Genomic DNA, 283777 nt, shown 5'->3' with positions numbered 1-283777 from the left:
GTTGAAGCATCTGAACACTGAGGATCAGGGAAAACGGCTAACTGAAGGAAATGCTGGTTCTTCTTCTTTTTTCTTTCTCAGATAGCATACAAAAGTGGGCCACTTGAAGCAAAGATGCGGCACTGCTGGCCTTCTTCTGGCCCAGACAAAATGGATGTGAGCCCGAAACGGCCCACATGTGAAATAGCAAATATGGCCCAAATATCCCAAATCAAATGTGGGCCTTTTTTGGTAAAGATACAGTGTTCTCAGGTATGTGTATTCTGGATGTGGACCAGTTCTGGTTTATCTGGTTTGTTCTTGGTTGATATACGGCTTGCTTGTGGCCCAGATCTGGGAAACAAGAGTGGACCGCCCAAGTGCCATCATTCAACACGCTATGTGGGCCGACGAAAGTGCTGCAAGTGTCGGGTGTGGCTCGGATCTGGCCTGCAGCAATTTTGCTATCTGGGTTATGTCTAAACACATTTCACTCCTACAGCTGATAGAGACTTGAAACTGAAACTACAGATAAAACTGGAATGAACCACACAGAGGGCATCCTCACCAAAACAACATCTTAATTCAGGGAACATGTGCTTTTTGTCCAGAACATCTCACTTCTCAGGTAAAGGATATTTTCCACTATCATTTTTCCACTGAAGCTGCTCCTCAGTGGTAAAAATCTACACTTTATTATAAGAAATATCAGTTATATTGTAGAACAGGTGAAGCAGCTGAGATGTCTAAGAATTCTGTCCAACAAGTCCTCATGACAAAACAGTTCATTTATCATTGTACTAAATGTTATTGCTCTACTGTGTCAGGTTGAGCAAGACTGCAGGCAAACTTGAGTGCACAGATCAGGAATGTTGAGAAAAGACAAATGAGAAAATCTGAGTTTAGAGGTTATTATTGTGCCCTTATGTGGATAATGTCAAACACACAATAGAGTTTTGTTTGCTCAAATTCAATTATTCTTTGGGTAATCAAAATAAATTATGTGCTTGCAAAAAAGAAAATTTTTCTGTGCTCAAAATGTCCCATTTGACCCACCGCCCATTTTGCCCTCAAAAATGAGACACACATATAATACCATTAATTTCATGGCAGTAGGTATTTTCCGCAGCAGATATTTAGGTATGTCTGGCAAAGGTGTAACTAATCACATTATTATCAATTGCTGGACTTGAGTTTGCTGCAGTATGTCAGTTCCAGAGCCCTGGTTATGGTATGCCGGTTCACTGGGATGGCTTACTGAGACATTTAAGTGAAACAGAGCTATCATTGATGTTGTAAGTTGCACCTGTGCTTTTCTGATAAATGTTATGCTTCATAAAGACACTTTATACATTCAATCAGCCGCTGACTGATTGACTGCCAACAGGCTTTGATGGAAAGGTATAAAAATAAAATTGGGTCATATAGTGTGTTGCCTCCAGTAAGAATTCATACTTGCACATTTTGTGTAAATTGGAGATGAGAGGACTTTTGACTGATGCCCAAGTACACATAGTTCCAAGAGAAGAGATGAAAGCATGGGTGACTAAGTCAAATTCACCAAGGGAATAACAAAAATGTATTTTTAGAAATGGTCCTCCACTGAAAGAAGTGAGGTTGAATAACGTTTTTTTTACTCTTCAAAGCATAAATCAACATAAAATATTACGATTCTGAGCTACTGCTTTACATATGAGCCACTTCACTGGAGTGAGGTGGGATAACATGAACTATTTGGATTTATTCAGTTATAGAGATTACACTATTGGGTATAATGTTTGGGTCTATGGATCATTGGCAATAGATAACAGGTATGTTTGATTAATAATCTGTCAAGTGACTGTGGTTTTTCAAGGTAATATGATGTTTGCTTCTAAGGAGAAATTATTATGTTGATATTAAATTAATTGTAATATTGAAATTAAATATTATATAATTCTGTATAACACTCAGCTTTTAAAGAATAATTTGGTGTTTATTTTTCTTATTGTAAACAAATCCAATGAAAAGACCAAAACCAACAATGTTTTGGGCTGTCTCTGAATACTCTCTGACTTCCCTGTCCTGTTTGTTGCTGTTCTGCCAACATCAGCTGGTTTCAACTGAACATTATGTTGCCAGTAGAAAACCCTGCTGTCACAGTTCTGTAGCAGTTTAACTTGACATTGTTACATCCACTGTTTTGTCAGATCTGTGACAAAAAAATATTCTCTAAATGTCCTTATTGGACCATTATCTCTACATGCTCCATTTGTTATTTTGTGACTGTAAATGTGTTATCTATGTTATTTCTAACCAATATAGTTGTTGTGAGGCTATTTGTTTTGAGTACAATGGTTGGGGTGTCTGTTTAACATGTTTGTTTTTTTTAATGTATTGGTAAAAATTAGTTATTAAAATAAAGGTCTTTCGAAAAATATCAGAAATATCAGGCTCAGTGTGACCTATGATAGAAAGTCACATTATTGCTTTATGAAAGATTGGATTTGCTGTATCAAAATAAGGACTGCAGGCACCAAGTGCATGGCAGAGTGGTATATAATCAAAATAATTTAACACTAGGGGGCACAATCATGAAATCAAAGAATTTAAAATATAAATTTCTCCCTTTTGGTTTCAGATTTTTTCTCGGGGAACGCATGACAATTTATTTACAGAGCAGATTTGTAGCAGACAAGAAAAAGGCAATTTAATTTCAATTGGACTTTAAATGACTGTTGCGCTAACTGTTATGTATCTCACTTTTTTACTTTTATTCTATGTATATCTTTACTTTAAGTGCTGTCTTGCACTTCCATGGAAGTAGCTGTTACTCCCTAATTCTTTCACTTGTGATGTTCCTGATATTAAGGAACAATAAAACTAATTTGACAGTGAGGCTTATGAATCCAGTTTTCTTGTTACTACATGTATTAAATATTTTGCGTGTAAATAAAATTAATATTTGTGTGTAAATGTATTTTACAATACATCTGTTTTATTTTTTGTTTATTGGAGTCAGTTCTGTTTATTTTGACTTCATTTTCTTCAGTTTTATTTTTTTAAATGTGACATTATAACATCTTCTAGCGACATCTACTGACTTTACAATGAAAATAGTTGCCAACACTGGTTGGAGGGTATATGCCAAAGAGTAGAGGAAAAAGAGGGGAGAGTGGCTTGCTGCTGATAGTGAAGAACTTGTTGAGACTGTGATGGACAATGAATGATAACTCATCCCTGAAGCACTTTGGTTTAGTTTCTGTCATAGCCTTTAGCCATAAGGGTTAGTGGTGATTAATTCCCCTATGGGCCTGACAACAACAGTAGTATGTGCCATGACAGTTGACAATAAGAACTAGAAATACCACTTCGTGGTTGTATGCCTCCACCAACCAGTCAAGTTGCAGTTTGCGTCCATGTCTGTCCAGACTCATATAGTATTTGTAGTGAAAACTTTGGTGGAATTTAATAAAAATCACCACAGTTTCAAGGTGGACACCCAAGATTAGTGTCAGCAATTCAGTATCCGACCAAATGATAAATGGTCACAATCTCCCCCTCTGTTCCTGTATGGTGTTGAATAATGGCCAGAAAAGTGTTTTTGTAGAACATTATGATGTCACAGTGAAGTTGACCTTTGACCTTTTGGATAAAAAATGTCATCACTTCATCATTTTATCCTATTGTGTTAAACTTTGTCACAATTAGCATATGAATTCTTGAGTTATGGCCAAAAACGTGTTTTGTGAGGTCACAGTGTCCTTGATCTTTGACCTTTGACCACCAAATTCTAATCAGTTCATCCTTGAGTCTGAGTGTCAGATGTAATGAAATTCCCTACAGACCTTCCTGAGATATCCTGTTCATGAGAATGGGACCGACGTGAGGTCACAGTAACCTTTGACCTTTGACCACCAAAATCCAATCAATTCATCCTTGAGCCCAAGTGGACATTTGTGCCAAATTTGAAGAAAATTCTTCCTGAGATATCACATTCACAAGAATGGGATGGAGGGATGGACAACCCGAAAACATAATGCCTCCGGCCACAGATATCGCTGGTGCAGAGGCATAAAAATACAGAATATCTCCACCTTTTCATCAGCCACTTATAAAAGTGAAGCTGTGTTCTTACTTTACCACTTAATATGCCTCCAGTTCCCTCTGTCAGCTGCTTTCTTCACTCCTGGACTACATGGAAGACAGCCCATGGCATACTCACAGGCTGCACATATTTAGTAATGTTACTAACACAGGGAAAGGAACAAAGGGAATATCTATATGTATTTACTGTGAGAGCGTGACAGAGAAACAGAGAGAGAAGCACGTGCCAATCAAGCGTACGGGGCCTCCCCTCTGTGCAGAGAGGGATTCTGTTTTGCTCACAAGGTTGCCCGGCAACTATGACGTCACTGCAGTGCACACAAAGAGAGGCACCATGACAGAGATAGACAGGGGGAGATACAGGAAGAGAGAGATCACCACAGCTACTATGGATAGATGTAACTACGTGATAAGCATACATTGTGTGCATATTTCCTCACTACGTGTTTGTCTTGAAGATGCTTTTAACACAAACCACATACACTTAGGACTGTATTTTATTGACTGTGCTCCTGATAAACCTTTGCCTGTTAAACCACAGAAAAACAGTTCCATTTCTTAAAGCAATAGTTTAATAATATATTTAATAGACTTATTCGCTCTCTGGTGGAGAGTTAAATAAGAAGATTGTAGCTGGTTAGCTTATCTTCGCATAAAGACTGGAAACAGGGGGAAACATCTAGCTTGGCTCTGTCTGAAAATAAAATCTGTAACCATAATCTCTAAACACATTACATCTTGTATGTTTAAACTGGACAATATAACTAAGTATGTAAGAACAACAGTTCACTAGTATGGGGAGGAGGGGGTTGCAACGAATGAAGTCTCCAGTTAAGTTACCACCCTCGGCCAAGGAATCGAGACTTCTTCGAATCTGCTGCTTGAGTGCTGTGGTTTTAACAAGCGTCACTGACACACAGAGCCTCTCTGTGTTACGAAAAGAAAAGAGACAGAGGAATAGAAAAGGGTTATTTACACCTCCAAAGCACATTACGTTCATTACAGCACGCATTCATTCTGTGTGCCTGAAAAAGCAGTGGCTAATTAGTGAATTGGGTGTAGGAAGACATTGTTCCAAAGAAAGGGAGTCAGGTATTGGCACAACACCGAAATAATGAACAAGGTCACCTTTGAATGTATATACGCATATGTGTGTTAGTGCATATTGGCATATGTGACTGGTGTCACACTTTTATGATCATTATAACTATCATCATTATACTAATGATAACATCTGTTGGGGACTTGACAAAGATCCTACTTGGATCGAAACGTTGTCTGTTTGATTACATTTTGGAGGAGGATGAGGAGGAAAGCACAGTGAAGGATCTGTCAGCTACTCCTACAGTACAAATATGTGATTTAAATGGTTTACAGGTTGTTATGTGATTTATAGTGCTAAAAGATTTTTCTACCAAAATATTAGAGCTGTCCAATGCAACCCAATGATGTTTTTTTTAATCTTTCCAACTGTGTTTAATTTATCATTGGGTGAATTATGCTGTGACAGTTCCATAAAACAAGTATGTAATTGTCACATACCTGTATGATATATTTTCTACTGTAATTGGACCTACCCAACAGGAATAAAACAAACGAGTCCTCCTAACTAAAGGACAAAATATTTTGCATGTTGCCACTGTCCCAAATGACCTTTCAATCAATGCTGAGCCATGTGTGAGCCCTTTGAGCATGAACTAACATTGAAATACTTAGAGTCTGGACTATATATTAGTAATTAATATTAGTTAGTATATATTTTAATTTTTTGGTATTTTTGATATCACCAGGACACTATCATGTGTGAGTAGCTTCCAAGTGCACTTGACCCTTTTTTATAAATAATTAACATGACCATTTTCTGATGAGCACCTCTATGATTAAGATTTGGTTATGTTTAGGCCCAAAAAGCTTTGGGAAACACTGGGTTCAAATGAAATGGACTGAATATTTACTAGAAACAACTTAGTTATCCAAACTATCTACATACCAACCTTCTCCCCAAGAGGTTTTGTAGCGGTGAACCCACTTCTGCCTTTGCTGCTAACACAAATAAATTTCAAAATCCTTGTCAGGCCAATGTAAACATAGCTTGTTCTCAGTAAAAAAAAAAAAAAGAAAAAAATGCAGATGAGAAATATGTAAGCATCACTCAATCCCTATCATTTAACCTAAGGTAGAAGGAAGCTGAAGATTTTCACTACAGTTTATTGTCATTACTATTCCATCCAATCCAACACACAGCTCCAGTCTGCTGCTGTTGCGTCTGCACATCCACCACCAAGATTTATTCCAAGGCACAAAGCACGTGGAGAGCGCAGCACTGCCAAATTAGGATACTGATAATGATACACTTATATAGATAAACAGAAACAGGAGCCTGGCATAATTATGTTCACAGAGGAAGAGTTGGAGAGGAGTCTGACGGAGGAAAAAAAGCAGAGGGCTGATGGAGAGTCAGTCCAGTCATCAGAATTGCAAGAGTCTACCTTAAAGTTGGCAGTGCACTTTTGCTGAAGGAAAAATGCCATACAGGATGCTTCTAACTGACATTCCCCCATCAAGTGTTAAGCAGGATGCTGTGGGCTAGGCAGGCCTTCTCTACAGGAAGAGTGTGCAGAAGCTCTGATAGTAGCAGCGAAGCTCTCAACACACTTGTTCACCAGCAAAGCGCTTTTACTGTCAGTGCATACGTGCCTGCTGCAGGAAACCATAGGACTGTGTGACCATATGATTAAATGGATTCTGACAGAAGCTTTTCTGTGTCAAACAGTCATTTACAGCACAGAGATAATCTTCATGATGCAAGCACTTGCTATATATAGATACCCCGCTATAACTGGGTCCGTAGCTTACACAGCAACTCCAGAAACCTTAAATTCAAGCCCCAATTCACACCTGTGTTGAGTGGTAAAACTGTATTGACACCATTTTGATTGTGTGTTTATTTCAAACATGTAACAAATAAAAAAATATAAAAACAAAACAAGAATAAGGAATAAATTGAACAGTAAACGTACAGCAAACTCTCATTAAACAAAGTCTCATAAACATAAACAAACAAGATAAATAAATATTCTATGTCCAAAAAGGAGTAGGAAGAAGTATACACCTATATGACCTCCATAACTCAAACAATTAACTCCATATTGATCATATATACAACTCACAAACAACTACCCCAATGATGTCATATGCAACACAAATATCCACCCAGTGTCAATCAGATATAACTTAGAAAATGACCTCAATGTTCATCCTACCAACCCTTCCTCATCACTACACCTCTTAAAAATTATTTTTTTGTACATCTTCTTGAATTGATCTATTTTTGGACTTTGTTTAAATTTACCCCGCAAATTGACATACACATCCTCTTCAGAGTGGAATGAACACAATGTTTTTTTAAGTTAAACTTTCCTCTTAAGTTATAACCCCCCTCTATGTCTAAGAACATTTTTTGCATGTTACCTGGAAGTAAATTGTTTCTTGCTTTATACATTAATTGTACAGTCTTAAATTCTATCAGTCCATGAATTTCAAAGCATGTGAAAAACAGCATGTTGGTATGTTCAAGATGTTCTACATTGTTAACTATCCTTGTGGCTCTTTTTTGTCAGTTGTGTAGAGTGTAAGTTGTTTTTGTACGTGTTAGTCCACACCTCTACACAGTAATTCAGACACAGTAAAACAAGTGAACAACACAGAGTGTACAATGCTTTATGATCCAGAATGTGTCTTGTTTCTTCCAGAACTGCAACACTCCTTGCCAGCTTTGCTCGCACATATTTTATATGAGGTTTCCAGCAGATTTTGTGGTCTAATATCACACACAGAAATTTATTTCATATACTCTTTCTATGTTAACATTGTCTATCATCACTTGTACGTGAGTGTTTGTTTTACAATTTCCAAACAGCATAATCTTTGCTTTGTTCAAATTTAATGATATTTTGTTATGTCAAACCACATTAAATATTAGTGTCATCTGCAAATAAAACAATAACAGTATTTTTGATACATGCATATATCATTTATGTACAAAATGAACAATTGCGGGTCTAATATTGACCCCTGAAGGACTCCGCAAGTAATAGCCATGCATGTTGATTTATGCTCACCTATCTTTAAAAATGTTGACTGTTTCTTAAAAAGCTTCTCAACCATTTCAGCACAAGCCCTCTGATACCATACCTTTACAACTTGTCAAGTAATATATCATGATCAAAAAGTTTTTTTTAGATCTATAAATTCTCCATACTTTTTTTATCTATACAATAAGTAATTTCTTCTATTAATTCAATTAGCGCCAAAGATGTTGATCTGTTTGTTTTGAGTCCACATTGACTGTCAGTCAGGAAATTGTGCCTCTCCATGAAATTTTCTAACCTTTCAATAAAGAGTTTTTCAAGTATCTTTGGGAATTGTGAAAGTAAAGACCTGTAATTTGACCAGCCTGTAATTTGTAAAGTGTTGTCTATCTCCAGCTTTATATAATGGGATAACTTTTGAAATTTTCATTTTGCTTGGAAATTTACCAGTTTTGAAGGACAAGTTACAAATGTGAGTTCATGGTTTTGCAGTACCATCAATGATGTTCTTGACTATTGTCATATCAGTTTCAGTAGTTATTCAGTCCGTAAGTCAGTAGAACTTTTATTCTTACACTTGCTAACAGTATCAATGATTTCCTTTTCTTCTACAGCTCTCAGAAACATTGAAGGTGGATTTCTCTCCCCATAATCATTAACAGCCCTCTTTCTGTTGTTTCTGGGTCATTGATTTCTTCTGCTAATTTTGGTCCAACACTTATTGACACCACAAAATTTATTGACACTATCAACCATATAATCCATATTATTTATGGTCTTAACAAGTTGAAGGTTGAGTAAACTCAAATCCAGTGAAGTCAGAATATTAACTCCCACATACACTAATTGTCTCATGGGTATTAACAGGTTGAGTGTATATATCAATACACTCTCCAAGCACTCAACAGCTTCAAATGCTGCTCCCTGAATACTACACAAATACCTGCACACAGTGACAGGAAAGCATTACGTGCTCTGCATTTTCTCTATTTTATTGTCATCTGGACTTTCCCTGTTTAACACATAGTTTAACACAACAGTGTAATTAACATGCAGTGTAATCACACATGCAGAAACTTTTTGACAGCAGCGTCATGCCTGACTATAAAAGCTTTGCACACCTGCAGGAGCTTGTTGGCGCTTCAGGCTGGATTTGCATTTTCCTGTGACCTGTGTGTGTGTGTGTGTGTGTGTGTGTGTGTGTGTGTGTGTGTGTGTGTGTGTGTGATTGCGTGTGTCTGAAATCCACACTTTTGCCATCATAATCGCTCTCTGCTCATTCAGAGCTTTCCACAAAACAAGGAATTCAAACAGCTCAAGTGTGTGTGGGCTGAGGTTTTAATTATTTACCCTTGAGACCAAAAGAGGGCCAGTTATTTAGTATTAGTCACTGAAGCGCTTAAATCACCTGAATCCTAGGTTTCCTCTGCTTAGAACAATTAGCGCCAGTGATGGTTCTTTGTAATGGTCCAGGATGCTTAAGAAAATGCTCACAATGCTTGAGCAATAAAGCAAGGCTATTAAGACACTGATATGACTGACAAAATGCCATTACAACATTAAACCAATTACAATAGACTGTCAATCAGCCAAGCAAATGTTAAGAAAAATCCTATACACCGAACCCTCACACACCTAAAGTTACCTCACAGCACTTTTTCAACATCATATTACATGGACAGAGGCATTAATGTGGACAGTTAAATTTGAGGCTGATATTTCAAATTGTATAATTTTACATTTAATGAACTGGACTGCTTGTTGTTCACTCCCTGTTTATGAGCAAAACCACACAGTTACACATACTACACTACACATACTACATGACATTTCTAACTGAGTTGACTGTCTGAAATGTGTTTATAATTGAAAAGAAAATGTCATCTTGGCAACTCCCATCATTAATGTTTTTACATGTTTCTTCTATAGCAATTCATTATATTTTATAAGCGGATCATACTGTATCTTTTGTATGTAAGTAGTAACTATAGATGTCAAATAAATTTAAGCACATCATTTCCTTCTGAAATGAAGTGAATTAAAGTGTAAAACTTAATAAAATAAAATACATCCAATTTGTACTTAATTACAGTATTTGTGCCCAAGACTTAGCTTATCAGTACTCTTATTTGCTGCAGTGTATTTTGTAGTTTGTGTGTATTGTATTCACATCATTAATGTATGATTGTTTTTTAAGCTGCTTTGCTGCGAAAAAAAATAATAATTTCCTTCTGTGGGACAATAAAGACATGAGATGAACTGGTGAAGCTCCTCAATGGCAAAGAAGCAACTGGTGACGAACAGTAATGTGTATTGCTGGAGGCACATGTCTACACCTTCCTCTAGCTGAACAGGGGAAATTAGGAGAAGTAAGGACCACAATACAGAAGAACTGGAAATTCCAATTTATAGAAAAAAATATTATATTGAAATAGTTTTCATTCAGGGATAATAATAATTACAGAGTCCTGCCAATGGTTTCACACTATTCCAGTGAACTAAAGGTGGCTGTAATGTGCAAAGAAACACAGCAGTGCTCCAGCAAAGGCAGTGAAGAAGAAGAATGCAAGCTCATAAACATGAATATAAGCAATTCAGGAATTTAAAGTACATTTTAAAGATCAGCTTTGCAAATGTTTTATGAGAAAGGAAATATATTTTACACACTTTTGTTAGATCTCAAGGATACACACAATATGTTTTGGTGGGTAAAACACAATGTACTAACTCCACAGGGCCCCTTTAACCACTAAGTTTTGCTTAGTATAGTTTTCCTCTGTCTGAAGGCATCAGAGGGAAGGGGCAAAGGTCAACAGGCCAAAGACATAGTTCAAGAAAGTTGCCAGTATTGTTTTAGAGAACAAACTGCATGGGGCATAGTCGTCCCAAGGGGTTGTTGACTGAGCTTCATCTTTATCCATAAAAGGACTGCTGCTGATCCCTTGTCAAGACTTGACAACACACACACATACTTAAAACGCACACACACATGCTATTCCTGCCTCTTGTCCCAAACTATCATCATCTCTTGCCCCCGTTATCACAACTCAATGTTTCCACTTAGTCCTTTTTTAAAATTTGATCTCTTCTGTGATAGTTTTTTCCATCTCAAGAGAATGAATCACCTCGGTTCTCGCCTCTGTTTTCACAGCTTGCCAGGCCAGCAAACCTTGATCGCTGTCAGATCTTCCTCAGCATCGTTAGTCATACTGAAGTTTTATCATGCGTATTTGCCTTCAGCAGGTGTACATTGTCGAGGTTACAGGAATAAGAAATACAAACGAAATGTGTGCGCTGTGTTGTGAACCACTGTGGCTGACACCTGCAGCACAGTGAGCAGATCCTATGCTAGGAAATGCACCGTAGCTGACACCCAAACTATCTGAGAACATTGTGGATTGATCTGTGATTAGCCCTGCTGCAGGCTAGGCTCACATAGGGCCCTGGCTTTCTGTTCTCTAACCTACTGGGGATGTAGCCTCACAAATACCAGGAGTATTTATGGAAGGCCTGGGTGTCATGGCAACTGGGGGATTGTGTGTAAAACGTAGAGGGGAATGGAAAGGCCAAGCTATACACAACAAGCGATTGCACTGTATTTAAAGGGGATTGCCAACCATTTGAAAAGAATAGTTGTACATTCTCTTTCTCTGGCCTGTGATGGGCCAGTGTTGTGAATATAAAATGTCAATATGTGTCAACAACATGAAAAGGTTAACAGAGCCTGAAATCACAGATCCTCTGCAACAGCACACATTAAAGACTAAAGAAAGTCAGCTGGTGATAAGATACTGACAATGTGATATACTCCACTGTTACATTGAATGACATATTAGCATTAAGGTTCTTTATCTTTGGCAAAAAAAACTTATTCCACACTGTATGACTATCACATGTATCTGTATGTGAGGGAAACTTTTGAATTCTATTAAATCATAAATAAATGATGAAATATGTTGAAAGCAACAACCGCCTTTATTTTTAGCAAATCTAGGCTGCCATAAACAGTTTATCATTCAGTCATAAATTATGAGATATTTTGTTTCCACTCAGTTTTTCCACGACCATATGTCATCTACCACCAATCAGGCAAAATGACATGATGTGAGAAGCAAACTCTTAGTAGCAGGCTTTTCCTGTTCTCTTCAGAGCTGTAAGGAAGTTTCTGTTAATACAAACACTTTAGGTTGCTGCTTCACCCATGAGAGTGAATACCAACACCTTGGTGCATAAAAGAGGCTCTACTTAATGATATAGAAGATTTTCTACACTTTCAGCAAATCTGTTGTAAATATGGGCACCTCTTTAAAACTATTACACTCTGAACTAGTAAAAAGTCAAACCAATAAATCCAGCACAAATATTCCGACCCAGACAGGCATATCAGTACTGCAGGCCTGGTGTTTACATTATGTTCAATTAGGGAGTGTAAGCCTGTCCACAGTCTACTGAATGTCCTTTAGTCACATTTCCTATTGGCCTGTTAAGCCCAAAAACAAAACAAAGCAAAAACAGGCGAGTGTGTAAGCATGTGATGCATGTGAAAAACAGAGTGAAGGAATGCCTGTGAGCAGAGCTGCTACTGAGCTGAAAGCTTTAAAAAATCATCAAACAGCCGAATCCAGTAACATATAATACTAATTCTACTTAACATAGTAACATGGAATTACAAGCAAGCAGCAGTTTGTCATGTTACTGGTTAATAACTTCAAACAGGATTACTTTTGTTACTTACTTTTTTTGTTTATTTAGCAGAAGTGGATATTATGAATTACTTCACTGATTCATATCATTTTGTTCAGGTGTTCAAAAATTATAATCATTTTGTTGATCTTTCATCATGTTTAGACTAAGTAGTCGCATCACTATCCAAGTGAAAAATATGGTATTAAAGCATAATCTGTAAGATTTTCATGAAATCAAACATTGTTTTTGATACTATTTATACTACTTTCTGCAACAGTCATTCAATAGATTTGGATTCAGTAATTACCTCTCTGTGTAATTGTTTTTATTATTAGTGGCAGAGTCCATCATTCCCCAGCTGGGTTCAGATTGCCTACCTAAGCACGATGTATGCATAACGGCCTCTGTTTAGTGTTCACTCTCTTTACAGTGAATCAGAGCTATATTTTATTACTGCTAATGCAAACTGAACATTTCCTTCAGACTGCTGCTTCACATTAAGTGCATTCAACTGATGAAGCAAGGGGTGGCTTTTTTTGTGAAGCAGCAACAGGAAAGCAATGTATTTGTTACCATAGTTAGCACTGATCACGAACATTCATAAAAAATGTGTCTTCAAAACAAGACTAGCATTCTATTTTCTGCATTTTTCAGAAGCGGCTCAAAAAAAAGAAACAGCCACCACAAGCTGTTACATGAAGAGGTGACAGGCACCTCTAACTCTTCAGCAAGGTCACCAACTTTACTGTGCCCTCCTATTATGCATAAAAGTACTTGCACTTTGCACAGCATGAAATCAGATTGTCAATCAGACTTCTTTATTAAAAACAAGGTCAGTTTATTTGGCTGCACTGTAAACAGATTGTACAACAGTTGCTTGTCTGTTGTATTTCTGACAAAGTAGCTGATCCAGGAGTCCTTGTTGTAGTATCAAACACATCAGGTCAAATTATCTATGTGACTCAAAATCAGAAAACAGAATCACAAATTTGCCACAAAGGGCTTTGTAATCTGTACGGCACACAATATCCTCGATCCTTAGGGGCCGTTTTTTGCGTCTTTCATTATTTTCAATGGAGATGCATGACAAGCACACTCAAAACAAAAAGTGGAACCATTGCAAGACACATTCGTTGCACTTGTTTTTTCAGGCACACCCACAGTGCACTTACATGGAAAAATCTCAACTTTTTTGAATGCAGCAAGCGCACCACAGGTGATGTGACAAGAATGAACCAATCAGCTCCACAGGACTTAATTCACCCTTTCCATCCAAGGACGTCAAAACATCCGGTTGAAAGCTCAGCCAACGCTGGTTGCCAACCACCATTCAAAACCAAAAAGTTAAAACCGGTTTTGGTTGCTTAGTAACAGCAGACGCAACAGTAGCGCAACCTCCCAAGCACCTTGGATAAAAGGATGAAAGCAGGACGGCTGGCGTTTTCTATGCGCTTTTGGACGCAATATCTGAACAGCCCCTTAGGGCCTCATTACGTCAAGGATTTTAAGCTCAGTGTGTCTCTCGGTCGAACCGTACAAATCTAGGCCTATAAAGTTACTTTTAAAAGATCATTTTAACTGCAATCACGTGTAACAACACAGCTATTGTATTATAATTGTCTGTGGGTTTTGCAGTATTTTAGCAAAGTAAGAAAAATACTGTATATCACGGGTGAACAACATCAGTGCTTTCCGTCACCCGTGAGGGGAGCTGTGATGCTAAAAGCTCAGTAACAATAATGACTCAGAACACTCACTTCAGCTTGAGGATTTGACGTAAAAGATTCCTGTAGTCAATCTAGTTTTCAGTGATTTATAGTGTTTTTTTTAGCTTTGGCCTCCGTGTAAACGAGGCAATAAGTTTAAAACGTATTAAATGTGTCATATACATCTAGCTTGTTCTGTTTTTTCAGGTCAGTGCGGAAATGAATGGAATCACTTTGAGTGGGTCTGTACATGCTCTCGTCCTAATCACACAGATCCATGTTCAGACAGGCGATTGTTCACCTCCTAATCCATATGATGAATTACTGTCTGAGGGCAACATCATCAGGAGGCTTTCACCACCGTCCTCACAGACCTCCACTGACCCAGCAGCTGGCCTCTCACAGAGACTGTTAACACGATTTCAACATGACTAACATAGCATACATACACATGAAACTGTCACACGCACACACGTATATTGTAAACACAGGCGCTTATATGCTGTCTTGGGGCTCAGAACGTGAGCAGCATAACAGAGCTGCGAAATGATCCTCTTCCCCTCAACCTCTTTCCATCCTCTATCCTTACACTCTCTCTTCCTCCTCCCTATTCAGATTCTCCCTCTTCTCGAGTGTTTCTGCCTCTGCTGAATATCTTCTCCTCATTCTGTCAGCGCTGCCCTCTCTGCTCGTTCTCACAGATGACGCTCGGGCAGAGAATCCCTAATGTTTATCACCGATCAAGTGGATACTGTCAAGGAATGAATAACCATCGCATTTGGTGATTGCTTGATGAGATGTAATTAGGCGTGCCGACTGGAGATTAATCACGGGAAGTCAGCCGTCTCATGCTAAAGCATCGCTCTCAAGGAGTCAGCCTAGGAATAAAAGGGAGTGACATTAAGACGTGCAACATATACTCAAAAACCAATACCGTTTAATTAGAGGCCTTTTATATAAACTGATAGCACTGAATTATAGTTTATAATTTAAATTAAATATGTCAGCCTCTTTGTATACTTCCTCTCCCTCTCAGCACTGAGGACAGCACAGTATGAAAACAATATTCTGAAGCACACACTACATCTTTAGTTAATTTAAGATACATCCTGGGTGAATATGAGTAAATATACAAGGGATGAATGTGTAAAATACTAAAACATCTTTTGGCATAAAGAGTTAATCATCATGCCCTTGACTTGCTACTGCCTGACCCATGTTACCCTACTGGTGAAATATGTTTTCAGGTCATATGTTTTGTTGAAGTGTGTTGTCTGCAGCTGCTTCCTGAAATAAAATGAGTCTGAGGCGTTTTGTTTTTAATCATCTCCACCCAAACAGTCATCACGTCCCCTGTCATTCACTCTGTTGTTCTAATGTCCTCAACTACAAGAGAAGTTGTGATGCCATTTATCACAAAACCTTACCAGAAAGCCTCATCAGCATCACAGGTTCAGATACAGTTCATTTAAGAAAAAAAAAAAAAAAGTTGGGAATCAGTAAAGATTATGTCACATTTGGGCACAAAAGCTGTAATCGGCATACAATGGAAACAAAATTGGGCTCGGTGGCAATGGTCCAGAAAAGAAAAGGGAATTCTGCATGAAACAGGAACGGAAATATGGTGAAACAAAAACATTTCAGTGCTGAGAATGTGCTAAAAATAGAGAGAAAGATGAAACAACAAAGACAGATCAGAGGACACTGATAAAAAAAAGAAAAACTGCATGATCATCGACATGGAAGGAAAAGAAGGAGACAGGAATGGGAGAAGGGGACAGCAGGAATAATCACAGAGAAAATCTTTCCTACCTCTGACCATCGCTACTCCCACTATAGTCCATGTAACATCCCTGTTTAGTTCTTCAGTGAAGACCCAACCAGTCTGCCGGTCAGTCAGCCAGTGGGCTCCCGGACGTGGATTTGTGGCTGAGCTGGACTGGTGTCTGGTTTTCTAGCGTCTGCTTCCCAGTAAGCAGGCAGCAGGCAGCAGCCGAGTCCTCCTCTCTGTTCACACAAACACTCGGTTACATGCAGCACGACAGCAGAGGCACAGGAGCCTCGGCAGGGACAGCAGCAACATCCCTCCCATCCACCCTGAATTAATTAAGCCTTTTTTCTCCCTCTGCTGCCCTCCCTCTCTCTCTGTCTCTCTTCTCTCTCTCACTCAGTCTCTGTGATTCCCATGTGCGCATGGTTAATGCTCTCTCTTTCTCTCTCTCTCTTTCTCTCTCTCTCTCCCTCTCTCTCTCTCTCTCTCTCTCTCTGTGTGTGTGTGTGTGTGTGTTTCTGCTTCCCCCTGTGTTCAGTTTCCTCTCTCTCTCTCTCTCTGCTTTCTGTTTCGCTAATCAACAGCTGTAAATAGGTCTTCTTTTCCTCCCCCAGTCCAACTTCTGTAGGGTTAAATCTGCCTTTCCTCTCTTTTATTTTCTTCTGCAGTGAAAAACAAGTCAGTGAACAGGGAAAAAAAGTAAGTATTATAAATTATACAAAAGTATTATACATTTTTATTTTTGCCTTGTAGGTTTTAAGTGTATTGCAGAGAAAAATATCCGGGAGACACCTCAACACTCGTGAATCGAGATGCAATGATTTATTGAGAATTGTTTTTTTCTTTTGTCTTTTTACAAAAGAAGACAAGACATTAAAGCACAACGGGTGCAGTACAATTTAAATACGCAAAGAACTAACAAAAATAAATTAGAAAAAGAAATGTCGTTTTTTTAAAGAATTTAAAAGAGTTCAACATAGTCAATAAAAATGCCTTTCTCTACAGGCACACCTGTCAAATATTATTATACCTCATTTTGAGACTCAGTTATAGTTGGGCCTTAGCATCCCATGCAAACTTCACACAAAAGGCTGAGTTAAAATGGCTCATACACATTCACAGTAACATATTCAATGAAGGGTCTCCACATTTTGTTAAAGGTATTTTTGTTGGAATGCATCGGACAAGTCAGGAAGTCCAGTGGAATATGTGCCATTATTATCATCCCAACCAGAGATTGTGGGAGCCTTTAAAGTAATGTATTTTTGCTTGCACAGAATGTCAAGACATTAAACAACTGTCTATAATGAACATTATTGATGTGCATGCAAGGAACACAATGGACCAAATTCAAGCTTGGTTACCAACATGTTCTGGATTTCACACAGGAGGTTTTCCCAGTATTTTTGTGGCTTGGGACAGGACAACTGAGAAAAGGTTTTGCACAAATCCACACTCCACAGCCCTTATGGTCCAAAGCTGAAGCATTTCTTGGCTCATCCTCAACACATCCTCATAAAAAAAACGACAGTATAGGTCTAAAATTCAGGCTGTAGTAATGCACTCCAACTTTCCAAAATCGTTACAAAACATTGTTAAGAAATAATTATGTTTTATGGTGTGACAACGGTCTGGTTAGGTTTAGGCACAAAACCCACTTGGTTAGGATTAGGGTTAAAAAGATCACTTGAAATTATGGTTTTTAAAGAAATATCCTGACGCGTTTGGAAACATGACACTCGCGATTGGAAACGGGAAGTGAACAGTGGTCTCCTATCTATCTATCTATCCATCCACCCAACCCACCTCCTCATAACAAGGCAAAATCATCTTACCAAGTCACCTTATACCGACGTCATCAGAACAGCGTCACTTTCCCGGGTCATAATTACTATGGCCACTAGATGGCGCAAACGTAAATATAGGTCGTTTTAGCCTGCCCGAATTTTAGACCTATACTGTTGTTTTTTTTGGGAGGACGAGCTGCTCATCGTCCTGGTTGCCTTGAGTCAGTGCAGCTCGGGTGCCTGGACACCTGTATACCTGCTCGCAGGCCTAGGTTTTATTCTAATTTGCTTTATTGACATGACCTTAATTAAGTAAATTATTTCCAAAGCATTTCGCTCAAGTTTTACAATGTATAATCATTCAGAATGTAAAAGGAGACAAAGACAGGAAATGGTTGCAAGGAAATAATAGAAAACAGCAAGTTGTATAGACATAACAACCAAGTTCTTTACCAAAACAAAGCTCAAATACAAAGAATTTAATACACTCTCAAATCAAGGTAAAATTTGCTTTGGGGAAAAACTGACATCGCCATGGAAGCAAATATAAATATATGTCAAAGCCCAATAGAAGACCAAAACAACAGCACAAGAGCACATGAAACTGTTCTGAGCTCCCTCAAATTCTGCCTTCTCTTTTTGATTTTTATATTTCATCTCTTCATCTATTGTTCCCACCATTACACCCTCTGTCTGTCTCTCTTGCTCTCCCCTCACAACCCTACACACACGCAGTATGTCAACCAACTCTAAAGGTGTCACTGCAATGTGTCAGCCTGTTGTTGTGCAGCTGGCTATTTCTGTGGTGAAGTCATTGATGAATAAAGCCAGTAGCGTTGAACTATCCGCCCTGCATTTCTCACAGCTCATCTAAGAGCGTTAACACATACACACACACACACACACACACACATACTAGTTTTCTTTTTTCTTTCTTTTTCACACACATGTGGTGTGTTGCCTCATTTCACAGAATGCTGCATCGTTTCCTGCTGCTGTACATGTGAGCTAAAAGAGGCAGATCCCCAGAGAAACAAGAGGAGCGTGTATTATTACTTTCTCTCCTCTCTCTCCCCCTCGCCTCGTTCTCATATTTCCATCTTCCTGTCGTCTGGAAGTTACACCGAGCTTCTGTCAATTTCAGCAAATGAAATTTCAATGTTGCTCCTCATTCATTTGTAACTCTGACAGAACAGCAGTCAAACAAAGCAGCAGAAAGGCAAGAGAAGCAATGAAGAGAGGTTCTGCAGTAACGCCACAGTCCAGATGGGAACAATCATAACGATGGGAACTCTTTGGTAGGACAAGAGAAAAAATAAAAACCTACAGGGCACAAACTAATCTTAAAAGGGATATTGGCTCTCCTGCTGCCTTGGTTCTCCTAAGTAGCCCAGAGGAATGTGATTGTGTTGGAGGAGGAAAATACAATTCACTCCAAGTTTCTACCACTTCCCAGAGAATGTCTGACATTCACTGATAACTTTCAAGCACTGGTCGGTGGGCTTTTGAGGCGGACGGGGGAAGAAAAGGGGGCCTGTTTAATGTCAACGATGATGATGTAATTGTAAAGGCAAAGGTCACGTGGCGGGGATAAAGTCACATTCCGCTAATTCAAACTCAAATATCAGCCGCCAGCAATTCTAGAAAGAAGGGGCGCAAACTGCAGCAGGGAAAACAAACAGCCAGCAGCTTAATTTGAAAAGCAGACAAATAGGATAAAAATAGCAGGTTGTTGTACTTTGCCTCTTTTGTGATCAAAAGCAGATTGTTAATGTCTGGCTTACGTTTCACTGACATTCCCATTGCATAAGATATATTGGCTCGGAATAACTTAAATTCAAGTCTCTGTGAAGAAATCTTGTGAAGGATTTTATGTTTCACGCCAAACTCATTTACTACTAATTTGTTTTGCCAATTACAGTTTGATGGGAGATGAAATTGCTGCCTGGATTATGTTCAGTGACATTTTCTCCAGTGTAAGAAGTGCTGCGTCTTTGTACTGCATGCATGTTGTAGGGAGGAGGGTGGGATGGATGGTGGGTAGTCAAATCGTGGACTTTGTAACTGAGTTCCGCTTGTGGTTTGGTTTACAGCCAATAAAAGCACTTTAGTTGAGGTTGGAGAAAGATTATAAATATTTTAATAAAGTAAACTCGTCCTGTCTGGTGGAGAATGTCTGTGAGGCACTTTTTCAATACTCAAAGGAATAGATTGACTGTTTGGGAAATACGTGTATTTCCTTTCTTGCAGAGAGGTAGATGAAAAGATTGATACCACTCTCATGTCTTGACACAGGAGGAAACAGCTAACTTGGCTCTGTGTAAAGGCAACAGACCTGCCAAGCTGCTCACTAACTAAAAGATACATCTAGTTTGTTTGATACAAACAAAAATCAAAGTGTAAAAGTCCCAATTTATGGTTTAATGAGCAGATTTTGTTAAACAGAGCCAGGCTAGTTGTTTCCACCTTTCCAGTCTTTCCAATCTTGTCATCTAACTCTTAGAAAGCAAAAAGTCAGACTATTCCTTTAACCTAGATTATAATCTCTCTCTAACCTTAACCTTAAAGTGGTGTCAGTGTCTAAACATGAGCATAAAAAATGTTCATCATGGTTTACTTGTTGTGAGTGGATATTGTACAAAAACAGAAAATGTTGACTTTTTGCATTCAGTATCAACAGTTTTGTGTCTTGGCAGACACCTTTATTAAAAATGTTCCCCCATCATGCTGATAAAAAACCAAAAACATCTGAAAACATATTTGCTGTTGGAAATGACTAGCATTTAAATGTTATTTATAGGAGACCAAGTTGTTTATGCAGTAATATCGTCATTATCAGAGTATCATTCTGTTTAACTCATGCAGTCATTCCTCTGTACACACTGGTCATTTATTGAGAAAAATCTTCTCTGGAAACAACATCTTGTTGTGAAATGAAAAAAATGAAAGCAAATCAGAACAAGAAACCTCGTCTACAGTCTCCCTGATTGACTGTTTGTTTTTGTTATTTTCCATTTATCGAGCTTGAAGTGTGTGGGTGCATCATGTGGGCTTGGACACAGGTGGCTTTTAACCGTCTAAGTGATGAGATAAGAGGTCGGTCAGGTTGGTTTCATCACAGGGAGAAACAGCAGTTGCAACATCAAACACGTCACAGAAGACGCACACGGTGAGATTTCAAGGGTGGTTTGTGAGTAGATTTAAAGTTGTGATGCTCAGATTGAGGGTTTGAAGGTCACATGTCAATCAGTTTGATGTGACACCTGCTACAAGAGAAAAAAAAACGGTAGAGTTTGCATCTGCTACAAACTCTGGTGTAACTTGTCTTTGTTTCACCTCTGGAGATCCTCTCTAACTGTAGTGGTTGAGTTAGTAAAGGCTACACATGGGTCTGCACCACAGCCTGTTGTTTCACTTCCTCGAAACTTTTCTTCGCTATCACAGAACAGCGATGTTGATCCATCACAACCGACAACAGACCAGTTTCATCATTAGTATTTTTACCATTTTGTTGTCATGGACAATAGAATTTGTGCAAACAGTCTACATACTGTATACCTCACCACCATGTATACACTACACACCACCCACACAGACTGTGTCTTACGCACATGCGCACAATAAAAATCAATATAACAACTTCAAAACAGGAAGTGGGCAGTAATAAATGGACTGAAGACAGATGCAGTGGCTCGGCAGTTGCTCGAGCAATGAAGAGGGACAATTACACAACAACATCACTTAAAAGCTTTTTCCATTCCAGTGGTTCGCCTCTGGAGCAGCTGTTCTACACCCGGTATCATGACTGATATGTTCATACTTAGTCGCACTTGGAAAAGTTATAGCAGCAGTAGTCATTCACTTCCAAATCTGTCCAGCCTACTCAACTGAGCTCCACTCATATGCATTCACAAGTCCCCCACAATGTATGAATGAAAGAGTTTGCAAAAAAAAAAAAAAAAACAGCCAGGGACACTCTCCAGAGCCTTTAGTAACATTTGTTCACATTTCATAATGGATCTCACTCACGGCTGATAGTGGCTGATGACTCAATAACTGAAAAGAGTGGGTTGTTTTTTTGCACAGTGGCGTTGACATCAACATTCATTCCTCCATCAGCAGGCAGCTCCATCATTTCTGAAAACCCATACTCAGTATTTTCATTATTCAATAGTCCTCAGACAAGGTTCATCTAAAAGCATCCAGCTTTTAGTATTTTTGCAGAATAGTTACAGAAGAGGCAACCTTTGAGAATAGAGATGAAGTAACCAACTACAAATAAGACAATGCGTGTGTTGTGTGTGTGTGTGTGGGGGGGGGGGGGGGTTGCAGCAAAAAAAGGACAAAAACAGGATCAAAACTGCACATTTAAGGTCTTCGTGGAGAAGAAACTAAGAATGACATTCATGAGTTGTTGTCAGTTTCTCTGCTCTGCCTTTTTACTCACTGGTGGCTGGATCGTTCTAATGTATGCAGCCAAACCAGATACATCACAGCCAGCCAATAAAGGGATTCATATTTGGAATATTGAGCAGCCTGGACTTCCTCTGGGGAGAAGAAGCATCAGGTTGAGTTAAGGCTGAGCCATCACTCTGAGCCCCCACTGAGTCTATAGTACAATATGTGGTTTTTGATACACAAAGAAATCCATTGGATTGATGAAAAGCTAGTGTGATAATTATTTTATATTTTTAACTGAAAAAGCTTGCCAATATCACAGAGAAACACAACACAGCCTCTCAGACATCATGAAATGAAGTCAACATTAGCAGAAATTCCCATTTAAAATGCACTCTGGGGCACAGTTTTTTTATTTGTTAATGAAGTAACAGGCTCTGTCACTGCTGCATAACTGCTGCTCTAGGAACAAATTTTCCTCAGCTGTTAATCCCATGCAGGGGCTTGACACTTATGGCCAAAAGTGGGGAGAGCGAATCACACAGAATCAATTTATTGATTGACTTCACCTTATGTAGGACGTGACATTTGCTAGGCCAATTATATCAAGACGTATGACTTTCTGTCATCACGGTGTTAATGCAGCAACTCACCAGCTTCTCCAAATAGCAATAAAATGTAAAGTAACTGTTGATGAACAGTTCAGCTGACAGATATGTTGCCTGTAGGTCAGTATGCAGAATGGCAGCTTGTATATGTCTTACCGTACTGGAAGTCTTCTTAGCGATCTTGCTGTGTTCAGAGATCTCAACCATGAACGTAGTGAGTATAATGTAAAAGTTTATAGAAACGATGGCCGAAACTACAAAAATAAACCAAAAAAATGATCCTTTAAAGCAACCTTAAAAGTTGAACAAGAATTTGACTTCTCCTCACTTCTTTCAAAAGAAGATAACAGTTTTGTGGCACTTTTGTGGAAATAACCTTCAAGCCTCTGAGGAACCTATTTACAGCTTCCTCCAGCCCAAAGGCCTCCACACCTCTGACTCCTTCCTTTGAGGGGAAGATAGTGAAGCCTCTGGGTGGGCGTTTCCCATGGCAATGGCTGACAGACGACTAAAAACCAACCAGCGTTGCTAGGAGACGAACTTCCGTGGTCCCCTTCCTTTTTCAACAAGACCACACAGTGTTGGTTATCAACACTGTTGTGCTGTGTTGGCCACACTTCATAGGAGGGGTCTAGCTAGTCTCTTTTTCATGAGTCCAGTTGTGGAGGCCTGTCAAAACTCACACAGTAACATAGCGAGTTCTCAAATCACAAATAGGACTAAAAAATGTCTAAAAATGTTGGTCTCCATGAGGTTAACTGCCTGTGTCCCTTGGAATTGAAGTGATATAACAAACTATTTTTAGTGCCTGTCTAAACAGCTAGTAGCAATCAGTCTAAAACCAAAAATTCATATTCCCTGGAGAACACTAATGTAGTGGAAGCTGGGTTTTTTGTTTGTTTGTTTGTTTGTTTGTTTGTTTTGAGAGAGAGAGTCTGTGATTTATTTCTTAGCAAAAATTAATTTTAAATTCAGTGTGACTAATAATCCCGAATAAAGCATCCTTCAAATTAATCGGGAGCAAACCTGCTGTATTGCTGCATAGTTAACAAATCAATGGAGAAAGACAACAGAGCTTGTTACTGATCTTTAAATGTCACCTTTTAAACAGGTAGGATCAATAACTATAGCAGTGAAATGATAAACGTACATAATTATCCATCAACCTATTTGCAGCTTCCTCCAGCCCAAAGGCCTCCACACCTCCGACTCCTTCCTTTGAGGGGAAGATAGTGCCATACATAGACTCTAAAACAGAGACGAAAAAAGTCTAACACAAAGGTCAGCCTGTGAGCTGCTCTCTACCGCAGACTATTGATGGATCAGCTAGCAAAAGCATTCGACATACAAATATCAGGAATTCAAAATCCATATTGTCACATTGTTCTCTGTCCATATTCACCGTCTCTTTTTAATGTAACTTGATAATAAAAAAGAATGCACACCTTTCAAAAAGAGGCAGTTTTCTTGTTAGCTTCTCGTTCATATTGATCATTTAGTGTGAAGGGAAATTGGACACTTTGAAGTATCTAGTGTACAAAAATCCCACCCAAGCAGTGTTTTATTTAAAGATACTTTTAACTTACATTTTCCACATTTTGACAAAAATGTTAATGATATAATAATTCAAAGTTTAAGCTGTGCTCTGTCAGTGGGAGCTACTGACAACCTTTGCCCCAAAGAAATCCATGTGAAATTGCATGAAGCAGCTGGACAAGATATCTGAAAACTGTTGTTAGCTTAACATGCACACATGGGTTATATTATATTTATATGTAATTTTGTTGACAATATGAGAAGAGTCTAAGAACTTCATGAGGGGGGATGAAAACATTGATGTGTATTATTTTCTGCACTGCTGACCAACATAAAAGTCTTGAAGGTTCAATATGTTGAAACATGTGACCCAGAACTGTATAGCCTGCATACAGAGGAAAACCACTGACTGTACTGTATATAGAAAATATGGTATAGACCAGTGGTTCCTATAGCAGAGACAAACATGCAGAGGAACAAAGAATAAATTTGATTGATGGCACTGGTCAGACATTAATATCATTGCAGTGACACATAATAAAATGAACCATAATTTGTCTAAAACTTGTTTTGAATGTAAGACTAAAGATGGGGTATTTTTGGATTTGCAAGTATTTGGATATAATTTTATAGCACCATTTGTGGACTGACATGCTTTATGAAATATTAATAAGATATTTGGAACAGCACTCAGATGTTTCATGCAATTACATTCTCTAGACTTTACTTTTGCAATGGAAAAAAAAAAAACATGACCTAAGTTTTTGCACTCCAGAGAGAACAAACAAACAGCTGTGCTGGATCATAAACAGTGTTTGTTTTTACTTCTTTTTCTAAAAATCTTTATCTTTCACTACTCGGGAGCAGGGCCATAGATGAAATTTGAAATGAGAAATGTTTGACCAAGCCACAAAAAACAGCAATTTTATTTTTTTCCATTTTTACATTTATTTATTCATTCTACTGATTATACTGTTATATTATCTGTATATTGTATCAACCAACATGATGGTTTAAATGCTCTACCAAAGCCTTCACTACTCTGCCAGGAATACAATTCTGGTGGGACAATATAAAAATCCATTTATTTATTTATTGCCTAAAACTGATCATATACAAAGATATTTAGTCTAAAGAAAATGTGTGAATCGGCCTTCGACTTCCAGACACAACATCAAGATCGTTGTCATAAATGGCAGATACAGGCCTGCTTGGGAGACACTAAAAAAGGACTTGATGGATTTAGATGGGATAGACTGGGATTTGGTTGGCACTGAATGCTGTGTACTGTTATTACTGTGTTATTCCAATTACTGATGCCCTTGAAATAAAAAACATGTTTTCTATATCACCCTGTCTGTTAACTATTTAATACAAAAATATGAAAAATAAAATAGAGAATCAAACATAAATTTGGACACTATTAAAATGTTTACGTGTGAAACCGCATAATGATTAATTTCCTTTCACAGTAGATACAGATCAGTATTATACAGACTACATAATGAAAAAGACGTGACCAAATAAAAGAGTAGGTGAATGTGTTTTATATGCATGTGCAGGTTCAACAATGCAGAGATTTCACATGCTCATTATGTCTTCATCTGAAGCGTACCGTCTCTTGAAATCATCCCAGATGGGCGACTCGTGTGGGTGGATGCAGGAAAACAGAGCAGGCAGTGAGGGACACTAATATCAAGGATCACTTTGATCTTACGAGTTGAATCCCTCTCTGATGTCACTGAGCCACTCCACTTTTCACATGCTGACTGTTAATGAGAAAACACAAGCAGTGATCCTCAAACACATACTGAAGATAGGAATTTAGCGGCATATTCAAATTAAGAAATCACACCTATTAAGTACAATAATGAAATGTGCAATATGCAATATAAATTAAACAGAATTATTATTAATGTAATCTCTGTCTTCTCTACAACCCCATAACAACAGGTCAAGGTTGTTCTCTGTCCTCATCCAGAATGAGGCAGGCTGCAAAAACAGCCTTTAATATTTAACTGTAAAATGATTAAAACAGCATGAATAGTGATAAAAAGAATGAAAAAATGAACCCAAACACAAGGGAATTATAAAATAGGTGTACAGTAAATAAAAATAGGAGCAAAATCATTGTGCAACAGTGCATGAAGTGAAGATGTTTTTTACAGCTCAAGTTATCAACATTGATGAACAAGAGCATAAGAACACATTTTTACACCACACATTTCACCAGGTACAGGGCAGCGAATCACAACAAATCCATAATAAATGTAAACACAGTATCTTTTTATTTGAGAAAAGACAAGACAAGACATGAAAACATTAAAGAATGTGTATATGTTTTTTTTTTCTTCCGGATCATCATCTGAGGTGACGTCAGTTTCTGATGATAAGGGCACAGCTGGATCAGCCATCAGTCTGCACGTGTTAACAGCTCTGTAGCAATTGTTAATGGTTTGGAGTTTGTATTTGCCCATAACTGTGCCGTCCACATAATAATATAGGTGCACAGTTACCACCACCAATGCAGCTGTGTGTGTGTGTGTATGTGTGTGTGTTTTTAAGTCTCTCTGCATGTTTCCCTTACAGTTCGACAAACATCTGTACATTAATAAAAACCTGCATTCTGTATTTTATACTATGAACGGATCAGTCAAACCACAGATGCACATTAGCTATTTCTATTGGCATCAAAGCATTAAAAAATGTATTATTTGTATCTGCATTACTGACTTTTGTCTTTTAACAACTATGGTGATCATTTAATTTGATCAGCTTTTCAGCTTTGTCCATGACTTGGGTTTATGACTAAATACTGCAAAACTAATGACATTCCCATCAACCTCAGCTGTACTTTGCGTTTACTGTAATTAATCTTAACATGCTAAACTAAGATGGTCAACATTGTGCCTAAGATGTGGAAATAACAAATCTCTTTGCCGATTCAATCATTTTGTTCAGTTCAGATCAAGAATTCATAGGCACTGACTGTGCTGTTCACTTTATTCTAAAGTAATGTAATCACATCACCGTTCACACTTCAATATATGAACACATCATACTGCTGCAACGTTCAGCACTGATTCTGTCTTCAGTTCAGTAGTATGTTCAGTCAGTTGCTGTTTCAAGCTGTCAATGTCCAGTGCAGGACTAAACTAGGATGATACTGTACAAGCACCAATTACAAGGATAACAGCTCAGCAGACAACTATTTGTGACAGTCATCACATTATGATTATTTCTGTGGGTTTTGTGGCTTTTAATAAGCTTTTAACAAGGATGTAGCGTACCATGAATCACACTGAACTGACAACAGTGCTCTCAGTCACCAGTGAGCAGCTCTACTGCTAAAAGCTATTGATTTGGTCAGTGACAGTAGTGATTTGATGTTATTCATTCATACATGTACTGAACACCTGTACAAGTCTTGTTGCAGTGGAGGACAGGATCTTAACCTCTGAACCACCTGTGTGCATATTCTTTTTCTCTCCTCATATTATTCTTTTTTTTGTCACAAAAAGATACCTAATCAGTGTCCTGTGTGGGATAGTCTCCACTGTGTTTGTACAAGATGGTCTGTATGATGGTCGCACTACAACTGTTCTTATTACAGATCTGTCGCCATATCTTGCTGACCTCAGCTCCCAAAGCAGTCTCTGAATTATTCAAAGGTTCACTTCAATTATTTAATCTTTAATTCAAAAGAAAATGCATAAATTGGATTTAAAATATTCAAATGCATTAGACCACCAGAGAAGCTGCTGCATGTGAAATACATACAGGGGCCTAGAATCAGCTAAAAGAGGGTAAAGCTGAAGTCTTATCTACACTGAATTAATCTGGCTTTATGCACTTTATTCATTAATTTGCTTCCTGAAAATGAAAAATATTACAAAGACACTAAAGTTGTTTTGGAGAGACTTTTTTTGACTGTCTACGTTTTTGTCAACAGTGTTCAGTGAACCACATGTTCCATGTCATATAATACTACACTGAAAGTGAAACTCATTCACTTTATGGTACATTTTGACAGTATTGTATTTTGTGTATTTTGAATTATTGCACCATTATTGGCTTTTTTTTTTTTACTTATTTGTAACTCTTGCCTTTATTATCTTGTGTGCACTGTGCATGCATGCAAAAGAGACTGAACAAAGACTGAACTTATACTGAAGGGCGTTTCTGCTATTTTGTCTTCCTAATTTACATATATAGAGGCACTCCCACAATAATTGGTCAGTTTAACATTCAGTCTTTTCTGGCCCTGATGACTGTTTTCAATTATTTCAATTTTTTTTTGTTTTGCTCCTTCTCCATATTCATTGGTCACCTCATTGGTCACCTTTACTCTGTCACAGTTTATGTACAATATAAATTGACTGTCAGTTGCCAGCTCAGTTTATGAGGTATAATGGAGGCTGATGGAGAGACAAAGATGGGCTCATGAGATGTGATCCAGTGCAGTTTTCACACATGGGACATTTTATCTTTTTTTTTTTTTACTACCGCCGCCTCGTCAGGTTTAACACGGGAAAACTTCTGATGAACTTCCATGATGCTCAGATGACCAGTTTGAGCCTCCAGGCTCCATTGACTTAATAACAGCATACATGTTGTGTAGATACTAGTTTTGTATTTTTCCTTCCTTCCAAGTTATGCATTTTTTATTAAGCTTTGTTGCATTTAAAAAAACATTTCTTACACCCCCCTGAAACACTGTTTTGAGGCCTTTCATAAGACATATGATAAATTATTGAGTTGAGCCTGAACCTGGCAATTCAGAAAAAAATTGCTCACTCCTGAGACGGGCAGTATAGGATAGAGGTGGGAGTGTTTTTCCTCGGTTTCTCACCTATAAAACTTGCCTTTCTTCCTCTCACCCTCTCAGAAAGTGTGACGACAGGAGCTGCAGGCTTTCTTTAATGTGAAAATGAAGTGAGATGAGCAGATGCAAGCAGTCAGCTGCAGAGGTTTGCGCTTCATCTGTGACATTAGCAGACAGTGGGCAGCTGGGCAGACTGTAACAAAGACAGCAGACGGCAGAGTGGCAGAGAGGCCCTTGCTCCAAAATAGAAATGTCACAAAGACCTTTGTGCTCACAACAATTTGACATTCAAATCAGTCATTTGCAATTTTTCCAAACAATGATCCCCAGCGTAATGTACAGAAGCCCACATTCACGCAAGGACACACATCATTATACCAGACAGACAGACACACACACACACACACACACTAACCGAGGCAAAAATATTCATCACAGTACATGTAATACATCATAATTTACCTTCCTCTGGACCTGCGCTCACTTTTAAGCTATGCTAGCAGACTGGCTCTAGCGAAGTTAATGTCAGTCAGTCCATCGGTCTCTCAGTCCATCGGCCCACCGTTTTGGTCCAGACCTAAATATCTCCCTGCATCTAACTATAGGATGGACTGCCATGAAACTTTCATAGAATGAGTCCTGATTTTGATCCCCTGACTTTTCATGTGGCAACACTAAGGTTGACATTTTTTTTGTGAAATGTTTTGTCAGCTATTGGATGGACTGCAAATAAATTTGGTACAGACATTCATATCCCCTCAGGATGCAAAATTAATGACATTCCCATTCCCATCAACCTCAGCTGTATTTTGTGTTCACTGCTAAACTAAAGTGTACACTGCACTTGCTAAACATCAGCATACACTGCATTCATACGCATGCATACATTCACACTGCCATTATGACCTTGTTAGCATGCTGATGTTAGCATTTAACTCAAAGTACAGCTCTGTCTCCGAGAAATTACATTAATATACTATTAATCTGCAACAACAAATATATTTTAAAGAAAACATAATGCCACCCAGATCACGTTTTTATGAACATAATTAGGAAAAGGTTTTAATGAACATTTCTGGCAAAAGTCACCAAATGCTGACTGAATGTATCTGTAAAATACATACTGTACAGTATTTCTTTTGTTTTCCAACATCAATATTTACCCTTGTAATACAATTTCTGCTCCTAACAACTGAAGCTTCAATAAACTTTTTATATTTGTGTTTTAGGCAACTCACAGCACTTCTGCAGTGAATTAATACATAAAGCATGACATGTTTACTTAATTAACATTTAACCCAAACTTACGCTTTATTGTACATTTACAGTGGGTTAACATATATCTTTTTTATTATTTTTTACATTTTCAGATTTCAATGAAGAACTGGTATAGGTTACTTTTTGGAAGAATTCAAATTAATCCAATGGATTTTGAAGATGCATTGAATCAGTTGATTTTTATATACATTATTAATGTTCTCTGTACTAATAAATGTTTCTCTAGAGATACACCCAATATTATTTATGAATTGGTAAATTTAAATAATTTTTTACATTATATTTTAATCAAGCAACATATCTAAAATGACTTATTAAATTATATATTTCTACAATTGAACTGAAATTTAGGAGATTATTACATATTATCAACACTGTCTTCTCAGAATCAAGAAGAGAGAATTGCATGTTGTACCATATCCAAGTGATGAAAAGTCCATGACCTTCCAATGCCCTCTCTCTTGCAGACATATTTTGGTAATCAAGATGAATCACTTATTCCAACACATCAGTAAAAAGAAATAATGAGACTGACACAGACCCAAACATCAGTGATTAACCCTGTTTCTGATATCAGAAATGCACATGCTTGTGACAGGAAAAAAGAGAGGGCTGAATGGGCAATTAGCGAATTAGTGATTCCCCAGCTGAATGGTCATCTGATTAGTATGGCCCTTAAGCTTTATGTGATCATCCTGGATCATTTTCTTTCATTTCCGCTGCTGGTTGTGGATCTATTCCAGCTGCTGGGAGTAAACACACTGATGTACTGTTTGACTCCATTGCCCAAAAGCTGTACTCCTAATGTGATTAGCATGCTTTAGTGTACAAGCCCTCTGTGGAAGTCTAGATAACCAATTACAGAACGGAAGGCAAGCCTTCGGAAATATTCCCAAAAGCTGAAGTGTTGAAAAAAGAAATAAACAGAGGGAGAGAGGCTGATTTACAGTATTGCTCAGAAGTGTTAAGAGAGGACAAACAATGCTAAATCCACTGTTTATTTTACTCTGATAATGACACAAGCAATGGTTCCTCTCCTCTCCTGAATGGAGGCACTGTTCACTTTCTATAAAATGCCACTCTCCAGTGTTAATAATAATAATAATAATAATAATAATAATAATAATAATAATAATAATAATAATAATAATAATAATAATAATAATAATACATTTATTTGTACAGCACCTTTCATACAAAAAAATGCAGCTCAAAGTTCTTAACAACAAAAGAAATTACTTGCACCAAGTGCTTCACATCAAAAAAGACATAAAATGAACATAAAAACATTTAAATGTACATAAGATACAAAATAAAACCCATTTGATAATTTTAATAAACATAAGATAAAATAAAGTGAAAATACGACACATGGAGTACATACTTTAGTGGTGGTAATTTGAGACTTAAGTGAAAACTCAAAGTATTGTACAGCCATGTGTACACAATCTATAAATCGGTGCCTAGGTCTCTGAAGACATAAGCATACCAGAAACTCCCTTTTCCCAATGGACACAGACTCACCAGTCTTGATTAACCGAAATAAGCCTCTTTCAGCTAAATAACCATATGTGATGACGCACATATGTTTTAATCAGAAAGAGTTCGAGTGATTTCCTGGGGAAATAAAAATGCAAGTAATGAAAATGCTCCATTCAAATATTCTGCTTCAAAGCTTCATTTAATCATGGAGCTATTTTAAGATGAGAGCATGGACAGTAATCACAGTCGCAGGGTTAATGGTGGCCCCCGTAAGCCCAGTGTCAAAGCCAGGATTTTAGAAATACTGAGATCATGTCTCCCCTCAATGTAATCCCATCACCCTCAGCAACTTTGACCTGAAACCAAAATGAAGACAACATGAAGGTCTACATGATGTTTCAAAGCCTTCTCCACCCTGCCAGGAATTAAATGCTGCAGAGAAATGCTCTGAAACGCTTTTAATTATGTATTATTTTGTATGTATTTTGTTTGTAGTACTTATCTATTATTTTGTGTATATGTATATGTAAGTGTAGAGTGAGATAAGTGTAAAGGTATATGATCACATTCATTCTCTGTTCAATGAAACTTGCCTGCACTTAGCTCCCAAAATGAAGTGATGTCACGGTTTCAGTGAGGGTAATAAATTAATTTTGAGCAGAACGATCACAAGCTGTAAAAAGCTGCATGAGAGCAGTGCTGCAGTTTGTGGTCTGGTAGTGTAATATTATACAAGGAGATGACGTATTACTGTAGAAATGACTCCTTCTCCATTTCTAAACATAGTACATCAATGTCTCAACTTGTCTGCGTTATGAATTTGCAGGGCAAAGCTGTACAAAGGTTGAACTCTGACTCACAAGAGAAAGCACCAAAACAGGAAATGTTCACTTCAATTCATCAGTCATAAAGGCTTCAATTGAAGTGAATGGGAGACACAGGAAATCTCTGCAGGACAGAAGTGTAATGTGAGCATACCGTTAGTGGCTCAGTGCAAGAGGCTGCAAATGCTGTTTGAGGAATGAGGCAGCACTTTGTTAAATCAAGTTACCCTGACAAAGGCATTTCTATGGCCAGTAAAGTGCAACGCTTACATGCAATGGTCACACTAATCCTCTATATTACTAGTAACGTTTGATCAAGATAGACGAGAGAAAAGAAGTCAAACATTTTTTCTTGCCAACACGTTCAGTGATTGTTGTTGGATGTTTGTTTTTTGATGATTTTATCACCCTAATTTAAAAGTTAGACCACCATAAACAAAATGGTGCAAAACAAGGTAAGCAGTGCTTTTGAGGAAATATGCGACATCTTTTCTTAAAGCAACAGTATCAAATAGTTATTTCCAAAAAATGAGCATGAAACTTAAACCCATAAAATAAAATGTCAACTATGAGGCAGTCTGACTTTTACAACAAGCAAAAAGATCAGCATAGAATTCAACACTCAGTAAGGTAATCGATGATTTTGGAGGTCTCATCTATGATGGATTGCATATTGGCCATTATATAAAATTGTTGTTGTCCTGCCCATTACACCTGCTGGAGAATATTTTTGTCAATGCTATAACGACTCGAAAAAAGGTACTGAAATAGACTAACAAGAACAGCAGACAACAGGAGCTCAGAGAATTTTGGCTCCCTGTAAAGGTAAAAATTAGGTTCCTGTTATTGGTTTTCCTCAACCGACACCATAGGAATGGGAAGACTTGTCACCGGCTGCCAAGTCTTCTTCCAGGATCGCTGTGTCTCAGCAGTTTTTAATTAAAATGCTCCATTTGTGCCACCTATCCCAGCTGCCTGGGAGAGAAAATACAAGAGAATAAATTACTGTATCCATCCCTGCTGGCTAAGCTCTACAGTTTCACAGCATTTCATTAGGACTCATATGCCATTTTCAAAATAACATCTGGGGTCTTGTTAACTGCTCTTCCTAAAAACTAAAAATCTTGATGCCAATTTAAAGAAAAGATGAAAGAAGCAAAGAGTTCAAAATATGGCTGAGATATTGTTCAAATGGTTGGAGGTTGGATAAAAAAAACAGACTGTTAAACTGTTGGACTGATTTTAATTTATTTTATGTATTTAGGATCCCCATAAGTTATTACTGCAGTAACAACGATTCTTCCTGGGGTCCACACAAAAGACAATAAGTTCAAACATCACATTATGGACAATCCACAATATCAATAAACAAAATGAAATAAAAATTAGAGAAAATAAATAGTTCTCACACTCATAATGTCACCTTAACAGTAAATTGTTAAAGCAAATAATAGAGTTAGTAAGCTAGGTATATATAAGTATATATAACTGCCCAATACTACTAGTGCACAGTGACGCATTACCTAAGTTAACACCACAAATATAATCAACCTTCACATAGAGAATATCATATGTAGCCTACACTGATTTCCCTCTGAATAAGTGCTGTTCTTAATTTTTTTTTAAAACAGATCTTACTGGTAAAGTGGGTTAAATGTATTGTTGGTTTGTTCCAGTTTGTCATAGCCCTATACATTACAGTTTTCTTTAAAGCATTGGTTTTACGTAAAGGTAATGTGAAGCATCCCATGAAAGCATGTCTGGTGCCATTATCATTGGTGTGCTAGCTGTGAATATAAGTATGTAGGTTTACTTAAGGCACATATGTTTCTTATATACCGGACCAGGCTGCATGTCAGTCTCTCTTCCAACCTCATCCATGACAGCCTGGCATGCATCCGTTCCACACTGTCCCTCACTAAGCAGTGGAAAGCAAGGCGGGCAGCCCTGTTTTGAGTGAGCTGGATCTTATTAATTTCTTGTTTTGAAGCACTAGACCAGATTGCTGTACAGTAATCAGGTGGGATACTAAAGATTGCATTACTTGTTTAATTGTTGTCTCTGTTAAAAAGTAAGTGCACCTTCTGATGATGGAAATGCCTGTAGTCATTTTGGCAACCATATTATTCATGTGAGTTGACCATGAAAGTGTTCCCTCAAGTTTGACACCAAACAATTCGGCCTCTTTAACCTGCTCAATAGCTACCCCTTACAAAGAGCTGCACAGCTCCTGATCTGTCCTTAGAGCATGCCTGGAGCCGAATATCAGAGTCTTGGTTTTTTGAGATGTTCAACTTTAGCCTGTTTTCAGAAACCCATTCAGAAACCAGCATAAACTCTTCTTGAAGCATTTTTAAGCTCCTTGATATTTTCTGCAGATATATAAATTGTAGTATCATCAGCATACATAGCCATGCATTCATTTTTAATACACATGGCAGATCATTTGTAAATATGGAATATAGAAGAGGTCCTAAACAGCTGCCCTGGAGAATTCTGCATGGCAGTGATTTAATATTTGACAGGGTACCTTTAAACAAAACACACTGTTGTCTGTTGGATAAATATTTTTTCATCCAATTGATAGCTGAGGTTTTGAATCCATATGCAGATAGTTTGACAAGTAGTGGCTCATGGTCTATAAGCTGCACTGCGGTCCAGGGGTACAGTACCCACCATTAACTTTCTGTTAATTTGTTTTAACCAGTCATCTGTTAATTGAGTTAAAGCTGTACATTTTGAGTAACCCACCTTATATGCATGTTGAAATTCAGAGTTGATACTGTTTTCCCAGAAGTAATGCTGAATTTGTTTAAATACAGTACCCTCCATAAGTTTGCTCAAAAGAGGCAGAATATGGCATAGTAGCTTTGCCACAATCCTTGTTGACAGTTATAGTAATTTACCATCCAGATTATTATAGCCAAAAGGTTTATCACACTTCAATGACATGCAAAGCTTTTCCATTTCTTCTATATTTATATTAATAAAGTCAAATTTGCACTTTTTGTCATACATAATATGTTGTTTAATTAGTAACTCCGACAGCTTATCATTGATTGGCAACATTTGATTTCTTGTATCCACTTTACCTATTAAATAATTATTAAAATAATTAGCTATATCTTGAGGTTTGGTAATAAATCCACCACCAGATTCAATAAATGAGTTTTATTCACTTTATTTTACCCATTACTTCATTAAGGGTTCTCCATAACTCACCCTTTATTTCCTCAATCTTGGATTGATAATATTGCTTTTTTTAAATATATATTCATTTTTGTGACTCCATTTCTCAGTGAACAGTAAGCCTGCCAATCAGCTTAGCAACCAGATGTAATAGCTGCTTTTTTCAGTTTGTCCCTCTCTGTCTTACAGCTTCTCAACTCCAAATCAAACCAAGGGGCTTTAGTGGTTTTGACATTTAAGTTTTCTGATAGGAGCATGTTTGTCACAAGCAGATAAAAACAGTTGCATAAATTGTAAGGCAGCTTCTGTATGAGTTAATTTAACCACATTATCTCACATTATCCTGTTATCTTAATGTGTCTCAGAAATGGCCGTAATATGTAAAGCATTTTCGAACAGCACAGAAGTCAGTTCTTGCACCTTATTTTTAAGGCTACATATATCCAGATGGGCAATTCTTAGTCCTTTCTTTGGTAGTTTAATAGCCATTTAGTGACATATGGCACAATCTCAAAGACAACCTAATGATACACAGTCATTTGATGTCCATTAAAACTAGGATCTCTTCTTTCTTTCTCTTTGGTCTCACAATGTCATAGGGTCATAGCTGATTATGGCATAATTACCCTTTGCTCTGGCTGCTCTCATCACAGGCAGAAATTCAGCCCTCCTCTTCCTCAGCCACTCGGCAAAGTCCTCATTTCTGTACACCAAGGTGTTTTTTAGGTTTGCTCTTGCCTTTTCCATAATGAGTTCCTTATCCTTAAAATGCAGGAGCTTCACTACGATGCCTCGGGGTATATCAGCCTCTCGTCTGAATTTTCTCCTTCTATGGGCTTGTTCGATTTGAATTGAGTTGGCCTCCATTTTCAGCTTGGTGGTTAACAGTTCACGCACCTTGTTCTCAGTCTCAGCCCATGATTCCTCTTCATGATCCGAAGTTATTCCATCATTTATAATAATGTTCCTTTGGCTTTGGTTCTCCAAATAGTCAAGACGCTCAAGGAGGATATTAGACTGAACTGGAGTGGAGTGAAGTTGTTTTACCAGTTTGTCTAAGTCCTTAAAAGCATCTTTATCCACAGACTGTGTTGCTTTTATTTCATAAATGTCCTTCTGAGAATATTTTAGACTGTTACTAAAGTCCTGGAACTGGACTGGAAAGAGGTCTATGAGAAAATGATCCTACTTCTTACTTGATTTAATGAGTTTATGGTCTCGATCTCTAGCAGGATATGCTTTAGGTTGTGGCTACCATGTGACTGTCAAGTTACTACCACGGCAGAGCATGAGGTGCTGTAGTTGGACCCTGGGGAGCTCCTCCACAGCTCCATGCTTTTATCCAAATATGGTCACTTCTGGCTCCAAAAAACCAAGATGGCAACAGTCACAATGCCAAACTCGAGGCTTAAAAACAGGAGTCAACAAACCAATGGGTAAGGTCATGGTGGCTATGTCCATTATTTTTATACAGTCTATGGTAGCAACTATTACACCTGGTAGGCCGCAGCAGCGAGCTCCATCACAGTAGCGAATAGCATCCGCACACCGCAGCTCCAAGTAAACACATTGATCATTTCAGTCTGATGAAAATGTATATTTCTTCAAACCAATTGGTTCATGTTGAATTCATATACATATACATCAGTCTGTGTTCATACACAGACTGATAGGAAATGCTGTCATTTTCTCAAGTTTGTATTGTATGTCATGTTTATCTGCCTCAATACAAAGTGAGAAACCGACAACAGCTCTAGGCTTAACTGCACTGTTATTTTATAGGCATTTTATAGGCACACTGCCAAACACTATGTTTTCTGATGCAGTTACAGGTTTGTTTAGCGTAGTGATGTTTGTGACCACAGGAGTTTCATAATTTTAATTAAGATTTTTTAAGAAATACACAAAAAAGTCATCACCAATGTTAGTAGTATTCATGAACATCTACCAAATGTTATGGCAACCAATCCAATAGTTGTAGAGATATCCCAGTCTGGACCAAGGTGATGGCTCAACCGACCAACATTACCATTCCTAATTGCTAGCGTGGCTAAAAAAAATGGTAGTGAGGTTTTAATTAAGTTGAAAAAAAAGGAAAACTAAATCACTTGATAGGAAATTCCTTGTTTATGGGTGTACAAGTGTCTGTACAAATGACTGCCACATTAAATATTACATGTTTAATGTAATATTTAGATTTCTGTATTAGGAGAAGGTATATTTTAAAGAAAAGCAGCATGTCAGTTTTTCCAAGCAGCAGTTGAAACCTGTTAGAGTTCAAAGTGTTAACATATGTAATTTAATTGTCCATTCTAAAACAAACAAAATGTAAGACTGTCCTTTGCATGGTGTAATTGATAAGAATTACTTGATATTGTGATCCATTTTTTTTGCTCCAAGATTTATACTGTCACATTTTTGTATTTCAAAATATTTTGCCACAATTGACAGGCCTATGAGAAATATAAGTGACTTGTCTCTGACTTGTCTGCCCATTCCTCCCTCCAGGAGAAAGCCAGTCTGTCGTTTACCTCTTGTCACACTGACCACCATCACTTCATTGCATGGCCTTTTTATTTTCCCTGCAGGCAAACAGTTCGTTCTTCAGATCATTCTCAGGCTCCTCAGCTTCTCAGTCATGTTGGAGTTATTGCACTGACTGAGTGGCTAACCCCCATCTCCTCAGGAAGCTGACATTAATCTGAGAGAGACAGAGCACTATTGTCTTGTTAGGTTGTTGTTTAAGACCACTTGCTCTATGTCCATTGTTCAGAAGGGATTTTAAATGACCCTCTCGGAAGTGCTGCACATCTGTGTTTCACTTGATCCTTCATTAACATTTTGTTGACAGGATCCAAAGAGTTCAGTGTATGAAGGCGTCTGAGCAGCTGAACACTGTAAAGCACCCCTCATTTATCTTCCTGTAGACGTTGTGTAAACATACCGGGCTTCTCTTTGGTTCATCTGAGTCATCTGCCCTGACCGAGCACATCATTACACCCAGTTAATCAATTTCTCATACATTCAAACAAAAAGAGTGCACCAGATACGTTTCAGAGACATAACAATAGAAAGTAGAACCTGTCTGCTTTAACTTCCTATCAGCTCAGTCGTAATGAGACCATGATCATAATGAAGGACACTTGTCTTAAAATATTGATATTTGAGTAATAGAAAAGAGAGAATAATAATGTTGAGATGAAGAAATAATGTCAAAAGAAACAGCCATAACTTATTTACCTCTTATACTTTTACTTTGCATTTGTCTTTCTTATGTAGCTAATGCTCTCACCCAATGCCCCCATGACCAATGTTGCCAGATTGGGTGGTATTCCACCCATTTAGGCCACTTTTTATTTAATCTGGCAGGTAAAATTTGTTTTGATTTCTACCATATATTTTTCATTATTGTAACTGTGGTGTTGAGTTTGCCTAATCATGCCCGATAAAAATAGAAGACCAGATTTATATATGAAAAAATTGGGCTAATTTTATGATGATGGACCCTTTTCACGGCAGACATTTTGGCATGTCAAAGCAAGAAAAGCACCAATGTAAATAATAACATTTACGATGGCTCCATTCCATGAAGTGTCCCAGTAAGCCATGTCAGTGAGTGAGCATGCATAATACCAGAGAAATGGAACTGGTTCATCTGAATGCAATGCAGCCATCATTAATGTTATTAATTCCACCCGTGCTTTTCCTGCTTTGATAAGTCAAAATGTCTGCCATGAAAAGGATCTATTGGGCAGGTTCTAGGCTTTGATTGGGCTACTTTTTGTCAGTCCTATCTGGCAACACTGCCCATGACCCTGAAAAAGATAAGTAGATGTATTGATGGATGAATGGATGTGATTTTCCAATGCATACTCTTTCTATTTAAATTCTTAAACATTTATTCATTTTGCCATTATTCTTGTTGTTCTCATTTTTTACTCTGTAAAACATTTCCTTAGAAAGACAACAAAAAGGATAGAAAGCATGGAAATGACAATAAAGTAACATTCTTTTGAGAGTTTATTTCCTGGCACATGGGCTATTTTCAAGTGGAAATTGTTCATCATGCAGTATTTAAATGAATAGTAGCACAATGCAGTCCCTCCAGGAAATTGCAAATTTGCATTTTATAGCGATTTTGATCACAATAATTAATCTAAATTCAAGAAATCTCTGCAATATTTATGAGAGCTTGCAATTTTGTTAAATTACCGCAACTTTTCCGCATGAAATGAACAAATCAACAGGCAGAAATTACTGCCATAGACTATGCAAAACAAATCCCAAATGTTCCCAAATGAAGTTTGCATTTAGTCAAAGACTACAAGTTGATGCATTGTTCAGACAGCAAAGATGGACATAATATACCTCAAACATAAAAATGGGCACTTTGGAAATGAAACTATATTTTTACGTTAATGGATTTATTTTATCGGCGTAATTGACAGATTTTATTTGTTGCTAATGTTGAGGTGAAAGGTGAGGTTTAATAAAAGCTTAGATGTGGAACTCAACTACAGTATTTTCTTTTTTATATAACTTTACCTTTTTTAACTTTGAGCCCATGGTTCTCATTGTCAGAAAATAAATAAGAAATTAGCACTGAAATAAAGTTGCTTCTGTGATATTCAGTATGCTTTTTATCGAAGGAAGTGATTACATGTGACTCTTTATTGGTGGTAGTTTTTTAAAAATCGCATTATTTTCCTTTGCTTGCTATTTCTCCCAGTTCCTCAGCACAAAAACATCATAATTTTTGAGAAAAGCCACTGCAAAACCAAGCATTTTTGGCCACAATAATCACACACAAAAAATAACTCTGGCTGGGTGTAATGAAATAAATATTTAAAAAGAGAGGGATGACCTGAATAGCTGGAACAAAACTATAAATACACTATTATCCCGTAGTACAAGAGATACATCCACTGAACCCACAAGGCATTAGTCAAGAGGGGTCCCAGCATAAAAAACCTTGACCTTCTCTCACAAGATGGAAAATCTCCGGCACATTTCAAAGACACACTGGTTCTTTTCAGGTTTGACTGCAGGCCCAGGGTCTGCCAGTTCTTTGCCTCCTCTAGTGCTTCCTCAGCTCAAAACACAGCACGCTTTCACTGGAACCTCAATTGCTGTGACGTAACCAGGCTCTCAGTGTGCTGCTATGGAGCAAAATTCAGTTTATATTTCCAAGAATAGATGCGGTAGCTACCATGTAATACAAATCTGGTGACGTTTAAGAGGAGTGCGGATGCCTGCAGTTATGTGAAACCACAAGGGAACCAGGGGGCCCCGAAATGAAAGGTTGAAGAAAGGAAAACACACTAGTTCATCCCAGATATGTCAGTCTTCTATCAATAGACCTCACTTTGGGAACCTCTGATTCCATTATGAGTTTGTTGTGCTGTTTTGTCTCCATGACATTTTCCCCTCAAGCAAGCTAATTTCCAAAAATATACACACAGCACCGGAAGAATGGACAGGACAGCTAAGGTCTTTTGATTCAAACTTAATTTCCTGAGGATTGTCCCTCATCTCTGTCCCAGGGTCTCCCATGTGAACAGGGCTGCAGCAAGGATTTTAGAAATCCAAATGCCCCCAGTGCCACCCACCCCTTGAGCTATTTAGCTACCTTATTTCTTACATTTACAATTAATTTATATCAATTATACAATATATTCAGTATTTTTCTTCCTACAGAATTATCTAAATTCTGTTTCAAAGACTGCAGCACTGCAAAAAGAAAGTCCAATTTAAAGCTGCATTAATTGATTGTTTGGCCACCTGGGGGCAGCACAACAGGCTGTAGACACAACACATACATATAATCACCTTATAAAGTTGTTATGGCAAACATGTTATCAAGCAGTTGCTTATTTACACATCCAGTATACACTGACCAACATTTGCATTCATTTTGAGTTGTGTTTCGTCCACCTGAAGTCCAAAATTTACTCTACTTTTTTAGTTATGTTTTGGTCTACACAAACTCCTGAGGAAAATACCTGTCTCTTTAGCTGCTTCATGCTCCACTACAGCATGCTCAAATAAAAAATATAGAAAAAAATATTGGTTAGTACAGCTTTAAAGATATCAAGTCTAAGTGTAAAAAATAAAATAAAACAACAACATAACCTTTCACCCCTCAGTTTATATCCAATCAAGTGGCAACCTCTGGGGCTAAAAAATGAAGCCAACGCAGAAGTGCCACAAACTGCAGTTCCTCAAATGGCCACTTGAGGTTGGCTCCAAAAGTGAATCAATACTCATAGACCCCCATGGTAAAATGCCCAACTTTACAGCAGAAATAAACATGTTTACAGCCTGGTACAAAAAACAGTTTTGGTCTCTATAGCTAGTTTCCCCTTTCATAGCCGCTAGGTGGCATGTTTCAGCAATTAGGCTTCATTTGCCCATTTTGGATTAGCCAGAAGTTAGGTGGAGTCAGGTACTGCCAAGATGGCCATGGCTGGAGCCGCCCACTTTGAGCTTCAAAACCACTCTTCAGAAACCAGTGGGTGATGTGACACTGGCTACATCCACATTTTTTACAGTCTATGCATCCAACGTGCTGAAACAGCGATGTAGGTTAGCTTTTGATAGCCACAAACTAGGCATATTGTTGCTAAGAAAACACATGGACAGCTGCAGGAGCACAGGAGCTACATCAATTCACAGACACTTTTTCAAGAACACAACTCGTAAGCTGCCAAAATGGCAGGACAAAGAGGCCCTAACCCAGTTAGTGGGGAAATTGGTCCAAATGGTCTAGATTTGATTTAGAGATAATTGCATGTAACAGGTCGGTTCCAGTACAGAGCTTTACGGGCTTGGAAAATTGGACCCATGCAAGACTCTGGACGCATTAAGAGAAACGTCCTCTACTGCTTTATCACACACCAAATCTGAACAAGATTTTGTTCACATCGTGATGGTGATGTTATCATCCTGTCACAATGGCATATTCATATATTTGTGCCATTAGTACTAAGCGTTGCAGGTGGGTTGACTATGCGAAGAATGATGTGGTGAGGTGATAAGTCTGTCAGCGAGGGAGGAGGAAACAGTATTAGGCTTCATCAATACTTCTGCAGCATACAACTGACTGTTAACATTCCCAACCACCATTACTACACTGCGGGCTGAAACTTGAGTTCACTGCCTGGTCAGGTCCGAAACGTGTGATACAGCTTGCATCTCATGTAAATTTAACATTTACTCGACACAGCAGTTCTCAGTTCATTTGGTGTGAATGTGATGCTGAGTAACATCCTGCATACAAATCATGCCGGATAAATGTAAGAGATTGTGAAAGCAAACACTATTATGCCTGAGCTATTTGTCTGAATTTAAACCTGTGTCGGGTTTTCGACAGAGCTGTAGGAGCCTTCTCTCTGCATGTGTGTAGCAAACAGAAGGTGTTTTACTGCCATCCACTCGTCTCTTCATTAGAATGCAGCACCAGCCTGCAGCTGCACGCAGCGCGGAGAGAGAGGAATGATGAAACCAGAGCTAAAAATAGCTGCCTCCCAGGATCCCCCCTCATACGGCACTGTAAACACTCAGAGAGACAGCGACAGGCAGCGCCAGCCTAGGCCTCTGTGTGTGTGTGTGTGTGTGTGTGTGTGTGTGTGTGTGTGTGTGTGTGTGTGTGTGTGTGTGTGCATACATGGCTTAGGAGTTAGTGTATTGGATATAGTGCAGTCCTGCTCACCCTCCCCTCCTCAGTCATAAACCAGTGTTTGGTTTGGCAAGCATGTGTCATTGGGCTGCTGTACAATTAAAGCCATCTGTGGGGTTTTTACTTGAACAAGTCTTGGGAACATTACCGCCTCACAGCTTTGCTGCAAACACAAAGCAATCACCTTGATAAATCAAAGCTGAGCCCACATTCACATTACCAAAGTAAAAGCTGCCATCAGGTAAAAAATCTGCATTATGCAAGCATGACAACAGGCAGAATGTAATCCTGATTTAAGGAGACAGTCACCTTTATCACAGGGTTTGTTATTACACTACACAGTGTCCAGTTTTTACACAGTATAAGCAAACAGTGTCAAAGCCTGTACACATACAGCCTGTACAAGGTTATCTCCTGCTAATCTCAGAGTAAATTATGCAGTATCATAAAAAATATACTGTATCATGCAATCTCTGTCGAAAGGATGATTTGATCTCACACATAAACACCAGCAAAAAGAATCATGACATCCAATTTACAAACTGGCATTAAACATGCAACAAAGCTATAAATAGGTATACATGTCACCTAGTTTATTCTGACTTTTCTCACACAAGTCCAGACACCATAATGGGAGGGGCATTTCTGTTAGATGCAAATGAAATAAGGAAGGCAACGTCATTGATGTGAATAACCTTGAAGCCCCACAAATCAACAAATCCATGTGACTGAGGATGGCAACACGTGCACCACAGCCTGGAGAGGACGACAGAGGAACCCCTAGGAGATATAAACTGTATGTTTGAGCCAGATGAGCTTTTAACAACCTGAACCAAAAATGATACAGAGCAGCTTCAACACATTCAACCCCAACAACTGAATGAATGGAAAGTTTGTTTGTGCCGAATGCTGATTAGCATACACCTCATCAATGAGACCAATATACCTGAAGGACTTTATGCATTGCATGCACCAAATCAATTTGACACGATAACTCAATTTGTCAGCCTAAACAAGTGTCGCTAAGCCCCACCCCCTGTCTGTCAAGCTTTCCATATTTGCAAGGCAAAAATACAGCTTTTAGTGACAACAGTGCCACACAAAATTCTTAGTAAGTTTTGAAACAATGGGTCCCTGATTTTAGACAAATGTAGACAAAGCTGGCTCTTCATTTCTAGCTGGTAACCATCAATTTGGCTGGCTGAAATGACAGGTGTCTTTGTCAGACTTATCTTGCTTATCTAGCTTGCTAATTAAGCTAACGTTAGCTTAATAATTTCGTTGAAAACACCTTAGCTTACATACTTGTTCATATTTTCAAACTGAATATTTTCACTTTTAATGGTACAAGACAAAAGGCTTTCACGATTAGGACTGTCCAGGAAATACTATCGACTACTACTAATACTATCTAGTTGCTTTTTGTGATTTTCTGTTATTTTTATATCATTTTAAACATGGTCAAAGGACCAAAACTTGGGGTGAACATATGTTAAATGGTCCCTGTAAGTCAGAAGCCAGGGCTTAAGCCTACTCTGAACACTTTGTTTGCAATTTTAACTCTACTTCGTCCTCAAACTGACATCAGATTGTTTGCGCATGTCCACAAATGGCCGTCTGCTCCATAGTCTGGATCAGATTTGGGCTAGAAGATGTACGGATGTATTTGATTACTGTCCATGTTGGTTAAGAACAAGAAAAAGAAGTGAAATCCTACTACTACTGTTTGATTATGAGCCTCCAGAGCTGCCAGAAGTCAGCCATGATGCAGCTTCCAGAAGCTAACCAATCAAGACAGAGTGCATGGGCTCATCAGGAGGGGGGCCTTAAAGTTTTGGCTTCTAATCCACACACCAATGGCATTTTAGGTCTAAAACTGAAATTTTTTAAAAATGCCTTCTAAAAGTGCAGATTTTTAAAAGCTCCATTTTCTGTGTATGCATGTGGACATGTAAAACAGAGCGTTTGGGAAACAATGACGTCACACCTCAATTCATGCATACCCATTGTTGCTCTGTGTAATGAGCATGCGCCTGAAACAACAACAACTGCCAAAGGAAAAAAAGGCTGTATTCAGAACCGCCTAATAGATACTACCAACAAATGCAGTAAACATACTGCATACTACAAACATACATACAATTTAATTCTCAGTATACTAGGCAAGGCTTAGCCGGTTTCTAGGTTTGGAAAGCAGAAGTAAACAATAGCAATGATTACAAGTTATAAATGTGGGTTTTCATAATTTACAAATGTTAGAAATCAATTTTCTAAATGTTAGTTTATAACATGATGTTGACGGAATGAAAAAGATGGAACTCAACTGCGAGGGCAGTGCAGCACCCAGACAGTCTACAGCACACACAAGCTAGAGTTGTGACCATTTCAGCGCTTGCATTGTGGGACACAGTAGGAGAGGTAGACTGGTCAGATGCATACTGGAGATTTTTTCCAAATCAGTATAACATCTGGGTAGTTTGGGCATACTGCAAAATTTGCTTTTGTTTGCATACTGCATACTACATGCTACATTTTGGCCAAATCAGTACATAGTGCTAGTATAGTAGGTTGTTTCAAATGCAGCCCAAGCTTACTATGCATGCTCAGAATGTTCTTCTCTGGTATTTGACATGTCGTTGATGTAGACTTTATCACTGCCACCTACTGACCCGGCATGCTTGTTTGAGCACTTGTAGTTGCTTTTGCGTTCTTGTGTGTACAGAGATATTCTGTAAAATGAGGGTTGTGTGGACAGAATTATTTTTTTAAATGGAGGGGGAAAATATCTGTTTAGAAAAATATCCATGTATGTGTGGTAAAGGCCAAAGGGACAGGAGCTAAAATGGCCTGTTTCAGACAGAAGCTTAATTGAGGGGCTGCAATGTAAGATAAATAAGGAGTTTTTTAAAATGTCAAGATAGTCCAGTAGAGCCCCAGAATATGAATATGGACCTGGAAATGTGCAAAATGTGCATGCACCTTCCCTTTCACAGGGCTTTTTTTACAACTAGTGTTGACCCCACAAAATAACATAGTTAGTTAATGACTTAGCTAACTCCTGGCCTTGGAGGAAATGCTTGGTTACTATTGTAGGTAGTAAGCTAATGATTGCAGCTCACATTACAACAGACAAAGGCTAAAAAAAGACACTTGACAGACCTGCTTTACTAGTTATGGTTGCTAAGCTGTGACAATCGCATTTCAAGTGAGGGGTTTATAGACCCCTATATCCCCCTAGCAATTGCAGTAATTGCAGTTGGTTGTTTTCACAACTATAACTAGCGAATGAGACTAATGACCTGTCAATCACACATCCGATGTTTGAGTGGTGTTCCATAAATGGACATTTTCTTTCTGTGATCAAACAATTCAAACCAGCAGAGAAGACATTAGCAGCCGTTCTCTTACTTTACTGATAAGATTTCTTATCAGGACTGTGTGGATTTATACAGACTGTTTCACTGACATCTCTTAAATTAGCAAGAAATCACCAAAACAAGATTTGGTGATGTTTTGGTGAACGTAGAGTAGGAATGACACTTCAACATATAGTACCACCAAATGGTCACATTATGTGTAAGAACCAAATCAACTCTTAAAAATGTTGGTGATACCTTGAAATTTATGTAATGCGTCTATAAATGGGACTCATCCACAGTCTTTAAACAAGGAGTAAAAGCTATTTATGTAGCAGTTCTTAAAGATAAACACAAAGCTGCTGTCCAAAAATGTTTAACATCCATCCAGTTTGTCTTTTCTACGTCCATGCAGTAAAGTAGAGGGATTGTCTCGCATTACACAGTCTTCATGTTCTCAGATCCAGGATGGATCAGAGATCATAGAAAAACAGAGGGAGATATGTTTCCATGGCAATACTGTTTCTTTTTCCTTCTCCCCAGCTTGACGTCACATCTGGCTCCCCAGTAAACCTTTAGCACAAAGGTGTGTATGCACAGATGAGAGGAGAAGAGGGAATGAATACAAAAATGGGTGACAGACGGCAAAGATCCATATTCACTGTGTGGTGAAGGTGGTGTGAATCATCTATTGACTGGTGAGGCAGTGCCTCTTGTTTCTGTATATCAGTCCTGTGTCTCCTATATTTATCTCATCTCCCATGTGTTTTATATACTGCTACAGCAAAATAATTACCTTAATCTCTCTTATCTTCTGTCGAATCCATTTTAATTCACACAGAACAGCAAAATCCAATCCTTTAGTCTCTTCTACTGTTTAACAAAAGTATCTGGTTGAATATTAGACCAGGCAGGAAAAATACTGACAGCTGCTTTAAACTGATGCTGTCCCTGTAGTGATGCACTTCAATCAGTTTGTAGAGGTTATTTGGTTTGTATACTAAGCTTTATCCTGGTGCAGTAGCTACTCTGTGTACAATTCTGCCATCTAGTGGTTTCCAGTGACACCTTTACACATGGATTGGTTGTGAATCTGATATTTAGTCAGTGAATGCCTGTAGAAAGATAAAAAATACATCACTCTACTAATATTAATAATTGAGAAAAAGAATGAGAAATTATTAATAAGCAGGAAACATCCATAAAATGTAAAATCAGATAAGCTACAAGCAAATAAGGTATTTTTAGATACAGTGTGATGGGGACCCTTCCTGCATAGAACGCAGGTCCAAATTAAGGTCTCAGCATGTCCGTATGTGCGCCAGATGCACGCTGGAAAAGTGTGAACAAAGGTGCATGTGTTTGTTTGAGTGGCAGGTGTGTGAAGGAGACTGTGAGAATACTGGCTGACTGAGGGTGCCACGGGCAGGAAGCCACATCACAGGGACACAACCTCTCTGCAGTGGGTCTCCTCAGAGGACAAGAGGGTGACAAGAGACCGAAAGCAAATTTATCTTGTCCGGCTACAGCACTGCCTTGCTCAGAATGAGGACAGACACAGGCTTTTAACTCTGAGTCATACTGTATTTCCTGGATTTAATGGTGCTGCCTCTGACCCCAAGTCTCAGTGTGATTTTGCTTGTGCTGCTTCTCTGGTTTTAATTTCTAACAGACCTTTTTCCACAGAAGACACTTTAACATGTCACGGTAATAAAAGCACAGGTGTAATTAATAAAATTAATGATCGCTGAATTATTTTTAGCTGCTTTATGTGGGGTCATGGCTTACTGGGACACTTAAATAGCAAGGAGCCATTGGCTACGTTTACATGTGCACAGTAGTGCAATTATGGCCAATACTACGACTAAGATATTAGTGTGATTATGCCGTTTACATGATTGTGAAGGTGACAACTCCCTTTAATTATCCTGTTTGCATGTGTCATATAGTTAGTTTGATTATCTAGAGAGAGTTGTGACATTGAGGAGCTTTGTTTACTTCCTGTTGTTATGTTCTATTACTTTTAAGTAAATAATGAACACAATAGAGCTCTAGTTGACCCAAGTGACTTGTTTATTCTTCCATGCATGTCATACATGTCATTATGTATAACTATGAATACATCACACTTGTTCCACCACAATATCATTTGACCAAAAGAATTATGCCATACTATCAGATAATGACATTTGTCGCTGCCATGGCCTAACCCTACTGCAATTACAACTACTTCAGGTGCTACTTTTTGATTTCATCCTCGCCACTCCATATGTAGGTAGGCCTTACCGATTCTAACAGCCCCTGCTACTTGGCATTTTTGGATGAGGATTGGCAGCAAGGAGTGGTGGGAACGGGTGGTCCTGAAGGAGTTCAGTAATCTAGAGTAGAGAAAACTTCACAATGTCCGTAAGATCATTCATGTAGCTATGTGAACTGATGTGTGAAATGCGTCACCAGCACGTCACCGTTCACGCTCCTGTGCCCTGAATACAAGAGTGGCAGTGGCACTATACATACCTGGAAGCCGTGCGGAGTACCGGGTGATTGCCAACCAGTTTGGAGTGCACAAAAGTACCCTGAAGAAGTTTGTGTATCTGTTCTGCAAGAAAATGGCACTTGTAGCACATGATTTAATACAGGTACCCGCAGTGGATAAGGCACGAGCCATTGCACAGCGATTTGAAAATGCACGAATCATAGGCTGTATTGACGGAACACACATCCCTGTACTGCCGCTGTTGGACAGCTATAGGGATTTTGTTGATAGAGAGGGGTGGCCTTCCTACATCCTACACTCTTAGGAAAAAAGGTGCTGACTAGAACCATATAGGGTTCTTCGGCTTGTCCCCATAGGAGAACCCTCTTTGTTCCTGGTGGAACCTTTTATAAAGGTTCCACCTGGAACCCTTTCAGAGGGTTCTACCTAGAACCCAATAGGTTATACCTCGAACCATCTGTGAAAGGTTCCACCCAGAACCCCCTGTGTTCCACAGAGAACCCTTCTATGGTGTAATGGTTTCACCCCAAACTCTCACTGGGGGTTCTATCCAGAACCTTTTCACCTTCTAAGGGTTTCATCTAGAACCGACCCAGGGGGTTCCACCAACAACCCTTTCATATTTTAAGGGTTTCACCTAGAACCCTCAGGTCTTCTTAGGGTTCTACGAAGAACCCTCAGATTGTATATCGTGGTCATCCATCATTTAAGCAATATTACTCGAGAGGGTGTGCTTTACCGCCGTTGTTGGCAACAATAAAGGTAAAGCACTCCCTCAAGTGTAATATTACAATTATACAACATTAAAAGATAAACACAATGTATTCATATTGTGAGGCAGTTCACTCTAAAAAAAAAAAAAAAAAAACTTGCTTGTGTTATCGCTGTTTCTATTGAAATACATGGGGTATGACTAATACCTGGAAAACAATCACTCACGTCAGTAGACTCCTATGTAATGAAACCTAGTTTACTACTCCAGCAAGTAGGCCAACCCATAGTAACGACCTAGCAGAAGAGGCTATTTCTAGTCCCTGTTGAGTCAGCCAACCAACTTGAGCTAATGCTTTTTAGAGATTGTGAGATTTCCCAGTCTGAATAAATACCTCACATATAAACACAAAAATACTTTGCTAGCTCAATCTTGTTGTAACTAAGATATCCATCATATTTTCCATGGACAGATTTAGCTACCACGTCCACAAACTTCACAGACATTTTTAAGCTAGTTCCACCATGTCAATGACACACCAGCACAGCTGATGGAGGATGCCGTAGGGGGAGCTGAGCTATACTCTCAACTGAAGGGAAAACGGCTAAGTTTTGTTGTGTATGGGGGTGCTGGGTAACGATAAAGAGTGGAAAAGGGTTCAGGTTTTTTCAGTGTGTGCAACTGTGTGAGTGTAATCGTCCCACAGTCCTGGGTTGAATCCACTCAGTAAAGGGTCTGCTTTGTTTTCCCCACAACCCCTAATCAGTTCAGTTCAATCCAATTTTCACTGTAAATCCCCCCAAAACAAAACAAAACAAAGACACTAGCAAAGCAACACAGTACATAAAATAAACCCAGCAGAAACATCAGATAGGTCGGACCACCGTGTTTAATTATCTATCTTCAAACGTTACAGTTATGGCTGAAAATGACAACAGAAAAAAACAAGTTTCACATATCTCCGCAATTCAAATCACGTCAAGTCACCACCAATCACCACCAGTCTTCTACCCAGAAATGACTGTTGTTGTTAGGGCAACGTCACGGTCTGTAATTCTCATGAATGGCGAAGTAATATTTTTAGTGATGAGGCTTTTTTCATTTGAGCCATGCTGATTTGAGCACGTTCTAAATGTCTAGTTGACCCAATCAGATTGCTTGCCACGTGTTGTATAATTTAACAATCTATGTTACTATTACCAGTGTTTACGATGTTGACATTGTGAAAACGTTCAAATAATTTTTAATGAGAAAAAAATACTTAAAATAAGGAGTGGAGATTCTCTGAGGATAAGCCAACAGGATTGGAGAGGCTGTGCGGGTCCTGGGGGTAACAGGTCAAAAGTGAGCATATGACTCACAGTGGAATCAGCAACATGACAGATAGGACACAAGCCAGCCTCATCAGGCTGTCCTAAGCAAGTGAATTCATGTAATCTCCAGCAATAGTGACATAGCAGAGAGGGAAGAGAAAAATGACAGTTTGTAGCATCAATCCAAGGTACCCTTACTACACAAGATGAAGCAGTAAGCTATCTACACACAACAAAGTAATGCATGGTCCAATGAGAGCAATCGGAGTATGGGCACGTAATAATGGTGACAGTGGAACAGATTGAATAAGCCTGTCCTCCATCTCAAGGCATTTGAGTTATCACCCAAACCCTCTGGTTCAAGCCTTTGGCATACATATTTTTTTGTCCAGGCTGTATAACTCATTTCTACAAAAAAAAAAAAACAAGATAGAAATGCCAGCATTAAAATAGTCGACCTTTCACTATAAAAGTCCTTGGTTAGAGTCAAGCTTGCTGAAATAAGATATTAGATTTAGCTTACCTTGATTCTCTGAAGTCTCTGATTTTCTGTCACCTCACAGTCCAGCTTCTAGTATCAATTCATACACAGGTGATCACACAATGTGTGAACAGTAATCACTATTGATATGTCACACCTGTTTTGTAGACACACATGTGATGCAATCTGTAGGGAAACCAGCTCTCACCTCCCACATAGTAACCCCAGCAGGGCAGCCAGCTCCCAGGCCCCACACACCAAATCCTAGCTTTTCCCCTGGGAGATCGGGGTTCAATTCTCGGCTCCAACACCCCTCCACGCTGTAGCCCTCCACCCCCTAAGCCCTCCCACCATCCAAAATAAAGGAAAAATAGATAAGGAGGGTCAACTGCCGACTCTCCAAAAAGAAGATAAATTTAGGGTAACTCTTTTGGCTCATGAACTCCTCCCTCCAGAGGTTGTAGGTACAATGGTCACAACAAAACTAACATGGTGGCTCAGTAGGTAAGAGCACAGTGTTTTGAAGATTGAGGGTTCAAGACATGATCTTCCCACCAGAGACCACATCATGTAGCTACATTATATACCGTATATGCACTGTATTTTTAGCCACTCTTTATAAAAACTCTCGTTAAGTGTTGTACATCATGAATTAGAAATTATCAAAAAAAAAAAACAATATTAAAAAAGATCTTCAGCAGACAAATGCCCCTCAACTCAACCCTTGTCTCAATGCTCTCTCCACAGTCTATACACCTATACACAGCATATCTCACATTAGAGGGACTAACCAACATAGTATCTGTTCAATACAGGTACACAATTAACTATTGTATGGCATGAAATGATGGTAAAGAAAGACTATGGCAGAACAAAAGTAAAATGAATTGATTAAGGGGATTCCAGATACATCTACATTTAAAAATATTATTTGAAACATAGGTAAACATTTGAATATTTGAGGGTGAGGATCTTCTAACACCCATGCTTTCAACAATCCTTGAAGAGCTCTTTCTTCCAAAAAGGGTTCTTTGGATTGAAAGGGTTCTTATTGGAACCCTTAGTCTTACAAAGAACACCCCAAGAACCCTTTCTTCAAAGAAAGGGTTTTCAGAAGTAAATAGTTCTGGGTAGAACCTCAGCCCTTCAAGAAGAACCCTTTTGGAACACTTACCTCTAAGAGTGAATATTGGACCTGTTTTTCGGACATAGATTAAGCCTAGAACTAAGACTAAGACCTTTTTTTTTCAATTGAGAACTCCCTTGGGGATAAACTTAAAAACAAATGGCTAGGACTAGGCTTAATCTATATCCAAGCAAGAGGCCCAGCCTATTGTAACCTTCTGAGGGGGCACTTGGAAGACCTGTGGGAGCTGTATAAGCCATCCAAGCATGCTCTGAGCTCAGTTGGTGCCACTGTTCCCATTATTTATTGTATTTGTAAACTGATTGTTATTCAATATTTAGAGTGTGAAGATTATTCAGGGGAACCAGTTGACTTCCTCCTGCTTGGAGACCCTGCATATCCCCTTCTTGAATGGCTAATAAAGGGCTACATGCAGTCCCCAGCATTAACCCCAGAACAAGAGTCCTTTAATATCTACTTAAGTGCAGCGCAGACAGCGGTGGAAATGGCATTTGGAAGGTTGAAATCAAGGTGGGGGGTCCTCTTGAAGAGGAGTAACTTCCACTTCACTTTCATGCCCTTGATGGTGGTTGCATGTTGTGCACTACATAACTGTTGTGAGCAAAAGAGGGAGAAGCTCAATCCAGTGTGGAATGGAGAAATGATTGGCCTTGAGAGAGCTCTGCCTCAGCCAATTGCCAACACATTGCTGGCCAAGAAGCAAGTGCTGTTCGATGAGCACTGACTGAATACATGGCTGAAAATTTCCTGCTGCTTCAACGTGTGTAAACCATAAACATCTGTAAAATCTATTTCATTTCAAAAAGTAAGAATGTTTGATTGAGGTAATCTTGTTTTATTTTCCCTAAAATATGTGAACATGCTTTAAAAAAAAAAAACTAACACTTTTTGAAAAAAATGAAAAGCAGTTTACTTTGCTAAATGCACAAACCATTTAGTGCACATTTTGAAGTATTTCAAGCGTATCTGTTTGTAGACCAGTTTCAAGTAAAAAAAAGACATTTTCTTTGCAATAATGTGTAATAACAGTGTCTACACTTTTTCTTTTCATTAGTCAAAACGTGTTCAGTAAACATGACCACAGTTTGGTAAAGTACAACTTCAATCTGAAATTTTACTTCAAATAAACTTAACATAGAACTTTTTGCATTGAAGTGTGCTTCATTGAACTAATTCAATTAGCTGTGCATAAATAATCTGCACTACAGTTGTTGCTATCTGTATTCCTCCTCAGGTGCAGGATGGTTCCTCCCAGTGGGGTAGTTGGGGTGGGATTGTATGGGGTAGCAGGGTGCAGAGTAGGGATGAGGATAAGGTTGAGGATGTGGAGGAAACTGGGCTGAAGAGTCCTTCCAGCAGAACCGACACCACATGCTCAGTAGTACAACCATGATTTTCCAAGATGCCATTCATCATCCTTTGCTTTCTGTCATGACTCTGAGCCAGCTGGGCCTCCATCCATTGGTTTTGGTTCTGTTGCATCCTCTCCAGGTGTCATGCCCTCTACTTCTGCCTAGCTGGCAGCCTCTCTCCTCCTCCCTTTCCCTCTCTCTCTGGGTGCTTTTCATTATGCTAACCTGTCTCCTCGTTTCCCTCACTCACGTCTCTTCCTCGTGCCTGAGCTCCTCCCAGCGATGATGAGAGAGATGTGAGGAAGAGACACGAGGACAGAGGAATTTAATTTATCAAATGGTCCTCACTCACTCCAGCGTCATTTTGAAGAGACGACAAGTTGTCATGATGCACTTCACCCTAAATGTCAAATATGAATAAGTCAGCAATAGAAATTACTAAGTAAAAGTTTAAACTCTAAAGTTTGCATTTAAAATTCATGTACAATTAATGAACACTTTACATTCAGTAATCTTTATTTTGTGAATAAATAGGCTATGAGAAGCTGCTGTTGTGCTTTCATTCCTTCTCCACAGGTAGTTTTCCTGATCTGCTGTATTACAATAACAGCATCACTGTTTACTCTCCCATCAGATTAGCTGACCAATCAATATACACTTTGGATCAAAGGGGTGTTGCCGTCCGTTAAAACACTTCCGCATAGAATACACCTGTGTTTCCTCGCTCTAAGCTCTTCCAGGAGCCTCCTCTCTCCTCGCTCTTCCTCTCTTCCAGGTGCATTTCAGGGATTGGAAGATCCTCCTTGATGGCGGACGGAGATCAATTTCTGGGTCACGGAGTAGAGAGGACGCGAGGAAGCATAGAATTAGCGTATTGAAAAGCACCCTGTGTGTGTGTGTTTGATTGCAGGAGTGGAGTCAGGTGTGCGAAGTCAGGTCACCAGCTGCCAGCCGTCATCATCATCCTGCTCTGCTTCAAATACCTGGTTCCAGCTGCCACACTCCGCCAGATTGTAGACTTGGTTACCCTCATTCCTGGCTTGACTCCTGTCTGTCTCCCTCCTGTTCTGTCCAGAACCTGCTCAGGATCATCTCTGTTCCCCCAAGCCCTACGGACTCACCCTGCCCTGCTTCGCTCTGCCAATTCCCCTGCTCTGCCCTGCTCAGCTCCCTGCTCCTGTCTCGGCCTCAGATTCCGGCTGCCAGCCCCACCCTTCCCCCCCTGTTCCTCCTCACCCAGCATCTGCCTCCCCCTGGCCTCAAAGACTCCTTTCTTTACCTCAACATCAGGTTGTTAATAAAATCTTCCTGATTCCAATTCCTCGCTTCTGCCTCTGTGTTCTGCACCTTGGGTTCTCTGTACTAGCCCATAACACTAGGAGTGCTTGATGCTTAGAAGACCAGGTAGCCATGGCTGAGGTCAGCTGTCTCCTCCTTTTGTTCTGTAATGCCCCTGTATGAGATCATACAAGTATTTAAATACAAGATCCAAATACATAGCTCTGCATGGAACATACATTTTTTCTTTTATATTTCAACTAGAAAAGGTGATCAAACTTGGATGAGCAGGAGAATGGAAACAGAAAGTGGTCAAATTGCTCTTATAAAATTGTAAATGATTGCTAATGCACTCGTGATATAACCATGAAGATTTCTTCTTCAGTATTTTTCAATCAACACCTATTAAGTAGGAGCTTGAGCAGCTGAATTGGTAAAGTAAACAATATAAAAATAGAGACTCATAACCTTTATAATTAATTTATACTACAGTATGTACTGTTGATTTGCAATCTGAGAATATAATACAAGTAGTCAATACCCGACAGCATGTGTTATATGGTCCCCAATGACCAAGGCAAAGCACCTACTAGTAATATTACAGATCTTTTGACCTACAGTACCAGATTCTGCTGATTCTGGCTGTGTGGATCCTGTAGCAGGGTGTAATTCTGCTTTTTGAGTACTTGTGCCAGGTTCCTCAGCCAGTTGATTGGATGCTATCCCTGGTGGTTCCCCGGAGTCCGCATTCTCCTCGATAGCTCTCTCTGTTAAAACATAAAGCAGTTGCCTCTTACAGATAACCTAACACAATTTCTCAAAAGTGTGTGTAAAAAAAAAAAGTGTGTATGAGTGTTCTTTGCTGGCCATAGGTATCAAATGTTTGAATGAAATGAAAGCCAATAAACCAATTAACTGGTCAGCTGTGTAAGGAAGGTAGGGAATAACAAACATTAGATATAACTTAGTTTACCTTGATCATCATCAGCATCACCGTCACCATCGGGTCTTTGATGCACCCGTGCAAACCCAATGTCCAGTCCACCTTCATTGGCAGTGGCCAGGGGTCTTTGACCTAAAATATCATTAAAGAGGTTGAAGTGTGTAAATGTGGACAGGTAGGAGCCAGTCATTAAGTTCTGTTTTTTGGCTTTACAATATGCAGCCTTTCCTGCTTTCCAGCGGACGCATACTTTCTTGGGTGTTCTGGCAAATCCTCCCTCATTCAGTTTGTCCGATACTAGTATCGTCATTATGGTGCTTTTGCCCATCTAAAAAATGCATCATGTCCATGCTACGCAAGACACGCAACATGAACTCTGTCTCCTCAAACTTCCAGAAATATTGTTTCTTCCCTGTTTTGCTTTCAATTATCACATTTGTCAACAATACACCACATGGTCATGGTGACATACATCATCAGTTGCACATGCGTACCTTTCTCAGTTTCAGTAATGCCACTCAGGTGTATACGTGTTCTGACTAGCCCCAAATAATGCAAGTAAGATTGGAGTAATCCACATATCTTATTGCGATTATGCTTACTTCGACTAATCGCATTAGCATAGTTGGAGTATAGTGTTTACACAGGCTCTGCCTTACTTGTATTATTGCCTTAATCGCGTTATAATCGAATTATAAGTGTGCATGTAAACATAGCCAATGTTAATGTGATTAGTAACACCTGTGCTTTCTCTGCTATGAGACAAATGTCTAAATGTCTGTCTAAATGTCTGCTGGGAAAAAGGCCTATTCTGTTATATATATGTGATATGCAAAGTTTAGTACAATAATATGTTGAAGGAGAGGATTTTCATAGATTATATTTCATAGATGATATGTTCTTCATGTCTGTCCATATAGAATCATGTCAAGGTCATGTGGAATGACAGAATTGTCACAAACCATTAAGACAAAAGGCCATAAATGCCTGTGCTTCTGTTTGAAAAATCATTTACATCCAAAGCGTCATAAACTAAGAAACAGTCTAATTTTAAGCTTTGTGACAATGTAGCTTTGAGATCATTGATAATACAGTAAATAATTACTTACAAAAGCATCATAATGTCGCAATCCCAGCCTATCCCTTTTGTCTTCCTAGTGTTTTGCCTCTGCCTCCCAGTCTGTGTGAGTATATGTGTGTGTTCGTGTTCCTGCCGCTTACCTGGATCCTACACACCTGCCTGAAATCAGCACATCAACTCCTCAGCCAACGTACATGTCATGCATCAGTTCAATACCTTTACAGAACATGTACCCTGGCATTTCTCCCACTCATCGCGAGATTGTTCTGTCGGGTTTAGTTCTTTAGTGGACCCAAGCGCAGAACACGGACTCAGAAGCAGATGATGTTTAACAGATTTATCAGATTGTTGCAGCACAGGTATAGGAGGCCGGGTCTGCTACAGCACAGGCTCTGGAGACTGGGACTGCTGCGGCATGGGCTCTGGAGGCTGGGGCGGCTGCTGGGGCTGGTAGCTAGGCTGCTGGGGCTAGAAGGTCTTGTAGCTAAGCTGCAATGCAGGAGCAGGGAACTGGTGAGTCGCTAACCAAGCGTGAGCTGCAGGCTGACGCGGGCTGGTGTGGTGCCCACCAGGCTGGAGCAGCAGTCCAGGTTGACACCAGTACAATGAGGACCAGAGCTTGGGCAGGCCTGGGTGGAGCCGGCAGGGGCCCATGGGCAGAGACTGGAGACCGATGGGAGCCAGCTGAACATGCTCTGGATCTGGCGGGCACAGTGGCAACATAGCCCAGGGGGATGCAGGGCTGTTGCCAACAGGTTTGAAGGCTTGGCTGGCAAATCGAGGTCCCCCCAGTGCCAAACAGGTTCCCAGGAAAAGGTCTGTCTCCACTGGGTCCATGACTGGCCAGATTGTTCTGTCAAGTTTAGTTCTCTAGTGGATCCAAGCACAGAACACAGACTCAGAGGCAGATGACATTTAACAGATTTATTGTAATGCACTTCAAAAGGGGATGAGATGGCTGCAGACAGCAGGAGGTATGGAGGTGGCATGGTTGACGGAGGTTGTGAGGGAGAATGAAAAATCAGGCATCCTGAAGCACAGGAGACAAATAGGTGTTAATCAGTTGTAAACATGAGGAAACTAACTTGAAGAAAATCAAAAAATAGTGAGCCAAAGTGAGCCAGAGTATAGCTACCACACGAGCAGATAGAACAATTTGGCAATGAGTGGGAGAAACACCGGGGTACATTTCCTGGAGAGGTGATGAGCTGATGCATGACAGGTATGTTGGCTGAGGAGGTGATGCACTGATTGCAGGCAGGTGTGTAGGAATCAGGTAAGCGGCAGGGACACACACACAGACTGGGAGAGAAAACACCAGGAAGAACTAGGGCTAGGCTAGGATTGTGACACATAACCAATATATGATATATCTATAGTGAGCCACATTTACAGCCTCTACCCCAACTGTAGGAGAGTGAAACTTGATGTGCACATGTTGCTTGGATGGGTCACAGCTAAGCATGATAGCTCATTTTTCTCACAAAGAAACTCAAGATACATCAATCAGGTTAAACAGTGCTCCACTGTCCCTGCAGAATGCCACCGTGGGGACTAATAGGGATAGCAATAGCAACTGTTAACAATGCTTTTTGCAATTGTTGAAAAGCATGAAGCAAGTTTGAACTGCTGATGTTTTGGGTTTTTTTTCTTGAGAAATGTCTCCCTATTGCTGCACCTATCTCTCTGTCATACACATACTGAGACTTCAACCTTATATGCAAACCCTAATCTAGCCAGAAGTGTTTTTCTCCTCAAGTAAATAATGGAGGATGTTAAAGTATCATTTGTCCAAACTCAGTAGATAAAGAAAGAGTGTTCTTGCTCAGCTTCAGTGGATTTCACCTACAGCCTCGATTTAGTTTCTTTGACCACATGCTGCAACACTGGTGATAGCATGTCATTTTAGTGCAGATCAAAGACCTTTTACATGAAGCTGTGGTACTCATGACTGCTCACATCGTAAATCAGCTTCAGGTAATACTGCGTGCTTGAAACTAGTCAGGGAGTCACATCGCAGCCTTTCATCAGCTGCCGGTGGTGCATCAGCAATCATCACTTATTGAACAATCCATAAGGAGTATTGCTGGGAGAAATATTCAGAATAACCGCTTACATCATGTTGGTTATTGCTCCCATGAAAACTGCTCCAGCACTGCAGGACATGCACGTTAAAGTGTCTCAGCAATTTTAGCTTTATCATGTGTGTAACAGTGTTTTTCAAATATGCTTTCTCTCTGCTATTTTTAACCCTGTAGAACATTTTGTTTAATGTATTTAACTTTGTTTCTGCATATCCGTCTTGTCTGTATGACTCCCTCTCATCCTCTCTCACTACATTAAGTCTACCATCTCTCTTCTCCGATCTGTCCATTGTTGCCATACAAGGTAAAACTTGCAGCCAGAAACCACATTCTTTCCACAGGATTAACATAGTTTCTCTCAGCTGCAGAGAGAAATCATAGCCACAAAAGCTATAAATAACTGAGCCTGAGGAAATGTGGGGGAAGACGTAAAAGTTTTAGGACTGAACCTCTGCAAACATTAAAGGAGATTTTTGTTCATGCAAATTACAAAACATCATAAAAAATGTACATGATACAGATGACACTACAGATTGGAAGTCTATACATACAGGGATGAATCTATACATCTGGTTTTGGATTGTAAAAATGGTTTCAGGGCCCAAACAAGACTAGAGGAGATCTGATCTCAGTGCTAAACTCAAGTCATGACCTGAACAAAACTGAACAAGGGCTGTAACTACAGGAAATCTTGCCAAATCATATACATTGGGTCAGAATTGCTGATATCTATATTTTTTAACATAATTTTAATTGAAAAACAATATATGTATTCAACATATCCATATTCCGATATGTTTATCTTCACATCTGTGTTGTTATAGCAACGCAGCATCAGTCTCAGTGACTGAATTACTTATGGATTACACAACGTTATCGATTTTGACTTTTTCCTCCTCATTAAGACTATTGCTGCTCATCCTTTAATCATCTTAAGACTGAATCTGAAGCCTTAGTCAATTAGCTGCTTCAAGAGAAGAGGCCTCCAGATGACTGTTCCGCACCTCTGGATCATTTTTATCATCTTTCACATATCTTTTCTCATCATTCTTGAATTCCCTTATCATTTCTTCATACTTGGTAATAACTTAAAAAAAAGAATATAGTTGTAATACATTTTTTCATAGATACTTAGTTTTCTGTGATGTTGCTGTAATTTCTCCCAGATATGAGTAGTCCCATTTCTGTTTTGCATGGCATTGTAGGACAACAGTGTCAAATCAAGCTAATTTAGCATGCATACCCTTTTGACACATTTTTAGGCAGACTCAGTTTTGTCGCTTTTCCAACACACCACACTTTACATGGCCAAAAGTAAGTGACCACATATGAACATTATAACCATATGTCATTGTTGAACAATCATAGGCATTAATATGCAGCCACTGAATAACAGTTTCCACTCTTCTCAAAAGGCTTTCCATAAGATTTTGGAACGTGGCTGCAGGCATCCAGAGATCAACCACTGATTCTGGAGTTAAGGTCTGGCAGGCTGGTCAGGTTCCTCTACAGCATACCTGGCTTTGTGCACGGAGGCATTGTCACATGGACACAGGAGAGGGTCTTCAATAAACTGATTTAGCAATAAGATTTTCCTTAAATGGAAGTAAGGGGCCTGGCTAAACAATGAAAAACTGCTCCAGACCAAAAGCAAACACACAAAAGTATGTGGACTGCAGCTCTAAACATCCTCCACAAGAGGGTGCACACCGGCTCAATGTGATATGTAACTCCCTGTGAAACCATATTTGCTCGCTCTCTCCTATTACCCATTAAAAGCATCAGGGGTTGCAGTAAACAAAGAGGCTTTAGAGGTGAATAACCCCAGCTGGGAGAACATGCTGGTTGGACTCCCTTTGTGTTTTTGGGGTCACAGTGTTGTTCCAGTGAGCTGAGCGTCAGCACTAACAGCAGCTGGCATGCTCCAGGCTCTTACTGGCAAATCCCACTGAGTCATCAGCAAGCTGCACCTCTTTGTCCCCAGGTTTAGCTGAGCTCTGTGACCTCCTCCTGTACTCCTGTCATCTCTGTGTCATAGGATTGTGTGCATTGACGTTCAGGCATCACAGAGTGGGATACATACTGCAGCACAGAGACCAAGCAGTGACCTGCACACGCTCGAGTGCACACATATCAAGTTTGTCCATGCATCGTCCAAGATCAAATACATCTGTAATCAATATTCAGATGCAACTCATGCATTAGAACAACAAACAATTGTTTTTATTTTTTAAATGGTTGCTTAGATGTTTTTGCAGACATAAAAAGGACTTCTGCTATTTTTGAGCTTCAGTAATGAGGGTGAATAGAATAGATTGTGATCATGCAAGAATCCCAGAAGCCCACAACACAGGCTCCCTTTCACAGTCTATTTGTAAGGGGTAGTTAGACAGAAATGATGAATGATGAAAAATTTAATACATTAAGTAGATTAAGAAATCTTTGTCAAAGTGTAAAAGTACATATTAGTTTGTGTAGTAGTTTTGGTATCTCATTGTGTGTCATGGAATTTTGCTACTCTTTGTTTATATACAGTATATCAAATAAATATTCCATAAATGTGTCACACATATCAAAAACCCTGGCCATTGTGTCATGATTTTTGTTCTTGAACAAAATGAATGACCAGTACCAATTAATAGTTATCTCAAATTGATTACTATGACTTCTTATTATTATGATCTTACAAAAAAATAAATCTTATTCTCATAAGCGATATTCTGTATCCATATCTGTATCAGTAACATTATTCAAATTTTTGTAGTTGTATCAGATTTCTAGCAGGTTAGAGAAAAAAGACGTCTCAACTTTGTCTCATGCATTCAAGACAAATATGGAATCAGTACATCAAACTAAACATAGCACAAAAAGTAAGGAAATTTTTGTTTGGTAGATTATTTCTTTGTTGTAACAATGCTTCTTGGCAATAAATCTTATACCGTATATCTTATACCAGCATTTGTCGCAAGTCAGCCAACGTGGTTGTGTTGGCCACTCGGGCACGAACAGCATGCCCAAGCTGATCCCACAAGTGTTCAATGGGGTTGAGGTCAGGACTGCTGGCAGGCCATTCCATCCTCTCCACTCCCAAATTCTGGAGGTAATCTCTGATAAACCCCACAAACCGACAAATGCTGGTTGAAGAATGGGATGCCATCCCACAGCAGTGTGTGACCAGGCTGGTGACCAGCATGAGGAGGAGGTGCCAGGCTGTTGTGGCTGTGTATGGTTCTTCCACACGCTACTGAGGCTCCTGTTTGTTAAATGAATAAATTGTTAAATTGCCGATATGTCTTGTTTCTTCAAACTTCAATCATCCAATCCACCAAACACCAAACAAGAGTCAATGGCAGAATAAGCTGTTTGGCATTGGCAGAGAAGATTTGGCATATTTTTCATGGCTGCAACCCACATACTCAACTCTGCTGCTCATCCCACAAACACATGTTCTTTACAAATGTGGCACCATTTAAAAGGGAAATAAACAGGCTTTCCAACGGTATAAGATTTAATGCCAAGAAGCATTGTTACAACAAAGAAATAATCTACCAAACACAAATTTCCTTACTTTTTGTGCTATGTTTATAACTGAGGAAGATCTGCAGGCACTGAAATGTTAGTTTGACGAAATAATTCAATAAATGTCTTGAGTGCAAGAGAAATGTGTAGGAATCTCCCTTTTTTACAAGCTGTATCATATTGATAATTGTTACTAGCATCCATTCTTATGAACTCCAGAGGCCTGTACTACAAAGCAGGATTAGGAATTGGCAAGGTAACTTCAGGTTTAACTCTGGGTTTTCAGTCCTATGATGGTGGTTCACTTCTTACCAGGGTACATCACCATGGTAACTTATGCTGAATAGCTAAACTGCTCAGATCAGAACCTGTCAACACCCTGACCACTGGCCAATCAGATCATTGGAAAAAAAAGAGCCATCATTCCTACAAGATGCCGACATGGACAAAAGTCCTGAGTTTACAATAAAGTGACAAGTAAAAAAGAGCGATATATATTTTTATAGGTCAGTGGAAACATTTTATTGTTCCAGGCTTTCTATTTCCACTCTGGTTTTAAAACAGACCTTCTAACAAACAGAGAGATCATTTACAAGACTAAACACATTATGATGATTTTAGCTGCATTTTAATTGTGCAAAGTTGATTTTATCCCCAGAGTGACAGCTGACAATGTGGATGATTTTACACTCTGATTCGATCACTGCAGCTCAGAATAACACAAGACAACTGTGTGATGATAACTGGAAATAAAACCAAAGCTTGTCTTTTATTAGAAAAATAATCCACACACTGTTAATTGGCTCCCATGATTAAATGCAACATTTGGGTAAGACAGACCTCATCAGTCATTAACTACTTTCTCACTCTTTGCTTCAACAGCAGAAACAGTATGGTGTTACTTTTAAGTTGTTTAATGTGGTATATTCAAAATGGTTTCTTCACCATCCAACTAAATAGCAAAAAATACTCACTCTATACCTAAGTCATATATAATAATTCTTACATGTATTTTAAGCCTTAGCCTACTTTTAATATTCAGTTGTATGATTACAGGCTGTCATTTACATTTCACTTCTTGAATATGACATTTTTCTGTCCCTAAAACAGAAATTTAACACAGGTACTTGATACCACTGTTTAATCTCATATCATATTAAGTACTTCATTCATGGTTCTGATGATGTCACTTGTAATTAACAACCCTGCCTCTTTCACATGAACGCACTTGTATCTGGATAAGAAAACCCCAGGTTGACTGAGCTAGTTTTTAACCAGCTTCGTAGCACTGGTTATCTGGACAGCCAATGTTGGGCTCAGTGAAGCCAGATAACGAAAAAATATCTTGGATATGGCTTCGTAGTACAGACCCCAGATGTTATTGTCATGGACTCATGTTTTGGACGTTCTTGGTTAGCTTATGGTATTTTGTACTTGGTTTTGTGTTCATGTGTATTCTTAAACAGTTTAATGTATGCTGGGATGTATTTTGAGTATTGTGTTTTGGTTTTCTGTTTGCTCTGTTTCCCTCCTGTGTTCCTGCACTCCTCCCCAGACCGTTTTTCCCTCCACACCTGCCCTGCATCATGTTCGTTAGCCCTGCCCTGCTCTCAGTGTTCTTCCCCAGTCTGCTGTTACCTTCACACCTGCCCTGTATCAGTCTTGTCAGCCCAGCCCTGCTCCCAGTGTCTTCCCAGCCTATCAGCTCCCAGCCTGCCCTTGTGTCTTGCCACCTGTTCCTTGTTGTCTGATTAGTTTAGTTTGTATTTAAGTCCTGGTTTTCAGTTCAGTCTTTGCACAGTTTGCACAGTTTAGTTGCTGCCTGCATTTGTGTCCTGTTCCTGTGTTGGTTGATAAATATATTCAGTTCCTTGTGCCTGCTGAGTATCTGCATTTGGGTCCTCCTGCTTTGCATTTGACAGTTCTCATGTAAGGAAAGCCATAATGATTGTACCAAAGATCTGTGTCTATGCATGGACAAACAGTGCTTAGCTTTACATCTGTAGTTTATCAGTGAGGTAGCTGATTCTAGGAAACTCAAAGTACAACATGCTCAGAAACTTCCTTAAAGGAATTCTTTACTGCTTTTATTGTGGATGTTGGAGCACTAATGATTTTTGCATTATGTATAGACTCCTCAAACATTCAAATACACTAAATGCTGTCCAAGGAAAAGCCATTCTTCTCTCAGTAAAAGTCTCTGTAAACATCTTGTGAACACAGCATTCAAAGATGCCACTTGCTCCCACCCTGGCTAGGTCTGCTATACTCGTATTTTAGCATGCTAATGTTTCTTTCATGTCTATTGTGATGCTGAATATACAATTACAATGTACACATTATAAATTAGCTGTTGATAGCTATATTTTCCACGTTTACAAACAAAGCAAGCAAGTATACATTGACCAGATGTCTCAGATTGTGCTGGTTTCAAGCTGGGTGTCCCAACAAATGTGTTTTTAACATTCACTACCAAACTTTCCCAGTTTTCACCACAATTAAAATATACTTGTCTTTAGTGCTTACATAGACATTTATCATGCTCTGTCCCACTCATTATTACCTAAGCCAATATAAAAACAATGCACCATGCGTCTGAATTCAACACTGATTTGTCTGTATGTGTGCAAATCAATGTGTCATTGTCAAGGCTTTTGCTAAACTATGGCACTTGAGGCTCTTACTGACAGAACCTCTGACAGTATGCTAATGCCTAGCTATCATGCTGAACAGAGTCAGCCTTTTCTAAAGAGCTCCAGGAGGCTTACTCCTTCCTTTGCAAAGTACCTAGCAATGAAAATGCTGTTTTCTGCTCATACTGCAAGAGTACATTTTTGGTCCTGCATGCTGGAAATGTTGATATAAAAGATCATATTAATACAGCCAAACATAAGCGGTGATTTCCCTGAGAGTTCCAGAAAAGAAACTCTGCAAAGCAAAAAGTAACCAGAAATCCTCTTTAAGGTAACTTTCTTTAAAGGCTCTTTTTCTTGGTTTTTGTTATTAATGAGATGCAATGGTGATTTAATTTTTTGATGTTTTAATCTTTGTAAACTCGTGACCAGCTCGTGGCGTAGCATTGTGAAGATGTAAATTAAAGTTATTTTTATGTTATAGTCTATAAAGTTATTTATTGGCCACAAAGAGATTTGTACTTTGTTCTGTTTTAAAAAAAAAAAATAAAGCTGGCAGAGAATGTGTCACAGTCGGCCATTTAGCCGGCAGCCTGCACTTATGCACACTGACAAATACCGTGGTGGATTATGAGAGACCAAACATAGTTTTCGGTCTGCTAAGGCGCTGTCCATGGTATTGAAAGGCGCACTTGGTAGGTGTGCTAAGGGCTGATATAATTGTCCCCCATCCTGATGAAAACAGCTATGGTGTGTGCATAAGCGCATACATGTGCATGTGCATGAATGTGTGGTACATTTAAGGGTCCCAGTTTGGGGATTTGAAAATATGGTCACTTTAAGCAAGTAGCAATACACTACTGGTCTTATGTTACATGCATGTAATGTCATGCATGTAATAGTCAACTGCTCTCTTGATCCTGTTGACATTAATCATGTTTTACATTTTGCCTTTGAGGAATCATTCAAAATGTTGTGCCACACACAATGATCATCAGAAACAGCCAAAGAGTTTATCTTTATGACTTTTAAATGTGTAGTTTGACAAATAATGAAAAAGGGCACTTTTAAGAAACATATGGTGCTGACCTCTCTCTTAAAAGTAGAAAGACTGTGATCATGAGAAGCCTAAACTTTTACAGCATTTTAAATCCTCAATTCCACTGTGGCTTTTAAAAGCAAAGAAAGGTCCAGTGTTGCATAAGTGGCTGTGCAGTGATTGAATTATGAATTATAGCATTGTACTAGGATACAATTAGATTTTGTTTACTGTTTATTCTCACTGAATGAAAGTTTTTCTCAATAATAATACAAATATATGTTCTCAGTGTAATTTATACTACCAACTGCTTGTAAATATGGGAAATAAGAAAATGGAGGACAGAGGGATAAATATACTCAGCACAATATATTTTTTATTAAATGTGCAAAGAACGGTAATGTGAAACACAAATCAAGAGAGAGACAGTCTAAAAGTCATGGACGCGGCGGATGGACCCCACGGTGGGGTTCATGGCTGCCCACTCAATAAAGCGGCGGTACTCTCCCTTCTCCAGCAGGTACTGGCGTCCACGGTAGTTGGGGAGCTCGTAGAAGACCCAGGCACCGTCCTGCACATGGGCAGAGTGGACCTCTTGGAATTGCCAGTGTTCGAGCAGGGTGCTCACATCTTCACTGAACTCCATCATCTTACCGGTGAAGTGAAGACACTCGTAGATACGAATCCTGAACAAACCAGAGGTCTGCAAAACAACCATAATTACAAACATTTTAGAAAATATACTGATGGTATATAGTTGGTTTGAGTATTTGTTGCACATTGCAACTGAAGACAAGCTTAAAAGACAAGGTTAAAATTTTCTCCTTTTTTCACATTTTCTAATATACAATATCAAATATCCAATCTTGTCTCCTATAAATTACATTTACTTATTTGTATTCCCAAGTACACTTTGAAAGGAAATGTAATTGCTTTCTGAAAATGTTTATTCAAATGTAGGAAGAGCTACATTTATGTACCATACACAGCTCTTAAGGAGGTGGTCAGGGTAGACGGTGAGTGCAGGACTAATGCAACAAGTACCTAATTTAAGGAGAGATTATGATCATGGTTAAATATTAAACTAAACATGTCATGTTTAATATAACCATGAAGTTTAATAATGTGATAGTTGATAAGACTGGATATTGTTTTGCAAGCGCTAATATTGTTCATCTGATACATTGGTACATATGATGCATTCAGCATCAACATATTGCAACTTTCTAAATACGTTCATTAACAACATTTCTTTGTTATACAGTATCAATAAACACTTAATCTGGGCACCATAACAGTTCCTACAAAATGCATTCTATGTTGCAAATTAGCTGTATAAGGTTGTGTGTGTAATGAATTTGTCAGGTGTATGTGAATAAATAGAATAATGTTCATCATATTATAATAATCAGTACATCATACTCACATTTCGTACAATCCGGCAAGACCTTATGCTGTCATTGTAGCCCATCCATTGCTGGTAATCAGGGTACTCTCCTCTGGTCAGGATGTACTGGTAGCCCAGGTAGTTGGGCCTCTCATACAGAACCCAGGCTCCACTCTCCACCCGAACTGAGTTGCAGCGGCTAAAATGGATGTTAAGCTCAGGACAGTCACTGTTGCACTCATAATATCGACCTTGGAAGTTCTTGTCTTCGTAAAAGATGATCTGTGAATAAAAATACAAAGTGATGGAGGACCTTGCATGTTCAGTAGGTTGTCTGAGCTAAACCTGTCAATGTAGTAACTCTAAAGACATTTCTCATTGTCCAACAGTACCAGTCAAAAGTTTGGACACACCTTCCCAATTCCCTTGAATCAGAAAGTGTGTCCAAACTTTTGACTGGGACTGTATATCCAAAATGACCGTAAACAAGCAAACAGCGCAAACAAACAAACAGGATGACCGTTGATGATTGTATAATCTGTGTAATAAATCAAATAATACAGACAATGGCTCACAGGCATAATCTGCTTGCCTGTCTGCTTACCTTTCCTACACGGTCCATGTTTGGGCCTCACACCAACTATTGGTAACAGTTTGTTTATCCCACTTTTCACATACACAATATTGCCTACAGGACTGGTCCAGATTTATATATACAGTGTATGTGGGCACACTGAAATGCACTCCCAGGGGCAGCATTGTTTTTGTAATTGCCTCAGCATTTACTGTATATCTGCACAATGGCTGATGCTGCAATTGTTTTAAAAATGCTCGGCTTTATAGTGTTTACTCACTATTGCGATGGCTGACCTTTTGATCCGTCAATGCGTGATTCTAGAAACGATTTATTGATCAAATTAAATTGTCTTCTGCGGACTGGTACTGAGGCTGATACTGTGATCCTGGCTTGTGGCCACACAGCAGCGTGGTATGAGCTTAACGTCTGTTTTGGAGGGGACGGCTGATTACAGACTGTAATGCTCCATCCTCTTGTCTCCCTGCACATCCACACCTCAGTGCACAGTCAGCTGACCACTCTCAGACAAGCTCTGAAAGACATGGTGAATGGGAGGCTCATTATTCTTTGTTTATATCAGCAGCTGAATGTGTTTACAGCCAAAGAAGAGCGCGGCTCATTACTCAAAGTACATTATATGATTTGAGACTCAAAGCAGCATTTAGAGTTTTAGTGTTTTCCAAGTTGTCAACAATGTGTATAGACATTTTTCTCGTTTTTTAGAATGGGAGTCGGGGTCATTCGTAGCACTGTGACCAAACAATGGTATAAACAGCCTCTGGCTGTTACTGTATTCAAATCTGTGACCATACAAGAACCTCTAATGCCAATGCAACTGTGCTGCCCTATTAATATCTACAAAATTGACACAATACCATCCAACAGCATCAGAAACTACAGCCTCCAAAATAACCATTAAGTTCAATTAACACTTAACAGTATCAACAAAAATTGATTATAACCTTCATGAAAGTGGCCTGTTGTATTTGACTGCATTAGTTTTAGCTAGGTGTACCTAATAAATAGTCAACTGAGTGTTTATTTTATGTGTTTTATGAGTGTTATGAACAGTTTTGAAATTTTGGTTGAGGTGATATGTTCAGCTAACTAATATGAGTATAATATTTATATAATATTAATAATATAATAAAGTTTATTGTACAGTAAGTATGACTGATATACTTTACAATACAGGTAAAATATGTTATTTGTTGTACTGTTTTATTATTATCATATTTATCTCTCTTTATATTATATTTCATGATACGTGGAAATTTGAATTCAACTTTACAGGGGCACAAACAAAGATTTGCATTAAAGCCATTTATTGGAATGCATTTCATTTCAGGAAACTGATTGAAGAACTACAACTCCATGATTCTTCTGATGGAGCCCACGGTTGCTTTCAGAGCTCCCCACACTGAGTGGTGTCGGTACTCCCCTTTCTCCAGCAGGTACTGGCGACCACAGAAGTTGGGATGTTCAAAGAACACCCAGGACCCCTCTAGGACCTTGCAGGACTGGACTTCACGTGTGGGCCACTTCTCCTGGAAAGACTTCATGTTTTCTGTCAACTCCAGAGATTGGCCGTCAAAGTTTGGCCGGTCGAACAGCTTCAGCTTGCATGGCCCTTTGGCCTGAAACCAAATCAATCGTTATAATGTGTGAAATTACATGTGTGACAAAGAAAATGTGCTCTTTTTTCATATTACTTTTTATTATGGCACCTGGTGACTTACGTTTTTGATGATCCTGCAGGATCTGACACAGTCATTGAAGCCCATCCAGTGGTGGTAGTCATTGTATTCCCCTGGACCGATAACGTACTGGTAGCCTGTGAAGTTGTTGCGCTCAAATAGCACCCACCAGCCTCCCTCTACCTTGACTGAGTTACATCGGCGGATGTAGCCATGCAGGTCAGCTGAGTCCCCTTTGCAGTCATAGGACTTTCCCTGGAAGTCCCTATCCTCGTAAAACACAATCTAGAAAGAAGAGAAACAGACCAGATGATTCACTTTTAAATAAATCATCTGTATTTGCACTTTTTTAAATTCCCACTTACAATACATCTGATTTCAGTGTTTAGTACAAAATTTGTCCCTGCAAGTAGATGTACATGTTACATGTGTTACATGTATACTGTAAATTTTCTAACCTTCTCCATCTGTGAAGCTTCAAATACTGGGCATAGTAACCAACGCAGTACTCTTTATACACAGCAGAGACAATACTACCAAATGCATGGTTAGCAGTGCATGTAGCAGTTATTACAATTCAAATATTCATCTAGATTCTGCCCTTTGTTCTTACTCACTGAATTGCCTCTCCACACACAATAGATGTTTAGCAGTGCCAAGTATCTAAACCTCAGTCACTGCTCAATCCAATCTGATCTGAACCAGTGCCATAAATGTTTCGTTTATGTTTTAACAGTGTAGTGTATGTGGCCCACAGATTACTTCTACATTAATTAACTATGCACTTACAAAATATGTAATTACTTACAAAGCATAAATTATGACAACAATCATGGCAAATATATGACACTGGTAACATAAATTTAGACGCAAATAGTGGTCCACTAATTATATTCAGTTTTGTCATTCAAAACTTGTGAAAAATATTTGTCATAACTTTGAAAACTCAACTGCTTTCTAGAACAAAAGTGAAGGACAAAAATAACACCAAAACAACTTTGTAGATGTCTTTTTAGCCACAGTAGCAGCATAGCTCTAGGGATGGCAATGTAGGTCTGTTGGTCTGTACACCACATTGGTCCAGACTGAAAAAAAAACTGAAATCCAGTGGATGGATGGAAATTTTGTACAGAGATCTATGATTTCCAGATAATGAATCATAATGACCTTGGTGATCCCTGACCCTGACTTTCCCTCTAGTGCCACCATGAGGTTGATATTTGTGGTTTTGAAATATCTCGACAATGATTGGATGGATTGCAATGAAATCTGACAATCATGTTCAGGATGAATTATAATAACTTTGGTGACCCCCTTACTTTTCAGCCAGCACCATCATCAGGTCCAAATTAAAACGGTTTTAATACTTTCATTGATATAGTTTAGGAGTGGTATTGTTTGTTACTTCTCCACCTGGTCAGGTTGTCATTTTTTTATTATTTTTGTGATATCTTTTGCATTACCATTAAATTTGGTAGCTTGCTTAGAATAAATTTGGGTTTAGGTGGGCTCTATAGACAGTTTAGGTTGTATATGATAGTTCTGTGTTGACAGGATGATTGCTTAGACCCTGTCTTACATATTTTAATTAAATTTTCAATTCAGTGAAGTTAGAAGAGTTATAGAGCTAGAGTGAGAAATCTGACCCTTAAAACTGACTACTGCTGCTATCCAAATTATCTACATTGCAGGATTAATATACAGTAGGTCCTCTTGTGGTTTAATTAAACTTCATTAAACTTACATCAGCACAATTGCGAAGGCAATTTTAGAAAGAGATTAACCACAAAAAATAATGTGTACTGAAATAAACAAATCTATAGTGTAAATTGTACAAATGTTGCTGATACTGTTGTGGTTTTGAACATTTACTTACTAAAGAACTCACAGTTTAAAAGACTTTCATTTTATAGTGATTGCATAGTGGTGCACCACACTGTGCACACCACTATTTATCACTATAAAATCAAGGGGCCCTCCACTAAAGGTTATTTTATTATTCATTTACAATTAAATTTAACAAATAAAGATAATGTTATCACAAACATATAGTATCAGCATCAAATATACTTAAAGGTTGTGATAATACCATATCAAATCAATAAGCAAATAAACAATATGTGTAAGTGATGTATCTAACTTTACATATATCTGCTGAGCCACTATTTTCATATAAAGTTACAAAGAGTATATATCTTACCTCATTTTCATTTCCTTCTTTGTTTAATTTACAATAAGGTATTTTAACTGGTAGAAGACATACAGTACTCAGAGTTTCAACATAAAACATAAACATGTCTACAGTATTGGCCTGAAATTATGACACGGTGAAGTCCACATAAATGCTGAAAAAAGCATCTGTGCAGACAGATACAGTATGTTGGTGTTCAAATGTTTTTTACCAATAATGTCTAATGTTAACATTTTGTAAATGAGTGAATGAGTGATCTTACACTTGTCAACATTCTTTTTCTTATTATATAAAACCCATCCTTTTTTGTTTGTTTCATTTTGTTTTGTTTCTGTCCTGTGCTGAACACTTATTTGTGTACACTAGATGACAAGACTAGAAGATGTCAGATAACAAAAAATGAAAGAATATAGACAGCATTGTAATGGGTAGGTAATATATTTTTATTCATTTGAGTGCAATAATCTGGGGAGAAGGACAGGTGTCCTGATGGAAAAAGGAGTTTGGAAGCTGAAGGGTCTCAAATTCTGGAACTCTCAACCACCTGAAGGGTTCTAGAACTCTGGAGGCCTCAAGGTTGTGAAATGATTCCAGAACTTTAGTGGCACCATTACTCTGGAACTCAAAACTTTTCAAATATTTTTTAACTTTGGTTGTATTGGGGCTTTTGAACCTCGTAGGGGTTCTAGAATTCTGGAGGCCTCAAGGTTATGAAACCATGAACTTGCTCAAGATTTCAGAACTTCAGTGGCATCAGAACTCTGGAACTCAGAATATTTCAAATAATTTGTAACTTTGGTTGTATTGGGGCTTTGGAACCTTTTAGGGGTTCTAGAAATCATGTGACCTCAAAGTTCTGGAGCTGGATCATCTTCAACTTTTGTGGCCTCTGGAACTCTACAAACCTGGTCGTTGCTGTTCTAAAAATCTGTGATCATGCGGAAGGAGCCCACAGCAGGGGAGGTGGCACCCCAATCTGTATAGTTGTGGTACTCGCCACGTTCCAGGAAGTACTGCTGTCCATGATAGTCGGGCAGTTCGTAGAGGACCCAAGCACCATCCATCACCACACAGGAGTGGAACTCCCGAAACTTGAAGGCCTCGTAAACCGATGGGCAATCGTCAACACACTCTACCGCTTGACCTGCAAAGTCCTGCTTTTCGTAGAATCTGATCTTCCAGGACTTTCCATATACCTTGAAAGAGTCATACACATTAGAGCCAAATAATTAGAGAGTGATATAATATTATACTAGTATTTAAAATGTGAATCTGTTAACTTGTTGGTGTTTCCTCAGTTACTTTGAGGGCACATCTACAAATGGATTTCTTGGCTGTTTTCCTAGATTCCTTCAATAAATGATGGGCATGGGCATGGACATAAAGCACACTGCTGCCAAATCATGAGCCTTTTATCTCTCCGTTTTGTCTGTTGGCCTTTGACTGATTACTGCTTGGTTGGTGCACTCTGTGGTATTTCACTGGAGTTGGAAATACTCCTGCACCAAATTAACCCACAAATGTCAAAAAATAAATAAATTACTACCCAATTTGACTTTGTTATTATGTTTTATCAAATCTATAACGTGGTGTGGTAAGCCTACCCACATCTCAATGAAATTGATACATTAACAATATAATTTACAATTATACAAAGAAGACAATCAATACTAGATGATGAATTTGAAAGCTTTGTTACCTGATGATTATGTATTAAAAAGCATGTAGTGTTTAGTGAGCTTACATTCTTGACAGAGCGACATGACTTGATGCTGTCATTGAATCCCATCCACTGCTGGTAATCAGGGTATTCCCCGGGGCTCAGGATGTACTGGTAACCAGTGTAGTTAGGGCGCTCGTACAGCACCCAGCAGCCACTCTCCACTTTGATGGAGTTGCAGTGGCTGAAGTAAGAGCGCAGGTCTGGGCAGTCAATGCTGCACTCATGGCATCGGCCTTGGAAATTCTTATCCTCAAAGAACACAATCTGGATGGAAGAAAGCAGAGGCAAATCCTGGTAAACTAGCAGCCCAACATTGTAATAAATACAACAATAACACATTGTTGTGCCAGGCTACAATAAAAATGACAAAATGATTAGACAAAAGACAGTTTGAACACATTCTCATTTTGCCTGTAAGATCTTCGAAAGCTTTTTAAGATAGCATTTGCTCCTTACCTTCCCCATTTTTACTGATGTTGCTTGCCTCCCACCCAGCTGCAGCTGTGTTGTGGTTTATATCGAAATGCAGAATGTGCAGACGAGGGAAAGCTATTGTTATCTAAATTAGCTGATTTGCATATCAGCAAAATGGTCAAGTTTGATTTCCCTTTGTCCACATGTGATGGCCTCATATCAAAGAATTGCCAGAACTGAGATGGGAAACTTATTCTATTTAATAATAACTGTGTGGTTGTTGAGTTCTGTCCTATCAAATGGTTATTACTTGTCTTTAATGCCCATATACTTAAGCATCTTGTTCCTGCTAGAAATGCACCAACATATTTTATCCAGTTTGTTGTTGGTTACAGATTACAGATACACACAAAATACAATGTAAAAAAAAACCTAAGAGATGACAGAACTCCAACAAGCAAATGTGTTGAATGTTACTGTACTTTGTTTTGGGCTCTTTCATTTCTGTTTGGAACTGTTCCAGCAGGTAGAACAGCTTGTCTGTCCACTAATCTAAAGGTTGGCAGTTCAATCCCCGGCTCCTCCGCTACATGTGTTGGGGTGTCCTTGAGCATTTGTTCCAGATGCATGGCTCGCTAAGTGAATGTGTGTACGTGAGACGGGGAATGAGAAGCAAATTGTAAAGCACTTCAGATAAAAGTGCTGTATAAATGCATTCCATTGACCAATTTTAATACCATGACATATTGTGGCGGATTCTTCTTGAATTATGAAAACAAACTTTGCTAGTTTAAATTCACAAAACTTGGTTTCATTAAACTGAACATCCTTTTCAAAGCTAATAGTGCTTTTTCTCAGCCAAAAAACACAGCTTTCAATCCCAGGTGGAGCTGCAGTGCCACCTCCTCAAAGATTAGCTCCCAGCAGACATTCACAGATGTCATAGGGAAAGCACAGGTGCAAATAATATTAATGATGGCCCCTGTTCCATAGGTAGAATACAGTCACAATGTTACTTAATGCATTGAGAAAGGTTTATTTGACATGAGAGTCACTAATGAAATGAATGTCAGTGAGTCAGTTGCTTTATGGTGATTACTAAAGTATATATATATATGTATATATATATATATATATATATATATATATATGTAATATAAACTGGATCTTGCATTATGACATAATCTTGTGGCCCTGTCCTGCATACTGTATTAAAATCATATTTTAACATCTTTATTGTTTTATTTTCTGTTCTGCTCACATGGTATCTTTTCTTAAATAAAGTTGTGTTTTATCAAATTATCACAAACTAACTGACCCACAGAAAGCTATGTGGTATTCCAGTTTAGGAATGCTTATTGCAAATAAATAAAAGTACAATAAAAGAGTCATCATAGTGTGTTGTGTGCACTGCACTTGATGGGAACTTGGAGGCAACAGGGGCCTAATAGCAAATGTTTGCCCCTTGGCCCCTAAACAGGTTAATCCAGCCGTGCCATCAGTAATTCATTTCCACACACATCATCACTGAGACTGACACCAACCCTACCTCAATTTCCTTCAGGTTGGGCTTTTAAACTTATTTTATTGGTAAAGCCGATTCACCCCGAATATACCCTAATGTCATGAAATTGTGGAGTAAATCTTATTAAATACACCTGTAGATATTTGAAATGCGTTGTCCCAATTCTTAAGGCATCACACACACTCACTAAATGTGATCTAACTCAGATTTTCCTTGTCACTCTACTCCAGTCTGAGAAATATGAAAACTGTAGCTCAGTTTTTCTCCCTCCTCTCCTGCCTTGTGTCTTCCATCCATTTCCCCTCCCTTTGTTCTGGATCATGATGGCACAAATGAAATTAACAGCGATCGCAGAGCTGCTTATTCATCAGCTTCCAGATAATTTGAATAACAAAACCCTGTTACAGCGTGTATAAAGTATAAAAGCCGCCTGGCAGCCACAGGTTGTTGGACAGATTCCCACAAACACAGATCATCAAACATGGGCAAGGTATGTAGAGACCAGAAAACACTTTTCAGTTTAGGAATGAACCCAACTGACACACAATGTAAACAAACGACTGGTGAAAAGTAAAAGAGAGGGACATGAAACAATCTGAGTTCACAAAAATTAATTTTATAAAAGGACAACTTAAAGCCATTTCCAAATCAGTTCATACAGTTTTTTGTTTTTTTCTTCTACAGATCATCTTCTACGAGGACAGGAACTTCCAGGGTCGCTCCTATGAGTGCATGAGCGACTGCTCTGATATGTCCACCTACCTGAGCAGGTGTACTTCCTGCAGGGTGGAGAGTGGCTGCTTCATGGTATACGACCGCCCCAACTACATGGGAAACCAGTATTTCCTGAGGAGGGGAGAGTACTCTGACTACAATTCTTTTGGCATGAGTGACTCTATCCGATCCTGCCGTTTAATTCCTCAGGTATGAGGGTTATAAAAAGATGCACAATATTATAATTGAGAACCCTAGTTGAGAATATGTGTAATCTTTAAGTAGTTGAATCAATTACTAATTCTGGTTTGAAAGTAAATTTCTGCAACTGATGTTGGGTTTTTTGCTCTTTGGAGGATAAACCCATTTTACAAAGTTAACAGCAGCACAATTGTAATTTAAAAACTGCAGTCCATTCTAAGCTGTCTTCTTCTGCGTATTCATCAACAGCACAGAGGAACCTACAGGATGAGGATCTATGAGAGGGAGAACTTCCAAGGCCAGAGTCACGAGCTGATGGAGGACTGTGACAACATCCAGGACCGCTACCGCATGTCTGACTGCCAGTCCTGCAACGTGATGGATGGCCACTGGCTGATGTACGAGCAGCCCCACTTCAGAGGCAGGATGATGTACATGAGGCCTGGAGAGTACAGGAGCATGAGAGATATGGGATACAGCGGCATGAGGCTCTGCTCCGCCAGGCGTATTATGGATTCCTGCTGAAGCAGAGTGAAATAATTTGTCATCAAATAAAATGAAAGAGAAATCAAATGCCACCCCTGTCATCTTGTCATTTTATCAAATAGAGGAAGTGCTTTTCTCAGGGCTAAATCTACATTACAAGTCCTGTGCAAACACAACAGTGCATCACTTTCTTCCATCTTCGTCACACATTGTATGACAGTATTTTTTTTTTTTGAACAAAGAGTTTATTTGTAATTCTGCACATTTGCATAGTTCACAGCTGCCTTATCAGAAAATTAAAACCAAAACCAACAAGAAATACACAAAACAATTTTTTTTAAAAGGGAACTATTCACAGTTCAGCAAACATACATAAAAATTATAAGTCATGGTATCCTGTACATCCACATAGAGGAGTCACCCAATAAAGATAAAATAAATAAATGAAAGAAAAGTACTCTACAAGAAACAAATGTTAATCTTAGCCAATTTCATATTTACGTCAGTAAAGCTTCTTATCACATTGATAATCTATAATAAGCAATTACTGGAGCCCATCGGTTTAAAAACATGTCAGTCTTTACTAGGAGTTTTCCTGTTATTTTGTCCATTGAGTAAACGATCATTAACCTGTCTTTCCATTGATGTAAGGTTGGTGGCAGTGTTTTGAGCCAAGATAACGTAATCATTTTTTTTTTGCCACCAATAGAGGGATATTCAACAAGTATGTGTATGACAGTATAAAATTTAAATGCATCAAGTCCAAATTACACTTTATCTTCAGCAAGCCAGTGAGGTATAGATATAAATACCGAAATAAATACTGTAGTATGATGTATACAAAATTTTAATGCACACTATAAAGGTAACAGATGCCCTTTGACTTCACAGTAGCAGGTGTTAGCCACAATAAATCACATCCTGCAGTAATGCTATTATATCCTCTTTAAAACATCACATTGTAATCAGTTTTGTGCCATGCAGTTAGGTGGACCTGTAGTTATAAGTACACATGTATGAAACTTTGAGAGATGATTTTTTAATTTTTTAAGATCATCTGATTACATTCTCTACTGTACCAAACTGCTCAGTCTGATGCAAAGATGCTTCTAGATGAGAAAAACTGTGTAACTCTTGAAAGGGAACTCCACTGCTTTAACGGCATAAAGGTCAGTTTACTTGCTATGGGGAGGTATGACTCGGCCTGTGAAAACAATCATATAATGTCTTCTGTAGCTCTGGAGAAGGAAGGCTGGGGGTCAGGAAATGCCAGAAAATCATTGTGTGTTTTTTGAGCTTGTCCTACAGTACTGTGCAAAAGTTTTAGGCACTAAAAGTAAAGTGAGGATGCTTTCAAAAATAATGCCATGAATAGTTGTTATTTATCAATTAATGTCTTACAAAGCTCAATAAACAGAGGACACCCAAAATCAAATCAATATTTGCTGTGAGCAGCTTTGCTTTTAAAACAGCAGCAGTTCTCCTCGGTACACCTGCACACAGTTTTTCAAGGTACTTGACAAGTAGGTTGTTTCAAGTATCTTGGAGAAGTTGCCACAGGTCTTCTGTGGATTTCAGCATCTCAGTTGTTTCTGTCTCTTCATGTAATCCCAGACAGACTGTTGCAGGACTCCTTGTTCTTCTTGTTGGTGTAGATAGTTCTCTGTGACTCTGGCTGTATGTTTGGGGTCGTAAACATGCTACAGAAGACATTTTGGGACCAATCAGACGCCTCCCTGATAGCATAATGGATAAGTAGACATTTAAAGTGCCTAAAACTTTTGCACAGTACTGTACATAAGAGACTAAAATTTCCCATTTTAAGAGGGGGTGCAACAATTTCATTATCTGTGAAAGTACACTTTGTAGTTACTATTCGTGTTTGGTGTATGTAGCATTTAGTACAATTTATTTGTGTTTTTGCATGCTTCATTTTATGTGTAGTAGATGTTCATAATGTATACAGTATTCTGACTTTTAGTTACTTGAGTTTAGTTACTTATCTGTTCTTGTGCCTATTCTGAGGTCAATAAAGTGTTTCTTTTCATTTCTTTTTGCCTTTCTGGTGATTTTCATAATTTTTCAGAGAAGGATTCTCAAGACAAACTGGCTCAGTGTCAATCAGTGTCTGGACTATAAATTACCACCACACCATTCAGACTGCATCACATTTATGTCCACTACTTACAAGAAAGATCTCACAAATGTAATAGGAATATACAGTATATAATACATGCTAATCCCTTCATAATAATAATAATCATCATCATCATCATCATCATCACCACCATCATCATCATCATCATAATCATAATGATAACAATAATAACAACAACAACAATAATAATAATAATATCATAACATGTTAATGTCATCAGGTAAAATATATTCTGTACTTTCAAATATTTAAGAAAAATGGGAAATAGATTTTGGCAGGGTTTTTGCATTATCCAAAAGTTTTAAAGGCAGTTTTATGATCCTAGGAAGATGTCTCATGGAGTATGTAGTCCTTATACTCATTTACAAACACAAAAATGAAAATTACATTGTTTTCATCTGACAGAGACTACATGTAGTAAAGTGTATAAGGCCTGATTTTATATGTGTATTATTTGACATTAAAGTCACAATAGACACCAACAATAGATTAATTGTCAAACCTGAGTTTCTCACCCAGCCATTTATTTTATATTAAATAGTATCATAGAGTTAAAGGTTAGCCTTTCATCATTGCTGTCAGGGAAGTGTTACAATCTCTTCTGTGACATGAAGTTGGTCACAAGACAAAGATATAACTTTATGTATCAAGGTGATGGACTGATGAGTAATATGTGAGTACAACAAAGTGCTTGTCACCATAGACCAAACACTAACAGTACAAAGGGTTCCAGCTGATACATTTGTTACTGTGACCCACCTGTACCCCATAGGAGAGCCGCTGGAGTTGGCACTGCACCAGATGCATACAGTCTGGAATAATAACCATTTACAGACCGATTTAACAAACATTATAGCCCTGTATGCTATGCTGCTGAGTAAGATATTCAAAACAATGACACCATAGGTCATTTAGCTATCATGATGAGTATAAAAGTGACACACAGTTCGTCTGGGCAAAGTACCAGCACAATCAGAGATAGAATTGAACACCAAAATGGGCAGAGTAAGAGACCGTTTTAATGTTTTACTATAATTCAGGTTGACAAATATAACATTTCATCATGTGCTATTTGTTAACATAAAGAAATGCTTTAAAAAATGTACTGTTTCATTTTCAGATCATCTTCTACGAGGACAGGAACTTCCAGGGTCGTTCCTATGAGACCAGCAATGACTGTGCTGAGCTGACCTCCTACCTGAGCCGCTGCAACTCCTGCAGGGTGGAGAGCGGCTGCTTCATGGTCTATGAACGTCCAAACTACATGGGCCACCAGATGCTGGTGAGGAGGGGAGAGTACCCCGACAACCAGCGTCTGATGGGAATGAGCATGAGCGACTGCATCCGTTCCTGCCGTATGATCCCCATGGTATGAAGATTTGCTAGGATTCATTAGCTCCTAAGTGTGAACATACTAACTGAAACCTCAATCAAATCTCTCCAACACACCATAGAGACAGTTTTTGATAACAAAAGTAATCTTCTTTCTCTTCACGTGTCATTTTACAGCACAGAGGTCCATTCAGGATGAGGATCTACGAGAGGGAGAACTTCGGAGGTCAGATGAATGAGCTGATGGAAGACTGCGACTCCATCCAGGATCGTTACCGCATGCCCGACTGCCAGTCTGTTCACGTGATGGACGGCCACTGGCTGATCTACGAGCAGCCCCACTACAGAGGCAGGATGCTCTACCTGAGGCCCGGAGAGTACAGGAGCATGAGAGACATGGGAACAGGCCCCATGGATATGAGGATCGGATCCATCAAACGCATCATGGAATCCTGTTAGATAGAAAAGACTTGTAATCATGTAATCAATAAATATGAATAAATGGTTAATATCTACAGAGAATTTTTCAATGCATAATTCACATTGAGTTTCTAAACTTAAAGCTATTACAAAATGAAAGGAGAAAATTGCATGAATTATCAGCATCTAACTGCTCCCATATGTTTAAGGACCGTTTGGTCCATGGTGAATGCTGCCATTTTAATAACCGTATCCCATAGCAAGGTCAAAAATTTTGTTCTGCCTATGAAATGTGTTATGTCAGAGGATGCATGTGACATTAAAAAATGAATCTGAAAGGATGGAAATGGTAGCTGTGAGAATGTGCGTGATTCTCCAAAAGTTAATTACTCCGATATAATAAAACATAGCTTATTTGAGTGTTGAAATATGGCTTGAGGAAGACATGCCAGTGAACTACTACTTACAAGATGCAAAAGGGTCAATGCTCCAGCAACACATGTATAAAGAACAACTTTATAGACCCTTTTCATAGCAAACATTTTGTTGTTTTAGCTGGAAAACTGCAGGTGGAACCCCTAACATTAATAACGCAACCTAACAGAACAGAGTGACCATTACTAATTAGTTAGTTTTTCCTGTTATGACCAGTCAGCACTTTGGAAAAGGCCTGTTGTCAGACGATTTCTGCTCATTTGGGTCATCATATCAAACAAAGAAAACATCTTCAGCCAAAAATACTGACTTTTCTCATTAAATTCAACTAAGAGGGAGGCATAGTTTGTTTCCTGTTTCTTGTCCCATATGATCTGCTCCTCTGCCCTCCTGCTAGAATTTGTGTCTTTCCATCACCCCTCAGTACAATTTAGAGAGCTTTCATATGTCTACATTCAAAACGATTTTTATAAAAATTAAAATAAATTGTAATTTTAATCTAAAATGTTTATTTACAGTCAATAAAGAGTGCATTCAAAGAATTTTTATAATAAAGATTGATCATATTTTTTTCTCAGTCCATTAAGGCTCCACTGAAAGATTAAAAAGATAAAGACTTTCATAATGAGAATGCCAATAACGGGTCACTTTTACACATTTTCTGAATGAACAAAACCTTGAAAAGACTGCTAAAACAGCACTGAGTGTTTGTAATTAAAGTCAATTTCAGACAAAAAAAAAAAAAACTAACCTTTCAGGCACAGCAATGAATTGTTGTTTTTGTTTGTAGTTATTTATGTGGATCCAATTAAAGGAGAAAATATAACAATGATGTTGTTGAAGTTTCCATAAAGGCAAATTACCTCTATTAATACTCCACTGCAAGTGATAGCTGCTTGTAAGATATGTGGTTAAGAAACAGTAACAATAACTACTCATTTTACTTTTATTGGTGGCATGGATGGGCATTGCCTTTAAAAAAAGACATCCAAAAAAAGGGCAGAGGTCCAATCAGATGACATGTTCATTTGTTTAAATACCACTGTACACATATAGACTTATGGAATTTATCTAAAAATACACTGTAAATATTTTATTTCCATCACTGTTCCACAATAAATCAAAGCCTGCTGCATGAGTGACCTACATCTCTCAATAAGCCTCACCTCACCAGCATTTGTGATCACAGCTACTGTACTATACCATGAAGGACACAGACACCAAACATATTACATACTAAAAGTGTATTTGAACTCTGCAACATTTAAATCTTTAGTTCGGTACATTTGGGCTGGTGAGAGAATTGCCAGGAGTAACAATGCCATCATGGTGCGCAATAAATGACCACAATAATATTGGCTGATAATGTAGGCTTAGCAGCTGGATATTTTTATGCAATCAAAAACTCAGAAACACAAAGTTCTACAGATGAAAGCAAATGGATGTTATGTTACATCTGATAGCTAACAGCTCTTCATGCTTAGAAAGCTAAAGAGAACAAAATAAATAAAGGGCAAGTTTGATTCAATTCGAACCAACGTGAACCCTTCAGAACAAATAAACAAAAATAATAATAATACAGTATAATTACTTACATATAATTACATAAACTACATGTTTTAAGTTTATAAAATATGTGGCTGTTTGGACTTATAACCAAAAAGCACCTAGCTCATGATCATACTGTAATAAGTCCTATAAGTCTCTATAAATTACAACCTTAATGGTTTGTTTATTAAACATGAAGCATGGATGTGGAGATGGGAAGTGCTTATTACTGTTAACATTTTACAACAAATAAGGTTCAACAGCAAAATATATTAGACTTCATAAAAATCCATTTTCATTCAAGCCTTCTTGGATTCTATCCATCTGTACAGTATGTACATGTATCAACAGAGATATTTTAATCCCTATCAGCCAGGTAATTATGCAATTGTGCTTTTCTTATATATCTATATCGATAGATACCTATATATTTCTTACCTGATATGTTTATATAAATTGGTATTGAATCATATTTCTAAGAAAATATGTTTCATCGTTTACAGTAGTGAGTGAATCATCCCATACACTGTGGAAGATAGAGATGGCTGTTTATCCATTACAGTTAGAAGCTTCTCTTTATTTTCTTTATGTCAGACAACAATACTGCATGTATACAGTACATGCATTTCAACCAGAGTGTATAGCGCTAAATAATAACCCTTTAATGCCCTGACTGCTCAGTAGGCTTCTATGGCATGTTGTTGCTGGGTCAGGGTTTTGCACAATAGAAGCCCTACATACTTTTTTCACATTGAGCAAGTATAAAAACGGTTACCACCATCAGGAGTACACAGCAGTCACAACTCAGTCCTGAGAAGCAATCAAAAGATCATGACCATGGGCAGGGTGGGTAATAAATATAACAAAACATTTATTTAATATCAATGTCCCAATTATAGTCATTAATAAACTCTGAAAATTGTCCTGATGAAGCATCTTTGTCCTTTCAGATCATCTTCTACGAGGACAGGAACTTCCAGGGTCGCCACTATGAGACCAGCAGTGACTGCCCTGAGCTGACCTCCTACCTGAGCAGGTGCCACTCTTGCAGGGTGGAGAGTGGCTGCTTCATGGTCTACGACCGCCCCAACTACATGGGAAACCAGTATTTCATGAGGAGGGGCGAGTATGCTGACTACATGAGCATGATGGGAATGAGAGACTGCATCAGGTCTTGCCGTATGATCCCTATGGTAGGACGTTCATTCTTTAGAAATCATTTTGTCATCTTTGAATGGTTGTCTGGACTTCTGCCAATTGATTTTTCTGATGTTTCAATTTACAGCACAGAGGAACCTACAGGATGAGGATCTATGAGAGAGAGAACTTCGGTGGTCAGATGCATGAGCTGATGGAGGACTGCGACAACATCCAGGACCGCTACCGCATGACTGACTGCCTGTCCTGCCATGTGATGGACGGCCACTGGCTGATGTACGAGCAGCCCCACTACAGAGGCAAGATGATGTACATGAGGCCTGGAGAGTACAGGAGCTTCAGGGAGCTGGGCATGAGTGGCATGAGGTTCATGAGCATGAGGCGCATCATGGACTCTTGCAACTGAATGTTCACTAAATACCACTACTGAATAAAGTACCCCACACTCTTATCCTGACTTTTTGCTTAATTGGTTGTTTTTGAGGCCTTAACAGTACAAGAAGAGCTGGGGATTAGAATGGCATCAGTGGGTGTAAATGAGCATGAGGCATATCCCTATATGTGGTAGTTAGAGAACTGCAGAATATTCAATAAAAATTATAACTTCTCAGACATACAAGAGTGTTGTTTTTGATAACACACCCTTGCCTTTGTAATGTGATGGTATATCATTCACATGTATTTCTTCTTGGTTTTACAACAGAATTCAAAAATCCCCAACATATAAATTGTTTATGCTGCTCACAATTTACCTTCTTGTGCTCACACAGTATATGTGGGCAAGTGCTTAGTGACTCCTTCAAATTATTGAATTAAACTATAAAATATCTCTGTTAAAGAAAGTTTTGCTACTGTTGCAAGTGGTTTGAATTCATTAAGTGCATTGATCAAGTTATTAGGATCACATCAGTGTATGATTTTGTAGAAATCACGTAAAGTACGTACTAGGGGTGTGCCGAAAAACAAATACGTTATTCGGCAAAGCACAAATAGTGGGTTTTTTCTTAATATTTGTTTCATACAAATATTTTAAAGATGATTTGTTTTCAGGAAGAAAAAAAAACATGTCAAATACCAGCACGTAGGTTGGTTACATCGCATACATATCTCTCTCTCCTCTGCTCTGCTATTACATCTATCAGCAGGTCTCAACAAGGGGAGTCACATTCACCTGCTACATGACACACATTTCCTAATTTGTACATCATTTCCTTATTTGGGGGTGTTCCCCAGAGATAAAGCTGAGCTACTGACAGGCATGAAGTGCTCTCATGGGACTCTCCATAACCTGTTGTTCCCCTTCTCCTTTCCACAAAGTTAGGTTGTAAAAAAAGAGAATACATGAAAAGTGCAAAGCAATAATCACCTTTGAAGTTCTTCCCTACACATTACACGGTGTGCTGTCTCTGTGTTATGGGTGTACAAATAGGCAGAGGTCTGTCTGCAATGAGGTGATGAGTAAAATTTTAGCTCAGTAGTTGAATTAGTTTTATCAAGTCTGATAAAAAAAAAAAGAGTATCCAGGGTGATGTCATCGGAGGTTATCTCATTTTGGGCTTGGAGACAACATATTAAGGGAAAGCCTGTGTTGAGGGCACAGAGTTTGAAAGATGCAGACATTAACAAGACAAGAAGCGTCTCATGAAAAAGATGCTAAAAGAAAAAATGTCTTTCTCTCCAGCTACAAGCAGCAATGCAAGTGAAAGTGGTTGAGTTTTGCAACACAAAGCTGTCACCTAAGTGTGTATTCTGTGTTGTAAGAGTCAGTGACAGTGCTTTGTGGGGCATTTCAGCTGCAAATGTGTGCATAGAGAAAGACTGAGTGACAATAAATTTCTAATCCTTGAGGGGAAACAAATGAAAGTCAACAGGTGAATGCTGGAGTGGAGGTATGGCAATCAAATTCCTTTTTTGTTCTTTTAAAAAAAATAGTTTAAGTTTTTACATCTTCACTAGATTAGACAGCCGATAGCAGAGAGATGACAAAAAAAAGGGGAGATGGGGATAACATGCAACACAGTCCTCTAACAGACACAAAGCAGGAGTGTTGCGACTCGTTGTCTGCACCCTAACCCTGACCTCCAGGGTGCCAGGGGTCAATAAACAGGATACTGTGTGTACTCTTTTGTGGCATGTGATTGTTGTCATCTGTTCATATTGTTTGTTGTTATTGTATTTATTATTGTAACAATGTTTTTATGCTGTCCTCTTTGATAGGTCTCCCTTGAAAAACAGATTTTAATCACAACTAGATTTTTACCTCTTTAAAGGAAAATGAAAAACAACTGATTAAATTCTGTATGACAGCAGCAGCAGTGATGATGAAGGAATACTGTCATTGTCATGAATAAGTCATTTTAAGTGTTACTCTGAATTTTTGTTTAAGTTCAAAAATCATATCACTGACCTGTCACCTTGACCTGATCACATTCTTCATATGTATGTATGTATATATATGTATATATATGTGTGTGTGTGTGTGTGTGTGTGTATATATATATATATAAAATCTGCTTCTATTCAATCTATGCACTCTATGCATCACCTCGGTGCACCGCCTGTTGGCATCTACATCCTATCGGACTCAAACTTAAGCTTTATGGCACTTACTTGTGTTGTTCTCTCATGACTAGATCCCTGCTTGTGTTGTATCAGCATCTGTTAAATGAAATTGTAAATTCATATATATTATAAATCCATTATAATTTTGTCATCTTGTTTTTCATGCTGTATTTCTGTAATTTGTCTCTCTTGTTCTATTCTCTACACACATCTATTGCATGACTTGCTGTCCTGAGAAAGGATCCTTCCTCTGTTGTACTTCCTGAGGTCTCTTCTGCCCCCCATCCTAACCCCCTTATTTGTGAGTTTTTCCCTCATTCAAATCGAGGGTCTAAGGTCAGGGGATGTTGTATTGCTTGTATTGCTGTACAGATTGTAAAGCCCCCTGATGCAAATTTGTGATTTCTGATATTGGGCTATACAAATAAAAATTGACTTGACTTGACTCACTGACCTGAGTGTGATGTATGGAAACTAAACATTTCAGCTTTAAATTCACCACCTTATTGCAAAGGGTGTGTTGGGTATGCATGCAGAGAGCAGAGTATGTAATGTGTCTGTAGCAGAACATCTTTTGTTGTCTGGCTGAAATGATTTGAAGGTTCACTCTAATAGCTTTAAAAACTTCCTTCAGAAACATAAATTTGACTTTATTATAGCACCTCAATATTTTTAAACCAAGACCAATACTAATGTTTTAAATTCTGGGAAATCAAGTTAACAAATAAGGTATTGTTGATTTGAAATACAAAATATTCTAAATAATTTGTGTCAAGCATCCAACATCATCTAGGATAAATTATATTAGGATTGTGAAGTACCTGATCTATCCTGCAAATCACTTTGTTACACTGTTTTATATAGATGTAAATCCTAGAGTGATAGTAATCCCAACCCATAATCATAACCAGGACTCCCATCTGAAAAAATCTACCAACTTCCCGCACTGAAACTAAGTCTACAAGGGCAATGTGGTAATGTCAACTACTAGTACAGCATTTAACATTTGATACTACCAGCCTTTGTTCCAAAATCAAAGGTGTTAATACATCTATTGGAGAAGGGATACAATGTATGTGCATAATCACAAATGACTACAAATGGCTATTGTTTGTTTGAGAACCCTATTGTCCACTGAATATTTTGCTTTGATAAAATATTAGCTCCTTGGCTCCTAGTGTTTCAATTCAATCGAGTCAATGATTTATATACTGTAATATAATACTCATATATAATCAATTACATCCCTAAACCATTTTTTGAAAAAGCTGTCAAAGGAAAATTCTGTTTGGAGGTTGTGACCCTGTTGGTATATGGGTAAGCAACTCAAAAACTCTATAGGCTTCTATAGTAGGTTGCTGGGTCAGGACTTTCAACAATAGAGGGGCCAACAGTCTTTGTCTCTGGCCAGGTATAAATGTGACATGTTCACACAGGCAGGGCATCAGTTCAAAAACAGTTCTCTGAGAGACCTGGGAAACCACCGCAATCAACATGGGCAAGGTAGGTCTAAATTATTAAATCAGCATTCATTTGCCTACAAATATGTAATAGGACTGTGTAAATATGAATTTGGTATCTAAAACCCTTCAATATTTTTTCAGATCATCTTCTACGAGGAGAGGAACTTCCAGGGCCGCTCCTATGAGTGCATGAGCGACTGTGCTGAGCTGACCTCCTACCTGAGCAGGTGCCAGTCCTGCAGGGTGGAGAGTGGCTGCTTCATGGTCTACGACCGCCCCAACTTCATGGGAAACCAGTTTTTCATGAGGAGGGGCGAGTACGCTGACTACATGAGCATGATGGGAATGAGCGGTGGTATCAGGTCTTGCCGTATGATCCCCATGGTAAGTATAAAACACAGCAACAGTACGACTCTGGAAAGAAGCTTAACGTTTTTATCAAATCAATTATTTTTTGGTCTTGTTTTTTAAAAACAGCACAGAGGCCAGTTCAGGATGAGGATCTACGAGAGGGAGAACTTCAGTGGTCAGATGCATGAGCTGGTGGATGACTGTGACTCCATCCAGGACCGCTTCCGCATGAATGACTGCCAGTCCTGCCATGTGATGGAGGGCCACTGGCTGATGTACGAGCAGCCCCACTACAGAGGCAAGATGATGTACGTGAAGCCCGGCGAGTACAGGAGCTTCAGGGACATGGGCATGAGTGGCACCAAGTTCATGAGCATGAGGCGTATCATGGATATGTGCTAATTGTACATTTTGACTCAAATAAATGATCTAACTTTCTAAATTCTGGTGTCATGGTAATTAATTTTATCAATTTATTAGGGTCGACACATTAAAACAGGTCAACTCCCCCTCATCATGTACTAGCTGAGAACCCATTCAATTTAAGGTTTTACATAGAATTCTTTTTAGTAAATCCAGGCTAGCTGAGATTTCCCAGGCTCAGATCCACGGTGTGACCATTGCTTTCACTCACTGACTGATATGTTTTGGTCATGCTCTGCACTTCAAAATTATTGGTCTTTGGTTTTCAACACCCTTCAGATGTCTTAGGGGTCCCTGTTAACCAAGTCCACAAATTGCCATCTTTGGAGTACCAAATAATTTGCTCTTATCTTTCTTTCTTATCTTTGAATACTAAACAAAGGGATGTTATTGCATTCAGAACTCTTTTGGCCCAACAAAGGAATTCTTTTAGCCTGGAAATCTCCCTCATCACCTTCACATTCTGGGTGGTTAAAAGTTATAATGTCATATTTAACCTTAGAAAATATTTAATATACTTTGAGAGTATATTTTTACTTTTCTTTCCCATTTTGCAAACCTGTCTGTATTACCTTCGAAGTAGAGACCAGATGGTGATGAGAAATTTGTCCTAATTTTACCCAAATTATGCTGAATTTGTCATTACTCAGCTATCTGCTATCTAGAAAAGCAGATTTCAACTAATTAATATTTCAGCATTTGGTTAGAGATGAGTGTTAAATTGCACAACCCAGTATCATGGCAGTTCATGAAATCTTATTTAATCTATAGATTCGTGTTCGTGGACACAAATTTTCCATTTTTTTCATGACACTCAGCACAACTTTCAAACTAATGTATTTCAATTGGAAGTATCTTTCATGCCTGCCTGACTCAGAGCAGTATAAAGCTGTGCTTATTTATTTCCTCTGGTGGGCGGACCAGAGGATCTGCTGCTGGGAAGTATTTTCTTCACTGTCAGTTCCCTTATTAAGGTTTTATTTTAATGATATCCTCAACATTTCTCAACACAAAAACACTAACGTGTCCTTGATAACTCTACAATATGATAGGTTAATGTTATGGCCATCCATTTTAATTATTTCTCCAAAATCAAGTGTTTTTGTCAGTTTTGGATAGCAGAAGGCTACATTACCCATGATCCTCAGCCACCATTGCCATGGAGACAAAGACAGTCCACTTTGTTACCTGTTACAAAACTTTTATTTACTGTTATATCTACAATTTATTTTTAATTACTGAATTTATTCCAAACTTATTAAGATTTCGTGTGTGTTTATGGAGTCCCCCCCATGGAATGCCCCTCTCCCCCTTATCACAGAGACAGTGGCGTTTGGATTCAGATAGTCGTGATTGCGGCCAACCGGTAGCAATTTGAAATGGAATGACGCCCAGCCATGGCAGACAATCCAAAACAGTAGATGAACACGCCAAGTCCACTTGCAACACAATGCCCTTCCCTAACCCTAACCTGCCTTTGCACTAAATTGCATCAAATCTTGTACCATGGCCATATAAACGGGATGAAAACAGGGTTACACAGCTGCTTAGAGGAAGCCATGCTTGCTGAGTGTTTGCACAATGTTTGAAGAGTCAGAGTATTTGCAAAGCTTTAAAACTTGGCACCAGCTGACATTCCGTAATGACAATTGTTGACATGCCTCAGGCCTAACGAGCTGATTAAGGTCTGAGACCTTGTAAAAAGAATCTGAGACTTCAGAACTCTTATGGTTTTTTAATTTTTGTTTATTTATGACATAAAAGGTAACTATGCATTAATATTTGCTGAAAATGTTGGGGTTTTTTGGACCCATTAGCTTCATGTCGAAGCTAAGAGCTAAGCATGGTAACTGCATAATGTTGTAACCATCAAAGGTAGACTTACCACGAGCTATGACATTGTGAAACAATGGTATATGCTCCTGTCGAAGCCACAACTCCGTATGATATCAACTGTGTTTTAAGAAAAACGTTTTATTTGTTTTATTTGTGAAAACTGCAAACATCATGTCGGCTAGTGAGTACTGCTAGCACTGAACTGTACGATTATTTATGTTACATTTACCACCATGATTTCCCTGTGACATGCTGCCTTTTTTTTTAGAGATGAGAACAAGAATGTCCAAAGAGGTGAAAATCACTTCAAGTCAGGCCATGTACTGGAGTGTAGTGTTTCTGAGGGCCAGCTTGTGGGTTCTGTCAGGGCCAGTATGAAAGACAAGTCATACAGGGTTGTGGTGAGTTTTGCAGACTGACTAGTTTGGTAGCTAACTTTAGCTAACATTACTCTACATGAAACTACATGTTGGACCAATCATGTTGTTATCATGTCAAAGTGAATATAAAAAATACAGTTAAAATTTAATCAATTAATTTAATTAATTAAAAAATAGAGCACTATAACTAAATTTAGTGAGCATTAGATTAAATGAGCTGAAAAAGATGAAATGGTGTAAGAGCAGATAGCTAACGTTAAGCTAGCTAATTTAGGTGTTTAAAAAAGTGAGTTAAAAAATAAGAATAGTATAAATAATAAGTATAAATAGTATGAAAACTATTATAGTATACTATTATAATGGTATAATATAAACAATAAGAGAAGTAATTAGGAAGAACAGTATGTCCCTTCCCAATATTCATGTTCACACTACATACATAAATAAGATCACTTTGGATATATTGTCCTTTCAATCAGGAGGCAACTCGAGGTATGTAAAATTTATTGATTATGTAATGATTATTGTATTCTTTTGTAAGTCCAATCACATCGAATGCTATTCATTGTGTTAAATAGGCTGTGAGTGGGATTTTTTTAAAATCTATATATATGAGTATTTCTTTTCCTCTTTACAGGTTTACACTGGTGACTCTGGAGTCATCAACTCTACCTCCTGTGAGTGTCCCCATGGGGAGTACAAGTGCAGCCTACCTGCTGCTTTGATGATCTGGGCCATCCACAACCTCAGCTCCACAGATGTTGAGTGCCAGTGGAAAAAGCCCAAGGTGCCATCAGACAAGGTTAAGGCAGTGGAGGAGTGTGGGAGTACAAGCCTCTGACCCGTGCACCAACCCCAGTGGCTGCTCAGTCAATTCCGGTTTACTGGGATTTCCTGACTCACTCCCGAGCCTAAAACCCAGCAGGGACCTCTGCTTCAACTCACCACTGACTGTATCATTGCCCCCCACAAACACCTGGGCAGTCATGGCATCCTTGCAGCTATGAGGATGTCAGTGAGGCAGATAATGGCCATCCAGACATTGACAGTGGGGCAGAAGGACAATCATCTCTGGCATGTTCTGAGGAAAGGTCGGCCGACGGCAAGCCACTTTGGAAGTGTGCTGATGGTGAAGCGCCCCCTCATTTCCAAGCTCTGTGGGAATCAGGACCTGCAAGGAGTACTGGCTCTACAGTGGGATATAGCTAACGAGCAGGAATGGATCAATGCATTTGAAGATGCCACCGGCATGAAGGTCAGAGGGTCTGGTTTGTGGCTGGCTGACTCTTGGGTCCTGGGTGCCTCCCCAGATGGTCTGGCTGGAGAGACAGACATCATTGAGGTGAAGTACCCATTCCAGTGGGGGGACCATACTATTGAGGAAGCAGTGCAGGATAAGTCCTTGTACCTTCATCAGAAGGAAGGTGGCGCCTTCCACCAGAAGGAGGATCACCACTACTGGCACCAAGAACAGGGGCAGCTTCACATGTCTGGGAAGACCACCTACTGTTTCACCATCTGGACACCCAAGCAGTGTGTGATCATACCCATCTCCCGTGATGACTTCTGGCAGCCTAATGTGGGGATCTTGGAGTCCTTCTACAAGGATCACATGCCTCCACAGCTTGTGTAGAACTGTCAATGGACTAAAACATTGCTTGTAAATCGTTAATAATAGTTAATCATTTCTGAGATCAGTTCACCTTTTTACATCCTTGAGGATAACTACATTGTTCAATTTATTTGTTCTACAGCTGTTCTAATGGTTATATTTGTTACTTTATTTAATTTTTTTATTTATTTTTTGGGAGGCAATCGATCAGAGTTCTCGCCATGCCACCTGTCAGTGCCTGCTAACAGGGAAGCCAATGATCCAAAACATTAAAGGAAATCAAAACAATGGTGATCATTTCATTAAGGTATAAAAAGGAATGCAATTTTTTACTGTGTAACTCTTTATTTTACAGTCTGCTGAAAGCCAATCACATAACACCACACCCTCACACGTGCGTTATTTGAAATGTAATGCAATCTGAAAACAATGAAAAGAACTCCTGCACAATGTCTCGCTTACTGCTGAAATTTATTACAGGTATATGGGCAGCATCACAACACTTACATATATATAAACATTAGAGCTACCTCAATCATTCAATCAGAGGACCACAAAGACTGGTCTGGCTGATGAGCACCTTGAATTAACACAAAGCATATGTGTCACCTGCCAGAAAATAGCATTAAATACAAAATGGACACAAAAGCTTTAACAATGCCAATAAATCTAAAGCAACATCCATATAGCCTCAAAACTCTCCAAAGGTCAAAAGACAGAAAAGAACAAGTAAATTAAGAACAAACATATTGATATATCATGAATCTTACACTGTTATCAAAAACTGTCTGTGCAACATCTTTAGTATGTTTAATCTCACTCTTTGTGAACGTGCCATGATGCAAAAACAGTGGGATGTTCACACTGACTCCTTCTGGCATAATGTCTTGGATTAGAAATCCTTCATCAGCAAGTATAAGATCACCTGACTTGAAGACCTCCAGGATTCCACTCTTAGCCACGATGTCCTTGTCAGAGACTGATCCAGTTTGCTGCAGTATGTTATCACAGCGTTTGTCACCACACCTTGCAAGATTTTAAATGAATGCATGCCTCTGTATGACGAGTAGGTGTGCTTCTGAAGGTCCATGGAGGCTGAAGTAGCAATTTTAACTGCTGTGCAATGTATGACCATCCTGCAGTTGCAATACATCTGGAATGAAGACTGTAAGCTTGACAGATTTTTCTCCCAACTTGGCACAGTGGTCATGATGTCCTTGAACCATAACTCATGGAGAACATGGATGAATGTAAGTACTAAATTTGTCACACAAGTGGAGCTACACTGGAAGAGCTGAGCAAGATGCAAGTTGGTGTAGTTATGAAAGAGCTTCATGAGAGTCATGAAGATCTAGTCATCAAGTGACAGAGATTATACCTTCCAGTCAGCATAATAAACGATGGACTCTTTAAATCGTTTCATATAGCCAAAGAAGATGTTGAAGATGCTTCTGTCTGGGAGGTCAGTTTCCATCCTAAGTACCTTTTCATTGAGGGTTGAACCTCGAGTACCTGAAACCTAGACATTTGGGGGTCAGCACACTGTCAACAGGCCCACTCTCCTCCATGGGCAGACTCCCTTCCACAGGCAGATTGCCCCCTACAGCCAGGCTCTTCTCCACGGGCAGATTGCTCTGCACAGGTGGACTCTTCCCACACAGGAAACCTTATTGGACCCCTCTCAAGTCCCTCTGTAAAATGGCAGCTGCACTCTCTAGAACTGTCACTGGGCCTCCTGTCTGCATGTCTGAAAGAAGAAAATAATACTTATTCATACTGTGTTATATACACGGAGTAGGCATGATAAAGTAGATATATATTAAAAAAAATACAATTATATAGTATAGTAAATTACATGTCTAGCTACCAAGTTAATGCTGACAACAAAGACTTGCAGAAAGTTAAGAGAGTTGTTGTTAGTGCTGTAGATGAAATAAGCTGTATATGTTGAAAAATATGACTAGCAGTGCTACTAATGCTATAGTAATTTAGGTAGTTTTGAAAATGGACGTATGGTTTTTTTAATTGATTTAAAAATGTGCAGGGACGAAATCATGATCTTGCAGGTGTCCCTTGCTGATACACTGAGTATTGATCGATGTGAATCGAATCTGAGAATCTGAGAAGTGATTTTTGCGAGCGGCCAGTGGCTACTTTTACAGATTTAGCATACAGACAACCAACAGCTGGGCTAGCCACAAACACTTAGACATTAGTCATTAGATCTCTAGTCAGGTGTTTCTATGGTAACAGGGTAGATAGTCCTGCCCCAACATACAAAATATGTGATCATTTTATCAATTTATGATGCAATATTAAATATTAAATTACCAACAGTATAATAAGTAGTTAGAATTAACTCAAACTCGACCAGCTACATTAAAATTGCTCCACCAACTTCTCAAACATGTCACAGACAGAGTTCCATCATGTCTTCGTGGACTGGATAAGGGTGTGCTGTGGCAGCTGCATCTGTACCTGCTTCACTTTCAGTGCCAGGGTGGTTGGATGGCTGTGGCTTAAGTGCTTCACCAGCCTCCCAGCAGCAACCAATCACACGACACACGTAAACATTGAAACTGTTGTTGTTGGCGAGTTGGAGTGTGTGCACATAACATGGCACAGAGTCCCAGAGGATGCGCATAGGGGAATTAGCTGCCACAATGTTTTTGGTGTTATCTTGGACACATGCCAACACACAGCTGTTGAGGCCCCATGTCTCCACCGCACTAGTCAGCTTCTCTGCGAGGTTGTCTGACGTGTGATGGACAGAGAGGCTTTGAGTGAGGAGCACACTGGACTGTATCTCCCAGTCAGCATTAATAAAGTGACAAGTAGTTGTGATGTAGCTTTCATTTGTGAGAGCTGTCCAGCAGTCAGTGGTTAGCTTGTCTGCTCTGGCCAACTTGATTTTAAGCTCATCCTTCTTCTCCTCAAAGTGTTTATCAATGCGTTTAGTCACAGTAGCTCTCGATGGCATAACATACTTGGGCTTGAGGTACCGAACAAGTCTGACTTATTAGAAGTCAGCTGAACTGGGCATTGACAATGGGCAATGGTGCTTGTGGATGTATGGCAAGACAAGATCTGGCCCCATGTCTTCCTCTCCGATATGGATGGGACCCAGTGTGATTCAATCTGGTCTCACATCGGTGGCCTGTTACCGACATAATCTGGCGACTTTCCAGGCATCCGAGAGCCAACCCATAGTAGTGCTCTGTGGGCTGTGGTTTGTGTAGATCCAGGAGAGAGGTACGAAGAGACTCACCTGAGAGGCATAAATAATTTAGGGAAGTGGGAGGATGGATGATTAAAGTATATAAAATTCATATAGTTTATGTTTTTATCAGCTTTTGTGTAGGGCTAAATATCTCACTTCTTCACAGATCATTTTCAGCATGTTCCCAAGGTAATTCATGCAGCAGAACAAAAGATGACTTAATCAGCTCTCGGTTTCCCTCTCTGCCCCTCCATGCAAAGCAAAGCTGGATGTTGAACCATGCCTTTCTCAACAGGCCCACAGGTGTATCTGGGGACAGTATAGCTGAATTTCTAATAATTTCCAGGTCAGACTCGGTAATATGAGGATGATGGACACTGGTGTCTTTGCTGCTTTTCCTGTAGTGTTTCAACTTGGCTTTAAAGACAGCAATGCTTGACTTGAACTTTGTATCACTTATCTCTCTATATAAAGCAAGGAATCTCTGTCTGTCTGTATGTATGTATGTTTTTCCTTCGCATATCTCAAGAACCATTCATCCAATGTACTTCATACCTGGCAGGTAGATTGCTGGGGAATCAAGGAAGTGCAATGTCAATGTGTGAAGTTGTTTGGATGAGCAGTTCTCGAGAAATATAAAAAAAAAGTACCTCATAAACAACATTGATTTGCTTCTTTTTCTGCCAATGAGCAGAAATACGGACAGCACCACTCTGCCATTGCAACCCACATTGTAGTCAGAGATGGAATTATGTCTGTAGTGATAAGAACTAACATAGAGAATGAATTGAAAAAGTTTAGAGAGTTAAGCCCTATTCCCATTCCTTATGCGCGGGAATTTGTGCAGCATGTCTCAGGCACATTTTGAACGGGCTCTACAGTTCATCCGATCAACTTCAGCTCAACTCAAAATTGTAGTCTCCAGATATTCTGCATGTGAGGCATTTAGGGAGCATCAGTAAATTGTAGCATCTACTGATAGCCTGCATTTGAGGTGTTTCGGGAACATGGGTAAATTATAGCATCTACTGATAGCTTGAGTGTGAGACATTTAGGGAACATCGGTATATTGTAGTGTCTACCAATAGCCTGCATTTAAGGCGTTTAGGGAGCTTCGGTAAATTGTAGCATCTACTGATAGTCTGCATGTGAGACGTTTAGGGGTCGGGCACTGTTCTCATAGGTATTGAGAAATCAGCCCATTCCGAACCGGCACTTTTTGAACAGGTACTGCATTAGTTATATTAAAATGTGATATATGGCAGTTAATACCAGCTCTAATGCCACACTGTACTCACCTCCAGCCTTAGTGGACTAAATCATGGCATAAATTCAAGTAAGGTGTCATTAAGCATAACCACAGAGTATGTCTCCAAATCAGTGTTCTTTTGTTTTTGGTAGAGAAAGTCTCTCAGTATATTAACTGCCCATGTTGTTCCCTTTTTAGTATTAATCTCATCCTTCTCTTCCTCAATCATTTTAAGCTCTTCAGGTGTCAGTTCCTTCTGCTGTTTTTCGCTTGGTTTCTTTGTTTTCTTCTCCATTTCTTTTTCCTCTGCTGTGTCCCATTCTTCAAAACTGCTGTAGATTGCAAATAGGTTGAAAGAAATGTTAAAATCAAGCATTGTTGTGTTTTTCTTCTCGATCATTAGTTTATCAAGTTGATAACTCAGCTGTGCTTGCTGCAGTTGATAACGAATAAGCTTTGACAGCTGTGCTCTGTAATGTTACTATGGTTACAGGTTGGGTAGTGGATGAACTTTGAACAGTGATTAGACTTGAGCCGAACTATGTATGCAATATATGGTTTTAACGCACACCTGCCGGCCAATCAGAAAAGAGTACTCACCCAGACCATGCTCTAAATTTGCATATTCATAGATACTGGAATTTTTAATGAGGGAGAAGAAGTAAATGTAATTTTAAGAATTTTAACGAGATAATTGAACTTCTTTTGTTGAAAAATGTCAGACACAAATTATTATTCAAAGTAGAGTATTTTAGATACATCTTAAAACATGTCTGGAGGGGATCTTTAAGCCTCTCTTTCCTCTTGTAACAGTAAAATATTTTGTTTTAAAATACTTACAACAAAGCTAAAATCTCATCTTTATGTGGCTTCTCCTAATCTGCTATAGTTAGCATATAAACAAGGATATGTTGGACAGAACAAACATTCTGATCTTACACACATTTTTTTAAACATCCATCCAGTACAACAACAATACCTAGTGACATGTTGCTGCCCATACTGAGTTAGCATGATATAAATGCAGTTTTTCTGGAGTCTTTCTGGCTCCCATAGTCCTAAATCACTTATTTGCTTCATCTTTTTGTAAAGCAGTGTCACAGATGTGGCACAGAAAAAGTATACAGGCTACTTCAAATACCAATTGATGGCCTTTTTCAATGATTATGCAGTTACACACTAAATTTGATGCACATAAAATTTTAATCTACTGTACCTCATGTACAATACTTGTACAATACAGATGCAGAATGCAGTTTTCTTAAACAATTTTTACCCAACATAATTTTTTCATCATTTTCGGTAACTTTGAAAACTTTGGAATCTCCACTAAAATAAAAATAAAAATAAATTTGGTATTGAAAAATGCGTGGCTACATAGCATGAATTTTAATTTATGCGATTAACTTGATTTTGACCCAAGAACAATAAAAGACACAAACATTTAATTTTAGTGAGGTGCATCAAGTGTTACAATAACTTCACTGCTGGTTGTACATTGGATTAATGCTTGTCAGTTATTTTTTTATCATATATCTATACATACAAATCCATACAAACAGCTGGATAAACAAGTTTTGTTTGTACAGATGTGCATTATATATAGGCATGTCAGACTATTGTGGTCTCACAGAAGAAAACTCATGTCTATAAACTGTCCACTTACCAATCATACAGTGTGCCATACAGTGTGTTTTGTAATGTATGAAAGAGACTATTGTTTGTTACTCTGTATTGTAACTTCGAAAAAATGCTCATTGTATTGACTTCCCTATGGAAAAATCCATTCTAAAGTCTTCTAGGGGATCCAGTCACATGGAAATGTGACAAATGCCCCTGAGCAGTCTATAGGCCTCTATACCATGTTGCTGGGTCAGGGGTTTACACAATGGGAGCAACAGATTCTTTGGGTTTGGTTAGGTATAAAAGTAACAGTTAAAACAGGACCATCATCAGTGTAGCAGCAACGTAGTTCTCTGAGGAACAGCAACACAGCAACTATGACCATGGGCAAGGTAAGCATACTCACCTCACCGACCATTTTCGATAAGCAATTTGAACACATATTGATGGATATTATTTTTGGGCTTAATCCCCCTTTGTGACTCCTTTTTTCAGATCATCTTCTACGAGGAGAGGAACTTCCAGGGCCGCTCCTATGAGTGCATGAGCGACTGCTCTGATATGTCCTCCTACCTGAGCAGGTGCCACTCCTGCAGGGTGGAGAGCGGCTGCTTCATGGTCTACGACCGCCCCAACTACATGGGAAACCAGTATTTCATGAGGAGGGGCGAGTATGCTGACTACATGAGCATGATGGGAATGAGGGACTGCATCAGGTCTTGCCGTATGATCCCCATGGTAGGATACATTTCTAAGATTCTTTCTTGCATTCTTTAAATAGATTTGAATGGTAATTAGTTTAAAAACAACCTTCACATTTAATGCATCCAGTGTTTTCATTACAGCACAGAGGAACCTACAGGATGAGGATCTACGAGAGGGAGAACTTTGCTGGTCAGATGCAGGAGCTGATGGAGGACTGTGACAACATCCAGGAGCGTTTCCGCATGAATGAATGCCTGTCCTGCCATGTGATGGAAGGTCACTGGCTGATGTACGAGCAGCCCCACTACAGAGGCAAGATGATGTACGTGAAGCCCGGCGAGTACAGGAACTTCAGGGACATGGGCATGAGTGGCACTAAGTTCATGAGCATGAAGCGTATCATGGACATGTAAAAATAGTTGTGTAGAATATGTCTTCATAAGCCAAAAATAAATGAAACTTTTTTGAAAAAATCTCTTGTCTACGTGTGGAGTAATTTCATATAAACTTAGTAGATGCCAGGGCAACCATTCCTGTAACATGGAACTTCAGGCATCCAGTGATTTTTAGCACACACTATCTACATGATTGACATCTTTTCCATATCAGGAAAGATTATTAAAGGAATTCCTTTAAATATGTGAAATATTAATATAATATAAATAATATACAGCAAACATTATTTGTGATATACAATACTTTTTAACTACAATACCTATGAATGACACAGAGGTTGCACATTCGCTGGTTAGTAAATCTCTGCAAACTATAAATATAATCTGAGTAAAAGGTGAACAAGTGGCACTTGTTGGTACAGTTTGTGGTATTAAGCCATTCCTTCTGTTTATTTTGTCAGTATTTTTAGTCGTGAAGTGCTTCACAGCAAACATTTTTATTTAGAAAGTAAGCAAGAAAGTAGTCCTCTAGACTTAAAGACATTTTGTCATTTGGCTTTTAACCTAAATCAGATTAAGGTCATTAATATAAAACCGGGTATATATCATCATAGAAGACACAGAATAATGCTTTTAAGGCATTACAGCAAGAACCTGGACAACTACTGGACAAATTGCCATGAGATCTGAAAGGCACATATTCTAGTGCCATCATCAGTTCAAAATTGCATCTCACAAACATGTAACATTATTTATGTCAGTCAAAGGATGAATCTGAATGCTTCCTATCCTTTTCTCCAGCACAGCTATCAGGCCAAATAAATTTACTGAGTTTATTGATGCAACCCCAGAGGACAACACTTTTCTAAATTTGAATTAAAGTTCTAATAATTAATAGGCCTATGAAATTTGGTGTGCACATTTATGAGCCGCCCTCAGAAAAATCTTTATGCAATTACATTCCAATTTTTGTTAGAAACATTGCCCCAATTTTGAGCACTACCTTTAATAGGTATTGGTTGGTTTTGGACAAGGTGACTAATATATATATTATTTCATCCACATTAAAATCAGTGTGTGCAGTATTTTTTATGTATTTGTGTGTCTTGTAGCATTTTGTGTTGGGAATGCATTTCTAGATTCCATGGCCAGCATGCATTGTCAAATTGCTTATAATAAATTTGCTTTTGTTGTTTCAATTTGCTTGTGTTTTCTTAAGGTGGACTGTGTTGGGCTTTTGGGGTCATTTCACCATTGTCAAGTCAAGTAAATTTCATTTATATAGCCCACAAAAAGGACTTCACAGTCTGGACAGTGAACAACACCCTGTCCTCACACCCTGGATTCCAATGAGGAATATCTCTCCAAAAAAGAAAAAAGAAAAAAAACACTGAGAGGGGACAAAAAGGAAGAAACCTCATGATGAGCAACAGAGGAGGAATCGCTTTTCCTGGATGCAGATATCCAATAGATGCCATATGTACAGAACAAACAGAAATAATAATTACAGTATGGAGAAGTGGAATTAAAATATTAGGTTAATAAAGTGCATCATGTATAAAAAATAGCCTGGTGTTTGTCTTCCTCACGCACTGTGGCTATAGCTGACTGCTCTCTGGCTTGTATAGTTTTATCCAAATGACTTGACAAAACAGAATGAAATATAACAACAAAACAAATCAAAACAATAAATTGCTTATTTATGTGTATTTTAAACAATATGCACAATAATGTATGTATGTCTTTTGCATGGGCAGTTTTACATCTGTAATGGCATCAAGTCAAATAAAATGTGTAACTTTGTACTTGGTGCATCTCTGTTGTATTATTATCAGCATTCATCAACCTGGTAATACACAATCAGAGAACTTCTCTATAAGCTTGTTTCTTCTCCGAGACACTGACACACATTGCTGAAATATTTTTTTCTGCCTCTGAATTAACAAACAAGAATATATTTTATGTGGGGAACCTAAATCCCTTTTCACCTCAACCTTTTATGGATAACATTTCACTTTTAAGCCCCTATGTAGCATTTATAAGTAGTACATAAACAATAAATGGTTTATAACATTATAATGTAGTTGTAAGCGGCTATAAGTGTTGTCTATTTGTCAATGGCTATAATTCATCCTTTGGGTACCCATAAGTGGTGGCTGGTGTATAAACAGATAATGAATGACAATATAGTAAAACACAGTTGTAATAACATAAAATATGTCTTCATAAAGGAGTTGTAATTGCTGACAAATACTGTACTAAATAAACATTTTTTTCTGCTTACAATTAAATTATAGTGTTATAACTTTTTATTAAAGGTTTATATACTGCTTGTAAATGCTAAATAGGCAATAATCATTTGTTGAACAAAGCTGAATCTAGTGTGTCGATATACATATAGCACATGCTCACTAGTTCTGAAGCATATATGTTTGTAACATATTGAATATACCAAATCTCAAATCAAACAACCAAATACTGAAAAGTGCTGCACCGTACAGATCATATACACAGTTCTTATGAGTCACATGGGCCAACCTATTCACATTTTACAAGCCCTGTTGAAAATGCTTTCTGTAGTGAGAGAAAAGGCCTTTCTAAAGACTGTGAGGTACCCAGTCCCTGAAAATGTGGAAATAACCTCTGTATACTATAGGCCTCTATAGTAAGTTGTTGAGTAAGGGGTTTTCTGAGGGGGGCCACTGATTCTTTACGTTCAGTGAGGTATAAAAGGAAAGGGTTAAACCAGGTAGGCAGGCAGTTCAGGAGCAAGAGCGACAACACATCTACAGCCAACATGAGCAACATCGGCATGAGCATGAGGGGCAAGGTACTTTTAAAAATCATGTTGTATTAAGCAGGAATTACTGTCTACAAAATAAGATCAATGTTTTCACCTTGTTGCTTTTTCCTAATCATTAAGATTCACTTTTTTTTCAGATCATCTTCTACGAGGAGAGGAACTTCCAGGGTCGCTCTTATGAGTGCACAAGCGACTGTGCTGATATGTCCTCCTACCTGAGCAGGTGCCAGTCCTGCAGGGTGGAGAGCGGCTGCTTCATGGTCTATGACCGCCCCAACTTCATGGGAAACCAGTGTTTCATGAGGAGGGGCGAGTACGCTGACTACATGAGCATGATGGGAATGAGAGACTGCATCAGGTCTTGCCGTATGATCCCCATGGTAAGCATAACATCATTGTGATTTATTGTGTAAAGGGTTCACTGTCTTCTAATATAATACAAACCTGACATCTTTCTGACCTGGGCTGATGTAAACTCTTAACATAAACTGATTTTCATATTACAGACCAGAGGATCCTTCAGGATGAGGATCTACGAGAGAGAGAACTTCGGTGGTCAGATGCAGGAGCTGATGGACGACTGTGACTCCATCATGGACCGCTACCGTATGAATGAGTGCCAGTCCTGCCACGTGATGGAGGGCCATTGGCTGCTGTTCGAGCAGCCCCACTTCAGAGGCAAGATGATGTATGTGAAGCCCGGAGAGTACAGGAACTTCAGGGAGATGGGCATGAGTGGCATGAGGTTCATGAGCATGAGGCGCATCATGGACTCTTGCAACTAAATGTTGGCTAAATGTTCACTGAATGTATCAAATGCCACTAAATAAAGTATTTCCTGCACTATTTTAACTTTTGTCCAGCTGTCACAATTAATGATTATGCAGTATACTCAGTATATAATGGAGGATGAAATTCGAATTTTAACATTTTTAGACAGTAAGCATGTGCTAGCAAGCAGTTATTCATCTTAAAATGTTTTATATCTGATGAGATATTTGGCTCTAAATTTTACTGTAAAACCACAGACCTAAGGCCTATCTTACTATTGATCTTGACAGGAATTCATATTAACTATGCACAACCATTACAGGCTGATGTGTAATCAAACATTTAAAAATTAGATCAAAAGGCTTTTGAATTTTCAAATTCAAGTAAAGATTTGTATTACATATTCCACACATGAGGAATATAAATTGTCATACTGTGCAAACGAAAAAAGTAGCTTGGTTACCAAATATAATAGGTGTGGTAATGCTTAAGTTACAATACAAATATACAAAAATATACGTAGCACATTCATTAATAAGCAAAATAACCATAATATTTTGGTGGTGGTTTGCAACTGTTGCTGATAAATTCCAGTTCCTGCCATTATTACTTAAGTGGCAGCTAAAGTATTTCAAGCTTTTCTCTGTGTCTTTACCGGGAATGCTTCACAGTGTTGCTTTGCTAGTGTCGTTGGTTTGTTTTGTTTTGTGGGGGGATCTGCGGTAAAACCCAGAGTGGACTTTTGAGTTGTCTTTCTTTTATGTTTGTGAAACTGGATTGAACTGAACTGGTTTGATTTTATGGGGAAAACAAAACAGATCCTTTACAGAGTGGATTGAACTCTGAGACTGTGGGACGAGTTACACATGCACACATTCACACACACTGAAAAACCTGAACCCTTCTCACCACTTTATTGTTACCCGGTACCCCCGTACACAACAAGACTTAACCAGTTTCCCCTCAGTTGAGAGCATATCTCAGCTTCCACTCTGGCATCCTCCATCAGCTGTGCCTTTGAGTGACACGGCACTACTAGCTTAAAAATGTCTGTGAATTTCGCAGACGTAGTGGCTAAATCTGTCAATAGAAAAAGTTTATTTTTCAGCAGATATCTTGGTTACAAAAAGACTGAGCTAGCAAAGCAGTTTTGTGTTTATATGTGTGGTATTTATTCAGTTTGGGAAATCCCACAATCTCTAGAAAGCACTAGCTCAAGTTGGCTGGCTGACTCAACAGGGTCAGCCTACTTGCTGGAGTAGTAAACTAGGTTTCATTACATAGGAGTCTACAGACGTAACTGATTGTTTCCAGGTATTAGTCACACCCCATGTATTTCCATGGAACCAGAGATATCACTAGCAAAAAGGGTTTTTTTATTTTTTAGAGCAAATTGCCCCACAATATGAATACATTTTGTTTATATCTTTTATTTTGTTGGTAACTGTTGTATAATTGCAATATCACACTTGAGGTTGTGCTTTACCGTCACTGTTGGCACAACAGTGATGTGGTCAGGAATGAGGCACTTGCACCAAGTTCTGTAAGCATTACTGTAGTAAAGCACACCCTCTCATGTACTCTTGTTTAAGTGAATGTCAACCTTATGAAACGTAGGTGGTGCTTTGGACATCAGTGATAATGCAGAGGAGCATTTGTGGTCAACCCATGATGTTGCCAACGATAGCCAGTTACGCTAGCTAATGGTTGTTGTTTACGCAACATTGAAAAAGTTTAGACATTAAACATGACTCATTACGCCTTGTCTTGCCGGTCATTTGTCAGTTTATATTGTAAAGGAATAAAATACAACTACTAGGGCTGAGCCAAATACTCGGATGAAACAAGTATCCAGTACAGATAACTTTTTATGAGCATGAGTATCATCCAAGTAAAATGTGTCGGTATCCATACTCGTGATAGGCTAGGTAGCCACACACAGAGCTCCTTCCCTACACAGAACCTATACAAAGTTCACCGCTGTTGCGCCACACAACACAATCTTGCCATCATCACAGCCAACTTCTGATCAACCCATATCCATTTCAGGCTTAAAACACCAATTTCCAGTTAAACTACAACCACTTCCAGTTTAAGTCCCAGATATAGATAATTTAGTTGGTCAAACAGATACAGATAATGGTGTACTCACTCATCCTTAACAGCCACAGCTACCAAAGACCACTGTGTCATCAGTGTATTATTAACATTATTAACATTAACACTTAGCAACTCTATGCAGTAGGGGCTTACTTCAGTCTTGGGGACACTGTTCTCAAAATCTCAAATACCACCAGCTGATTAAATGCCTGACCAGAGAGGAAACACTTTAGATCACTACAATCAACAGTGCATATCACACCGTTCCCCATGCTGCACTGGGACACTCTGACCACATCATAGTCCACCTGATTCCTGCATACAGGCAGAAATTGAAACTCTCTAAAACTGTTGTGAGGACATCTAAGAAGTGGACCAGTGAAGCTATGGAGGATATTCACGTGTGTTTGGACTGTACTGACTGGGATGTTTTCAGGAGTGCTACCAACAGTCTGGATAAGTACACTAAGGCTGTGAGATCATACATCAGCTTCTGTGAGGACAGCTGTGTACCATCACACACCAGGGTTAGTTATAACAACGACCAATCCTGGTTTACAGCTAAACTCCATCCACCAGCTCCAAACCACCAGCTCCTCCTCCCCCACCTCAGCAGGGGCCTGGGCCTCTCCACAACTACCCACCTCTGAGACCTCCTCCTCCCCTACCACAATGATGACTCTCTCCACCCTGGAGAGGGACATTAACAGCCTGTTCAAGAGCCAGAACCCCTGCAAAGCAACTGGACCAGACTCCTTCTCTCACAGACATTTTTCAACACCTCACTGGAGATATGCCACGTACCAACCTGCTTCAAGACCTCCACCATCATCCCCATCTCCAAAAAACCAAGAACCACAGGACTCAGTGACTACAGACCCATCACCCTGACTTTTGTAGTAATTAAGTCTTTTGAGCACCTTGTATTGTCCCACCTTAAAACTGTGGACAATGCAGTAAACTTTGCCCATCACTTCATCCTCCAGCACCTGGACTCTGCAGGAACCTACACCAGGATCCTATTTGTAGATTTCAGCTCTGCCTTTAACACCATCATCCCAGCTCTGCTGCATGATAAGCTCTCCCAGCTGCATGTGCCTGACTCTACCTGCAGGAGGATCACCCACTTCCTGTCTGACAGGAAGCAGCATGTGAAGCTGGGGAAACATGTCTCTGACTCCTGGACCAGCAGCACCAGTTCCCCTCAAGGCTGCATCCTTTCCCATCTACTCTTCTCCCTGTATACAAACAGCTGCACGTCCAGTCATCAGTCAGTCAAGCTCCTGAAGTTTGCAGACGACACCACCCTCATTGGGCTCATCTCTGGTGGGCATGAGACTGCCTACAGGTGCGAGATTGGCCATCTGGTGTCCTGGTGCAACCAAAATAACCTAGTGCTCAACACTCTTAAGACAGTGAAGATGGTTGTGATCTTCCGAAAGAACCCAGCCCTACCTGCCCCTATCAGCCTGTGTGTCTCCACATTCGACACTGTGGAGTCTTTCTGCTTCCTAGGAACCACAATCACCAAGTCCATCCTCACCTCCTCCATCACTATCTGGTACACAGCTGCCAAGGACAAGGGCTGACTGCAGCGTATCATTCGCTCTGCTGAGAGGGCGATTGGCTGCAACTTGCTGTCCCTCAAGGATCTGCACGCCTCCGGGACACTCAGGTGAGCAGGAGCGATCATGGCCGACCCCGGCATACACTTTTTCGAACATTCCCCTCCGGCAAGTGGCTGCAGTCTTGACCAATCTTGACCAAAACTTCATGCCACAAGAACAGTTTCTTCCCAACTGCAGCTGGCCTCATCAACAAGGCCCGGGACCCTTACTGACACAGACCCTACCCCACTTAGACACTACACATTATATTAATGTGAAATCTATCATCTTATATTGCACATCTGTGAACTCATCACATCTAACATGGCATGTTACATTGATACAACTATCTTTATTCTTTGTATTATTACACTTGCACATTACATACAGTATACTGTTTACACTATGAACATTTACACATTCCCAGTCAATATCCTGCACATTATTTTTTAAACTCAACAGCTCTCTTCTCATAGAATATATTTCTACTTATTCGTTATCGTAAAAAGAAATTATATATTCACACTATCAAATTGTATAGATACTTTTTTTTACCTTCTATTTTTTGATTGTTATGTACAATAACACCTAGACAAATTCCTTGTATGTGCAAACTTACTTGGCAATAAATCTGATTCTGATTAAATGTATTTTCATTTATTTGAAAAATCCATGAGCCAATATTTTTACTGTGAAAATTACAGACTGTCCTCCCAAGAAAAAAGACACAATAGGTTGTAATGTGAGTTGCCCAAAAACAACCTATAGTTATGTTTGAGTGACAGATGCCATCTAGCAGCCATAGTTATAATGAACCCGAGTGGTAGTGCAGTTCAGATGACATATATATAAATTGACAAATTTCCTCATATGGAGGTGGTGGGTTGGGTAGCTGGTATAACCCAGCTTTGGAGTTTGCCACAGGCAGGAGACCGCTATTCATTTCTCATATCCAGCCGCGAGTGTCACATTTCCAACACGACTCGGGACAGTTTTTGAAAAAACATTTTTCTCTAACCTTAACAAAGTGGTCATTTTAACCCAAACCAAGATCAAATGGTTTTTGCACCAAAACCTAACCAGACGTTAACCATAGCGTTGTCACATCATAAAACATAATTATTTTTAACAGTGATTTGTAACAGTTTTAGAAAGCACAGACAAATGATGTTGTCTTGTCAATTGCTGCCGATAGCGGTTCCAGATGAGAAAATACTCCTATGTGTCATTCTGGAGTGCAAACAATGTATTTGGTTGTTTAATTTGGAGGACTTGTCAAAAAATTAAGATAGTCATTAATTTGCATATGGTCTGTGATTAATAAGAGGAAAGAATGTCAGAAAAGCTCATTACAAAGCCTATACACATGTCAAAGAACATTATGGTAGGGTTCAATTACTGTATGATTACATGTCCACAGCAATTCACACTTCTAAGACATGCATACCCTTTTATCCAATCTGAAGGTTAAGACGCACTGAACATTGTGGAACCCTCCTTCATTTTCTGTGGGCATTGGGCAACATGGGACTGCAGTGACGCTAAAAAAGGGAGGGGTAGAAAGTTGAAAAATTCCAACATTATACAAATGAAGGCAACATGATGGCTAATGGCAAGAAAATGTGCACATAGAAGCTATGCAGCACCTGCTGTGGATACATGTCTGTGAAGGAGAAGATCTTTATTGTACCTTGAAGGATCCCTCTTATCTAGAGTCCATCCTCCCAAGAAAAATGACACTATAAAAAACTCATAAATCATAAACTTTGTCGCTTCCTGTTTCCGACCACAAGTCAGGACATTTTTTAAAAACCATAACGATAGTCGTGGTGTTTACTGTTGCCATGATGACAAAGGTTGCCTGACTTTAAGGAAGTACAAACCACGTTAAAAGTGAGCATTTTAACCCAAACCATGATCTTTCCTTAACCCTAACCAAGTGGTTTTTGTGCCTGACCCACAGCATTGTCACACCATAAGACATCATTATTTTTTAACAGTGATTTAGAATGGTTTTGGAAAGCAGCATAATACTCCTATTTTGAAAAGCAGCATATTGCGCTCCAACCGGCCATTCTGATAACACTTTCATGCGTCATTCTGTAAAAATGACGAGTATGGTCATTTAATTTGGAGGACTTGTTGCTTTTCTAAGTTCCCGTGGCCTCAAGGATTACAGATGCAAACAAAACAAAGTGCTGCTTGGCACAACGTCACATAAATCTTTGAGATTGTGCAGGTTGCTAATTCACATAATGTTTGCTGATGAGTTGACACATCCACAGTGATGAGTGAGAAGGGTTGGAGGTGATGTCGCGTGATTTGTTCACTTGCAATGGGAGATCGCAATGAACAGCTTACTTTAAGGGGACATAACATGCTTTTTGTAATTTTCTGTCATTTGCAAACTGTAAGAATTTTGAATGTCTATGTTAAACATAATCAAAGTTCCAAAACATGAGGTGAACGCAGGTTAAAATGCTCCCTGAAAGTCGAAGTCGAAGTCCTACTACTACGTAGCCTCAGGAGCCGATGGAAGTCTGCCAAGGAGCTGCTTTGGGAAATTAACCAGAGTGGGCTCATCAAGAAAACAGGAGCTAAAACAGCCTTTTTCAGACTGAGATCTTGTCACCACTTTAACTACATATATATCACATTGAGAAAAAACTGAGCAAATAAATAAAGCAAATTGAGAAACACATTCACCAATTTTGCAACATGTACGTGGCATAAAAAAAGCAATGCAAATACAGAAAATACAAGCAAATACAGGACACAACAGAACTGAGTTTCAATACTGATAAACACACTAAGAAGTAGTAAAAGGTTGTAGGTGTATAGCCAGTATGTCTAGTAATATTGGAATCATGCAGTCAGTGTTAAAACTAAAATAAACACCACTAACCCATTTTCCAACACAAAATATCCAAGTGTATTTGTATTAGTAATATAAAATTATTTGAATTTATTTGAATTTACTCCAAATGAGTTTGAAAAATGAAATAGTATTTATTGAATCATTGCTAAATGCTCCTCCATTTTTGAACTCTTGTTTAAATAAATTTCTTTATTCATAAATAAAATCCACTTTAGATTCACAGTGATGATTTGCACTGAACAATTTAAACTCCAGCTGTAAATTGTGGTGCACAATGAAGTACCAAACCTATTATTATTGTTATTATGTGACTATACGACAGAGTAAAACAAGCCTCTACAGCGCTCTATACCATGTTGCTGGGTCAGGGGTTTACACAATGGGGGCCCACTGACTCTGTAGGGTTAGGTCAGGTATAAAAGCAAGGGTTAAACCAAACAGGACAGCACAGCAGCGGTAGCAGTACCAACAGAAACAGCTTCTCTCTAAGTATGACCACTACTGACATGACCATGGGCAAGGTAAGATTCAGAATATTTTTTAAAACAAATTATAAATATCATGAATATGACTTGCTAGATCAAATTGTGTCCATTCTTCTACGCTAATATGTCCAATGTTTTTTAGATCATCTTCTACGAGGACAAGAACTTCCAGGGGCGCTCCTATGAGTGCATGAGTGACTGTGCTGATATGTCCTCCTACCTGAGCAGGTGCCACTCCTGCAGGGTGGAGAGCGGCTGCTTCATGGTCTACGAGCGCCCCAACTACATGGGAAACCAGTATTTCATGAGGAGGGGAGAGTACTCTGACTACATGAGCATGATGGGAATGAGCAGTGGAATCAGGTCTTGCCGTATGATCCCCATGGTAAGTATAAAGCAGCATGTCATAGTAGTTTTACAAAGGTGCAATCTCCACAACATTAGAAATTAAGACATTCATTATTTTTTATTCTCTCCAAACAGCACAGAGGCCAGTTCAGGATGAGGATCTACGAGAGGGAGAACTTCAGTGGTCAGATGCAGGAGCTGATGGATGACTGTGACAACATCATGGACCGCTACCGCATGAGTGAGTGCCTGTCCTGCCACGTGATGGAAGGCCAGTGGCTGATGTACGAGCAGCCCCACTACAGAGGCAAGATGATGTACGTGAAGCCCGGCGAGTACAGGAGCTTCAGGGACATGGGCATGAGTGGCACCAAGTTCATGAGCATGAAGCGTATCACCGACATGTGCTAGACATTTTCATTTTGAAATAAAAAATGAAAGATAATGAAAAAAATTCCACTTGTGGCTTTTTTCTGTTTTCTGTCAATTTTATATGACCAGTGGTTTTGTGCAATACACTGACTGAACAAAGAGGATTACATGGTCAGAATATACCACAGTGAGATTCCAAGAGGTGACCAAATAAGTTCACAACAAAAGAAATCTTTCATTTTCTTTTCACTTTTCCTTCATATAGTCATATAATGACATCACAGGCACAACACACTGTACAAACATATATTGTCACATAAACATTGAAGAGTGAACACATCTATTAAATATTGCATTTTTAAAAAGAACCTTAGCATACGTACATGCTGCAACAGCAAATTACACGAAACATAATACACCACAAGTACTTCAGCAGGTTACAAATCTGATATATTTTACCACTGTGGCCAATATATATATTTGTTTACACAAATGTAGCTGTTGTATGAAATACAATTACAACTTATGCAAATAATGCATGACATTTGTGAGATTCACACTGGTTTCAGGACATCCTGCCAAAGGACTGCAGTTGAAAATTATCTTTCTGGCTAACACTGGCATATTTACAGAAATGTAGATTAATTTGCGTTATCCTCACAAATAGATAAATAAAATAAGATACTTATATGCCACCATGTCTTGAAGAGATTTACGATCTTATCTAAAGCAGTAGCTGTCAACTCTGGACCTCACTATTTTTTTCCTTTATTTAACCAGGCACACACTTTATAAAGTCTTAAGATTTATTTTTCAAGACAGACCTGGCCAAGAGATCACCATAAAACACAATAAATACAATACAAATAACATGTCTCATAGAGTTAAGATGCATAAACAAGTATGTGTTTCCAAAGCTATATAAAAAGGTAAAAACAATACATTTAGATAGAAAGTCCACCATTTACTGTATCTGCTTTTTTGTATTGATGTTTCATTCTCCATGGAAAACTATTATACCCTCACTCTCTTGCTATAGATTTGTTGATGTAGTCAACTTGTGTCTGCTTTGCAGACAGGCATATTGGACTCATACTCTCAACACAGCTGAGCCCTTTGGCCTTAATGAAGAGCTGAATTTGTCATGCTTCCTGTAATTCATGGTATGTGTTTTCTGCAGAACATGCACCTTTTGTGTTTGATTTCATGTAACTCAAAGATATTGTATATTCTTGTTTTATTGTAAAGGTGTGGCACCTGGACATTGCCTCTAGCAATTCCTGCCCTTGAATCCACTAATTTATTAGTTTATTTATTTGTTTAAATTCTTGTTCCACCTTCTACCCAATGACAAATGTACACCTATCATGGGTTGACTATACATGTCTCTATATCTATACAGTATATGCCTCTTTTACTCTGATGAAAACACAGTAGTGTTGAAACTATTAAATGCTGCAAATCACTCAGTGTGCTCCAGTCTTTTCTCTCTGAATTATTATACCCCATATGCTGCACACAAAGAAATACACAATGTAATTTAAAAAGTATGTAGAATTGCATTGCAAATGTAGACTAACTCCAACCATCAAATAAGGTTGACTATAACTAGCCAACTTACATATTGTACTTATGCACACAGCTGATTGCCTCATGTACATTTTAGGTGTGAGCAAATAAGAATACATATACAACAAGTAGATAATATATGATAAATCAAATACTCAAGCATGCTGTAACTGAAACAGGTAGTTGCTTCACCCTGCACATAGTTAATCCACTCCTTTAAATAACTGAAGCACCCTTATATTAGAAATGAGCTAATATATGGTTATGGTGACCTGAGTCAAATAATTTTGATAATATTTAAAGTAATCAGAAGTGTAAATGGTAGATACAGAGGCCATTTGATCTAGAACGATAGAGCCTGTGAGAGGATGCATAATAACTTTCCCATCAGCATTCACAAACAGAGGGACTAACCTTGCATGCTGCTGACTCATGGCTTTCATACAATGGTGCCACTGATTGTTTGGATGTCACGTTAGGTATAAAATAGGCTTAAATCCAGGATAGGATTGCTATAGCATCACTCTATGTATCAGCCACCATGCACGGCAAGGTAGGAATTATAGATATTTTGTCTTCATTGTATTTGCTACATTTTCATTGGATTCTTGTTGTTTCTTTTATGATCTTTGCACTCATTAAGTTCTTGCTCATTGCTTCATTATATTTATTTGCTATATTGTGCAAAATTTAAGTACATATATGCATTCTTTTGGCACTAGTACAACACTAAGATGATAAATCGATAATGATAATGATGATTTACATTGAGATTGGTAATCATCCATCATCATGAATGATGTTGAAATAAGACTGCTCTGTTGGTTTCTAGATCATCTTCTACGAGGACAAGAACTTCCAGGGTCGCTCCTATGAGACCGGCAGCGACTGTGCTGATATGTCCTCCCATCTGAGCAGGTGCCATTCCTGCAAGGTGGAGAGCGGCTGCTTCATGATCTACGACCGTCCCAACTTCATGGGTCAGCAATACTTCCTGAGGAGAGGAGAGTATTCTGACTACCAGCGTATGATGGGTTTCGGTGACTGCATCAGATCTTGCCGTATGATCCCCATGGTATGACTTCTTGTGACACTCAGATATTAAAAAATACAAAGTTCTACATATTTCATATCTCTAATATGCTCAGAGGTGCTAAATGTCATGTTACAGTCACAGAGCCTATCAAAATGACACGTTTATATTTACATTGTCTCTAAACAGCACAAAGGATCCTACAGAATAAGGCTCTACGAGATGGAGAACTTTGGAGGTCAGATGCAGGAGCTGGTTGATGACTGTGACAACATCCAGGACCGCTACCGCATGTCCGACTGCCAGTCCTGCAACGTGATGGATGGCCACTGGCTGATGTATGAGCAGCCAAACTACAAAGGCAAGATGATGTACCTGAGGCCCGGAGAGTACAGGAGCTTCAGGGAGATGGGATACAATGGAATGAGATTCAGCTCTATCAGACACATCAATGAATCCTGTTAAGAAGAGAAGTCAATCCTCAGAAATAAAACCTTTTTCATATTCAACATGGTATACAGTTTTTTATCATGGTAAACTATTAATTTGATTGAATTGTGATTGTATATTGTGTAATCTGAATGCATAATAGAGATGTAATCTAGACAACTGTTGTTGCTTATTGATTGGTTCAGATGTACCTAAGAGGAACAGGCTCACAAATTATCTTCATTTTACATGGTTTTCATTTGATAAACAGTATTCACATGATTCAGAGATATTAATAATATGTAAAGGTTTATCAGTTGATGTAATGAGGAAATTGTCTTTATCCCTCTTCTGTAGATTAAAGTAAATGTATAGTTACCAAAATGCATTCAAAAAGTTATTAAAGTTTTAGTTGTAGATGAAAAAAGTGTGGTAGCTCTACTCGTATAATTATTAATAATAATAAGAAGAAGAAATATATAAATAATATATATAAATAACTTATATAGCACTTATGAAAAAATATAGAATCAAATAAAAACACATAGCAATAAAAGAATAAAAGTGCTAAACGAACAACATAAAAAAGCCAGCCTGACAGTAGATAAAAATAGTAAAAACCCATAAAACAGAATAAAACTAGAATCAAGTAAAATTATGGCAGGTGGTGCAATAAAAGTACATTTTGGGCTTAGATTTAAAAGAAACCATTGACTCAGTCTGCCTTATTTCCTCTGGCTTATTGCCAATTTTAAAAATAAATGTGAAAGTGTAGCTGTGAATGTAGAGACAATTAGACTAGAGATGAGCAGTTTCTTGTTCACATAAAATACAACATATTGTACTGTTTTAAAATAATGAAACACATTTAGTGAATCACAGCTTTAACTCTCTCATACACTTGCAGCAGTATTATTCAGGGAGGAATAAATGAGTCAGGGCACAGTTTTCTTTGTTATGAGGTATTCAACAGCTGATTCAATTGTTAAAGGCAAAACACACAGATGGTGTGCACATTCTACCCCAGCGACAACAACCATGGCTTGAAACTGAAGCCAATGCAGAAGTCTTTTCAAGTGCAAATGCTGGCTCCAATAGACTCCCATTCAAATAGTGTCAACTTCTCTCATGAAATATTAAGTCAATACATTTTTTTTAACAAGTCATTATGCTCTCAATCTCTAAATTCGGGCCCTCTAATAAGTGTGCTGGTGGTCATTTTGGAAATGATTGCTCCATTAATAAGATATAAAGATGGATAGTAGCTTTGATGTCTGCCATGTGGCTGTTGATTGACAGCTGTGATTGACAGTTTTCTTCCCAGCTCCGGGACTTGCACAGAGTCAGACTATTGTCACAGTATTTCAGTAAGTTTATTGTTACTTGATAACAATATCTGCCGTGTCAGTTAGCTAATGTTAGCACAAGTCTGCACCACTCTGTATTCCCCGTAAGTTAGCATTAGCTTCAGTCCAAGGCAGCGAGGCATGTTCCCAGAGCATGAAAGGAAACACCCCACACTCCATATGTGGAAGGTCCTGGCTCCATAAGTAGCAACTGTGGGCTTCAAACTGGCTCCGATGCAAACCACCGGGTGACGTCACACCTTGCTATGTCCATCTTTATATACAGTCTATGATTCTACCCCATGAAGAACATGTGGACGTGGTGGTGTACATCTCACATGAATTCGGGTTTAACATGAAGGCAATATTTACGAAACCTACACATCAGTATTCAGTGACTTCTCACCACATTTTGTTATTATTATTATTATTATTATTAGCATTAGCACATTTGGGAATGACAATAGAATACTCTAGAAGTGCATTGCTGTGGAGTCTGCTCAGTAGCTTATTCACTAATCACTTTAATTGGTGAGTTGGAGCAATGAGTTTTAACATTTAACAGTTTTAACCTGCATCAATGAAAGTGTGTTCTGCAGCTTACACATGTAGGTCTTTGTAGCAAGGGTTACAAGTGCTGTAAGTGTAAGTTATTACAGTTAAGTTCACAAATGATGATATGAATAACGTGCTGAAATAGATGTTGCACAGGTAACAACTGTGAATAAATATGTTGCACCAGTTTGGACCGAGAGCTTCATTCTGAACCTGTAACATGCTCAAGCTAACTGGCTAAGATTTAGTGTTAGCTAATCCCTGTTGCTTTATTTAGCAATCAGCTATCAGTTTGCTGTTAGTAACTGCTTGTTAGTAACTCATACATGTCTTCCTTTTTGTCTCAGTAATGTTATGTTTTTTTTATGTCCAGCAGTTTACCCTCAATTCACATCCATCAATGTTATACAAACCATCAGATTACTATAGCTTCCTAAAAAATACAAAGTTCTTAAATGGTGCTGGTGACTGCAATTTGACAATTACTGTTGATACTCAAGACTCACTCCATTTTAGAATATATTTACTCCTGAACAGTTACTATCCTTTCTACATGGAATATTTAATGTGTAATATTCAAACTTTGAAACATCTCATGTTACACTTCTGTCCAGACAGACCCGCAGTCTGTGGCAAGGGACCAAGCTGCATCACAGTGAGTGATGAAGACCACAGCAGCAACATGGGACGCCTGAAGAGAGTAAAGCTTGATGCAGGACTGAAGCAGAAGCTGCAAGACATTCAGCAACTGTTCCTTATATGAATATCATCCTCTCAGTCTGCCCAGCCAGGAGAGACAGTATGATGGTGCCTGTGTTGGTGTCTTGATGGGAGCATCAGCTTGTTCAGTAGTTTCAGACAGAAGCATCCAGGGGTTGGACTGTGGCTGCTGGATATTAGTGTAATCCTTCACATGCTCCTTTTGTAAAATAAAGTTTTATTCTACACAATTCCAATGTGGTGTTTTTTCCTTTATATTATACACTACCTACACATAAATGTTGATTGTGACATGTAGAACTTATGAGTACTGTTTTGTGTAAACATGGTTGCGGAGAACCTAAATATAAATTATTTGCAACAGTTTACTAATCAATTAACTAATCTAATGCTGTTTGTGTTACCAAGTGTCCACATCAACCAGAAATGTAATAATCCATAATGACAAGTCTACTGGCCTTGTATTACATTGGTTTTAATGTTGTTACTGTGTATTACATTCAAACAATTAGATGTGTAATATGGGGTTAACTTTTCACATTAATACTGAGAAAAAGAAGAGAGGAATCACAGCCAGATCTGCTCAGGTAACAAGTACATGAATAAAATATAAACGTTTGTGATTTCTGTGAATGTCAAAACTTTTGTGTATCTCTACATTTCTTTCAAAGACTGTGACAGAGTGGACATGAACAGTAGAGGGTCTGTTGTCCAGGCTGGAGGTTTCTTCATCTGCTGCACTGTACTGTGGCACAGGCTTCTTCTGTAGATACAATCACGTGTAAATGAATTGTATATAGATCAGTTTGAGCTCAATGTAAGTATATGTGACCACTGAAATATAAGATAACTTTCCGCCTTTGTTCAGTATTCTTTTATTAATGTAATGGTGTACATTCATTTAATTTCATACAATCACCATGCCTGATATAACACAGTTTTTAGGCTCATACAGTTAACTTAGTTTATTCTGCTTCAGCAAGATGTGTATTTGTTCACTACTATCAGTCCAGAATTGTTCAGAACATACAATTTTAGTAAAAGTTGCTGATATACAACTTTCACTTTTTTCTGTTAAAAAAATCCATCTGGTTTATTGTTTTAGCTATAAAAACATTAGATTTGAGATAATATATTTAATAAGCCCTTCAAATGGTTCAAAGGTTTGTTTGTGGACAACACGTTCTTTGTTATTCAACTGCAAAGACAATACAAAGCGGGCCTCTCCTCACAAATGCAACCACCGCAAATCACGATCTGTTGAAGGTCACTTTGAATTGAACTGTACACAGGGGCCTCTGCTCCATGTTGCTCTGTCAGGAATTTGAACAAAGGGGTGATGCATCCTTTGAGTGCAAGGTCACGTATAAAAGCAACAGGAGGACACCGAGATAATTGTGCAGTCCCTTTGAGCTAATACAATCAGCCAACTGTAGCCATGACCATGGGCAAGGTGTCTACAGCTTTTATCTTTCAGTTCTAACATTTTTACTGTGATTTGATGCCCATGTCGTAAAAAAATAATAATAAAAAATGCAAAAGTCGTTCTTTGTTAAATCTAATACATCATTATGATTTTGTGTTTTTCAGATCATCTTCTACGAGGACAGGAACTTCCAGGGTCGTTCCTATGAGACCAGCAGTGACTGTGCCGATATGTCCTCCTACCTGAGCAGGTGCCATTCCTGCAGGGTGGAGAGCGGCTGCTTCATGGTCTACGACCGCACTAACTACATGGGAAACCAGTTCTTTGTTAGGAGGGGAGAGTATTCTGACTACCAGCGTATGGGCATGAGCGACTGCATCAGGTCTTGCCGCATGATCCCCATGGTAGCGTAAATAATTATTTCCTTTTCATTTGAAACAATTCCTTTACTATATGGAAAACAACATTGAAGCCAGTGAAAACAAATTAATATGATATTTGAAGGAGGATTTCAGTGACTCATGTTCTCTCGTTTCAATTTACAGCACAGAGGCCAGTTCAGGATGAGGATCTATGAGAGGGAGAACTTCAGTGGTCAGATGCATGAGCTGATGGACGACTGTGACAACATGATGGACCGCTATCGTATGAATGAATGCCAGTCCTGCCACGTGATGGACGGCCACTGGCTGATGTTCGAGCAGCCCCACTTCAGAGGCAAGATGATCTACCTGAGGCCCGGCGAGTACAGGAGCTTCAGGGAGATGGGCCTGAGTGGCATGAGGTTCATGAGCATGAGGCGTATCATGGATTCCTGCTATTAGAGCACCAGTGTATAAAAGCAAGGTTTTAAATAAAATCTAGCGATTCTCTTTTAAATGAATTCCTCTTGAATTCTTCCTCTTACTGACTTTTTCTGAAAGAATCTCATTTAATACCCATGAACTCACACAACAAAGTGCAACTGAAATGGTAATAATTAAGGTAATAGATTGACATACATGGGAAAACTATACACTAAAAAATTAATTAATATCAAAACTTAAACTCCTATATCCAGCAAAACAAGGATCATTACATTACACACCATCAGATGGCAGCACCATCCCATTTAATTTTACCAATCTCTTACAGTGCTACTCAGGTTGAGCAAAACCATGTTAAAAGTTATATAGTAACTAATACACTTTGGGATATATTGAATATTTTTAGAGTGTATTTGTTCAGTTATTGATGGCAGTGTTGAGGGTTAGTCCTGGGTCATCATTTGTATCGAATGTAAAAAGCAGAGTCATATGTTGACATAGAAAATAGATAAAAGAATAGACTACTTAATTTCTAATAGTACATCAGGTCACATCATTACAATAAATGCACCTTCAACCAGAGAGGTTTTTTAGATCAACAACCTACCACTCTTGGTCCTCCATGACACACGGTGTCTTCCCTGCCTGCTAAATGGAAAGTCAGTAAGTGAGACATATGGAATACATCATCATACAATACATAAAAAGATATAAAAAATATGTATATAGTAGGTGACAAAACTTGCATGTAGTTTTAGAAAATAAAAATATAGCATAAAAATTGTACAAGGGAACATTTTGTTACATTTGTCATGCAAGTGATTCTAAACAAATGTTACTGTTACAAACGTCTCGATGATCTGGTCACACTGCTAATTGTTTTATTTGCCTTAATATGAAGAAGTTAAATTACATTTTCTAAATTATGCAGTTATGATGATGTTATTACACATTAGTGCAAACATGTGTGCAAAATTTATTTCCTTGTTTCTAGGTTCTGGGTATCCATCATGATGTAGATATTTACTGTACATAGTAATTAAGATTGGTGAAATACTCATATATGTGTCGTTACGAGGGAATATACTGTATTTTCAGCCTTGATGTTTCCTTTTTAACACCAAAAGAATCAATTTCTTATCAAGTCTCTCACCCTATTGACATATAAAAACACAAAAATCTTTTGTAATTTGAAAGCTGTACCAGCTTTTCAAAAAGGCTGACATTCAAAAACACTGATTAACATTACAATGTTTGTATTCTAAGAGTATATAAAAGAGCCATGCTCACCCACCAGAATTGAATTGTGACACACAATGGGAAAGGTAGGGCATTTTGTTTTGCTAGAAGTCTTTTGTCCTCCAGAGTTTAGCAAATAGAACAATAGCCAATATGTGGGATCCACAAGAGTTTTCTGAACCATTTCATTTAGCAAAAAAGTAGCCTGTGCTATTGTAGTTTTGTAACAAGTAATAAACAAAACTTTAATTATCACCTTCTTTAAATGTGGAAAATTCCACTGTAAATTGGCTTCTGGATGATCTTACAGTACACCAAATTCATGGTAGAACGATGGATTAAGATTATCAGCAGTAGATGAGCTTCTTGTCTCGCCACAAGTTAAATGTTTGTTATGTATCTTCTGAAATACAAATTATGATCAATTGTGAGTGTTTGTTTAAAATGGCTGGTAGCAATGGTTGAGATAGAGACTTACTGTTATTACCACAGTCTTCCCATGTGACAAATGTAGAAAGAAGACCCTGACAGAGGGATGGCAGATTTACAGATATAGTACAGATGCTCAGTCTTTGGTGGCCCAGTGAAACAGTTTTCCAGTGCCTGCAACACAATTACGAGTATGTAATGTCTACAAATAATGTTGTACTGATGGAATTAATTTAGGGGGCCCCTGATTATGCTCAGGTTACTATGTCATCCCTTTTAGCAGCATTTATTTGGTAACTGATTTATTACAAAATATACAATTATTATTTATTTATAATAACTGAACATTCATATATATCTTGAGCTCTATGACTTTGCGCACTAACAAGGAGAACAATGAGAGTCTTTCAATGCGTTTCCCATTTACAACAAACAAACAGACTGCATGAACTTAGCTCTACAGGTAGTGAGAAATGAGCTTTATTCGTCCCAAACCATCAAAGAGCTGCACATGTTAAAAGCACAGAAAGCCCCCCCCCCCCCCCCCCCCCCCCTTCACACAAGTAACATTAGCATGACTGCGTGTACACAGGCAAAGCTTCACTTACATAATATATATCAGTACAGGATTTGATTGGTCTTAATCAGTACACATAAAGTGACTCTACACACTGTTACAGTAACAGTGTAAGCTGTCTTGCCTTAAAAATGGTGTTTCTTCCTCATCAGTTCCTTTACAAAACTATCCACCATCTTATTAAAATCCAGAGCTCTGACCAGATCGTTAGAAGTTAAGTGAGCCAGACTGGAAACAAAAGTCTCTGATTTTGGAGATATTTCTTAGTTGGTAAAAGATGAACCTGGTGATGCCATTGATATGATCCTGAAAAGTAAGTCATGATTACTCCTAGGTTTATGATCTGTTAACTTGTTTTTAATGAGCTAGACTCCAGGTACTCCCAGACTAGCTGCCTCTGAGCTTTAGCAACAGCAACCAAAACCTCAGTTTTCTCCCTTTTCAGCTATCTGCTTTTTGTGATTTTCTGTTATTTATATACTGTTATAATGTCAGATATCTATGCTAAACATTGCCGACAAGCTGACATCAGATCATCACGCATGCCCATAAATGACTGTCTGTTCCATATCCTTGGTTGCTAAGATTGTTGCTAAGGTTTTTCCCTGTGTTGTTCGCATTGTCCACTTGCATACTTCGGATTGGATTTCGGCTCAAACATGTACGGACATATTTGAGAAATTGACAATTTGAGTAAAGAACAAGAAAAAACAGTCAAATCCTGCATCTATAGATTGTTTCTTAGTTTGTTGACATAACCTCCTGACTGGCCAGAAGTCAGCCATGATGCAGCTACCAGAAGCTAACCTATCAAAACAGAGTGGGTTCATCGGCAGGAGGAGCCTAAAAGAGACTGAAGCTGAGGGGCTGCATAAAGGGTAAGTACGAGATAAAAAAGATTTTGAGATTTTTTGAACTGTAAATCACGGAAAGATATTCCAGTAGAGCCCCAGAATAAAAATATAGACCTTGAAATGTGCATTATACTGCATGTCCCCTTTAAAGGTAAGATAGGTCAGGGATAGAGTATGGTGTTACCCGTCACGAGGCCCTGTAGATTTATGATGGCACAGTCTGATGCCCACTGTGGGACTTAGTGATAGGTTAAACAACATCACAGTTCTGCCATCTTTTTAAACAGTTTGTGTTTTATGACAGTGAGGATGTTGAAAAAGGTACAGTATACTTTTCTCACTTAATTTACTATCTCATCAACTTGCATATGATCAAGCTCTTTTCTTCACTAAAATAATAATAATAAATGATTCTTACTTTCTTTCACTAGTTGTTGTTTCTCTATTTGGCACTTTGTCATAGCGATTGTGAAGACACAGGAATACTTTATACGTGTGCTGCCCAGTGTTAGGCAGTAACTCACACATTCAAGTAATGTAATTCCTTTTTCAGTAACGAGTAGCGTAAAGCTCTGCAATTTGAGATTCAGATATTACATTAGTCATGAATCCCTGTAATGCTCCATTACTTTGAAAGTTTGGGGTTTGACTTGTTTGCTGTCTTACCAGTAGTGTGATGGAGGGCTGATGTCAGTTTGGTCTCTCTGTGTTCAGTGGACAGCCCGGTCAGTTCGTGCTAGCTCAATGTGGAGGCTGGAGGTGCAGGGACGCAATTAACCCCTACCAAAGGAGTAGAAATGTGACTCAAGGTAGCTCCAGAGTTGTCTTCTTTGCATGTTGTGTCTTTTTACCAGGTTTGCCAGCATTAGTCACTGATAAGGCTACATTCAGGAGTCACTGGTTTAGTTCAGAGTTGGCAGGTGTGAACAATACAATACAGCTTAGAACAATATAGCCGTATTGAGTGGACGAGAATTCATGCAGTCACTGGGGCCAGTGTTAGCAGTTAGCAAGCTAGCAGTTTTTGGTCAGTAAATACCTCCAAACTGTAGACTGGCTGCTTGTTAAACCACAACATCTCCTTTTTTTGCCACACGTTAAATACAGAAGATGTAACACGTGGGTGTGGAGGCTTTGAAGTTAAAAGGCACCTTGATGGAGCTGACAACTGAGTAAAAAAAGTTAAGTAACACTCAATGTAACAAATTGCTTTTGCTGTTGAATAATATGATTACTTTTTAAGAAATAAATCATCTCATTTTTCAAGTAATTTGCCCAGCGCTGGTACTGACTAGTTGTTGTAATCAATTGTTCTCAATGAGCAACACAATCTGTATTTTTTTCACCATGTAAACTGTAGATATATTCACATTCTATACGTAATTAACAGTTTATCACAACTTATTTTTGAAAAATTGGCCATCAGTTCTACAAGTTATTATAACATTGCACTCAGAAATACACATCTACATTTAAATGAGAAAACAAAGTAGAAAAATTAAACTAATGTACCCTGCTAGCCTACTGGTTAAAACACATTACCGCAATGTCTGTAGTTTGATTTCAGCAGTGGATTGTTGTTTGTCTGTCCCCTCGTTTCCTGTCATTTCTAAACTGTCACTGTCCAATAAAGGCATCAAATGCCCCAAAATATATATTTTTAAGAAAGAAAAATTTAACTGACTGTTGTAAACATCTTGACATTGTAAGCACACCCACTTTCAGTTTCATGTCCAAATAAAGTTGCACATAATCTGGCTTAACTGTTGGCTTGTTTATAACCTGTCTGATCATCCTTCATGTTTCTTGCCCAGCTGGATATAATCAACAGAAATTATTACCAAAGCTACAAAACTAAGACCCCATTTTTTCTTTACAGAGTTGGACATTTAGATAAAAGTCATATGTGTTTAAACATATTTTTGATGGAAAAATATTTTTAACAGTATTGGAAAATATTGATTGATTGTATCTTTTAAATATAACAATCACATAATATATTGTATATATTACGTGATTGGCTTTCAGACTATTTTTCAATTTAGTCAACTATTTAGTAATTTTTACAGTTAATGAAACCACATAAAGAAAGTAAGTGCTTGACAAACATGATTATTAATTACACATCATCTTTATTTGTCAGTAAGTCAAATACAGATTTCTAGCACATATCAGTGATACGCCTCATGCTCATGAACTTGGTGCCGCTCATGCCCATGTCCCTGAAGCTCCTGTACTCGCCGGGCTTCACGTACATCATCTTGCCTCTGTAGTGGGGCTGCTCGTACATCAGCCAGTGGCCGTCCATCACCTGGCAGGACTGGCAGTCAGTCATGCGGAAGCGGTCCATGATGGAGTCACAGTCGTCCATCAGCTCATTCATCTGACCACTGAAGTTCTCCCTCTCGTGGATCCTCATCCTGAATGGGCCTCTGTGCTGTAATTCAGAAGATGTCAAATGTAAATATTACCACACGTTTAAAAAAAATGCAAGCAACTTTAAATTAATATCAATCAAAGGGATGCTGTCAGAGTTAGATGAGGTCTCTTACATAGGGGATCAGCCTGCAGGATCTGATGGAGTCAAACATCATTCCCATGCTCATCATGCGCTGCATGTCAGAGTACTCGCCCCTCCTCATGAAGAACTGCAGGCCCATGTAGTTGGGACGCTCGTAGACCATGAAGCAGCCGCTCTCCACCCTGCAGGACTGGCACCTGCTCAGGTAGGAGGACATGTCAGAGCAGTCGCTCATGCACTCATAGGAGCGGCCCTGGAAGTTCCTCTCCTCGTAAAAGATGATCTGAAACAGAGAGCAGAGGGAAGATTTAAGAATCTAACAGTGTTCAAGTCAGTGCATTTAAATTATTTTGCTGTGTAGAAACTGTAATGGATTATTAGATTAAAGTTTTAAATATGTGAAAAAATAAGTAAGTATCCCATTACCTTGCCCATGATGATGGTTTAGGTAGTTCCCAGTGGATGGTTCAACTTGCTCTGCTATCTCCATGACTCCAGGGCCTTTTTATACAAAATCCCAGGGGCCATGACGTGTTGTTATTCAAATGCAAAAAGCTGATGAATTAGCAGTATGACTTTTGCTGAACGGGGCCCACAAATGTGTAACAATGGTTTTCCATCCATACATTTCTGGCAGCAGTCATCTCCATTGTCTATTATAAGCATAAGCTTTGTGTGTGTTCCGCTCCCAGTCAGAAGGTTCTCCACATATGGTCAGATTATCACTGATGGAACGAAAGTGGCATCAGGCCACACTTCTGACAAACATATGAGAGACCCAGAACTTGTACAAATATTCAATTAGTATAAAGAATTAACTATACTGATGTATGCTTTTTATTTTTGCATTCCACAACAATTCTCCCCACAACAAATCTTGTTTTGTGAATTACAAGAATTTTTTCTCATGCAGTCCAATGTAAATGTCCGGTTGTATGTTTGGTTAATTTGTTTATTGATATACTGCACAGTAATATTCAGTTGCCATGAGAGTGTGCCAGCTGGTCAGACATGACAGGAGCGGCATGAGATATGAAAGAGTAACTTTAAATTCACAATTTGCTCATCTTAAAAAAGTTTAGTGAAAAGTAGATATGCTGTATCTATGTGAATACCATAAATGTGTTTTGTCTCTTGGTGATTGCTGTGTAGTTTATACAAGTTATGCACAGAATAGGATATTAAAGTATAATGATTACTACGTAATACTAAGGCTTATTGCTTATTTAAAACAAGTTCACTAGTTTAATAAGTAGCCCTGATATTTATTACAGCTTTAATATGCCTTACTCGCTAAAGAATTCAATGAGGAATTTAACACATGGACAAACCAGGTTGTCTGTATAAGGTGTGGAATCAAGTGATAAAAACTCAGTTCATTAATGTATTAACTACACATTAAATAGTACAACTGAACTGAATAAATCAGTTATGATAAGGACATGAAGGATGTGATTAAAACACTTGATATAAGAAAAACTGACATTATTGTTTATCACTATTTGCTCAATACCTGTATTTATCATTTTGCATTTGTGTGGGCAGCAATCATGTAATTGAGCACTGGTCAATGGATTAACAAATTGGCTTGTGCAGGTTATCCTAAATGATAAAACACACCGATGTAAACAATTAATTATATATTGATGAAACTGTTACAAAATAGTTTTCAGAAAGAAGCTTTGTTATGAGATTAGCTATAAAGTTGCCTGCAGTAAATACAGTTGTTCGAGTTTGTCCATCTGACACAACTGAACATACTATATTAAGCAATATTTCAAATATACTGCTACTTGTGCATCATTGAACATGTTCCAACAAATAGTTTTTTTTGTGAGTGGGAAGCCTCTTAGGGATTATCACATTGTAGTTGCAGTAACAACTCCATTTGGACACTAGCATGAAGGGGGTTGAGATCTGGGGGAAAAATGGATGTAGAGGCCCCACAAGTGTGTGTGCATGCCTCCCCAGCACAACAATAGAGCAGAGCTTCCAGCTTTCAAACGCTGGAATCTCAATCAGCAACATCGTTGTCTGTCATTGTTGGACAGGTACTCGTAGCTGAACTTCCTGACTGCTGCTAAAACTGTTGACATACTGCATGTAACTGCAAAGAATAACGGTGTCTCTCTTTCTCATTTCCTCTCACTCATTCTGTGACCCTCTCTCTGCTAACGATACGTAGAGTGTGTGTGTGGGTAAGAGACAGAGACATGTTGTGAGAAAGATTAGTTACTCTACGTTTAGAGATTCAGTACCAGAAACTGTAAAGGGCTGGCAGAGTGTAAATAATTAATTTAGTCAAGTTCAGTGTTGTTAAATTTAATTTTAAATACAGGTACCATAATTATAATTGTATTGTTAAAACAATTAAATGACATTTGGTGAAGAGCACATAATGTCTGGGACTTGAAAAGCTAAGTTAAGGACTTTGGCTTGATGTGGGACTTTAACGCCAAGATTTGGCACTCACTCACTTGGGATTATTTCTCACCCTTGCTTTATAATACAGGAAAATAAATTAAGTGTGTGAATTGCATGCTGTCAATATTATGATTTTTAGGAATTTAATAAGTAGTTTTAAATTACCAATAAATTATGGAGTACAGCAACGTAGTTACAAGGCATCATATCAGGCAGCCAGAAGAAAAGGTGGTACTAATCTTGTAATACAATAAAGGATTTATAATCTATGGAGTACAGCAGTGAAAATAAGTGAGTCAAACAAGTAGTGTAACAGGTGTTGCCCACTTGATGGGTAGTTTATTTGCTTACAAGTGTATACCATTTGGATTGGCTGCAGTGCAATTAGGCTGTTTACTCCTATTGTTTCATATAGTTATGGAATAAATACAATAAGAGTGTTTTTTTTCTCTTTTGTTTATGGTAGTTACAGAGTAAGTACAAGATATACAAAACCACACTATAAAAGTGTGTCAATGAGAACACATTCACAAAGGAGGTTAAAAATTCAACATCTTTAATAAACAAAGTGTTTTATATTTACAGCAAGGTTTTGTTTGATGGCTAAAATTCAGTGACCCTTCTGAAGGAGCCGACGATGGCGCAGGTGGCACACCAGTCGCGGTACCTCCTGTACTCCCCAGTTCTCAGGAAGTACTGTCTGCCTCGGTAGTTGGGGTACTCATAGAAGATCCAGTAGCCATTCATAACATTACAGGAGTAGACATGGCGGTGATGGAAACGGTCAGACACACAGGGACAGTCATCCATGAACTCCATCATGTGACCACTGAAATCGGGCTTCTCATAGATGCGCAATCTGTATGAGCCTCGGTACTGTGGGATCAAGGGGAGAAGGAACAATCAGATGATGTTATGTCTTGTGTAATGACAAGATTAAGACAAATTTAATTAAATAGACACTGTTAACACAAAAACATGTTCAAATCCTGACTATATGTGAAGTTATCCCCACTTCATGAATTGAACATAGACTCTAAAGCAAGAGCAATGCTGAAATGATTCTTCTACAGTCGTTCATTGTCTTTTCTGTCTTTCCAAATCATAAACACTTACCATCGGAATCATCCGACATGAGCGGATACAGCTACTGAAGCCCATCCATCTCTGGTAATCGGGATACTCTCCCCTCCTCATGAAGTACTGGTGGCCCATGAAGTTGGGTCGTTCATAGATCATGAAGCAGCCACTCTCCACCTTGATGGAGTTGCAGCGGCTGAAGTACGAGTGAAGGTCCGTGCAGTCATTGCTGCACTCATAGCTCCGACCCTGGAAGTTCTTGTCCTCGTAAAAGATAATCTGGTGGAAAATAGAAGTTGAAGTGTCACGAGCTGTAGGTGAACTTCGCCTAATTACCGGTTTCAGCAAAAGGAGAATAAGAATTTAGCCGTTTGTTCAACATAAAATATACTGAGAGCAAATTGACAAGCTTTGTTGCAATTTACATTTAATTTGAGCAGAGAGGAAAAACAGTACTTACCTTGCCCATGGTCTCCGTTGGAGAGATTCCCCATGTTTTCAGGGCTTTTTATACTACCTCTTGACAAACAAAGTATTGTTATTCAAATTCTCTCGTAGTTATAATTGAAGGCTACTAGCACATGTTTACCTTTTTGTTGGAGCACAACATTGGGTCAGAAATATGGATTTGTATTTGAAAAAAAGGATAAATAATTAACTGGTTTGGTGTTTTGACATGCATGGACAAAGGAAAAGACTAGTATGGTATCCACACATCCAGTGGACAATGGCTGCAGAACAATATGGAACAGCCCTTTCGCATTAAATATGTTGCGTAACAGAGCAGGAAGCCATTCACTCTCCCTACTGCTCTACCTGAGCAACCCCACTGTATGCAAATAAGTAAGTCTGTACTGCGCTGTTGGTCTGTATGCCGCACTGGACGTAAAGAGTTTATTATGATTTGTACAGTATGGAATACACTGTTACAATGTGCTGTGTGTTACCAGTATGTGTGTGATGTTTATATCAACTTTTATTTCATTTACTGACACGTCACTCGTGACTTCAGGTGTGGTACAGCACATTTTGTTCAACTATCGGACAGTTTTGACTTAATGGACTACAATTCCCTTGATGTCTCACAGCCATATTTGACTCTTTGAAGCCTTCCCCTGTAACAGTGCACTGTAAAATTTGCATGTCGCCTCCGTTTTTGGTCCAGATTTAGCAAATAATGAGTTTCATTTTATGACATGGTTTAAATTGTTCGTTTAATTATATATATTTATTAATTTGCCTCAGCGCTGTACCATTGATGGAGCTTCATACAGATGGAAAAACTACATACACATTACAACTCGGTGACTGAGGTTTATCTATTTATCAAAAGGACCAGTAGTAATTTGATTTGAATAATAACTACAGGATTCATAGTAAGCCTAATCTTTCATGTTTCAGTTTTCAACCTGTATGTGAACACCTATAATGTAGAATTATTAATGTCAATTTTAGAATGTAAATTTATATTAATAATGTTTGATATATTTAGTAACATGATATGACCCTCACTATAATATTTGTATTGTGAATGATCTAAACTAAAAACAAAACACCTTATAAATACATTTAATGAAACTTTGTTCTCTGGTATAGAAAGTACATTTTGTGTGAATCAGTGTTTGGCCCAGACACAAAACCTGATCTTTGTGACAAACATTCTCCTCCTTTTTCTCTTTCTTTTACAAAAATATTAAGACAACCATAAACAGAATGTGTAAGATTCTCATAATTTACAGGTTTTTTTTAGAATGAGTATTAAAAGGAGAGGAGGTACATCTTCGTCATAACAATCTGATTTTACGTTTGTCATCTCAGGTTAGTTAACTTAAATGTTTCTGATTTGGTGAAACTTAAAAAGAGTGTGGTAGGAAGTGTCTTTATACTGTGCATTTACAAATTTACAAATATGAACTTTGTATCCTGCTTCATTAGGTCCATCCTGATCTTTTACTATTTCTATAATTCACTGCCGGGTCTGTCAGAATCATTGCATTTATGACATTCAGCTCACTTTATCATGTCAGTTTCCTGTCTCACACTCTCCAGTCTGTACTGCTACACTCTGTATGGTGTTTTGTGTTTAAAACTAATTGTATGAATTAACAAACTGTTAGATGGTAACTCTGGCATTGTTTGGTATGGTATGCCGAAGAGGTATACCATAGAAGTTTATTGGTATAGAAGAGATATGGTATAGAGGAGATTAAACTACAGTGTACAAGCTAACCAGAAGCTATGGCAGATGCATTATTTAGCCCACTGATGCCAGACAAAGTAAAACTCTTTTTGAGGAAGAATGAGCAAACTTGCACTTCACAATAGTAGGGGTATTTCAAAAAATGCTGACAAAATGTAGTGTTAAGTATTAATTCTAGTGACCTAATTCCAAATTGTGAGGCAATGCTGAGAACTGGCAGATAGAATAAGACAGAATAAGACATCAAAGTTTAATTAAGCAGTTGGTTTATTGGGAAAGCAGACAGTTAAACATGGGGAAAGATGCATTTAAATGAAGCCTGACTTCAGTTGGAGTCAGTGATTCTTCTGAGGGATCCGATTTTCGGGCTCATGCCTCCCCAGTCGCTGTATCTCCTGTACTCTCCGGGCCTCAGGTAGTACACTCTGCCCTTGTAGTTGGGTAGGTCATACAGCAGCCAGTGGCCGTCCATCACGTTACAGGAGTTGATGTCAGATATGCTGAGGTGGTCCTGGACGTTTGGGCAGTCGTCCAGCAGCTCATGCATCTGGCCGGACATGTCGGAGCACTCGTAAAGCCTCATCTTATAGGAGCCTTGGTGCTGGCACAGGATGAAAAACTCTGTTACTGTCTGCAGTGGAGTGATATACATTGCTGGTATCCAGACACATTTTAGTTGTTTTTAAGTTGTTTGACTGGTCAGGTATTTCACTACTGAATTATAGCTCTTGATTTGCAAAAAAACAAGTATTTAACCTTGCAACAAACAAGAACTACATTAGTACCATTACTTATGGCTATTTCCACAAGTTTTTATGACATACCTGGGGGATCAAGCGGCAAGATCTGACACAGTCATTGATGCCAATGACACGCTGGTTATCAGAGTATTCTCCTCTCCTCAGGTAGTACTGGTTGCCCATGAAGTTGGGCCTCTCATAGACCATGAAACAGCCACTCTCCACCTTGATGGAGTTACACCTGTTGAAGTAGGAGTGAAGGTCGGCACAGTCGCTGCTGCACTCATGAGAGCGCCCTTGAAAGTTTCTGTCTTCGAAGAATATGATCTGCAAAAGCAATCATTGCACACACACACAAAGATAGTTTACCACAGAGCTGTGAATGTATAGCAGAGTAGAGATTTAAAAACACTCCATATAAATAAAATCTGAAGAAATTTAAAGATACGGTTGTGTAGAGTGTAAGTAAAAACATTTAATTTTCTTTACCTTTCCCATGGTTATGTTGGCATCAGGCTGTATTACCGCTCAATGCTGTCTCTGAGCCAAGCCACTGTGCTTTATAAAAAAAAAGACAGAAAGGGCAGCTGTGTGATTGCACAGCATAAAGTATTGTCATTCAAATATATCCCTCGCAGTGATGATGGATCAGGGGTGGGGGTGTGTGGGTGGGAAAATCTGTTTATGTATAGATGACTCTTGGTGTGTGATGATTTATTGTTCTTTCCTCCATGTTCATCACAATTTCCCCCCGAAAATGCCTCTGTACAATAGACTGATAGAGGGTGTACTGCACAGCATCAGCAAATAGTGAAGTTATACTGATATTTAATAGAAACAGCACATGAAAGTCTGTACAATTTATGATCTTAAGAGATATGTAGAGAACATTTTTAGGGACATAGGCCAACATAATACCTGAGGTAGAAAAACATCTTACTTTATGAAGCATTTACATAAATCATACATCACAGATCAGCCTACCTACCATCTATGGACATTTATCCTAAAGGTTACAGTATTCACAAATAACAGTACATTTTAAAAATGGAGATACTATCTCTGAGGTCCTCCTCACAACTAAATGGACTTTGAAGACTCCATTTTGCAATTGCTTTATTACGATGGTGAGTGTTTGATCAAGAACAGGCCCAAAAACGTTCCGTTGTTGCTCTTGAATGCTTTCCACCGAGTCTCTTCTTTGAGTCCATAATCCTTACATCAGGAAAACATACCATTCTGATTGGGATTAATATTTCGGAGTCTTTACAGGACACTAAGATCTTGTCTTAATCTTTGAAGTGTAATTCCCAAATATCACCACACATATCACCACCTCTTTGTCCTGGGCCTTCAGTATCATAACATCTTGAACTTCAGGTACAGTATTTTGTACTAAAGTCTTGTTGTCTGGCTGTGGTCTGAGCATGAAGCCTTTCCAAAAACCTCCATGCCTTTCCGGGATCCTTAAAAGAGATCAGTAGTCCATGATGCGTCTGATGGAGCCGACCTTGGCGCTCCTGCCACCCCACTCGCTAAACCTCTTGTACTCTCCAGGCCTTATCAGGTACATCCTGCCTCGGTAGTTTGGGTGCTCATAGAAGAGCCAGTTGCCGTTGGTCACATTGCAGGAGAAGATGTCGTTTGTGTGGAAGCGGTCCATGACGCAGGGACAGTCGTCCACCAGATCCATCATCTGACCTCCGAACTCTATCCGCTCATACAGGCGCATGTTGAACAACCCAGGTTCCTGGTGATAAATGAGAATAGGGAATTATTTAGTATAGCATTTAGTCAGACACAGATACTATATTATGTTTATAATAAATATCAAATTTAATTTTGTCCCATGCTCTAGTTAGAGTATTGCTATAATCAAGCCATTGAAAACATTGGTAGATAAATCACTGAAAGATGTTCAGTTGTTTCAATCAATCAATTTATACATATGTATTCTCCAATGTTGACACTATATAATGAAATATTGAATAATTGTTGATGGATTGCATGTACCAACATTAGGGGAGCAATTTCAAAAGCTGATACAATACTGATATTTTTAGACTGAAGTTACCATTAGGTCAATATTTCATGATTTTAGTGTTTAACCAAAGATTTTACTCTTGACAAGGTCAAAAAACATCTGTCAGAAACATTTAGATCAACATCAGACTCTAAAACTCCAACTGAAAACCAGAATTTGCAACTATTTCAGGGGAAATTACAATGTAATAGTAGTAGGGAAGTGTAAACTATGTAAAACTTTGGAATATATTGCACTATTAAATGAGGGATTACTGTTCAGAGAAGGGAATCTGTGTCAAATCAACAGTAGTGTCATTATATGATGAAATATCTGATGTTAAAAGAGCTATATTTTCTCACTATGTCATTTAACTAATGTACTGTATCTGTGTGACCCTGGTTGGTGTGCAAATCTTGGCTTTGCCCAGAAACAAGAGCTCACCGTGGGAATGAGTCGGCAGGAGCTGACTGAGTCACTGACCCCCATCCAGTGTTGGTAGTCAGGAAACTCTCCTCTCTTCAGGTAGTACTGGTTGCCGTTGTAGTTGGGTTTTTCATAGATCATGAAGGAGCCGCTCTCCACCTTGATGGAATTGCAGCGGTTGAGGACGCACATCAAGTCCGCACAGTCGCTGCTGCACTCAAAATGGCGCCCAGAGAAGTTCTTGTCCTCATAAAAGATGATCTAGACGTGGAAATCATAATGGTTTTGTTGTTATTTTTCATAGATCATGCTGCAGGACATTTTAACACTAAAAATTAAAATATACATTTGCTGCTTTCTTTCCCTGTTTCTGGCATTGTCAATGTTATTAATTCCTGTAGGTCCGGTTGCACTTGTTTACGTCACAATAAGATATTTTTTCCTGTCACATATCAATATGATCAGCATACTGTCACCACCCACCCCCACCCCCCACCCCAGCCCTCCTGGGAGCTGTGTTGTTTACCTTCCCCATGTTGGCTGGTTTGCCTTGCCCTGTGTGATCCATCCAGCTCTTTGAAGACTCCCACCTGTTACATATATAGAGAATGTGAAATGCAGACTCTGCATGTGTCATTCATATTGTAATAGCCAGGAATCTTTGGCATCTGTGCCACTGTGTTATCCTGAAGAGATGTTTAGGAGTTAGGTCTGTGCAGGTGAGAGCTGACCGGTTGTTTGGGGTTGGTCTGATTTTGTGACAGGAGAATTAGACCTGCTCTCCTTGTCGCCACTGATGGTGGTGTTTTTTACTGCTCCTGAAATGAGGGCAGTGCCTATTTTCTAGTGTATGCTCTCATCAAAGCTACCCATATGGATGATTTTGGCACCACTGGACTTCTTGGTATGGATTTTTTTTCTTTAACTTCAAGACTTACGTTCATTTGCAGAGTTTACTAAGTTTACCAAAGTTCAGTATTACCTTACACTGATGTCACATTACAACTTTGTTCTCTTTTATCTGAATTCTGTTTTAGTTTTTATACTCTTGTGTTGTAAAATGTAATATTCTTATGCCCAAATAAGGTTATTAGTAGGACAGGAACGTGTCCCACCAACTATATATCATTAGTAAGCTGAGTAATTAGCAAGATATGATTTTACTTTACTTAAACCCTCCTATTAATTTACAGTTGAGTACAGCTGGGTACAAATGAGTATTTGTGTCTTTTTTGTCAACAGCATTTTAGTTTGTGTTATCTGTAACATAACACAAACTCCCTACCACTGCCCTCTGGTGGATGTGTTCAGTGGTGGGATCATTTCATTGACCAGTGTCAAAAAAATACACAAATACTGTTATAGCAATCTGCTATAAGAGTAAAAACTTTGAAATGTTTCAATCAGTCATTGATAGAATACTCTATCTTTGCTAATATAATGTCCAAAAACATTTAAAGGTTAAGAAAACAATGTCTATTTGGTAGCTGTTGTGCAGCTTTTGATCATATCACATGATCTTTATCAGCAGTAGTTGCAGAATTGTGGTGTTTTTTCTGAGCATTTTAAGGATTTCTCCTCCATGCTGGCTTAAAAGCTGAGGTTCACTCTTTCCATGACAACTGGGCAAACTCCATCTGCTGATGAAGATCATGTGAAATGACTGAAAGCTGCATAACAGCTACTAAATTGACCTTGTGATGAGACTGTTTTCTCAACTGCGGTTTTCAAAGTCAAGAATAAATTCTGAACCTTAAGTCTAAAGATCTTCAGTTTTAAATTCATTTTACTTGACATGTGAAAAGTAGACTGAGTGAGAGGTGGACAAGCAGAAAGACTTTCCTTCAGCTGTACAATAGATAACGCTTGAGTCTCGATGTGGTAAGTGTCAGCGCTTGCAGTATTTTATTTAAGCTTCTGATGAGAGTCAGGATGTCAGGCCACGACCCTGTCACATCCTCATGAGTAAACATGCCCTCCAAACGCAGAGAGCAAGAACAAAACTGAATACACTTGAGCACTGACGCCATTTTATTCAGCGTGTGAAACAAGGCAAAGAGTAGACATTTCACAAGAACCGTTCTTCTGTCTTTAGAGATCCTTGAGACGCTTGATGGAGCCAACCCTGGAGTTCATGCTACTCCACTCGTTGAAGCTCCTGTACTGGCCAGGCCTCAGGTAGTAGTGACGTCCCCTATAGTTTGGCTGCTCATAAATCAGCCAGTGGCCATCCACATTGCAGGAGTTGAAGTTGGAGATGTGGAAACGGTCCATGAGGTTTGGGCAGTCATCCCCCAGCTCCACTATCTCACCTCCCATGTCGAAATGCTGGTACAGCTTCATCCTGAAGTTGCCTCTGTGCTAAAGCAGACAGGGAGGTCAGACAGGATTTCTAAAAGTAAAATCTGCTCATTTAAGAATACAAATTTGACTTGAGAATACAACTTTTGATAACTCAGTTCTGATAAAACTCACATTTAAGTAAAAAAAAAAAAGGTTTAGTTCATAAAACTGTACTGTAAAGTGACCTTTTTTCATTATTTTAGATAGATATGTAGTGTTTTTCTTTATATATCTACTACTACCTTGAGAAAATTTTCATTTCCAATAGATTATTTGTGTATATTTGTGTAAAAATGGAGTTCTCTACATGATAAAGGTCTGAATGTAAACTCAGGTTCCCTTCAATTGCTTTATTTCATACTTAAATTTTCACTTAATCTGCAATATTAGGGGATAGACTGCCTAAATAGTCCTGAAATAAATTAATAAACCCCTTTGCCATTCATGCAAGAAGCAGAAGCCACATTTTGGTGCTTGATTTTGGTCTGTTTATGATCAAATTCAGGTGTTTTACCTCTTTATGTCTTTTATTATGTACATGTTTTTAAAAAGCTGTCACTGTTACAGAAGGTCTTACCGTGGGGATCATGCGGCAGGACCTGACACAGTCATTCAAGCTTGTCATGCCCATGTAGTCAGGGTACTCTCCCCTCTTCATGAAGTACTGGTTTCCCATGTAGTTGGGACGGTCATAGATCATGAACATGCCACTCTCCACCCGGATGGACCGGCAGCTGTCAAACATGGAGTGCAGGTCAGCACAGTCACTCATGCACTCATAGTGACGGCCTCCGAAGTTCTTGTCCTCGTAGAAGATGATCTGATGGAGAAAAAGAAGGCAACCTCTCACAGTTGGCTCATATTTGACACTTCACAGTGTAAACCACAGTGATTTACAGAAAGTCTTGTTTGTACATCAATTTAATATCATGTGTAATGTAAAATGAGACACAAACCTTTCCCATAATGGCTGCTCCTGTGTTTTTGAACACTGGAGGTTGCATCTTTATATACATCACCTTGTGGGAGAGGGTACTGCCATGTGTGCTGTTATTCAAATGAGGCCTGATGTCAGCAGAGACTCTACCTGAGTCTTCCCATTCCTGTTTGTCATATCCTCTGTTTGGGTTTAACAGACACTGTACAGCTTCCAGCAAGAGCCACAGCATGGGCAGGCGCTGGAACATACAATGCTGAGCTCTTTTACCAATCTTGTGTTTGTTTAAATTGGGACTCAGTATAGGTGTACAATGTAAAAGTATTTTTGCAAACATGGGCAGATAGATATATAACAACTGTAACCATATAAGTGCTTAAACTTAAGACAGTATACATTTCAAATATTTAATTCTGTGATACTAAAGTGTCTCCTTTTTGTCATTAGAAAGTGTGTGTAGCAGTGTGGTGTCTATATTACTGTTAGGGTCACACAACAGTTTTAGTGTAACAACATTAGTGTACTTTAATTCATGATCAGATTAAAACAGTGTTAGTTATTATGGGAAATAGTATTTTGAGGATTATAATGAAATAATAATAGTTATGTTGATACTGTCATGTCCAAAGATGATTGTTTGCCCAAATTAACCTTTTTTTATGAGGCAGTTAGTTGAATCAGTCAATACCAAAATATTTATTCACAAGCACAAGGAAAATAGTTTACAAGAGATCCATTTATTTAGTTATTTAAAACCATATCATATAGATATGTCAGGTCAGTCTCCTCCTTCTCTGTCTTATCATAACAAAATGAAACATCCCACTCCTCATTGTATCATAAGACACATTATTTTATTAACATAACTAGTTTCCACAAATGTTTTTTTGAAGGAGGAAATGTGTTTTTGATTAAACTAAAAAGCAAAATCAGTGGATTCAAATGAGATTAAAACTCTGTGATTCTGCGGAAGGACCCGGTGGTGGCGCAGGTGGCCCCCCAGTCACTGAACTTGCGGTACTCTCCAGGCCTCATGAAGTACTGACGGCCGCGGTAGTTGGGGTGTTCATAGAGGGTCCAGTAACCGTCCATCACGTTACAGGAGTAGATGTCACGGCTACGGAAGTGATCCTGCACTGACTCACAGTCATCACTGAACTCCATCATCTGACCCTGGAAGTTGGGCCGCTCATAGATGCGCATGCGGTAGGGGCCCTCACTGGTCTGAAAAAATACAGTGAAGTACAGTTAGTTAGAGCAGCATCAGTGCAGGAGCCTTCTAGTTTATTTTGTCTTTGATTATCCTTCATTCTTTTGACTAGGATTAACATTTAGATTTTGAGTTTCACACTTACAAAACCTAATCACAAATCATCTCAGTGATAAATCTTTTAAACATACATTTTTTAAAAGGATTTCCTGGTTCTTCAGTAAGAACAAATGGCATATAGGTAAATCACTCAGCTAAATCCATATACTGTAGTCTAGAATCATGGAAGGCAAAATGTTAACTCACATAGGAGAATGTGCGGCAGGAGCGGATGGTGTCATTATAGCCCATCCAGCGCTGGTAGTCTGGGTACTCCCCTCTGGTCAGCACATACTGGTAGCCGGTGTAGTTGGGCTTCTCGTACAGCACCCAGCAGCCGCTCTCTACTTTGATGGAGTTGCAGCGGCTGAAGTGTGGGTGCATGTCCGGGCAGTCTGTGTCGCACTCATAGGAGCGACCCTGGAAGTTCCTGTCCTCATAAAATATGATCTGGGTCCAGGAGAGAAGATGGAAGCAGAAAGGGATCAAAGCAAGAAACGAACTGTCACAGTTCACAATAACAAGCTCATTAAATACTGATAAATTAGATAATATTGTTGCAGTATCATGTCAAAAGTGACCAACAGCCACCATTTCATGACACTGTTTCTCGGTGCGTACTGCAGTCCACAACCCACTCATGATGTTGTTGAAGCTGTATTACAGTTTCAACAACTCTGGGACACTGCTGCCTTATCCAAACAGATCTAAAACGTACATTAATCTCCTCTACTGTACACCGTAACACTGGTTTATGAAGATCATTACAGAAAGAAAACATGATAACACTCTTACCTTACTACTCATCCTGCAAAGAGTACTGGAGCCAGTCACCTACGGAAAATGGTGGTCTCACAAAGCAGGACGAGAGCCCCTCTATATAAACCTCAATCAAAAGGTTAGCAGATCCCACTTTAGCTGTTTTTTCAATGAGCAGGGATTTAACACGCTGGCATCGCTGCCAAAAGTCTTGATCCTGGGCATAGAGCAAAAATCCCTGAATCATCACTGCAAAAGTCCTACCAGGCAAATTACTGACCCACAGTGCCCTTTTTATTGATATGGGCATCGCAGAGACGTTTTATCCACTAATCCGTCATCAAGTGGATTAATCTTTCCATGTAGAATGTCAGAAGTCATCACAAAACAGCAACGGCCTTTAACTATTTGTTGAATTTGAAACTGTGGTGAATGATTATCCCGAGCGTCTAGATAGAAGAATGTCAATATCTGTGTATTGATAATGAGTTAGTTAGTGATACTGTGATATGCTTCATCACCACTGATCATCAGAACAACACATAATCAGCCACAACCATCATCATCTTTAATGTTGCAATAACACTTGTTAATGACAGCAAAATCCAACAGAATAATCAAGCTTTGTTTTTATAAAGTAAAGGCAGCAAAAGTGGTAAACTGTAATCACTTTTTCCTTGTGGAAAATAGACACGAGGACCATCATGAGGACAGAAACACACTGCAGGAGGTGCTGCTTCAGGGGGACTTCAGCCTTGCAGAGACTCCTGTGAACCCTCATAGTGCTCAGCTTTGTCCTCATGACACTCAGTGCTGTCCTGAGAGTGAGAAATAGGAGAGAAGAAGTGGTGTTGGGTTAAGATTATGTCTGTTTATATCCACAGGGTGGCAGTAGAGGCCTTTCATGCATGTTTTAAACCAAGATAAAGTTCTGAAAACTTCCTCTTCTTTGGCAAATCTTCATGACTTCAATCACACCAACTATTCTGATCAAAAATAGAAATGGAAAAACTGCAGAAATTCAGATGCTGTGGCTACTTACACTGAGAAAGGAGTGAGAAGAGGATGAAGATGATGAAGACTGCACTGAAACTCCTCTGGTGGGGGCACTGGTCTTTGCCCTCTCAGACAGCCATCTTTTCAACTTTTGATCTACAAGAGTTTTTCAAGGTTTTTAAAATAAATCACAATTGATAGGAATAAATTAGGAAAGAAAGAAAAGCAGCTTGACAAAAATTCTCTAAACAAGGTCCAAATTATTTGTTGTTTCCAAAGCTTTCAACCAAATATCATTGCCCTTTTCAGCATTCATAGTTTCTCAGTTGTCTTGGTGATCTCAATGATATATTTTTTTGTCAAGCTACTACTTCCAAAGTCAGAATGAACCTTCAGCTAAAAAGAAAGACTATTTCTGCTGTGCAAATGCTGTTTTTTTCTGGCCTCAAATCAGTTTTGCCTGTTTAGGACTCTAAAAATTGCTTAAATGAAACAGTATCATAAGGCAACATTATTCTTTGGTTGAACAGCTCACAATCATATGCAACCTGTGTGAGTGTGCATCGTCTGGCTATTAAGAGTCACAAGCCAGAAAAGGTTGGGAACCACTGTATTAGATAATACCAGATAACTGTGTTTAATATGCATACACACTTACTGTGCCTCTTGGAGTGGTGCACGGCCTTGTACGAGCCAAGCATAGCAAATGGATGGTAGGATAGAGTGAAGGGATAGACAATTGCACCCTATGGTTGAAAAGACAAAGTTTTAGCAGAATTATACAACAAAGACGATACAAAAGCATGGACAGCCACTTCCACAACAGTGTGTCAAAACTATCCACATACTCTATCTGTAACACATTAGCCAGAACAATTGTTGTACCTTGGATTCCTGGTTGGGGTATGAGGCAGCTGGTTTACACCTATACAGAGCCAAGATTTCCTCCACTGGCAGACTATCCTAAATCAGGAAAAAGGTGCAATGGTTAGAAACTAGCATATCAAAAAGCATTACATTATAGCAGTTAAACACATTCTGATTCCTGCGTGAGATTAATCTTAGGAAGTCTTTGGGGGTTTTAAGCAGGAAGGTAAAGAGTCTTTTGTTTGGGCCAATATTTCTCACATGAGTTTGAATTCAGATTGCACTTTTCTCTTTGAGTCAGGGCTATTATTGACGTATCTACTTACAGTCACTCAAATTTAAGCCCAATCTTAATGTTAAATTTTTTTTAAAATGGAACTGAAAATGAACATATGGAAGAGTGAGATATACATCCCAGTTAAATCTCCATCCCACCTCACCCTAGTCCCCTGACCCCAGCATTTTTGCAGGATGCAGTTACACTCCTGGTTTGGACTAGGTTTTATTTAAAGGTACAGATGTCCCAAGCATATTAGGAAATTGTGTTTTAACAAAACCCACATTAATGTATAAATTTCTCTTACCATAATCATCCCAGCAAAGGATGACAAGATCATGGCTTCCCGTTCTAAGCGGTTAGGGTACTGGGCACTTCCTGAGACGCTTGTTGTTCCACTGTGGCAGAGGGGAAAGTTAGTAGAAGATTCATACAACGCAGCTTAGACAGCTTCATATACAGTCACCTCTTGGAAGCGTTGTGGGTTCAAATACTCAAGGCTGCAATCTCATTCCATCCTCCACTATCTACAGTTTCTAGTCTTTATGGAGTTATAGGTGAGAACTCTCCGTTCAGTTACAGAACCGTTCATCTCATCTCATTCTGGTTCAGTCTCAGCTGCTCCCAGATGTTCCTAAACTGTGGCATCAAAGAGGATTTATTGCATTTTAGGACTACCAAGTGCACCTAGTGAGCACACAGTGGGCATGTATGCAGCCTCAGAAACACCAGTGAAGCCAGTCAAGTGTTAGGGTTTTCTCCTGGATTTTCTCCTGGGTAAGGGTCCATGGTGGTTACCTAGTCCACTTCTGCCACAATCCCTCTCATTTTCTCAATATAGCTACATAAACCTCTATCAAGTGTAGTCGAACTTGTTAAATGTCTTTATTTCCCACATATATTCACAAATATCACCTTTTTTTTTTATAACTACACTATTGCATAAAATGGAAATAATCTAGATATTGTGCAACATTGTGTTCACCCCCCCCCCCCCCCCCCCTTTTCAGTTCGACATATTTGGTGTTTTTGGAAGCACTGGGGTCTTAAGTTGAATTTCAAATATTTTGTGGTACAGTATTTTGTAGAGATGAATCCACCAGCAGTTCAGAGTTTTGGGCTAACTGATAAAGATCCAAAACAATGTTAACTTCAGACTACAACTATATCTAAATACAAACAGCTTACATGATGTCTCTGTCAAACGCATCCCGTCCCTGTTCCCTGTCCAACCACCAAAGGGCAACACTGATGGCAAGATCATAGTGAGCCTGTAACATGCACACAAATGACAGAACCAATTAAAGAACGGGTTCACAATTTTTAAGTCTGTCTTAAAACAACAATAAGGAGGCCAAATGAACATTGAAATAGGTTTTTCTTGCTGTAATTATTCCTCCTGTTCATACTGACCATTAGAAGATCCCTTCATAATACACTTACAATGTAAGTGATGGGGGCCAAAATCCACAGTCCTCCCTCTGTGCAAAAATGTATTTACACACACACTGTGGATTTTGGCTTGCATCACTTACACTGAAAGCACATTTGAAGGGGATCTTTTAACAGCCAGTACGAACAGGAGGAATGATTGCAGTGAGGAAAACCTCTTTCTGTGTTCATATAGACAACTGTTTGACAAGCTTGAAAAATTGTGAACCTGTCCTTTAATTGCATCTGTGGTAGTTAATATTTATTCACAATGACCAACACTGCTTCTGATAAAGACAATCTAATGCTGTGTTATTACCAGGTCATCCAGCACTGTGGAGGTCCCCTTTCCCTTGGGATCAAAAGAATTCTCTCTGAGTTTCTGCCCAATGTAATCACCCCTGAGATTAGAAAAAATGTGAGTTACCCTTTTAAATACACTTCATAACCATATCATAACAGTTTCTGGGTTTTAATATCCACTCACAGAAGAGCCTCAACATTTCTTTTCAGCTGCCTTGCCCCCATTTTCTGAATGGTTTCTTTTCATCTATGACTCCTGCAAAGGAAAACATTTCAATACTTTCTGACAAGAACTGAGTAAAGTGGAAAGTCTGTGAAACTAATTGATGTACTGGCGGCAAGGAAAGGTAGCTTACATAACATCATTGACCACAGATAAGGGGGTTAATTTACTGCTGTGGATGCAGTATGATGTAGCCAGGTCATGAACCTGACACCTTGTTGGGCCCACACAATGAGCTACCAACAATAAAACAATTGTCCAGTATTACAGTCATCCTTAAAAATACATCTGTGACTGATACTAAACAGCAAATCAAAAACAGAATCAATTTGATTTCTTCTGCACTAACATTTTTAATGGAAAGACAAAAAACAATGGCTGGCATAAGAAATTCCACATGCAAGCATTTGTACTCACCACACAATTCTGTGCGACTGCAAACTGTTATACAGCAAAAACAGGATGTTACAGTACTTTACATGATAACACTAAACCCTAAACATGGTTGGCTCCAGTCATACTAGACTGAATCTGGTGACCTTTACAGGGAACACAAGCCTTTAACAGCGATGTGGAGTCAACTTCTCAGGTGATCAGCCTGGACTGAATAATTTATGACCAACCTACTGTCAATCTCTAACAGTTGTCAACCAGCCATCGCTGGGAAACAGTGGTTATCAGAACATACAGTGTCTGCAATGTGGAATGTGTATATTGGGTTTGGGTGCCCCAAACACATACAAGGTATATGCTCTGTCTGCAAAAAATGGTAGTTCATTTTAATTTGATTAACAAGACTGATTAAAAACGTCTTTATTCAAGCATTAAAGAAAAATAGCAACTTAAAAAAACTAAATAAATAAATGAATAAAAAAATTTAAAAAAAATCAGTCAATCAAAAGGGATTCTTCCAACGCTGGCTTCTTCTGCTGCTGCTTCTTCTTCTTCTTCTTCTTGCCGTCTTTACACACCGGAGAACTCAAAAACATGCTGTCGGTGAATTTATCTCCACGCCTTATTTTGCTGTTTAAAAAAAATAATGCAATAAATTCATATGCCTTTTATTTGTCTGTGCAGGAATGCATTTTTGCTGATGGTTTGTTATATTCTGATGTTTATATTATAAACAATACAGAAATAGAGTTGTCACCAAAGTTTACAGACATGAAGTCCTCACCTGTTGAGGGTGGGCTCCTTGTAACTGACGACACCATTTCGTCTCCTGGTTCTCCCTCTATTTTCCATATCTGGGGTTGTAATGGTGTTGGTCAGTGATGTTAAGACTCTTCCAACTGCAACACACAATAAGTTTCCTTTTATGCTTTTGTAGACTTCTTTAACAAATTAAGCCCCAACAAAGGAATGAACAGACAAAATCAGTTTAAAAAACAACATCTGCTTTTTCATATTACTACATAAAACAAACTAGAAATCAAATGAGCCATATTGACACTCAAATGATAAGACAACATATTTTCTCCCCTACCTATAGCTGTATGTAGCTGTTTTCCAGGTTTTTAGATATCCATATACAAATTCTGCCTCAAACACAATGCAATGCAAGGAATGACAAATGTAATGTAATCGAATCAACAGCCACTTCTGTGTCTATGTTACACTGGATGATACGCACCTAGCTGTCAACAGTTTTGATCAGAACTGTCATTTTCGCTGCTGTGAGCACCACAACCAAATCACATCCATCTCCATTGTGTTTGGTTGGAGGCAGAAATATCAGAGATGAATATCTGAAAACCTGGACAAGATACTACAGTGGCTGGGGATTGAACGTCAATACTTTTTTTAGTTTCAACTAAACTATGTCCATTGTCAAGTACCAAAAGCTGGCATCAAATGTCTTGCTCTCTTATTCTTTGATCAGATAGTTCCTGATTTGAATCAAAAGTTTGCCAATTTTAGATTATTTAATTTAGATCTAGTTCTTGTATGGCTGCTTGTGATTGGACAACATTTAACATTTGAAACTTTGGTGCCTTTTGTTAAATGAAAAAAGGCCTTTGTAGGAAAAAAAAGGTTTATATTTTTCAATATAAGGTTAAAAAAAAGGTCTCATTTACGTACGAGTACCTAAACTTTAATATAGTATTGGCACTAGCATTAAAACATTTCAAACAATACCCAGCCTTCAATACCACCAGAGATTATAACTTTTTTTTCTGTTGAACTAACCGATTAAAGTTGAAATATGTAGTGTCTATATCTTTAAATCTATCTGTAGAGTTTGGTGAAACACTAAAAATGACACATTACTCTTCATTCTCTGCTGCTATGTCAGGTCACAAATGTACGCCTGACAATGGCAATGTCATCTAATGTAACTACATCAGATACCTGGCTGGTCAGATGCACAACAAGGTGAAAATATTTGTTAATATAACACTAGGAGCTCTGTCATCTTTGTGGCAGTTGAAATATGCATAGTAACAGATTTCATGCGAAAAAATTGCAGTATACAGGATACCACACCTGGAGAGGCTTCAGTTGTGATGGTAGCAGACTCCTCAATCACTCTCATCCAACCTGATGTCTTCCTTTTGGGACTATAGAGTAAAGAGCCCACCTCAGTGTCAGCAGTGCTGTCATCTGTGGCCAGCCATGGTGGCATCTCATCCGTCAGCAGGTCTCCCAGATTTTGATGAACTGCTTCATCACTGGTGTCTACCTTGTGACTGTAGGCGACTGACACATTAGATGTCCTCGTGTTGTTTAGTGAAACACTGTCTTGAGTTTTCCGCCTAGAGACAACAAACGTCTCCCTTGTATTTCTAGTTTCTGCTGGTGTATGCAGTTTGGATGTCGTTCTATACTGTTCAGGATTCCAAACCATCCTCGACTTTGACTTGGTGGGTTTTGAATTATATGAATGTTCAAAGCTGTTATCATTTTCAATAATGTCAAAATGTGAGTCAACCACTTGTAAATCATCTAACTGTTCTTTATTTCTTTCAGGGTCATCCATGTATGCACTGTCATGGAGAGGTAAGGCCTCGTTGGCGTCCTGAAGATAACATGCTCCATCCCCAGACCTGAATCCTGTGTTGCCACGGCTACATTTTTTCTTCTTTTTCTTGTCACTTGAATGATCAACACATTCCTCCCTCCGCACGGCTTTCTTTTTGCTGGATCGGCCAGTTTCTTCTCTCCTGGGTTTTTTAGGTTTCTGAACCTCTGCACCTGCAGTGGAGACTTGGTCCAGCGGCAGCACTTCGTCATGGTTCTCGTTGCTACTCAAGTCCTCTTGAAAGCTTCCTGAATCCTGAGTGGCCACCCAAGGACGCTTACAGGAGCTCTGTTTTTCCTCAACAAAGGCTCTACCTCTATGCCTGTGTAGATTTGGCTCTGAATGCTGCCTTTCAAAACTTGCATCCATGACTGATGATGGTTCTTCTGCCTCACAGTTGGATTCTGTATGAGAAACAAAGTCCTGCTCAATGGGAACAATTTCTGGTGACGCTCTGTTGTATGAGGTGCTATCCTTGGCCACTGAGATTACAAATGTCTCTCTGCATCTTGATTTGTGACTTCCTCCAGAATTTGTAGCCATCACTATTTTGCTCTGTAGTTTATCGCTAATAGAGGGAGGAGGGCTCTCATGTTCTGTCTCTGGATGTGTGACCTCATCTGCACAAAACAGAAACTCCTCAGGTGGTTCCTGGTGTTTGGGTGATTCATATTTTTCCTTAACTTCTTCTTCCACTTTGTTATGGACCAATTCCAATTTGGACTGACTGTTCTCACTTTCCTGAGATGACGAAGGCAAGGTCACAAAAGTTTTCCTGGTGACAAATGACATCCTCTTATGTTTGGTCTTGGACCTCCTGCATTTGATTTTAGATCTCGCCTCTTCAGCAATATTTTTCTCTGGTGGTAATTTCACACTTTCTTTGGCTTTGGAAAAGTGGTTTTCAGGATCCATGAAATAATCATCCAGGTCTGGTAAGACAATGTCACAGGACTCTGTCTTTGACATGGTAGGGTCATGGTCTTTGAATATGTCCTTTGACATTTTTTGAGGGTTGCAAGCTCCGAACTTGCTCAGTTTGGGAATGCGAGAGGTGATACCACTGCTACACTGTGTTTTTAGTAACTGAGACTCAATAACTTCCGGCTCTGCAAAATCCTTTAGTGCATGTTCATCTGTCTGTAACACAGTCTCAGTGGGTGCACTCTGTACCTCACTCAACCTAGAATCTGTGGAGTTCCTCACTTGTGGATTTTCAGCCACAGTTGACCCATTTTCTTGTTCCTTTTTCTTCTTGCTTTTCGGTTTGCCAGAGCGGCCTGTTTTTTTGGCCTTGGTTTCCACAGTGACTATTTCAATAGCATTACTTACAGTTGTCATCTCCATTGTTGTATTCATAAGCACAGTGTTCTCTTGTCTGTTGACATGGTCTGGTCCAGTTTCCTTGACTGAACTGCTAGGAAGGTCAATATCATTAGAAAGAGATGGCTTGGATTTTTCACTTGTGCTGACGACAGAAGCGGTTTGACTGTTCTGGAGACAGTTGACTGACTTAACATCAAACCCAGGCTGAGAGAATATCATCGACAGCCTCTCTACCTCATCCCTTAGGCTGCTGGACTGACGGGATGTTCCTGTCTGGCGAGCCTGTATATACTTGCTTGAATGTCTTTTCTCATCGACTGTGTCACCTGTTACGGAAAATAGAAAATACAAATTACTATTTACAGTGAACACTACATCAGTATCATAGGGAAGATAACAGCAAATTATTTGATGATGATTAAAACACAAAAAATTCAAAATATTTATCCCCCTACTATTGCAGAGATCAGTGGATTCTTTGAGCCTGCTCTGGATACTGAAGACGTTTGCAGACATGTCTTTCTCAGGTACATCCACTGTTATCCTTTGGGGGGGTAACAACAATTCCCTTGACATTTCTGGCTGAGGTGGTAACTCATCTGGAAGACTATAAAGGGAGTTAGGGAAGGGATAGCAAGACAGAAAGAAAGAAATATCAGATGTGATTTACAGAAATCAGTTTAAGAAACAGTTTTTGGTCCAAAGTACATTTCAATCTGAGACACACCTCACCTTCTGATTGGAGGATTTTCACTGTTGATGTCATCAGACTTGTAATTGTCAGATAGTTTAGGGAGATCCTGTGGGTGGATGAATACAGTCACAATGACAGGTTATGCCTGGTATATTTTGACATTTCAGGGCATTTGTATCTGCAATCGTTCAATCTTATAAATACTTGTGAATTTGATTAGATAGCAGTCTAAGACTGTCAGACTTATTTTACTTTTAAATCCCATATGAAACAACTGGCACAGAAACTAAAATAAAAATGGAACAAAAGCCATTGTGCAATGGAACATCATGTCTGTGCTGAACTATGAAGATATCCTGTACTCTCATGCTGTTCATTCCACCTTAAAACAACTTGATGCAGTTTACAACTGTGCCTCACATTTTATTACAGGAGATAAATATCATACGCTTGTTTGTGTTTGTATGTAACTGGCTATGTTTGTTGTGTTTTCTCTCTGTAACAATTACTTGGGCTGTACTCAGGTCTCTTGCACAAAGGTGATCTTGATCTCAATGAGATCTCTGATTAGATAAAGGTTATATATACTTTCACAGCCTGAGACATCATTGTAGGGATAGACAATAATTACTATTAATGTTTATTATCTTTCCATATAATCCTATCCTGACAAAATTCCCATTAACTTATCATGGTTCTCACAGTTCTCACATCTTATTGGGATACACATAAGTTAAACTTATTTATCGCATCACACATGCCATAAAAACATATTGAGATGGATCCTCACACTGTCAGAGAAAAGGTCAGCCACCATGTCCAAGTGAAGCAGAGTGTTGCTATGGAGATTTTTCAAGATGGGGAGCTGTGAACAGACAAAATTAATTGTGAGATTCTGTGCGTTAAAACCAACATATGGTCTAAAATGACACCAACATGCGTTGGTGATAATGCAAACCAACCAGTTTCCTGTGCTTGTATTTCTTGGTGGCCAACTCAAAGCACAGGGCCTCCACTTGTTTCTGCAGGTACACAATCTCCATCTCCAGCTGCCTGCTCCTCTCCTTCTGTGCCTCCAACGCAACAGCTAAGGCCTTGTTGTTGGTCTTCAAAGAGACCTTGAAGAAGGAGGAGGTGTCTGGTGCGTTCAAGAAGAAGCATCACAGTGTTAAATTATATCATGAAAATAATTTCACATCAAATATTCCTTCTGTGAATGTCTGAGAGAGATAAAGGTTGTAGTATGACAAACTCACTGTGCATCTTATTTTTTATCTTTGATGCTGCAGCTGAAGCCCGCTTGGAAGTCATTGAAGGTGGCATTGTCCTCTGATGGCATGTAACGCTGACTTCGATGGGTGATGATCACTTGGAGTTTCACTATGAATGAAAAGTGCGGTACCAATTAAATGTATTATTATTATTGTTGTCATGATCATTATTAGTATTATTATTACTATTAATATTACTATCCGATTGAGTCAAACTAGCCACACACCAACGTCAAAATAGAAAGCTTGTCTGCCTATATAACGCGTAACTTACATTGCTACTATAAAGTTAAAGTTAGTACCTAGGTTTTGCTCTTGAACCGTCACTTTTTTATAATTGGCGCTCCAAAAACGGCTAACCAACGAGGTTAGCTAGCAATCTCAAAGAAAATTTTTGATTTTTCACGTTCAAACTCAGTCCAACGTTAACATTAGATGAAGTTTAACGCTAACTTGTGATTGAATTGTGATTAGCTAACTTACCGTTATGCTCACTGGGTACAGCACGTTACTCTACTTGTTCTCACTCTACAGTAAAACTTACGCTAGTCGGCGGCAGAACTTGCGTCTTGCAAACAGATTTTCTTGATAACGACCGTGAATTGATCAAAGAAACCTCATTGTGAAGTTATTAAAAATACCGTGAAAACGCCGCTGAGTCAATTTCAAACATAAACAAAAAGTCCGCCGCGCTTCTGCGCAGGTGCTGGGTGATGCGTCATAGAAGCTGAAGGCCAATCAGAAACGATTATATGTGGGATGTAATTTTTTTTTTTTTTTTTTCTTTATTGAAACAAGTCCAAGCACCTTGTGAATACAATTTGAGTCTATAATCACAAACACATAAGGGGGACTACAGGTAGTAATAAAAATAAATATTTAAATAAATATCTTGTAAAGTTTACAGTGGTTATACGTTTTAACAGCTTTTTTGATTGTACACAGATTGTACATTCAGATATTGAAGAAATGTATTGTTTGATATGGACAGTCAGCTCTGAAAAAATTTGGCTTTTTGCTTAAGAATTTGGATTTGTGAATATAAAATTTGGTAAAAATAATAAGCAAGTTAATAGAACTGTGAATAGATATTCTTGTCTTACTCAGTGAATCCAAACAACACATTTTTCCAAAGTAACAAAAATTCCCCTGAATTTACCTCCATAGGTGTGTACAGTGTATGTTAACTGGTTATGATTAAGATGTTGTAGCGTGTTGGTACATTAATTGGAGTTTATATGACAGTCCAAACAAATGAAGAGAGAATTTGTATGCAGCCAGAGTGGGAGGGTTTTCTGATATGACAGATAAAGGAAATTCTAGTAGTATTCATGATTCACTAAACACTGACTGTACAGATTACAATACACCGAACTATATGTATGTGCACAAAATAATTGGTCCTAAAGCCAAGCAATACTTAAATAAAGCATTACCAAAGCAGGTTGCTTAGGTTCAAAAGTATGATTGTCAGAAAAAAAGGCAAGAAATTGATTACACATGGCTGCACTATACAGTATAGCCTACCATACAACCCTACTCCTTATGCACTATATCATATGATATACAACACAATGAAAGAAAAACAAAATGTCACAAACAACAAGCTCAGTACAGTTTCAGGTGTTTTGGTGGTTTTTCTTCCTGCTGCTGCCTCCATGGCAATGTACCATAGTAGGCTAAATTATAGTTTGTTTTGGATGTAAGAGTGTGTTGAATGCTTGACATTTGAGATTGATTCAGTGCATTATGTTTTTAGGCCCAGCCTTATCAAGACAAAAACGGTGGGGAAGTATACTAATAGTCTAAAGTATTCTAGTCTACAGTAAAATGCAAATTTTCTGTTTTTGAAATATTACATAAAATATTATAAGACTGTCTTAAAACAACTGCCAGGTGCCCATATGAACATTGAAAGAGCTTTTACTTGCTGTAATCATTCCTCCTGCTCATACTGACCATTAGAAGATCCCTTCATAATGCACTTACAATGTAAGTGATGGGGGTCAAAATCCACAGTCCTCCTTCTGTGCAAAAAAATATTTAAAAGTTTATCTGAAGCTTATCTGAAGCTAATATGAAGCTTCAAAATGAGTCAAATCAAGTAGATATCTTTCAACGTTACAGTCTTTTTAGAGCCAAAGTTCCTCTTTTTCTTACTATACTTCCACCACAGCTCAACAGGTAAACAGTGTTTGAGGAAACAAAGAATTTTATGCTAAAAAAAACAGTAAATGTGGCAGATATCCACTTGATAAGACTAAATCAGACTGCTGAATTCTCATATAAACTTTTAAAATGGATTTTTCCACAAAATGAGTGTGGACACACTGTGGATGTTGTCCCCCATCACTTACATTGAAAGCACATTTGAAGGGGCGGATTTACTTGCCAGTATGAACAGGAGGAATGATTATAGCGAGAAAAACCTCTTCCAGCAGTGTTCATATGAGCACCTGACTGTTGTTTTGACAGTTAGTGATTCAATCGATATTTCCGGGTGTGAGCTCTACTTGTGATGTCTTGTCTTCATCACAACAGTCGGCTTATGTGCAGGTTTGACTCGTCAGGGCTGTACGGGAGTCGGCTTGTTTCAGGTGTTTTCTATTCTAATACATGTGGTTTTACTGATGTCTTTCAAGCTGGACTGCTTCATACAGTGATGTCGAACCCATAACTAAACGGGTAATTCGCTTTTTTGTTTTGCTGTCACGGCAGTTCAGTCATGTTTTGTGTGTCAGCTGCTCCAAAAAATAAGGCTGTTGCAACCACAACCGGCTAGGTAGCATAGGAGGCTAACATCAGTTTTAGCATGAGCTAACGTAATATTGAAGCTACTTATTTTGTGTTTCAAGTAGATGCCAACTTCAGCTGCTAATAAGAAAACGCAGCATTCATTTGGTGTTGAATGTCGCATATCGCAATTTAAACGTCTTTCACTGGCTGCAGCTGCTAGCTACAACTGCTAGCTTTCAAACCAGTTGACTGGTTAAGTTAAGCAACATCCGCTCGCAAAATGATTGACATTTTATAGGGGCCGTAATCTATCTGCAGATTTATCAACTCAGCCATGTAATAAAGGGAACACTATCCTGTATACGTTAACTACGTGATGATACTGTGGAGGGCTTGGTGCTGAGCTGTCAGGACACATAAGTCAAGCTCCGGCCCGTTATGATCACATGATGAGCCACTTCTGCTATTTCCTCTACACATGATCTGAAAGTCTGTAGCTTTCTTCAAAGGGTAAGTCTAGATTTGAAGTGGTTTTCCCGGCTCTATACACATTCATCTCATGAGCTAAAGGTTATCTGTCGGACAAGTCAGGGATAGATCAAATAAGAAAGATCTAGATTGTAGCAACAGTGTTTTAATTTTTTTTAAAAAACAATGTCATAACTTTTTGATGTTGGCTAACTGTGTGTGTTTCCTGTTGAGGGTAATTTCAGAAACACACACACAAATCTCATCGTGACAGTCACCTAACATCTGACATCAGACTCAGACTGATCCGTCGTAAAGCTGTTTTATGATGTTAATTGTTGTTTTAAACATTAAAGGTCATTCAACAGGTTGCACTAAAATGCTGACTTCCTCGTGTTGGATTTTATGACATGGTTATTACACATCGTTGTTTGTCATTTTTGAAATTTTATATGAGTCAGGAGTTCTCTTGATTTGCTTTATTTGATGTATCAAAACAAATACATATATAAAATGTCATACACTGTGACAAATACATGATTTAAAATGTGGAGGATAACACAATAAAGTTAAAAGATAACTTATCTCTATGTGGTCCTCTTTTCAGACAAAGATAGCAAGACAAGTCACAGATGAATAAGCTACCCTGAACCATCAGGGTTGTTGAGTGAGCTTATAAGGCTAAAACACCTGTGGCTCTGTTAATCACTAATGTTGTGTTTAGTGATTAAGCTCCCTACATTTAACATAATTCTCCTGTTGTGCCGCAGGTGTGAAGCCACTATTTATTTATCATTCTTGACTACATACTTTCTTTAGATGGTCTGGTTTTAATATATACTGTGTTGTACATACTGAAGGCAGCAATAAGAGATTGAGTCCAGCTTATATTTAACTAAGGCTGCAACTAATGATTATTTTCATTATCAATTAATCTGTTGATTATTTTCTTGATTAATTGATTTGTTGTTTGGTCTATAAAATGTCATGAAATGGTGAAAAACTTCAATCATTGTTTCCCAAAGCCCATGATACATCTTTAATTGTCTTCTTTTGCCCTGATCAACAGTCCACAACTGAAAGATATTCAGTTTACTATCATAGAAACCAGAAAATATTCACATTTGAGAAGCAGGAACCAGAGGATTTTTTTTTTAAAGAATGACTCTAAACAGTTAATCGATTATCAACATATTAGGCAGTTAATTTAATAGTTGGCAACTAATCGATTAATCGACTAATCATTGCAGTTCTAGGAAAGGACACACTGTAGTCACAGAGAGGATATTTATGAGTAAATGCATATGTAACTGATGTGTCAACCACTCAGCATCAGTGGTTCTGGTCCATGGGGGTACTAGAGGGCTGAGTGCTTTTCTTAGTTGTTTTGGACCATGCTGATGAAGATGAGGTTTCTAGAAACAAACAACAACAAACAACTGCTGCAACTTAGCATGACCAGTAGCTTCTATGATTAGAGCAGAGTAGATGAAAGTAACTTCACGCTCATGGTGTGAAAGTGAAGATACGAAAACACAGCGGTTGTTGATATCGCTGATTACCATGACTGATTACACCGTGTCACATCTTAATTCCAAGAACTCAACCGCTGACCGATGCTGGTGTACGAGACGGGCTCAGTGAAGCTGTCACAGTTTGATCGAGAACCTACACACCATTTAAAGTAAAGTCGATCAGTTACGCATGCTTAAGATATGTTGTCGCCTCTCTAGCAGGAGTAGCAGTGACATGGCTGCTGATGACAAGTCCTCGTCTTCATCCTCAACGGACTGGAGCGTCGAGCCGCCTGTCATCTCGCCCACCAGTCCCTCCCACCTGACCCACTTCAAACCACTCACTCCGGAGCAGGATGAGCCTCCGCTCCGCTCAGCGTACAGCTCATTCGTCAACCTGTTTCGTTTCAACAACAAAGGTCAGCGATGCAAATCTAACACAAGCATCTAGATGAAGTTATGAATTACAGACCAATGTTCTGTGAGGTTAAAGCCCCTGAGGGTCATTTCCATTCTCTTCACTGTGTTTGTACCAACTGGTAATGGTAGATCATGTCCTATACAGTCAAACCAGAAATAAAACAAGAGGTTCTATTTAAGTCATTATTTGTAAGTAATTCTTAAAACAAATGCATGACCATGGCTGGTATATGAAAAGAATTTTGTTCGTCACAATTTTGAGAACTAGGTAATTTTGCCCGTACTTTACACAAAGAACTAAGAATAGTGACAAGAGTGTTAAGACATACAGTACTTCCAGCTCTTAAATTATTAAGAGGAGTTCATAGAGGTTTCCCTGCCTGGTCAGGAGTCTCTAGCAGATGTCTGTGTAATGTGCATTGAGGCAGAAGACACACTTTCCAAAAGAAAATATATTTTGGAAATCTATGATGAGGAGTTGGTAAAAAAAAAAGAAAAAGCAACAAGTTCTGTCCCAGTTCTCACAAAACATCAAAAAAGTTGTTATCTGACTGATGACATGATAAATGATTTACACATACAAAACACCATGTACATAATCCATTGTGTATAATGAATGATGAGAAGTATTTCAGAGAGATTAATCCTGACAAGGTGCCAATGAAGCTGTAATGATTCATGTGATGCAGAATTAATACATAATCTTTTGAGGCTCGCTATCAGATTCAGTGCTTAAGGAGGGGACATGTTGCACAGACATAACTGTAGTCATGATTTTACAACATTACAACATCTGTATGAGTCACAGTTTTTCACTCATGACTCAAAGTTTCAGACCGTTTGGGAGAAGTTTTACCTCAAGACTGAACATTTCAGGAGGGTGTAGTACCTTGTTGTCACGTTTGACTAAATCTGGTAAAAATGAACAGAGAAGAGGTAATATATCATAAAATCCACATAAAAAGGATCTTTTGACCTAATTTCTGAAGCTTAAAGGTTAGTGGAAAGTGACCATGAATATCTGTGAAATTGAAAGTTATGCCACTAAGTCAGAGGACAGTACTGTATTTGTTAATCTTGTTATGAGAAAAAAACACAGATTTTAAAACCGTTTGAAAAGTTCCGATCTTTATTTGATGTTATACTTTGTTATTTTACTGAAGTCTTCTGTAAACAAAGTGTAATAAATCTGGAAGACAGCAAACACATCAAACATAACTATGTAAAAGCTGTCATGAGTATGCTTTTGCAACAGTTACCAGAAGTTAGAGCAATTAGCTGTGGTCTTGTGAGGTCATGTGATAGACATTGCCTCCCTGGACCAGCGCCAGGAACCAGCAAGCACATGACGCAGTTATCTGCAGTCCCGCCTGTTCTCTGCATAACAGCCCTCCCCTCACTATGGCAGCAAGGGCCTGAATGTTACAGACCGTACAGACATTCTTAAATAGATGAGATTACAAGATTAGTGCACTCTGTTCTGAAATTATGTGAAATCTTACTGCTTGATTAAACAATCAAGCAGGCAGTAAATCTGCTTGATTAAATAATAGTTTTTTCTTCAGTAGGCCCACAGCTAACCATCATTTATTTATTATCATTTTCTGTTAATCAGTTAATTGTTTAGTAATAAAAATGTCAAAGAAATGGCAAATGCATCACAGCTTAAAAGATTGCAAAATGTCTTCAAATTGCATATTTTGTCTGAGAAATGTAAAATAGAAGAAGATGTAAAGGAATTCTTCACATTTGAGAATAGTGTTGTAACTAATAATTATTTCCATTATCAAATGAATCTGCTAATTCTTTTCTCCATTTATCGTTTTAAGCATAAAAAGTCTGAAAATTGTATAAAATGTCAGTCAGTCAACAGTCCAAAACTCAAATATTTGACCAAAAAAACAGCAAATTCCCACATTTGAGAAGCAAAGATTTGGCATTTTTACTGGGAAAATGACTAAAAGGATTCATTGATAATCAGTTTTCAAAACATTTCGACCTATTGATTATTTAGCTAATAGTTGCAGCTTTATTTGAGAAGCTGGAAACTAGCAAATGTTATGTATTTTTCATTGTTGACTGACTTAAATGTTGAATAAAATTTTCAAAAAGGTAGATCCATTCATTTTATATTGATTAATGCACTAATCATTTCAGTACTGATGTTAGAAATCTTCTGCTATGTTACATAATAGTGGACAATATGAGCCAAATTAATATCACTATAATATGATATCATTTTCAAAATGTTTTCAAAATCACATGATAAAAAGTGAAACTCATGTTGATCCCAGTACGTCATATTGCTCTAATAATTCAAAGAAGAAAGTATTTAAGATGTTACACAGTTACATATTTTGGTAAAAGTAACTCATCATCATTAAGAGATGAATACAATCAACTACAGTATTAGAATTTAGCCACAACTTGATTATATGGAGAGCAGATAAACAGTCAGACTGAATCATCACCACGGGTTGTATGTGTCCAGCCTCTTTGTTCTCACTGTGTTTTATGTGATAGCTGAAGAAGTAAAGTGTGAACTATTGATTAGACGTAAGAGGTGACAAGGTTCATACTCTGATTTCTTGCAGAAATGTGTGATAACTTTACACATGTCGTCTACTCAGATATGGTCGAATGGTTCATACTTGTTTGGTTGGAGCAAATGTTTAATATGGAATCAATGTAACTCTTATTTATTTTGCTACATTGTCCTTTCCGATATTGCCGCCGCCTAAATAAGAATACTGATCTTGAAAGTATTGTTGACTATGGAACCCCCCCCCTTCAAAAAAAAAAGCAAAATAGAATGAATGAACATCACATTAATTATCACTTATTTAGATTTATATTTTTCCTCTGTTTACAAGACACTTCCTTTTCTTTTTCACTTTCTCTTCTGTTTGTTTGTTTGTGTGTGTGTGTGTGTGTGTGTGTGTGTGTGTGTGTGCGTGTGTGCGTGCGTGCGTGCGTGTGTGTGTGTAGAGGAGGGACGGCCTCCCTCAGCAGCTTCAGAGAAGCCAGATGTGCCGTCCCCTTCTCCTCAATCAGAGAGAAGGAGCTGGTCCTCCAGTCCTTCTCACTCCCTCTACGGCCAGAGGACACACCGGAAACAACATCCTGATCACCTGCGACGTACCTCCAGTGCCTCCGGTAAAAAACACACACACACACACACACACACACACACACACACAGAGTACAGATGCTGCTATTTGAGACTTGTGTGTGTTTCATCAGATAAGCAAAATTGTCTCCGGTTTGTGATGGATAGCCTTTCCCAGAATGTCTCACTGTATAGCATAACCAGCGCTGTTTTTCTGGCTTCGACAACATATTCAGCTGTGTTAGTAAGACGTGGTCTGAAAGTACTGATTGTAAAATGTTCCCACGTCTTGAAGTAGGCGTTAATGTATCTTGTATACATAATTTAAAGTCAAGGTCTTACAATATCCCAAATGTGATTAAAATGTGTATTTTAAGAGTCTTTAAAATCCGTCTGACAAATTAGCAGCCGTACAGACTTATATACCAGGACTAGATTGGAGGATAAAATATTATAAAACATATGTATATATTTCAGCTGGCATTAACAACACCTTCCATAAATCTGATTCAATAGAACCAACTTATGTCCTTCTTTTGATTCACACATTTGATGATTGCATTATCTGTGATACACTGTTAGTTGATTTTAAAGCCTCTGTCTTATGGTGAATAAACTAATCAGAGGCAGCTGATAACAGTGTGAACAGTGTCTTTAATTAAACTTCATCTCATCATTCAATATCTCCTTCACATGTTTGGAAAACTCTGAGATCTTTGAAATACATTTTTTTTTGTTTTATATGTAGCTGTGAAGATAAATTATTATATGTGAGGTAATACGGCATAATAAATATATTAAATATATTCTCTTTAAATCTAATACTCTTATTTTGTTAAACGAGGACTGTACCACCTTCTGTCATATTTTATGAAAGGGTTAGTTGTCAAATCATTAGTATTTTTTTGAAAGAAAAATCATCAAATTTGAGCATGTTACTGTTCTACATATTCTCTCTGACATAGACAAAGCCTGTTCTCTTAAAAAGAGGAGAACAGGCAGGATAATTGAGTTTCAGATAATCCATTTTATTGTTCAGTAGAATCTACTAATGGAAAGAGCAGACTTGTGCAACAGAACTTGAAAACAACTGAAGATGATGTTTGGGATTGAAAGACATCAGAAAGATGAATGCATGTTCTCTGAAAGGCTGTAACATCCGTTCTCATGTCTTTTCTGATTACAGTGGATTGGCCAGGTGAGGGGTCTTCTGCACTGTGTGGTTTACTAAAGATGCTTTTAGCTTGACTGTAACAACTCGGTCTGAAAGAATGGTCTTTACACAAACTGTTCTGTGTGTCTGAGTGCATGCAAGTGTGTGTGTGTGTGTACGTGTGTGTGTGTGTGTGTGTGTGTGTTTGATATTTGCATTTTTAGTGAAGCGCTTTCTATCGGTCTTTGGTTTGCCCTAATGTTTTCCACTCCATACTAATATTCGGAATGATGTTTGTCATGAATGGTTTTAGAGCTAACATTTATATCCAACATGTTTTTGTTGATCTTACCTAGTTTTTTTTTATCGATCGCATCATGCGTTATTTAATCCACATTTGCAACTTTTTAAGGAAGTTATTCATAAGGTGTGGTAGTGCATTGTCAAATGTTTGTCTCTTAGCTGTCATGTTTAGTTTGATTAAAAAAAAGGCATATTTGACAATGCAGCAGGATGGATTTTAATGAAGTTCCTGTTATTCATTTGTGTCCTGTGTGTTTGTGTCTACACGCATGCTTTTAGATGGCAGCAGGAAATCGGACACGCCTCTAAGCAATCATGACCCTCGCACAGCTGTGCAACTCCGCACTGCACTGAAGAGATTGAAGGAAATCATGGAGGGAAAGAGCCAGGTATTCACAATGACTCTTTGTCCCACACCGTTATAAACTATTCATTTTTTTGGTTTTATTTGCACATTTCATCTGGAATGACACAACTGCTATGTATAGATGTTGTTGTGATGATTGCAGTCAACTGACTAATGCTGAGAAGGTTCAGAAAATATTACAAAGTATCCCATGGCGCTTTGAAAGCCTTTTAACACAAGCTGAAACCATGCAGTAGCACTTTGTGGATAGAAGAAGATTGCTGTGGTTGTACCTCTTCAGGACAGTGATCTGAAGCAGTACTGGATGCCAGATAGTCAGTGTAAGGAGTGTTACGACTGTAATGAGAAGTTCACTACCTTCCGCCGGCGACACCACTGCAGACTGTGCGGCCAGATCTTCTGCAGCCGCTGCTGCAACCAGGAAATCCCTGGAAAGTTCATGGGCTACACAGGTAAGTGACAGATTCAAGATTACATAGGTATGAATGTGTCATATGTCCTGATAGATTTTATTATAGAGTAAAAAACACTTCAAATGCCTTTAATGAAGCACCTTTGTTTTGTTTCTTCTTTCCTTCTCTAATCCACCTTTACCTGTCTGTATCTCCTTTCCTCTGTATCCAGGAGACCTCCGAGCCTGTACATACTGTCGTAAGATAGCACTAAGCTACGCTCACTCAGCTGACTCGGGCTCCATTGGAGAGGACCTGAGCGCCTTGTCAGACTCTCCCTGCTCTGTGTGTGTGTTGGAGCCCAGTGAGCCACGGACACCTGTGGGTGGGCGTAAAGCCAGCAGGAACATCTTCCTTGAGGAAGACCTGACCTGGCAGAGGTGAACACACACACACACACACACACAAACACAGACACACTGGGCCAAATCAAATTATGAAAACTGTGTTTTAATCTTGATCTTTGATTCTTTTAGTCTTCACCCAGATAGAATCAAGCTACCAGTATATTCAGACTGAATGTGACTCTGGATCAGATCTGATTGCCGCTACGTTTTTTTGATTTCCAGTTTGATTTTGCCCAAATATAATCAGAAAGACGGTATTCTGCATGAGGTATTGGCTCTGGTTTCATGCCTCACTCCTCTACACTTCCATATGCAGTTGACAGTTGTTTGTCGTGTTATGGTTTTGCTCGTGATGGAAACACACTGTCCTAGTTTTTTTTCCAGTCTCCTCCATCTGTGCTTGCAATTTTTTTTCTGTCTTGATTTTCTGCCATTTAATACATCTATGTATGCTTTGTATGTACTGTGCCCCGTGCATGGTCAAGACTCATGAATGGGAATCATATTATGGCATGTTAAATATATGATATCTATATAATTTAGCCTTGACTAGTCTTTTGTCATGAAGAGACTTTCACTGTGACCTTGTGACAGCTGTGAAGTAGGACTCATGCAGTAAGATGTAAACAGAAGTTAAGACTCAGCTTTGCAGCTTGTGACCTGACAGGCTTGCCTGCAAACATTAATGCAGAGCGGAAAACTGGCTCCAATTAATTAATAACTTAAAAGAGAAAAGAGGGAGCATCTATTTTAGGAAGGACAGCTCTAGTAAAGCATGACTGTTGGAGCACGAGGACTGGTCTAATCTTCCTCTTCAAGTTACTTTTAACATATTGTTGATCGACTTTTTTTTAAAGATTTCATTAGCCATGCACAAAACAGGCAAATGGTTCAATGAATGTTCAAGGGCATCTTTGTTTAAGGGATTGTCCAACAACGCATGCATTTTATAACCCCATGCTTGTTTTGCTGTCAGAGCAATGATTACTGCTTTTGAATCGGTGTGCTCCCTGCTTGTTTTCTCTGTCGACCTGCCTCAAAGAAAATATTTTTCCTCTCTCTCTCCTGGCATAGAAAAACTCCTATTGGGATGAGAAAGACGTGAGTCTTGCTGTTTGTTTTATTCATTTTTCACATCTGTCTCAGCTTTAGCTGTCTGTAAGTAAAGACTAATGCTCTCTAGCTCTGTAAAGAAATAGTCTTCTGCATGCTCAAATTCACCGGTGATAAATGACACTGGATTGAATAAGAAAGAGGAAGTGTAAAGATCACAACAGGTGTGTGTGTGTGTGTCTTCATTAGTATGATTCACCAGGAGCCTCAGAACAGTGGCCTCGCTTCCAGACTGACAACGCTACAAGAAGACGTAGGCAAATCCCCCGCTAGGAAGAGGTCAGTCACTGGTCTGGGTTTGATTTTTAAGTGCAATGTGTTCCAGCTTGGTTTAGCATAATAATGTCCAGCCAGAAGCAACATGATATGACATTCCCTGTTTGTCTCATGAACAGGTCTGCCAGTGTAACCAACCTATCGCTGGACCGCTCCGGATCCTCCATGGTGCCTTCCTATGACAGCTCAGTCAGTCCACCGACCAGCCGAGCCATGTCAGGCACCAAGAGCGGCACCAAGCTGGACCACAGTGAGGAGGAGAGGAAGATCCTGCTGGTGGCTGCTTTACTCTTTCTTTTTCACTCATTTTCATTTCCTTGTTTAGAGGAGGGTTTTTTTTTTCATTCTTTTGCACTGATCCCGTTATGCAGTCTGTAATCCAATCTTTAAATAGGACAAAAACATAAAGCAGTAAAACATCACTCATTATTAAATACTGACATGCATACTTAATATCTTGCAGGACTCATCCCAGCTGAAGGACTTGTGGAAGAAAATCTGCCACAACAGCACAGGGATGGAGTTTCAGGACCACAGGTACTGGCTGAGGACGTACCCCAACTGCATTGTGGGAAAGGAGCTTGTCAACTGGCTGCTGAGGAATGGCACCATCTCTACCAGGTCTCTGTAGACAAACATCTTCTTTTACATTCTGCATTGTATTAATGATCTTTGGAAGGAATACTTGTGTTGGCCGAGCCACTGTTTTCCTATACAGAGAGCCGTTGCTTAAACTTGAAATGCGCTGGTATCATATATGGGCTTGTACTTGCCATCACGACTACGTATTTGAACTTTGACTCAGTTTTTTGATGATTTTGTAAAATGCCTTCAATTAGATTACATCCCTAGATGTATAAAGATAGTATAGAAAACATCTAATTGTCTGAATTTCCAGAAATGCATATAAAAATGTTTATATACTAATATTACCTTGGACAAAAAAAGAAAAAAAGAATACATATTACATGGTTTCATTCTAATCTGGCACGTACTGGACTGCAAATATTCACATTTGAGAGGCTGCTGCAAGTGAATGTTTGGCATTTTTGCTTGAAAAATGTTCAAAATTTTTGCTGATTAATTTTCTGTCAATCAAGTCATTAATTAATTGACCAGTGGTGTCAGCTCTAAAGGCAGCAATAGTTACTATAACTGTCTATAACTGTGCCACTGTACGTTTTAGACTTTGTTTACTTTTCTAATTACTTCTGTGTTCATAAAACATTACATAATTTTTTCTTTTGATAAACTGTTAAGCTGGTCTTGTATTTACATGTTCTGCTCAATCTGATCAGTGAGCGTGGTGCAGAGGGCTCATGAGGGGCCGCCCTTATATATTGAAATTATTATTATTGCATTTTGCTGCTTCGCTCTCCCTCCCATCCTGACATCCAGATGTTTCTGTGTTGCAGGGCCCAGGCCATTGCCATAGGCCAGGCATTTGTGGACGGTCGCTGGCTGGACTGTGTCACTCATCACGACCAGCTGTTCAGGGATGAGTATGCTCTCTACCGCCCCCTCCAGGTAACTACCTTTTATTGATGAGTAAACTGTGCACACACTGGGAAAGAGACATTTCATATCACCAAATGACTTATTTCAGGAAGAAATCCAAGTTGTTTTCCATTTGCTACAACACATGCTCACACATAATGTGCTGCTATTGACTGATGCAACAGGTGTATCACTAGCAGCTTTAACAATTGATTATTTCAGTGAAGTGAAATGTGCTGACGGCGACGTCTCTCTGTCTGGTCTCTAGAGTACAGAGTTCTCAGAAACGCCGTCTCCAGACAGTGACAGTGTCAACTCCTTGGAGGGACATTCGGAGCCATCATGGTTCAAGGACATCAAGTTTGATGACAGCGACACGGAGCAGCTCGCAGATGAGGCTGATTACACCATGCCTAGTATGTATTGCATGTCTGATGCTTCAACAAAACCTTTATTTTTACATTTGTAGCCATACTTTGCTGGCTTGGATCATTGCTCTCTTGCACAGGCTGCCTTCAGGTGGCTTTGGTTTGGTTCGGTTCTATGGCATAAAATCCCAGCTGCAGGTAACTGACTCGTCTTTCTGTCCAGATTCTGCCAGCCCCAGCAAGAGGACGTCTGTCAGCAGTTTCCAGTCAGTGGTGGACAGTGACTCAGCTGCCTCCATCAATCTCAACATGGAGCAAAACAATGTGAACTTCCACATCAAGAAACAATCCAAGTATCCACACGTGCCTTCTACCACTGAGCAGAAAGGTACATAAATCTTACCACACATGTTATGTCTCATAAATATGTAAGTCTAGTTATTAATTCAACACAGTTGGTTGATTCTGTGTGTTGCTTACTGTGACTCCTAAAACTATTCACACCACTTGGACTTTTGTATTTTTTGTATTGTAATTTTTAAGAGTAAGAGTACTAGATACTTATTAGAGGCACCTTTTGCAGCAGTTACAGCCTCAACTCCACACACACTGATCAGCTTTACACTTGTTTTTATCCCATTTGTGTTTACAAAACTGCTCCAGCTCTGTCAAACTGCTTGCAGACTATAAAGGAACAGCAATTTATCAGTCTTGCCACAGATTCTTGATTGTATTGATTTTATTTTATTACATAAACTGATTCAATACTGTAAAACAAAACACTTCCGATACTTGTTAGATGCACTGTATCTCACAAGCTGCTCACTTCCTCTCTTCCTCTCCTCTTTTAGCTGAATTTCTTGTGTCCGAGGATGGAGGACAGAATATTGTCATAAGTGATGCCTTCATCAAAGGTAGGAACACACTTTCTTATTTTTTAAACAACATTTCATCAAGTTAACATATTAAATTGCCAAACTAGCTTAGCAAACTTGCTCACCTTTTCTGACTCAATGTTCCTCGATGTTGTAGAGTCTCTGTTCAATCGTCGTGTGGAGGAGAAGGCTAAAGAGATGCTGTTTACTCCGCTGGGTTGGCACCACAGCTCGCTGGACCAACTCCGAGAGGAGAACGGAGAGAAGAAAGCCATGGAGAGACTGCTGTGAGTGAAGATGCTACAACCATTTGTGTCCAGGATGATTATACATAGTAGTTGCAGTCCACAAGGGCTGCGACTAATCATGATTTTCAGTATGGATTGAATCTGTTGATTATTTTTTACTCTATCTTAAAAAAATACCATCACAGTTTCCACAGGTGATAATAGTTGTTGATTATTTTTTTGTTGATTGACTGATTACTGTAGCAGTTGTTTCAGCAACTGGAAAGCGTAAAGACGAGTACACTTACTGCTGTTTGTGGAGACACTATGAAGAAAATGTGAAATACTTCAAGCATTATAAATTGAGTTGGAGTTGATTCTTGTCATCACTGAAGTGCATTAATGCATTTTACTAACACTCTGTAGAGCAACTAACAAACAGGGAATTAATCAAGAGGAATACTTCCAACGTCATAGTACCTTGAGAAGTGTTTTTGTAAAATTTCTGCATGGGAGTGAAGTTTATTTTTCTCCTTATCTAACCATCTGCCTCTCTGCCTTCCGTCACTCAGCTCGGCCAACCACAGCCACATGATGGCGCTGCTGCAGCAGCTGCTCTACAGTGAGTCTCTGTCACTGTCCTGGCGGGACATCATCGTCCCAGTAGTTCGACAGGTGGTCCAGACAGTACGGCCTGACGTTCGTAACTGCGATGACGACATGGACATCCGCCAACTGGTCCACATCAAGAAGGTTGAGAAGCACCTCAAAAAATCAGTCAAACTGTAGTCATAAGTTACATTTTGCACATTTTCATTTGATTGTACATAGGAATTAAAATTTGCAGAACAGATGAAGACATATAACTGAATCTCTGCTTGTGATTCAGATTCCTGGAGGGAGGAAGTTTGATTCGACTGTGGTTAACGGTTTCATTTGCACCAAGAACATTGCTCACAAGAAGGTAAAGTCAGCTTTATCTATCCAGTAAAAATCCTATTTTATCTTTTCATTAAACTAATAGTTAATCAAAGAGTGTGGAAGCCTTGACTCCTTGTCCTAAGAGATTTTTTTTATTGTATCAAAAATTATTTGAAAAGTTCATGAGTTAAAAAATGACTTAATGTGGATGCTGCTGATCTTTATTGTGTCCGTAATTATTTTCACATTCTTTGCCTCTTAGAATTCAACAATGACCAGAAATGAAACTAATTAGAAAATTAGTAGTTAACCTACATACAGGACAGTTTGTCTTAGAAGTATTTAACTGAAAACTTGAGACTTGTGTCACCTGTAATCAGATGAACCCCTACATCAAGAACCCCAAGATTCTGCTGCTGAAGTGCTCCATAGAGTATCTGTACAGGGAGGAGACCAAGTTTACCTGCATCGACCCCATTGTGCTGCAGGTTAGTAAGTCACTCTCACTACAGTTGATGGATAATAGAGAAAACAAACTTATAACCTTTTTCTTTGTCTTTTTTTCAGGAAAGAGAGTTTCTGAAGAACTATGTTCAGCGCATAGTAGACGTCCGTCCAACCTTGGTGTTGGTGGAGAAGACAGTGTCTCGTATTGCACAGGACATGCTGCTGGAGCATGGCATCACACTGGTCATCAATGTTAAACCGGTCAGTGTAGCATCAGTGCTATATATCTCATGCAGACACAATTAAAAATAAATCAAGTGCAACTGCTTTGAATTTTATTTAAATAATTTAATTGTCCTTGAATCATGGTTTCTACATCATCAACATGGTCTTCGACTGACTGTTATTAACCTAATTTTCCTTCTTTGTCAATGTAGCAAGTCTTGGACAGGGTGAGTCGTATGACCCAGGGTGACCTGGTAATGTCCATGGACCAGCTCCTCACAAAACCTCGTCTTGGGACCTGCCACAAGTTCTACATGCAGCCCTTCACCCTGGCTAATAGTGAGCAGCACATCTCCACTCTCTCAAAATCTCAATCTTAATGATAAATGTGGTGAGATTTCTACACCTTGTAGAATAGATCCTGTAATTTTTTTTGTCTGACCCTCCAGATGAAATGAAGACTCTGATGTTCTTCGAGGGCTGCCCCGCTCACCTCGGATGCTCCATCAAGCTGCGTGGTGCTTCAGAGTACGAGCTGGCAAGGGTGAAGGAGATCATCATGCTGATGGTGTGCGTGGCCTACCACTCCCAACTGGAGATCTCTTTCCTCATGGATGAGTTTGCCATGCCGCCCAGCTTAGCCCAGAGCACCTCCTTCCCCTGCCTGCTGGAGGGCGTTTCCGCAGATGAGGAGGCAGATGAAGAGAGGGAAGGGAAAGAGACAAATGGAGAGAGCCAGGACAAACCTGCAGGACCTGGGACTGAAGATTCTGCACCTGGAGGACAGCCTGATGATGAAGGGCTTCCCTCTGACTCTTCATCCAAAAGTGGAGAGACAGACAGCATCCAGGCCAAACTGAACCCAAAATCTCCTTCCTTCTCTGTCCAAAGTGAGGAGGCTGGGAACTCAGAGACAATGACCTCTTCACCATTTTCCAGCCCTCCCGCTCCTCCTCTGTTAGTCTCTCCGCCGTTCCTCTTGGAAGAAGACGAGGACATGTCGTCAGACACTTTGGTCAGGACATCTGAGGGGGAGAAGGGGGAAGAGGGGAGCCTATTGAAGGGGGACTCACTAGGTATGGAGGATGGGGAAGGTTCAGAAACGCCTACCCCCAGGTTGTTCCGTGACCCTCTGCAGGATGATACAGGGATGTTTGTGGCAGAGCAGGTGACTTCAACTGATGACCGTTTCAAATCCATCTCTGCTGTCTTCAAGCAGGAGCTTAAGGACATCATCCTGTGCATTTCTCCCTTCATCACATTCAGAGAACCGTTCCTCCTCACCCCCGCTGGCATGCACTGCCCCAGCAGAGATTACTTCCCCGAACAGGTAGCTTTTGTTTTTCAACCGAACAGGCAATCTTTCTTAGATTTCTTTTTTTTTTCAGCATGTTCATCTGTGCCTTTCCTGTCCCATAGGTCTATCTGTCCCCCCTCCTAAACAAGGACTTAAAGGAGCTGGATGGGCGAAGAAAGCGGCAGCTCCTTAAAGACTCCGCCCCCTCCTCCCTGGCCAGTGGTCAGACCAATGGCGGTGCACCGCCAAAGCCGATTGAGGTCCTGCCCTGCCACAGCCTTACCAGCACCCGCATCGTTGAGCAGCTGGGCAGCAGCCAGGATCTTGCCAAGATGCTGGCGGAGTACAGAGCAAAGGGAGGTCGCATCCGGCAGAGGGAGGCCGCTGACCCCTTTGGCACTGCTAGTGCTGCAGCTCCTGTCAGTAGCCAGAGCAGGACAGTGGACGCACCAGTCAAGCCACCAGTGAAGGCTGACAGCGAAGAGGAAAAGCCAAGCAAACAGAATGATATGAGTTGGGCCCCCAAGGTGAGTAGTGGCACATTTGTAGGTTGATTAATCGTGTCCATCAAATACGTGATAAACAATCAGTCAATGTACAGAAACTGCCAACAAATTTAATAATCTGTTAATAATTTGTGGAGACAAGACTTTTTGTTAAGTTACAACTGCAAAAAAAAAGTCTCATATTTTGAAGTCAGCGCTGGTTTCAGACTAGTGTGATGTGCTGGTGCAGGCATGTTGCATTTTGTGTGAACTTATGGGTCACTGTGGCTCCACTTTTATATAACTTTCGACCTGTTTGTGTTTGTCGGTGTCCTCAGATGGACTGTCTGACTCCTGTCAATCATCAGAGACTGTGTGTGCTGTTCAGCAGTTCATCAGCTCAGTCCAGCAACGCACCCAACCCCTGCGTCAGCCCATGGTAAACTGTCCATATGGAGTGGATCAATAACAAATCTCAGCTGTCTTTTTAAATGAATTTGTAGTCATTGCCTTTGTTGTCGACAGGATTGTCACAATGGAGTTCTATGGCAAGAACGACCTCTCTCTCGGTGTGTTCTTGGAGAGATACTGTTTTAGGTAAGACAACAGCAGTGCATTTAAAATGTATTTTTATGAAATTACAATGCTTTAATGAGTTTCACTATTAGAGAGAAACTAACTGTAAGCTTCTCATTTGGCTTTACAAATGTGTGTGCGTACGTTTGTTTATTTGTACGCATGTGTTTTCTCCAGGCCGTCTTACCAGTGTCCCAGCATGTTCTGTGAGACTCCCATGGTGCATCACATCCGTCGGTTTGTGCACGGCAGCGGCTGCGTGCAGATTGTGTTGAAGGAGCTGGACTCTCCTGTGCCTGGTTATCAGCACACAATCCTCAACTACTCCTGGTGCCGCATCTGTAAACAGGTCAATAATAATGAACGTTGAGTTTCAGTACACACACCAAATGTAATGTTTTTGGATGTCTTACTACTCAGTATAGACTTTTTTTTTTTTTTTGGTGGGAATTTGTCCTGTTCCACTAAATTGTTTCCCCTTTTGTAGGTGACACCAGTGGTGCCTCTGTCCAATGACTCGTGGTCCATGTCTTTTGCCAAGTACCTGGAGCTGCGCTTCTACGGCCACCAGTACACCAGGAGGGCAAACGCAGAGCCCTGCGGTCATTCCATCCACAAAGACTACCACCAGTACTTCTCATACAACCAGATGGTGGCTTCCTTCAGGTTGGTCAGCTCTCAATTCGTCCTTCTGTCCTTTATTCATCTACCGCTGAACTAGACTAGAGGAAATGTAATGATAGCTGTGGAAAAACTGGGTTATAGCAGAGTGATGGATGTAGACTAAAATGAAGCAAGTAGTTTAAAACAAGATGTTATTTGAGTAAAATTATAAACAATAAATACACAAATATAAAGCATTTACACTGAGAGAGTCATCTAGAGGCAGTTGTGCAGTTTCAACATGTGCAGGGAAAATATGTGTGGACATGCAAATATAGACACCATCCATCAATTCACTCTTTGTTTGATTTTATTATAAAGTGTCTAGAATTTTCTGAAACATGGCATCCTTATGAATTAATCTTGTGTGTCTCCTCCTCAGCTACACCTCTGTAAGGTTGTTGGAGATTTGTCTTCCTCGTCCCAAGATCTTCATCAGGAACCTGGGACCTTCTAAAACCAACCTGCAGCAGGACCTTAAGGACTTCTCTCTAAAGTAAATGAATACCAAATGATTATTTTATATATATCAATAAGAATAAGAGAATAATGTACATCGACAAGTTGAACCCAGTGTAAGAACAGCGATGATAAAAAGGCAACAGGGACATTAACATCAACAAGGGCTTATCCTCTAATGAATTTTGAATTTCCTTGTGTACAACTGAAACATTTTGCCTAATAGAGGCATGCAGGGTTCACCAAAATCTTAGATAAAGTGCTGTATGATGTTTATTCAGGGATTTTTGGTTCTTTGCATATCATCTGAGCACATCCTCTCATCTGCTCTCTCCTCAGAGTGACTCAGGTGTACTTGGCCATAGACGACCGTCTCACCTCCCTCAAGACCGACACCTTCAGTAAGACAAGAGAGGAAAAGATGGAGGACCTCTTCGCTCAGAAAGACGTAGGTTACTCTCTGTGACTTTGTCTGATTTCTGGGTACAGCTGTAGTTTGAGGGTCATAGTGTTGTTTCTGTGTGTAGATGGAAGAGGCAGAGCTGCGCAGCTGGATCGAAAAGCTTCAGGCACGACTACAGGCCTGCGGTGTGGATTCTCCTCAGCAGCTTCAGGCTGTTCTGGAGTCACTGGTGATGAAGAAACAGAGTCTGTGTGAGATGTTGCAGTCCTGGAATGGCAGGTCAGAATCACAGCTTTTTTAAATTAAAAGGAGCCACCATCACCTGGCTCTTAACTTCTCTTACTTATTCTTTCCATTCTTACTCCGCTGCTTGTTGCCCTCCCAGGCTGCAAGACTTGTTCCAGCAGGAGAAAGGCAGGAAGCGTCTGTCTGTGCCTCCCAGCCCAGGCAGGCACCGACAGACCACCACTGATGACAGCAAGGTTAGTAACATCATTCAGTGTGATGAGTAACTGAGTTACCGTTAGGGTTTTTCCAGTAACCTGATTTCCTCAACACCATGTAAACAAGAAACACAGTTTCCATAATAGAGATGTGGGATTATAGACATATAACTGGTTTATACTTGGCTTTTTATACGTGCATATGTTCAGACTGCAGAAAGGAGGATTGCTGTGACAGCAGAGTGTGTGGATGAACAGATAGATAGATGGATAGATTGATTGATAGATTGATAGAGTGATTGGTTGATGTGCTTTATTGATCCCAAATTGGGAAATTCTTGTGTCACAGCAACAGGTTATCCAGGCATTGCGCAATAACAGAAAATACACAGTAAATATACATATCAACACTAGAAGAGAGAAACATATCACAACATATTAGACATATTGATGTATCCTTGTATTCAAAATAATTTAATTCAGTGTCTAACTAAAACTAACACTATGTGGCCTTTAGAAGTCAAAATAGGTCGGTTTCCACAGCTGAATATTTGACCATTTGTTAATTTAGAGACATTTGTGCTCTAATTATGAAGAAAAAATCAGGAAGCATCATCTTGTATTACCTTAATATAAGTAAGACATGGTTCCAAAATAAGGTTAGGGTAGGAATCTGATTCCTACTGCGTATATATATGTGGATTTTACTGTATTGAGTTTAGTTTTATTTTTGTTGTTGTTGTTTTCGATAGAGTGCTGTGGATTCCTCCCCCCGTAACCCCTCTCCTGTGGTCCAGAATGGTGAGAAAGGTGAGTTGGCTGTCTCTGAACTAATTTCTTCCTGGTTTACCGTCACCGAGTGAAGCGTATTCATATCCTGACTGTTGTTGATGAGTTGACATGTCTTCAATGACAGACGACCGTCACCTCACCACGCTGCCCTCAGCCTCCTCTTTGCTGCCGTCACCAGGGGAACCAGGAGCTGAACCGGTCACCCCCGGCCCCTCCTTCACTGAGCAGGACTCTGTCAGCATCCCAGAAGGTACACACACACACACACACACACCATTTCCTTGTGACTTACCCTAACCTTAACCACTGACCCAAAAATCAGCATTTTACCAATTGGGGACACAGCATTTGTCCCCAGTTGGACGAGCCGTCTGTAATCAACTGGTCTTTTGTCTGAAATTTGTCCCAGAAAGTAGCCTATGAAAGACACACACACACACACATTTCTCTAATCTAAACTCTGCTTTGTAAATTCTGTGTTTGTTGTTGTCAGATGTATTTGACGGACACTTGCTGGGCTCCACTGACAGTCAGGTAAAGGAGAAATCCACCATGAAGGCCATCCTGGCTAACTTCCTGCCCGGCAACAGCTACAACCCCATCCCCTTCCCCTTGTAAGTAGTGCAGACCCATTTCAGTCAGCACAAAACATAATGATAGCTGTAGCTGTACCTTATGCTGTATTCTAGTGGAGGACAGTTTTCTAAAACATGCTTAGTGTGCTTACAAAAGTACAGTAAAGTTTTTAAAATAACTTTGTATATAAACATTTTCACAATGATATAAAGAAAGCACTAAAAAGATATCTATCATGGTGATGTGCTGATTGTACACATGATTCTTCCATTATATCACAGGCTTTAATGGTTTGTGTCTGACTGTGTTGTGATCTGTGTTGTCAGTGACCCAGACAAGCACTACCTGATGTACGAACATGAGCGGGTGCCCATCGCAGTGTGTGAGAAAGAGCCGAGCTCCATCATAGCCTTCGCTCTTAGGTGACCGCCCGCCTCCTTTCTCCGGCTCAGTAAATCAGCCTCAGAATGTACATTTATAAATGTGCTGTTTTGTAAAACATCACGTTATTGTGGATTTTTTTTTGTCCTTTAGCTGCAAGGAGTATAAAACAGCGCTGGATGATTTGTCCAAGACATCAAACGCAGGAGGTGATGAGACTCCACAGGTCAACAGGTACGCAGGATTACCGCTGATCATGGAATATCTGGAATATTGTTTAACTCCGAGGTGTCTTCCAGACGAGGAGTTGCTGAACTCTGAGGAATTGCACAAACAGATCATTTAAATAACAACTTTTTTCACATATTTGTTGCGTTAGATAGTGTTTTTTTTAGTAGTTTTTAGCTGCAAATGAGCTGGGAAAACAATCAACAGAGCAGAAAAGGAATGCTATATTTCAGCCATGTAAACTTTGACATAGAAAAGTCAGGCCTTTCACTGGCCAACTAAAATGGAGATAAATCATGTGTTGAATACGAAGGGACAGCTGAGATCATTTCTGTTATGTGAAAAATATGTTGTTTTTCTGTCTCTCTTCAGTGCTGGAGAGAGTCGAGCAAAGAGCAGCCCTGCCAGGCCCAGTGAGTCGGCTTCATCCCAGCAGAGCCGCAGCAGCTCAGAGACCGATCCCCTCAGTAGGTGTTCAGGTCCACTGGCTACATAACCCTTAATTCACTGAGAATCAAAAACATGTGGATGAAATGTTTCATGTTTGTTTCTTGTTTTGTGCAGAGGATGCAGACTTTGCAGATAAACAGAAGAAACAGACCCAGAATCCGCACATCGAGCTACGTGAGTTGTAACAGTAGTGATAACGTGCGGTGTCACGTTGCTTGAATGTAATTGAAATAACATCTCTGTGACGTTATCCTTTTGCTTCGGCGCTTCAGTAAATTTGTCAAAGCTTACTGACCTTACTCTTCACCTCTCGTTGGATGTGTAGAATTCTCCGACGCCAACGCCAAGTTCTACTGCCGGATCTACTACGCAGAGGAGTTTCACAAGATGCGCGAGGAGATCATGGAGAGCACGGAGGATGATTTCGTCCGCTCACTTTCCCACTGCGTCAACTGGCAAGCTCGTGGTGGGAAGTCTGGAGCAGTTTTCTACGCAACAGAAGGTTGTTATCTAAAAGCTCACAGAGAAATGTCACCATTACCGTTGCAGTTGAAACCAATCATGCTTTCCTTAGTCCGTCTCTCAAAGCTTTATGACTTCCCTCCACTGGTTCATACAGAAAATGAGGCACAAATATGTATTTGCAAGGTCTTGATACTCTCCTTAATAATCTCCTAAAACAGCATATTTGATAATGAGAACCTTCTCCTCCTCTTGTGTCTTGTCAGATGACCGGTTCATCCTGAAGCAGATGCCCAGACTGGAGGTCCAGTCTTTCCTGGACTTTGCCCCTCACTACTTCACCTACATCACCGGAGCCGTGCAGCAGAAAGTACGCGTCATAAAGACACATTTCTAATATGGTCTCTATTTTGAGTTTACTGCCTAAGTTTTATTAAATAACTGTTTTGTACCACAGAGGCCGACTGCTCTGGCAAAGATCCTGGGTGTTTATCGGATCGGTTACAAGAACTCCCAGAACAACACAGAGAAGAAACTGGACCTGCTTGTGATGGAAAACCTTTTCTATGGACGCAAGATGGCACAGGTTAGACTCACAGTGTCAACACGGTCGCTGAATACAACTACAACACCCTTCATGTTAGAAAACACATTCATGTGTGAGTGTAAGTTTGTCAGTTATGATGATTTCAGTGCAGAGTGTCTGGAGGACACAGAAAGACTTAAATGTATACATTCATTAATTTAAGGTCTTTACTTAAAATTACACTTAGTTAAACATCTAAAGAAAGATAGAAGATTGATACCACTCTGTTGTATGTACGGTAAATATGAAGCTATTATACTTTTTTTGATAATTGCTGACTGAAACGTAAAAACATCACGTAATGGTTGCACGAGGGGTTATGTGCCGGACTGTTTCACTTCCTGCAATCTCCCCTGGTTGCCTGGCAACTTCACAGGGACGACAAGACTCAAGAGAGTCACTGCGCCCGGCCTTCATTCTCACGTACTCTTTTTCAAATGTGAAATTTGTCTTCTGTCTTTCTCATGAATATTAAAACATCCTCAGAAGTTAATAAACTGTGCAGATTGGCTGTGGTGTCCTCAGCTTTGACGTCTCCTCTGCAGGTGTTTGACCTCAAAGGATCGCTGAGAAACCGTAACGTGAAGACAGACTCCGGGAAGGAAAGCTGTGAGGTGGTTCTGCTGGATGAGAACCTCTTGAAGTTGATCCACGACAACCCGCTGTACATCCGCTCCCACTGCAAGGCCATCCTCCGAGCCGCCATACACAGCGACGCCTACTTCCTCTCCAGCCACCTCATCATCGACTACTCCCTGCTGGTGGGGCGAGACGATGCTACCGACCAGCTGGTGGTCGGGATTATAGGTGAGAAGACGTCGTAACTCAGTATAATGTGTCTGTTTTGATCAGTTTCCTGAGGATGTGGTCTTTACAACGGTTTTCCTTCTACTCATTCTGCAGATTATATCAGGACATTTACCTGGGACAAAAGACTGGAGATGGTTGTCAAATCCACTGGAATCCTGGGAGGTCAAGGTCAGTCGTTATCAAGCTCACACTGCTCTAGCTGCAGTTCAACCTTTACAGTTTAGGCTCACCCTCACTGTTCTCATACATGCTCAGCACCAAATGAAAAAGAATGAAAATGAAAAAGTTAGTGACTACCTGGTGAACATTGTGGAGTGATAAGCATCAAAGAAGCCAAATATTTCCCTCAACCTTGTTTCTGCTGCCCACAAGTGTCCAAAAAAATCAGTTTCAGAGTTATCAGAGTAGTGATAGATGTACAGAGGGAGAATATTTTACTTACAATAAACTTTATTGTCAAAGAGGACAGTCAGTAAATATGATAAATATGTTTTTTATGAAAACCTTTCTGCAAATTGAATTATTATAAATAATGAAATATAACAAGAATATTGACTTGAATTAAGAAAAATAAGAGTCTCAAATAGAACCTGATGGATATATTACAGACATGTTTGTATCTGTGTGTATGTTGGGTGATAAGTAACAAGAAATTACAGTGTCTAAGATATGTTTGATGTGACTTACAGTGTCGCTGTTACCTAGTTTAACCAAAGAGCACTGACAAGTTTTATTAGCTGTAAAATATACCTCTAAGTACATATTGTGAGTGCATTTTTTAAACTAACATATTTAAATTATCCTTATTAGTTTGAGATTTGTTGATGTAATAAAAAAGAGTATAATAACTTATGTATACTGATAAGTACCAGTAAGTATCAGATATTTTTAACTTTACATTTGTTGAATAACAATCAACCAGCCTCAAAAATACAGTAACGTAGAATAATGTTCTAGTCCACAGTACATAATGCAGTCTTTTATCTACTTATCTGCCCACATATACACCCATCAGATTACTTCAGTATGAGATCTGTCTGTGTCCAAAACACAACAGCATATGATGACTGCTCTTTGATGCTCTTGGAGCTGTGAATGTTTGCTGTCTCTAACGTAGTGTTGGTGTGTTGTGTCTGCAGGGAAGATGCCCACTGTTGTTTCTCCAGAGCTGTACAGAGCTCGCTTCTGCGAGGCCATGGACAAGTACTTCCTGATGGTACCTGACCACTGGACTGGCCTGGGCATCAACTGCTGAGCGATGTGTGCATGTACAAGTGCAGTAATACTAAACAGAAACACAGGGAACACTCCCTGTCAGACTCTCAATGCACAGAAATCAGTTTCCTGGAACAAGACCTCAGTATGTGAGAGCTTTTCATCCTACTTGAGACCCACAAGCACACTGGACGTTGTAAATGTTTGATTATCATGCAGACTAAAGCCTGACCAGTATACAGCACAGTATCATTCCATACTGCAGTGCCGCTCTTCAACCGCGGCATTGTTAAGACAAGTTATCAGTTTTTATCACTGGGGACGCAAATTCTAATATATCCTCGTCTGGATTCCTGATGTGTTTTAATGAAGGGTGTTATTTTAATAGTGCCAACTGTTTCAAGAGGACCCCCACTAAGTCTTGTGGTTATAGTTTGGTAAACAAACTAGTTCATGTAATTTAAAGTTTGTAAATGTACAGAGATTATGTAACTATTAAAATATTATTAACACTGATTTTTCAAAAGCCATCATCTGTTTTTTTTGGTGACAATAAGGCAGAAACGATCACATGAAGAGTGAAAAAGTGAACGGATATGATGGAAAAACCAGAGTTTCAATTCAACAACAATTTTGATAACTGATCAGATAGAAGTCATTTATCAAGCTAAATATTTGCTGCTAACTTCTCTAATGTGAGATTTTGCTGCTTCTTATAACATTCTATGTTTTTTTGTTGTGTTGTTCAAATATGACAAGCAATATTATAATATATATATATATATAATGATTATTATGTATTATATAATTATTAAAACATCACCTCGGTTTCTGGTAAATTGTGATGGCCATTTTCTAACATTTTACAGACTAATGTCAAAAATAATTGATGGATCCATCAATAATGACAATAATTGCAGTTAATTGCAGTGATACTGGAGTCTATTAAAGCTGCATAGTTTAAATTACAATTGAAATGATGACAATACGATTACTGTTTTTTGGTGTAGTTTCATTTGGAAAACAAATATCCAGAATAATTTAACTTTAAACCAGCCATGTGATGAGTTTCCTCTCTTAGTTTCAGAGGTATCATTGGGATTTTTTCCCCCTCGCCTGTTATTTTCCTCAGTTTGTTGGCTGTTTACAGACTGTGAGTAATAATGACTAAATTGATTTACACACAAGCAAAAGCAGTAAAGTTGGAAAATCCTCCTCATCAGATTCAGCAGCAAGAATGTGTATTTTCAAAGACATAGATTATGCTGTGGATAATGAAATGAAGTGCATACATGTCTTATGATTCACTGGAAAGAAAAAAAAAAAACACACAGCTCCACACAGTAACTTCAAACAGATTTTTATAATTGTACAATTATAAAATAAAACAAAAGGGTAGCTGACAAACAGCCCTCAGCATGTCGTACTGCATCAGGAACTGGTATGAAAATCATCAGACACGTGACGATAGCGATTGTCAGGACTGGTGAAGCTCATGTTCTGGTAGAAGAAGAATAATACTGGCAGACAGATTCAGTCTCTCAGCAGACTTACAGCTCAGGGACAGCAGAGGCAGGAAAAAACTGTGCTTGTTAACAATATGTGTGCTTATCAGGCATTAGAGTCGTCTCCATTCCAATCTTCAATTATTATTATTATTTCAATTTAAAATAAATTCATTAATATACACCTTTTAGTCCATTCTGAAAGCTAAACTGAGGAAAAAAAAAAAAAACATGTTCTTATTCATCCTTTCTTGTTTAGAGCAGAGATATCACTCAAAGTCTTCTGTGATGGAGACTTTTTTTCATACAAAGATTTACGTCCACATTATATACAAAAGCAATTTCATATCAGTACCTAAAGTAACACACTCTTACACCCACACACACACACACACACACACACACACACACACACGCAACAAACTTAAAGGATCAGTCCGGTGATGTTCTAGATTTTGGTCTTTTTTCATTGACAATAACAAAAATATAGAATATCACCAGCCTTTGAGGAGAGAAAACAGTGGAGTGAGACACCATTTCACTGAAAACACAATGGTCCCTCATGCAGAGCAAACCCCGCTAAAACTTTGTCATTCAATGTAACATAACCTCTCACGTTATGTGTCACATTACGCTCGACATGTTAAAGAATCAGCTCACCCAAATTACAAAAAAATATCTGGTTTCTAGTGGATTCTAGCTGTTTATCTGCCTCAATCCCAATACAGACAGGAGGCTTTAAAGTTGAAGCTCAAAGTTCATTATCTCCCTCGGAAACAACAGTTGACAAAACAGCAACACTTCAAGGTCCATTAAGTAGCTGTGGAAAAAATTACAATAAAATGTGTTTGTGATTTAGGTGATCTGATCCTTTAAATGATACGAATATTTTTAATCTACTAACACAGGCTATGTTATAAAAGGAAACAAAAAATTAATAGACATCAAGGCACTGGACACGTTTGAGACAATGGCACATAGCTGGTAGGTAGACGAACAGAGGGGGAAGGAGCGGAAAGTGGTCAAGGCCCTGTGTCATTTTACATTTAAGTGCTGGCAGTATTTGTACCATCGTGTAAAAGATCGAAAATATCACAATGAACTGAGACCTAAAAGAGCTTTTCATCGTTTTTAGTTTTTATGGAAAATCTGGGCTTGCGGGATAAGAAATTTCGAGCTGCGCAGGAGGGGGAAGGTGTTCATTTTACGGTAGAAACTTTTTAACAAGTGGCCATTGGCTACCCTGCTCTACAAAGTGCAACCATGCACTACAGGTAAGGATCGACATGGAGTCAAAACAGTGCAGGAGGCCGTTCTAGACCACAGGATAAAATGCAAAAAATCTACACGAACCCTGTGTCCATCAGTGTGTTGTAGCATCCTTCGTGGGTAGTATTTCAACATCTTACGATGGCTGGAAACCTCACAGCTCAAAACCAAACAGAGAAATTAAAATTTGTGCTTTCGTTGTTAAATGAACAGTTAACAGCAAGCTCTTTGTACCGGTTAATGTGACCCTTCAGTACCAACCCCGTCTCCTAGAAATGACATTTAGATTCTCATTTGTTCAGCCAAATACGTTTATTTGCTAAGCCACGCCTACTTTTGACTTATCCAATCAACTGTGCCGCTCACACATTCTGTTATACGCTGAATTACATCACATTATGATGGACGCTAACTTCCATTTCACTGTGATGTTAAGGTGGTTTTAGTATTTATTAAAAAAAAATTTAAAAAGTTAAACACATCCTGCTCACATCAATGTTGATTTTTAAAATATTAAACCACAATCTTTCACTAACTGCTTTCTGTTAACCGTGCTGTAGTTCCTATCAGCAGATATCATGGAAAACAAATGAAATATGTTGTCAGTCAACATTTTTACGTTAAGTAGGACATTAACATAATTTCTAGGAGACCGGGTTGTCGAAACATGTTAATTATTAATGTGTGAAAGTCCAATATTTGGTACAACAAGCCAAAATAATAAAAAAAAGATTAAAATTACACTTAACTTTCTTAATGGTCTACTTCATTTTGTACAAACAGTTAAAAATGGCTTCTTTTTTTTTTTTTTTTTAAGACAGACAAGTCTCAGAGGCGAGTTGCTGTGCCATGCAGAGACTGAGTACCGAGGTCGGTTTGGATTTAAGCACCCGTGAGTAGAAAGAACGAACCATGGTGTAAAGATAACACAAGCATGCAGGCCCAAACCATCGTTGGCCTGGATCAAATTCTTCAACCGCAGTTTCAGGGAGCAACTTATTGGGCTGCAGTAGTCAGTCCAGGGCAGTGCAGCTGCTCCAATCACTGTTTTTGGAAAAGGGCACTAAGAAAAAGCGCTGCAGGGTCTCCAGCTTGGTGTCAGCGGAGTGATTCTGTACACGTTCCCCACATGAAGAGCAGAAGATACAAACACTGCAAACATCCACGCTGGGTCTCAACCAAGTCTCTACCCTCCTCCCTCGAGGGTTTACGGACTAAAAAAAAACACTGCATCGTTCCACCGGGGGAGAAACTAAAAAGTTCAGGTGCGCACGTCGAGGTAGGAGGGTAGAGAGTCGGTTCGCAGGGGTCAGAAGGTTTCCGAGTCCTCGGAGTCGTTCTCGGTGGTTCCCTCGCTGGAGGGTCCGGAGGGGTTCCTGGGGCTGCGTGGCCCCCGAGGGCCGGACCCTGGGCCTTTAACCCCTTTGTGGGGCAGCTGCCTCAGCAGGGAGCCTGGGGAGGGAGCCCCGGAGCTGCAAGGGGAGCAGAAAGGCATCATGGTAGCCAGAATGAGAGCCAGGCAGTCAGCCACCTCTCTGCTAGGTGCGCAAGCCAGAGCAGGGGTCAGACCTGAGGTAGAGAGACAGAGAGAAAGAGGGAGAGAGAGAGAGACAGAGAGAGAGAGAGAGAGGAGGGGAAGGGACGGGACAGAAGCAAAAGGGAGGAAAGAGGAGGAGAGCGAGACGTAGACATGGAGGAAGCGGGGAAGGCGAAGCAGAAGACAAAGGAGGGATGGAGCAGCATTCCATTAGTGTTCAGCCAGCTGACACGGTATGCAAACAGAGACATTGGGGGGGGGGGGTACACAGAGCTCACAGGGACAACCACAGCTGAAACACATTGCTACACAACAAATACATTCAATAACTTCTGCATTGACACATGGCAGGCAAACAAGAAGCTTTTATACAGTTTAAACCAGGGTTCCCACTGTCGCCTGAGGTGAAACTCCACGACTTCATGACTTTTTTTATAATTTAGTCATGAAAAGAAATCATACAGAGCGCATCCATGACCTGAAAATGTTATTCCCTCCAGGTCCACTGAGAGCACCTTTAAAAAGGGATAAACAGAATCAGCTTCTAATGTGATGACTCAGCAAACCATAAAGTGTCCAATGATATTCCCCAGTCTGCCAAGAGAAATAAATCTCTGACTTCCCTCGTGTGGAATATTCCTTTCTGAACTCTATGATCAGTGGGAACCCTGTTAAAGATGAATCCAACTGCAGCAACACACGCAAAATCACATTATAACGATCCATTAGTAAAGTAGAGTTCATGCTGGAACTCAGAGAAAAAACATTCATGCCGACCGCGACATAGCATGCAGATAAGAGCCTCCATAGATCAGATCAGACCAGATCAGACCAGACCAGGTTCGTCCTACCGTTCTCATCCACCGTCTGAACGTTGGCTCCTCGGGACAGCAGCTCCTGGACCGCCTGCTTCAGACCGCTACGAGCTGCCAGGTGGAGAGGACTGACAGACGCACAGAGACACCAGGTTTATAAAAGTAATGTCAAAAAATTATCATCATAACATACCGTATCTCTCCTCTTCTACCTGCTCTAAATCCCTCCACCCCCCCAATATCATACACCCTTAGATAAATAATTTGTCCCAACAACTCAAATTTGTCAATGTTAACTATTATTATTGAATCATGTACTTTGTATAGAGAGATAACAGTATTCAGAGGGAAGATATATGATTATACATTCTTTACTCGGATCAAATTACATTTATGTGTTTGGACAATTTTTCTTGTCTGTGGACAGAGATTTTAGATACTAACGTTTGCAGCGCTGCGTTTGTTGCATTTATGAGCACCGAGTCAGGCAGCTTCTCCAGGATCAACAACGCACAGTCTTCTTTTCCCTGTGAGAAGAAGACATCAGGTTACAGTCAAGTTCTACCAGCTCAGATAAACGATCCCAGGCGCCACATAAAGTCCTGAGCCCACGTTCAGCAAAGTTCTGGAAACTAAACTTCGAAATGCTCTAAAGAATCAATTTAGGAGTGAAAATGTTCTTTGCTGAAAGTACAGTAATCACATGATTAATCACATCCAGGCTCGGAGAGGAAGAGCCAATCAAACTACAACTATTTCACCTCCGTTTGCCCCGTTGTTCTTCCTTTTTAAAAAATGTGTTTTCTCTCTGTATGAAATTCTTGAAAAGCTTTCAGAATTTAGTTTTTTTTTTTTAAATTTAATTTGTGTCATCTTGACATTTCCACCTTTACAACACATTAACAACACGTAGCCTGCAACCATTTCTGTAATAGACGTCCGCAGTTTGATTCCAGCAGTGGACCTTTGTTGCATGTCACCTCCTCATCTCTCTCTCCCCTTCGTTTCTTGTCTACTCTCTACTGTCGCTATGATAAAGGCTTCAAAATGCCCCCAAACACACTAAACACGACCCCAACTGAAAGCTCCAAAACTTGAAGTCCCTCTGAGCAGATGTGTGAAGCCCCCTAGAGGACACTTACATTACTGCAAGCTAGATGCAGGGCGGTGTTGCCGTCTTTGTCCATCAGACTGAGGTTGGCACCGGCGCTGGTCAACAGCACCTCTGGAGCACAAGACAGAATCAGCATCATGTCGGAACACACACACACACACACACATCTAGTATGTCTAATTACACCTAGAGCCAAATGTTAAAAAAAAACCCAACATAAGCACACTAGCAGCCAAGTAAACAATCTACATACCGAGGGCCCCGATCCTGCCCTTGTCAGCCGCCATCATCAGTGCGGTGCGACCTGATTGGTCTACAGCATCAACAGGTGCATCGTGGGAAAGGAGCAGCTGGACACAGTCGATGTGACCCGAGAACGCTGCAGCGTGGAGAGGAGTCCTGCAGGAGGGAGCGAGAGGAGGGAATGAAAACAGAAGATACAGCAGAGCAGTGACGCTACTGTGGTGTCAATTAACTGTACCTGCACACACACACACACACACACACACACACACACACACACACACACACACACACACACACACACACACACACACACACACACACACACGTCTCACCTGTCCTTTGCGTCCTTACAGCCAGCGATGTCTGATCCCATCGCCTCCAGCAGAAGAGATGCACAGGGCTCATGGTCATTCACCCTGTTAGTTTAAATATAAACACAGGATTTCACTAACTGATATCAGCTGTCGAAAACGAAGAAAAATGGGGAGCACAAACTTTATTCCTGCTGTTCAATGTCCAGAGGATCACAACATTAGATAATGCTCATTTATTATTGCTAATATATTTATTTTATCTCATCATTTATCTATTATGTGCTGTTTTATTTTTAAAAATCAGTTTCAATACTTACACAGGATGAATACTGGAACATGATTATCAGCTCTTTTGGCATTTTTCTATTTCTCCTACGTTTTTGAAAGCATATTCTGAGCTGATCGCTGTTAAGTGTTTTGTCCTTTGGCAGCAATTTTTTTTTTTAAATATGAAGAAACTGTTGCAACAGTTTGTAGTTGATTACCAAACAGAAAATTAATCAGCAGCAATTTCACAGATCGATTAATCATTTCAATCATTAAACAAAAATCCCAAACAACTGCTGGATCCAGCGTCTGAAATGTGAGCAATTGCAGCTTTTTGTCACCGTTTAGACTTTTAATCCAACAAAACAAACAATGTGAAGATGTAGTAATAGTACTAAAGAGAATAACAGCTGGTAATAAAAATAAACATGACTTGCAGCCCTTTCAAAGAGTGAAAAAACAGTGAGCAGTAATAAAGCTTCATGTGGCTTACACAGCACAGTGCAGAGGAGTGAAGGGGTTCCCATCAATACAGCGGCAACCTTTCTGCTCCAGCAGAACCTCCACACACCCCTCATGACCTACAGACACACACATATATATTGACAAAGACCAACAAATTGTTTTTAGCTGGATAATAATAACTTATAAACCAATCAGAAAGAGATAAATCCATAAAACAAGTGATTACCAGTCTACATAAGATAACACTGACCGTAGTAGCAGGCCCAGTGCAGCGGCGTGTACCCGCTCTGGTCTCTGAGGGGGGGCAGGGAGGGCGGCTCGGAGCAGGCGATGCTCAGCAGCTCGCTCAGCCAGGAGGCGTGGCCTCGGGCTGCGGCCAGGTGAATGGCCGTGCGACCCCGCGAGTCGCCGAGCAACACCGAGGCTTCCTGCTCCAACAGACACTGAATACACTCCTCCTGACCACACAGCAGCTGCAGCACAGAGGGTGTGTTTAGATTAGACCAGCAGTACTGCTTCATGTGCATGAACTCGCGACTCGAAACTATGTGATTGATAATCCATTACAGTGAACACTTAGTCATCTAAATGTATCTGTCAAACTGTTTATGTCTTCCATGATGTGTGTAGTGGAATTAATGGAGACTCACCCTAGAAAAACAGGAAATTTATTTAAAAGCTTATGAAATGTTTTGAAATATGGTCAGCACTCATGTGAAGTTTCAACAATTTGTAGTTAAGAGGCTAAAAGAAGTACTTGAGAGTACTTTAGATTGGTATTGAGAGTATTGATCGATTATAGTATAAAACATTAAGGACATGTTAATTTACAATTAAGCAGATATTTACAGTTTACAAATGTGTTAAAATTGTGAAATCTACATCACAATAAATTGTGACGATAAATGTATTGATAACTGATAATTATACAGGAGTCAGATTAATTGGAAATTGTAATTTGAGTAACTTCAGGTTGGTAAGAGGTCCACAATGTCAGTGATTTGATAAATATGGTTTACTGTCCAGCTCAGATGTTCACATCATAAAATATTGCCATTTTCTGTACAGGTTTCCAATAATTATAGACTTTCACTTATTCTGTCTTTTAGTGACAATTAGTGACAATTTAAATTTCAACATGGAATTGCAGATTTTAAATTCGGCTTTTTGTTAATCTGTTTATTGATCTGTTTATTTATCATATTCCATCTCACAGTCCTGTTTTCCCTCTTCAGTCTAAAGACAACCTTCAATCCACTGAGCAGTCGCTGTCTTTAAACTACAGTCATCACGAAATGGACACAAATGAGCTGTGAGATAAAATAAATAAATAAAAAGCAGACAGATATTATAGACATGTCAGTAAATTGATATATTTAGCTATAATCCAAATATTAATAAGGTATCATCTAAATTCTAATGTTACAGCAACTTTTTTTTAAAATCTTACCCCGAGGTGCAGCGCAGTGAGGCCGTGGTTATCGGGCACATTGACGTTGGCTTCCCTCTCCAGCAGCAGCGACACGGCGTCAACGTGACCTCCCGCCACCGCCAGCATCAGAGGAGTCCTGCAGACGATGCGGCGTGAGAGAAAGACAAGACAGGAAGTGTTTAAAGAGGACGAAGCGAAAGCAGCAAATACATGGTAAAGGGGGGGGGGAGACACAAAAGAGAAATCACTCACTGTCCCTGAGAGTCAGCAACGTCTACCATGTCTGCACTGTCGGATTCATCCAGCAGGAGGCGCACACATGTCGTATGACCGTTCATCACTGGAGGGAGCGAGAAACAAAGCGACAGAGATGTTTATTAATAGTCAGCTTGATGACACATCAGCTCAGTGGGACTGATTATTTGAGTTTGGGTTGAGGAAAGAGATATGCCCAAAAGTAAAAACAACATTACACTCCTACGTGATTGCTGAACATCATATTCCAAAACCTTACTCATTAATATGCTGATATAACCTCCATTCTTCTGGCTTTCCACAAAATTTTGGGACCTAGTTGCAGGGATTTACTCCCGTTCAGCCATTAGTGAGATCAGGCGCTGATATTACAGGTGTCAGCGGCCCGGTTCATCCCAAATGTGTCAGCTGGGGTTGAGGTCAGGGCTCTGTGCAGGCAGGTCCGAGCTCTTCCGAACCAAACTGGGAAAACCCATTTACATACAAACCCGGCTTTGTCCGCATACTTTTGTCCATATAGTGTAAAACAGCTGCTACAATGCAGATTTAAATGTAATCAAAGTACCAGACACATGTTGTGACAGAGACACAAAAAGAAAACAACAAAAAACAGTTTCATCAACGTGATACTGAAAGTGAAGCCCACCTGCCAGATGTACAGGTGTGCGTCCGTATTGTGTGTCGGTGCTGCGCGGCGACGCCCCCTGGCTGAGGAGGGTGTGAACGGAGTCAGAGTGGCCTCGGAGGGCAGCCAGGGCTAGGGGGGTCCTCCCTGCCTCGTCCCCCTGGTCCACCTCCCTCTCCCCCTGCAGCAGCACCTCCAGGGCCTGAGCGTGGCCGTGGTACGCCTGCAGAGACAAACGCTCACAAATCAGCCACCGATGCACACAAACACACATATACTGTATAACATCGCATCAGCATGTTATAGGTAAAATTATGATTCCTGTTTTTTACAACTTGGGTCTTATTGTCATAGTTTTAGCCGTTAACGTTAACAGCTATGATGACGTTGTACAGATCTACAGTACATTGCTACCAATCAGACAGCATGGCGATCTGATCAAGCCAACAGTTTAGCCAGATTACTTAAACCTTATTCTGAGGTGATTGTCTGATTGTTTGTGTTTTTTGCTCCATCTGACTTCTTTTAAGAGATGTTACAAGGTTCCCAGATCTCAGCTACCAGCTCAGTGAGTAAAATGTTACATCTAATAAATTGTGTTCCTGAGACAATACACAATACACAATACAGAGGAGCTCAATATTACCTGAATACTTTTTAGTGAAATATGTCTGTTAGAGAGTTAGAAAGCTGATTTATAATCGTGTTTACTTATTTTCTGATCAGATTTAAAGCTGAATTTTTCCAATTTTAGACTATTTTATTTAGTCAAGGGTCCTGTACTACTGATCTGCTTAGACAACTTTTAACTTTGACAAATATATAAATATGCTTTACATTTAACAAAAGAAGCCAAAGTAAGGTATTGAAAGAAGTATTGTTATGGTTTGGGTACAAAAACTGTGATATTAGTATCAAACAATAAATTTCATGAAGACATCATGCTGTCTTTTGTGTGTGTGTGTGTGAGACTCACAGCGAGGTGCAGGGGGCTCCTGGCGTTCAGGGATTCAGGGTCGTCTTGGTGACTGTCGTCTCTGTCCAGCAGCTGCAGGTCACAATGACACACATCAGCACATTTCCTTCCAAAACCAACACCAAGCCTGCAGTCAGTTTACTTACCGACAGTCGACCCGTATACTGTATCAAACTCAAATGGCACTAGTTTTGCTTTGAAAAACTTCGACGAATCAGAGCCAACAATGAAACAAGAGACACCAGAAACCTGGAATGTCGTTGCGTGGTGTGCAGCGAAAATATGATCAGGCAACAGATGGAGAAAACGCCTGCAGTCACTATCCAACAATATAACTGTTTCCTCCACGTAGCCTCAGAATATCACAGACCTCAGCATGTGGTGAGTGTATGTGTGTGTGTGTGTGTGTGTGTGTAAACTGACCAGTTCCAGACAGTGCCTGTGTCCGTAGGCAGCAGCGTAGTGGACAGGACTGTAGCCCTGTTTGTCTTTCAGTGAGGCCGTCGCTCCACTCTGCAGCAAGAACTCCAAACATCTGGAAAACAACACAACACCTCACTTGTCACTTAAGATGGCAACTCACTCAACGCCACTAGTGAGCACTGAACAAGATCAGGATTTCAAGGTATGATTGTTGAGAACTCAATGCAGACTGAAACCAAACGTGTCACATATTAGGCAGAAGAGTGTGTGTGGCTGTTAACGGGCTGGTTGATTTCTGGAAGTGTGTGCAAAAAAGTTATCCAAACATAAGACAGAGTTTGTGTATATATGTGTTTTTGTCCATTTCCTGTCTTTACACTGAGTGTTAACTGTTATCTGAAATCCCTCTGTGGCCGTCTCACCACCAAACCACAATTTATTTAAATTTCTTTTTGCAGCTGTGAGTAGTTTTTTGCACTGCATAGTGTATAGTAACAGCGAACTCAAAGATCCAGGATTTTGATAAGTTAGTTTGTTTCTCAAGTGAAAAGTTATTTCATTATTTAAAAAAAACAACAACAACCTCCCAATCAATTTTAAAAAGGTTTGGAGTCCCATTAACAAAAAAACCTACTCCACTTGCTCAGATAGTTTTGCGTTTATTTTATTGATTAATTTCAGTTAGTTATTCTTTAACTTTTATTATGATTATGAAATCAGCATTATATGAATTATTGTAAAGGAGGCTAATTTAATTTCTCTTTAAAAATAAATAAGATCAAGTCAGTACACATAATGTCTCGACTACACTTCATTTTGTCACTTTTGTGTGAACACAATACACACCCAACTTTTCTTAGAATGAGTATGTGTGTATTAGTGTGGACTCACAGTGCCGCCTCTTTCTCTCTCTCCGCCTGAACTCCTTCACTCTCTGACTCCAGAGCCACACGACGCCTGTGGAGGGGTGAGAGCAGGAGGGAGGATGACATACAAGAGGATAAAAACATGATCACACTCAAACAACAGCCTCTTTCATGTGGTGGTACCTACTAATGCCAACAAGTAAGTGGATAACTACTGTATGTTCTGTGCACTGCGTCGTCAACTGTGGGGCTGCCAGTCCTGGAGGCTGTGCATAACTACCACCAGCGCTACACCTCAGTATCACCTCCCGTTACCATGGAAACAGAGAGGTGTGGACCATCAGGTTTCTAAATCCAGTAACAGTAGACAGCTACCCTGCTTTTCAGTTTAACACCAGGGAAACGGTGTGAGGAGGAGCAGTCTCTAGATTTCCACTTCCTCTCCTCATCAGACGGTGAATAATGTGAGAGGATCTGAAGGATTCTTATTTCAACTTTTCTTCTCATACAGTTTAGAAACAACAAATGAGAAGGACTGGAGGAGCCCGTGCGTTTCCTGGTTTCTCACCTCCTGTCCAAGTCTGAGGCGGCAGCATAGTGCAGGGCGGAGCGCCCCCACTGGTCAGTGGCGTTGATGGCGGTGCCACAAGCCACCAGAGTCTCCAGACACTGATAGTGGCGGCTGGCGGCCGCATAGTGGAGGGGAGTCCTGGGAAATAACAAAGACAGAGAGAGAGCAAGTCAGGCAAACAGATCACACAACATATGTAGTGTATATGAGGATTTACATGGCCTAAAGTATGTGGACAGCCGAAAAAAGTCTGTATCAAGTCAGGAACACTTTGGAACAGTTTTTGCTCATTGTAATCATTTCTGTACATACTGCCCAGTGAGATGTTCCTTCCTAATGTGTTTTTTCAGTGGAAGTGATGGGTGTCAAAATCCACAGTCCTCATTCTGTGCAAAAATGCATTCAAATGTTTATCTGAAGTTATGAGATTTCAGCACTCTGAGTTAGACAAATCAAGCTGTTGCTGTCTTTTTATTACAAAATTCCTACTTTGTTTCCATAGTCAGTTCTCCTGCTGAGTGGCGGTGGAGGCATAGAAACACAAAGAGTGAATTTAGTATTGAAAACATTGCAACTTTGGAAGATATTAACTTGATTTGTAACACTGACTGCTCGTATTAGCTTCAGATAAATTGGAATGTATTTTAACACAGAACACTGTGCTGTGGATTTTGGCCCCCATCACTTACCATAGAAGTGCATCGGGATGGGATCACTTCATAACCAAAGTTAAAAGCACATTTTTGTCTAAAATATCATTGCATGCTGCCGCAGTAAGGTTTCCCACACCTAGCAGGCCTAGCCCCAAAACATGTGGACAGAGTTTCCTTGTGCAAATTTTAATGCGATTGTTCTCGAAGGTTTCAGAGAACTGTAGTGACTCAGAAACAGAATCATCAATGGATTGGTCATATCTGGCCACACTTGATCTATTATTAAGATAATTCACACTAATACCAGTCCAGTCTAATAGCCATATGTACTGACATGCAGAAATGCACGAATCAACAGGTCTGTTGTGGTGCATACCAGCATGTCCAACCTTCCGTTGACGCAATGAACGCCTGACTCAAAACAATTAAAGACAAATGGCTCTGACACACACACACACACACCCTTAAACAACACTCATACACACACATGAATAAGCAGTGCAATGGCACCCAAGCCAACACTTTAAACCTGGTTCTGCACTGCCTCACTACTGGAACTTCTTTGCAAATGAGTCCCTTGGAATCACAGTTCTATTTTAATCTTAAACATTAACACCTGCAATGCATGACAGAAAATTAGGGATATAATTAATGTAGCTTTAACCGATTCAAAACCAAGATTTTACGATGATGAGAAAATCAAGTACTTACATTCGAGGAGCACCTCCTCGAATGTAAGTACTTGATTTTCTCATCATCAGACAGAGAGACAATGTTTGGCATTTTTGCTTGATAAATGACTTTTGACAATTACTCGAACAAAATTGTTGATTCATTTTCTGTCATTTAATCCATTTATCAGCTTGTAGTTTAAACTCCACCTACACAGTTATAAGAAGCTGTTCAATGGACAGCCATGTATTCTCTTACCTGCCGCAGTTATCCCTCCTGTTGTGGTCTCCACCGCTACTCAGGAGCAGCTTGACACACTCCACATTACTGCACACAAAGAGCAGGGTGAAATGATCAGAGAGGTGTAATAACTGCAGGAAGACTGTTTAGAAAGTACAAATTACAATTTTTCAGTTGGGTTTTAGCTTTAATCAATAAAGCAACAGATTTTTAACCCTTATTAGACCAAAGAAAAGCACTGAATGTTGGTTATATTCTTTGATAAAGAGATGATTAAGGATAATTCTTATATTCAAGTTTTGGTCATTGAAGCTATTGGCAGTAACATTGTACTCACCAATTCGTTTTACCTCTAAATAAAGAGGTTTAGATAATCTGGCGAAAACCTGTCTGATCTTTCTGTTTGTATTTTTTACCCCACAGTCAGACTTTATTGTTGTGATGTTGCTAAAATTCTCAGATCTTTAGAAACTGCCAGAACGACAGAAATAAGAGTTGAGTTGTGATAAACAGGCAATTAACTTCTTTTTAAGAGATGTCTATCACGTCATGAATGGTGGACCTCACCCTCCGGCAGCAGCAGCGTGCAGGCAGGTCCTCCCCAGGCTGTCAGGAGTGTCTATCTGGAAGCCTGCAGACAGGACCGAGTCGTTACACATTATGCTAAACCTCCGACCTGACGAGGGCAGCGCAGGGAGACGGGAGGGAGGCCAGACAACACACAGCGGTAGTCATCACAGAGAGAGAGAGAGACAGACAGACAGACAGACAGACAGACAGGCAGAGGAGGAGGAGCAGGAGAGAAAGACAGGTGTTAGTGTGACAGGTGAGGGGGGGGGGACAGAGAAGGTTAGGTAGGAGTGCATGATGCTGGCCATGCATACACAGGAAAACACATCAGCAGCTGTAAGCTACATGTTACAAACAGAGAGAGAAAGACATTCAAACAGTCTGAGAGACCAACACTGGGAAGAATCTGATAAAGTGCAGCGAAAAAGTGAATTTTCATCATGTTCACATAAGACGTTGAGGGCTTGTGGCTTTGACATTGTAGTAACTATTGAAATAATTGGCCTTTTTTCAGTGTAGGAACTTTTTCAGGAACCCTGGCACCTTTTTAGGAACTCAGGAACAAAAACTAAGGGTGTGCCATTTCACATCATTTGATGAGTGTAATTTTTATTAATACTAATGATAATACTAATATCAAGTTTGTCATGATATTAATGTGTCAGCGACCTATTTAGATTCCGACTACATAAAGCAGCAACAGGTATGACTGAGAGCAAGAACTGTAGTACTCAAGATTGGTCTTGAGATGTATTTTTTCTATTACTTGTGCTTGTTGCCTTGGTGTCAGCCATCAGTCTGACCTAAATAAGTCTTTGAAGTAAAATGTTGCTTTCAAGTTTCCCATAAAGATGCAAAATTCTTTAAAAACACTTATTTAACTTACAAGTGCAAGTAATGATTCTTTTCTATAGTGTTTCTTCGCCATGTATCAACCAAGCATCCTGTAGTTTTATGTACCGATGTGGAAAGATATACCTTCATAGTTAAATTGTAACATTGTGCAAGAACATTTTATTGCTAATGTGATTATATTTCTATTGTGATCTGAATTTTAGCAAATTGTAAAACATTTAGGAAAATGTATGTTGTTTGTATCACATTTCACACTTTTGTCAGCCTAAAGACTGTGCTGCGTGATGTAAGTTATATCAGTTGACACACTATGAACGACAGTAAGACAACAGTATGAATAATATTGAATGGACACTGTCTGACCTGTCTCATCTAAATGTAGTGGTTTTATCTACTGCCCTGGCTGAAAGAGAAAGTAAAGTTGCTACTGACTCCGTTGAGGAGGAGTACGTTGAAAAAAGAAGGCTAAATTTGCTGTGGAAAGTGGTTTTGTTATAAAAGATCTACATCGCCATTTATAACAAACCACAGCAATATACATAGTAAGCAGTGTGAGAAGACGCTAACACCAAAACACACAACAAACTTGCTCAAGCAGAAGCACCCCGCTGAAAACAATACCCACAAATCATGTGAGGAGAGCAAAACAGCTGACGTGAGGACTAAACAATCCAACAGTGTAGTGTGTTAAAATCACCATGCAATATCATGACTGGCGGTCGCTAGAATTAGGACTAAGGTCAGACTGACTAGATGATGCAGCTGACGAGGGAGCGGTCATCAGGAGACATACAGAGAGCAACTACTTGCTAAGTGTTTCAATGCGAGTGCTGAATCAGGAGAAGAACCAGGAATCAGTCAGCAGATCCTCCATATTATGCAGACAGACTATACAAATCCTCCATTTGAATCCTCAACTTTTAGATTACACCTTGACAGCGCGTGTTATAACATGTCATGCCTCTATTTTTTTTAAAAATCGAAGCACTTTGAATGTAGCACTGAACATGGTCTTAGTTGTTTGTTTGGGTGCGATGAAACTGCAGTTTCTGATACAAAGAATATTGTTGAATATTGTTTTTGTATGTCTCTTTAGACAAAAGCATCAACCAAATGAATGTAACTTAACACATAATCAGACAAGAGTAAATTACTAAGAACAACACTATGAATGTGTTGCCGTCTTGTCCCGTGGCTTTAAAATTGTTGTTACAATCTTCTCGGTTCTTCAGATATGGTAGAAAGGGGACTTTTAGCTCCTGATTTAGCTCTAAGTGCAACCAATACAAATGCCCTGGCCAACTGCTCTCACAGCGGTCCTGTCCAGACGCAACACTACAGCTGTAAAGAGCTCAAGCACATGTAAATGACTTCTTTGTTGTTCAGTACAGCAACTCAGCCGAGCCACATGAGGAGCCCAGTTTCGTCCTGCTCCATGCTTTGCCGCAGGGTCTTGTTAAATTGTCGGAGGCATGTGGAGCCAGAAAGGATTGTTGTCTTTCCCCTATTCCTACTTCACATTTGTACATCTTTCCTCTTGTGTATTGGAAAACCCTCTCTCAGTCAGAACCAAACAAAATATATGGAATGAGTGGAAAGGCAAATCATTTCACTGCCAAAAGCAACAAGGAAATCTTTCAGATGTAAACAAGATATTAACTAGCAATGTCAATTCTCTAAGAGGAGAATTCAACAGAATACACACTTGTCTAGAGCATAGACTGTATGGTCCGGAGGGAGGGAGAGTGGTCCTATCAGTGAGTAATTAGACTCAGTGAGTCCTTGTCTGTTTCTGGAACATTGTGACTTGAATTTGGCCAGAGCTGAATATGTGTGCTTGTAGAGGAATTCACCACTGGGAGAAAGAAAAACAACCGGGCTCAAAACTCCCTGAAAACTGCACTCACAGATGATGTTCAGGCAGAACAGATCCTGGATTTGCACATTTCCAGGACAATAAACCCATAGTATTGTCATAAATATCAGCCAAATTACAGTTTTTAAGTTGTCTTACTGGTCCAGATGAGAAAAGTTGAAAGAGGGAGGACAGAAGGAGGAGTGTGGATTTTGGCCTCCATCACTTACATTGTAAGTGTATTATGAAGGGATCCTCTAATGGTTAGTCGGAATAATTATGGCAAGAAAAACATATTTCAATGTTAATTTGGGCTCCTGACTATTGTTTTAAGACAGACTTATAAAATTGTAAATCTGTCCTTTCAGGATTATAACTTTAAGACATTTTCCCCTGGTTTTTGCCTGTTAGGCTCCACACAGACTGCCATAACCCAACGTTCACTAAGCCCTGCCCTTCATGGTTATTGTTGCTACATGTTCTATCACAGCACATGTTGTATACAGTTTACAATGAAATGAAAAAAGTGGCAGATACCACTCAAAATTCGTCTTTGAAACTTTTCCTGTGTTTGAAACTTTATTTGAAACAATCCTCAACTTCAGACAGAGCCAGGCGGAAGCATGCTTCTCATTTCCTGCCAACGACCACTGATGGTGCCGGCTGAACATACCACTTTTTCCTGGCACATTTGATCAGCTGAAGCTAGCTAGCTAAATAAGCTAATGTTCCAGGAGTTGGTTTAAAACGCTGTCTCCGGCTGACTTTTTAATGTTTCAAGCTACCTCTTTTAAAAAAAGAAGTTTATAAAAGGGGTCATACGCAATATCATGCTGAGGGACTGAGGCTAAGTGAATGTCCCAGCCAAACAGTCAGCATCCTCACCAGCTGATGAACCTTGTAGAAGACATAGGGCTAAATAAAGAACAGCATTGTTCTCGTATTACAGTGTAAAGCTTAGCCCTAGTATTATAAATATGATTAAGTATTAAGTAAAATATAAAATAACAGTATGTTTTCATATTTGATGTTACATAAGAAAATGTTTTTAGGATGAGCACTGACTAACATGTGGTGAACGTAATGCTGTCTTCAATAACGTTGCTGAAGTGTAAACTTCACCTAATACAATAGAGCATGACACAGCCGCTAACATTAGCTTACATTCTGATAGCTTTAAATGAGCAGCTCCCACACAGTGAGGAAACTACACGTTACTCTTAAACTTTTACGTAATTAGTAGCCCAACAAACTAATGTAGTTGGTTAATGATATACTAAGTCTTGGCTTTGGGACGTTTTGTTACAACTGTAGGTTGTAACTTTATGCTAGTTAGACAGACAATAGCAGCTAAAGCACACAAACAAACTATTTAAAGGACCAGTTTGTAGGATTTAGTGGCATCTAGCAGTGAGTTTGCAGATTACAACCGACTGAATACCACTCCCCTCCACTTCAAGCGTGTGGCCGCAAAACTCGCAAAAAATGTGAAAGGCCCCCTCTAGAGCCAGTGTTTGGTTTGTCCATTCTGGGCTACTGTAGAGACATGGCAGTGCAACATGGAGGGCTCCATGGAAGAGGACCTGCTCTCTATGTAGATAGAAAGGGCTCATTCTAAGGTAACGAAAACACAATCATTCTTATTTTCAGGTGATTATACACTAATTAAAACATACTTATGAATATTATATTCTATTTCTGCCAAATCTGTTCCGCTAGATGCCACTAAATTCCACACACTGCACCTTTAAAAGTGGAAAAATTACTTTTATCTACTCTGCATGTTTTTCTCTACTTTGATTTACAAATGACAATGCGTGATTAATGTATATTATTGTACCCAGTCAAAGCTTAGGCAGTAAGGGACAGTGTTCTTTTTAGTTAAGATGCAAATTCAGAGGAAGAATGTGAAGAACTTTGTCAAACTAATAATGTGCTGGTCACAGTAACATTGATTAGGAAACTAAATCTGCTTTCCACCGCTTTACTGTTAACTTTGTGTACTACCTGAGGACAACAGCTTCCGGCAGCAGTCAGAGTGAGCATTCAAGGCAGCCAGGTGGAGGGGGAACATGCCATGGACTCCTCGTCTTTGGAGATGGCAGAAAGGTGCAGAAAGGAAACAATAGTCTCTTTTAGTAGACAGTCACCTTGTCATTGTAGTAATTTCAGACAAATTTCTTAACAGGTGAAAAAATAAACCTTGTGCAGTCAGCTCCACTGGTGATGAGAGTGTTGATGAGGAGTTCATGACCGTAGCGGGCAGCAATGTGGAGAGGAGTGTTGCCATCCTTGTCCACGCTGTCGATTTCCCCACCTGAAATAAGATGTCGATTCATGAGGAGAATGTGCCACTAGAGCAACTTTAAAGAGACCCCAGGACATTAACAAGCATAAAGAGGTCTCACCATTCTGGATGAGGGTCTGGGAGCGAGTGAAGCGTCCATGAACTGCCGTCATGTGAAGAGGACTCTTCCCGTCACGACTCTGAAGGACGTGGAGGAGAAATACAGAAACAGATTCCAGATTTTAAGCAAAACAGCCTTTTTGTTGAGAAACACGTGCAATGACAATACCACTTGTTAGAGACAGGTGTTAATCATCTCAATTATGGACTTATCTTTTTTACACAATGGAATCAGAGTTAATTTGACACAAGATTGACAGTCTATAGTCAGAAAATTGTTGGAAAATCAAGCCTGTTTTAAGCTTTGTTTTGGTCTTCAACTACTTCTGAGGGAAATATGTCACCCTTTAGCGGCTAAATGCTACACTATGTTCATCAGCTTTTTGATAACTTTGTCTGTCAACTGTTTGGTGTTGTGAAGGTAGTGTGCAGTGGGTTTAGTGGAGCTTCTTCCCTGAAAACAGCTGCCTGCTGCTGGAAATGAGGTTGAATAGAGTAGTGAGAGGAAACCAAACAGTAAAGTTGCCAAAAAAAAAGGAGCTGAAGGCAACAAAAGACATCTTTCACAGTACAAATCATCCTTTGACCCACTGTTCATATGACAATATTGATTAGTGCAGCTTTAAAGGCGACACCCGCACATGCGTTTTACGTTATTCTAGCTAATTAGACCTCTGCTCAGGTTGAAGTTGGGTGTAGCTATGCTGAAATTACATGAGATCACGAAACTATGAACCAGTAAAAATGATAAAGGGGTAACCTCAGGTTGCACAGGTGCAACAAAGCTAATAGGCAGCTCAGGGAAATAGCTCAGTCTGTTCACACCCACACAGTCCTCACAAGAGATCTCATTCAGCAAAACAAGTGAGTACATTTGGGTGTTTTATACAGTATTAAGGCAACTATAAGTTCAAGGTACTGCTGAAAATGACAGAAATGTGGTGCTTGGATTTGAAAGCATCTTCGTATAATAAATTTCACTCTGGACCAATGTGTTGGAAATAAAGACCATAAAAAGGGATGCCAGGACAGACATCACCATTCCAAGAGCCCTGCTGTTAGCAGCAGAGGTAGAAATGCAATATGTATCCTCTGTAATCAGATGTAAGAGCGGCGTTATGCGAGGCAGACTTTCAGCTGGCGTACCTGTACGTTGACGTCAGCCCCGTTGTTGACCAGAAACTCCAGACAGAGCGCTCCATGAGTGGAGGCAGCAGCGAAGTGCAGCGGGGTGAAGCCCTTATTGTTGGGCTGGCTGACATTGGCACCGTAGTCTATCAGCTCACTGACGACAGCATCCTGACCGTTAAAACAAGCCACGTGGAGCGCTGTGTTCCCAAACGCGTTGGACTCATCTATCTGTTGCCACACAGAGAAAACAAGAATTGTTAATATGGCCAGCTAGAGAAGGAGTGAATGAATACATGGGGATTTAATCTTTGTGTGTGTGTGTCCTGACCTCCACAGACAGGTTGAGCAGGTGTTTGACCACAGCTATCTGCCCGCTGGAGGCCGCCGTGTGTAAGGGAGTGTATCCTCGTTTGTCCTTACAGCTGATCTCCGCCCCCTGGCTCACCAGGAGACACACCACATCCAGATGACCTGCAGGGGGCGCACCACAGCACACAAAACACAGGAGATAAGATTCAACTGTCAGATTGAGGTGTTCAGTGGACTAAAAGCAACACTGAAGCATTCCTTCATCATTTTTCTGCTTTATGTATGAAGAAATCAAAGCTTGTACACAGACAGTTATTATGAACCACGCTGGACATTTTGCAAAGAAATAATGAATAGTAAAGTTCACTAATATATCAGCAGGCTTATATTTTTGGTCAATATTTTCATTAATGATTAATGTATCAATTTGTTTTTATTAAATTCATTGCTTCCTCTATAAAAAATGAGAACTGTGAAAAGTGTCAATCACAGTTTTACAGAGCCAAAGTGACCCTTATTTTAATTTCAAATATTTTGGTTGTATTTGTGTGGTAATGTAAAGTTATTATGTTTCATATTTTTTTTCCAGTGATGTTTGTTGGTCAAAATTTTCTGTTAGCTAAAATTTATTGTTCAACCATAAAACTTCCTGCCTCTGTTTTTGTTGAGAGCTTGTGCAAATGTAAAAACTCCAGCTTTGTCACACCAGTTTCAAGCTACAATGAATGTACTTAATACATGATTTGTTCTGTCATTGTCACTTTAAAATCACCTGTTGTGTTATGTTCCATTTTGTTTCACTAATAAAAGAAGCTCATTGTTGGTATATGTTTTGCTCCAATATTCATACCGGTGTTTAAAAAAATTGTAGAGAAAAAAAAACTTTAAAAAAAAACCACACACTGCTGGAGTTCTGATGAATTGGTCTTTTAGCAAGTAGATGACTCATAATGAGCAACTTATTCATTTTTTCCAAGTACATCTGCAACGTTCTACCTCCAGGAAATAAAGACATGATGTGTGATATGTCTTTTAACAAACTGTCTTTGTCTCTTACCCATGAAAGCTGCCCAGTGCAGCGCCCGGCCGTCCTTCTTATCAAAAGCGTTGATGTTGGCTCCTTTTGCGAGAAGAAGGTTTACCATCTGTCACAGAGAGAACGTGGAGAGGAGAAATTATTGGGCAATATAAGAGATGAGTGCAGCAGGCCACACAGTATGAGTGAGCATAAGTGTCTGTGTCAGTGTGAGTGTTTGGTGATGGTCTTTATATAACAGCATTGTGAATACATCTCATCGCTTGGCTCAGTTGTTGCATAAACACTCTGGAGGGGCTGTCGAACAGAAACAGAGAAGCCGTCCATTCAGCGTGGCTTCAGAAAATCTGCCGCCTCTCATTGTTAATTTTAGATCCGGCATATTTGTGAATTGTGAGTGTGTTAAAATGAACAGCCCACTTGATAACCCAGTGATACAGCTGCATTCGCCCACTTGTTTCCTTTAACCAAACTATCCTCAAAAATAGCACAAAGGATGGTTACATCATAGCCTGCTTGTTGGTGAGCTACACCGGCATACCAGCGAAGTGGCTACAGTGCTGCAAGCAAGGATGCAAATTATTTCATTTTACTGACAAAACACTTCTGGCTGTGAAAAAGCAGCACTCATGACAGAGCATCAGCAGGTAGTCTCTTGCAGTACCTCGGTGTGGCCGTTTAGGGCGGCGTGGTGCAGGGCGGTGCGTCCCCCGCGGTCCGACACGTTGACGCTACTCAGCAGCGGGATGATGACCTCGGCGCATCGCAGCGCGTTATTGGCGGCGGCGACGTGCAGCGGCGTCTGCCAGTTCTTGTCTCGGGCGTTCACGTCAGCCGAGTGGCGAATCAAAACTCGCACAGCCTCCTGGGAAAAAAGTCAAAGAGTGTGTGAGTTTAGGTATGAAGAGATATAACTTACTGATGCAGCACTGCCAGTTACAGCCTTTTGATGCCATCTAGACTTGAATTAAACATCAATTTAAAATGAAATAAGTGACAAAGCAGCAAAACCATCATCATACTTTAATATGGCTGATCATGTTTCTAATATTTTCACTCTTCCATGTATTTAAACCTTTCGATATACAGTCTGATACAACAGCACCTCAAACAACACACCAAACCAAGTCAATACACAAATAACTAAAGTAGTAGTTGCAAGTCTGACTGAACATTTGAAATGAGATGACCTGTAATAACCCTATTGTTACATTTTACTGCCTTAAAATTAGATTTACTTTAAGCTCTTTTACAACTCTTACAGAATCTAAAGATACTCTGGTAAGTATTCAACATTAGTGCTAAATTTCCCTCCAGGTGGTCGATAAAGTTTTATCTCATATTATCTACATATCACCCACTCGCAAATACACATCTTCATATACTCCTACACTGCAACACCAAACTCATGAAAGACCCTGACTGCATAGAAATCCAGCCTCCTGCTATTTCAGCCACGTAGATTTACCTGTTTGGGAGTGATGCGGGTGATTAATTGCACTGACCCAGATACAGCACGGTCTGAGAATAGTACACAAGAATGCAGGGAGAGGTCTAAAAAATGATGAGTGTCTGTTTTCAGGTAAATACCACGAGCTTAGTTCCTTGACACCCGCGACACAGTGAGGATCTCTTTCTGCGCTGCTAGGGTTGTTGTTGTAAGAAGAAGGAAGGGTTGGACTCAGCGTTTGTGTGTGTATGTGTGTGTGTGTGTGTGTGTGTGTGTGTGCGCTCACCTCGCTCCGGGATGCCACAGCACGATGGAGAGGGGTGAGCCACATGTTATCTTTGGCATTGACCCGGGCCCCTGCAGAGGAAAAGGAGCAAACAGAGTGTAAAGAGGAGAGATAAATATGGCACTGATGCCCTATTTAAATTCTAAAAGTATCAATTCTAAAAGGTATAATAGGTATCAAATATTTCAGGTCTTGGAAACTAGAAGAGCTAAAAAAAAACATCTGATAGATGTTGAGACGTGATGAAGAGGTGGAGGACAGGAATATATTTTACCGGAGAGGATGAGGAGCTCGGTGATCTCGGCATCGCCCAGGAAGGCCGCTGCATGTAGCGGCGTGCGCTTCTCTGTATCCTGCGGGGAGAAGTCAGCCAGTTAGTACTTGCTGGTAATACTGGCAACAGTAAAGTAAGGTCAGCTCAATGGGCAGCTGTTCTTAAGTACTGTGGTTTAAGAGTGAGGCTGTGTGTCATTAAAACATGTTCATAAAAAGCTACAAACAGCCCGCCAGGATCTAATTTAAAAACAATATAAAATTAACAAACGTCTGATTTAAATCATACAGTATTTGCCCTCCGCTGCTGGCTTTGATGTTGCAGATTAGTAATCCATGAGTACGAGCTGAGAACAGACAGAGAGGAGGCTGTGGTATCACTTCAATGACGACGAGCGGAGGATCAGTGACAGGGCCGTCAGTGTCAACACATTCATTGTTCTTCTCAGTGAGCTCACACACACTCAAACGCACACAGAGCATCCCGACGACCACCCCACACATATCCACATGCGATCAGACCGAGTGCAGCCTCTCCAACAACAACACATCTGGACGAGCGGACAATGACAGTGACGTGAGAGTCCTCAAACGAGCAGGCCCCTCCCACATCCTGTCCTGTCCCGCGCTGGTAGAGACATGTGTTACGCATCTATACCAATATGAGCAGATGTAAATAAACACATGCTCTGAACTTTGACTCTTGACTGCCATCACCCTTGGGTGCTGGCGGTACAGGAAGTGAGGGCTGAAGAGAGAGGAGGGGAGAGGATTGTTGCTACTGAGCCAAGTTTTGATGTTCCTAAAAGATGCAGTGGAGGAATGTTTGCTCTGTATCTGCATCACAGAGTTTTAGAGAATACCAAAATCCTGTGCATGAATATTAAGGTGCTGTTAAAGGATGAATTGTAAAAAATTTCAAGTGAATCAGACTCCAATTGCCAATTGTCAGAGTTGGTGTAAACACGTTCCCCAAGAAAAAATTGGAGACATTTTTCATGACTTCCCAATCCCGTATTTAGCATTTTATTACATGAGAAAACATGTCTAATAAGATGCAGATCTTATAATTATGAAATACTAAGTCATAATTATGTCACGGTCACATGGTCATTTGTCCTATTGAGTGGTTGCGGAATGTCAAGAAGGTGGGTCTTATCTAATATGAACCTGTCAAAGGGCAGAAACCCAAAAAAAAGGGAGAACAAAGAGAAAGAGGAAGGAAACTAATGTAAAAAAGCTGGTGAGCTACAAATAGCAAGGAACTATTTTGGTTTTTCTATGTATTTTCTACCCAGCTCGAGTGAGACGACACCACAGGAGATAGCAGTTCAGGTAGTGCCCGCATCCTTTCTCTGACGTTGGCGACTAAGGCACTCAACGTATGTTGTGGCCTGTTATTAGCTGGTAAAGCCACAAGGCTTAGTGTTGCTTACTTCCCCTAAAGGTAACAACAAATACATTTCTCTGGTACTACCTGTGCTGTGACAAGTACAAGATATGAATGTGATACTACAAATTAAGAAGTTTTGGAGGATGATAGATTTGTATCAAATAAAATAATTAGGAAAAAATTATTAAATTGCCAACTATGTGGCTTATTAAATGGCCACATAGTTGTGCTATCCATACCAAAAACAAATCATTGTCTCCTATAGGCCCATGATGTAACTTCACTGAAATCTGTTCACAAGATTTTGAGACATTTTGCAGGTTAACAAACAAAATAAACTGACAAAAAAGAGCCTAAAAAGGTGAAAGTAAAACATTAAAGTGAGCAGACTGGGTCAGGTGTGTTCACCCTATAATATACCAATTAACTTATTAACTACAGACAATTCTCTGTCTGGATGTAGACTGTGTGTGTGTCCTCACCAGAGCATTGATGTCTTCAGACTTGTAAATGAGCATACGGATCTCTTCAGGGTCTCCACTGAAGATCGCCTGGATGAGAGGAGGCTGGGCAGAGGAGACGAGAAAAAGGCAGAGTCAGTGTGAAAAGACATTCAGCACATGACCAGAAGCCACATGTAAGACATGAAAGCACATATGATCGATTTAAACAGCCAGTGAAACGAAATGATATGTTAGGGGGGAATATTTCCTGGATATTACACAAGAGGAGACTGAGCATGATCCTTCCCACGGTATGGAATACTGGCTGTGTGTGTGTGTGTGTGTGTGTGTGTGTGTGTGTGTGTGTGTGTGTGTGTGTGTGTGTGTAGGAGCAGCTGCTTGACTTTAAGCCGCTGTGTTTACAAAAGCGAGAGCAGTGAGGGCTACTATGAGACTGTAACCTACTATATACACTGTATACAAAAATGTTCTTTATTACCAAAAGGACTTTTCAAAACTCTGCTCCGTTCTTACATACAGGACTAACCCAAATATCTGCCTCCATGCAGAGAAAATGATCTTAAAGATCTTAAAATCAAATGCCTGCGCAGAGAAAAACCTTTAATGAAGGACACTGTGTAGAGGTCATGTCTCTGAAGCCCTTATTTCCTTTCCTGGATCAGAGATATGAGGTAAATACAGGGCCTAGACGGGTCAGTCAGCACTGCAGCAGTATAGTGTAGGAACAGAAGCAGGCGCGGGTAAAAAAGAAGCTTGCACTGCAACCTTGTTTAGTCAACATGAGCGATGCCAGATCGCAGCAACATGTCAGTGACGTAAAGGATCACACGAGTGTTTATGCAAGTTGTATCTCCTTAACTACACATCATGTGCACTTTACATTACAGCTGACTGGGAGACAAAATCCACAGTACTTGTTTTGGGCACAAATGCATTCAAATGTTTATCTGAAGCTTATATGAGGCTTCAGCCATCTGAGTTAGTCGAATCAAGCAGATATCTTACAAAGTTTATGTCTTTTGAGTGCGAAATTCCCTCTTTGTGTTTTCCTGGATGCTTCCATGTTGAGCGGCGGTGGAAGGATGGTGACAAAGAGGGAAATTTGTGCTAAAAAGCCTTTGAAGATGTCCATGTGATTTCTCTAATTTGGACAACTTAAGCCTCAAATAAGCTTCAGATAAACTTTTGAATGCATTTCTGCACAAATCGAGGACTGTGGATTTTGTCTAATGTGCTTTCACTTGCAATGAAAGCACATTAAGAAGGGATCTTCTAATCGGCCGCTATGAACAGGAGGAATGATTACAGCAAGCTTAACATGTTCAATGTTAATATGGGCACCTGATGATTGTTTTAAAGCAGACATGAAAAGTTGTGACCCCAGCCTTTAATTTTCCTGCTCTCTAGGCAGCCATTAATTTCTGACTGATATGAAATTAATTCAGCAAACTTTTCTAACATGCTACAAACAGGTTATAGTGTACATCAAGTCATCAAAGATATAGTTGCTTCAAAGATCAATGTAGGAATCACAATCTGATGTATTTATAGATGATAAAGATAATCATTGGGTCATTGCATAATCATTAGAGTGTAGTGGTTGCATAATGCAGAAAGAGTCTGTCATATTTTCTCCATATTTTTTAAGGAAACCATGAATGACTGTTTTAATGGTGATTTATACTGTATATGATTGTTGCATCAATGTGTGGAAACACCTTGATTTTTCAGTGTTTTAATTTGCTGGATTAGCCAACAACAGACATCCTGTCTGGTTATTTTTTATCCATAAACCATTTTTCAATTAATTTTTCAGAAAATTGATTATATCCAGAGTATATCCATATTATAACCTAAAATTATATACCATGAGGAAAATTTTATTCCCATAGCCCATGCCTATAGTGATAAAAAGTACACATAAAAAGTAATCAAAGTGATGATCATAGCCATGCACAGTGATCCACTGTTTTACCTCAAACTTAACTCTTGATATATATGTAAAATAAAGCCTTCAATGACTCATTTTGTTTCAGAGTCACTCTGATAACTTCTGCTGATAGTCGATTGGCCAAATACTGAATTATCTCCAAGCCAGCAACATGATTTGCAAGATGGTTAGCTGTAATGTAAAGCACACATGGAACGGTTTGTAGTAATGAGCTAAAACACGCAGAATTAACTTTAATGCTGCTGCAAAACCACCTGATAGAATCTAACCTGCTACACTGATTGTTTAAGCATAAAAACAGTCAAAGTCAAAGTCGAAACCTCTGCTGAATACAGAAATGCAGGCTTCAGGTTACATGTACTACTGATGAATCACACCAACAGAGGTAAGCTTCACTTCACTTCCTGTGTGTTCCTGTCGCCTCCTGCCTCACTTCCTGTTGCACAGTCTCTCCTTCTCAGAAACAAGAGAGAGGAACCACAGAGGAGCGTTTCACTTCTGCTTTAAACACAGCACACACACACAAATGATACCACTTCCTCATCTGATGCTAGTGTAATGCCACATCATCATATCATCATACTCCTCTCAGGTGACCATTCGGGTCTTTTTGTTTTTATACAAATACCAAATTATACCTTTTCAATAACTTACTTCCATGTATTTACAGTGTTAAACTGTTGTTCTATAAAAACGTTTTTCTTCATATGACAAAATAGGATGAATTATTGTGTAATCTTGTCTTGACACAACCAGCTGAAGAGCTTTTCTTATAATAAAGATTTTAATCTAAAATAAACAAAATGTGTTTGCCAACTATGGAGCTAGAGCCAGGAGGAGATTAGCTTAGCTTAGCATAAAGACTGGAAGCAGAGGGGAACAGCTAGCATGGCTGTGTCCAACATTCAAACGCCTACCAACTTCTCTAAAGCTCACATTAATACACTGTGTCTCATTGTGTTTAATCAATACACAAACACTATTGTAAAAATGGTAATTTGTGGTTTTAGGAGGACAGTTTTTCAACTGGTGAACTGTTTATGAAGAAATAGCCCCCTCAACATCCACAAATTGTAATTTTGACATTTCTGTTTCTGTACAGGGTTACACAAATGAGATATAGCTTGTTAATTAGTAAGTCATGATTATCATTTATAATTTGACCTTAATTAAGAGCTAGGCTAGCAGTTTTCCCCTTGCTTCCAGTCTTTATGCTAAGCTAAGCTAGCCGCCTTCTGGCTCTAGCACCACACTTCACGTAGAAACATGAGGGTGATATCAATCTTCTCATCTCACTCTCATAAAAAAATAAAAAGCAAATAACTATATTATATATATATATATATATATATATATACATATATATATATATTCAAGAATTCTGAACTATTCCTTTTAATAAAAGACAGTCTAAAATTAGCCAAATACAGTTCTACACTTAGCCTTAAACAAAATCTAAGACTAAGAACATGACGCCTACTTCAAACTCAACTGGCTAAACATTTTCAACGAGTGTGAGTAGTTCACACACATCTGTCACATTTTCTGCTCTGAAACTTCCACCTATTGTTGCATCAAGTAATAATTTCAATGCACCCAACAAAGCAGAAAGCACATTGCCAAATAGGAATTATGTGGGCGACAAAAAATGAAAGGAGAGAGAGGACGGTGCTCATATTGGTTAAGGAAGCGATTGTCCCGTCTTCCTCACCATTTCCTTCTGGTGATCAACCAGCCAGAACATTTTCATTCAAATTGAAAGCTCGCCTCAGCCATTAAGTAGTGATTCAGGTTTAATCAGTGTTTACTTGAGCAGAGTGATAAGAAGGAAGGAGGAAGGACACAGGGTATAGAGTACTGAACGAGATGCCAGCTGGAGAAAGGGAAGGGGGTGTGTGTGGGGGGGGGCTGTGCCTTTAAACAAGCAGCCACCACTTGGCAGCATATGGGCTCTTTAGCTATGCCTTTCTTTGTAAGTGCTCCTCATACACTCACACACACACACATTCTTGCAAGCCGTCACGTTCAAACACACACTCCCAGCTGGCATCAGTCCATTGTCACAACACTGTGTCTGTGATCACCACAGGGACTAAGGGAGCCTGGTGCTGGCACAAGAGAGGCAAGGAGATTTAGGGAATGAGTGAGGAGAGTGAGTGTGTGTGTGTGTGTGTGTGTGTGTGTGTGTGTGTGTGTGTGTGTGTGTGTAGTGCTCTTAGGAGGCATGAATGGGAAGATTCCCTCAAACTCAGACCAGCACCTACAGACTGAGCAATGCTGGATGTCTGAGGCGGATATTGTTATTTGAGAGCAATAAAAATCTGATAACACTGTGTCCGCAAACATTTGTTATGGTGTTAACTTCTGGCGATGATCCCTCAGATTTCATTTTTGAAAGACATAATAAAAAATATGCCTGGAGCAGGACATTTCAAAGTCTAACAATAAACTTAATTATCAGCGATATCCTAGTCTGGTATTACATGATTACTCATAATATTGTATTATAATACTACCTATAACTAACTATCCAGCAATACAAGAACAATGCTGCATTGATCATAGGCTGATGAGGATGCTAAAGGTTCAGCTTGGACCTGTTAGCATTAGCCTTTAGCACCAGTCAAAGTTGCTCACCACTAAGATTCAGCATATGACACTAAAGAGCGGCACACCATCAGTATGCAGGTGAAAAGTGGCATCTGCCAGTGAAATGGGGGTGATGATACATTTACAAGCCAAACGCAGCATCAGCATATCCAATGAGAAGAGGTGCAGACAGTGGAAGATGAGTAACATACAGTTTGTAAGTGCCAAAAGCCAGTAGAATGGCAGCAGCATACCACAAATCCACAGAATGACACTTGAACAAGAGTGCTATACCATCAGCCACTTTTTGAAAGGGTAATTATCAACCAATAATATTGATCTTGCTGATATGTTATTCAGGCTTTGCCAGCACTCCTGCAGGCTATGTAACAGTATCTCACACAAGCATATTTCCATACAGTAACACTAACAAACCTGACCTTCACCTTATCGTCCTACCGATCTCGATGCAGGCCCCATTAGTAGCCAATAATAGTAAAAAATGACTGCTGGCGACATGCAGGGTCAGCCTAGTGTAAACAATCCCATCCAGTCACCGCTGGTCTCTGAGGAACTTATTGAGGACCACGTTGATCTGGCAGAACATACAGTTTCCTCTTCTATCTTCCTGCCTCTCATTCTTATCCTACACAAACTTCCTCCATCAGATTAACTCTGTTTTCATTCCATAGACAGGCTGTAAACACACACACACACACACATACAAGAGCTAACCTGCAATACATAAATACCATGTCCTGAGTACGCCGCACACACACATACAGTACATCCTGTTTGGTGTCTCCCTCCATAAAAGAAAGCCATGTCTTCATTTCCTCTGATGCCTGAGGTGACAGGCCTAACTGGCTCATCTCCTTCTCCTCGGGGTCAACGAGACGCTTCTGAAGTCCTCGTTCCGCTGAAACCGAAACCCACCATTCTGCATGTCATTCCCTCTCAAAGTGCCTTAAAAGCTACAAGAGGAGCGTATGTCAGCCGTGCGTCAGAGTGTTTCACCAGTCTAAAACAGACACGGGAAGCAATAGAGGAAATCTATATTAAAAACAAGGATAAACGGAATGAAACACAGGAAAACTGATAAGCGTACATGCGCACATCCACTAGAGAAGCACACTCAGGTGCGTACACACAGCACTGCAGTGGCGGAAAGTCAAATGTCAACAACTTCCTGTGCTTCCTTTATGTTCTGTGCGGTGGAAGGACATTTTTCTGTACAAAAAAAGTCCCTTAAGGGCATGCATGTACATATTATTACCATACAGATTGACATGAAAATGCCAGTTTGGGCTTATTTACAACGAGATCTGGGGAAACTTAAGACATGAGAGCTTCATTTGCTCTTTCAACACACCTATTTCCTTCATGCTTAGCTGTGAGGTTTGACGCTGATTGATTGAAAACCATTTTGACTCTTCTGTCTTTACACCAGGGTGACCTTGACCGCTAAACCGCATTAGTACCTGCAAAAGCTTCCTCATATCACTTGTAACGGACAAACAAACTGGGCGTCATTTACTATTATAGGTTGAGAAAGATCTCTACTTGATTTTCATGTGACCCACTCTTGATCAGCACATGATTAAGGCAGCAAAACAAGAGAAAATCTATGTATAAGCCACTGAGCTGTCTGCTGAGCTGAGGCATCCAGTTATCAGGCATCATCAGTATGTTTGAAAATAACAGGAAGTCCCGCAGTACCGGGTTACATAAAAAGTTCTTCCCTTCCTTGAAGTAACGATACATCTGATATGAGCGGACTGAAGAAGCTGCATCAGATCAGGGATTTCTAACGCGACAAAGGACCGTTCAGGGTACGGAGTGGAGCACCATCTACAGTATAGTCTCTGCAGATGGCAACATACTGTCCTTCTGGTGACACTTGTGTCACCAGGATAATTGTGCAACAGGTGGAAACTTAAGCTTGAATCTGTGAGTTTACAGAAGTGAGACTAGAGAGAATAGTGGTTCCTAAACGGAGGTTCAGGGACATGTAGAGTGACGTTCGCCCTGATCATTTCACTGTAAATCACTGATCAGACTATTAAAGGTTAATCATCATCCCACCTACAAATAATGGCATTATACACCAGAACAGAAACCTCTCAAATATTTGGGCTTGAAAGTTCATTCTTGACCTTGATAAAACCAGATCCATTTAGTAGCTGTTCTGGAGCTTTCACACACTATCTTCCCCAGCAGATGGAGTTGCCCATGGAATTGTAGAAGGTCAAATTTCCATTTTTCACAGCACTTTAAGGACTTTTTGTTCACATTGGCTTAAAAGTTAAGAGTGAGAGCAGAAAAGCTCTGCTAAGGAGGATCATGCAAATGCAACCAAAAGCTCCAGAACAGCTACTAAATGGACCTTGTGAGGAGACTGTTTAGAAAACCTCTCACATACTGTAGGTCTCCTTGGAATCAAATCTTATCAGAAATGGATTTTTTGGTTTGCGGTTGAAGGTTTTTCACATGAAACAGTATCAGGCTGCAGCAGTATGGGCACAGTCTGCATGTGTCTGTGTGTGTGAGAGGAAAACACTGATACATTTTCATGATTGAGGACATTTGTGTTCTGGGGCCTGGCGATGCTTGCGGAAGGAAACAGAGGAGGAAGTATCTACTAAGTGGGCTGTCCTCATTTTAACGGAACACCGAAAATTTTACTCATTAATGACGAAAGCTAAAATCAGGACATGTATGTGTCCAGCTTCATGCAGCTTTATGTGCTCTGTCCTCAGCCTGCAGGGTTATGGTGTTTGTCCAACACAAAGACACGTCGCAATATTAAAAAAATACATTTCAACCAAACAGCCGATAAATGGGGTGAAGTGCCGTGCAGCCTGTTTAGAGTCCAGGCTAGGCTAGCAGCAGCTAGCAAGTCTACCTGGTCGGCCAGTTTGAGAACAGCCATCTCTGGGTCGGCTCCGGCTGCTCATCCACTCCCACCGGGGCGATGCTGCGACCAAACCCCGCTCCCCCTCTCCGCTCTCCGGGCTCCCCGCGGGACTTCAGGCGGCCGGGTGAAGCGGCGCGGCTTCTCGCAGCTTTCTAGCAGACGCACAGGCGGATGCTGCTGATGATGAAGGCCGGGGCGAGCACCAGGGCCATCAGCCCCGCTCCACTGACGCTATCTGCGGCGACGCTGCTGAGCCGAGGCGGCCGCTCGGGTACGCAGGGAGGCGGGGAAGCAGGAACGGCTGGAGCCCACCGGTGTAAACAATCCACATTTACGGCTGCTGCTTCTGCTGCTGCTACTGCTACTGCTGCTGCTTGCACGGAGATCGCAGGCGTCTCTCCGAGCCATACACCACCTACAGAGCCTCCCTCCTCTCCGGTCTGCAGAGCCACAAGCCTCCCGGAGAGGCAGTCAGTCTGAACTCAGCTGAACACAGATCGCACAGGAAGTTGGTGCCTGTCTCTCCTCCTCTCAGATGCAGAAGTGGAAGAGAAAGCTTCCTCAGCATCAACAACAACCAGCCCCCCCTCTCGCTGCTGCCATCCACTGGATACAGAGGGACTGAAACATTTCAAACTGCATCATCCAAAAGTAATAAAACATAGTGCATGAAAAAATGAAGAGGCACACAGATGTAGTGGAGTTTAAACGCACATCAAGCTCAACAACACTGATCCTCTGCTGGTGTTATCCATCCTTATATAAGGATGAGATCTGTTTTAAAGGCTCATATCACTGTTTTTACAAGTTTCACTTCCTCAAAGACTCAATCCGTTATTTTTAGACGTTGAGAATTTCATTTTCAAATCAATGGCCACACTAGGCTTTTTGACAACATCACACGGTCTTCACCAGCAGATGGAGTTTGCTCAGTTGTTGAGCTGCAACGATTATTCGATTAATCGGTTAGTTGATAAGACAGAGGATTAATTGGCAATTACTTTGTTAATCAAATACATATCAAATTGTAGCTTCTCAAATGTGGTGAGTTCATGCTTTTCTTTGTCATACATGATAGTAAACTGGATATCTTTGGAGTTTGGACTGTCGCTCAGACGAAATAAGACATTTAAAGACATCTTTGACTTTGGGGAATTTCACTATTTTCTGACATTTTACAGACAAAACGATTAATCGAGAAAATAGCTGGCAGATTTATCAAATGAAGATCATCGTTAGTTGCAGCCTAAACTGAAGACGTTCAAACTTTCCATTATTCCGAACATCCATGAAGGCTTAAGAGTACAGTTCATCAGAAGACATAGATAGATTTACTTTGTCACTTTGTATCATGTATATTAAAAGCCCTTGAGTGTGATAGCTGCTTCCAGTCATATGTTTGGATCCGTAGCGGACATACCCCTTTGTTCACATTTAGAACACGGACTGTGCCTTTAATGGTAAATCACATATTTCACAGTACTGCTGCTGACCAGTTTTAAACACATTTTCCAAGTGAGTTTTTATTTGTGTCCGTACAATATGAAAATGAAAGAGAAAACCTTTGAAGAAGAAACTTCCTTGAGTTGTGTTATGCATCACACTCAATTGTAATTGTTGTTAAAGTTGCAGACTGATTTGAAGTGAACTCACTATGATGGATTACACATCTCAAGCAACAAATGGTCTTCTTGTTTTTTTATGACCAAGTTTTTATGACATTATTTCTGTTTGGGGGATTTGGAACCATTTCATGTGCCACAATGTGCACTAGACAGCAAAAAAGAAACAAAAAAAAGGATACAAACATACTATGTACTGTATGCATATAGTGTTGGCATAAACATACATTTATATGTACACATTTACATCCACTAACAGTTTGATAAAGTATTGTTTCTTTCCTGAATAAATAAATCTACATGATAAAAACATATTGAAGTAAATCTCTGGGATCCTTTCCACCTACCCAATGATTTAAAGCAGAAAGTAATGGAAGCCAATGGCTGCTGGGAAAGTAGGAGAGATCCATTATAAAATATAAAACATGAAAAATCACTTAGAGCTTTTTAAGGTCTGTTCTTTTCTGTCTTATGATCATCCATTGGAAATGACAGTTTACCACCCTCTACTATCTATCTTACTACATCATGTCACTTCATGTACGCCGTCCACTGTGGAAACATTTCTAATCACAGTCATCTCTCCGGGGCTGGTCATAAACAAGAGAGGTGTTGGCTCAACAAGCTCACACACACATACACACACACAGTAGCAGCAGCAGCAGCAGCAGCAGCAGCAGGGACGCCACCATGTATTTTTTCACTGTTTTCATGAAGATGCATTCCAGAGGTTATAAAGGAAGGAAACTGAAGGTTGCATCTGGAAGATAACAACATCAAAACTTTCCAGTTCAGCATGCTTTTTATTCTGCGGATTACATGAAAAATACACATATTCAACAAATTAGCCTCAAAGCAAATCACGCAGCAGCCCTGCGGGAACATGTGACCCGGGTCAGATCAGTTTTTATTGCTCAACCAAATGTGAGTACAAGCCAGCCATAAAATTCTCCTCTTAAGTCTCAATACATTCCTCTAGTAGGAGACCTTTATGGATTTCAAAGGTTATCCCTCTTGCAGAAGGCCTCACACACACACAAACACACACACAAACACACACACACACACACACACACACAAGACAGACTTATTGCCTTCCTCTTCAGATTAGCAGAGCCAGAGTCTGATGCCGTCTGCTGGGGGAATCTGGGTCAAAGCGCATGAGTGTGGCTGTGCAGCAGTGGTGAGCTGCAGTGAATAGAAAGGAAGAGTGGGGGAGGTTTTTTTTTTTTTTTTTTTTTTTTCCATTGTGTGGGTATGAGCGTTCATGCATGTGTACGGGAGTTCTCATCTTTATGCTTTTTTTTTAGTGCACGTGAGTCCCCAGTTCATTCATCAGCTATATGACCCGATAACCCCCGACAGCAAAGAACAGAGAGACAGAAGGGTGATGGAGGGTTGACACCATATGACATAAAGATGGAGTCAGATGGAGTCAGAGGGGGTTGTGGTGACTTCTCAGCTCATCACTACACTCATGTGATTATTGTTCATTTCAAAGTTTTATGAGCAACAACAAGGAGTTTTTAATTGGCTGACAGCCATGAATTTGAAAAGCAGATTGCATCAGCAGTTGTAGTTTGCACTGACTGCAGCACAGCAACCTAAGCTCACCCATATGATGTGAGGGATTCCTAAACAAGGCCACCCAAGACAGCCATGCATGCAGCCAACCCCCATGCTCCTCCCGCTCTATCTGGTTGTTGTGTCTCAGCAGGACGATGAAAAGGTAAAGTAGGGTTGTTGTTATACCAGAGCATTAACAAAAACAACTGACCCCGACGGTTTACCTGTAATCTTGAAGCTGAGTCCTTTTCTTATGTCAAAAACATTGCATGTAGAACAGGAACGTACAGAGGAACTTGAACACCACAAAGGAAGTCTGAATGCTGGTCAGGAAACCATTGTCAGTTTTGTTGCTGCAACTAATCATTATTTTCTGTATCCATTAAATCTGTTGGTTTTATTGATGATGATGTAAGAATGAAGTTTAAACCAGAAAATATTCACATTTTACAAGCTGGAAACCAGGACATTTTATGCATCTTTTTTATGTTTAGTGTCATAACCTCATAATGAGAACTTGTACTTGTAATAGAGGATTTTTATATTGTGGTATTGCTATTTGTACTTAAGTAAAGGATCTAAATACTTTTGGTGCCACTGTTTACAACACTGCCAGTGTTTTTGAAAGCATGCTGCTGTTTCACTTCTTCAAATGCATTTTTACCTTCCAGGGAGTTTCCAACCGTTTCTATACAGTATGAATTATAGCTTGACCTGCTTCTTGTTATCTATTATTAATTTGGAAATTCACAGAGGAAGAAAAAAACAATACAATGATTATCAAACTAGCTGCAGATTGACTCTCTGGTGGTGGACTAATCATCACAGCTCTGATGGTGACATTGGTTGATGCCTTTTTTCTTTTTTTGCGTCCTACATTTCCATTCTTTTTGTATGAAAACTCACCACTAGTACATCCATCTTTATAAGTGTAAAAAGAAAAAACAAAACACACAAATTTGAATTTTATACACAAACATTTTATTGGTTAAATAAAACAACAATCTAATAAGAACAGAGGAAGTGTGAAATGAGGAGAGGGTGTGTAAATGGAGCAGCCAGTGCAGAGGCCTATCAATACACACACAAAAATATCCAAATATTTAAAACATTTTGACAACTGCCCTGCATTCCTCAATCAAGGTTTGACTGATGTCAACCATTCTTTATAGAAAACATTCCAAAAAAATAAGAGGAAAAAAAAAAATTACATACATACTCAACAGTGTCCCTTGTTTTATTTCACCTACTTTCACGCTCATTTTTAATTGAGGGTCAATAAGTGGCATCCAGCAGAAGCTGAATGTGTGTCTCTATTGGATTGTTCTGTCTGGTCTGGGGAAAGACCAACATACAGTTGCTAAATAAAGACCGACTCAGTCCTAGACCAAGATAGATAAGACAGTAGAGAGTGATGATTGAGGGAGGAGAAAAACTGAGAGCACATAAATTTGTATTTACAAGACATACTCCAGCTCATAGCGGACGTAAATGTTTTTCTCGTCGTTGTAGACCTGTGGGTAGTGGGCGATGAGGGCATCTTGTGAGCCGATGTAGATGGAGTTATAAATCTTCCAGTAGACGTCTCTCACCTTCCTGGCTGGATGGAACAGACCCTGGAGATGAAGGCAACACAATAAAGCTTAGAATAGTCACTCACAGATCAATATCTAATTATCTTTCAACTAAAAAAAAGGGTTCACTTTTGAAATATATTTCCTTATTCAGATCAGTATTACCCTGAATCAGTCTTATCTTATATTATAAAATAATAAAAGAAATAATGCCTCCTTTAACAGAGGTGTGCTACCAGATGATAACATCTGTATTTATGTCAGCCAGTTTTAGGGCTGCATCTAAAATAGTCTCATTACCATTCACCTTGATTATTTTTAATTAATCTATTAATTATTTAGTCAATTAAATGCCTAAAACAATAAAAAATGTCCTCCTCAAGTAAACTGTGTCTTCAAATGTAATATTTTGTCCAACCAATAAGAACAAAATCTTATTTTTGATATGAAACGGAGAAAAGCAAGAGAGTTCTGATATTTCTGAAGCTGTAACTAGAAAGTGTAATATTCTTAAAGCACCATCTGATACAAGACCAATAAATGGTCCCGGCCAACATATCAGCCATTATCAGCTTGTTGTAGATATATCAGTATCAATAAATTTGCCAGCTGATAAGATATTGCAGTACAGAAATACCAAACTGGGTTGAAGTTTTTAGAAACAGCGTCTATGTTACAGTTTCTTGGTGACACTTCTTTAAAAACAAATCTAAGGGATCCGTATCAAGATTATTTGTCCATGTCTGAACATATACCGTCTGGTATATCATTATGAGAATTTTTAGTATCAGTCTCAAAAATTCAGCATTGATCTCACAGTCTGATTTTTTTTTTTAACTTTGCTTTGTTGCTACTTAAAGTGTAGATTATTAGCAGCCCTTGTACACAATTAAAAAATGTAAAACTGTTCGTCTCTAAATGGCTTATTTAGCAGTTTTGAAGTCATGAGGTATGTCCTGGTTGGCCTTACCTGTAAGCAGTACTGAAGCATGCGGCAGGGCCCGATGGCGACCCTTAGTCCCTCCAGGGCGCCCATGACGGCCTGGATTACATGAGGCGACGTCTCAAATACGTTGGGCCAGACGTAATTGAGCAAGTGGTTGAGGGAGTCTTCACAGCCAAAACCGTAGACACCCAGAGACATGTGCTGGACCACCGCACTAGCTGTCTGTCTGTGGACCAGGTCTCTGCAGGACAACAGAAGTACAGGGGTCACATGGTTAAACAGATACTGATGTGATTATACTGAAACTATAAAGCAAACCAAACTTACTCAGGGAATGTGATTACTAAGGTTGGGGTGGATGAACTCACCTGTCCATGAGCGCGTCCTCCAGCAGAGGTGTGACAGCGTAGATGTAGTCTTTGCCCATCTCTCCGATGTACTCAAACAGGAAGGACAAGGACTTGAGCACACCGTTCTGCACGTTGAGCTCAGGCACACGGTATTCATTCATGAGCGCGGGCAGGACTGTGAACGGTGAACAGGTCTCAGCGACGATGGCGATGGCCACAGTTGTACAGACACGGTTCTGACGCTCCTGGACCTTCAGGTTATTGAGCAGAGTGGCCAAGACATCATGGGGGCTGCGAGGAGAGAGGAGGGCGATGTATAGGTTTAGATCACACTTATAGTGACACAAGGAATGCCTGAATGCATTCAGTGTGATTAAACATTTCAAATCATATTAAAAAAAGGAGAAATACACAGAAATACAAAATGATGTAGTCGGGAAGATCTCTACAATGATTTGATACTAGGAACTCACCCAATGGCCTTGGCGATGTAACCAAACGTGTTGACAGTGGCTCTGCGGATGGCCTTCTTGTGAGCCTTGAGCAACTCCAGCAGCTCAAAACAAATCCTCATCCACTCCCTGGCTGACACGTACTCAGCACCCCTAAAATATACACAAGAAGTTAGAATAAGGCTCTCTGGTGCTCACTGTGCAAACCAAAAAGACACAACTAGAAGATTCATATCACTTCAGTCTGAGGTTTATTCTACTGACCTGTCAGCGATCCTGCCCACCAGGTCGATACAGTTCTCCTGCACCTTCTCATGTCTGTTCTTCAGGATGGGAGTCAAACGAGGAAGCAGGTCTTTGATTGGTGGAGTCATTTTGTGCATACCTGCAGAAAGAAAGGAAATGAATTACATCTTGAAACCTTAATAGGCTGCTAGGAAAAAAAGACTGATTGCAACTCAATGCCAGGCTCACAAAATTGTTCAGGAAAAGTATGGAATGACTGTTGATGAAGGTGATGTAGTGAGGCGACATACCAATAACATTAACAATGGCCTTCAGTGCTCCCAGGATGCTACCCAGCACCTCAGGGTACTCTTCTCCCAGGTACTCATACAGCACCACACCCAAGTGACCCATCAGCTTCTCCTGCAGTGACGGACAACAAGAACATGTCATTAGCTTCCTTACTGCATTACATATTTAAATCTGTGCGAGCGTGTGTCTTTATAGCGTACCTCCTGGCAGGTCTTCATGACGACGGCAGTACGAGAGATCAGATCTGCAGCCTGCTGACGGACTTTGGCTGACTTGTTGTTCAGACGCCACAGCACAGTACCACAGATCTGAGGCAGGTAGGGTTTCACACGCTTCCCGAGGGCATTTACCACTGTGCCGAAACCATTGAGCATCACAGAGTCCTGCAGAAGGAATGAAATTAATTAAAAACACTGTTCAGGTTATATCTGTCAATAGTTCTTGTTAAGATTTGTTGGTGTCATTCCTCTCACCTCTGTCGTCTGTTCCTGGAAGGCATACAGGATTCCGTCGATCAACTGCTCCTCCAGCTTGTGGTCGATGTCAGCTGCTCCCAGGTTGCCCATAATTTTTTCAATGGTCTCCATCACCATCTTTCTGTACTGCTCGGCCTCGTCTTTCAGGTCATCCACGATGCGAGAAATGATCTCTGCAGCTCCCACCTTGTTGGCCAACTCCACTGTGGTGTCCACCAACTGTATGAGGAGAAAGATGGTTCAAAAACTCAGGGGATGTGTGTTTAAGCTTCAGCAGCCTTGACATCTTATTTGCTTATTTTGCTGAAGTTGTGTATTGTAATAGGTCACATTTTGCAGCTGAAATGTTTAACACAGAGTTTGAGTTTTATTGCAACAGTGAATGTGTAATACAGGAGTTAAATGTCTTATTTGATTTGTGCAGTTTTCTGTTGTTTTGTATTAATGGTGATTCAGATTCAGGTGAGACCAAAACAAAGGACGATAATGTTTACTGTGCAGTACGTTGAACAGTCTGTCTCCTACTGCACAAATCAGAGACCACAATCATTCAATTGAACACATAATTACATTAATCCAATTTCAGCGACATGAATGTGTGTTTCAGATATTTTGGAGCAGTTTTGATTCATTAGATGGAAAAAATGAATCTCAGTCTGTGTGTATGCTAACCTGTCTGTAGTTGCGTCTGTCCAGAGCCATTCTGTGCTGCCAGAAGTGCTTGAAGAAGGGGGGCAGGATCTCAGTCTTAATATAGTTGGCTTCCACACCATCAGTGCCACAACACTGCTTCACCACCTATGAGACAATACAAGACAGAGATAAAAACTCATGACAAATGACCAACAGCAACAACTAGGTTCCAGGATCCAAATTAATCTGTGGGCCTCTTGCATCCAAGTTCAGAGACAGAGCAGAGTCCAGAGTTTGTAAATGTATCCAACGGGTGCAGGATGAGAGGAGAGAGGACACAAATGTCAGCTCTGCTAAATCTCATGTTGGAGTTCATCTGGCGAACTACTAGCCCTGATTCAACCATGTAGTGGTTGACCAGGCGAGAATTATTCGCACTAAGTTATGTAAGGTTTATAATAGCATGACTTCACTTCCTTCACATTTACCATCATTTTCCACCCCTCTTACCTTTAGAACGATCTTTTTCATCTCCTCATCGGGGGACTGGAACTCTCTGATGAGGATCAGCATCACCTCTCTGGTGTAGTAGTTAGCATACTCAGCGTCCATCAGAGGGATCAGGTAGCCAATAGCTTTGAGGAAGGCAGCCAGACCCTGGTGACAAGGGGAAGAGATAAACAACAAAATTAAAACTTAGCTCATCTTTTTTTTGTGTGTTCACTTTAGTCAGGTGTGTCTTGTCTGATGCTCCCAGTAGAGTTTTAGTGGTCTTCCATCAGACCTCTACTGACAGCAGCAGCCCCTCAAAGGAGACATTGTAGCAAGCAAAAATTCACACTGTAGCCACATGCAGGCTTAGTGCTGGGTGTTGATCTTGCACTGGTTTGTTCTTTACATTAAAAATCTGACAAAGCAACCTTCTACCTTTGATCAAAAGGGTCTTCTTACCTTTCCTCTGTGCTGTCTGATACCCTTCCACAGTGGCTTGAGGACTGAGTCAAAGGATTCGATACCATAGGGTGTAGCAGCTTCAGCGAGAGCAGCTATGGCCAGAGCACTGATGGTTCTCACCTTCTGCTGCTCATCCACCAGACCTGTGGCAGCATAGTCAGAACAAATAGTTTGAGCTTACATATGTTTTCGGTGTGGATGGTTATGAACTGTAGCTGCTGGTTCCAGTGTAATGGATTTAAAGTGGCAGAAGAAATATATACAATATAAACATATGTAAAAATGTAGCTGGCAATAAGGAAAGTAACCAAACTCAAATAGAGACTGAAAAAATAGAAAACTCCTGAAACATGTTTCCATATGTGTAAATATAAGCTAAAAGACTGTGCATCTCTACATTTGTTAAATTAAAATGTGGTGGTTTGACAATGACAAACATTTTAAGTCTACAAGGACCTGCAGACAGATTTACATGTGACCATGACTGACCGTGTTCGATAATCTCCACCAAGCTGCGGAGGTGGGGCAGAATGGCACAGCCCATAAGGATGGCAATTTGCTGGACGATCTTGATGCCTGTGTGTCGGGCCTGCCAGGACTTCTTGCTTTTACACACGGCTTTGAGGAAGGGCAACAGAGAGGGAATACCAAGGGCAGAGGCCACTACAGCAAAGGCTCTGGCTGTGGTGTTTCTGACGTACTCGTCCATGTTGTCGATATCAGGTCGCATTGTGGAGATCATTGTGGCCAAACCAGCAGCCTGGCACGGAGAGGATGAAGACAGAAATGTCAAATATGTGATGCAGAAGCAGTTTATTTGTTCATTTTTACTTTTGAGGACATGATGGTATTGCAATACATTTAATTCCAATTTATTTATTTCGCTATGGTAAAATGGCAATTAAAATTTAAAAAATTAATGTCTCATCATTGAACTTAAATGTCAAAGTGCAGCCATTACAAAACCAGACATCTACCTCTGATAACAACTAAAGCAGCATGTGTACATGTTTCTTTTAGCAGTTAGGACTTGTTTTTTATTTTGAGCATACTCAGTCTGCTGAGCCTGATTGGGCTGGTACACTGGTATATGAATGCTATGGATCAACAGGTTAGTTTTGTCTACATATCTACGTAAATCGATATAAAAATTTTGATCTGTCAAAATTAAAAAAAAAAAAAAAAAAAAATTATAAATGTCTATGAAAGCCTGAACATTCATTACATGGAAAAATGTAGGTAATGGAACATCTTCATGTAACCAACGGGTGCAGGGTGAGAACAGACCAGACATGAATGTCCAGTCTGCTAGCTCTCATGTTGGTGTCAATCTAGCGAACGACTAGCCCTGATCTGACCATGGACTGGTTGAACAGGCGAGAATAGTTCGCAGGAACCCTTAATGTAAAAAATTGCTCCACATTACCTTTGCCAAGTTGGAAATAATTTCTCTGCCTTCTACTCTGGCATAGTAGTCCTCATCAATCAGCAGGGGCTCAATCACCACCAGGATCTGCACACAAAAAAGACAGTCAGTCAGTTTCTCAGGCACAATCCACTAAAATAAGCACACATCTTCCACACTGAGCTGAGCTTACCTTGTGTACGTATGGTCGAACCAGGTCATCCAGTTTGTAGAGAATGCGGTCAATGACTTTAACCAACAGGTGGCGCTCTTGGTCCTCCAGGGTGGGCGACATAAGCAGTGGCAGGATCTGGTTGAACAAGGGGCCTGCTCCAAACTCACGAGCTTTATCTGTGATCTGACGCAGAGCCGCCTAGGACAAGAGGGAGAGAGGATCAGAGAGTGGTTGCGCTCTTATGAATGAGCACCATCAGGCAGAGCTGATGATTTATGTCTGCTGCTTCCAGCAGAGTATGATGGTCAACACTCTGACCTCTACTGAAAGCAGCAGTTCCTCACAGAGGAGATTCTTTAGCAAGCAAATATTCACACTGTAGCCACGCACAGGCTTAGTGCTGGGTGTTGATCTTGCATTGAGTATTGTTTATGTGCTTTATGCTATTATAAGCCTTCTTGGCAGAAATATGATCAAGGGGAAATAAGAGGACACAAATGAAAGGAGAGCAAAGGACATTTGGGGACTCATATTAGGAGGGGATGTTTTAAAAAGATAATGGAAATCATCTGTATTGGCCCGAATATAAGACACCATTTTATTTAGAAAATTACATTTGAGAAAACGGGGGTCATCTTATATTTGAGGACTAGACAATTACATGTTCACAAGATCAAATTCTTTTGGAGTGTGCCAGTCTAACACTGCGTCCTACAGAGTGTTGCATTATGGGTTGTTCGTAGCCTTAATTCTGCTGGGCTAGAGATAGTCTCCAAGCCATTTAGAGTCAGTCTGCCCTGAAAGTGTTTCAACAGCTCAGTTTAATCTGCAGGAGTTTCTGAAGGCTTGTGTAATGTGTTTTTCTGCTGTGGAGGAAAATAAATTATTGAGAGGTGAAAACAAATTGGAAAGAGTCTTCCAACATCTTTACTGCAGAAATGGATCAAGAACTGAATAATCTGTCAAGCAGCGTAAAATTACTGCTATATTTTGCTGGAGCTCAAAAAGACAGTCTGAAGAAGGAAAAAAAAAAAAAGCCTGCCGCCAGACGAAAATAAAATTTACTGCTTCCAAAAGTCTGACACGACAAAGTGAGTGTGTGACTGAAAGTTAAAGAAACGTGGGATTTACAAACTATTTCACTTTTATGAGAGAAAGGCTTCAAGGATGAGGACTCTCTTCTCCTTGGATTAATAGGAGGGTCAGGTTAACTTTCCCAAGAGGACAAGTGTCAAAGTCGGTTGTATCTTGTATGCTGTAGAAGGGGGAGAGTGTCTTAAATTTGGGCCCATATGGTATTATGGTTCACTGACCACTGAGTCTGAATTTCATCTATAGTTTTCTCATTAGTGCAGGTAGTCTTGCTTTTAATTTAACAAGTTTACATTATTAATTTCTAATTGACATTGTGGGTGTATGTGATGTGCTGTTGTGTGTAGCTTTGTATTTTGTATAATGTGTTCTGTGTGTTTTTTGCTCTGTGCTGTTGTATGTTTTGATTGGGGGGGGGCTGCGGATGTAAATTTGCTTTGATATAACTCTGGTCCAGTGCATCTTTGATGTTAAAAACTGTACACTGTCCCAATCAATAAATACGAACATGAAATTAAAGAGGCAACACCAGCAACCAACCTTCCTCATGGGCGGTGTTCCGTTTTTAATCTTCAGCAGCAGCTTCATGATCTTCCTTTCCTTCTGTTCTTCAGGGCTCAGCGTGGACTCATCAACTTCAACCTAACACAAACACACAGAGTCAGTCAGACATATTTTACTTCAGACAGGAGAAACATGCAGCTGTTGATTTTACAATGTTTTACGCGTGTTTTGCACACACACTGTTCTGGAAGTTTGATACTCACCAGGAGTTTGTCAAAATACTGGATGTCGTCGGGTTTGAGGAAGGGAAGGTTTCCTGAGGGCTGGTCGTTCATCTGTTTTGTGGTGCGGTCCTCTGCCTGCATGTGGAAGCCCGTCATGCCTCCAATTGGGGTGGGTGTGGCTGACAGCTTACGGGCTGGAGTACGGATTGGTACGTAGCCTGCTGGTGGAGGCAAGACCTACAGAGAGGAAAAATAAACTGTAAGTATTGTGACCAATTTTAAGTTGTATTTACTCTTTGCTTTTTTCCAACATAGACTTCAATGTGGGGGTGGGGTGTGGTGGGGTGGGCACAGACCTTGTATCCCTCTGGGAACATGGCATCAAGCTCGTCGTCTGTGAGAGGTCTGTTCCTCTCATCAATTTCTCTCTCCCACCTCCACGCCTGCAGCTGCTCTGGAGTCATGCTCATCAGATGACCTGGAGAGAACAGAGGAAACCGATCTGAAACACTCTAAAACCATCACGGGGCTTGAGGAGTCATGTGGCTGATATATGAAAGTTTGGATTATCATTAGCGTCTGCAAAATTGGTTCCTTCTTTCCCCGAGTCCCTGAATGGACACAAAGAATAGAGAACAAAAAGGAAGATGGACATCAACAAAAATGTGATGTTTGTTTACCTGGTGTCGGGGTAGCCATGTGCATGGCGGGGGTTCCTATGGGAGTCTTTCCTGGGGTAAGTAATGGTGTTGAGGATCCCATCTGACTGGCAGGGGTTTCATCCCAACGAGACTTCCTCTTACTGGCCCCTGGGGTTGGAGTCTCACCCACTGACTCATCTCCTCTGTCTGTGCGTGGCGTTTCAGCCCAGCCACTCCCGTGTCCAGGGGTCTCTCTTTCTGTCTTTGGGGTTTCGTCCCAACGGTTCTTGCGAACACTTCCTGTCGCTCCACCATGGCCAGGTGTGGCGTGTCCAGGTGTGTCCCTGCCAGGGGTGGCAGCACCAGCAGGTGTGTGGCTGGGAGTAGGGTCCCACATACGGGTACTGGGAGTGGCCCCTGGGGTCTCACTGCCTTTAGGGCGGCCAGGGGTTTCATCCCATCGGCTGTTTGAGGGTGTGTGTGCAGGAGTGTGTCCTGGAGTCTACAAAAGAAGAAAATATTATAATAAAAACATGAGTGAGACAATCCACAACTGCAAAACTGATGTCACATATTACTGCATTCCCTCAAGTTACAAAGTCAGATTATAAGAATTTACAAGGAATTTATTCATTCAAGTTTTTCTTTTTACTTGAAACTGTATGAGGCCGAAACTTAAATGACTGACCTCAGCGTTGGCATCAGCCTGGTCCCAGCTGGACATCTTTTTGGGCGTAGCATTGGAGGGGGTTTGGTCAGCTGTTTGGTCCCATCGACGCTTACGTTTTGTGGCAGCTTGAGCGGCAGCAGACCCGTTGACAGCTTTCAGGTCCCCCGATTTGGCCTTCTCTGCCAGTTGCTGACGAATCTCCCTCTACATGCAGACAGATATAAATGTCAGGGAAAACAATACTACTGCACTACAACAAAGCACAGGACTCTATAAAAGGAGAAACATCTGAAACTTCTATCTGTAACTAGCTCGCAGTCTACTGTCAAAGATACAGTGGGTAGACCTTACCTCCTCTTTGGACAGATTCTGCTCCAACATGACGTCCACATACGATCTGACCTGCAGCTTGGGGTCCGGCGTTTTGCCCCCTGCGCGAAAGAGCACGAACAAGAACATAGGACACTCATCAGTATACACTCTAGTGACCCATGTAAGCACAGCAAGCACAAACACAGCCAGCTAACCCTGACTCTCTATACCAACAGATTAACTTATGTTCCTGTTTTTATACAGCTTAATCACAAAACAAAGTCCTACTGAATTACATAGAAATATACAGTTTTCTTTCTTACATACAGACATAGCATCATAAGGAAAAACAAGCAGATACATAAAGAGAAGAGCTGAGGTTGTGGTGTTTTCTTTAAGTGGATAAAGAAGTTATAGCCATCACTGATGCAGGGGTCCTGGGCTGTGCTCTTCAGAATACGTACACTTTCAGTGCCAAGGGTCCCTCTGCAGTCAGACTTCAACCGGCAGAAAAGAAGCCTAGAAAATTTCTCTTTACCATTAGTAACACTTTGGAAAAGGGTTTGAAGTCACACACAACAGTATACCACCTGTGTTGCATTGATATACGGCACTCAAAAAACAAAGTATCTTCTTGGGGAATAACCACAAAACTAGAAAAAAAAATGTATAAGGGACCCTGTGGTCCAGATTCCTAATAATTTATAATGAAGTCAAGATTTTGATTTTCATCTAGGAATGACATTACCACAGCACAATCAAAAATATAAAAAGTATCTACCTTTGCATTCAAATATAAAATAAGGTTAAAAAAAAATTCAAGCCCAACCATCATTACACAACTTTTGTTCAGAAATATGATAATATGACATGCTAGAGCCACACTCTAAATTCTGACTCATAATAGCACTGATTATTATAAATTTGACTTGACTTCGTTTTCAGGACAAAGATGTCTGATAAAAGATGGCAAAGATATTCAATCAAATATTTGGGAAATAATTCTTCATCATGAATGTAAGGAAAATTTTATCCAACTTTGTTGGGACTTGATAGGCCAAATTAAAAAAAATTTTTTTGTTGTGGCTGGGCTGCATCTGATTCCCCTCACAGGCCCCGGGTCAAATTAGCAGCAAGTGGGCCCTGACCAAACTGACAAGTGCACAGTTCTCTGTGTTCCCCATAACCTACACAGGATGAGTTGCTGCACCCTTAACAGAGTGCAGTACAGGACTGGCAAAGCAGTACTGCTGTAGGAGAGAAATTAAGGACAGTTAGTATGGGCCTGTGGTATTGTGGTACACAATTTTCTTGATAACATATTTCTATTTTACAGAGAGAGTTGTAAAATAAAAATATATTTACAAAACAACGTTGTACAAAGAGCTCTCTCTACATGCAGGCTTTAGATAGGCCCTAACTAAACCAAACCTGAAACATTCAGGTCATTCTTAGCTCATATTGTCAGGGGAAGTGAAGATGGAAAGAAAGTTAAACTAGCTGGCTCAAATATCATTTGTGCTTTTACCCAAATACTCAATACTTGTTGCTACTTATTATGCTATTTCCACACAGTTTTAAGGTCTTAAAAAAAACTAAAATGTTTATTTGTGATAAGCTACACTAACTCAACAAGCCTATAAATTACAATCATCAAATCATTAGGAAAAGTTGGCCACACTAAGTTTTAAATATCTTGTCATGCAGTGTCATATGATGAGGCCCAAGGACCTTGCAGATCTATCAAGTCTGACAAGCGAACAGAGGTGGCAAGTTACCACAAGAAGCTTAAACTACAGCCCAGATTAAGACATTGGGGAGACAAATGAGACCTGATTGACTCATTGAGTTCAATCTTTATTTTGTTATATAACCCCAATGACTCTGGGTTGACTAAGCTGAAGCGAGCCAACATGTTTCTTTCCTCTGCCAGCCTAAGGATCTAAAGCTCTGTGTCTATTTGCGATCAGGTCACTATTTGGTATCAGCTACTGTGCTAAGCATGGCATGGCACAGTGCACTGGCAGGTGAATTACACTATAGCTAAGCCTCAAACTTTCATTTCTCATCCTCATATGCTAAGAGTATACTGCACTTTCCCATCATAATTAAGGCTGACGGTCACATGGGATTGTTAACCCTTCGACTCACATACAACCCATCTGCGACCCATGTTTGTTAGGTGAATTACCCCCTTTGAGCATTGAACACCTAACCACCTCTCCCACTAAAAAGCATGGCAACCCTACAATGGATTTCATTTTATTGCACACACCAGGACACAAATTCCCATTTCACATTCAGCTCATGACAATAACATTTTCCCAAACCAAAATACTGAAGATAAACTATGTGTCCACACGGACATTTGTAGCAAAGTTGATTCATTAAAAATGTATCAGGAAGAAAACGTACAGTGACACAAAATGTTCTTGGACCACAGAGGATTGACCACAGGGAAGGCATCAAGTCTGGGAAGCAAGCTATTGCATTGTGATCGAAGGGTTGAACAGCAAAACTATGGATGTGAAACCATTGGTAGTTTGGGGGAGGGGGGGTCACAAAAAAAAGTGAACCATGAAAAGGGGGAGATAATGGGGAGGATGTAATAAAGGCAAAAAAATAGCAAAATTTACCATCTGCAAAGGGGTCGAGACGCTCAGGTGAGATGATCATCTGCATGCGCCGGGCTTTGTATTCATCTTCCCGCTCTGCGATCTTCTGTGGACGATGCTCTGCAAATGGATCGTACTGCAAGAGGCAGATGGGGAAGATCGTTTAAGTTTATTTCGATAGATTTTAAATAAAAAGCAAAAAAGTATTCTCAAATTGGTTGTTTTTGATGGCAACAATACACTGGGGGCAAATTCCCTCACTGTATTGTTGCCATCAAAAACAACAGCACACATAATCATGAACATTACACAATAAAGTAGCACATACTTGCTCGTCTGACTGAGGAATGGCATTAAGTATTGCCACTGGTGCATGGTACCCTGGCTTCTTCTGTCCCAACAAACTTGTTGCTGAATCTTCTTCATCGTCCTGAGAAAAGAACGAGAAACAAGAGTCTAGTCAAATCTCGCCAAAATGGCAAGACTCTCCTAGCTCATATGCAACAAGCAAAGGGGAGCAGTCAAGCTCCAAAAAAATGTCTAATTATGATAGAACAAAAGTTGACATTGACAGTATCATGATGCTTGTTAAGGAGGATCAGTCGCTTGCAAACCAGCACTCTGCATCCACCTGGGAGAGAAGAATAAACATGAAAAATAAACATGAAAAACGTATTGATGTACTACCTCCTCCTGTTCATTGGCAGCGATGGAAGTAACGTATCCAGCAAAGCGACTGTCGCTGCCTCCATAGATTTCCTGGTCATAAAAACCAGTTGAGTCGAGGCCCACTCCCTGATCTCCCTCCTCCAGCAGGGTAGCCTTCATCCCCTGGATCTCCAGGATCTGGGCCTCGATATCTACAGGGAAATTAAAACAAAAGCGGGTTATAAATTACACAATAACAAACACTACACAAACTCTATTATTCCAAGGAAAAGTTACAAAGTTTTCCCCCTGATGTTTCACCCCTTTGTTATCGATATAAGATCAGTAATTTAACACATTCTTTCTAGTCATGCAGTAAACTTTACACATATTGGAAAAGCATTTGTCATTGTTTCTCCGTGGCTTTTGGGAACCATTGGGAACCTGATCCTCTCATAGACATCCTTGGAGCAACAAGCTCCATATCTTCGGCCAATAAGTATGAAAAAATTGATGTTTTGTTTGAAATGGTAATTGCAAAAAAGTTAATCTAGTGGTGTGGAAAATGGACTCACATGTTATTTGTGGTTGAGCAAAATGGCAAACGCATTACACATGGAGAAACTGAGATTTTATAATGAAAATAGAAGTGTGTTCAATTAAGATTTGGGACCCTGTACTGACATTTTTTCAGGGTAAGAACTAATGTGTTGTGTCCAAAGTAAAGCACCTTGCTGTGTATATTGACACCTGAATACACACACATATACATAGTAAAAAAGATACTGGTTTCATATGAAACTAAATGAACTAAGGCATCCACTGGTACCAACCATGTCACGCTAGCTTGTCGGGATAGGGACTAAATGACGCTCCAAAGTTCAAAGGGGTCTCTTGACCTCTCACCTCATAACTGAATGAAAAAAATGGGTTCTATGGGTACCCACAAGCTTCCGCTTCACAGACATACCCACTTTATGCTAATCCTATGCTGTTTTGGGCAAAAAACATGCAGTTGTTTGCATGCAGTACAAATGTGTTTTTCCCCCATTCTAAAAATGGTCTATTTGAATATTTCTGCATGCTGGTGTTAGTCCCCATAGTAGCAATTTCATTGTAATGAGACTCTTTTTTGAAACTTGATCTCACTGTACAAAATGACCTATTGTGACCTCTAGGATAATCACAGTTTCATGAAACCAAATCTAGAGACCAGGCCACTCAGAGGATGTATGGCTTTCTTAGGTATATTGTCAATAAGGGCTTTCTGAGCAATTTCAAGAACAGAAGTGCTCGCCATCCAAATGCCAAAAAATGCAGTTCTTACTGAAAATTTCGAATGTCAAAAGTTTTTGATACCAAATCACAGCATGAATTTTTCGATGTAGTTCCTCAATGTCTTGGTGTCCTAATGTGGAGTTTTGGAGGGATTTTGGACCATTTTTTTGTCAATACTCAAGTGGTCCTTCATAAGGGACCACCACTTCCATCCACTACAGGACTGGTTCCACCCTAAGGGTCTAAACCCTTACACACTCTGAGCTTTCAAAGTTTGAATAGGTGCCTAACCAAAACACAATGTTTATTACAGATTTACGACTGGAAAAACTAGACACAAAATGCTGAGCTGCATATCAAATTACTCAGGTTCCTCGCTTTCAGATGTTGTATACTTCCATGTGGCACACACTGTTGACCCCCCCCCCCCCCCCCCCAATGGTTGGGATTGGGGAGTTGAAGAGGTTAAAGAAAAACTGATTTGTATTTAATTTATGACTGTGGTTATTGTTATTTTCAGAGATGTACTGTGCTCGTTTGTTGTTGTTGGCTCTTTTTTGCATTCCCTCTATGCTGCAAAAAAATAAACTACACAATAACTGAAACACCCAACTTCGTGGCGCAAAAATAACTAATTATCTGTGCTTCGAATCTTACTACCTACAATATACAGATGCCATGACGCTTCACAGGGTGCATGGTGGGTTTAATCAGCTATAATTAATAATGTAAAACATTATTTTTAGCTAATTAAACCCACCATGCCATGGGAGTGGTGTTGAATGAAATATTAATTAACGTTAATGCTGCTGGGTTAGCCATATCAGATTCACGTTAGCATGTAACGTAAATAACAATGAAAAGCGTTTAACTGGAGATAGTTAAACGACACAGTATTTGCTTAAAACGTGATTAATTTAACCATATCAATGAGTATCGGGGCGAAGTTGCATATATTAACCACAAAACGCTTTAAAAGCAAGCGTACTGCACGCTGACGGTAGCTAACTATGCTAAGGAGGTAGCAACCAGCGCCATTATCTAATCGTCCGCGTTGCGTCGTATCCTGGCCTGCCGGTTATCACGTTTTAAAAGCCAATTCATACGTCCTTATGTGTTACAAACAATGCATTATTATGGCTACAATTTGTGACACATGGTTATGCTAAAAAATAATCTAAAACGGAGGCTAATTACATGTTTATATCAAATATTTTACCTTCGTGCGTTTTGGCGATCTTCGCCATTTTGGTGGTGGTTGTTCGTGTCTGAAACCGGAACTTCCGGTTCTTTCTAGCTGTTCTGGGAGCCGTCTTTTCCCACCCGCATTTTGCGAAGACCCGCCCTATTCTGCCTCTGATTGGGTAGTACTCGTTGTCTTCGAGGGTTAGATTGGTTAGATGGTTAGGGTTAGGTAAAGATATCAGGATCAGAGCCAATCAGAGGCAGAGTAGGGGCGGGTCTTCGCTGAATGCGGGGGGTGGGGGAAAAATAACGCGCTCTCAGATCAGTTTTGCTGCTTTGTAAAAATGCGAAAGTAAAAAGTAGGCAAATGAAGTGGCGGAAGAGTGTAAAAAACAACAACAGCAAAAAAAACAATTATAATTTCCTCTTCCACAAACAATACAGAATATACAGAATACAGAATATTAAAATATTAATCTTACGGTTTGTAGAAGATAAGTTAAAAAAAACAAAACAATAAACACTCTGAGCAAGGGGGAGTTACAGTTCACATGAAAATTTTAAACAAAAAACAGGCATTCATAGTTTTTACAGTCTTTGGATTTGAGGAAAATCGACTTGAATCAATGTACTGTTTGACCTCCTCTGTAAAAACCAAGAGGTTCGTCATTTTACCTATAAATTTACTTTTATGAAACGAAATCTAGCCAATAAAACAAATGATTTGTAATATATAGCTGGTAATTCAATTTTGGAGTTATTTTCTAGTATTTCAAACAGTACATGTTTCCAAAATAATATAACATTTTCATCAATATGGCTGTTGATAAAGATACACGTTAAAAAAGTCACACAAAAGGGCAGTACCAAAATATGTTAACAGCAGTCCTGCACTCAAGCAGTATAATCAGCTAGAGTAAGTACTTATTATGCATTATGCCTCTTCACAGTATATAATTACGTATTTAAATGATTGGATTATCATAATTCATGAATTAACATGTAAGCAGCATTTTCACTTAATGTTGTTGCTGGTCAAGCTGGAGCAAATTTATCTATACCATTGTGTAGTTTATTCTATAACCATGCATCATATTTTATAAGAACATTATATGTTTTTTGTGTGAAATCTTCACAATCATTCACCAAGTAGCATAACAAGGAAGTATGGTCCAGATGTCAACAGAAAAAGCAAGAAACATGATTATTAAACAGTGTAAGAAAGAGAGAGACAGTAATTTACAGAGATTCTGTGTAGCGGGGTGGACTGTGCACATGCATATTGACATGATAAAAACTATGTGTGTGCAAAAAAGCAGAATATAAACAGAAGCATGAATACCAATGCAGATATAAATATAAATTTGAGTATAAATAAACTATGTGTGTGTATTAACAGGATATATATGTACAATCAACAATTAAAAAATCAAATCTTATACACATCTACACAGTGCAGAAAAATCTTAAATGTCAATCTTAATCTGAAAAGCAACCTATTAACATAACTTTCAGATGTAGTGGAGTAAAAAAAATAAAACATTTCCCTCTGAAATGTAGAAGAGAAAGTTGCATTAAATGGAAACATTCAAGTAAAGTACAAGTACCTCAAAATTATATTTATCAGAAACTCATGTACTGTGCTTATAATAGACCCTTTTCATAGCAGACATTTTGACTTGTCAAAGCAAAAGCACAGCTGTAAATAACATTAACAATGGCTCCAGTGAGTGAGCACGCACAATACCAATCCCTGGAACTGGTTAACCTAATTGGAGTACAGCCATCATTAATGTTATTTATTCCACCTGTGCTTTTCCTCCTTTGACAAATCAAAATGTCTGCTGTGACAAAGGCCTATTAAAGCACTTCATTAATGTGCTAGTTTGAACTTAAAAACTTAACTTAAAGTTGTTTGTAAGTTTTGATGTGGCAAACATGATGCAAACGAATAAAATGAGAGGCTATACCTGAATTCTCTGACTGTCATGCATATATACACTGAGTAATACAGTAATAACCAGTACTACTACTACAAGTACTACTAACATTATAACCATCATTATCATTATTATGATTAAAGAGCTACAGTTGCTAAGTGCTACAGAAAGAGAGACTTGATGATGAGTAGATTTTTGAGGGTCATTGTAATCCAACCAAAGGGATGCTTAAATTTCAAATTTAGGAAACAAAAATTACATTTAGAACAATATTATGTTTCAGAACACTCCAGTTTAATCATTTTTAAATCATTTATTTTTATACAAGAAATTTGACTCCACATTTTTGTAGCCCTCAATATACTTACAGTGCAGATATCAATACAGACGTACAGGTTAACATAGATAACAATCTAAACAAATACAAAGCAAAGTTAAACATATATCTCTCATCTACACAACAACAGATTATCTATATGCAGATCACTTTGTTACTGTACATGCAGGCTTGTGTTACAGCAGGTAGCACAAGATCTCATGGCAGTGCAAAAATGCTGGAATAAATATTGTATGAATAATAGGTTTCTTAATATGCAGAAGTAGCTTATACAGTACCATCTGTGCAATCTAATGCAATCCAATACAACAGCTCTGCCATAAATTCTACTTTCATGAAGCTTACACACTTTCAGTTTTTGTTGACATTGTCGGAGAGGTGATAATTTTCTATTTTATGTTTATTATTGAGGTGGTAGTGGGTGGTGGTAGTGTACTTGAGTGCATTATATTGAGAAGTGTTCCTAATATTTTTTTTCCACCCCATTAACATACATGAAGGGGGCAAAATATAAGGAACACTTTTTAACGTCATGTTCTGAGCTGTTGTACTGGATTGCACAGGTGTTCATAATAAAGTGCTTGGTGTGTGTATACACTCTGCTTAGACTTACATATGACAGTGGAAAAATATTATGAAAATGTGCATAATGTGTGTAAGATGATCTAGTATGAAAACACATCATTCAAATTAATTTAGCACGACGTGGCACACCGCTGACACCACAATCCTGCTATAATTTAATGACAAAAGTAAACAAAAATTGAAAAAAACAAAGTCAAAAAAGCAGTAGAAAATCACAAAAAAGAAGAAATAAATCACAAAATAAACCAATAGCAATAAAAATATTTCTGAATTCACCTATAGCCTCATATAGGCCGACCTAAATGGATCAGAATAGTCAAAGTCATAGAAAACAGTCACTGTCTTGAAGACATTCACTCCAAAACACAAAATACACAATCAAAATAAATGCAACTGGAGGTTTTAGTGGTAGTGTGATCACTTCAGCCAAACCATGGGCTGGAGAGATGGTGGGCCGTGTTTGCAGGACAGTGTGTGTATTTAACCTTAAAGAACCGTGAACTTATGCTGCTCAGGGCGATTAAGCGAATCTGAGCCAACATCTCGTGACATTCCTGCGTGAGTGAGGTGCGATTCAGGAGACGTCAGTAATTTCAGTTGACGAGCAACAGCACTGGCCAATGAAAACTGTCGATGTGCAGGGCTCATCCAATATTAGACCGGTATTCAGTGGCTGCGTCACATTGGGGGGCGGGACAAACCTCTGGGCATTTGTTGCCTGTCAGCCTCGCACTTAGTGAAGCAGTCTGTCAAAGAAGAAGGGAAGATGGCGAGAGGTTGTCGGAGTCTGCGGAAAGTTGCTGAGTGCATGAAACAGTTACCTTCCACAGCCAAACGGGAAATACAGACGAGGAACAACGTAAGGTAAAGTATTTGATCTTGGAATCTCGATTTAACCTGAAAAGTGTCGGTGAAGACATACGCACGGTAATAACAAACAGCTACCAAAGTACCAAAGATGTTCAGTTAGACATTGTTTTGCTGAGTGGTAAACATATGTTAAGCGAGTAACATTTACGAACTTAACGAAAACTATTCATTTGTTTGTTATGTCTTTAAGACATACCATAATAAGCTAAATGCTAACTAGCCAGTTAACCTGCGTATTTGGAGCTGGTAACACTTTGAAAGTAAAAACAACGCAGTGGTATTTCCACACTATGAATATACTCCAATACAAGCAAAAAGTCCTGCATTAAAAATATACATAAGCAAAAGTATAGAAGTATCATCAGCAGCAAAATGTACTTAACCTTCACATTTTACTGTTTTGTAGTAGCCGTAGGTGAGTAAAATTGAGCCAAACTTAACTACTTTTATATATGGTTGGGTAGTTTATCTACAAAACATGCATCATATTTTAAATTGATCAACTGGTAAGTAAATAAAATCATAATCTACAAAGCAAGTACTAACTATAACATTAGCTGTCTGATAAAAGTAGTGAAGTGTACAACAGTTGTTAAGTAGAAGTAAGTTATAAACTACCAGAAACGGAAATACTCATGTAACGTTAAACTGTCTCAGAAATGTACACAAGTAATGTACTTGTGTAAATACAGCTGCAATTCACTTCTGCAGCCTAATCCTCTTAGTTCTTCCAGGAGTGAGAAGGTATGAATTTAGCTATATGTCAGGAGTTTTTTCAATATATTATCACCTGCTGCAACTTCATGGTGTTTTGCAATATCTCTGTACATCCATTTTTATCTGAAGTTTAAAATCCTTTAGTGCAGCCTTGTTGTATGCTAGCTGACAGGTGTTAGGTAAGATAAGACTAATGCCATTATTCTCTCAACAGGGGTCACAACTGAAGTCCAAGTTAACCTCTGACACATTGTTTTGGAAGGTGGCAAATAGTTTTGGATGTGTTTCTCAGGAAAAAGAGAGGTAGTCCTCACACTAGATCTTGAAAGCTCCCAAGACTTTAATTCAGCAGTGTTTTCACCTACAATTTCTTCACCTTAATGGTTGAAATATTGCCTCATTAAACTTGAGAACTTGCAATATTCAGTGTGCACCTTTACCCATCTGGGGTTGGATGTGCACAGCCCACCGCCCTCTTTCTTTGCTCTTAGGTCGTATTTCTCAACCATTGCTCTCTATATCTGCACCCATACATTTACATTGACTTGGCAGTTTGAGGTCAGTGCCATGTGTCAACTGTATCACGTTTCTTGCAGTAGTGAATTGGCTCCCTGTGAAGTGACCGGTATGCTAGTAATGGAAGAGGAATTTGAAGCAGCACATCATGAGCAGCACAGAAAAGGTTTTCTGGTTTTGAGCTGTTGATGACATTGATATTGTCACATCACATTAAGTGGTGTCATAATGGCTATTTAAATCTAAACATATCCCTCGAGAGCCGTGTTGTGCTTCCAAACCACCCGGTGCCAGGGACATTGTGCAGCAGGCTGCCACAGGTTACATCCAGGCACAATGGACAAATCAAACTGTCTGACAGATCTCGGAACAGTGGTTTGTCAAAGTGACCCTGCAGGCCTCCTCTGGCAACAGTAGCATGACCTCAGTTGTGATGTACGCTCATAGCATCTGTGAAGGTTACATGCAACTAGATGACTAGTCAGTCTTTACTCATCCAGGATAAACAGAGTTTCTCTCATTCATGGTGACGGAGAGGATCTCACTCAGCTGTAACTTTGCTGATTTTCATGATCTATCTATCCATAACTTTTGAAATTATTGTTTAGTTGATAAAAAGCTCACCACAAGCTCACCAGAGCCAAACATATTCAAATTCCTTGTTTAGTCAAATCAACAGTCTAAATGCACAATTATATAAACCAGGGTGACTTATCAAATCTTCACATTTTAGAAGCTGGATGTTTTCCTTTTTGCATGATAAATGATGGAGATTTATTTTCTGTCAATTGACCAAACGACTAATTGATTAAACATCAACACACTGTAGAGTTATAACCCAGCTGATGAGGCTTTTGGTGAAGATTTGATCTTGTAAGCGAGACAATATGAAACTATTTTAACAGATAGTTGCTTGTGTGATGGCTTTAGTGCATTATTGTATCTTGTAGCATCGGATAAAAGTTAAAAAATATTTCAAAATGAGACTCTGGACTTCAATTTTGAGTCAACTTCAGCTTGAGTCTGTACTAGAACAGTTGATCTCACTGCCATTGGTGTGAGACTGGGAGGCAAATTGTAAAGTGCTTTGGATAAAATAATTATGTAGCCTAAATGTAGTCCTTTTGCCATTCCAGTTATTTTTATGTAGTGCCAATAAATCCTTTCACTTGAACATGTATCGCATTAAATTCACAACACATCTCATCAGCCCCACTCGCTACTAAATACAATGACTTGTAGCACAGAGAATCACACACTGTATTCTCTAAACTGAAAACAGTCCTTGAAATGACTCACATTGAAATTTCGGCCCAACAATTATTGTTGGCTCAGGCATTTTCTTGCCAGGACTTCAGTACTGACCTCATTATTTCAGTGATTTAGAAAAAGAGGTGATGTTTGCCGTGAGGCATCATGTAGAAAGAGTCTTTGAGAAAAGCTCTGTTGTTGGAACTTACTTTTCCAACTTACTCATGGAATTCATCCTGTATTTCCTGCTTGCGATACAGTCAAAAGGTAATCATTGACCTAATTCTGCAACGATCCCCCCCCCGGGCCAAACAGACAATACCTGTACAGAAATGTCAGAAGTTAGACATACAGCAGGGTTGAGCAGGTAGTTAGGCTGTACAGCGTTTCAGGTCTTCAAAGCTCACAGTAACGTTGGTGCCCTTGACCTTGTCTTATTCTGATTTACTGGCATCTGTACGTCTGTGACGTGTTTTATTTGAATGACAAATGTTTGGCAGGTGTTGCTGGAAGGTTTCCATGTAAAGCGTCCTGTTCCACAGGAATAAAGGCTTATGCTGCAGCTTGTTACAGGTATTACAGGCTGATTAGCACGAGGCTTTGTGTAGATGTAGATTGTGAGAAATCAAATCAGTGTTCCTATAGAGAGTTTATCCAAAACAAGACCAGTCACTACTATTAGAGATTCTTAAGAATATCTTCTCTCATTCCTGCCCTGCTTGGGCTTGTTATGAAAAAGGTTTAGAATTTCTGTAGAGCTGGAATTGAGCCAAATTGAAGAACACATTATGAGAGCTTACTGTATTGATTCAAATCCTCACCTTGGTTTTCTAACCATTTTGGTGTCATTGTGGTTTGTTTTGTGATCAGATATCTTTCATCATGTGGGATCCTGATGACACGCGTGCCTCCCCTGCTGAGTGCTGCAATGACCGGGCGCGGCATCGTGTTGCCTGCCCGCAGCTTCTTCAACATCGCTGATTCCTTCTCCAGGAGGAAAGAATACTCGGAGAGACGCATCATCGGGTGGGTACCTCTAGTCTGGTTCCACTTACAGCACTTTATTTGTTAAATCAAATCTACCTTTTTTTTTCCTCCCATGGCATTTCGAGCTGAAAATGTTCTTTTTAACCAACAGAAAGCAACATACGCTGTGTCCAAATGTAATACCATAAAATATTTTTTTTAATTAGGAAATATTGTGTCCCCAGTCACAGCCTTTACAAATTATAAATTCAGTAATAAGTTCAGATCTTGGAGGCCTATCAGAGGCTCTACTCCTGCGTTCCTGTATGACGCACTAAATGTCCTCCTGTGTTCCATAGCGAAGTCATAATCACTAAATCTGGTTGTATAAATAGATCAAGTAGCAGCAGCTATTTTCCCTCAGCTGGAGTGATGCAGTTATATAACTAGTGTGGGAGACTCTCTCCATCTCACTCTCATTCATTGGTTTCTTTTTTAAGATGATTTTTTTCAGGCTTTTTGCCTTCATTAGACAGACAGAATAGATACAGGAAGCTGGTGAGAGAGAGAGAGAGGTATGACATGCAATACAGGTCCCCCGGCCGGGAGTCAAACCATGAACGTTACGGTTATGTGATATGTGCCTTAACCATCAGGCCACCAGGGTGCCCGTCATTCACTAGCTTTGAAGTTTTTATTTTGTTTGTTTTATTTTATTGCTCTCTCTCTCTCTTCTGTTGCATTTCTTTGACCTCTTTAAGCCACTGCTTTCCTCTATCCCTCTCTCTCTCTTGACCTACTTTCAGACATTACTGGGTCATGTTTGATGTACTGTGCCAGCCTTGTTTAGTGTTTAGTGTTATGTCATAATTGACGACCTTCATCTATTTCCTGACGTGCAGCTCTGCACAGACCTATTTGCACACAGGGAGCTCATGTCTCATTCCTCTCCATGCTTGACTTCAGGTTTTCCATGCAGGAGATATATGAGGTGGTGGCCGGTGTGGAAAACTACCGCCACTTTGTCCCCTGGTGTAAGAAGTCTGATGTGGTGTTTAAACGATCCGGATTCTGCAAGGCCAAACTAACTGTGGGCTTTCCACCTGTGGTGGAGAACTACACCTCTCTTGTCACCACAGTGCGCCCCCACATGGTCAAGGTATGTTACTTCCCCCCCCTGCCCTCGTCGGAGGGGTCATCGTTAATTGCACTACTTTCAAAGTACAGTTATCGTCACTTTTGTTAATATTATTAAGGAATTCACTACTGTATGTAGGATATTTTCAGCTCTTAATTGAAATAGAGCTCATGATATTGTAAGACTCAAGGGAGCACACATAATCTGAGCTGTAGTGAATTGTGGTCATTGTAGTTTAATAGAACTTAACAACATTTACACAGAGCACATTGCTAAGAAATCAATGTTATTTTGACATGTTACTTTACCAGCTTCCTAAAATATGCATTGTATGAAAAAAACCTCCACAGCATGCCAATGTTTAGAAACCTCATCAGTCTATGACTAGTTTATATTATAGGATACAGAGAGACAGAAAGAAGCAGCCTTTAGGTTTACATCTGTTATTTCCTGTCTGTTAATTCACAACACAATACAGACAGGAATCATGGTATTTGTTCAAATATTATCAGTAGTTTCACTATGTAATTGTGTGCAAGTGATTGCCATGACTTTAATACACTTAGCAATAAAGTCATGGCAATCACATAACAAGCAAGGCAACTATTAGATTAGAAATTTGTGAAGCTACTTAGTCTCACAAAGTCTCTTCTTTTTCTTTTAAGCAAACTAATTGCAATGAATGTGTGTGTGTGTTGCTTGTCAGGCATCCTGTTCAGATGGTAAACTGTTCAACCACTTGGAGACGGTTTGGCGTTTCAGCCCTGGCCTCCCAGGCTACCCTCGTACCTGCACCGTGGATTTTGCTGTAAGTAGTAGCAGTTTGCTAACCGAAGCAGTCAAACACGGGAAAAAGATGCACGTGAAAGAAAGAGAGGGAAAGCGTTCCCTGTGTTAACCTTTGCTCGGTGTGTGTCCCTCTCTGATCAAGTGTCTGGAGTTCGATATGTCTTCAGTTGCAAGTGTTGTATTTCTCATTGGATCAGTTTCAAACTCTAAAGACACACACACACACACACACACACACACACATAGACCTGTGACGTATATGTACACTATGAAATTCAGTCTCAAAATGTATCCCCTCTGCTTCCTCTCTCCCTCTCCTCCTCAGATCTCCTTTGAGTTCCGTTCTCTCCTCCACTCCCAGCTAGCTCACGTGTTCTTCGACGAGGTGGTGAAGCAGATGGTCTCGGCGTTTGAGCGCCGTGCCTCCAAGATACACGGTGCTGAGACGGCCATTCCTCGTGAGCTCATGTTCCATGAGGTGCACCACACGTAGCGTCACTCCTGCCGCAAAAAACACAGACACGCACGTACACGATACCAGAGAGAGAAATGAGGGAGTAGAGAGAACAAAGAGACTACCTGTGTTCTAACTGAAAACTGCAGTGCCTTTCTTACAGCAACGACCAAGTTTATTCCCAGCAACTTCCTATATCCTATATTTTTTTTATCATTGATGATGGTCCACCAGCTAATTGTGACCTTGGTGTTAAACACAGACTGACTTGCAGGGTTGTGAAACCGAGTTCACAGGTAATGAACGTGTTTCCATGGAGGTGAAACTAAATGAACCTTCAGACAAACCCAGCAGTGATGTTGACCATGACTGGTCAAGCAAGTATGTCATCACATCTGTAAACATTAGCCATACTCAATAGTTAACTACACTGCTGTAACCACCATTTTACTACTACTGCTGGCAGCACTGCAACAACTTTACACTTGCAAAGCGGCTGTAGGAAGACACTGCACAGTACATGACATACATTGAATACAGTAGAAGTTTGATATACTCTATTCTCCTCTTCAGTGACACAGATATCATGATGTATAAGTAGATTATTTTCCCGTGTTGGGATACAAACAAGTTTTAGGTGAGAAGTGAGCGTTTTATTTTCCGTTTTTAGCAGACGTGTGCAGGAGTTCAGGTGAGGCTACAGGATGTTGCAGCGTGTTGATTAAGACTGAAATCCTATAATGTAGTCAGTGAGGATGACACAGAGCTGTCTGTGTGACAGTTAACTGCTCATCCACCGTGGTGTCATTAGAGAGACCACGGCCATCTTTTAACCTTGAATACTAAGCAGTGGTTATAGCAGTGCAGCATACTAATGAGCAAAGCTTGTTTGTTATGACACATTTCCTAAAATGTGTGATTTAAGTAGAATAGAAATGAAAACAAGAAGTAATTTCAAAACTGAAACAATTTCTTAAAGGTTCCTGATGTAGGAACAATGTGGTTATACTTCACAGTTGCTTATGGATAGTGTTACAGCTAGTGCTGGTCCCACAGTAGGGCAGAGGTTAGAGAGAGGGTAACAATGCTTTCGTTGGGTACAGAGTATGTGATGATAACCCGACCTGCACTACCAACTAAGACCAGGGTCCAAATAGATGTGATCACTTCAGTAAAAAGGGCACAAAGCAGAGATTAATACCTAAACTCTAAAAGGAAATTTGGCTAATACAACAGCACCACATACTGTATTTTGTAAGAATAAATGGCAGGCGCAGGTTAGACACTGTCACTGGAATCATGTTTTTAAGTTTCAGTCACATGTTTTGTATAAAGAGGTTGTGTAAGAGGATGTGAAAAATGACTGCAGACAGATGTACTAAACGTACTGTATATTATCAGGAATACACGCACCGTTCAAAAGGTGCTGAGCTTTTATTTTTCTCTATTTCTCTATAAGGGATGTTGTCTGTTTTTATTTCTTCTGAATGTTACATACACTATGCTCCCGTCATTATTATGGGAGCGATGCTGGACAAAAGAGTAGCTAAATTATACAGCGGAGTTTTCTTAAGTGTGCAATATCAGCAGTATAAGTGTTATTTTTAAATGCAGCTAAGCAAGTAACTATACCCACCATCAATATAAGGGCCCAGCTGGCTCGGCAGAGGACAGGTCACACACCTTGACCCTGTCCTGTCAGTCAGGATGCTGTTTCAGCGAGGTATCTGCCACCCTGAGACCGTCACAATTCCAACTGTCAAAGCCACAACACTCACACAGTGCCTCTCTGCCAACTGGCTACATATTTATCATTATTTTTAAGCATTATACTCATTTTATCATATTTATTACTTAGTTTAAGAACAAGTGTAAATATCACACAAGAAAGACCTATCTATATACGTCGCTTTTAAAGAAATGAAAATGTGTTTGTATGTTTGATGGGATGGGGGAAAGTTTGTTTGTTTTTTTTTGTGTAAATGTTTGTGTTGAATAATTTCAGAAAAGATGTACTGACTGCATGATTTATAAACTATTTTTTCAAAAAAAATAAAAAAAGCCTATTTTGTTTTATTCATTAACGCTGGTTCATGGCCCCTTGGCTGGACAGAAATATGGTCATCATGTGAGCGGTAAGAATAGATCTGCTGGTATGAAGCATGGCTGCATTTGAACAGGCAGTCATGAGGTCTAGAAATGTTACTGGTGGCAAAGGGCAAAGTTTAATTTCAACTCTTAAGGTTTTTCTTGTTGAAGAAAAGTCAAATATAATAATAGTTTGGGGGATGTCCACAGAGAAATGGGTCACTGGGGCATTTCTAAAATAACATGGTATTAATAGTAAATTTTGTGTTAAATCATATTTGACATGTCATGCGAACACATAAGAGCCATCTTTAATAGATTTCCAGATGTTGTGAAAGACGACATGTCCAGAAGAGAACCATGAATGAAGCAGGACAGGTGTAACTGTCAGTCAGCTGGACATACAGCACAAGCTCTTGGCCTTCATTACACCTATTGAATACTTGAGCAACCAATCACACCACAAGGTCCATTTAGTAGTTTTTCAGGAGCTGACATAATCTTCATCAGCAGTTGGAGTCTACATTTTTCACTTGCTCATGAGGATTATGTGATGTGATTAAAAGCTCCAGTGAGATTTTTTTTTTTCAACCAGTTTCCAAGTTCAAGAATGAACTTTGAACCTGAAGCTTTTATGCCAACATGGATGGAAAAGTGGAAATTTGAACATCTGCAATTCCCCTGACAGCTCATGTGAAGATCATGTGATATGAAAGCCCCAGAGCAGCTAGTAAACGGCCTTAATGAACTTTGAACCTCAGCTAATGAAAAATGTTTGGAAAAAAACATCCACTCCTGTACTATTTCAATGGTTATGTGACAGACTGATGATCACATACTAGTACTCACTGAGCAACACAGTGGAAAAAAGTTGTTTACAAAGAACTCGAGTAACCAACACAGAACAATTTGTTTATTAAATAAAAGAAATCACAATTAATCAATGTCTACATAGTACAAAACAGAAGTCGAATGATCACTGCTATGTTATTTTGCAAAGAAATAATATATTGAAAACAAAACACCACCTGCGTTTTATGTATGTAGTTTTTTTGTACTTGCTTACTTAAAGCAGAGCGTATGGAGACGTGTAAGCTGCGTCACACAAGGTCAATGTTTAACTGCACAAGGGCACCATGTTGTCATATTTAGACTTCGTAACTGCTCTGTAACTTGAGTCCCATCTTGCTCCCCTGTCAGACTGCCCCCCCTCTCACATTATACTGTGAAATCAGTGTTCAGCTGATCCTATGACCATCATTAATGCGAAGGATGACAGTCAGATGAAAAACTCAAAATGCTGCATACATTATAGTCTCCCAGTACCAGAGCAGCAGACATCAGTAAACATTATTTAAAAATTTCACATTGTTTTCACCAGGCCCCTGGTGACACTTTAGGCACTCTTCATCCAATCATGGTCAGGTACAAGGTAGGAGAAGTAACAGGGAACTCAAAGGGATCTTTTTTCACCCATCACCAGGTAAATATAATGAAACGTCACTTCAGAGACAAAGTCACAGAAAATGCTCAAGTTCTGTAAGAAAATTGTTTTAATTAAATCAAATGACAGGCTTTAACCCACTATTTTAGCTGGGCAAAACCAAGACAGATATATAAAAAACCAAAACATGAATTAACAAAATACTACAACAAAAATAAAGGACAGTGACACATTCCTGCCTAGGCATCTTCTCTCGTTCAAGGTCTGCTCTCTTTGCAGTAATATAGATTATAATCATGTCTACTATGTTAGTTTCTGTGAAGTTTCTTCATTGACCATTTTTAATCACTTAACTACCTCTTACAGAGATCAAAATGGCATCACCTGTATAAGCACTTTTCTTTCTGTTGAGCACTTTTTACATTATGAACTACGAGCTTTGTGCGCATGTCAATGTTTCATTGAACAGAGTCATGGGAGTAAAATAGAGCTGTATAGAGGGTTCTCATGTAGTAACTGGGCTTGTTTGGGCTCACATCCCCAGTTTCTGGGCAGACTGGATGAATGGGACAGAAGCACAGAGTCAGGTGATGCTGGCTCCTCCGGGACAATGAAGCAGGAGGCAGAATCATGTGAAGTAGTGGGGCTCCAACATACTCATGGTCAGTCAGTCAGTGTGGGCAGATTTTTGGTGGAAGTGGGTGCAGGTTCTTGGAGGGTTCTTTTGTTCCACAGCCACCCCCAGCACCACTCTGCTGATTAGTCTGTACAGCAAGTCAGGAAGCTTGGCTTAGAAACCCATGCCGCCTCCCATGCCACCCATACCGCCCATGCCTCCCATGCCTCCCATGCCGCCTCCTGGCATATCCTTCTCCTCCTTGGGTATCTCTGTGACGACAGCCTCGGCAGTGGAGAGCAGGGAGGCTACTCCTGCTGCGTCCAGCAGTGCTGTCCTCACCACCTGGAGAAGCAACAGGAGGTTACAACATATCCATGTTCTGCATGGCGACTCACTCAACACAATACCATGTGACTATACTATGTTTAGTAAATGGTATGTCATTCTAAGTGTGCCTCATCTGACTCAGATCATCTTCCACTGATTGTGGTGACTAATTAAAGCATATGCTAAGAGCAACACTTACACACACACACATGTAGTAAGGCTGCAGTCAGGTTTGCATATGATTAGGACTGAAAGTGATTATATTTTCCTCAATTAAATTTTTTTTTTAGATCAAATAAATTCATCTTTTAGTCTGTAAAATAGTGAAACATAACCAACACAAGTTCTCAGAGCCCAAGGTGACATGTTCATATTGTTTGTTTTGTCTGACCAGAAGTCCAAAACTGAAAGATATTCAATTTACAGTTATATGAAGTCACATCTGAAAAGCTGCTACCAGTGATTGACAATCAAATGAATCAACTCACTGTTTTGGTTTTACATCTGTACCTACACTGCATGACCAAATCAATGCTGAGTTGAGTAAAATTGAAATAATCGGAATTCTTTTATATATACACATATATTAATATGTTGTGTTCTTTCTTTAAAAGCATAATCCTCAGCGCTACATTGTCTAATACTATTTGAACATGATTTCCTCTTCCTAATAATATCACAGGCCAACTGCCAATTATCCTTCAATTGTTGCAAGTACATATTTGCATGTATTGTCCCTAATCGAAAAATGATGTATGCTACAATGGAAAGAAAACTAATATTACTTTCCATGTTAAAATCATTCTTCACCACTGAGTGGCAGTATTGACCGAGGTCAGGTTTTTAAACTCAGATGCATATTAAGAATCAGTATGTGAGTGGACAGTCTGTAGAACACAGGTAACACTTTCTAAGTCTGCCTCTTATGTCTTCTGTGTCTTTCTTATGTCTTGTGAAGCCATGTGGTTTACCGTATGAATAATCAAGGTTTTGTTCAGCAACACTACACTTTGACAATGAATGAGCACTGTACCTTGGTGGGGTCAATGATGCCCCTCTCCACCATGTTGACGTACTCTCCCTGCATGGCATCGTAGCCGACCTCGGCTGGTCCCTGCAGGATCTTCTCCACTACTAGCGAACCTTCCACACCTGCGTTCTTAGCGATGGTCATGGAGGGGATACGGAGTGCCCGTCTGATGATTTCCACACCTGTTGGGAACGAGGAGGAGATGAGAGGAAATTAGATGTACAATAATGAATCTGTTCCTCTCTAAACAAATCCTGAAATGTCACAAATATGGCTGCTTGTTTAAATCCGTAAAAACACAGTCAGCCATCAGTTGTGGTGGGTTAATGCTTTTCATTGTGTGAAAAAGGTCAAACATGGAGTGAGATAAGTTGTTTCAAATGCACTGGCTGGTTCAAAGAGACTACTGCTAATGCAACAAGTCTTTTTGCCATTTTGCAGGTGCAAGCTGACAAACCAGTCAACATTTCTCTATAGTTGGATCTTCAGCCACAGTAAACTATTCAGGTCTTGTGTGTCAGAGATGTTTTTAAAAAGGTAAAACTATCATTAAGTAATACAGTTTCAGTACATCTGAGCCTTTTTGTTTTACTAACCCATCTTCTGGTCGGCATTGGCAGGTTTGATGGTATCCAAGGAGGGGATGCAGCGCAGCAGAGCACAGCCTCCACCGGGTACGATGCCCTCCTCCACAGCTGCCCGTGTGGCATTCAGAGCATCTGTCACACGGTCCTTCTTCTCGTTCACCTCCACATCACTTGTTCCTCCAATCTGAAACAGAGCATGGGTGTAAAATTTTATTTTCCTGGAGGAAAACTGTAACTTATCAGTACTGTCTTCAAAACAGATATGTCTGCGCTTGTATTTGAGACACACACCTTGAGCACAGCCACTCCGTCAGACAGCTTGGCCAGCCTCTCGTTGAGTTTCTCTTTCTCATAGTCACTGGTGGTGTTCTCCAGCTGCTCAACAATCTCTGCTGCCCGTTTCTCCAGGTCAGCTGGGTTGCCGCCTCCTTTCAGCAGCAAGGTGTCATCTTTAGTTATCTGTGCCTCACCAACCTTGCCGAAGTCATGAGCCTGGATGTCTTCAAGAGCAATGCCCAAAGCCTCATCTCCAAACACCTGGAAAACAGAAAAAGAAAAAGAGTCTGCATGTCTTCTTTTATATTCAAACTTAGTGGTTCATACAATTTAGCATAGCAACTGTCAGCTACTTGAGAATGAAGAGTGAACTTACAGTGCCTCCGGTGGCGATGGCCATATCCTTCAGCTGATTCTTCCTGTTGTCTCCAAAGCCTGGAGCTTTGACTGCTACCACCTGCAGTCCAACCTTGAGCCTGTGAATGAAGTCATTGAATATTCACAACCTTTCAACTCATTCAAATACATTTTCCTATGTAAACAATTCTCTCATTTGGTTAATCTTTTCAGACTAACAGCTATTTATTTAGAGCTAACAACAAACAAACAAAGTACCTGTTGAGAACCAAGGTGCTGAGGGCCTCTCCATCCACATCCTCAGCCACAATGACCAGTGGTTTGCGGTGCTGGTTGGCAATCTCCAGGGCTGGCACAATGCTCTGCACACTGGAGATCTTCTTCTCACTCAGTAGCAGGTAGGCATCCTGGAACTCACATTTCTGGCCTAATAGAAACAAAGATAATGGAGAGAATACATTTATACAGTATTTCTTTGTAGTCAAGAATGAGGAGGGCAGGGAGTGTTGAACAGACACGCTCAACTTCATCTCTAGTGTAGCAAATTATAAAGCACAGCTTAAGTTACACAAGAAGCCAATATGACCCTTACCCTTGGCGGTGTTGATGAAGTATGGGGAGATGTAACCACGGTCAAACTTCATACCCTCAATGATCTCCAGCTCATCGTGCAGAGTCTTCCCGTCCTGAAACAAAAGGCATGACAAATTACGTCACATTACAGAACAACATATTTACAGGTTTTACCTGATTAAGCGATCATTAGAGCAGTGCGGACATCTTTTTATACATGAATGAAACATTGAAACTAACCTTGACAGTGATGACTCCCTTGCGACCAACTTTCTTCATGGCATTGGAAATGATGTTACCAATCTCCTCATCTCCATTGGCTGAGATTGTAGCAACCTGAAATATAAACGACACTATTAAAGTCTTGCTTTTTGTTTATATACACATTACAGATTTAAGATGTTACACAACTAAATATAATTTCTAAGAATGTTTACCTGTGCGATTTCCTCAGGGGTTGTGACTGGCTTGGAGAGCTTTTTCAGCTCATTGATAACGGTTTCTACGGCCATCATGACACCACGGCGGATCTCCACAGGATTAGCACCTTTACTGATGGTGTCAAAGCCCTCCTTGGCAATGGCACGAGCCAGCACTGTGGCAGTGGTGGTGCCGTCACCAGCCTCCTCGTTGGTGTTGTTGGCCACATCCTGCACCAGCTTGGCACCGATGTTCTTGTACTTGTCCTTCAGGTCGATGCTCTTGGCCACCGTCACGCCGTCCTTGGTGACCTTAGGGCTTCCCCAGCTCTGCTCGATGATAACAGTGCGACCCTGGAATAGAGATAGACATTGTTGAGATAAAGGGGTTTACAGTGTGGCCAGTGAGGTCCAAATTACATATTTGATAAATCCCAAATAAGAAACTATGAGTAAAAATCCAGCCAGAGGATTCACAACAAGCCCTCTCATTACCTTTGGGCCCATGGTGACAGCCACAGTGTCAGCCAGCAGATCCACTCCCTGCAGCATGAGGGCACGAGCATCAGGTCCAAACTTCACATCTTTAGCGTAGGCTCGTGTGAGGTGAGGAGCCAGTGCCCTGCAAACAGGCCTCACCTGCTTCATGACTGTTGGTAAACGAAACATCTCTATAGGAGGAAAAGACAAAGGGTGTAATTAAGGCAACATATCTGAGACCACATCCCACCCTATTAATGATCACTGAGATGTACCGGAGCTCTTTGAAAGGGCTGGAAGTTCATGTCACATGATATTTATGTGCACTGAAAATAGATGTGTTTGCCATGCGATGAATGCAACCAAAGTACACCTGAATAATTATTCTCCATGTCCATTCATCACCCCACACCACCCCAGGAGGACAGATGATGTGTTACAAAGGTTAACTCTGCCCCTAGTGGTCACTGGTGGTATGCAGCACCACCAGTCAATGAATGAACTACTTATCAGCTAGTAAAACATTCTCAGGATTATCTGACTGACATACACCAACATAAAAAAAGTGCTCTTAAACCGGGAAAACATGTCACAGCAAACCTTCAATTTGCATCTGTTTCAAGGGATAGATATGCTTCCAAACCACCATAATAGATTAATATTAATATATAACTTAACTTTGGTTTTGAATGCTACTTTCTAATTTGGTTGACCACAACTATCCAAGTATATTCAATCCCATTGGGCCAGCAACTACCTTCTTTATGTATTTGTCCATCATCTTTTCAATCATAGGATTAATTCTGATCAATAAATTGTCAGAAAATGCCCATCATAATTTATCAGAACCGAAGGAGACATCTTCAAACTGCTTGTTTTGTCCATTCGACAGTTCAGACACAAAGACAATGATGTAAAAACAGAGAAAATCAGCAGATTCTTGCATTTGAGAGGCTGCAACTAGTAAATGTTTTTGTTGGCATTTTTGCTTAATAAATGTCTTAAAATGTTTAATTGATCATAGAAATTGTTTGACTAATCGCTCCAGCAATTACTTCCACATATTGATATTAAACGTTTGAATGCCTGTGTCCATGTCCCAATTAACCCCCTGAAGAAAAACGACCACTGCGTCTAGCTACCCGCCCACTGTTCTATTCATTGAATTCATAATGAAGAACCAGATTCATAATTTACATTAAAATTGATCGTGACTGGGTTATAAAATATATCTCAAAAGCTGTTCCTGTTAAACCCACGTGTCCTCTTCAGGTCGTGCGTCACAAGGTCAAATTGTGAAAAGCATGTGCAGGAACTGCCTCCCCATCACACTGTGAGCCACCCTCTGACCAAGAACTGCTCGACACTAGTGTAATTTAAGGCGCACCGTGATTAATAAAGACTCTTCCTGAATCATAATTTAAGTTGTTCGCAGCACTCCAGTAGAACAGGACTTCAATATAGAAATTTAAGATTTCACCAGTCAGACCCGAGACACGACACCCCTGAATGAATAAAATTCAGTGTCCGTCTAAATTAAGAACATTTAGGCCGCTGCAAAGATAGTTGGCCAGCTAATTAAAGTCCGTTGTAACATTTCAGCATGCATGCCCTTGCAGTTGAGAAGTACAATCACGCTAGAAGCACTTTGAAGCTAGCGTTCCCTGAAAAATGTCACCTCTTGGCTAACACACCGTTACACGTAAAAAGGCCAGCGTTGGTCAAAAGTATACAGCCTGTAATATTTGCTACGTAGCTTTAAACACATTAGAAATTGTCAGCACTTACTTGTGAGGTAAGAGGGCTTGTAGTTTCTACAAGGTACACGTCTGCGAGACGGAATGATATAACGACTGGAGGAGAGGACAGCAGTATGGTGCAATTGAGCAGAAGAGAGGGGACTGCACATGGCCAATCACATCCGGGTAATTTACCGGCACGCCCCGGACTATGAATAACGTTAAAACTAGTGTAGATAATGGGTTTTATATTCATATTTTTAATGAAAACAACTCATGTGTTACTCAGAATTATAATTATTAATATAACAGAGTGGTAAAGTGAGTGTACAAGTCATCGTGTTTGAGACATTTATTCATAAAATGAGTCTACGCTCGTTCCCGGGCTGACGATTCCAGAATTTTCGCCTGTGCCATTGGAGGAAAAAAATAAAGGTCAAAGTTGACGTTGTGCAATATTGCTCTATGTGGAAATGTTTCTAAAATGAGACAAACCACTAAATTAACATTAGAATTCTGAAAAAACACAAAGTAGTGTTTTTGCTCTTCGCGTCGGGCGTTCTAGAACGTTCTATTAGTTAAAAGAATTGCCCAGCAAGTTTTGGGACACGTAATGCGCATGCGCACTTGCGCAGGAGGGTTCTGGATATTTCCTCACGTGGAGAGATTCCCCTTCAAGTGTGTCACATCCACGCTCACGAAGAAACCGGGGTGCAGCTCCAAGCCGTCTCTCAGACCTCCTCACACATTACGAAATGGTAAGAGACTTTGTCCCAAAAAAAGGCATTTGTAGAGAAAATGAGAGAGGATCTTCCGAATGATTTATCAAGCTACATATGGCTGGTTAGCATCTGACCTGGCTAAGTTATCGGTAGCAGCTAATGTAATGTTAGCTGCCTTTACATTCACAAGGTCACACAGTTTAGAGGCCAGGTGAGAAGGAAACATTTAGGCATATTTATCTAGACAAATGAATGATGAGTGTAGTGATCAATGAGCTTTAGCAGCATTAACGTTAACCCTGCAGGTGCAGTTACGAACCCACTGTCAGCTCACAGATATATGTCTGGCTTCTACTAATGAATGAGTATAAATTGTTTTTTTCTATTCTGAAACGGACATCAGAGATCCGTCAGATCAGCTGAGAATCAGCTAACCGATCCTGACATTCATCACTGCAGCTGCAGCGTGTGCATGACTGAAGTCAGGCATCTCATAGGCAGACTCGTGATCCCGTGTCACAGTTTTAAATGTTACCTGTTGGTCAGATTCATCTGCTATATTGCACTAGTCACGCCCTTGGTCAATGGAAAAAGATGAATTACTTGCTCGTTTTAGTCATTTGCGGCTTCCGTAACGTAGACTCTGACCTTATGCCCTATCCATGCTATCCATGCCCAGCATGTCAGGTCAGAGCAAAACTCATTTTACATAGCAGCAGAAGTGCAGTCTTTTGTGCCAGTTATCTATACTATGACTCTATGTTCGTTCATTCATTCATTCATTCATTCATTCATTCATTCATTCACAGTGATACTACTAGAAGTACTACTAGAATGCAGAGAGTATTAATTACACCCCAGAGTGGCCGATTTACTAGGTTACACTTAGTAAAACTACCGCACATGTTCAGTTTTTGTTGAAACTGATTTAACTTTATGGTCATTCTGGAGGCTGTTGAGCTGTATTGCATCATAGTGAGAGGTGTTAACCTTCATTGTTCTGAATGAGGTGGACAAAATATTAGAAACACTGCAGTATAACGTTAACAGTTCATTCATATGACATTGTTACATGGTCTGAACAGTCATTAAAGGTGAGGTTAATCATAACCATCTTATGCAGCTTCTCCTACCACCTCATAAAGTAGTAACCAATCAGAGACCCCTCTGGAACACTGGACAAACTGGATGGAATGTTATCTTGTAACGTTTCATCGTCAGTCAAAGCTGTTATCACAGCATAGTGTTTGTTTGTGATCAGATTTTGCAACTCTGACTGAAATTCCCTCAAATTCCAAGATGCCTTTATGTTATCATCAATGTATTTTATCAGTGAGGTGTCCTTCCCAGCCTCAAGGTAAACAGTCACAATGAAAAAGTGCAGTAACCCCACCTCCTCTGGCCAGTTAACAAACTGGGATCTATCCTTCTCCCCGCCCTCCTTCCACTTCCACCACCTCTTTCCCAAACAACCTTCACCCAAGGTCACTTGAATCATCTGCCGTTATCAAACTGTCAGCAGCTGGTGTTTGAAATCTTACAAAGCTGCTTCATTCATGTGCAGTTTGTACCTTCAGACATTTCCTGAAATTTTGGACATAATTAAGAAAAGTTGACTTTCATTACACTCAGCAGAGCAATAATTGACTTCACAAAGGCTGTCTCTGTGAAGGAGCTGCTCATTTATTCTTTGGACGCTGTCTTTACTTAAGCTAAATGTAGCCTTGCCTCCCTCCTCTGCCTTTGTGCTCTCCTCCTCCTCTCCCTGCAGAGCAGCACAAGTGTTGATTAATCATTCCTGCATTTTAACCAGAAGATTTTTAAATTTAATGACATTTTAACTAAACCCTGAGTTCATGCATTTTTAAGTGTAGTTGAACAAGATAAGAGTTTACTTGGTGGTATCGTGCTGCACCAAGTTATATAGAGATTATTTGGTATCAATGTGTGATTGCAGACGTTGCAAAACCTACAATAAAGTCAGTGGGGGTTGGGGTCTTTACTTTTTGTGTAACACATGCTCTATCTATGACTCGAGACAGCCCCCTAGTGGCCATGAAGGGGGCTGTTATAGCAAATATCAAGGCTTTATTCAGTTGTGTTTCACAAGTCAAATGTTATTTGATAGTGATGTTATGGGCTCATTTTCTCTCTTTGTGGTCACTCACAGGCCTTCAGAAAATTCCTGCCACTGTTTGACCGGGTGCTGGTGGAGCGCCTTACAGCAGAGACGGTAACGAAAGGTGGCATCATGCTGCCAGAGAAGTCTCAAGGCAAGGTGCTGCAGGCCACAGTAGTGGCAGTGGGACCTGGCTCTGTCAATCAGGTAATTACCCAACTGTGAGGGCGGAGATACCACAAGGAATGTGGTGTTTTTATAGTTGCGATTTGGCTCTCAGGGTGGTTGAGTAACTCTTTGCCTGATGTTTTTTTTTCCCAGAAAGGAAATGTACAGCCACTCAGTGTGAAGGTTGGAGAGAAGGTCCTCTTACCAGAGTACGGTGGAACTAAAGTCGTTCTGGAGGATAAGGTGCGGTACAGTGTAATTTTTAAAGGGATCTTTCAAGGATGTTTCCTGTCATACTGGGTCAATTTCATGTTTTCTTATTCTGTCCTCCAGGACTATTTCCTGTTCCGTGACGGAGATATCCTTGGAAAATACGTCGAATGAGCCGTCTTTCTTTGTTGTTATAGAACTGAAGTCCTTGTCATACCCAGAGAGAAGAAATTAAGTTGCGTCATTCATGTCTGTTTTTCTTTTTTCTATGTTGTTGCAATTGTAAATAATTCTAATCACATTTTGTTATAATAATAAAGGCGAGCTGTTGACTTTCTGTCTCATGAAATACTGTCCTTGAAAGCAGTTAACTTTTTTTCTGTTAAAGTACACCAAAATCAAGGTTCACTTACCAGATTTTTCCAGAGCTTTTGTCCTTATCTTAGGTTGCTTTGGTATGCATGTATATTTGGGATGGAATAAATCTCACAAATAGAAATGGAAAAGACTTTCCATGTGTGATCAGCCGATTTAGTGCAAGACAAAGCCACATGATCTCAGTTGATCTTTCTAAATTAAAAAAGGTCTTATGACTGGCATACAGATAAATGTGTACTATAAGATCAAGTCAAAATTTGAGTGACAATATGATTTTGTGTTCAGCTAAATGTATCAAAAGTAAACATGCCCTTTTTTATATTATAATTGTATTATTACTGATGCATTTATCTTTAAGCAGCATTTTATGTTACAGCTGGTTAAGGAGGAGCTAATTTCAACTATTTGCTACTGTCATGGCAGACTTGACCTGGAGGCCTGAGGCAAGAATGTACTTTTGGGTCCCTATAGACCCACATCCAACTACCAACTACCAACTGTATGTGTATGTAGCTGTTGCCTCCAAATTTCCCATTAAGTACAATGCACACTGCAGGACAAACATGGAAGCTTCATTATTTGCCCAGATACAGAAACCAACTAGTATCCCCAAGCTGTAATAATACTACTTGTGTCAGGGTTTCAGTAATTTTCATTTAATACATTATATTCAGCACTATAATTCTAATATAAACTAAATTAATAAAACTAGATTTTGACACATTCTACAAGTTAAGGGCTCAAGATAAGTTGATAATACAGGACCCACCTTAGTTGATGTATTAGTGGTATAAATTCTCAACAGATCTTTTATTGATCAACGGCCAAATATCAACTGATAAGCAGGGGAGTTGGACGTTTCGGTTTCTTGGGGTCTTGAGTTCTGGACAGTGGCCTGCTTTGCCCCATTGTTAATCCAGCCTTGGCTATTAGTAGTAGTTTAATATAAAATACCTTATCATGTTTTATAATTTTATGAATTATGTTTTGTTCATAAAGCCTTTATCTGCCATTTGACCAGTAACTATAATTGTACAATATGTTGTGGAGTAAAAAGTACAAATATTTCTCTGCACTGACCAAAATCAATTAAGTCAGATGAGTTGAAAAACTATAATTACATCAATAAATGACACAATTACTTATGTGTATAGTAGCTTTAAAGGATAGGCTCATAATTTTTCAAGTATGTCTTAAAACAATATTCATGTGCCCAAACAGGTGAACATTGTAACAATTCCTTAAATATGCTTATAAAGTGATGGAGGACAAAATTCAAAGCCCTCAAAATGTGCAAAAAATTATTCAAGTTTATTTTATGTTAATATGAAGCTTCAGCCATCCAAAATAGTTAATTTAAGTCAATATCTTTCAAAGTTAGTCTTTTTAATGCCAAAGTCCCTCTTTTGGCAACACAAAGAGGGAATGTGATGCTAAAAAGACTGTAAATGTGGCAGATATCCACTTGATATGACTAACTCAGACTGCTGAAGCCTCATATAAGCTTTAGAACTTTAAAATGCATTTTTGCACAAAATGACTATGTGGACACATTGTGGATTTTGTCCCCCATCACTTACATTGAAAACACATTTGATGGGGATCTTTTAATAGCCGGTATGAACGGGAAGAATGATTACAGTGAGAAAAACTGTTTCAATGTTCATTCGGGCACCTGACTGTTGTTTTGAGACAGACTTGAATTTTGAAAAATTGTGAACCCATCCTCCAATGTAAATACCAAAGTAAAGTACAAGTAACTCAAAATGTTTAAATACAGTACTTGAGTGAATGTACTTAGTTACCTGTATGTAACTAATGGAACAACAATCAGATACTGTGTTTAAGTACAATTTGGAGGTACTTGTAATTTTTTACATGAATATTTACATTTTCTGCTACTTTATTCTACTGCAGTGCATTTCAAGGGCAAATATTGTACTTTTTACTCCACATCTGACATATTAATATTTTACATACAATATTTTTATATGATATATTTAGGCAGTGGTGGAAGAAGTATTCAGGTCCCTTTACTTAAGTAAAAGTACCAGTACAGCAATGTAAAAATACTCCATTACAAGTAAAAGTCTTGCATGAAAAATTCTACTTTAGTAAAAGTACATAAGTATTGGCAGCAAAATGTACGTAAAATATTAAAGTAAAAGTAGTGGTTTGAGCCCTCTGACCGATATGTTATTATATATGTGACATCATTAGAAAGCACTCTGCTGTCTGAAACATTAGCCTACATATACAATCACCCATTTATTAATGACTGATGAGATATATGTGGATGCAAAATACATTTGTGGTTCAAAATTTGGTAAAGGGACTAACTACAAAGGGATATTGAGCCCGGTCATACTGCGGAGGGTCGTATGAACAGTATGTAAAGGTTAAACTTTGTTTGACGTTACGGATAAAAACAGAGGTAATTGAGTTTATGGCTTTATTTCGATCGTCCTCATTCAACTTAAGTGAGACTTTGAATGCAGTAGTTTTACATTGTGGTATACTTTTACTCAAGTACGTGATTTGAATAGGCAGCGCCTACGGATCATATCCGAATCCGCTGCTACGTCACAGCTGCTGACGAACATCCGGGCATTCTGTCGCGATGGTCATGGCGGAGGGTACTGCAGTTCTCAGGAGGAATCGGCCTGGAACCAAGGCAAAGGTGGGTTTCCACCCGGCGGGAGTTGGACAATGTTATTGGAAATGAAGACCCACGACTTCGCGACGCTGTTTCATTTGAACCATGTCGTTTTACTGCACGTCTTTTGATGATTAACTTGGCCGCAGACAACATATAGGAAGGGCCTGACCTGGAAATAGCCAGCTAGCTAAACGTTAGCTGCCGCCCCGTCTAGTTCCTGGAGTAGCGTTAACTTAAACGACCCCCAAGGGGTGTTGCTTCACGTCTCGGAACTTCGTGTGACAATAATTACTCCTCAAGTAATCTTATATAGACTATCTGGTGAATGGAGTTTGCATACGATTCTCAAACAAACAACCGTTGAATGTGTTGCAGGAAGCAGTCGCATCCCGTCTGACGTTATCTAACTAGCGAGCTTAGCTTCGAGGATTGAATAAGTTAATGTAACGTTAGACAGATAAAGAGTCGGAGTCACCAAATATCAAACCAAACTTCAGTTAGCAAACATTTAACAGTTATATAATGTTCCTCCATTCAAGTTAGTCATGAGTCGTATCATGGCTTGATTGATTCGTGTTAGTTGACGTCAGATGACAGCTATGCAACATTTGTCAAGTTATGTTACAGTGGCAGCTTTGTGGACTAAATGTGTCCTTCCTCCATGTGTAGGATTTCTACAACTGGCCGGATGAATCGTTTGAGGAGATGGACAGCACCCTGGCTGTCCAACAGGTGTGTTGTCATGGTCTGTGTGTGTGTGTATGTCAGTCAGTCAGTGTTCCCCACCCTTTTCAGCTGGTCAGAAGTGGCATGGTGGTGGAAACTGAACCGGATTACTACTAACTGCATGCATCTCTGCGGGGAGTTAGAGTTGGGCAACATGGATGAAATGACATTGAATGAACAAATGAATGAACATTGAAATAGTTTTTAAACTATGGTCTTCCGAAATCTTTTGTAATTTTTTCCAGATTCTGTTTTATTTTTTTTCCATATTCTGTGTTTTCTGTTTTAATTTTCCTGAATTGTGTTATACAATTTAAGTAGCCTACATTTTGTCACCAGTAACAGTGTCCTAATCATGTGGTAGATTAATGAAATTTCAACAATTCAATAAGGAAGTGTTCAAAATTTAATCATACATTGAATGAAATGAATATATATCAATGAATTTGCAACACAACATTGTGCTATTTTTAATCAAAGAAAGTGCTTCAATACACAGTACACTCAGACATCAGCATGAAGAAGTGAATGGCATTAAATAATCTTTCACATTGAGTGATCGCACTGAGCCATAAAAAATAATAATCACAAAACAACATTGGTAAAATGAGGCTTATAGTTTGGTATTGCTCTGCTTTAATTTAGCTTTTAGCGTAGATTTCCTCAGTTTTTTTTTTTGTAGCGGGTTTGACACTTTTAAATGAAGAGGGGTGTCAGTCAGCATCACGTCTGACAAATAATAATTAAAAAATAGAGAGAAAATAGCTCTGTCATACATTTTTGCACTACATGACTGTGTGGACACACTGTGGATTTTAGCCCCCATCACTTACATTGAAAGTCATTTGAAGGGGATCTTTTAATAGCCAGTATGAACAGGAGGAATGATTACAGCGAGGAAAACCTCTTTCACTGTTCATATGGGCACCTGACTGTTGTTTTAAGACACACTTGAAAAACTGTGAACCCGTCCCTTAATCTAACAGAGTGGTTGTGGGTGATATGATGGAGTTACATTCAGACTATGCCGCAGTATTACAGTTTCACATTCAAAATCTCAGACATAGTGTCATAACACAGATCATAAAAACAACTCTTGCTGGTAGTGTGGCCCACATGCTATGGTGTTTTGAAACTTGATCTTTGCTGGAAACTAGAATCATTACTATTATTATAGGTATTGTTGATTAACAGTTAATCATGGCCACATTAAGGTAATGGAGATGGTGTTGCTGTGGCTGTGTGAGCGCCTACTAAAAGTGCATGTGTGATGCTCTGTTACAGTACATACAGCAGAACATTCGGTCAGATTGCTCCAACATCGACAAAATCCTGGAGCCTCCAGAGGGTCAGGATGAGGGGGTGTGGAAGTATGAGCACCTCAGGTATGTGTTAAAAAAAATAAACGTTTGATCATTTGTTTGCTCAAGTACAAATCATGGTTGAATCTGCCAAGATTACTCACTCATGCTCATGTTTTTTTTTTTAATTCTGACTGTGCTCCTGTTCTGTCTTATTTGTAGGCAATTCTGCCTGGAGCTCAATGGACTAGCAGTCAAACTGCAGGTAAGTGTGCTCTGCTCACAGACATACAGATCAAAAATGTTTCAAAACTCGATGTTGCTTTGATATGAGGACACAGTCTCAATCTTGTGTCTGTACCAAATGCAAAGATCTGGGATGGGCAGTTTCTAATACATCTAATGTTAGTTCAATGACAGAATTAAATTTCCTATTCAAGATATAGTTGTCAGATCTTTATTTCAGAACCCGATGGGCCAGCTATTATTGCTGCAGCTTCAAAATGATAATATTTATTCTGTTGTCTCATTCTGTAAATGGATTTTCATCTGGATCTTATGTAGCTACACATCAAAAGTTGTCCTAGATCCTGATGTTTCCTCCAGCTGTTTATAGCAAACAGGCTCCTTTGGTGGTACAGACAGCAGACGTAGATCTTGTCAGAACGTCACCACTAACGGATACTGTTTGAAGAGACAGATGTACAGATGGATCTGTCCTTGTTAGGAATGTTTACTTTGTATCAGCAATACTGATGCTGGTCTTTCTTCCCCCAGAGTGAGTGCCATCCAGACACTTGCACCCAGATGACAGCCACAGAGCAGTGGATCTTTTTATGTGCTGCCCACAAGACACCCAAAGAGGTGAGTCAAGACTGGTTTTCACAGTATTGATTATTACCTGTATGGACAACTTTCATATATATGAATCCCTGAGCTTCATGCGAGGCAAAACATAATTCTAATCTATGTGTCTTCTTTGTTTATCTTTTGTTGCTGCTTCATCTGTAGTGCCCTGCCATTGATTATACCAGGCACACGCTGGACGGAGCTGCCTGTCTTCTCAATAGCAACAAATACTTCCCCAGCAGGTCAGTCATCAGCCACTGGGCATTTAAACAACTTTGGCTTTACATTGAATAGGAATCGTCTAGCAGCAGGATCTAACGGTGTCTGATTTCTGTTTCCAGGGTGAGCATCAAGGAGTCATCAGTGGCCAAACTGGGTTCTGTCTGTCGTCGCATCTATAGGATATTCTCTCATGCCTACTTCCATCACCGCCAGATATTTGATAAGTATGAGGTGGGTGTCTGTGGAAAAATGCAGAATAGAGACCTAAAATCCTACAATTACACCTCAAAATACAAAACTTACCAAGTTTATTACTTTACCAACTATAATATATATGCTTATGAACAATAGTCCCACATAACTACTACAGCCAGTTTTTCACCTCAGTGACAATGAAATAACGGCAAAGTTGACACACCGAGTGCTGTTTAAAAAAGTAATGACAGGACTGCAGAATGGTGAAGAAACAGGATGCAGATTTTCATTGTTTTGGTCATGTCGTGTGTGTATGTACAGAATGAAACGTTCCTGTGTCACCGGTTCACACGCTTCGTAATGAAGTACAACCTGATGTCCAAGGACAACCTGATCGTGCCCATTCTGGAGGAGGAAGTGCAGAACACCTCATCAGCCGGAGAGAGCGAGGCCTAAGATGCAGCTGCTGCCATAAGGGAGACACGCGTGAACACACAATTTACACATTACAGAGGAGACGCATTCACACACACCTGCACATACAAGACATTCAAACATACACACGCACGCACACACACACACTACTGTACAGTGTATTAAGGCTCCTGTCTAGTAACACTGTCCATGTCCCTCCTCCCTTGTCACCTGTGTCTATCTGAAAGGAAGTAAGGGTAAAGATTACTGAGAGCAGAGTTCAGCCATGCCCGCAGGACAAAGATGACATTTTCTATCCTATTTACATCCTCTCTGTCCGTTCAGATTCACACAGCCTCAGAAGTGTGTTTCTGGACACAGCCGTGCTCTCACACTACTCCTTTAGGGAACCTTTTTTCTTTTATCTTTGGAGCAGCTGGATTTGCAAAAACCCCTATGTACTCATGGTGACCTGTATTGTTGACAAAGGCACACACTGACAGCCACCCCCCCCCCCCCTCTGTAAATAACCCCCACTCCCCACCCCCCCCTCTCTCTATCTCTCTTTTAATTCACTATCATGTTCTCTGATGGTGCTTCACTTTTTTTGTGTCTGCTTCTGTTCTCTATTTGCTTGTGTTGCCTACCAGTCTGTTTTTTGGGGGGTGTCCCATGATATGGATCACTAAATTAGCCTGCTGACTTAATAATGCTATTAAAACACAATGTAGGTGTGGCTTGTGTGGTAGTGAACAAAGAAAAACTTAATCTCTAGCTTTAGTGTACTCGCAGTCAGATATTCTTTCTCTTCGGCCTCTGAAATGATGTCTCAGAGTATTTAGGAAGGCTTGTTGGCTAACTCTGATCCTGCTTTGTGACATGCCCCCATTTTAATACTGTGTAAAATGTGTCCGATATTCCACTTTCCTTGACATAATAGTAACTAAAAAGCGTGATTTAACGGGCAGAAACTGTTGCTGAAAGCCAGATTTTACTGCTTTAATCATTGGATGAGTAAATTAGGCACAGAAAGATGGAATATTGGTTACATTTACCTATCGGAGCACAACCTCCCTCCTTTTACCCTCTCCCTCATTAAGTTATTATGTGGGAGGAGTCTTGTCAATCCAACCCACTTTTTTTTTTTTTAAATGGACTAAAAAATTTTGTTACTGTTGACATTTTCATGATGTCTGTTAATAAAAAAGACCTATTATTCAGGTGCTTGTGTGTTCATATTAGTGATGTGGCAGCATTTCACACAAACACTTGCAATGAGTCATACCGGTAACGAACTCTGTAGAAGACACTGTTAAATGAGTCAGAGACCGATGGGAAATAAGTGTTTAATACGATAAAAAACACCAATGAGAAAGGAATCCAATTGTACAACTCTCCAAAAAGGAAAGATTGGAATATTAATACTGACATTTAGTAAACCCTGATGGGGGCGTCTGTGGAGCTAAATACATACATTTAAAACATGTAGGACTCAGAAACACTGGAATACCTAAATTATATTTGCAGTACATTCGATTTCCCCCAAAAGCAGAATGTTTACATGCATAACAAATAGTTGAAACCCAGCTTTACAATTCCAAATACTACCATCTAAAAAACAAACAGCACTGTTTCCCTTTCTTTGCATTATAAAATACTGTCGTCATCTTTTCAATAAAACAATGTATCCATCACAGGCGGGTTGCCAGTACCATATAAGCAATGAAACACTGAGCAGCAATTTTGCAGTTTTGACATGTACACTCATACAATGACTGATCAAATATTAAATACTGTCAAACATGTGCATGATAAGCCATAATCATTTCCAGAATGATCACCATATGGCGCCAATCAGACTAAATATTAGGAGGCTTGAACTCAGTTGCATTAATATGTTTTAAAAAGATAAATGAAAATGACACATCTTCAGTTTACAGCACCGTGCTGCGATTCCAGAGAACTCTAAAACATCCTCCACACAGAGGATTAATGTATCTGTACAAATGTACTCTTCAGGGCAGCCAGCACCTTCACTCAGGCCAGCGGGGTTAACACACTGTATCAGATGTCAACCTGCGTATTGTCAGTACCAATGTACACAGGATAACGGTGACAGTCTCCCTGATAAATATTCACGTCCTACCTCGGTCTACAGACGAGAGGAAGATCTGCGAGGACAAAGCACCGACTGAAGGTGATCAAAAATGTGTTGGAACATCTTTGAGGGTCAAAGAAAAGGCTTGAGATATGAGGGTAACTTTTCTTATGACAAAAAAAGAAATGTGTAAAGCTGTGAGTAAATCTAAATTTTAGCATGGGTGATTCAAATATAATTATATCACCAGTGTTGTTCCCATAATGTGCAGAAATGTGTGCTTGTGCTTTATATTGCTGTAACAATTTCCCATTAGCACCTGTACTGATGAAAAGTTGGCAATCACCTAAAAATGGATTTAAATATGTGTAAAGTGTCCGCTGTGGACTTGTTTCTCTCCCCCAACACATCTATATAAAAGTTTGAACACATATCTGCTTGTAAATAATACCTCATTCTCGTTATGGCTTCATTAAAAACATGAAAAAGTGCTGAGTTCTTCTACATTAAAGTCTCTGTTAAAAAAAAAAGAAAGAGGTCGTGAACATGATGGCGAATGATAAAGTCTGCGGTCCCGCTGAGACGAGTGACACACGGGGCAGCGATACTCTCCCCAGTATTCTAACAATGTTTACATCCTGAACTTCAGTCCCGAGAGAAAGCTGCATCCGTCCGTATTCCTGCTTACATGCAGGTGACCTCAGCCTTCCCCTCTTCCTGCTCAAAGCCACCTTCTTCCAGGTGGGACAGGGCGCTGGGGTACCCCCCTCCGAACACTGGGAAGCCTCCGATGCCTCCGGCAGCGGGAGAGAGCTCCTCTGGAGGGACGGGGCTGCTGACCGCACGACTTACAGAGCGACTGGATACGTCGCTGTGCACAGACAGAGCCTAGAGACGAGGAGGGATACAGGAGTGAGATCCAAATCACATCACCACTGCAGTAAAGGCTTTTATTTATCCCAAACAGGATCAGACCTTGAAATAGGTTTCCATGGTTCCAGTGATGTTTTTTTTATGTTTTCTTTTTTGTGTTTACCTTCAGAGTGAAGTGCAGTTTCAACTTTGTACACCAGGGTGCAGCATAGACACATCAAATACAGTAAACAGCTTTTCCCTGACCAAATAACTGTTGGTTGAGCTCTCCTGTATATAACATCAGTCTGTCACCCACATCTCATCTCATCTCACCTGGTTCCTGGGTTGAGCCGCTGCCTGACCTCTGACAGGCCTCTGGAGAAACACAACCTGCTTGGTGGCCAGGTTACCATCACTACTCACACAAAAACACACACACACGCACACATAGAAGGTTGGTTAGGTCATAGATTGTACATAAAAACCAGCCACATACATGTTTGCATCATGTATACAGAGTGTATGGTGCCCACCTGTCGTGTCGGATGATGGGCGTAGGCAGCACACACGTGAGCAGCCATCCAAACTCAGCCAGAGTGTGAAGGAGGGGCCCGTAGTCTGTTTTTACATTGGAGCCCTGGATATACACACATTATATGCAAAGACATACATAAGAGTCACAAAAAACATGACTAGTTATGAATCTAGATGAAGTAAATCAACTGCAGTTTTTTGAATTATCCTGCCTAGATTTTTTTTAATTAAAGTTTTGGTGTCTGGCCTGTATTTTAGGGGTTAGTCCTCCCAAAACAAGCACAAAAACTGTTTCCCTCAGTTACCTCTGCAGGTATCAAGCCAAGAAGTTGAAGGTTTTTAGATTTTCACAGAGAAGACTTCTGTCTGCAGTGAAAGTTGATATTGGTGCAGCATGGGTCTTGAAACTTCTTCACATAAAACTTAATCTACAGTACTTGCACGACTGCGTGGCTATACACTATTAAGGGTAATAAAGATGTTTCTATGTTTGGGTGATCTGACCCTTTAAGTAAAGAAAGGATTTATCATTTCCAGAAAACTGGGGCTGTCAAGTCCTCCAGCTATGGAAAAACATATGCCTCCATTTCTACTTTCCCTTTGTAAAGAAAAAAAGTCATCTCCAAATGACAAAAACACACTCTCACTTATCCCTTGAGATGTCAGAGCATCAAACCAAAATATCTGCACCTATGGATAAGTGAAAACACACAGTATTCTTTTGGTAATTTGACTGAACTAGCCCTTTACTGTACAACAAGACATCCCTGCACAAATCATCCTGCCTGCTCAATTAGGCACTTTTATTTTGGTAAGAATGAGGTCATGCGCGACCGCTGTGAGGGAGAATCTCCGACTGACCTCGATGACGGTCCACTGCTCTACCACGATGGTGTCGTTGGCAGGAGGAGAGGTGCTTCTCTCTTCATACACAAACAATCCCTCCAGCGACCTGGGCACCGGCTCGCCTGAAACACACAAAGACAAAGTCACTGTAGCATATGTGAAATCATATTGTCATCATTATATAGTTCACAGAAAGGAATAGAGAATAATTACTCACACTGAGGTAGTAACTGAGGAATCTTTATAAGGGGCATGTGAATGAGCTAATGGCCTAGTTATTAGAAATAGGTTAGGCTCTGCATGTGTGTGTGTGTGTGTTCATTTTATTTCCAGGCCTCAGAGGTCTACAGATGATCTTGCAGAGGAACAGGAAGTGAGGTCGCCAAGGTCAGGAAGACAGTTCCAAATATAGACACAGTGGAAGAGAGGAGGGAGGGGCCGCAGCCAAAACAGGAAGCAACTGATTTTTTTTTTATGTGTGAATCACTGTTTTATGATAAAAGATAAAAATAATGCAAAGAGTAAAAGAGGAAGGATGATGAATAACATCAGTTGCCCTTAAAAATCAGATTTCCTACAAACACTCTCTGAAGCCGGGCTCAGATTACAAGATATTCTAGATAATTGACCTCTGATGTGCAAGATCCTCCAGACAGGATCGGAGCCACTTTGATAATTTCAAAGCTGCTGGATATTTAGTGAGAATCTGCATCGAACATCGCAACTGGTACGAGCTGAGCAGAGCGGATTCCCAGATAAGAAATAATTCATAACAAATCAAAGGAACAAGATGTTAGAACTGCAAGTTTAGTGTAGCCTGTGGGTTTGAAGGAGAGCTGAAAGGGAAAGACTGGTGACCAATGAGAGAGAGAGTATGTATGTGAATGAGAGAAAGAGTGAGAGACAGGTGAATCGTAATAATCCTGTGGTCTGTAATGCACTGCTATAATCTAATCTTGACGTTTGAGAGTGTGTTCTCGATGAAATTAGATTTTAAAATTGTTCAGTAATCTGAATTGTACGCTTCTTACATCCACACTGATGACTGCTTTCAGACAGTCAGTCCTGTAACAAACCAACCTCTAGGAGTGTCCCAGTACACAAAGGAGTCCACCAGCGACCAGCCTTTGCGGTAGTAGGCGGCAGTCAGCTCCAGCCAGTCGGCCTCCAGGGCACTGACCACCTGACCCTTCCTGGAGACACGCATGGAGAGCGCCCCCTGATGGTACTGACAGGCCAACGAGTCCAGAGGAGCGCAGCCCGGAGCCCAGGAGTGGAAGAAGACCAGCAACCTCAGGTCTGCATGGAGGGAGAGAGAGTGAAGAGAAATAAACATCAGGTTTGACAGACAGGGTCTACATTACATTATGAAGTGGTAAAGTGCAAGGGCATGAATTCAACTTAGTTTGCACCAAATTGCCTGTCAGAGAAGGCTTTTAATCTCAGGGTAGAAAATGGAATATTTTTGATAAAAAATTAATCCTTTGTGAGCAGGTTAAGTGACAGCAGGCTGACTGCAGCCTAAAATCTGAGGTATTAACACAAAATTCAGCATGAAGTTTCTCCTCATCAGAATCAAAGGTCAAAAGATAGATGGTGTTGTATGTATTACAGATTGTAAAGTGCTTGAAGTGATATACAGATGAATAAAATTGACTTGACTACCACAGAACATGGACTTGATACAGCATAGAAGCAAATGAGAAGGAAAAAATGCTTCTTCTCAGATTTTCCCACAACATTTAACTGTGTGGCACATGATGTAGAACGCAGTGGTTGCTAACCTTTATGGCAAATGTTTGTTTACTGTAATTACACTAACATCTCATGATCAAAATGGCAATGACTCACTGCTGGTTAAAAGTAGTGTGTCATGCACTAACAAACCATGTAAGAGTTTGTTTTTATAGAAAGTTTGACATCTTCTGGTTTGCTCAGAATCCGGATGTCAGAAAATAAACAAGATGATGTCAAACTCAACCCAGGTTTCATTTGTGAGATATCACTTTATCAAGACACTCACGGTGGAATGTTTTCCTGCTGTGCCCCTCCCTCTGTCATTACACAACACAAAATAGAACTGAAATATGCTAGAAGACACTGGAGAGTTCAAATTAAAAGGGTGTGATGAGAAAGGCAGAGAGTTTTTCTCACCGGGGCTGTAGGTGTTCTCCTCCAGCTCTCTGTCTCCAGGTGGGGTGCGGGGAGGGGTTTGTGGAGGGGAGCGACAGCCCCTCTTCGGACTGTGCACCCTGCCATTGGTGATCCCACTCACCTGCTGGAGGACCGAGCCAACGAATCGAACGCCCCCACGGGCACTGCTGTTCACCTGCCAGACACACAAAACCCACAGTCAGCCACACTGTGACCGTCTACTATAGCTCAGCATCACAAAACAAACATGCTCAAGACTTTAGTACTTTTTAACCTCCACTACATTTGTGTTTGTTATGCACAAGAAACACTTTGATGAAAGTAGAAAAAGTGTGAAATTCTGTGTTTCCAGTCAAAGTTTCAGTCAAAGAGACAAACTTCTCCATTTCTCAGAGAACAAAGATCATCTCCAGCTGCAGTGAATATGCTGGTTTATGTGTTTAACAATATTCCACCACACAGGTGGGATATATACAAGATTCATTAACTCAAAAACATCACAGATATCAGCTTTAAAACTATGTGATACATAAAGTCACCATGTTTAGAGTGCCCTGGTGGTCGCCAACCGTGAACCACAATGTCCCCAGTCTGAATACTGCTGAGGACCTTAGCTGCATGTCACTCCCATCTCTATCTGTTTACAGTTTTTGTATTAAGTTGCTGAATGTTATTCTGTTCCAATACAATAAATTGCTAATCATCATCTTTATCAACCAGTGCTTTACTGAATAAAAGTATTAATGTAAAGTGTATTGACATTTTTGATAACACTTTCTTTTACAGGTCCCATAATTTCCTTGTAATTTTCCAGGAAGTTTTCTGGAAAGAACTATGTTATTTTGTACTTAGTATTGTGAAATTCTGAGACATTCATTTAAGTTTAGTGAGCTGTTTTCAGTTTATAAGCACTTGTTGATTTCTAGAGGAACTTCCTTGAAAGAAGTGCTACAACGCTCACCAGGTTACACCTGAAGTTAGTTGGAATCATTGGAAGAATGAACACTGTCTCCATAATTAGTGATAGATGACATAGTTCTTTTCAGGATCCATCTTAATAATTCACAGTTGTATCAATTCCTTTCTAGGAAATTATGACAAAACTATGGGACCCGTAAAATTAAGTATTACCAAACTTTCATTTTATGGCTGTAAATGTCATCCCTTTACCAAACTATGGTCTACTGTTAGTAATACTCTTGGAAGCAGTTTAGAAGTTTCTGTTCAGTTTTAATAGGCTGTAAACATCTGATAGCATTTTGTCACCAACACTTTGAACTAGAGAAACATTTTAGGATTCATTCATTCATGGATTTGTTGGGCTGCTTCTGTAGGTTGCAGTAAATGTGTGTGTGTGTGTGACTGACCCTGTCGATGAGCGCTCTGACAGTGTCACCAGTCAGTGACTCTCCAGGTAACGGCCACTCCTCCACCCTCAACATCGGCACACTGTGACACATGGACGCTGTCTGCTTACTGAGAACACACACAGACACACAAAAACATCTATTAAACGTGAAGACCAGCAAGATCTGTTTAACAGTAACAGTGTTTTTTTTTTAAGCTCCTCTGTTCAGATCGGTGGGGAGTTTTTGGGTGAGTGGCACCAAACCTATTGACCTTGTCCAGCTGCAGGGTTCATAGTTCACTATTAATTGTCACAGAGCTGCAGACACAAACACATAAATCATTCATAGGCTCAGCAGGAGATGGCTACCAGCGACTGTCGAAGCAATTAAAAAAAGGGTAAACAGCAATTTAGGCAGTTTAAATGAAGACAGATCACATCATCATGCTGCCAGCCTTTTCAATATGAAAGTATGAAGAGTTTTTTCAAAAGAGCGCCATCAGGAATGTGTAAATAAAATCATTAACATCACCAAATCACCTCTACTGCTGCTACATTTATCTTACAAATTAAAAAAAATACTATCATAGTTATTGTATCCCACCTTATTAAACCTTAGAGATGAGAGATACTTCATCTCCATTGGCTGCTGGAGGACCCCTGTTGTCGGGTGGATTTCTAGCCAATAGAAATCCTGGTATTACCCTTAGACACAAGGACCGAATGAAACCAAAACACAGTCTACAAGAGTCAGCCGCCCCCTCCTCCTCCTCCTCCTTGTCCTCCTCCTACAGGCACGCCAGTCTGACCTCACTACCAGAGCTTTGCATTAAATATGCAGCTGACTTCATCCATCATTCATCTATTTACTAGACAGTATGATGGTGAACGTGTGGTCGCAGTGGGAATGCATGTGTGGCAGAGACAGGGAAGCCCCAGACAGCTTGTATATACATAATACACATCATTTTAAAAGAGGATTAGGATTCATTTACCTGGGTCTGGGACGGGCCAGGATGGCGCGGTAGAGCAGGCTGAAGGGCAGTGAGCGGGTTCGTCCCACAGAGAGGATGATGGGATGCAGGGCGGCCAGGACGTAGCCTTGTGTGTAGTAGGGCTGCAGGGCTTGGGGCAGCTCGGACAGTGAAGCGACATACTGCACTGTGGGACGGCTACCTGCATGGAGGGATGATAGTGAATGAAGTGTCATCTAGCAGTTGTTGTAAAGGTTAAAGCCACATGTGTTTTAGGCCATGTGCACCCCCTTTCCCAATGTGGATGAGTTTGAACGTGCTCTCATGTTTAAGTTTCACATCATTTTCTAAAAGCACCCCCCGTCCACACTGACATGCCACAATGCTACATATCTTCTTTTACATCTTCTCTTAAAGATCCCCTCCAGACACGTTCTTTAGATGTGTAAAAATACTGCTTGGAATAATAATTTGTGTCTGGTATGGTTTTTCCACAAAAAAGTCAAAAATTTTCCATTTTAGTGAGCAGTTTCAGCAGATGAATGTGAGAACAGCCTTCTAGTGTCAAACTGCACATACATCATTCTGTACAGTGAAACTCCAACATCCAACTGAAGGAACAAGAAGAGAAACACATTTTTGAGTGGAAGGGGACTTTAAGGTTGGAACAAACCACACTGCCATCATCTGATGAGTGCAGTTGTTGTTATAGACATATTAATTACATGAAAACAGAGGCAGTGCTTACTTCTTCCATTTATTTACTTCTAATCAAATAATCATTTTAACGTGACATCTGTCTGAAGATAAGCGTACGATTCAACATATATGAAGAATAGAGTTTCCAATAATAATTTGTGAATGAATTAATATTTACTTGGGTTTATAAATGGAACGGTTTGTTCAAGAAAAGTCATAATTTCTGTAAAATTTGCATCAAGAATCTCAGATACTGTGAGTGCAGTTGAATGAGGACCCTAATGAAAATCTACAGGCTCTTGTTGATAGAAAATCATGCACACAGTCTGGGAAAGTTTCCTTTTCCTTCCTGTATAATGACTTTAACATCACCGTGTGTGTGTGTGTGTGTGTGTCAGAAATGCACAGGGTCAGCCAGATAGGAATGCTGATGATGATGACGGAACGTACCAATTATTTTACTTTCAGCTGGGAAAATGTCATTACAGCGTCATAGAAAGTGCTATTTTTAGAGAAACGTCACTTCAGGAACTATTTATTTGAAACACCCACACACTTCCACACGCATTGTATGGTCATTACGAATCCATTGGTGTGTGAAATTGACATGTCGCCACCGACTCCATGACATCAAGCCTCTTACAATATGAATGTCCGAGTCACTTTAGCTGTACCGCTCATCTGGAGACTGAAATTCCCTGCTGCTTAGTCTGAGTGTGCTAATTTCTCGTGTCCAACTGTGTTTCCGAAGCCTCGTCTGATGGCCTCAAATGCTGATGTAAGGTCTGTCTGTGCTGTGTAAGCCATAAAAACAACCACCAACCCAGGCATGTTGAGGGAAACACCACATCACCACACTCTTACGTAAAGGTTATATATACACACACACAAACTATATGTGTATTTTTACTGCTGCTCCTCCAGCTGCGGTGTGTGATGTGGTGAAATCGCTTCTCTGCTTTGCGAAAGGTGCAGCACTGAGACTGGCATCGTTTTCATTGTGGATTCATCTTTTTGATCAATAGTTAAGTCTACAAAATGTCAGAAAATGGTGAAAAATTCCTGCAGTTTCCCGGAGTGACGTCTTCAAATTACTTGTTTTGTCTGATTCAACAGTTCAAAACCCCAAAACATTTAATTTAGTGTCATAAAACAGAGAAAAGAAACATGTTTTTTGGTATTTTTGCTTTATAATTGAGTCGAACAATTAATCAATTATCAAAAAGGTTTCAATTAAATTTCTGTCGATTGACTATTTGATTCATCGTAATTATTTCCGCTAGTTAGCATGACATCTTTTTGGCAGTGGGCTAAAGCATGAATAAGTGCCACCATGTGGTCATTTCTAACCTCTCCATGAGGCATACAAGCATATAAGCGAAAGACACATTTTTATCTGGAATTCTGAAGTTTAACACAAATCTGTCAAAGACATCTAGATTTTTTGCCGACAGTTTTGTCAACACTCAACATATACATATTTAACCCAATCTCCACCATATAGTGCAATTGCAACCACATTTAGATGACATATGCTTATGTTAACTCCAAGTGCTAAATTTAAATGGCCATAACTTGGTAATCGTGAGTGTGACTCACTTGAAATTATGCACAATTCATTACAGCTTTTGGACAAAGTTGTAATATTTTTTGATGGGATTTAGGTATTCTCAAAAAATCGTGTATCACTAGGGCTGCAACTAATGATTAGTGTCATTATAATTAACTAGTGCAGTGCCTGTTCAAAATGTGCCTGTTCAGAATGGGCCCATTGCCTATTATTTCTTGAGAACCACATATATATGTATCAATTGACAAAAGTATCAATAAAAACTATACAGAATTCATAAATTAAATGGTTTTAATGCAGACAGAAACTTCACCAGTGATACTACACTGAGGTTGGGTTCTCAGCAATAGACGTGCCGAGTGTGAAGTTGATCGGATGAACTGTTGTCGAGATATGCGAAGGACACACATACATACATACATACATACATACATACATACAGACAGATAGAGATTCCTTCCATCCCAAGTTAATGTCTTTAAATTGTCATATGTTACAGAGGAACAACATGAATTGAGTATTAAACAATCACCTTTAGAGGACTTTGCAGGCTTGAAGGAAATATACACTCTCTTGTGCTTTCTTGTGAGTTGAAAATTGTAGTGATCTTGTTTCTGTTTACATGCCATCCACTTCCTCGCAGTGTGTTGGTAAGTTAACTTTTACACCGGTTAAGGAGTTGCTTGTGTGCTAGAGTCTTGTGCTGTTTTTCTAATAACCCTGGCTGGAAATCCCTGTGACCATCACCATACTTCCTGTGTCCACAAAGAGTGGCTGTTCACAGAGGGGCCTGGCTACACACACACACACACACACACACACACACACACACGCACACACAGTACATTTGACGCATTTCAAGTTTTAAACACACTAAATTGTGCACTTTGGATGCAGCACTATTAACAGAAAGAAAATTGGGAGCGAGACAGGGAAAGAGAGAAAGTGTGTGAGTGTGTGTGTGTGTGTGAGAGAGAGCATTCCTTCTACAACCCCCCATATTCTCACGGACAAACACCCCAGCCATCAGGGAGACCAGTACACAGCTGAGATCACTGCAGCCTGTGAATGGACTGTCTGGCTGGCTCCATTATCAGACTAAAGACCACCAGAAACCACTAAAGCAGGGGCCGGGCAAACACAACTACAGTTTACTGGCATTCCTGCTGGCCTGAACCCCACTCACTTGAGGTGAATTTAAATTTAACACCGGCTTACATGTTGGGCGTAAAAAAAAACAACCCCAAAACAAAAAAACCCAGCAAAGTTGATGCTCACCATGGTGGAAACAGAAACAGCTCTCTCTCTACAGCCTATGTGCAACTTTAAAGATGACTCCCCTTCCATTAGAGCACAAAACAGGGCCAGTCAGGTTAAACGTGGATCACTAGCAGTGTCACACCACAAAAACAGGCAACCATGCTGCAGCTAATGGCTCCCAGGAGGACCATGATGTCATACACACACACACACACCCACACACACACACACACACACCTCTAACCCAGGCTTTTGTTGCAGCCTTTTTGCTCCTCTCCTTCCCTGCTTTCAGTCCTCACACCCCCTCCCATCCTGCTGCCACTCGCCTCGTCAACCAGCACACTGAGGCCTCTGTTCAGTGCTGTGTGGGAGAAAAAAAGAGGAGGAGGAGGAGGAGAGGAAGAAGGGAGGACTAGCAAAGGGGATAAAAAAAAGGGGGGAAAAGAAGTAGAGGAGTATCAAGAGGTGGGAACTGGCAGGGTGAGGGGGGGGGTGGTTTGGGGGATCAAGAGGGGGTTGAGCAACAACTGAGGGCACAGAGAGGGGCGACAGAGCTGAGAAACTGGGAGGCGAGGGAGGGAGGAGGTGGGTTTAGAGCCAAACAGGGGTTACGAGATGGATTTTATGAGCCCATATGTGAATGGTAGAGCTTGAGAAGGTGTGAAAAAGGAGAAAGCTGCCCAGCAACAAGGAGTAAAAGGAAACAAGAGTGACAGTAAAAGGAAAAAAAAAACAAAACTCTACAGCCACGCTATGATTCATTTTTCTAACATACCACTCCAAATACACAACACCAGCTAATGGCTAATTTAAGCTATTTAAATGATGTGACTACGAGGCCAACAGTAGTGGTGACCATGTGTGAACACTCCCAAGTAGGAATAACAGGAGGTGTTCCTGTTCTTCCCATTCTGTCGACATTTTGTGAATTATATTTGTACCAAATATCATGGAAATCCATCTGTTATTGAGAATTTTCCCTAAAATCCGAAAAATGCCACCCTCATAATGACACTAGAGGAAAGGTCAGGGAATCACCAAAGTCAATAGGATTCATCCCAAAGTCTGTACAAAATTGTTCAGAAATTTTCAATTTTTCTTTCAAATGTTGAGATATTTCAGTCTGAACCAAAGTGATGGACTGACCAACAATCCCATCCGTAGAGTAATGACTCTAGTATGGCTTTAAAAAAAGATGGAATGAAGCTTGAGGTGATGGCCACAAAAATGCCTGAAAAGAAACACAAAGTCAAACAGAACAAGAAGAAAAACTAATCCTAATATGATTAGTGCAGGCATTTAACCCACTAATGTGGCCATCTCAAATCATTATATTACATTAGACACATTATGCCAATCAAGACTCCTCTGAAGTCAGACACTGACCGAGATCAGCTCCAAGGAAACTGATGACTGAGTGTGAGTTGCCAGGTCTGCACTGTCCTTCTCTCCTCCAAATTTAATAATCAAAATACTGACTTTAATCTGAAATAATCCAGCATGGGCCATTAGATTCCCAGATTAGATAGAGATTACAGAAAATTGCACTCATCCCTGGAAATAAAAAGAGTACAGACAGACGGATAGATATCCTTTTACAATTGGAACAGAGGTCTTGTTAGGTCAAACAATCTTGGAACAAATCAATCACCATCTCTTAGTGGATTGGGAGATGGTTGCAATTCATCCCACTATTTCTTCAACTGATGTTTCATTCGTTCCCCCCTCAGTTCATCCAACCGGTGTTGAATACACGTCACTTCAGGTTAAGCCTTCTCTCCACCCGCAAATCCCTTTGTATCCGCCCATCTATTCATCTAGTCATGACCTGCCATCAGGGGCACCCTGCACATCATCATTTCATCCGTGATTCCCGTCATAGGCCACTTCCAGGCTTTGACTGACACTGAAATACGGGTCAGGGCAATTTTTCTGTCAGGATGACTTCTCGCGTTAGACTAGGTTAATACAGAAAGTATTTGTCTTGTGCTATATTTTCATCAGGGAAATTTCACTTGTATGCAATAAAATGCTGAACAATTGGAAAACAACTGGACTGGATGATGACGCTCATCATCGGGACAAAATTTGAACTTTCCCAATACTTTGGTTTATGACCAAATACCTAAAAAACTACAGACATTCCCATCAGCCTCAGCTGTACTTTGGGTTTAGTGCAATGAGCAAATGCTGAACATTATACCTGCTAAACATCACCATGTCAGCTTTATCTCTGTGAGTATGTTAGCATAACATCTGCATTTGGTTTAAAGCACCACTGTGTCAAAGTTCAGTCTCACAAAGCCTCTAACAGCCGGAGACTCGTAGAGCCTTGTTCAGTTAATGTTGTCAGGCAACTACACGAGTGGGTCAGAGAAAATTGTATGCTGCTTAGCCTGAGACCAAATCACTATTTTATGATCTCAAAGTTATCTGACAACACAGACAAATAAAAAAAACGCATTTTCAAAAAAAATTCCTGGAATAGTGTGGATGTACTAAGTCTTTTGAAGTCATCAACTCAACAAATACAGTGGCTGTTTACTGGAGTGAGCTTTAAAAATAAGGAACACAATGAGCAGTTTGCAATTAAAAGATCAATACCAATAAAAACCCTTTAGAGTCTGCATGCTTTCTCGCTCTGACAGAAATACACACACACACACACACACACTCATATATACACATACACAGCTAGCAGTAATCAGCTCGGGGGAAGTATTAGCCAATAGGTACTTTGATGTGCTTGCTTTCCTTGGCTCCAGGCTCCAAGTCCAGTTTCCTCTCAGTCGGAGCAAAACGAGGCCAAGCTGACAGGGAGCATTGCTGCTGCTACTGGGCACAGCGCTGGGAAAAGCAGGGGGGCCGGGGTGTGTGTTTCCACATTCAAGTGAATGAGAGGAAGAAGAGAGGCGGATGAAAGTGAGAGTGAAGTAAGTGACAGTCACTCTGTGTGTCCTAGAAATGCTACATTTCAAGGAGATGCAAGGCCAGATCAGGGTGGAGTGGGGTTGGGTGGGGATGATCTCTCAGATCAGTGTTAGGGCTCATTATTTTCTTTTTCTTTTAACTGTGATGATTAGTGTCCTTGCAGTGATATAAAATCTGTGCCAAAATCAGCTCCTTTGAATAAATTTGGGCTCCGAGTTTGACAATCACCAGATTGTCATTGGTAATCTCCAACGACAATCTGTAAAAACCAAAAATGATAACCTTTATCTGCAGTATCATGCAATAGTGACAATATCTATATTAATCCACCTGATCCAAATCAGTATGCGTTGACAAGAAGAAGCCAAACCAACTAAATCAACAAATTATACTAACTGGTCTACTGTCCAAAGTCAGACAAATTTTCACCCACAATTTTCATTTATCAACCTGAGGGGTCTAAAATACCACTAATGTAACATACATCCTTAAGAACCACTCACTCTTGTTTTTTTATAATGGGCTGCTCAAGTGGCCCACAGAGCGAACGGCCCACCTGTATTTCTCCTATTGCTCCCAATGGCCAGTCTGACTCTGCTTACAACTACATTCACACTAGTTGTAGAAATTGTGTACTAGAGAAAACGAGACACATTCTGTATCTGCAATTTAGGAGCTGATAGCAAATTCTCCAGTGTAACGTTAATGTGTGAACTCGGCAGCATCAACACACAACACTCTCTCAAGCAGTTAACGTCGCCATGACAACAATATCAACGATAGGGAAATAAGCAAAATTAAAACCACATTCATCTGGGCACAGGATCGCTGTGGATGATCTCCAGTTACACTGTTTATTCAACGTCACTAAAAATGTATTGATCAATAAAAAATTTATTTCAAAACAGAAAACGTTCATAACATACTGTATTCATACCACAACGTATGAGCTGGGTCTGGGACAAAAAGAGCTGAGGATCACCGATGTTATTACAAATCATACAGAGGACAAGAATGTGTGTGCAAAATTTCCTGGCAAACCATCCAATATTGGTAGAGACATTTCACTCTGAACTTAAAATGTCAACTTGATGGTGGCGCTGCAGTAAAAGTCAAGCTGTCACCAAAAGTCAGTGGGACTCATCCTCTGGGGACCATGAATGAATGAAGGCAATTGAGCCAGTAGTTGTTGAGATATTTCAGTCTGGACCAAAGAGGTGGATGGATCAACTAACAGACAGACATTACCAACCCTAGAGCAATGGCACCAGCATGGTTAAATATAGCTCATTTAAGCTTGATTTTCATTTATTGGGTTTGACTACCAGGCTAAAAGTGAGGGTCACTATCTTGTGTGAACGCTCTCAAGTCATAATAATGTAGGGTTTTCAGCCCTGCTCTACCAACAATGGCATAAATGTAGTAGAGCTGCAACCATTGGTCGATTCAAGAAAATTAATCAGCGACTGTTTTGATAATTTCATAATTGTTTTGGTCCCTTTTTAAGGAAAAATGCCAAACATCTGCTGGTTGCAACTTCACAAGTTTTTTTGTGTTATACATTACAGTAAACTGAATGATCTTTGGATTTGGAACTGTTGATTGGACTAAACAAGACATCTGACAATGTCAACTTGGGCTCTGAGAAATTATAAGACTCTATTTTCTGACATTTTATAGACAAAGCGATTGATCAAGAAAAAAAAGGTCAGATTAATTGATAATGAAAATAATTGTTAGTTACAGCCTTGAAATGTAGCATGAGAAGTATTGAGTGAGTTTGTAGAACAAAGATGTGTGCAGGTGGTGGAACTTGCCTAAACCAAACCACAGCAGACAGTTCAACAAAGTATGCAACAAGATATACAGACGTCTCTGAACTGTAAGGCATCTGCCGGCCAGGTGCTTGTCAGGAATGCAATATATGTCGTGTACTGACGCATGTGGTTATTAACACTCAAAAACATACAAGCCCTAAATCTGACGACTACTGACTCCTTGCTCATCCTCCTCCTTTAACAGACTGAATCCGCCAATCAGGAAGGCATCACAACGAATGTCTTTAATAAAGATTAAACAGATGCCACGGTAATTAAGACATACCAGTCCAGTCATGCCTAGAAATTTCATCACACTTTTCACTTGAGGCAAGCGTTTTAAAAAATCCTGCAAGGAAAACTACCAGTACTTGCTTTTTAATGTGTTTTGCTTAGATTTCTTTACTATTAAATCAATTCCAGGAAACTTCAGCACCTTTCTTGTTTGGTTCACCCTTGTGTACGATCACTTCGGGGCTTTTATTTCCTCAGCCAGGCTCTGTCTGGGAGGTGAGCAAACCTTGAGTGAATTTGGGAGCACATCAAATATCCTCTTCATCATGGAAGTGGTTTCAAACTGGAAAGAAACCCTGTAGAGTCTCTTTTGAAATGAGAATACAGTCTGGCTTAAATCTGATTAACAGCCAAGGAAACACATTTAGTGGCACAAATTGGCTTTTTGTGAGAGTTTATCTTCCATTTAGACTGTCTAAACCTGTACATAGATTCCAACTACTCCTTGACCAAATTATAAAATTAGGTGATTGATTAACGCAGGCCTCACTGAAGTAAACAAGTTATAGTCTTGTAAAATAAAAACAGAAACGCTTCTGAGAATGCCAGCCATCACCAGACTGCACATGACTACTAGAGATTGGAATCACTGCGGTTGTGTGTCTTAAGCTGTGCCAACCATTATTCACACTTAAGAGACTTGCACATTTGCACACTCAAAGTCAGTGACGATCACACAAATCCAAGAAGACAGAAAGGCTGCACGTTAAACCAGCATTTTTACCGTCCAACTCACATAGTAAAAATGAATTTACTGTGTTGGATTTCTCTTCTCCTTAAAATGTCTGATCCAATCACACATGTACAAATGTATACTGAGAATGTATCAGTGTCTTATGGCTCTAGCAACATCTGGAGTTGGTCAAAGATGCAAGTGATCAAATTTAGGCCAGTGAATGCTGTTTTTTGGTTATTTGCAGGTGAAAAGTCTCAAATTTGTAGTGCATGTCTAGCACAAAGGACAAATCTCCCAAACACAGCTGGACACAGACAATCTGCCAAACAATTTGTGTATAGTGTATAATAGTGTATAATCTTCTTCCTCAGCTGTTCAGCAGCACTCACAGTTTCCCACAGATAAAAATCTAGAATGACCATGAAAGCAACACAAGTAGAGGCATTTGAGATATATAGTGATTACTAGTGCTAACCACAGTTTGTGTAAGGTGGATCCAGACACAATCTAGACACTGGGTCTGAACAGGGACTATGACTCAAATACACCCTGTTTGAAGTACTATATTTATAAGCCTGTCTGAGAGCAGAACCCATGACTCCCTGCTGATGACAGGCGCAAGAATCAGAGCACTTCAGACAAACTTTCCAGTATAAAACCGCATGCTGCAGAGAAGCATTACTGTCGTGGGTCATGAACTTGTTGCTGGTAGGAGACAGAGAAATCTGCTGTCATTCATAAAGAAAGCTTTCTGTGTTGACAGTAAACGCGCAAAATTCAAGCCCGATGTGTCACATCCCGTGTGTCAAACTCACTGTTGTTCACTGATGTGCACTCTAACAGGGTTCACAGGACAGGTTTGATAACCGATTTTATTAAATGGATTGGGCTAGGTGTGATCAATCAATTACATCCATTTATTCATGACGGGCAGTCAATTCAGTTTTTAGTGGTGCAGCAATTTCTGGCCTCATGTTACATAAAAATTATATTAGTATTTAGATTTTAACTTTGCAGAAAAGAGAGCACCAGGATGAGGTATCGGGGACAGACAGTCAGATCAGTGCATCTCTAGAGTGGACTGGACAGAGCAGCATGCTGGGAAATACCTGCACATTTATCATGACAGAAGGTGGAGTACATTTTGTTGGCAGAGACAGTAAAAGAGACAACAAACAGCTGAGCTGAACAGCTCCTCTATTCAGAAAAAAGTCTGACAGTTTCACAAGATGTTTTTGGTGATTTTTTGCCAAGATAGCTGTATTACACAGTCCTCTTAAAGACACATGCCTATGTGTTTCAAAACAAAACTCCAAGGAACTAGTAAGATTACCTCATCTCTGAGGGCAAATTTCATATGCAGGCTGGGAAATCGGGCAAAAAAATGTTCGGTTCTGGTGACTGTTCATTACACAATCTGAGAACACATAATCTGTTCCCAAGTGTAAAGAATGAACCACCATTGCTGAACATTCAAAACTTCATTATGATATTTTATCATTTTCCATGACTATTTTGTCAGTTTCCTGGACAGTTGTATTTAAGGTATTACATTTTTTCCATGGTTCACACAGTACACAAAGGGACCCAGTTAAAGTGTTTTGCTTAAATTGTATTCTTATGGTCATACTGTAGAATATTATGGGATACCAGCCGGCTTGTAAATATGATTCCTATTTTTCAGACAGGGGACATGTCAGGTTGGACACAGTAATCAGACTGACAATGGAGTTAAAGAGATACTGTGCATCAAGCATATAAAATAGACATCCTGTATCTCCATCACAGGCAAACTAACCTCATTGTCTATGTGATGGGACTGGGTACAGGACTGGCTTCATGCTGTAAGCTGGACGGTCCTGAAGTCATTAGGAGGCGGGATCTGTACTTTACTTCCCTTACCCTCCTAATTTGGAAAGCAGCACTTTCCCTCCATGATTCATTATTGTGCAGGCCTGCTGTTTACATGCTGGGCTCTCATTCAGAACTTAATCACCATTTCCTTCCAAATAGGTCACAGTCAAAACAGCCAGTCGGAGGACCAGATGAAGGGATTATCCTTGAAAAATGGCAACCCTCGGCCATCTGAGATTATCACACATGTTCAAATTAGATTCTATAACACAGCAGGTGGGTTTCTCTCTGGAAGCGTACTGCATTTTGCTGCATGCCTCTCACATGGGAAGGTGTGTGTGTATATGCGTGTGTGTGTGTCCATGTGTGTGCCAAGGGTAGAAAGGCTACTAGCGGAGACAGGAAAAAAAAACCTTCTGTGACCTATTTCTAGATAGGCTGAAAGAACGACCCTGTTGCTAGGAAAAGTCTGGAGGTAGATGCTGTAATGTCACACACATGTAGTGAGTAACAATCTGAAAGAGCAATTTAACTGAATTTAAATACACATTACCATTAACAGAGTGATGTGGATACTACTGTAACTGCACCCTGTCTGGCAACACGGTTGGTTTTATTGCACTTTACAAGCATCACAGGAAGATACAGCCCCTGTGAGAATAATAAAGGGATACAAGGTGGAAATAAAAACTACCATAAACAGGGTGTTTGCTATTTAGGACTGTTTTAAAGCTAAATATAAAGAAATTTCAGACAGCTTTTAAGGAAGGTTTACAGGAAGGTTTTAGTCAACAGAAGGACACAAAAGGATTCTTTACAGTGGAAAGCAGCAAATATAATATTTGTTGAGAGGAGTCAACCGGATGGCTAACAGCTTTAGTAGCATTTTACTCATTTTGCTCCATAAAGATTATATTTGTGACCAGAGCTACAATGATTAGTCGAGCAACAGAAAATTAATTAAAATTCCTGGTTCAAGCTTCTTAAATGTGAGTGTTTTCTGGTTTCTTTACTCTTCTATGATAGTAAACTGAATATCTTTGGGTTGTGGACTGTTGGACAGGATAAAACAAGACATTTAAGGTTGCATCTTGGGGTTTGGAAATCAGTGATCGACATTTTTCACCATTTTCTGACATTTTATAGACCAAACGACTAATCGATTGAAGAGGAAAATAATCATCATTTGCAGCCATATTAGTGACAGTAGTTTCCTTTAAGACAAATGGCAAGGTAAGTGATAGGGTGATGAATGCAAACCAGTTCTGCGACTAATAACTATAATCATTATTAATCGTTTGATCTATAACATGCCAGAAAATAGGTGGAACAAGTTCCCAGAGCCAAAGGTGACATCTGTGAAGTGCAACTGACAAATCATCAATCAATTAATCGTTTTGCCAAATGTAGGAGATTAGTGAAAATGCCCATAATAATTTCACACAGCCCCAAAGACTTATGTTATCCAACCAACAGTCTAAAACCCAAAGATATTAAATAAAAACATCACATTTAAGAACCTGGAACCAGAAAATGGCATTTCTCCTTCAAAATTAAACGATTGAAAGTTTCCAATTAATTGTCGATTGCTCCACTAATCGACTGTTCAGCGCTGCTTTAAATGTACTTTTTTTTTACCTGGTCTGCGGGTCCATTCTGGGATTGGTTTGGTAAATATAACATAAGTATAAAGGGAGTTAATAACTAGGCTATATTACAGTTAATGTTGGTAGCACAGTGTCATCACAGCCTACCTTCCAAACTGAAGTCGAGCAGCACATACTCGTACACAGTTTCTGTTTTGGTCTCCACTTGTGGTCTCTTCAAGGTGGAGTAGATCTTCCCGGGGCTGCTATCCTCCGGGTCTTCCAGTTTCCGCAAGCCGCAGCCCATGGCCTCAGAGGCGGGGACAGCCGCTCGCTCAGCGCGGTAAGAGCACCGGAGGAGCCGCTCTGCCCGCAGACAGACAGACAGACAGACACACTCAGCTTGTCGTAATTTCAACTTTAACGGGACGGCTCCATCCCTCCTCTGTCCACGCTGTTAATCCTCCTGAGTGCTCCCAGATAATCAGCCCAAAGCTGGAACAACGAGAGCCGAACTGTTAGTGAAGAAAAAGTGAGGCGGAGGATTAGTTCATGAGGCGGCTGCTTCTTGAAAAAGTATCCCGCCGGAGAGGCTGCAGGTCTGCAGCGTGGAGAGGAGGAGCGCTCTCTGGAGAAAAGTTTCCCCACAGTGAAGCTAGACGGAATAATTCAGCTTCCTGTCCACGTTTCTCAATAAAATGCTGAAATACAATCTGACTACCACCCATTTTACCGCCGAGTACTCACCCTATATTTAAAGAAATTATCAAACTGCTTTGGATAGTTTTAAAATGTTTTGATGTTTTAGTTTATTTTCACAGCCTCAGTATTGATCTCATCAGCACTGTCTGTGACCTGAAGTCTGTCTGGGTTAATGGGGGCAATTGAGTTGATCTAATCAGACAGAAAATTGAACTGATAACTGAAAGCCTAATCCAGTGGTTCTCAAACTTTTCATTTAATAAGATTTTTGCTTTTAGATGTTTTATGACAGAAAGTGTAAAGTAAACAGTCATACACAAAATAGTCATACACTCTGTCATTGTATTACTTATGGAAGAAATTAAAGTGAAAATAAATTATTTCCCTTTTAGCTGGGGACTCCCTGGAACCCCATAAGGACCCTTGGGGGTCCCAGACCCCACTTTGAGAGCCGTTGGCCTGATTGATTGGACTTACGTTGATGTCTTTTATTTAAAAACAAAAAAGGCAAACATTTTAAGGGATCCAGCTGTGAATTTGTTGCTTTTCTTAGTGTTCTAAGCAAATTGAGTATCTTTTTATTGTGGACTTTGGTCAGACAAAACTCATTACAATATGTCAGCCTGGGTTTTAGGAGACTATAAGTTTTAAATTTCACTATTTTCTGACATTTTATAGACCAAGCCATTTAACAATCAATTGAGAAAATAATTATCTGGTTAATCAGTAATGAAAAAAATAAAAAATCCTCAGACTGGGAAACTGGACCAGCTCATGTTGGGTATTTTCACTTGATGAATGACTTAAACGATTAATCAGGTAGGAAGGTTACACCCGCTGATTAACACACTAATCCTAACAGCTGTACTTCACACCGCTCACTCTAATCTTTCTCTATTGAGGTACATTTTTGTTTTAAATCACATATGTGAGTAACAGATACTTGATGTTGTGAAGTTTAGGGAAAGAAATGCTAAAGGAGACAATACAGTTGTTGAACTCCTAATGTTATGGTATTTTCTAACACAGTGGTTCTCAAAGTGGGGTCTAGGGACCCTCAGGGGTCTTTGAGGGACTTCCAGGGGGTCCCTAGAAAAATGGGGAATATTTTTATGTAAATATTATTTCATTGACTAGAAATTAGCCCAATGAGAGAATGTATAAGTATGACTATTCTGTTCATAGGTTTCACACTTTTCACTCTTATCTGCCCACCT

The 283777-nt window shown here is 39.7% G+C and overlaps 28 protein-coding genes, 1 long non-coding RNA gene and 1 pseudogene across 50 annotated transcripts in view; 13 read left to right on the top strand and 17 right to left on the bottom strand.

Moving 5' to 3' along the window:
* Positions 1-16769, bottom strand: part of LOC137193050 (diacylglycerol kinase beta-like) — a 115917-nt gene extending 99148 nt beyond the window's left edge. The window contains exon 1 of the mRNA XM_067604226.1: positions 16361-16769. The gene's annotated coding sequence lies outside the window, so the exon portion shown is untranslated. The remainder of the gene's footprint in view (positions 1-16360) is intronic.
* A 39715-nt stretch (positions 16770-56484) lies between these two features.
* Positions 56485-58182, bottom strand: LOC137192139 (uncharacterized). Its single transcript, XR_010930524.1, has 3 exons — positions 58113-58182; positions 57034-57135; positions 56485-56827 (listed from the first exon to the last, which is right to left on the bottom strand). It is a non-coding gene; the product is annotated as an uncharacterized lncRNA (long non-coding RNA).
* A 9607-nt stretch (positions 58183-67789) lies between these two features.
* On the bottom strand, positions 67790-69368 carry LOC137192138 (gamma-crystallin M2-like). The gene is made up of 3 exons (XM_067602653.1): positions 69351-69368; positions 68786-69028; positions 67790-68062 (listed from the first exon to the last, which is right to left on the bottom strand). The coding sequence occupies exons 1-3, from the start codon at positions 69366-69368 to the stop codon at positions 67790-67792; spliced, it is 534 nt and encodes a 177-aa protein (XP_067458754.1).
* Positions 69369-70675: 1307 nt separating this feature from the next.
* On the bottom strand, positions 70676-71487 carry crygs4 (crystallin, gamma S4). Its single transcript, XM_067604605.1, has 3 exons — positions 71479-71487; positions 71063-71305; positions 70676-70960 (listed from the first exon to the last, which is right to left on the bottom strand). The coding sequence occupies exons 1-3, from the start codon at positions 71485-71487 to the stop codon at positions 70688-70690; spliced, it is 525 nt and encodes a 174-aa protein (XP_067460706.1). The 3' UTR covers positions 70676-70687.
* Positions 71488-73806: 2319 nt separating this feature from the next.
* Positions 73807-75404, bottom strand: LOC137193046 (gamma-crystallin M2-like). 2 transcript variants are annotated; one of them, XM_067604222.1, is made up of 3 exons: positions 75391-75404; positions 74956-75198; positions 73807-74407 (listed from the first exon to the last, which is right to left on the bottom strand). In XM_067604222.1, exons 1-3 carry the CDS (start codon positions 75397-75399, stop codon positions 74132-74134), a joined length of 528 nt encoding a protein of 175 aa, XP_067460323.1. In that variant the 5' UTR covers positions 75400-75404; the 3' UTR covers positions 73807-74131. The 2 variants fall into 2 exon arrangements, with proteins under 2 accessions (XP_067460323.1, XP_067460324.1); XM_067604223.1 differs by having other exon boundaries at positions 74965-75198; positions 75391-75399.
* Positions 75405-77354: 1950 nt separating this feature from the next.
* LOC137193047 (gamma-crystallin M3-like) lies at positions 77355-78313 on the top strand. The gene is made up of 3 exons (XM_067604224.1): positions 77355-77363; positions 77558-77797; positions 78038-78313. Exons 1-3 carry the CDS (start codon positions 77355-77357, stop codon positions 78311-78313), a joined length of 525 nt encoding a protein of 174 aa, XP_067460325.1.
* Positions 78314-81428: 3115 nt separating this feature from the next.
* LOC137193277 (gamma-crystallin M3-like) lies at positions 81429-82223 on the top strand. Its single transcript, XM_067604604.1, has 3 exons — positions 81429-81437; positions 81553-81801; positions 81942-82223. Exons 1-3 carry the CDS (start codon positions 81429-81431, stop codon positions 82221-82223), a joined length of 540 nt encoding a protein of 179 aa, XP_067460705.1.
* A 2738-nt stretch (positions 82224-84961) lies between these two features.
* On the top strand, positions 84962-85782 carry LOC137193040 (gamma-crystallin M3-like). The gene is made up of 3 exons (XM_067604214.1): positions 84962-85013; positions 85118-85360; positions 85453-85782. The coding sequence occupies exons 1-3, from the start codon at positions 84999-85001 to the stop codon at positions 85729-85731; spliced, it is 537 nt and encodes a 178-aa protein (XP_067460315.1). The 5' UTR covers positions 84962-84998; the 3' UTR covers positions 85732-85782.
* Positions 85783-89302: 3520 nt separating this feature from the next.
* LOC137193043 (gamma-crystallin M3-like) lies at positions 89303-90143 on the top strand. Its single transcript, XM_067604218.1, has 3 exons — positions 89303-89390; positions 89492-89734; positions 89828-90143. The coding sequence occupies exons 1-3, from the start codon at positions 89382-89384 to the stop codon at positions 90101-90103; spliced, it is 528 nt and encodes a 175-aa protein (XP_067460319.1). The 5' UTR covers positions 89303-89381; the 3' UTR covers positions 90104-90143.
* Positions 90144-91560: 1417 nt separating this feature from the next.
* Positions 91561-95696, top strand: LOC137192137 (uncharacterized). 4 transcript variants are annotated; one of them, XM_067602649.1, is made up of 2 exons: positions 91561-91888; positions 92978-95696. In XM_067602649.1, exon 2 carries the CDS (start codon positions 93344-93346, stop codon positions 93971-93973), a length of 630 nt encoding a protein of 209 aa, XP_067458750.1. In that variant the 5' UTR covers positions 91561-91888; positions 92978-93343; the 3' UTR covers positions 93974-95696. The 4 variants fall into 4 exon arrangements, with proteins under 4 accessions (XP_067458750.1, XP_067458749.1, XP_067458752.1 ...); XM_067602648.1 differs by lacking the exon at positions 91561-91888 and adding an exon at positions 92064-92361; XM_067602651.1 differs by lacking the exon at positions 91561-91888 and adding an exon at positions 92372-92832.
* A 4641-nt stretch (positions 95697-100337) lies between these two features.
* Positions 100338-101222, top strand: LOC137193042 (gamma-crystallin M3-like). The gene is made up of 3 exons (XM_067604217.1): positions 100338-100436; positions 100540-100782; positions 100890-101222. Exons 1-3 carry the CDS (start codon positions 100422-100424, stop codon positions 101160-101162), a joined length of 531 nt encoding a protein of 176 aa, XP_067460318.1. The 5' UTR covers positions 100338-100421; the 3' UTR covers positions 101163-101222.
* Positions 101223-103901: 2679 nt separating this feature from the next.
* Positions 103902-104799, top strand: LOC137193038 (gamma-crystallin M3-like). The gene is made up of 3 exons (XM_067604212.1): positions 103902-103974; positions 104085-104327; positions 104454-104799. Exons 1-3 carry the CDS (start codon positions 103942-103944, stop codon positions 104730-104732), a joined length of 555 nt encoding a protein of 184 aa, XP_067460313.1. The 5' UTR covers positions 103902-103941; the 3' UTR covers positions 104733-104799.
* A 6921-nt stretch (positions 104800-111720) lies between these two features.
* Positions 111721-112590, top strand: LOC137193024 (gamma-crystallin M3-like). Its single transcript, XM_067604184.1, has 3 exons — positions 111721-111824; positions 111931-112173; positions 112272-112590. Exons 1-3 carry the CDS (start codon positions 111795-111797, stop codon positions 112545-112547), a joined length of 549 nt encoding a protein of 182 aa, XP_067460285.1. The 5' UTR covers positions 111721-111794; the 3' UTR covers positions 112548-112590.
* A 1995-nt stretch (positions 112591-114585) lies between these two features.
* LOC137193025 (gamma-crystallin M3-like) lies at positions 114586-115619 on the top strand. Its single transcript, XM_067604185.1, has 3 exons — positions 114586-114630; positions 114910-115152; positions 115300-115619. The coding sequence occupies exons 1-3, from the start codon at positions 114619-114621 to the stop codon at positions 115573-115575; spliced, it is 531 nt and encodes a 176-aa protein (XP_067460286.1). The 5' UTR covers positions 114586-114618; the 3' UTR covers positions 115576-115619.
* Positions 115620-119517: 3898 nt separating this feature from the next.
* Positions 119518-120469, top strand: LOC137193041 (gamma-crystallin M3-like). Its single transcript, XM_067604215.1, has 3 exons — positions 119518-119613; positions 119751-119990; positions 120132-120469. Exons 1-3 carry the CDS (start codon positions 119599-119601, stop codon positions 120408-120410), a joined length of 534 nt encoding a protein of 177 aa, XP_067460316.1. The 5' UTR covers positions 119518-119598; the 3' UTR covers positions 120411-120469.
* A 5134-nt stretch (positions 120470-125603) lies between these two features.
* On the bottom strand, positions 125604-126532 carry zgc:153846 (uncharacterized protein LOC767711 homolog). Its single transcript, XM_067604213.1, has 3 exons — positions 126439-126532; positions 126044-126295; positions 125604-125928 (listed from the first exon to the last, which is right to left on the bottom strand). The coding sequence occupies exons 1-3, from the start codon at positions 126445-126447 to the stop codon at positions 125653-125655; spliced, it is 537 nt and encodes a 178-aa protein (XP_067460314.1). The 5' UTR covers positions 126448-126532; the 3' UTR covers positions 125604-125652.
* Positions 126533-128975: 2443 nt separating this feature from the next.
* Positions 128976-130077, bottom strand: si:dkey-57a22.15 (uncharacterized protein LOC795575 homolog). The gene is made up of 3 exons (XM_067604220.1): positions 129977-130077; positions 129553-129795; positions 128976-129312 (listed from the first exon to the last, which is right to left on the bottom strand). Exons 1-3 carry the CDS (start codon positions 129983-129985, stop codon positions 129040-129042), a joined length of 525 nt encoding a protein of 174 aa, XP_067460321.1. The 5' UTR covers positions 129986-130077; the 3' UTR covers positions 128976-129039.
* A 1915-nt stretch (positions 130078-131992) lies between these two features.
* On the bottom strand, positions 131993-133028 carry LOC137193044 (gamma-crystallin M2-like). The gene is made up of 3 exons (XM_067604219.1): positions 132946-133028; positions 132541-132783; positions 131993-132317 (listed from the first exon to the last, which is right to left on the bottom strand). Exons 1-3 carry the CDS (start codon positions 132952-132954, stop codon positions 132042-132044), a joined length of 528 nt encoding a protein of 175 aa, XP_067460320.1. The 5' UTR covers positions 132955-133028; the 3' UTR covers positions 131993-132041.
* A 905-nt stretch (positions 133029-133933) lies between these two features.
* On the bottom strand, positions 133934-135440 carry LOC137193275 (gamma-crystallin S-1-like; annotated as a pseudogene).
* Positions 135441-136782: 1342 nt separating this feature from the next.
* Positions 136783-138267, bottom strand: LOC137193037 (gamma-crystallin S-1-like). Its single transcript, XM_067604211.1, has 3 exons — positions 138205-138267; positions 137826-138068; positions 136783-137266 (listed from the first exon to the last, which is right to left on the bottom strand). The coding sequence occupies exons 1-3, from the start codon at positions 138262-138264 to the stop codon at positions 136997-136999; spliced, it is 573 nt and encodes a 190-aa protein (XP_067460312.1). The 5' UTR covers positions 138265-138267; the 3' UTR covers positions 136783-136996.
* Positions 138268-138944: 677 nt separating this feature from the next.
* On the bottom strand, positions 138945-140301 carry LOC137193274 (gamma-crystallin M2-like). Its single transcript, XM_067604603.1, has 3 exons — positions 140290-140301; positions 139702-139944; positions 138945-139409 (listed from the first exon to the last, which is right to left on the bottom strand). Exons 1-3 carry the CDS (start codon positions 140299-140301, stop codon positions 139134-139136), a joined length of 531 nt encoding a protein of 176 aa, XP_067460704.1. The 3' UTR covers positions 138945-139133.
* A 495-nt stretch (positions 140302-140796) lies between these two features.
* Positions 140797-144577, bottom strand: LOC137193036 (uncharacterized protein C2orf80-like). Its single transcript, XM_067604210.1, has 8 exons — positions 144312-144577; positions 144144-144225; positions 143582-143664; positions 142701-142791; positions 142135-142212; positions 141908-141995; positions 141296-141405; positions 140797-141071 (listed from the first exon to the last, which is right to left on the bottom strand). The coding sequence occupies exons 1-8, from the start codon at positions 144350-144352 to the stop codon at positions 141003-141005; spliced, it is 642 nt and encodes a 213-aa protein (XP_067460311.1). The 5' UTR covers positions 144353-144577; the 3' UTR covers positions 140797-141002.
* Positions 144578-145147: 570 nt separating this feature from the next.
* sgo2 (shugoshin 2) lies at positions 145148-151384 on the bottom strand. 2 transcript variants are annotated; one of them, XM_067604197.1, is made up of 9 exons: positions 151147-151384; positions 150649-150772; positions 150355-150530; positions 150183-150257; positions 149431-149498; positions 149154-149305; positions 146838-149024; positions 145528-145642; positions 145148-145373 (listed from the first exon to the last, which is right to left on the bottom strand). In XM_067604197.1, the coding sequence occupies exons 2-9, from the start codon at positions 150713-150715 to the stop codon at positions 145238-145240; spliced, it is 2976 nt and encodes a 991-aa protein (XP_067460298.1). In that variant the 5' UTR covers positions 150716-150772; positions 151147-151384; the 3' UTR covers positions 145148-145237. The 2 variants fall into 2 exon arrangements, with proteins under 2 accessions (XP_067460298.1, XP_067460299.1); XM_067604198.1 differs by having other exon boundaries at positions 151208-151384.
* A 1795-nt stretch (positions 151385-153179) lies between these two features.
* Positions 153180-177823, top strand: pikfyve (phosphoinositide kinase, FYVE finger containing). 4 transcript variants are annotated; one of them, XM_067604188.1, is made up of 43 exons: positions 153180-153348; positions 155604-155800; positions 158790-158957; positions 160646-160755; positions 161014-161185; positions 161358-161565; positions 162607-162633; positions 162835-162924; positions 163041-163197; positions 163385-163542; positions 164337-164448; positions 164687-164834; positions 165010-165174; positions 165638-165700; positions 165819-165948; positions 166461-166641; positions 166778-166852; positions 167190-167297; positions 167377-167517; positions 167694-167820; positions 167931-168811; positions 168901-169305; positions 169602-169702; positions 169789-169860; positions 170017-170188; positions 170327-170505; positions 170885-170998; positions 171301-171409; positions 171489-171643; positions 171750-171846; positions 172560-172617; positions 172724-172849; positions 173093-173213; positions 173502-173597; positions 173710-173790; positions 174157-174251; positions 174349-174408; positions 174560-174736; positions 174963-175066; positions 175154-175282; positions 175828-176089; positions 176186-176260; positions 177232-177823. In XM_067604188.1, exons 2-43 carry the CDS (start codon positions 155617-155619, stop codon positions 177345-177347), a joined length of 6309 nt encoding a protein of 2102 aa, XP_067460289.1. In that variant the 5' UTR covers positions 153180-153348; positions 155604-155616; the 3' UTR covers positions 177348-177823. The 4 variants fall into 4 exon arrangements, with proteins under 4 accessions (XP_067460289.1, XP_067460288.1, XP_067460291.1 ...); XM_067604187.1 differs by having other exon boundaries at positions 155601-155800; XM_067604189.1 differs by lacking the exon at positions 153180-153348 and adding an exon at positions 153786-153909.
* An 828-nt stretch (positions 177824-178651) lies between these two features.
* Positions 178652-211601, bottom strand: ankrd44 (ankyrin repeat domain 44). Of its 5 annotated transcripts, none has more exons than XM_067604194.1 (28): positions 211027-211601; positions 203600-203683; positions 201726-201804; positions 201452-201522; positions 200380-200580; positions 199737-199824; positions 198699-198841; positions 198386-198598; positions 197241-197319; positions 197035-197149; positions 196840-196922; positions 192120-192228; positions 191571-191639; positions 189985-190125; positions 189442-189507; positions 188551-188662; positions 188128-188199; positions 187173-187374; positions 186524-186611; positions 186290-186407; positions 185090-185312; positions 184868-184955; positions 184126-184209; positions 183801-183946; positions 183576-183658; positions 182878-182960; positions 182470-182561; positions 178652-181650 (listed from the first exon to the last, which is right to left on the bottom strand). In XM_067604194.1, exons 1-28 carry the CDS (start codon positions 211051-211053, stop codon positions 181391-181393), a joined length of 3219 nt encoding a protein of 1072 aa, XP_067460295.1. In that variant the 5' UTR covers positions 211054-211601; the 3' UTR covers positions 178652-181390. The 5 variants fall into 5 exon arrangements, with proteins under 5 accessions (XP_067460295.1, XP_067460296.1, XP_067460293.1 ...); XM_067604195.1 differs by having other exon boundaries at positions 192120-192183; positions 211027-211600; XM_067604192.1 differs by lacking the exon at positions 211027-211601 and adding an exon at positions 208857-209178.
* Positions 211602-215184: 3583 nt separating this feature from the next.
* Positions 215185-231042, bottom strand: sf3b1 (splicing factor 3b, subunit 1). 8 transcript variants are annotated; one of them, XM_067604178.1, is made up of 24 exons: positions 230932-231041; positions 228474-228646; positions 228115-228216; positions 227808-227922; positions 225211-225290; positions 224878-225063; positions 224229-224691; positions 223905-224026; positions 223588-223785; positions 223361-223462; positions 221747-221926; positions 221575-221661; positions 220638-220908; positions 220146-220291; positions 219705-219851; positions 219234-219359; positions 218559-218780; positions 218286-218468; positions 218085-218196; positions 217813-217933; positions 217570-217701; positions 217115-217387; positions 216771-216987; positions 215185-215842 (listed from the first exon to the last, which is right to left on the bottom strand). In XM_067604178.1, the coding sequence occupies exons 1-24, from the start codon at positions 230957-230959 to the stop codon at positions 215684-215686; spliced, it is 3945 nt and encodes a 1314-aa protein (XP_067460279.1). In that variant the 5' UTR covers positions 230960-231041; the 3' UTR covers positions 215185-215683. The 8 variants fall into 8 exon arrangements, 5 of the variants coding, with proteins under 5 accessions (XP_067460279.1, XP_067460281.1, XP_067460280.1 ...); XM_067604180.1 differs by lacking the exons at positions 228115-228216; positions 228474-228646; positions 230932-231041 and adding an exon at positions 225636-225690 and having other exon boundaries at positions 227808-227824; XM_067604179.1 differs by lacking the exons at positions 227808-227922; positions 228115-228216; positions 228474-228646; positions 230932-231041 and adding exons at positions 225636-225690; positions 226363-227436.
* Positions 231043-234462: 3420 nt separating this feature from the next.
* Positions 234463-241624, top strand: coq10b (coenzyme Q10B). The gene is made up of 5 exons (XM_067604174.1): positions 234463-234623; positions 237984-238139; positions 239046-239238; positions 239924-240025; positions 240332-241624. The coding sequence occupies exons 1-5, from the start codon at positions 234526-234528 to the stop codon at positions 240497-240499; spliced, it is 717 nt and encodes a 238-aa protein (XP_067460275.1). The 5' UTR covers positions 234463-234525; the 3' UTR covers positions 240500-241624.
* A 1810-nt stretch (positions 241625-243434) lies between these two features.
* On the bottom strand, positions 243435-250588 carry hspd1 (heat shock 60 protein 1). Its single transcript, XM_067604172.1, has 11 exons — positions 250449-250588; positions 248676-248851; positions 248199-248534; positions 248002-248097; positions 247781-247874; positions 247447-247615; positions 247208-247307; positions 246847-247092; positions 246565-246739; positions 245972-246150; positions 243435-244953 (listed from the first exon to the last, which is right to left on the bottom strand). Exons 1-11 carry the CDS (start codon positions 250567-250569, stop codon positions 244783-244785), a joined length of 1863 nt encoding a protein of 620 aa, XP_067460273.1. The 5' UTR covers positions 250570-250588; the 3' UTR covers positions 243435-244782.
* Positions 250589-251001: 413 nt separating this feature from the next.
* LOC137193020 (MOB-like protein phocein) lies at positions 251002-261582 on the top strand. 3 transcript variants are annotated; one of them, XM_067604177.1, is made up of 9 exons: positions 251002-251157; positions 253292-253447; positions 257325-257387; positions 258666-258766; positions 258905-258947; positions 259460-259546; positions 259694-259773; positions 259873-259984; positions 260270-261582. In XM_067604177.1, exons 1-9 carry the CDS (start codon positions 251155-251157, stop codon positions 260402-260404), a joined length of 780 nt encoding a protein of 259 aa, XP_067460278.1. In that variant the 5' UTR covers positions 251002-251154; the 3' UTR covers positions 260405-261582. The 3 variants fall into 3 exon arrangements, with proteins under 3 accessions (XP_067460278.1, XP_067460277.1, XP_067460276.1); XM_067604175.1 differs by lacking the exons at positions 251002-251157; positions 253292-253447 and adding an exon at positions 256571-256676; XM_067604176.1 differs by lacking the exons at positions 257325-257387; positions 258666-258766; positions 258905-258947; ... (2 more) ...; positions 259873-259984; positions 260270-261582 and adding exons at positions 253562-253651; positions 253742-253955 and having other exon boundaries at positions 251003-251157.
* A 112-nt stretch (positions 261583-261694) lies between these two features.
* rftn2 (raftlin family member 2) lies at positions 261695-282512 on the bottom strand. The gene is made up of 9 exons (XM_067604173.1): positions 282027-282512; positions 269193-269373; positions 268217-268325; positions 266850-267024; positions 265776-265994; positions 264711-264817; positions 263849-263952; positions 263649-263730; positions 261695-263348 (listed from the first exon to the last, which is right to left on the bottom strand). Exons 1-9 carry the CDS (start codon positions 282163-282165, stop codon positions 263145-263147), a joined length of 1320 nt encoding a protein of 439 aa, XP_067460274.1. The 5' UTR covers positions 282166-282512; the 3' UTR covers positions 261695-263144.
* Positions 282513-283777: the final 1265 nt, after the last annotated feature.

The sequence above is a fragment of the Thunnus thynnus genome, chromosome 11, assembly GCF_963924715.1.
Source record: "Thunnus thynnus chromosome 11, fThuThy2.1, whole genome shotgun sequence".
NCBI classification, from domain to species: Eukaryota; Metazoa; Chordata; class Actinopteri; order Scombriformes; family Scombridae; genus Thunnus; species Thunnus thynnus.
The sequence above is the reverse complement of the archived record's forward strand: the minus strand, read 5'-3'. Positions and strand labels throughout refer to the sequence as shown.

Excerpts from the sequence above, each read along its gene's own strand:
- LOC137193036 (XM_067604210.1), bottom strand. The coding sequence starts at position 144,352 with ATGGGGGCAAGGCAGCTGAAAAGAAATGTTGAGGCTCTTCT. Across the intron at positions 144,226-144,311 it reads AGAAATGTTGAGGCTCTTCT|GGGTGATTACATTGGGCAGA; the intron begins GTGAGTGGATAT and ends TTCTAATCTCAG. Across the intron at positions 141,072-141,295 it reads CTTCTCACTCCTTTCTCAGT|GACAGCACTGAGTGTCATGA; the intron begins GTAAGTAGCCAC and ends TCTCACTCTCAG.
- LOC137193046 (XM_067604222.1), bottom strand. Across the intron at positions 74,408-74,955 it reads CATGTCGCTCTGTCAAGAAT|GTATATGGAAAGTCCTGGAA; the intron begins GTAAGCTCACTA and ends GACTCTTTCAAG.
- LOC137193044 (XM_067604219.1), bottom strand. Across the intron at positions 132,318-132,540 it reads CTTGCCGCTTGATCCCCCAG|CACCAAGGCTCCTATAAGAT; the intron begins GTATGTCATAAA and ends ATCCTGTGCCAG.
- pikfyve (XM_067604188.1), top strand. The coding sequence starts at position 155,617 with ATGGCTGCTGATGACAAGTCCTCGTCTTCATCCTCAACGGACTGGAGC. Across the intron at positions 166,642-166,777 it reads AACTGGTCCACATCAAGAAG|ATTCCTGGAGGGAGGAAGTT; the intron begins GTTGAGAAGCAC and ends CTTGTGATTCAG. Across the intron at positions 174,409-174,559 it reads GAATCCGCACATCGAGCTAC|AATTCTCCGACGCCAACGCC; the intron begins GTGAGTTGTAAC and ends TTGGATGTGTAG.
- LOC137193024 (XM_067604184.1), top strand. The coding sequence starts at position 111,795 with ATGACCACTACTGACATGACCATGGGCAAG. Across the intron at positions 111,825-111,930 it reads CTGACATGACCATGGGCAAG|ATCATCTTCTACGAGGACAA; the intron begins GTAAGATTCAGA and ends AATGTTTTTTAG. Across the intron at positions 112,174-112,271 it reads CTTGCCGTATGATCCCCATG|CACAGAGGCCAGTTCAGGAT; the intron begins GTAAGTATAAAG and ends CTCTCCAAACAG.
- LOC137193040 (XM_067604214.1), top strand. Across the intron at positions 85,361-85,452 it reads CTTGCCGTATGATCCCTATG|CACAGAGGAACCTACAGGAT; the intron begins GTAGGACGTTCA and ends TTCAATTTACAG.
- LOC137193025 (XM_067604185.1), top strand. Across the intron at positions 115,153-115,299 it reads CTTGCCGTATGATCCCCATG|CACAAAGGATCCTACAGAAT; the intron begins GTATGACTTCTT and ends GTCTCTAAACAG.
- ankrd44 (XM_067604192.1), bottom strand. The coding sequence starts at position 208,946 with ATGGCTTTCTTTTATGGAGGGAGACACCAAACAGGATGTACTGTATGT. Across the intron at positions 198,599-198,698 it reads TGCTCAACCTGTCTGTGGAG|ATAGATGAGTCCAACGCGTT; the intron begins GTCAGGACACAC and ends GTGTGGCAACAG. Across the intron at positions 188,200-188,550 it reads ACAGGCACTGTCTGGAACTG|CTGCTGGACAGAGACGACAG; the intron begins GTCAGTTTACAC and ends TGTGACCTGCAG.
- LOC137193041 (XM_067604215.1), top strand. Across the intron at positions 119,991-120,131 it reads CTTGCCGCATGATCCCCATG|CACAGAGGCCAGTTCAGGAT; the intron begins GTAGCGTAAATA and ends TTCAATTTACAG.
- sf3b1 (XM_067604178.1), bottom strand. The coding sequence starts at position 230,959 with ATGGCGAAGATCGCCAAAACGCACGAAG. Across the intron at positions 221,662-221,746 it reads TTCGACCATACGTACACAAG|ATCCTGGTGGTGATTGAGCC; the intron begins GTAAGCTCAGCT and ends TTTTGTGTGCAG. Across the intron at positions 215,843-216,770 it reads TGCTTCAGTACTGCTTACAG|GGTCTGTTCCATCCAGCCAG; the intron begins GTAAGGCCAACC and ends CTTCATCTCCAG.
- LOC137193020 (XM_067604177.1), top strand. Across the intron at positions 259,547-259,693 it reads CCCACAAGACACCCAAAGAG|TGCCCTGCCATTGATTATAC; the intron begins GTGAGTCAAGAC and ends CTTCATCTGTAG. Across the intron at positions 259,985-260,269 it reads AGATATTTGATAAGTATGAG|AATGAAACGTTCCTGTGTCA; the intron begins GTGGGTGTCTGT and ends GTGTATGTACAG.
- hspd1 (XM_067604172.1), bottom strand. The coding sequence starts at position 250,569 with ATGTGCAGTCCCCTCTCTTCTGCTCAATTGCACCATACTGCTGTCCTC. Across the intron at positions 248,852-250,448 it reads CAAGCCCTCTTACCTCACAA|AGATGTTTCGTTTACCAACA; the intron begins GTAAGTGCTGAC and ends TTCCTCCTATAG. Across the intron at positions 248,098-248,198 it reads CCCCTGAGGAAATCGCACAG|GTTGCTACAATCTCAGCCAA; the intron begins GTAAACATTCTT and ends TTTATATTTCAG.
- sgo2 (XM_067604197.1), bottom strand. The coding sequence starts at position 150,715 with ATGCCACCTTCAATGACTTCCAAGCGGGCTTCAGCTGCAGCATCAAAG. Across the intron at positions 150,531-150,648 it reads GATAAAAAATAAGATGCACA|ACACCTCCTCCTTCTTCAAG; the intron begins GTGAGTTTGTCA and ends TGAACGCACCAG. Across the intron at positions 150,258-150,354 it reads AATACAAGCACAGGAAACTG|CTCCCCATCTTGAAAAATCT; the intron begins GTTGGTTTGCAT and ends GTCTGTTCACAG.
- coq10b (XM_067604174.1), top strand. The coding sequence starts at position 234,526 with ATGGCGAGAGGTTGTCGGAGTCTGCGGAAAGTTGCTGAGTGCATGAAA. Across the intron at positions 239,239-239,923 it reads TGCGCCCCCACATGGTCAAG|GCATCCTGTTCAGATGGTAA; the intron begins GTATGTTACTTC and ends GTTGCTTGTCAG. Across the intron at positions 240,026-240,331 it reads CCTGCACCGTGGATTTTGCT|ATCTCCTTTGAGTTCCGTTC; the intron begins GTAAGTAGTAGC and ends TCTCCTCCTCAG.
- LOC137192138 (XM_067602653.1), bottom strand. Across the intron at positions 68,063-68,785 it reads CTTGCCGGATTGTACGAAAT|ACCTCTGGTTTGTTCAGGAT; the intron begins GTGAGTATGATG and ends GTTGTTTTGCAG.
- zgc:153846 (XM_067604213.1), bottom strand. Across the intron at positions 125,929-126,043 it reads CCTGCAGGCTGATCCCCTAT|CACAGAGGCCCATTCAGGAT; the intron begins GTAAGAGACCTC and ends TCTGAATTACAG.
- LOC137193042 (XM_067604217.1), top strand. Across the intron at positions 100,783-100,889 it reads CTTGCCGTATGATCCCCATG|CACAGAGGAACCTACAGGAT; the intron begins GTAGGATACATT and ends TTTTCATTACAG.
- LOC137192137 (XM_067602649.1), top strand. The coding sequence starts at position 93,344 with ATGAGGATGTCAGTGAGGCAGATAATGGCCATCCAGACATTGACAGTG.
- crygs4 (XM_067604605.1), bottom strand. Across the intron at positions 70,961-71,062 it reads CCTGCAGGATCATCAAAAAC|GCCAAAGGGCCATGCAAGCT; the intron begins GTAAGTCACCAG and ends ATTTGGTTTCAG.
- LOC137193274 (XM_067604603.1), bottom strand. Across the intron at positions 139,410-139,701 it reads CCTGCCGCACATTCTCCTAT|ACCAGTGAGGGCCCCTACCG; the intron begins GTGAGTTAACAT and ends GTATTTTTTCAG.
- LOC137193277 (XM_067604604.1), top strand. Across the intron at positions 81,802-81,941 it reads CCTGCCGTATGATCCCCATG|CACAGAGGTCCATTCAGGAT; the intron begins GTATGAAGATTT and ends GTCATTTTACAG.
- LOC137193043 (XM_067604218.1), top strand. Across the intron at positions 89,735-89,827 it reads CTTGCCGTATGATCCCCATG|CACAGAGGCCAGTTCAGGAT; the intron begins GTAAGTATAAAA and ends TTTTAAAAACAG.
- LOC137193037 (XM_067604211.1), bottom strand. The coding sequence starts at position 138,264 with ATGTATATAAAGATGCAACCTCCAGTGTTCAAAAACACAGGAGCAGCC. Across the intron at positions 138,069-138,204 it reads GAGCAGCCATTATGGGAAAG|ATCATCTTCTACGAGGACAA; the intron begins GTTTGTGTCTCA and ends TTTCTCCATCAG. Across the intron at positions 137,267-137,825 it reads CCTGCCGCATGATCCCCACG|CACAGAGGCAACTTCAGGAT; the intron begins GTAAGACCTTCT and ends TGTCTGCTTTAG.
- rftn2 (XM_067604173.1), bottom strand. The coding sequence starts at position 282,165 with ATGGGCTGCGGCTTGCGGAAACTGGAAGACCCGGAGGATAGCAGCCCC. Across the intron at positions 269,374-282,026 it reads GCTCGACTTCAGTTTGGAAG|GTAGCCGTCCCACAGTGCAG; the intron begins GTAGGCTGTGAT and ends CCCTCCATGCAG. Across the intron at positions 263,731-263,848 it reads CCCATCATCCGACACGACAG|TGATGGTAACCTGGCCACCA; the intron begins GTGGGCACCATA and ends TTGTGTGAGTAG.
- LOC137193047 (XM_067604224.1), top strand. Across the intron at positions 77,798-78,037 it reads CCTGCCGTTTAATTCCTCAG|CACAGAGGAACCTACAGGAT; the intron begins GTATGAGGGTTA and ends ATTCATCAACAG.
- LOC137193038 (XM_067604212.1), top strand. The coding sequence starts at position 103,942 with ATGAGCAACATCGGCATGAGCATGAGGGGCAAG. Across the intron at positions 103,975-104,084 it reads GCATGAGCATGAGGGGCAAG|ATCATCTTCTACGAGGAGAG; the intron begins GTACTTTTAAAA and ends CTTTTTTTTCAG. Across the intron at positions 104,328-104,453 it reads CTTGCCGTATGATCCCCATG|ACCAGAGGATCCTTCAGGAT; the intron begins GTAAGCATAACA and ends TTCATATTACAG.
- si:dkey-57a22.15 (XM_067604220.1), bottom strand. Across the intron at positions 129,313-129,552 it reads CATGTCGGATGATTCCGATG|TACCGAGGCTCATACAGATT; the intron begins GTAAGTGTTTAT and ends TTGATCCCACAG.